Here is a 288,358-nt window from a genome sequence, read left to right as displayed (position 1 = left end):
CCTTTCAAATCTAGAACATCTTCTTTAATGCTAAACAAGTTAATTTCAAGTATGGGCCTATAACTAGTCTTCAACCCCATGGGTCATGAGGAGTGTGCTGCTGCTGGGATCTGTCTCACACAATACCTTACCATAGTCTTGCCTCTTCACTCAATGCAGACATGTTGTAGAGCTCATGGCTCCTCACTGACACTTCTGAATTGCCAGCATCATGACTCTTGCTTGTGAAAAATGGTGTTACCTGACTATAGCGCTTGCTTTCACTGACAGACCTCGCTATGTGAGCAGTGGGAGAACAGCATATACAGTGGGGATACCCTGCACCAAAAGAAGATTTGCATCTCAGGTGTGAGGCACAAGATCTAATAGAACGCAGAATTGTGTAAAGCCGAAAACGTGTGTGTTGTTTCTAGAATTTTCCATTTCATAATTTTGGATGCATGATTTAAGCATAGGTTAACTTTGGGGTCACAGGATGTCATATGAAAGCAAAGCTGGGAATAGCAGAGGACCCCTGTACAATATTGGCACTGTTCTAATAGAACTTGGTATCTGTGTGCACTGAACCCCAGTCTTCCCCATACTCCCGTCACCACTAGCCTCTATAGGACTCCCTTATCTGTCTGTTTCCTACAAATGGGGCCATGATCTGGGATACTCATTTCCTCTAGATGGCTTGAGAGCATCTGCCTTTGGTTTTTGACAATTCAGGTCCCAGCATTTGTGATGTGGGCATGGACTGAATGTCTCTGTAGTCAGTCCTCTTCCTATGGTACATCTGAGTTGAGTGTTAAGAGGCTGGCCTCTTAGGTAGACTTTATTTTGTCTCATGTAGCTACAGACAGCAAGGAGACAACAGGCTGAGACAGCCAGGAGACCCTCAGCATGAGTGGCCAGCAGTCCCCTCAGTCCTCATGCTGAGGGTCTCCTGGCTCTGATGGCCCTCTTGGTTGTGAGCTCTTGCTGTGAATTGCCTCCATGCTGTTTATATTTTGATGCTAATTCCACTTCCCCTAGAGGGACTGCCTCGGGTGAGGAGTGAATCACCTTACTCAGGTGACTTCAGGTGACCCTTGTCCCCATTTTAATTTGTAAAATAAAAGTTAGAGTGATTGGGCAATGGAAGGAATTGGGCAATGGAGAGAGAGAGAGAGGAGAGAGAGAGAGAGAGAGAGAGAGAAGGAGGAGGAGGAGGAGGAGGAGGAGGAGGAGGAGGAGGAGAGGAAGAGGAGGAGGAGGAGGAGGAGGAGAGAGGAAGCACATGGCCTAAAGAAACCACAAGTTTCAAGGGATCTCATAGCTGAGGAATAGAGTAGTGCAGTGGTAGATCTGCCCAATCAAGGCACGCAGCTTGTATTCTTATTAATCGAGGTGCATTTTCCTTGCACAGCATATTTGGATTGTAGATTTACCACAACAAGCTTTGAACATGGGCTTGTTGGATTTTTTCACAATGAGGGTGACAAATGCCCTTTGTGTATTCTCCCTGCCTTGCCATCCTGGCTTGTTGACAGCTACCTCAGATAAAGACTTCTCACCCACCCCAGCCTTGGTGGTCCTTGCTCCCTCCCTGCCAGTGGGCATGTATCACCTAGTGAGGTCTGATGTCACAACTCATCTGTTCTTGAAAGGGGCAATGTGGATACCAGAGTGGAAGTGACAGTGTCTGGAGGTGACACAGAGAGAGGTACAGAGGTACATAAGGGGCATGGAGGATATGCTCAAAAAGAATATTGTATACTTCCTTATGTGACATTGTATAATTCAGAAAGGAAATAATTGTGTGCCTCTGAGCCACAAATGACTCAGGTGGGTGGCCTGTTCTCTGCATTCTGATCCCAACAAACTCAGTAAGATGTCAAGGTGCCCCTGTGCCATGGGTGTCTGAGTTTCAGTTAGATTGTAACTGCACCTCCACTCTCACCCAGAGCAGGATAAAGCTGGGGAGATGGCTCAGTGGGCATACAAGCCTTGCAAACCTGAGGGAGGATCCCCAGAATCCTCATGAAAGTTGGGCACTGTAGCATGTGTCTGTAATCCCAGTTTGTCTATAGGATGTAGATGTGTGCAACATGAGCATCTTCGGACACTAGTGGGTCAGATAGCCTGGCTAACAAAATGTTGAAGAGACACAGACAACATGGAAGGTAAAGACCCACACCTGAATGCTGTCCTCTGACCCCCATATGCACAGTGTTACACATGCATGCCCACACCTCTCTCACACACATACATGTATATTTATACCTCTCACACATACATCTATGAGCACATCTCTCTCACACACATACATGTGTGCCCACAACCTATTTCACACACACACACACACACACACACACACACACACACACAAACATGCATGCCCACACCTCTCTCACACATATACAAAGAATTTTTCTTTTTGTTTTCCTAAACAAAGATTTCTCTGTGTGGCCCTGGGTGTCTTGGAACTCATTCTATAGACCAGGCTGTCCTCACACTCAGAGATCTGACTGCCTCTGCCTCCTGACAGCTGGAATTAAAGGTGTGTGCCACTATACCTGGCTTGGAATATTTTAAAGAAAGATTAAAAAGTATATTTCTTGGGCTTGGAGAGATAGCTCAGGAGTTAAGGACACTTGCTTAAGTGGGGGAATTGGGGGGGTGCGTGGGGGAGGGTGATATCCTCGCCTAGCCTCAGCAGGCAATAGCATGGGTGGCACGCAAATACACACACACAAAGTAATTCTTTAAATATATATAGTTATTGTTGATTTGAAATTCAGAGTCGAACTGGGATAGAACACTTGTCCAGCATTGGCAAGGCCGTGTTCAGTTCATACCACCAATTCATTCAGCAGCATGGAGGCTGTAGCCAGATGTATGCGTTACATTTCCCGTTGCCGAAAAAAAATGCCTGATAATAAAAGCAAATAGAAGAGGAGATATTTATTTTAGCTTGGTTTGAGGGAATAGTCTCCCATGGGGCCAAGAGCATGAGTGCCTGGTCACACTGGGTCCTCAGTGAGTGAGATGGGTGATGATGGGACCCAGCCTGTGGGTTGGCAGTGCTCATATGCAGGGTGGGTCTTCCCACCTCAGTTAACGCAGCCCTCAGAAATTTGTCGACTGGGTGTTTGGAGATCCTGTCACGTTGACAGGATCATCCATCCTACTTAGATGTTTGTTGTCCTTTACTGTCCCAGTGAGTACTGACACTAGGTCATCCTGGAGAAATAACCAGCTCAGGACCACTAGTGACTTAGCAACAAGGTTTGCTTTCAGTCCAGCCTACGACTTCTGGCTTCTTTCTCATCCAAGCAAGATTTTGCCCCCATTCTTTGCTTCGAGCTGATAGGTTTCCAGATCTCTTCACAGGACTTCTGGGACCCACTCAGGATCAGGGTAGAAAGAAAGTACAGTGGCACTCTCCTTTAAAGTTTTTTCTTGTGGAGTGGTGGTGACATGTGCCTTTAATCCCAGCACTTGGGAGGCAGAGGCAGGCAGATCTCTGTGAGTTTGAGGCTAGCCTGGTCTACAGAGAGAGTTCCAGAACAGCCAGGGCTACACAGTGAAACCCTAAATTGATTTTTCTTGTTTGTGTGTGCACATACGCACATGCCATGGTACCTGAGCGGAAGTCAGTTCTTTTCTTCCACCATGTAGAATTTAGAGATTGAACTCGGGTTATCAAGTTCCTTTACCTACTGAGCCATCTTGCTGGGCCCGAACCCACTTTTTAAAAGACAGGATCTCGTAGAGCCCCTGCTGGTCTCAAACTGGCTATGTAGCTGAAAATGACCTTGAACTTGTGATCCTCATGTGGTGTAGACTGAACTCAGCTTTGCGCATGCTGGGAGAGCACTCTACCCATGGAGCTGCATCTTCAGCCTCACGCTTCCCTTTTGAACTTGTATACGGTGTCTTCTGGATCTTAGGGTTCAGACAAAAGACATTGGAATAGAATGGGACAGAGCTGGGACCACCTGAGTCTGTTCACTTGTGACTCGTGAATTGCACAGTCGTTTACATGAGCCATTCTTTTCTTAGGTAATCACTTACCATAAAGCCACGAAGGAAGGAATAGAAGCCCCCAAATGATGATATCATTGGATCTCTCTCTCTCTCTCTCGCTCGCTCGCTCGCTCTCCAGGTAATGATAAGTGTTTTCACTTGAAATAAATGCTGACTGTTCTGTTGATGTAGCTCTGGTGTAAACCTGGGTGGAGACCATGGGAACACACCAAACTGGACCTAGATGCCAGTGATGAAGCCTGGCAAATTTGGCTTCCATGGAAACCACTGGAAGCAGCAGTACACAGTCCCTTCCAACATGGATCTCCTGGCAGAGATGTCAGCCAATCCTGCTGTGGGAGCTGGAAACAATGATTCCTGCCAGTCTGTTTTAGAGGTCAGGATGACCTCCAGCTGGCCAGGCCCAATGCTTAACTTAGGCCATACTGCACCCAGCAGCTCCCATGGTCTCCCGGGTGGGTAGACCTGCCCTGTGAGCTCCTTGGCTTTAGGCCAGCACCCTATGGAGCTAACTCCTTCTGTCTACACAAGACTTTCAGGGAAGTTTGTTTGTTTGTTTGTTTGTTTTTAACCAACTCTCTTTTGAGCTCTGTCCCCAAGCCCTACTTGAATGGCCTCATCTTGGCTCAGGTGGCCAGGAATGGGGGGTCCCAGCTCTGTCATTTCCTCTGTGTGAGCCACACAGAAGTGTTCCCTGCCTGTCACCACAGTTATGTTGTTTAGCCTCTGAATTGAGCTTCCACTCTTCCTTGTTTTCCAGGGACAGCTTTTTGGGGCATTATGCTTCAGATGGGTGAAAAGAGGTAGATGCTGTCCACAAAGGACACAAATATGTGACAGGCATATGTGAGGAGGCATCCTTGTACCCTCTGAGGGCTCCTTCCTCACTCTGGTTTATCTCAAGAGTGAGGTGTCTACGGTTTAAGAAATAGGGACATGGTTCTTTGGGTCAAATGTGTCTTAAATTATACTTTTGCCTCTCTGGAGGGGCAAAGGTGTCACTTGTAGGGGACGTGTACAAACAGGAAAGGATAGGGCACAAGAGAAAGACTTCATGGAGCCTGTCTCATGAGGTCGATGTTCATGAAAGGCGGCTTGCTGGCTGGCAGGTCACTTGATACAACTGTCACCCTTCTGTCATTTCTTGGTAACAGACACCCTTGACACCTTTGACATGGCAGAAGCATGACCAAAGGGTGCAGAGATGTGCACCGCTAAACAGAGGCTGGCACTGACAAAGTCACCTCTGGGCTCATATGGCCAAGGAGAAGGGAGGGGGTGCTATGGAGTGTTCCAGAACTGGAATGTTTGAAAAAAGAAACATCCACAGAGAATTGATTCAGCAGCAAAGCAGGAGATGTGTTACAGGAGGAGGGAAAGGCTCTGTAAGGGCCCTGGGGGTAGGGATGAATCTGGACTGTAGCCAGTTGGGTGGCTGGATGCCATCAGCAGCCTTGCTTCAGTCTGGGGTCTGCTAGCGCCTAGTATGCTGCCCACCCCGTGTCACTGTGGGCCTCCCCAGAAGTCTCATGCCTTCTCCTTTATTTTCTTGTGTGTGTGTGTGCCTGCGCGCGCACACGCGTGCGTGCACGTGAACATGTGTGTGCACACATGCACATGTGTGAGTTCCCTTGTGGAGCTGGAGGAGGATGTCAGATCAGCCCCAGTGATCCTCCTGTCTCTGATCTCCACAGCACTGGGGTTACAGATATTCTTGCCCCATCTCATAGGCCAGAAGAGGGTGTTGGATCCTCTAGAGTCAGACTTATAAGCAGTTGTGAACCATCTGATATGGGTGCTGAGAACTCTAGTCTTCTGCAAGATATGTAAACCTCTCTCTCTCTCTCTCTCTCTCTCTCTCTCTCTCTCTCTCTCTCTCTCTCTCTCTCTGAGCAATACTGCCCTCCCATGCTTTTCTTTATCTCTGAGTAATTTGGGATCTAAAGAGGGCAGGACCAAGTTTCTTTGTGCTTTACCATGTTTGGAGCCCAACAGGACAGTAGCTCCTTTCCTGAGTCCAGGATGTAAGGTCCCATCCCCGGGTGTTGGCTTTGGTGTATAGCTATACAGATGCTAGGCCAAGCATCTATCAATACACTATCCATGTGCCCTTTATGACCAGAGCATTCCACAGGTTACCCAGCAGGACCAAGGGGGAAGTGTTCTAATCCCCCCCCCCCTGCTTTCTCCTCCCTCCCCCTCCCTCCCCTCCCCCTCCCTCCCCCCCTCCCTCTCTCCCCTCTCTCCCTCCTCCTCCCTCCCCTCCCTCTCCTCTCTCTGACCCCTCCCTCTCTCCTCTTCTCTCCTCTCTTGACCCATCGTACCTGAAGGGCAGAGCTTTGATTCAGAGCCAAGGCAGCAGGAGTGCATGAGCCTCCCTACCCCCTCCTCTGAAAAGTGCAGAGACTCTGCTGCAGATGTCTTCAAAGCGATGCGTGTAGGGGCAGCTCAGGGCTCTGGGCCTGAGCTCTGCAGAGAGGCCTGGCCCAGGGCTGCTGGGAATGACACAGAAGACTCCTCTGCAACTGAGAACTACATTCAGCCGAGTCTGGCAGCAGATATAGGACACTCGAAGTTAACCAGGTCTGCCATCGAGGATACATGGGCAGGGCAGCAATGGAGGCAGTTTTCCTTAGAAAATGCTTTCTTCTTGTGTGCATTTCCAGAAAAATCTTAAGGTCCTCCAAAAAAAATTGATCCTCCTAACAGCAGTGACATGGGGCATGGGTGATGAAGCCCTGCTTCTGGAAGCTCATACATCGTGGGTGAAGGTAGAGAGTTAGGAATAGACGAAGATGAATTCAAGTAGTCAGTGCGGTGGTGCATCCCTGTAATCCCAGCAGGAGGAAGGGCTAGCCTGGGCTATCTAACAACCCCTTTACCCCCATGTGTATACATATGGTATACATATGGCACACTGGGCTGGTGAAGTGGCTCGTATCATATGCTGCCAAGCCTGAGTTCAGTACAGAGAACTCATAGAGTGGGAGGAGGGAACAGAGTCCTGCAAGTTGTCCTCTGACATCTACATACTCATCATGGTCTGCACACCTCACTCTGCCCTCACCATCATAAGGAAGAAAGGGTAACTGTGGGAACCAGACATGAGTTCTAGAAGGAAACAGAATAAGGCATAAACGGCAAGGGGAGAGCCTTGGGATATTTGTGGGGAGTCCTCTCTGTGCAGCTGACTTCTGAGGTGAACTCTCGAGGGATAGATTCCTGTAGGACAGAGACAAACTGTTTGTTGGGTTCCTGTACTAGAGAGAGAGAACATACCAGAAAGAGTGAGTGGTCTTGAGACAAAGTGGAAACAGCTATGAGGGAAATAGCAAATGGCCCAGCCTGAAAGGGTTGGCTAGATGGTGATGAATCTGCTTTTAAAGGCCCAGGCTCGGGGTTGGAGACATGGAGCAATGGTAGAGTATTTCCCTGGCAGGCATTAACATGCGCAGTCTGCATTTCCAGCTGGGAGCGCACACCCTATGGGGACATAGGTTTGCAGCATTAGGGATGACACCCGAGGCTGAGGTGGGGACTTAGAAGATGTAGCAGAGTTTGCAGTGTTGACATCTTGAGCCCTCACAGTGACTACAGATTAAGGAGGGACATACTAGCTTGTGTGCTCATTGACCAGCTGGCTTTCTCTCAGTGAGTTCGTATAGGTCAGCCTCCTTTCCCTAAGCATCTTCAGCCTTTGCCGTCTGTGCTGAGGTTTTGCCTGGCGCAAAACCTCTTCCTGTCTGGGTCAGAATTTGCATAAACGGTACCATCAAAAGTAGCCTAGGTTGTCATCTGTGGTGATTATAGGCCTCCTACCTCACCCTGGGGGCACCCCTGCTCTGCACCTTCCACCTTGGATGTGCAGGGGTGGGGAGGGCTTTCTGGAGCACTTTTTGACTGCGCGTGCCTGGGTGGACCTGCTTCCTTCCATCGCGACCCATCCACCAAGGTTCTCAGTGATTTGGTACTCCATGTGAACAGTGGAAGGCCAAGATGCAATGTGCCCAGCCCTGGGTGGGGCAGGCACACGAAGGAGCTGAATAAGTGGGGGCCCACAACAGCATATCTGGGACGACTCCAGGCACAGACCTTCCTGACCCTGCAGGCTGGCCCGAGATACTCCCTACAGTTGCTCCTCTCCTCAGTCACGCTGCCTTCATCCTCGCAGGTGTAATTTTTTCCTCTTTGTGAGGAAAGTGCTAAAGGGAAGAGGGGACTTGAGGGACGGCTGAGGACCCCTTCGGTTCAGGACAATCCTCACAGACCTGTGGGTGGTGACGTGGCCAACTGCTTCGTACAGAGGCGGAACTAAGGTTTGGCATATGTTGCTGAGTGACTGGGCTCTGCTGCGGAGTCTGGCTACAGAAGTCTGCCTCTCTGCCTGAAGAGCCCAAAGTTCTCTTACACTGGGGCTCCTGGAGTTTGAGTGTTGCTGGTCAGATTCTTTGGCCACTTGTCTGGGAGTTTCAGGCTTGGCTCAAATGTGACTCCATCCCTGTTCCCTAGCCCCAGCCTGACCCAAGGGTCTGATTGTCTCTTTCTAGTGAGGGTGGATGTCTCTGGTGTGGGCTGAGAATCAATCAGGAACTGGTATGGCCAAACTGGGAACAACTATGAACAGTGGGACATTTCAACCCTGTATTTCAAACCCAGCAAGTGCTCAGATTATGAACTGGCTTTAGATTTTAAATTAAGTTAAATTAATTAAATTGTATTTACTTATTTAATAAATTGATTAATTTAAGTTAAATTTTATAATAAATCAAGCATGATGAAGTAGGTACCCCTGCAATCCCAGCACTGGAAGGCAGAGGCAGGTGGTTTGAAGCGAGCCTTAGGACTCTTATACAGACTGGCTTTACTTCATTGGAGCTGGCTCAGTTTCAGAGCTTCAGTCCATTACTGTCATGGCGGGAAGCATGGCAGCCTGCAGGCTGACTTGGTTCTGGAGGGGCCAAGAGTTCTACATCTTGATCCAAAGGCAACTTATGATTTCAGCTTCAGGGGATCCGACCATATACATAATTTTAAAAATAATAAATTAAAATTAAATCATGACATAGTTGGGCATGGCAACATAGGTCTGTAATCCTAGCTCTAGTCCTGGCTAGTGGTGTAGCTCAGTGGGTAAAGTAGTTGACAAATGGCCATGGACTTGATCTCTAGCAGTACGTACGCCATGCCTAATGGCACATGCCTGGATTCTCAGTACCTGGGAAGTAGAGGCAGGAGGACCAGAAGTTCAGGGGCATCCTCAGTGACAGGAGACTCTGTCTAAACCAGTACAACCCCTCCCCTTCAAACACAGCAGAGCTGTCCTCTTCCTTTGCCCAAAGACCCTCCCTGTTAGGAGTCATCCGAGTCCCATCCTTGCATACCCCTCTTTCTGCTAGTTCTCTTTCCACCAAGTGTCCATGGAGCACCACTGCTAGGCCTGGCTAGCCTAACATACATTAGTATCAGGGCTGGAGAGATGGCTCACTGGTAAGAGTGCACATTGCTCTTAGGAAGGACCAGGCACCCATCTTGGGCTGCTTATATCCCTGTACATCTCCAGCCCCAGGGGATCCAATGCCCTCTTCTGGCTTCTGTGGGCACCTGTGCTCATGTGGCTGACAGAAATAGAAACAGGGGTGTGAAATGCACCTGTTCCCTCACACCCGTCAAGCTGTGGCCTTGAAGTGCACTTACTGTGTCCAGATTCTCACTCAATGGACACATTAGAAAGCAGAGACTCCTGGGCTTGGAATAGTCTGGCAGCTGATATACTCATCACAGAGTCATCCAGGTTCTGGGTTCATGGATTAATTTCTTCCCCATATGCTTTGGCTTGTCTGCAGTCAGAAGCATTAACTTAACTGGATAACAAACTTGCACATATGATAAATGAGAAAAAGGCTTCCTTTCCAGTCCTTCTCTGTCTCCTAGAGGGAACATATCCCCAGCACTCTGCAATGTCAAAATCAAAAGACTGAGGATAGCATAGCCCTCCTCAGGAGAGTGTCCCTTCAATAAGTGGCATGTTGTCTAATTTTTTAAAAATTTATTTTTGGGGCTAGAGAGATGGTTCAGTAGTTAAGAGCACTTCCAGAGGTCATGAGTTCAAATCCCAGCAACCACATGGTGGCTCACAACTATCTATAATGAGATCTGATGTCCTCTTCTGGTATGTCTGAAGACAGTTACAGTATACTCATATAAATAAAAATAAATAAAACTTTAAAAAAATTATTTTATTTAAAGAAATTGATTTTGACATTGCAGAGTGCTGGGGATATGGCTCAGGGGGGAATGCTCACCTTGACCCTGTAAGGTCCTCAGCTTCACTCCTAGTTCCTCCACAGTGTCACACAGAATAACAGAAAAGGACTCACAGTTTTCTTTATTTATTTTTATTGGATATTTTATGTATTTACATTTCAAATGTTATCCCCTTCCTCCCTCTCCTATCCTGGCTTCCCCCTCCCCCTGCCTCTATGAAGATGTTTCCACTCCCACCCACCCACTCCCACCTCAACACCCTGGCATTCCCCTACACTGGGGAAACAATCCTTCCCAGGACCAAGGGCTTCTCCTCTTATTGATGTCGGACAATGCCATTCTTTACTACATATGCAGTTGGAGCCATTGGTCCCTCCATGTGCACTCTTTGGTTGGTGGCTTAGTCCCTGGGCAGGCTGGGGGGTCTGGTTGGTTGATATTGTTGGTTTTCCTATGGTGTTGAACACCCCTTCAAATCCTTTGGTCTTTTCTCTAACTCCTCCATTGGGGTCCCTCTGCACAGTCTGGTTAGCTGGTTAGCAACCTCAACTGTATCAGTAAGGCTCTGGAAGAGCCTCTCAGGAGACATTCATATCAAGCTGTCAGCAAGCACTTCTTAGCATCAGCAATAGTGACTGAGTTTGGTGGCTGCATATGGGATGGATTCCCAGGTGGGACAGTCTCTGGATGGCCTTTTCTTCAGTCCCTGCTCTACTCTTTTTCCTTGTATTTACTCCCATTAGTATTTTGTTCTCCCTTCTGAGAAGGTCTGAAACATCCACATTTTGGTCTTCCTTCCTTCTTCATATGGTCTGTGAATTGTTTCTTGGGTATTCTGAGCTTTGGGGCTAATATCCACTTATCAGTGAGTGCATACCATGTATGTTCTTTTGTGACTGGGCTACCTCACTCAGGATGATATTTTCTAGTTCCATCCATTTGCCTGAATTTAATGTAATCATTGTTTTTAATAGCTGAGTAGTACTCCATTGTGTAAATGTACTACATTTTCTGTATCCATTCTTCTGTTGAAGGACATCTGGAGCGATTATAAATAAGGCTGATATGAACATAGTGGAGCATGTGTCCTTGTTATATGTTGGAGCATCTTTTGGGTATAATCCCAGGAGTGGTGTATCTGGGTCCTCAGGTAGTACCATGTCCAATTTTCTGAGAAACCACCAGACTGATTTCCAGGATGGTTGTACCAGTTTGCAATCCCACCAACAATGGAGGAGTGTTCCTTTTTCTCCACATCCTCACCAGCATCTGCTGTCACCTGAGTTTTTGATCTTAGTCATTCTGACTGGTATGAGGAGGAATCTCAAGGTTGTTTTGATTTGCATTTCCCTGATGACTAAGGATGTTGAGCATTTCTTTAGGTACTTCTGAGCCATTTGATATTCTTCAGCTGAAAATTCTTTGTTTAGCTCTGTACCCCATTTTTAATAGGATTATTTGGTTCTCTGGAATCCAACTTCTTGAGTTCTTTGTATATATTGGATATTAACCCTCTATCAGATATAGGATTGGTAAAGATCTTTTCCCAATCCGTTGGCTGCCATTTTGTCCTAATGGCAGTGTCCTTTGTCTTACAGAAGCTTTGCAATTTTATGAGGTCCCATTTGTCTATTCTTTTTTTATATAAATTTATTTTTTTAAGATTTTATTTTATTGTATATGAGTACACTGTAGCTGCCTTCAGACACACCAGAAGAGGGCATCAGATCTCTTTACAGATGGTTGTGAGCCACCATGTGGGTGCTGGGATTTGAACTCAGGACCTCAGGAAGAGCAGTCGGTGTTCTTAACCACTGAGCCATCTCTCCAGCCCCCCCATTTGTCTATTCTTGATCTTAGAGCATAAGCTATTGGTGTTCTGTTCAGGAAAATTTCCCCTGTGCCTATATGTTCGACGCTCTTCCCCACTTTTTCTTCTATTAGTTTCAGTGTATCTGATTTTATGTGGAGGTCCTTGATCCACTTGGACTTGAACTTGGTACAAGGAGGTAAGAATGGATCGATTTGCATTCTTTTACAGACAGGACCCTTCCGGTCTCCATCTGTGCCCAGAGCTGGGCACAGCCTTTCGAACCCAAAACCTGCCCAGAGAGAGCTGGTCTCCCAGGACTGCTCTCACGCCTAAACCCACAGTTGCGATCCCACTTTTGCTCCACTAACTGTCCAAAGAGGGACCTGCCAGGAGCACACAGCACATGAACCGTGGTGCAGTCTGGGTCAGAACCCTTCCGGTCTCCATTTGCGCCCGGAGTTAAGGCATGTTGTTTATATAATGGAATTCCATACAGCAGTGCAAAGGCAGCAAGACCTCATCTCTAAGCTAGGAAAGCTAAGTGAGGAAGTAAAGGCTCAGAGCACCACACTGTATGGAGCCCTTCCTGAAAGAACAGGAAGAATAGATCTTCTCACTGCATGTATTCCTTTAAAGAGGCATGCAAAGTTTTTACTTTCCAAACTTTTCAAAATTTAAAAGCATGCCCTTTTAAAGGAAAATAAAGTAGATAATGGTGGGTGGGCTGCAGAGTGGCTGGAATGGGAGGATCAAGTGGGGGGTTTGTGGAGAGGGGGTTGAGGGAGACAATAGAGCTAAAATTAATGGTCACTTGAGGGGTAGTGTGGAAACCTACTGCAATGGGAGCTTCCTAAAATCTATGTACATGTATGAAGGTGATCTAAATGAAATTGTCAAAGAATGGGGAAGGTGGAGTCCCAACTGGCCATCTCTTGTCACTAAATGAAGCTTTCAGTACTGAGATTGGGTTACATCTAATTGAGTTGTTAGCCAGAGGGATATCATGGGAACCTCAAAACAACTCAGGCTGCTGTCAAGAAAGTAGGATGCTCTCCACAAACTAAGAGCAAGGTCCCATTGCTGAAGACAGTGCCCACACAACCCAATGAACATGGAGAACTCAAGCTGGTGTCTGCATAGAGCCTTCATCCCTACATCCTAGTGTTTTGGTACACAAAGGTATTCTGTATGCTACCAAAGGAGAAATGTAAACAGCAGGCCAGCCACAAACCCTTTGATCTACAATGGTGTCCTGCCTGCAGGATATGACAGGGCAGGGTGGCACCAAAGCTCATAGGAGTGACCAATCAATGTCTGATTTGACTTAAGGCCACTCCACAAGATGGAGCTCATACCTACTTGGGTGACCAAGAACCAGATACTTTAGGGACCTAGGGTAAAATCAGTTACTACTGGTCTTAAAACAAACAAAATAATGACCACAACAAGTAGTGATGGCATGACTACTAATGACATTCTGCTGTACTCAGAGATCAGAGTCTCACACAGCCATCATCAGAGAAGCTTCCTGCTGCAGCAGATGAGAACAAATTCAGAGACCCACAGCCAGACACTAAACACCCAGAGAGACCTTGGAACATTCAGCTGTCAATCAAATCTCTCCCCCTTGGAGTTCAGGGAACCCTACAGAGGAGGAGGAAAAAGGATTGGGGGAGACAGATGGGGCAGAGGAGAGAGACCAGAACAAGACCCTCTAAATTAGCAAGAGCAAAGCTCATATGAAGTCACACACTGAGGGAACATGCACAGCGCTGACAGGGGCTGCACCAGATCCTCTGTGTGTACATCATGGCTTCCAGGTCAGTGTTTTTATGGGACTCCTGCGTGCAAGCAAGTGGGTCTCCGATTCTTGTATTTTCTTGGGCTCTTTTCCTTCTCTCAGTTTGTCCTGTACAACTTCAATGTGATAGTCTTTGTTTTATCTTATTATATTTTATTCTGTTATATTTTACTATTCTCTCTTAGCATCCTGTTCTTTTCTAATGAGAGACAGAAAGGGGTGGTCCTGGATGGACAGGAAAATGGGGAGGAACTTCAAGGAGTAGAAGGACAGAAAACTGTAACCAGGATGCATTACATGGGAAAAAAAATCTACTTTCAAAGAAATACAGTACTTTTTTTTTTGAGAGCCTGTTTTAAAAAGCTGTCATACAGGGACTTGCTCAAGCCAGTAAGTGGGTCATTTGACTTCTCTACTTCAGTTCCTTCACAGAGGGAATATAGGTAAGAACATCTATTTCACATATACTTGGCCTGCACATATTCTTCAGTGTATGAGGAGGTGGGTACTGAGGGGGAATTTTCCTGACTTCATGCAAGAAATGGGACTCTGGTTTTTTTCTTTCCTTTAAGATGTATTTATGTATTTTATGAATATGGGTATTTTGTCAGCATGTATGCCTGCACACCAGGACAGCATCAGATCCTAAGGGACCACAATAATAGATAAATTTGAGCTGCTATGTGGGTGCTAAGCTTGAACCCAGGGGCTTGAGAAATGGTTCAGCGGTTAAGAGCACTGACTGCTCTTCCAGAGGTCCTGAGTTCAGTTCCCAGCAACCACATGGTGGCTCACAACCATCTGTGATGGGATCCGATGACCTCTCCTGGTGTATCTGAAGACAGCTACATTGTACTCATTGAATAAATTGTACTCATATGAATAAAATAAATAAATATTTACAAAAAGGATTAAATTTGAGACTTCTGGAAGAGCATCAAGTACTCTTAACCACTAAGCCATCTCTCCAGCCTGAAACTCAGTGGTCTTGAACACTCTCTGGGACAGCGGGTGTTAAGCATGTAGATATCACTCATATGGAAGCAGAGAGGCCTGAGACACTCTTTTTTTTTTTTTTTTTTTGGTTCTTTTTTTCGGAGCTGGGGACCTAACCCAGGGCCTTGAGCTTCCTAGGCAAGCGCTCTACCACTGAGCTAAATCCCCAACCTCCTGAGCCACTCTTATCTCCTGTCCATACCCAACTTTTAGGACTGCAGTTAAGAGAGCACTTAGACAAGGGTTGGCAGCAAATAAAGAGGAGGCTGGACCATGACTTTAGGCTCATTCGCTGCTCTGCTTCTTGACTAGGGAGGCCTCTTCTAGAAGCTTCCATGCATCGTGGCCTCAGGAGTTCCTTCATACCTTCTCATGGGTGCAGCAACCCTGTTGCCTCCTCTTCCTGTGGACAAGATGTAGCTTGCAGTCACTGTGAAAGGAGCAGGACTTGTAGTATTAGTTGTATGTCTGTTTCTGCCCTGCTGCTGTGGAGTGCATGCTTTATAGGAAGCTGATGACTAGAAGTGAATGCAGCCCCAGGTTCAGATGTGCAGAAACCCCAGCACTGACACTGGTTCTCCTGTCCTGACCCAGTCGGCTGTGTGCCATGTCAAGGGCCTGGTGCCATGGAGGTCCTCTTAATACTTGGACAGATCCCCCTCCCTTTCTCTCCCTCTTCTTCTCCCTCCTCTACCCATTGTAATTTTCATTTTGTGTTATTGAGGGTAAACCCAGGGCCTCACATGTTTGGGAAGTGCTCTACCACTGAGTTGTACCCAAGCTCATGGTGAAATAGAGTACTCACTCCACAGCCCGTGCTGACCTGAAATTCTTGATCCTGAACCTCCTGAGCATCAGAACCATGAACCATGACACTAGCTTAGCATCACCTTTATCCCATTGCTTTGGCCAGCTGTGCTGCCTGACTTCAGTTCCCTGCTGCCCCTAAAATAGACTGATGGCAAGAGCTGGCAAACTTTCTGTGTAGCACAGAGACAGACTGTTTGTGCCATGTGTGTGGCAGTAAAGTGACTGATTTAGGTCAGAAGCAACTTCGGGCATGCAGAGGTAAACAGGTGTGTCCCAATAAACCTTTATTTACAAAGAAAAAGCACAATAAAGGAAATGATGAACACTGAAAAACAATACCACCTCCAGCGTGGGAGGAAACGATCCTGAACAACACGCCTAACAAGAGGCTGTTTCTCTTTCCTTTCTGTGGCTCGAACCAAAAGTGACTTGGGGAGGAAAAGGTTTACTGGGTTTATACGTCAGGTCACAATGTGTCATTGAAGGCAGTCACAGCAGCAACTTGAGGCAGAAACCATGGAAGAATACTGCTTGCTGCCTTGCCGGGTAGATCATGGTTAGCTAGCTTTCTTATACAGCCTAGGACCACCCAGCATGGGAGTCCTGCTAGCCATAGTGGGATGGACTCTCCTATACCCATAGACAGCCAAGACAATCCCCAGGCCATGCTGTAGGTCAATCTAACCTGAGCAGTCCCTCCTGAGACTCCCTCATCATAAGACTCTAGAGGTTAACAGTAACTACCTCAAAGGGTAATATTACAAGCATGTGAGGAACTCCTACAGTGCAATCGCTAATAACAGTTCACAATGGCAGCAGAGGACCTGAGTAGAAGTTTCTCCAAAAAGACACAAGTGACCAGGTTCGTGAAAACGCTTCACGGCGTTTATCCGGAAAATCCAAATTCAAACCACAGCACAATTTCACTGATATCTGTCCAAATGGCTGTTATAAAAAAACAAATCAAGGACTGGCAAGAACATGCTCTGTGCAAATATAAATATTTATAATATAAAGATAGTTGGCACAGCAGCACTAATAGAAGTGACACAGACAGTTCATCCAAATCAGAATCCTCTATGGTCCAGCAAACCCTCCCTCTTTCCTTAATTTTTATTTTTGAGACCAGGTCTCGTGGATCTCAGGCTGGCCCCTAACTCACTGAGTTATGCATTAAGGATGACCTGGAACTCCTCATCCTCCTGCCTCCACCTCCTCAGTTCTGGGAATCACATGTGTGGACCATACCATGCCTGGCTTTATGTTTCTGAGACAGGGACTCGCCATGTAGCCCAGGCTGGCCTGGAACTCATGATAGTCCTCACTTTCCCAAGTGCTGGGAGCGTAGTGCTGCTGCCGTGTGCGACTGCATGCCTGACCACACTGTTTGCTTAAGAGGAGGAGGCAGAGCATCCAGGAGAAACGCAGGCAGGCACTCTCTACCCAGCCTGGCCGTGAACACTTTTGAAAGTCAAATGTCATTTCTAATTATTTCCCTAGGCTCCTACAGCTTTGCCTGGGGTCACAGGCTACAGCTACTTACTAGGGAGCCTGGGGTCACGGGCTCGTCAGTGGCCTGCGTTTCTGTTTTCCACAGTGCTAATCCCTCTGGTTGGGGACTTGGCTGCCATAATGACCTCCCTTAGCCTGTGTAACCATGGATCAGACTCTAGCGCCCTCTGTGCTGCCCAGTTAGGAAGCAGCTGATGGTTGTTAGGTGTTCCACCTGGGTCTGGTGAGCTCGACAAGTCAAACACCCCACTCATTCTCCTTTCTCTCTTGTGTTATGTTCCACTCTGTTCCATTTTTTTAGTTTTTGTTTTACAACATAGTCAAATATAACTTAGGCTGGCCTCAAACTCATTACACAGTGAAGGCTGGCTCTTTACTTCTCAAATGCTGGGATTATGTGTGTATACCACGACATCCAGTTTTTGGTGGGGAGGTTATTATTTTTTTTTTATTAACTAGAGTATTTCTTATATACATTTCGAGTGTTATTCCCTTTCCCGGTTTCGGGCAAACATCCCCTCCCCCTCCCCCTTCCTTATGGGGTGTTCCCCTCCCAACCCTCCCCCATTGCCCCCCCCCACAGTCTAGTTCACTGGGGGTGCAGTCTTAGCAGGACCCAGGGCTTCCCCTTCCACTGGTGCCCTTACTGGGATATTCATTGCTACCTATGAGGTCAGAGTCCAGGGTCAGTCCATGTATAGTCTTTAGGTAGTGGCTTAGTCCCTGGAAGCTCTGGTTGCTTGGCATTGTTGTACATATGGGGTCTCAGGCCCTTCAAGCTCTTCCAGTTTTTCTCTGATTCCTTCAACGGGGGTCCTATTCTCAGTTCAGTGGTTTGCTGCTGGCATTCGCCTCTGTATTTGCTGTATTCTGACTGTGTCTCTCAGGAGCGATCTACATCTGGCTCCTGTCGGTCTGCACTTCTTTGCTTCATCCATCTTGTCTAATTGGGTGGCTGTATTTGTATGGGCCACATGTGGGGCAGGCTCTGAATGGGTGTTCCTTCAGTCTCTGTTTTAATCTTTGCCTCTCTCTTCCCTGCCAAGGGTATTCTTTTTCCTCATTTAAAGAAGGAGTGAAGCATTCACATTTTGATCATCCGTCTTGAGTTTCATTTGTTCTAGGGATCTAGGGTAATTCAAGCATTTGGGCTAATAGCCACTTATCAATGAGTGCATACCATGTATGTCTTTCTGTGATTGGGTTAGCTCACTCAGGATGATATTTTCCAGTTCCATCCATTTGCCTATAAATTTCATAAAGTCATCGCTTTTGATAGCTGAGTAGTATTCCATTGTGTAGATGTACCACATTTTCTGTATCCATTCCTCTGTTGAAGGGCATCTGGGTTCTTTCCAGCTTCTGGCTATTATAAATAAGGCTGCTTGATGAACATAGTGGAGCACGTGTCTTTTTTTATATGTTGGGGCATCTGCTGGATCCTCAGGCAGTTCAATGTCCAATTTTCTGAGGAACCTCCAGACTGATTTCCAGAATGGTTGTCAGTCTGCAATCCCACCAACAATGGAGGAGTGTTCCTCTTTCTCCACATCTCGCCAGCATCTGCTGTCACCTGAGTTTTTGATCTTAGCCATTCTCACTGGTGTGAGGTGAAATCTCAGGGTTGTTTTGATTTGCATTTCCTTTATGACTAAAGATGTTGAACATTTCTTTAGGTGTTTCTCAGCCATTTGGCATTCCTCAGCTGTGAATTCTTTGTTTAGCTCTGAACCCCATTTTTTAATAGGGTTATTTGTTTCCCTGCGGTCTAACTTCTTGAGTTCTTTGTATATTTTGGATATAAGGCCTCTATCTGTTGTAGGATTGGTAAAGATCTTTTCCCAATCTGTTGGTTGCCGTTTTGTCCTAACCACAGTGTCCTTTGCCTTACAGAAGCTTTGCAGTTTTATGAGATCCCATTTGTCGATTCTTGATCTTAGAGCGTAAGTCATTGGTGTTTTGTTCAGGAAATTTTTTCCAGTGCCCATGTGTTCCAGATGCTTCCCTAGTTTTTCTCCTATTAGTTTGAGTGTGTCTGGTTTGATGTGGAGGTCCTTGATCCACTTGGACTTAAGCTTTTGTACAGGGTGATAAGCATGGATCGATCTGCATTCTTCTACATGTTGACCTCCAGTTGAACCAGCACCATTTGCTGAAAATGCTATCTTTTTCCATTGGATGGTTTTGGCTCCTTTGTCAAAAATCAAGTGCCCATAGGTGTGTGGGTTCATTTCTGGGTCTTCAATTCTATTCCATTGGTCTATCTGTCTGTCTCTGTACCAATACCATGCAGTTTTTATCACTATTGCTCTGTAATACTGCTTGAGTTTAGGGATAGTGATGGGAGGTTATTTTTGAAACAGAGTTTTGCTGTATAACACAGGCTAGCCTGGAACCCACTGTGTGACTCAGGCTGTACTTGAACTTATAATCCTTCTGCCTCAGTTTGTTAAGTGCTAGATTGATAGCAGGCACCACTGTGGGAATGGTCACAACATTTCATCTTTGTAGTCCCTGCAGTAACTTTCTTCTATGGCTACAGAGCAGGCTTCTACAGCAGTCTGTTCAGGTTTGCTGGTCTAGACATAGTGTCTTGTGCTTGTCATCCCTGGACTGAGAAGGCCAAGACAGGAGGACTGAGACTTCAAGACCAGCCTATACACAACAAGACTTCATCCAGAACAGCACAAGCAACAATAATGATGATGGCTTTGGTTTAAGTCAGCTGGGAAAACTGGAAGCAGAGAAAACACAGGAGGAAAAGTCACACTGGCTCAAGTAGGGGACTCTGGAATGTGGTAGGGATTGAACGTCTGGAGAGACAGTAGGCACAGTGGAGCTTTGGGGTCAGCAACATAGGAAGCCAACATTTGTAGAGCAGTGTTTCATGATTGTAGTTACATAATAATCTCTGAGCCTCAGTCGCCAAACCTGCAAGATGGGATCATGAGCTAAAGGTCAAATGCTGGGCCAGAGCCCAGGGCACTGCAGAACCCAGGTGTTCAGGAAGGGGTGGAACGGTGACTTGAGGCTTGGAACAGAGCAAGGGCTTGATGGGAAAATGGGAAAGATTGAGAAACATCCAGAAGGTGCCACCACCCGTCAGAAAAGGGAGGTGGAAAGGCAGATTATGAAATGTTAACTTGTGTACCTGTACACCTAGAGGGCACCAGCACCAAGAGGGACCCACACATCTGCCATCCACGCCTACTGTGGATGTTTTGAAATTACTTTTTAAAAATTTTAGCTTTAGGGACTAGGGAGATTGCTTAGTGGCTAAGAGTCCTGACTGCTCTTCCAGAAATCCCGGGTTCAAGTCCCAGCACCCACATAGCAGCTCACAACTATCTGTAAGTCCAGTTCCAGGAGATTGACACCCTCACCAATGCACATAAAATAAAAATAAATTATAAAGTTTTTAGATTTATTTATTTTATATATATATATAAGGTGTTTTGCCTTTGTGATTATGTGTTTGTTACCGACATGCATGCCTAGTGCCTCAGGAGGTCAGAAGAGGGTAGTGAATCTTCTGAACCCTTGTGGATACATTAGTCCACTTAGATGATTAAGCACAATCTCAAAATTCTTAACTTAACGACCTCTGCAAAACCCTTTTCCATAGATCTGACATAGAGTTTCTGGAATATCATATGGGCATGACTGGGTGCTGTGGGTGCAGAGAGTCAGGGCCTTCTCTGGTCCCCACTGCATCCTCCTGACCTCCATCTTGCCTGGTATACACTCAGTAAGTAATTGCTGAATGAATGTATGGATAACGTACATTATCCAGTATGGAGGCAGGGGGATCAAGACACTGGCTCAGGCAGGACCAGGGGGGCGGTCACTTTAGGGGCTGGTGCTATGTGTATGGGGGGCTGGTGATGATCGCTGAGAAGCCAATCTGATTTGACGGCCTGGAGAAGGTGGCCAGTCCCCTTGTGGGCTCAGCCTGTCCAGGCCCACCCCATTGGTTTGGTCTGCCCTTGGTTGCTTAGTGGACAGGCAAGTGTACTTACCTCTCCTAAAGCCATGTTGCCTTCTCTTCCCCAGGGTCACTTGCTTTGAAGTGACAGGCTAGATTAGTGAAGCAGCCCAGATATCACAAGGGGAGCTGTGACCCAGAGGCACAGAAGCTGTGCTGTGGAGACACAGAAGCTGGAGGTCACACCCTCACCCTGGGGCTGTTCTTAAGGCAGCATGGGATGTTTTCCCTTTGATTGATAAATGCCGAGTGTCAACTGTTTTCCAGGCACCTGCCAAGTGTAGGAACAGGGCAGGGGGTGGGGTAAGGCTCAGTAGACAGCAGTGTGTTTGCCCAGCATGGAAGCCCTGGGCTCAGTCCCCCAGCTCTGATAACCCAGGTGGAGATGCACACCTGACATTCCAGCGTTCAGGCCACTCTTGACTTCATATCAAGTATGAGACCAGCCTAGTCTACATGAGGTCCTGAAGCTATGGGGGAGCTGGCCAGGAGATGGGGACAATCTGGGAGGAGTAGGAGGAAGGAAAATGTGATTAAAATATATTGTGTCTAAAAATGTCTTTAATGACAAGAGACGAGGCCTCCTAAAGTCCTGTATCATGTCACCTGGGGAATACCCAGAGCCTGGGAATTAGAGGGGTCAGCAAGTCCAAGGTCACTTCAGAAATAATGAAGTGCTTCAAGAAAAACCTGCATGATGTTTGTTTGGATTTGTTTGGTTTTAAATTTTGAAACAGCATCTCTCTAGGTAGTGCAGGGGCCACCTTCTGAGTCTAGAAATCCCCGCCTCCACCTCCTGAGTTCTGGGACTCCAGGTGCACACCACCATACTTAACTTTAGATGCTTCTTGGGTGAGGGGTCTCCAGTGGACAGGCCCACTCAAGCCTCTCTGTATGCAAGCTAAACCTGAGTAACCAGAGTCCTAGCTCATTATCTGGGAGACAGAAAACAGGCCACAGAAGCCAGGTCAAGTGGGCCGGGAGCACAAGTCAAGGTTACACCCTGGTGGAGCCAGGTTCCAAGAGGACCTATGTATGTATGCATGTATGTATGCATGCACGCATGTATGTATGTATGTATGCATGCATGCATGCATGCATGCATGCATGTATGTATGCATGTATGTATGCATGCATGTATGTATGCATGTATACATTTATTATTTATGTTTATTGTGTGAGAAAGATAGTGTGACAGAACATAAGCCCATTCACAATCCACATGTGTAGGTCAGAGGCCTAGGCTTTAGGCTGCTAGGGGGTGGTGAGGATGTGGGACTAAGAAACCTTCTAGTGGCTCCATGTATCAGAGCTGCTGAAATGTCAGCCTCTCCCTCACTCTGCCCCACTAACTCAATAATAAGCTCCTGTCCTCCTGGGCTGTGAGGAGCCACAACCCCTCCTCTCCATCCTAAGGGAAAGTTGACACTAAGGAATGTCACTGGCCCTAAGGGAGCTACACCAGGCAGGACTGAGCAGGAATGAGCTTCCCCACTCCTTCCCTCCCTCCTGCCAACATCATCTGTCCTTCTGGTTTTTCTCATGTGGCTCAGCCTGGCCTTGAACTCTCTATGTAGGGAAATATGACCTTGAGCTTTTCTGATCCTCCTGCCTTCACCCTGGAAATTCTAGCTAGGAAAAGAGATGACCACACTTTTACTGAGGATGAACCACATTCTTATGATTAACAGAACAAGACTAATGGTGCCTGCCATTCATCAGCTCAGGAAGCTGAACCAGGAGGATCATGAGTTCAAGGCCTGCCTGGACTTGTATAGTGAGTTAAAGGCCAGTCTGGAAAACTTGGTAAGACCCTACCTCAAAATCAAAATAAGAAGAGGGCGGAGGATGTAGCTCAGTGCCAGAGTGCTTACTAGCTCTGGGTTTAATCCCCAGTGTGATAAAGAGATGAAGGCAACATGGGCTTTAATCTCAGTGCATGGGAAGCAGAGGCAGGCTGATCAAACTGGATAATGAGACCCTATCTCAAACAGAAAGAGATAAAGAAGGAAAGACAGGAGAGAAGATAGAGAAAGAAAAAAGACCAATAAACAGGAATGGGCCTCCTCTCTGCCACCCAGGTCACCTGGATCTTCCTGGAGACAGCTCCATAAATTCAGATCTGTTCAGAATCCGCCAGTCATTCAAGCCACTTACCTAGCCACCCACTTTTATTAAAAACCCAAATTGAAACTGCATCCTTGGCCCCATGAGTACATTCTAAGGACTGTCATAGGGAAAGGAGATGGGTCCAGGCTGTTTTGCTGGGGAGGGAAAGACTGAAGACAAACCATGTGTCTGGCAGCAGAGGGTACATTGAGCTTCACAGCCACTAGGGAATAGTCTGCTGCATTAGCCTGGGAAAACGCATGTACATGGGAGATGAAGCATATACTGAGAGAAGTGGATGAAAGGATAAGAACCTGGCTTTTCACTAAGACATTATTGCAGAGGAGCTCTGGGACGCTGCGAGGCTGGAGGTAGAAGACGCCATGTTGCTTTTGTTTCTTCTCTGCTGATTGGCTTGTTTTAGAGGTACATTGCTTCTGAAACCTTAAAGGAAAATGCAATAAAATATTTTTAAACATTTACTGAACTAGGCTCTATGCACACTGCTGAAGCAGCTGTGACTATTGAGGGCTGGTCTCTCTCTCTCTCTCTCTCTCCTTTCTCTCTCTCTCCTTCTCTCTCTCTCTCCTTTCTCTCTCTCTCTCCATATTCTCTCCTAGAACTCTCTCTCTCTCTCTCTCTCTCTCTCTCTCTCTTTCTCTGATCTTTTTTTGCTGAGACTAGGTTTCTTCACATATTCTCACTGTCCTAGAACTCACTCTCTCACTCTGTAGATAGATGAGGCTGGCCTTGAACTCAGAGATATCCTCCTGCCTCTCTGCCTTCCAGTGGTGGGGTTAAAGACATGAGATTAAAGGACAGCCCTCTCTGATCTATTTTATGCAATAGTGTCTGGGTTTGGTGCCTGTATATGAGATGGATCCCCCAGGTGGGGCAGTCTCTGGATGGCCTTTCCTTCAGTCTCTGCTCCACACTTTGTCTCCATATTTCCTCCTGTGACTATTTTTGTTCCCCCTTCTAAGAAGAACTAAAGCATCCACACTGGTTTTCCTTCTTCTTGAGTGTCATATGGCCTGTGAATTGTATCTTGGATATTCCAAGCTTTTGGGCTAATATCTACTTATCAGTGAGTACACACCATGTGTGTTCTTTTGTGTCTGGGTTACCTCACTCAGGATGGTATTTTCTAGTTCCATCCATTTTCCTGGGAATTTCATGAAGTCATTGTTTTTGATAGCTGAGTAGTACTCCATTGTGTAAATGTACTACATTTTCTGTATCCACTCCTCTGTTGAAGGGCATCTGGGTTCTTTCCAGCTTTTGATTATTATAAATAAGACTGCTATGAACATAGTGGAGCATATGCCATGTTATATGTTGGAACACCATTTGGGTATATGCCCAGGAGTGGTATAGCTGGGTCCTCAGGCAGTACTATGTCCAATTTTCTGAGGAACCTCCAGACTGACTTCCAGAGAGGTTGTACCAATTTGCAATCCCACCAACAATGGAAAAGTTTTCCTCTTTATCCACATCCTTGTCAGTATCTGTTGTCACCTAAGTTTTTGATCTTAGCCATTTTGACTGGTGTGAGGTGGAATCTCAGGGTTGTTTTGATTTGCATTTCCCTGATGGCTAAGGATGTTGAACATTTCTTTAAGTATTTCTCAGTCATTCAATATTCCTCAGCTGAGAATTCTTCTTTTAGCTCTGTACCCCATTTTTTAATAGGGTTAATTGACTCTCTGGAGTCTACTTCTTGAGTTCTTTGTATATATTGGATATTAGCCCTCAGATCTTTTTCCAATTTGTTGATTGCCATTTTGTCCTAACCACAGTGTCCTTTGCCTTACAGAAGCTTTGCAATTTTATGAGGTCCCATTTGTGAATTCTTGATCTTGGAGCATAAACCATTGGTGTTCTGTTCAGGAAATTTTCTCCTGTGCCCATGTGTTCAAGGTTCTTCCCCCACTTTTTCTTCTATTAGTTTTAGTGTATATGGTTTTATGTGGAGGTCATTGATCCACTTGGACATGAGCTTTGTATAAGGAGATAAGAATGGATCAATTTGGGGTTGGGGATTTAGCTCAGTGGTAGAGCGCTTGCCTAGCAAGCGCAAGGCCCTGGGTTCGGTCCCCAGCTCCGAAAAACAGAAAAAAAAAAAAAAAAAAAAAGAATGGATCAATTTGCATTCTTCTACATGCTGACCACCAGTTGAACCAGCACCATTTGTTGAAAATACCATCTTTTTTCACTGGATGGTTTTGGCTCCTTTGTCAAAGATCAAGTGACCATAGATGTGTGGGTTCATTTCTGGGTCTTCAGTTCCATTCTATTGATCTACCTGCCTGTCTCTGTACCAATACTATACAATTTTTATCACTATTGCTCTATAATACAGCTTGAGGTTAGGGATTGTGATTCCCCCAAAAGTTCTTTTTATTGCTGAGAATAGTTTTCGCTATCCTGGGTTTTTTGTTATTCCAAATGAACTTGCAAATTGCTCTTTCTCACTTTGTGAAGAATTGATTTGGAATTTTGATGGGGATTGCATGAAATCTGTATATTGCTTTTGTCAAGATGGCCATTTTTACTATATTAATCCTGACAATCCACGAACATGGGAGATCTTTCCATCTTCTGAGATCTTCTTCAAAGTCTTTCTTCAGAGACTTGAAGTTCTTGTCATACAGATCTTTCACTTGGTTAGAGTCACACTAAGGTATTTTATACTATTTGTGACTATTGGAAAGGCTGTCATTCCTGGATACCTCAACACACTGGAAAAGCAAGATTCTGATTTAAAATCATGATGATGATACAGGACTTTAAGAAGGAAATGAACGACAATACAGGACAACACAGGTAAACAGGTAGAAGCCCTTAAAGAGGAAACACAAAAAATCCCTTAAAGAATTGTAGGAAAACACAACCAAACAGGTGAAGGAATTGAACAAAACCATCCAGGATCTAAAAATGGAAGAAGAAATGATAAAGAAATCACAAAGGGAGACAACCCTAGAGATAGAAAACCTAGGAAAGAGATTAGGAGTCATAGATGTAAGCATCACCAACAGAATACAAGAGATAGAAGAGAGACTCTCAGGGGCAGAAGATTCCATAGAAAACATTGACACAACAGTCAAAGAGAATGCAAAACACAAAAAGATTCACTGAAGACATTCAAAAACACCGAAAACATTCAGGAAATCAAGGACACAATGAGAAGATCAAACCTAAGATAATAGAGAAGAGAGTGATGATTCCTACCTTAAAGGGCCAGTAAACATCTTTGACAAAATTATAGAAGAAAACTTCCCTAACCTAAAGAAAGAGATGCCCATAAACCTACAAGAAGCCAAATAGAAAAAGAAAAGAATTTCCTCCTGTCACATAATAGTCAAAACACCAAATGCACAAAACAAATAAAGAATATTAAAAGAAGTAAGGAAAAAAGGTCAAGTAACATATAAAGGTAGACCTATCACAATTACATCAGACTTCTCACCAGAGACTATGAAAGCCAGAAGATCCTGGGCAGATGTCATGCAGACCCTAAGAGAACACATATGCCAGCCCAGGTTACTATATCGAGCAAAACTCTCAATTACCATAGAGGGAGAAACCAAGGTATTCCATCACAAAACCAAATTTACACAATATCTTCTTACAAATCCAGCCCTACAAAGGATAATAGATGGAAAGCTCCAACACAAGGAGGGAAACTACACTCTAGAAAAAGTAAGAAAGTAATCTTCTTTCAACAAACCAAAAAGAAGATAGCCACACAAACATAATTCACCTCGAACAACAAAATTAATAGGAAACAACAGTCATTAGTCCCTAATATCTCTCAACATCAATGGAGTCAATTCACCAATAAAAAGTCATAGACTGACAGACTGGATACATAAACAGGACCCAGCATTTTGCAGCACACAGGAAATGCACCTCATTCTGGTTTCTGGATGGAGGCTCTCTTATTCTTCTTTCTACTGCTATCACCTGAGACTAAACATGAAAGAGAAAGGAGTTTAAATTGACACATGATTTGAAAGGCAAGCATATGGTCCGGAAGAGAGCTTCCTGCTTCTTCAACCCATGGCAGGTGGCTGTGTACATGCTTGTTAAGTTTTGGTCTTGCTCTCTGTTGTAATGCTAAGTGTGAGTATCCAAGACCTGGAGCGTGGGCTCCCCAAGACCAAGGTCTGCGTGTAAACCCAATGACTCTTCCCCCCAAGTTATTTCTGATTGTTAATAAAGAAGCCAAAAGCCAATAGGTGAGCAGAATAGACCTCCTGGGCCTGGGGGTCAGAGGAGAACAAGGAGGAGGAGGAGGAGGAGGAGGAGGAGGAGGAGGGGAGGGGAGGAGGAGGAGGAGGAGGAGGAGGAGGAGGAGGAGGAGGAGGAGGAATATGAAGATGCCATGGGTTAGGAGTCAAGAAAGGATAGCCATGAAGGCTGGCCAATTGGAATTAAGAGCAGTCCAGACAAGACACAGAAAATAATAACTCAGGGTTATGATAGAAAGGTAGGTTCTAATAGCATAGAGGGTAGATATCTGCCTGGCTCTTGTGCTGTTTAAGGCTTATTATAAATATAATAATGTGTGTGCCTTTTATCCAGGAACTAAATGGTCAAAGGTGGGGTAGAAACCCTGGACTGGGATTAACATTTTCTCCTACACATGTTCACCTCTCAAGGCAATTCTCCATTCTAGAGAGGACATGTTCTGACAATTACAGGACAGGCATGTACCCCTCTTACCTGCGTACAGCTCATGCATTGCAACATCCTTGGCAGTTGTTCAGTGTGAAGTCTGGCAAGATGAGCCACCTAAGGCAGAGCCAAAGGAGGAGTGTGGATGAAGAATGAAGAGGCGGTTGGATAATCTGGAAGAGAAGGTGGTAGCTTAGATGATGGTTGGAATACTGGAGCAGAGGAACAGGATGAGCAGTAGGTGAAGGCTTGGTTAGTGGTTTACTTTTCTCTACTTTCTCCCCCAAATTTTAAGCCTCATGAGGCCAGAGAGGATTGCTACATCCCTCGCCTTGGTATGCAGCAGTTGTTGTTTCTAAAATATATCTAAAATAAATGTAGGTCAGTGCCCTAGAGACTTAGGCTACGATGGCCCCTTTCTTGACACAGATGGCCCACCCATCTGTGGCATTCGTGGCATTTGTTGGTATATGTTTCCTGGAAGTTCCCCACTTGAGCCCTGAGGACACAGACTCTGTTCTTGAGGGGTTCAGATTCTAATTGTGAGAGACCTGGGTTGGAAATCTGGCTTGGCCTTTAATATATTTGTTGGGTTTTGCTTCATAAATGACAGTTTCCAGACTACAATTTAAAACAGCCTAGTGTGGATGATTTTGTGCACCAAGTGGATGGTTCCTCAACTGAGTTAATTGTTGTTAATTATTGTTAATGACTATGGTTACTGGGAGTGTCCACAGTGACCTTCTTTAGCAGTGTTGAGTGACCGTTGACCTCAGTTGTTGACAAAATTGTCTTAGTCCTTCACAAGGCCTTGCATTTTTTAATAGGTAAGACTAGCATCCTTACCCAGCATTTAAGTCATTAGAGCAAAAGCTTCTAGAACATTTTATTAATAGAAACATTAAGAGAACAGCCTAGATTCAGAGGAGTAGGGAACTAGACTTCACCTTATTGTAAGCAAAGGAAGATGCCTGGGCTTGTTGAACCTGCCACACTGGTGTGAGGTCCAGGGCCCACGCCTTGACCCCTCCACATCTTCACTTACAGCAAACATTTGTTTTGTAGAATTAGTGGTTAGAGAATGAAGGTGCTGTTAATATGCAAAATCTGAAGTACCCTACTGGTCCCTTAGAAAGCAGCTGCTGTCCGGGTGGTGGTGACACATACCTTTAATATTAGCACCCAGGAGGTAGAGGCAGGTGAATCTCTGTTGTTGTTGTAAAAATATAAAAATAAAACGGTAAAGTTTGGTCTTTTACCCTGCTAGGTCCTACACCTCAGTGCCCCAGATATCTGCTAGATATCTTGGCGGAAACACAGCCCAGCCACACACTTTCTTACACTCAAACCCTCACATAAAAGAACATACCACACAATAATCTTAGATCCAATTGGTGAGATATAATTGCCCACTTAAACATACAAAGCCCGGTACCATCCATCCCTTGCACCTTTTATTTGCCAAGTCTCCAGCTTCTCCTTCTCCCACGACGACTCCTCGCTTCTCCCCTCTCTCCATCTCCTGTCTCCTCTAACTTTTCTCCCAACTCATCCTCTCTCAGTTCCCCATCGTGTCTTTAAACAGTCCCTTTCCCACTTTTTTCATTACTCCTCTCCCAACTATATCAACTCTTCCATGCTTTAGTTTCTCCTTCTCCCACAACGACTCCTAGCTTCTCCCCTCTCTCCATCTCCTGTCTCCTCTAACTTTTCTCAGTTCCCCATCGTGTGCTTAACCAGTCCCTTTCCCACCTATCTTCATTTCTCCTCTCCCAACTCTCTCAACTGTTCAATCCTTTTTCCCCCTGCTCAGGTTCTACTGGCTCAACTGTCACCAACTGTCTTCTCTAACCCTATTCTCTGAATCTAATCCCCCTCTCGCTCCTGACTCCTCCCTCTGCCCAAATCTAGCGCTCTTGCCTTTATTTTACAAATTCAGAGAGAACTCCAAGGCAAACCACAACACTCTGTAAGTTCAAGGGCAGCCTGAAACCCTGTCTTGAAACAACAACCAAAACAAACAAACAAACAAACAAATAAACAAACAGAACAAAAGCAGCCACTGGGAAGGAAACACCATTTTTACTAAAGCAACTGCACTGGGGAGTTGGGGTCTGCCTAGAGAATGAGCTTGTAAGATTAATAGTAAATCACATTATTCCTTGGGGTTTACAGCAAACAGCAGCACTTGTTGTTGAGTTCAAATACCTTGATTTGTAAAGAACCCTGATCTAGTCCTTATGCTCAACCATCTGTATCTGTCTGGGAAGAGAGTAGGCCAGACAGTTCCTGGCCTTCCTCAGCCTGTAGCTGTACCCTCCGGTCTTGGCCTGGGAGTCTCCATACCCTTGCCTCCTCCCTCCTTCCCTTCTTCTTCCCTTGCTCCCTTCCTCCTTATTGGTTTTAAACAGGATCTCACTAACCCTGGCTGGCCTGGAGCTTGCTATGTAGACCAAGCTGGCCTTGAATTCACAGAGAGCATCCTGTTTCTGTCCCTGAAGTGCTTGGTTTAAAAGGGTAAGGCACTGTTCCCAACCCCTCTCTTCTTATAAGGCCTGTACTCATTGGAGTTAGACGCCACCATAGTCAAGGGTGACCTTGTCAGATTACATGATTACATCTACAAAGATGCTATTTCTGGGGACTGGAGAGATGGCTCAGTGGTTAAGCACTGGCTGCTCTTCCAGATGATTCAGATTCAATTCCTAGTACCCACATGGTGGTTCACAGCAATCTGTAACTATAGTGTAGTGGATCTGATGTCCTCTGCTGGTCTGAGAGTACCAGGTATGATACACATGCATCTATCCAAACAAAAGACCCACACATAGTAAATACAATATTTTTCTTTTTTTTTTTTAAAGATGCTATTTCTAATGAGGTCAGATGCTGACATTTAGTCGCATGTTAAGCTTTCGAACACAGTTTAACCCAGCATGGAAGGAAAAGCAAAAGCAGATACCGATGGGAGAAAACCACAGGCAAAAAGGCAACACTATGGGGATTTATCCCAGGTGTGAACAATGCTCTCTCAGGGTCTGGGAAGGCGGCCATCAGATTTGAAGGTGGGCAGACCTACATGATCCCTACAGTGCATGGAACTGTGGATCCCAAGGGATGCACCTGTTTGGTACCCACAGGCTCTCTGCTTTTAAAGCACACCTGGTTACCTAGACCCTAGCCAAGTGCTCCATGTGCCCCATCCATCTGCAGGGGAGTACCCTTCTTGCCAACACTCACACACTGTTACCCTAACATGGAGCTAGCTACCTCCATCTGGTTCCTGTTATAACAAAATACTCAAGGTTAGGTGACTCGAAAGGAAATTTCCATTTTGCTCCTAACTCTGGATGGTGAAAGGCTCATGAGTGTGATGCCCGTTCAGCCTTCATCAGGACTCACTGCATCTAACATGGCAGCAAGCTTCCTGTGTAGATGGCAATGAAGTAGCTTTCATAACAGACTCAGTTCATAATCAGGGCATAAATGACGGGATGACGGAGGCAGAAAACTAATTTCTTCTGTCCTTCTGTCCTTCTGGTGATAGGCCAACTCAGTGAGGCTCAGAGGTGGGGTACAGAGGGATAGGAAGGGATCTGATGGGACCTGGCTTCTAGTGAGTCTGTCAGATGGAAAAATGACAGGCTTGAGGGTTATCAGTTTGGCGAAGACTGTTTCAAACAAGTTGAATTGGTTAAGCACACATTGAGCATACAGTGGCAATGTCCCCTGGGCAAGGCTCCTGTACCCCTTGGAGTCTCAGTTCCCCAGCTCACAAAATATAGTAACATACTAGGTAATCTTAAAGACTTGTATGGGACTGTATGCAAATCAACTGGGTACCATGCAATGAATCTGTATATTCCTGCTTCTTAGCAACACACACACACACACACACACACACACACACACACACACACACACCAAGCTTGGTGTTTTCCAAGCAGAAAAATAAATCAATATTAGATGTGGGGCATGGATCTGGTTTACCCCAAGCAGGAGCTCTCGGGGCTCTGTTATCTTTTGAGAATTTCTATTTTTTCCAACAGTGTAGTGTCTGAGGTCTTTCCTTACAGTTCTGGCAGGAAAGTATCAGAGTCTGATCCGTCCATCTGAGCCATGTGACTATCTCAGAACTGGGTCTGGGTCACATGACTTCCTTCTTTCTGAAAGAAGGAAGCTAAAGTCTACAGCCATTCCTCCTGGTCTCCACATGTCTAGGGAAGCTTCTATTTTTTTTTTAAAAAAGATTTATTTATTTTATTAATATGGGTATATTTTATTAATATGGGTATACTGTCACTCTCTTCAGACACACCAGAAGAGGACATCAGGTCCCATTACAGATGGTTGTGAGCCACAATGTGGTTGCTGGGATTTGAACTCAGGACCTCTGGAAGAGCAGTGAGTGCTCTTAACCGTTAAGCCATCTCTCCAGCCCAGGGAAGCTTCTAAATGGAAGAGATTTAGTTCCTAGTAAAGCTGGACTGAGGTAAATGCTCTTCCATTCACGTAGTTTATAGTCCTTTATAGCTACCCATGGCAGCCCAAGGACTGGGGGATACTTAGGAGCTCAGCAGTCCTTTGCAAATAAGGCCCTCATTGCAAGCACCCCAAGCTTAGTGTCATTCAGTTTTCTAAGCTTCCTGATGCCATCACTGATCAAGCTGTGAGGTAGACATGGCAGTTTAATTCTGAGGGTCTCTCGAGGTATCTCTGCTGCCCCAGGGTGGGAAGTCACATTATCTGTCCATGGTCCTTCATCTTCCTGAGGGAACGTTCTAGAACCTGTGACCCTCCTCAGTCAATTCAAGAGTACAACAAATCCTGCAGTGCTAATCAAAAGATTCTGGATGACATCAACTGTTAGAAAATTTCCCAACTCCTAGAGTGAATGCCTTTCTCTGCAGCCAGCCTCCTTCTGATTGGAACAGCCCAGGAACTCTCCACCAATGAGCAGCAAGGCTTCCGAACCTGGAACTTTATAGCTTAGCAACCAGCAATCTGGAAGAATTCAGGAATCCATTTGGGGAAAGGCGCAGAAAAACAAGAAGGGAATTAGCTAGCAGGCAAGTAATGAGGTTGCAAGTTTATTATTAGCTTGGTGGGTGCATTAATCACTGCAAAGTCCAGAGCCAGAGAACTATCTTGGCTTCAACTCTGGGGTTCATGGGTTCCCCACAACATCAAGTGAATGCTCAGGTAGGGATATGAACAGAGCTAGGAGGAGCAGATAGAAAATGCCCAACCACTTAAGAAAAGCTGGACCCCAGCATCACATACTCTCCCTTGTGTTAGACTGTGCCTTTTCATCTTCCACCTTGTGACATCAGGGCGTCCCAACTGTGTCCCAGGATGACATCAGACAAAAAGGAAGACAGGCAACCCTGGTGGGTATGGAGGGTTTGGTTCGGATGGAGCAGCGATGGTGATTGGTGGGACCCTTTGATAGTTAGAGAGTCATCCATATGTCACCAGCCAGGAGCTGTAAAGTAGAAGTGGGTATCAAAGATGTGTGTTTGGATGACAAGCTAGCTATTGACAATGGCCCCTCAGACTGACAGGCTAGCCATCGACAATTCAGTTTTGCATTTATATATGTATAGGTCCAAGGTCAGGTCAACTCCCAGAGGCATCCACTTTATTGCTGTTGTTATTTTGTTTTTCAAGACAGGGTTTCTCTGTGTAACATCCCCGGCTGTCCTGAAATTCACTCTGTAGATCAGGCTGGCCTTGAACTCACAGAAATCCACCTGGCTCTGCCTCCTGTGTGCTGGAATTAAAGGCATGCCCCACCATTCTTGGCTCTCCATCCTACTTTTCAGACAGACTTTTCATCTGGGACTTGGGCTTACTGATCAGCTTTTGCTGGCTGGCCAGGAAACCCCATTCACCTGTCTCTGTATCCCTAGCACTGGGGCATGGTGATGCCCAACTCTTTATGCATTACTAAGGGTTGAATTTAGGTCTTCATGTTTGAGCAGAAAGCACTTTACCAGTTGGGCCATCTCCTTAGCTCCAAGATGTTAATAACTAGGTTAGATCAACAGGTCGAAGGAATGGATGGGGTGCTAGGAGTCAAGGATATGAGGAAGGAAGGAAAGAAATGGCAATAAGGATAAGATCCTAGCCAAACAGAGTCTCAAGGGAGCCTGGTCCAAGCCCCAGTCCTGCAAAGTCTCCGGTTTATCCTAAAGTAATGGGGAAATGAGAACTTTTGTGGTTTGTACACTGAGTCAAGGTGCTGCTATTTTTAGACTAGAGAAATTACTTCAGCTATTGGACAGCAAGAGATGGGATGGCTATGAGTAAGGGCATTGGAGAGCAGAGGGGACACATGGGTTGTCCATGGTTGTCACAAACAATTGATTTCAATTGGCTTCATCCAGTGTTTGCCTCTTAGAAACTTCCCTTTAGCCATATCCTCATTTATGGAATTGAATGTAAACTGAGCAGCTGATAGTTAAATTGGGCTTTCCCAGTTTAGCATCTGAATTTCCCAGGACCAAAATACCTTGCAGTTCAAGATGAGCAGGCATATGCATACTCTTGCTCCAGGACAAGGGAGCTACTCCTGCAAGGGAGCTACCTTCTAGCCAGGTGTGGGTTCATGCTTATAATCTAGCATTTGGGAGGTAAACACAGGATCTGGAGTTCAAGGTCAGCCTTGGCTACAAAGGAATGTCAAGGCCAGATTGGGTTACATGAACCCTAGCGACACACCCACTCAATAAAAACAAAAACCTGCCCTAAAACAAAACTAACAGAAACTAGACCGAGATCATTTCAGGGCTGGGGATGTAGAAGTTAGGACACGCTTGGCTAACATGTGAAACCTGGGTTATATCTGCAACACTGTATAACCCAGAGGTGCTGGCATGTATCTTTAATTCCAACAGCACTCTGAAAATGTAATTGGGAGGGTCAGAAATTCAGGGTTATCCCCATCTATGAAGCAAGTCTGAGGCTAACCTAGGGTACATGATACCATGTCTTTAAAGAAGAAAGTCAGCATCCCTTGTTGCAAGGAACAATTTCTCCCCAAGGAAATGAGACTGGATGCCGCTCTGAGCATCAGGCAGGCAGTTGGACTCTAGAGATGATTGTTTTCCTTTTAAAACTGAAATTGGATGTAGGGAGACCTTTGGTCTCTTGGTAGCACTCATTTCCTGCTTGATGGGTACACCGGTGACCAGGCATAGAGGGTAGGAACCATGGGCTAACAGGGTGACCCTGAGCAGGAGCGTCTTCCCAGGCCTGCGTCTTTCCAGATGAGAACATCGAGTAAAGGTGTTCTGTGTGCTGGTGTGGGTGGCAGGGAGGGCAGAGCTAATGAAAGGCTAGGTTTGTAATGCTGTTGACTCCAAAGGAGCCAGGTTTGTCTGATTAAATGGGTGGGAGAGGACAAACAGGCCTCGTAGTTTTCATGGGTGTTTCCAAGACCTTCAAGATCACCTTCACTCCTGAATCTAGTGCCACTAGGTGGACAGGAGGTCCTTATGGGCACTCCTCTCCTGGGATAGATCTATTGTGTTATCAAGGTTTAGTGTGTGTGTGTGTGTGTGTGCGTGTGTGTGTGTGTGTGTGTGTTTATAAGTACACAAATGCCATGTGTTATAAGTGAAGATAAAAAGACAACCTTATGTGTCAGTCTTGTATTTCACCTTGTTTGAGAAAGAGGCTCTTTTGTTTTCTTTGGGTGCACCAGGCTAGATAGCCCTCTGTCCCCATTTCCCACAGAAGAAGACTGGGATTGCAGCTGCGTGCTCTGTTTTCAGCTTTATATAAGCTCTGGGGATTCAAACTCAGGTCTTCATGCTTGTGGAAGAAGTGCTTTACCCAGTGAACCATCTCCCCATCCCATAAGATGGTCTCTTTATACTCACTTTACAGAAGGCGCTCAGAGAGTGGAAAGGCCCTGCCATTAAGTAGTGGGATCAGAACTGGAACACATGATACGAGGGCTGCCTCACTCCCCACTGGCCATGTGCACTCCTTCCTTAGTGACTCTGCAGGAAGGTCTAGAGAGAGAAGGGTGTGGCAAGCAGGTCGTGCTGAGGATGTCCAGCTAGGGAAGGCTCTAAAGAGAACAATGTCACAACCCGACCTGATGCTGGCAGCCTGGCCTGACCCTTGTGTAGGGAGTAGGCTTTTGAATGCTAGTCCTTACTAGTTGCCATGGAGATGGGATGGGATAAGTGAAGATGTACCCTAAGCCTCGCCCTGCAGATGTAGTAGTGGTGTGGGGGAACTGTGATGGCTATCCTTAGTCTTGTCTGCATCAGGAATTCACTAAAACCCAAAAGGCAGGGCACACCTGTAAGGGACTTTTTTTCTTAAATAAATCATTTGAAATGGGAGGACCCACTTCCAATCTGGATCTTTGAGGGGGAAAGATACACCTTTAATCTGGGCCACACCTTCTGCTGGCAGCCTATACAAAGGACATGGAAGAAGGAAGCTTTTTTGACTCTTTGCCTGTTTGCTCTCATGGGCAAGTCCATCCCTTCACTGGCATACTTCTTCAGGATTCCAGAGTATACTGAAGACCAGCTGAGATGCCCAGCCTTGGGGACTGAATTTGCTGACTCAGCTAGACCGGATGGCCAGTGAGCCCCAGAGATCCTCCTGCTTCCTCAGCCCAAGCTCTGATGCCATAGGCACATGCTTTTTCCATGACTGCTGAGGATCCAAACTCAGATCCTGATGCTTGTGCAACAAGCCAGCACTTTACCAGCTCAGCCCTCTCTCTCCCCGTTGTTGAAGCTTCAGGCAGACACACAGGCGTGGGGTAACAGGTTGACTTTGATAGTTTTGTTCTGTGTAGATATACACCCTCCAGACTATCCTGAGGCAAATCACAGATGCAAGTGTAAATAAAGGCCAGGCTCCAAGAGGAAAATAAAAAAGCTCTGCAGCCTTACCCTGTGAAATGAACAGTAATGCTTTAATGATAGTGAATCCATGGCTCCCTTTCAATGTTCCCGGGCCTCACGGTGCTTTCCTTACAGTTGGATGAAGTCAGGATCAAGAGAAGGATTCAGTGTTACAACAGGTCATGCTGCTTGCTTCTCCCATAAACTACATACAAGTTCACTCCCCATTTGTATTTTTGAAGAACTTGTGCCATCTTATGGTTAACAGGAGTCTGGATTTTGCTTATTTTGACCCCCATGGCACTCAGATTTGGAAGCTCCTTTAGATTTGTGTCATTTTTATTTTAGTAGTATTTTCAAGGGTGTTTTCACATGTCATTCAAAGGTGACATCTGGCTTTCCTTCTCCAGAATCCTAGCGGCCTCTGGTCATTGTCTCAACACACACGTTCATTACAGATCACCAAGCAGAGGACACGGAGCTTATGTCTGCCAGGGAGAACATTTCCATAAACACTGTCAGGATAGGGCTGGGGTGTGAGTCAGGTAGTGGAGAGCATAGCATGTATGAAGCCTGGATCTGATTCCCAATGATATCTAGTAGAACTATGGGGATGCATAACCTAAGATCCTACTTAGGGTGTGGAGGCTTGAAAGTTCAAGGTTGGAACTGGTAAGACAGCTCAGTGTGTAACATGTTTGCTCCAAAGCACAAAGGTCTAAGTTTTGGTTCCCAGAACCCATGAAAAAGCCAAGCAGATCCCCTGTAATCCCAGCACTTGGAAGGCACAGTCAAGGGAACCCCAGGGCAAGTCAGGAAGCCAGACCAGAGAGAGAGAGAGAGAGAGAGAGAGAGAGAGAGAGAGAGAGAGAGAGAGACTCCTCAACTCCTCCGTGTATTTAAGATGGACAGCAGACATCAACCTCAGGTCTCTGCATGTGCATTCCAGTATACATGCACACACACATGTATAACCACACAAACAGAAAGAAGTTCAACGTCAGTCTTGGCTACAGAGTGAGTTTGTGGCCAGTCTGGTCTACAGAGACCCTCTGCTGTGGGAGAGACTGGGCCAGCTTGGCCTTCTGACATATTTGCTGGCCCTGTTCATTACCAACCATGAAATCTCTGGGCCTGCACTAACCTCCAGAACGTTCTTTGCCTATCACATTGGTCAAGATTTGTGAGGCCCACTGTAGAAACCCCAAGTCCACTCAGGGGCACTGAGCATTTGGATTGATGCCAGGAGACCCTCACTCTGCAGCCCAGGTTGTCTTTAAATTCTCAATCCTCTTGCTTCAGCTTCCCAAATGCTTAGACAGGCATGCAGCACCACACTTGGCTAAATGTATCTAATTGTACCTGATTTAGACATAAGTCACCACAAGTGGCTAGCAGCTACCATTTTGGACAGCCCCTTTCTAGAAAACTTACTATGTTTGCTTCACATCTGTAAAGCAGAGATCAGTGAGGAATTATTTTAGGAGGAAATTGGGTGGATTAGATCATGTATATAAAAGGCCAGCATCGAACAAGTCCTCCATTAAAGGCTTAAGTCTATTATCATCAACAGTTTGACACACTTTAGAAAAAGGTTAAAATTCCAAGTCATTCCAGAGAAACTTGTAGAAAATATCCTTCATTTCAGAGTAGTGAAAGCGCGGGCTACAAGGCCTTTACTTCATTACTTAATTCAATCAATTAAGCAATCACTCCGGATAACGTGTTGCTTTAATTTTCCATTTGGAACCATTTGAGGCTGTCTGATTGTCACACAAACATGACCCTGAAAGGCAGAAAAGCCGCTGGAGCCCCTGTTCCCTTCAGCATCTCTGCCATCTCTTGACTAGCAACGGGGGAGGGCATCAAACTGAGGACTCCTTTGAGCAAAACCAAACCTTTCCCATCCTTGGCTTTGATAGAGCCCACTGTCTAATGTGCTGAGATTCCTGGCAACTTTACCTGCTGTCAAAATAGGGAGACATTGCTGGGTAGCACGGTCTGGGCACGGCCCTCCTGCTCTCTGTGGTGTTCGCAGGCTCACTGGCTTCTGCTGCTTTACTGGTTTACTACTGTAAATTTCGTTTCCCCTAGAAACTTGGCATCTGAGGTGTCAGCCTGGGAACATATTTGTTTGTGTAAAATTTAAAAAAAATATGTTTTGACCATATTTAAGTCCTAACTACACCAAAGAAATAAATAGTGGCTGGCACAATGCCACTCACTGGGATACATTTCTGGCTTTCTTCCTTAAACTCTGCTTTTGTTTACATAACCTAAACTCTCAAGATGGCTGAATGGCTGGTCTCAGGAAGCTACAAGGGTCACCTTTGCAGTCATGGCCACCCAGCCACCCAGGCCCACTCTTAAAGTCTACTTACCTCATGAGAATATTGCATCTGTGCAGGAGGGATAGGCTGCCAGGAACAGGGACCCTTACATGTTCATCATGAAGGGGCACGTGAATCACACACCCTTTCAGAAGAGCACCATGGGACAGATGCAGAACTTAAAAACGCACAGATCCTCTGATGGAAAAATTCCACTTCTTGGGTCTACACTTACAAGTACTGTGCCAAGGAATGCGAGTGTTATCACAGCCAAGTCCTGGAATTAACACAAATGTTGGCCAGTAGGGGACATTACGTATGGTAGGATGCTGGATGTTACTGGAAGAAATGGGCTGGCTCTGAGAGCTGGCTCTTCAGGGTACATAGCCACACCCAAGCCTTCATTACATGAGAAAACCAAGGACCTTGCCCATAAATCTTACATGGATTGGAAAGCCACAAATGGTGGCGCTTCCTTCATATGCGCAAGTGTGGAGGACAGAAGACATCTTTGGGTGTTCCTCAGGTACTGTTCCTCTTGTTCTTTTCAGACAGTCACTGACTCAGAACTCTCCAATTAGACTAGACTGGCTAGCCAGCAAGACTGCCTATCCAGTACTGGGACTGCAGGCATGTGCACACACCCAGCTTTTACATGGGTTCTTGGAATTGAACATGGGTCCTTGAACTTGGAAAGGGAGCACAATATCAACTGAGCCATCTCCCCAGCTTGGTGGCTACATCTTAGAAGATGGGGTTCGAGTTAGAGAATTTCATCGTGTGTGTGTGTGTGTGTGTGTGTGTGTGTGTGTGTGTGTGTGTGTGAATGTGCACATGCATGTGCTCTGTGCACATATCACAGCACACATGTGGAGATCAGAAGACAACCTGTGGGGGTCAGCCCTCTCCTTCCACCATCTGAATCCCAGGGATCAAACTCAGATCATCAGACTTGGTGGCAAGCACCTTTACCCACTAAGCCCTCTCGCCAGTCCCTCTTCTGTAGTATTCTCTTCAGTAGTAGTTCTCTTCTGTAGTATCTTTTTTTCTTTTCTAGCCATAAAGGCTACATTATTTTTAACACCTGGTATAATTTAGCATTAAATGGTGTATTAAAAGTCATTTCTTGGCCAGGCACAGTACCAAATGCCCATAATCCCAACACTTAGGCGGCTGAGGCCAGCCTGAGTTACAACAGGAAGACTTTGCATCGGTGAGGGGTGGTGAGAATGGAGAGAGGCTCTGGAGGAGGGGAAAGGTTAAGCAATGGGCAAACGCTCATGTCTCCACTCTAGCTGAAAGAGTGTACTATACTAACTCTCCTTTACCACATGCCTATTGGGCTCAGACGGCATCTGGGAAGGGCTACAGCTGTCTGGCAGGTACCATGCAGTGTGTGCCCCATCTGTGGGGCCTTATGTATCTCACTTAACAGCCACCCTTCTGCTCTCCCCAGTCCCTCCCTGACCCTTTCTCCACCACCTTCGAGACAAAGGAGCTGACATAGCACCCTAACACTTAGATTCCAACGCACTGAGTGGAGGAGAGAGGAGTGTGGGCCAGGAGTCTGGCCCTTGAGAAAGATAATGGTCTTCTGTTCTGGCTAGACCACATTTACACCTCTGTTCCTAAGACTGCAGTCCTGTTCCTCTGGGAATATCTGAACCCACCAGAAGCTAGAGCTAAATGTTGTAAAACAACTGTGGTTCTTCGGAGGAGAGGCCTCAGACAAATGATTATTTCTTTTAAGTGCTTATAGCCTCCAGGTTGGATGGGGTCATCTTATTTTGGGGGATTCAAATGATATGGGTTTGCATTTTCACCTACATGCCAGGAGACACCCAACTGTCCTTGGAACAACTCCAGGGATGAGGCGAGGCTTGCTTATGTGTCTCCTAGGTAGCCAAGGTTTTACATTCTTGAATCTGCCGCGTCTTTTTGTTCTGCTGACACACTGTGCAGACACATGGGGATCTTGCTGGCTCTGTTATAGGCATGAATAGAAATAACCCACGCTGGCTGAGAGATGGCTCAGCGTGTTTTGACTACTCTTCCAGAGGTCCTGAGTTCAATTCCCAGCAACCACATGGTGACTCACAACCATCTGTAAAGAGATCCGATGCCCTCTTCTGGTGTGTCTGAAGATAGCTACAGTGTACTTATATATAATAAATGAATAAATCTTTAAAAAAAAAAATAACCCACGCCTATCTACTGACAAACGGACAAGCAGCACACAGCCGCATCCCTGTAACAGAATAGGACTCAGGCACAGAGGGAACGAGTCTTGAGCTGGGGGTGGTGGTGCAAGTTGATAGCACTGGCAACTCAGAAAGTGGAGGCAGGAGGATGAGGTGTTGAAAGGTAGCCTTGGCTATACGAGAGCCTTTGAAAAAGGAACTCTTGTTGTTGTTGTTGCTGCTGCTGCTGCTGCTGCTGTTGTTTTGTTTTTCAAGACAGGGTTTCTCTGTGTAGCCCTGGCTATCCTGGAATTCACTCTGTAGACCAAGCTGGCCTCAAACTCTGAGATCCATTTATGTCTGCATCCCTAGTGCTGGGATTAAAGGCATGCACCACCACTGCTTGATTGAAAAAGGAACTCGTAAGTACTGGTTTCATCCTGAATCCTGTGAGTTACACAGCTGGTTTGACCTCAGCCAGAGCTTTCTCCTTGTCAATGCTACACTGGAGTAGGCTCTAGATTCTGTTCAGCTTTTCTGATCCTCTCCAAATTCCACATACTGAAAGTTTGAGACAAAAGAAAATGTTAGAGTGTTAGAAATGGCTATCAGTAAAGATTATGCCTTACAAACATGATGTCCTGAGATCAGATACTACGGCCTCTGTAAAAAGCTGAGCATGGTGGTGCACCTGTGATCCCACAATGATGAGATGGGAGGCAGCGACAGGTAGTGGATCTCTGGAAGCTCTCAGACCAGTTGGCCTGGCCTGGCATGGTCAAGTTCCAGGCCAATGAGAGTCTCCCAAAGGAGAAGTGAAAGGCACAGGAAGACCCACATGTAATGCTGTCCTCTGTACACATACACTGTGATGAAGGAGAGGCTGGAGATATCACTCAGTGATTGAGTGTTCACTGCTCTCTCAGGAATGGAGTTCAGATCCCAGTACACACATTGGACAGCTTACAAATGCCTGTACTCTAGTTCTCAGGCGATTCTGTATCCTTCCTGGCATCCATAGGCACATCACACACACACACACACACACACACACACACAGAGAGAGAGAGAGAGAGAGAGAGAGAGAGAGAGAGAGAGAGAGAGAGAGAGAATTTTTGTAAGGAATAAGAAAACACTGGCCAAAGAGGCATCATACTCAGAGGAAGGAGGAGGGGGAGAGGCAGCAGAGGAAAGAAGCTAAGGGCTGCCTGCTACTGGTGCGCCTGGACCATGGGTACCTGTTGCTCAAAACAGCATTTCCTCTAACAGAAAACAGAGCCAGAAAAGACAATACAGGACCTACCCCTGGAAGTTCTTCAAAATGCAAAGTGCAGCAATCTTAGGACCCAGCAGCTCCACTCCTACCAATCTACCCAAAAGACAGAAAGATGTACCACACGGAAACACACATGGACATTCGCAGCCGCATCGTTCATGATAGGCACGAATAGAAATAACCCACGCGGGCTGGAGAGATGGCTCAGCGGTTAAGAGCACCCGACTACTCTTCCAGAGGTCCTGAGTTCAATTCCCAGCAACCACATGGTGACTCACAACCATCTGTAAAGAGATCCGATGCCCTCTTCTGGTGTGTCTGAAGATAGCTACAGTGTACTTATATATAATAAATGAATAAATCTTTAAAAAAAAAAATAACCCACGCCTATCTACTGACAAACGGACAAGTAGCACACAGCCGCATCCCTGTAACAGAATAGGACTCAGGCACAGAGGGAACGAGTCTTGAGCTGGGGATGGTGGTGCAAGTTGATAGCACTGGCAACTCAGAAAGTGGAGGTGGAGAAAAAGCAGGAGGATGAGGTGTTGAAAGGTAGCCTTGGCTATACGAGAGCCTATCTTAAAACAAACAAACAAACAAACAAAACAAGGAAAAGATGAAGATGGGGAGGAAGGGGAGAGAAGGCAGGTAGAAAGTCAGTCCATCCTGATACTACAACATGGCTATACTTTGAGACCACTGTGCCACATGAAAGGACCACAGGCTGCATGGAAGTAGAGCAGTGCTTATCAGGACGGGGCAGAATGACAGGTGATGGGAGGCCCATTCATTCATTTTGATTAATGTTGCATGGCGTGACATGAATGAATATACCCAAGGCTGACTGCCACACTTTCAATGTGAATGTTACCATTTTAAGTTGATCACTCAGTAAAACTATTAAAGTCCCTCTCTGTCCTTCTCCTGGGTGCTGGGGTTACAGGCATACAGCGCCACATGCTGTGTCTTTACATAGCCAAGGCTAGGCTGGATCTCAGAATCTTCCTGTCTCAGCCTCTAGAGAGCTGTTATTCTCTACTTCTCTACTGACTTATTCTCTACACTGTCATGTTTAACAGTCCAGAAACCCTGACCTGTGACCTCCTGTTGGGTCTCAGACCCACTCAGAATGGAAGGCTAAGTGTTTTGAAGTCATACTTAGTTCCTTCCCTTGGAAAAGGCTTCACAGACTCAGTCCTATATAGACCTTTAAATCTGTGTTGTGTTTGAACCTCACAGAGCCTGTTAAACACCAATCCCTGAACAGAGCTGGTGTTGCAGCAGGTTTAGGGCACAGCAGGGAAGATCTCAGGAGACCTGAGTCTCCACCCTCACAGAGCTTTCCAGAAGCCTAGCAGGGTTGCCAGAACTGACCCTGGAAAAGGGCAGCTGCTTGGATAGGTTCAGGTCAGGGAAAGAATGGCCTATGATTCACTGAGCTGCTAATCCATGCTAGGGTCTCAAGCTTCACTGGAGAAGGAATCCTTAGCAGCCACGGCCTGTGGCAGACAGGCCCGTGTGAGCAATCAATCTTAAATAGAGTAGCTTTCTCCTGGGGGATTCAACTCCATTACAGAACACTGGACTGGAAGCTAGGGATATAGGTTAGTTGGTAGAATGCTTGCCTAGCTTGAATGGAGATGCCCTGGTTCAAGGCCTACCACAGCATAAAATTGAGTATTGTCTATAATCCCAGTACCCTAATAGGGGATCCAGGCAGGAGGACCAGAAGTTCAAGTCCAGCCTTGATGAGCTCTAAGACAAGCCTGATCTAAAGACAGTTTCAAAAAGTAAACCCTCAAAACCCACAAAATGCTGGATTGATGAATTGAAAAATTCCCCTGGGCCCAAAGTACAAACTTCCAATAGCAGAGTGCTTGTCGTTAAGTCTGTCAGAAAAAGGTGGGACAAAAGAACTTGCAAAATGAAAATGTGGTTCCAAAATCATTAAGTTCAAGACAGCAACACTACAGGACCAACCTGAGTACGTACCCCAGGCCCTTGGGAACCAGCCCAAATCTAGGCTTAAATGGCTTGTCTGCTAGGAAAGTAGCTACCAGCTCATCTCTGCAGGGGCGTGACACCCACGTCTCATCCTCCCATTGCTGAGGCCCGGTAGGGATGTTCTCATCACAGAGAGAGATGCAGTAATATCCCAATGCCATCAGCCTGATGGGTAGCAAGAGTCTGACTTCCAGCGTTAATCCGTGTATATTACTACGCTGTACTACAAGGCTCCCATGGGACACCTTACTGTCCATTCTTACCTCATTCCCACTGCCACCCCATGTCTGTCTTTCTAGTACTTACAGATAGGAAAACTGAGGAGCAAAAAGCACTATCCATGCTAGAGATTGTAATACCCGTCCTTGGAAGAGTCCAAACCCAAACATAGAACAAGCAGACATGTGTTTGTTCCCATTTTTTTGTTGTTATTGGGTGTGCTTTGTTTGAGACGATCTCATTATGTCCCAGCTGGCCCACAATTTGCTACCTAGACGAGACTGGCCTTGAACTTCCTCCTGTTTCTGCCTTCTGAGTGCTGGGATTACAGGAGTGTCGACCACACCTGTCGATGCCCATGTCTCCATGTTGTGAGAGGCTGTTTCTGAGACACTGGAACACTGGGCGTTCAGCGCGGAGTGTTTGCCCTCACACGGGCTACCCATTCTTCTGCTTCCTTGTCCATCTTGTCCCCTTAAAGTGAGAAACCTTTAGTAGGGTGTCACACAGTATTGGACCTCCACACATGGCACTGTGCCTGGCATACTGGGCCCTCAGCAGACATCTGTCCAAGGAAAGACAGAGGAAGAGAGGGATGGAGAAGATATCCAGCTTGATCCAGAACCAGTCACAACCTCTAAAATTCAAGTCCACGTGGCTTAAAAGTGTCTTAGAGCTGGAGAGGTAGCTCAGTTGGTAAAGAGTTTGCCTCCAGAACCCATAAAAAGCAGGCTGGTATGAGGGTACGTCTTTGTGAGCCCTGTACTGGGGAGATGAAGACTGGAGAATCCTTGAAGCTTGCTGTACAGTAGTCCAGGTGATCAGTGATGTCCAGGTTCAGTTAGAGACCCTACCTTATAAAAAGGGTAGAGGGTGTCCAAGGGGTTGGGGCAAAGATGGAGACAAACACACAGAGACAGCAGAGACAGGCACACGCAGAGAGAGACAGAGATACACAGAGGGGTAAAGACAGAATGGCACAGAAACTAGTTTTAGTAGCACAGCATGGTGCTGTAGGCCACTAACTCAGAGTCTAAAATGAGGCTTTCTACAAGTTCAAGGCCAATTTAGGCTACAGTATAAAAGCCTGTCTCAAAAACAACAACAAAAAAAAAAAAGTCCTAAAAGTTCTCCCCAATGTGTGATTGGAAAGAGATGTAAAGGGTGCCACTAGGGCCCAGCCCTATCCTGGCAGGCTTGTAGAGTGGGGGTAGGGTATGCTCTGGCATCAGGGCTTGCAGCTCTCTGCTGGCCCCTGTACCTGCCCTAGCTGGCCGGCCAGCCCCCTCTGGCACCCTCACCCCATGACACAGCATAAAGTGTAACCAGAGCTGGCCCCTTGCTAGGACCTGCTGTTTCCCTCCCCATTGCCCTGGGAGGACTGGCCAGGAGCTGCTGCTTGAACCCAACTGTGGCCCTTTGAACTGGCGCCTGCCCTTCAAGGCCCTGCCTACGCTGGTGCCCTGTCCATGAAACCTTGTGTGGTGGCTCCTTAAGTGGTGGGACTTATGGTGGCCTGTCCTAGAGGTTTGAAACTCTCCATTTCCCAGAGAAAACGGAGGTGCATAAAGGAGCCTAACAGGAAAGAGGCACTGGCTTATGTCAACCTAGGACGGGAAGAGCAGCCTCTGGGGATGCTAAGCCTGTGGTTCTACCCCACTGTGGGGCTTACAGTTGGAGTTTTGGTGAGTAGCAATGTTAGCTGATTTCTGTGCCCTCGGCTTCCCCACACCAACTTTCCCAGGTAGGAAACGAGAGTTTTAAAAGTTGACCTAGGACACTTTACAAACCATCCTGTTTTCTGTCTGTCTGCCAGGGCACAGTGCTTCACAGTTTTCTTTCAAGAAACCCACTCTTTAGCCAGGTGTGGTGGCAGAGGGAAGCATGATCTCTGTGGGTCTGGTCTGTATAGCGAAGTCCAGGCCAACCAAAGCTACAAAGTGAGACCCTGTCAAAAAAGAGAAAAAAAGAAGAAAGGAAGGAAGGAAGGGAAAGAGAAAAGAAGGTTGAGGTGAAAAAAAAGAAAAAGAAAGCCTCTCATTTTTAAGAGATTTAAATTCATGTGAAATATCCCCACCTTAAATGGAAACAAACCAGCTGCTGTAACTAAAAATTTACCATGCGAAGAAATGCCTCTTAGCATAATTAATAACTTTATCCACAATTTACTTAAAATCACCTGGTGGATATGTGTGAGAGACTTGGAGTCATGGGTTCCAGTTGTGAGGCAGTGAAGCTCAGAGAGATGGAGTTGCAGCTGTGACACAGTTCAAGCCCAGTGCTTAGGCAGGATACGGCTAAGCAGACGTGCTGCTTCCAGAGACACACGCTTGCAGCTGAGCTGTGGCTTCTAAGCCTGTTCTGAGTCGTTTGCATGTATTAGTAAATGTCAGTGCTAATGCTAATATTGTAGGCACTGATTTCAGAAAAGCACTGTCAAGGTTTGTGATCTTAATTCAATTATACCCTTCTACATCCGAGAAACTCTGAGGCTAGCTCAGAGAGCACAGGCCTTCCCTTTGCAAGATGAGAAACTGAGGCAAAGAGTTGGAAAAGTGTCTTTTTTTTTTTTTCTGGGAGTTGGCAGGGGAGGACTACCCAGGGCTCACTGCCAGAGTGAAGATCCCAAAGGCCCCTGGAGGGACTAGGCCTGTCAAACTGGTAACTCTTGTTTCTCCCTTGCTCTCTCTGCCTCCCTACAAACCCAGAAGCAAAAGTGGATGTCGGCCATAGCCAACCTTTTTCCCAGGCCTGAGTGCCTTCCTTTTATCCCTGGAGGGCAAAATGCGCATCTTCCGGGTGAACAGAAGAGGCCTCACGAGTCATCTTTTTATTTTCCACCGGTTTTGAGCGTGGTGAGGGAGAGGTGGACTCCCCCCCGGCCTGAACAGCTAGGGAGCAGAGGTGAGCAGAGGGGACTCTCTTCTGGAGTGGCAGGCAGCTCCTGGCCCTGGGACCCCCGAGGAATACTGCAAGAGCAATAAGGATTTTTAGGGGCATTATGATAGTGGAATGGAAACACATCTGCCCCCAAAAGTCCCTCATTTTCCCTGCGGTAACCAATCAGCTGTCAGGAACTGAAGCTCTCAGAGGCCCCGAGAGCCAAAACTAAAAAGGAAAAAAAAAAAATGCAGAAAGTTAAAGCAAACTTGAGACAAGTGAACCTCTGGGGTGGGGTGGGGTGGGTGGGGGTGGCACTAGGCACAGTCTCCCAGGAACTTCAGCAACTGGCTGCATGCATCTCTAGGCTGAAGCTTCCATACAGACATGTGAGTCCGAGCATAGGGAACCTGGCATCTGAAACCCCACAGCAGGTTCCAGACTTGATGGTGCCAACCATGTCCTAAAATCAGGCACACACAGGGGCCGGCCCCCTTCCCCCAAACACCAAATATTCATTCCTGGTCCTCATTGATGAGCAGAGAAAACAAGTGGCCCATCAGGGCCTTCCTTCCTGTACTGGGGGAGAATGAGAAGCTGCCTTCAAGACACTGATGCTGAGTGACTGGTTCCGTGACTGACGGAGGGAAGGGTGAAGCCTCAGGGAAGGTCACTGGGTGTTTAAAGCTGATGGGCAAAGTCACTCAGTAGGTCCATGTACCTACTGGGGGTCTGGCCACTAAGGACTGGGTAAGAAAGAATCAGGCCAGCTAGCACCTCAGCACTCCAGTAATGTGATACATCACACTGGGCCATCTCAGAGAAGAGACAACTGAAAGCAGCCCCTGAGCTGAATGGAAGTCCCTAATCACCACAGAGTGGGGTACAAGCCTTCCCAACACATCCCCAGCACACAGTGATTGGGTGGCCCGAAAGCTCTGGTACAGCAGCAGCCAGGCATACGGGCCAGGCCAGTGAGGGCTGGCATGGGTGCCATTCCATCACTGCCATGTGACAGTTAGCAACTCAGCCTGCAGCTGTCCTTCCAGGCATCACCTAAAATATTCTCTGGGTGAACCTGAGGCTAAATATGGCCTGGCCCACGAGTCCCTAGCTGGATCCTTTGATGCCATGCTGAGATGCAATGAGGAGTCCACAAGGCCATCTGGAGGCCTGGAGTTCACTTACTAGGGCCAATGAGAGTCAGGGGGTTTGGCTGACTCAGGACTGGGCCCAGCTTCTCAGAGAGCAGGTGCCTCTGCCAAGGCTCAGCAGGCCACAGGCACCCCTTCACAGCAGGATTTAGGCTGGCGTACCCACCCAGGCCTCACACTCAACCTATATCCAGGTATCTTAGATGTTACTCCTTTTCTTGGTCCACTTGGCCCTCCCTGCAGGTCCTCAAATACCCTGCAACCTTCTCCCTAATTCTAGGCCCACCCATAGCTCTGCCTCTTCAGGCCTAGGCAGAGGAGGCTGAGCTTGTGGGAGTGCAGCCTGGCTTTGGAGAGACTGGCAAAGAATTCCACTGTCGCTGAGATGGGTTATAGGCCACCCCACCCTCTTCAGCCACCCCAAAATGAAGGATCCTAGCCCTGTGAGGGCTGCAGAGGCTGATTTGCTTGCTACAAAAGCACACTCTGCCCTGGGATTTTCTAGAACCCTGTGTGTGTTCACACAGGGTCTTGCTCCAAGCTCAGTGCAACAGCTTTACGTGTTTCCTTCTGAGAGTCTGGAAGGAACTTAGCCTTTCCCAGAGCCCACAGGGTCACCAAGCTACTGAACCTAGCAGGATCTCTAGGAAGGCCACCCTGGGGAGCCAAGCACCCACTCTCTCACTAAACTGCTTCTATGCGGACCCCAGGCGGAAAGAGCCCCAGACCACTATCTGGAACTTGTTTGGGCTCTAATCATAGCAATAAGGCCACGTCTGGGCCTCAGTTGGCAGCAGTCCAGGCTGTCTTGGGCACTGATGCCAACTGGCCCCAGGCACAGCTCTCATGGATGGTTCTAGCAAAAAAGCCCTATTTGCTGATGTCTCAAAACTCTGACAGCACATTGAAACTCAGCAGCTCAGCTCAGCCCTGCACCAGCGTGGCTTTCTCTCTCTGCCTGCGCGCTCAGTCCTCAGAAGGAGCTTGCATGTACCTGTGCCCTTACAGTGACTCATCCTGGATATTTTTGCATTCTCCAGGGTGTCCCTTTCCTGCCACAGTGCACTTTGTGGGCCCTTTTTGAGGAAAATGATGGAAGACCAGAAACTATCAATACCTGCCTCTGTCCCTACAACTATGGACTGTGTGAAGGCCACGGGCAGAACACTGGCAGCTTTGGAAAGGGATCACAAGGTGTCTGGGGTTTAGACTGGCATGGAGCAAATGAACTGAGGAACCCCAGAGGTTACTGCTCCTGTCCTCCCAAAGCCCCTCTCTTCAGCATCTACCCTGAAAATTCTATAGTTGTTTAAAACATGCTTGTGTAGGGCAGGGTTGACTGGGGTTTATTTTCTTGTACCGAATCTAAGAAGCAAGGATTTTAGGTTAGAATAGTGGGTGAGGAACGTTTCGACAGCAGTCAGTGTGGTGAACAGTCTTTCCCGTGTGTACTTTCTAACAAGTAGCTCTGAAGCAGGGACTCCTGAAACTGGTTTTCTTCTTCAGGTTTAAAATAGCCATTTACTGCCTCAAGAGCTCTAAGTTTATCTAGCCCAAATCTTCTTGTTTGTTTATTTCCATTGCTAGGGTTGAACCCAGGGCCTTTGCTAGGTAAGACTCCACCACTGAATTCTTTCAGTTAGCTGAGGGGGCAGAGAAGCAAGCGCTTTTCTAGCTTCTGTTGGCTTGAGTTGTGCATGTACACTTTGTTTTGAAGGGCCTGTGCCTTTTGCCTCACCCCAGGTCATAGGTTATTAATATATTTTCTATTGAAAATGTGCCCTGGACCATATGTTGCAAAGGACTAAATCATCCCCCATCCTGTTTCTAAATCCACACTCCTTGCATGAGCAAGGGGATGGGGTGATGGGAAGTTGCAACTGCTAAATGAAATTCCACACACACAGGCCAGGGAGAAAAGCCTAAATGTATTCAGAGTGCTCAACAGTTCTGTGTCAAAAGGTTTTTCTTATTGGCAGGGGAGGGCAGCAGGGTGGCAGCTGAGAATGTGGAGAGAATCTGGGCTGCTTTGCTGATTTCATGACTGGGACCTCTCACTGCAAATCACTGATTTATAACCTTGCCACTTTACCTGCTTGCAAACTCTGGCTGGGGGTAGGGGGCAGTTTGCTAAATATATTCATAATTACATGTGTGGACCCGGAGGGCTAAATGCAAACACTACCCTGTGTTTTGGGCATGCTCACCTTAAAAGCAGGGTTTGGCTCACATCTAACACTGAATTCTGCTTGACTTCCTGCACTTTTAACAATTCATAATTTTCCCCTTTGGCTTCCTCACCTCCATGACAGCTTATGATCTGGGCACGTCATCTGATGCCCCGGCCTCATTAATTCACAGAGAGCACTCTATTTGTACAAGTATCATTAAAGGCTGATTTGGTGAGGTTATCTAGCAGAGGAAGGATCTGGCAGCCAGTTCAAGGTGGCGAGTCAGCAAAGCACAAACACAGCTAACCGTGTGCCCATCGCCCACAGGTGAGCCGCAGGCCGCTGTGGACTCTTGGAATTAGTGTGGGCTCATTGTGCTGTGTAAGGAAACAGGGAACTGTCAAAGTAAAGAACTTTTCTTGTCTGCCAAAGCAGGACAAATGTCATCTGTATATCCATGTGCACAGAGCAAATCACTCAATCTGGTACCAAGGACTCATTTCAAAAGCAATTGAGGCATTCTATTCCCTGCTATGAACGCTTAATTTAAATTTAAGTTTGCAAATAGTTCAGGGTGTGTGGGTGCATATATGGAATGTGTATGTCTGTTTTCACTCAGGTGATGAATGTCCTGAGAGGGGCATTTGCTCTGCCTTATAGACCCCTCTTGAACTCATTGTCCAGACTTTCTTACACCATGCTTTGTTCAAGATGGCAGAATTACAAATCTGTAAGTACAGGTGGAAACAAGCAGCCGGCTGCCTGCTCCCTTGACAGATGAAAGCTGAAGTCCCATAGCATCATGGCCTATGAGCTCAGCGATGTTTAAGGGTCCACATAGTCGACCAGTTCCTTCTGGTCTTGTCCACTGAAAGGCTTCACGAAGCCTTTTGGGATGTATGTGTGTAGAGCCTGAACTTCCCCCTTCTGCTATCTTTTTGCCTCTCAAGAAGAGGGGCCACAGCAGTTTTGTTCTGAGAATTTGGCACCAAGCTAGATAAGAATACCCTCCCAACTCCTCCCACTCCAAAACACCCTTTCCCTTTGACCCAAGGAGACAGCCTTCCTTTGCCTCTAAAGGTTTTAGTTTCAGACCGGTAGCCTGGGAGTGTGTTGGGTCACTGTTTTCTCCTCCCAGCCGCTGCCAAGGCCTGAATCCTTTGCTGTTAGAATGACCCCAAAAGCGGGACTTTGTGGGCCAGTTGGATAAAACACAAACTCATCTCGCCCTCAAAACCCCGCTTCTGGGCCCACAGCCTCTGGGGGCCTCTTCTCTGAAATGAGCTCCTTTGGGGTTTGTAGTTCCCAGCTCCGGACAGCCTTGCCTTAGAAACAGGCTTTGGAAGAAGGCAGAGTAACTAAAACTGCCTGCCTCTTCCTGCTGTAAGAGGAGGTTCATCTCCCCCAAAGCTAGGGGGTCGCTGTGGAGGGAGATACTGCGTCTAACTCTGCTACCCATCCCGCACGATCAAGCCTGAAAACATTTCAGCAAATACCAAGTCCTTTTACCAAGCATAAATCTCGAGTACCCCACCCCATCCACCTCCAGCTAAATAAAGTTCCGTTTATACCCTTAATTGTTTCATTAAAGTCAAATTTACTGTTCAGTCCAGATTGGGAGAAATTATTTCCATCTTTAATAGCTCAATTAGCCTTTGGGTTCCCAAGAGGACACAATTGGAAGCACACCTTTTCTCCCCATTTTAACCTTCCTCCCCTTTTCACAACTTCTCCTAAAAATAAATTATAAATATGGATGTGTCCTCAGAAGACGTGAACAGCACATTCCTCCGCTCCCCTTGGTGGGACTGGAAGCAAGAGAAACCAGAACCGTCACCCTCCTGACCTGAATCAAATATCTTTTTCCTAACCACCCCCCAATTTGGTGTCTTCTCAGTCCCAGACATCCGGATCCTTACCCTGAAATCTAGTTTTAATCTATTTATTTTACACCAGTCTGGCTAGGCTACAGCCAAAGAGCCAAGACCAACTGCTCCTAAAGGGAGGGGTACCCTAACTTTATCTAGGGGAGGTGGTAAGCTGCTTCAGACTCTCGGGACCGGCCACTAGCGCGCTTGGCCAGCCCGGCCCCGGGACGCACGTGGAGTGTCGGGCGCGGCAGTGAGCCAGCAGCTCTCTGTTCTGTGCGGCATTGATATCGGGGTCACGTAGAGAGTCAGTTTCTCGAATAGGTTTTCCGGGGTGGGGGCGGGGTGGTTGATTTTTCTACCTTCTGGTTCATCTCCAAACCCCAGCACTAGAGAAGTCGGAGACGCCTTGTCCCTGTCCCACCTCTTGGCCTCACACACGCCCCACCGGGGAAGGGGTTTGGGTGGGGATCTTGTTTCCAGCCGCCAGGGTGGCAGCAGCCCAGACAAGCTGGGTCCCGGGAAAAGTCGAGCCCGGGTCCCCACAGCCACCTCCCGGCTTCGGCCCCCACCCACCCAGCCGGTCAGACAGCCGCCCCGCACCCTACGCCCCAGGGCCTGCCTGGACACCCACCTGCCCGGCTTCCCGCCCCAGCCCGAGGCAGGAGCTGTGCAGGAAGAGCCCGGACACTCACCGCGCCTTCTCCTGGGTACAGGGAACCCCCCCCCGGGGGGGGGGCTGAGCTTTCTGGCGCCCCAGCGGGCGTGCGCAGGGTGGGGTGTGCCCTGAGGCCCTGCAGCCATTCCACGCGATCCTCTCGGCCGTACGCCGGGGCTAAAGAGGGTGAAGGGGGACTTCTAGAAACAAAATGAAACCCAGCCCCCTCCCCAGTCACGCTCGGAGAGATAGGCTTTCCAGCCAGCGCGAGCAGCACACCATGCCCACGGGGCTGCACCCCGCCTCCACAAAGCCGCGCCCCCGCCTGAGCAGCCCTTACCCCCTCCCCCCAGCCCAGTGGCCGGCCCGGGGCGGGGGCAGGGCCGGCCGGGGGTTGGCCGTCCTAGGGAGGCGTCTCCTTCTCAGTCCGGCCCGGAGAGGGCTAGAGCTTTCCAGCCGAGCTCGCTCGCCACAGTGGCTGAGTGGGTGCGGGTGGCTGGTTGGGTGGGGAATACCTTCCTAGAAACCCTCTACAGATACAGTTGCGGTCACTCGCATTCCTAGAAATGCAGCCGGGCCATGTCACTTGCGACCGTTGCGGGGGTTGCAGAGAGAGAGAGGGACACAACAGATCGTAAGGTTCTTCATACTAGGGGAGGGAGAAGACTCCTTACTTTTAATGTGCCAAGAGAGGAAACTGCCAGTGTGCCTCCCTCTGGGAGGTTGGGGGTGGTGAAGTGGGGAGCAGGCAGGATTCCAGGGATCGGTGAGCTGGAAGTGGAAGCAGCCTGGGTGCCCGAAAAGGGGAAGTATCCACTTAAGATTCAGACTGGCCTTCAGGTCTGCCCCCTTCTTTTGGGAGCTCCCAGTGCCTTGGGCCCTTCCCCCAACTTTCAGCACACGCACACACACACACACACACACACACACACACACACACACACACACACACACACACACACACACACGGAAGCAGGCGAGGCACCTAGCCGCGCAGCCCACTCCTCGTCTGTCTCAGATCTCTTCATGTGGTGACTGCAATCCCATGGAAGATCCCCAGTCTAAATTTCAGGGATACGCAGCCCACTCCTCGTCTGTCTCAGATCTCTTCATGTGGTGACTGCAATCCCATGGAAGATCCCCAGTCTAAATCTCAGGGATACTCTCCACTCAGTTCTGAAGATTTACTCCCAAACCAACCCACCTTCACACCTAAACATAAGTTGCGCTTTCTCCTTCCGAATCCACTCGAATTCTTGGCAGCCCCAGGCTCTGGAAATAGGGGTGGGGCACGAAGGGGTTACTTTCCGCCTGTCGAGGAAGGTACTGACCTCTGGTTCTGTCACCCTAACTCCCTGAAGGAACTTTTGGTTTCAACGTTAGGGAGCTACCCCTAGCTAAACCGGTTCCTGAAATCACCATTCCACACCCCTCTCCAAGGATCCCCAGAATCACCGCAGAAACCATCGCCTCTCTTGGCCAAAGAGGATCCGAATAACTAAGACACCCCTTGTCCCTCTCCAGAGCCCAGCCTCTCTGCGTGAAAACGTGACCTGACCGGACTGAGCTTCCCGGGATCATAAAAATGTATTTGCTGTCCTCTGTTGGCCAACTGTTGTCACACTCAGAAAAGCGCATCACCAACCCAGAGTCTTGATTCCACCAGGAGTGGGAGAGTGCAGTGTGTGTGTGTGTGTGTGTGTGTGTGTGTGTGTGTGTGTGTGTGTGTGTGTGTGTTTTGTGTGTGTTGTTGTTGTTGTTGTTGTTGTTCCAGAGACCTCAGGGAGAGTGAGCCAGGCATAATGGCCTCTTCTCCCTTTGCTTTATTGGTATCACCTGGCATCTGGACTGTAAGCCGGATTGGGAAAAGCCAGGCCTTCCTGCCTGCTTGTTCCACCAGAATCTATTTTGCCTCCTGCAACCAGCTAACCCCTTGGTTTGGGCAGAGCCTGAATTGGAGTTGACTACCTCGTGCTAACCACAGATAGGGAGCACAGTCATCCTTGCAGGACCCTGGGCTGGCACTGCATGGCAGGAGAGTCATCTAAGCTACAGAGCAGGCTAGGGCCTCCCCATGCCACACACAGCCCCATTTCCTTTTCCCACTGGCCTAATATCTTCTCCCATATTTCATCACAGTCCTCTCCAAGCAGTGCAACCAAGGACAAGTAATGAGTAACGGTTTTGCTAAGTACTCCTAACAGAGAGCCTCTCTTAAATCCCCGCAAAGGGCTACAAAGTAGCTTCCTCCTTCTATGCATGCATCACCACTATTGGCTTAACTCCCATTTTACAGATGGGAAAACTGAGGCCCAGAGAAGCCCTGAGGAATTCAATTTGTAGTTCACAGACTGTATGTAACCAAGGATACCTATGAACGCAAGTAAAAGATCTGTGTGTGTGATTGGGGTGGGGGGGGCAGAGGTCACAAGCTTAAGCATGAACTTTGCTCAGACTCCTCCAGGCTGTGGGTGCTTGGTCCACTGGATGTTTGGTCCACCTTTCCTGGTCCACCTTTCCTGGTCCACCTATCCTGGCTTCTGACCTGGCACCTACTCCTTGCTTTCTCCTTCTCTTTGCTTCAGCCTTGAGGTCCTGTTCCTCTCTCATTACATTGTATCCTTGTATCAGCACCCCCATCCCATTCTTCTGTGAGCCTTTGGGGACAGCTCTGGAGCCCTGGCACCTCGCCCCACCTGGCACACAATGGAGTTCCAACTATTTTTGCTTAAGAAAATGAGCAGAAGGGAGGAAGGCACTGGAAGAGAGAGACTGACTGGGTGAGGTCAAGATGATCCCTCATTGTGGCAATGTCAGTTTCCAGAAGGTTAGAACTCTAGGCTCCGTGTAGACAGACCTTCTACCACTTGATGAGATTCTGGCCTGTGGCTTCTGGTAGCTGAGGCAATGACTGCCACCTGCTAGGGGGCGATGAACAAGCTGGGAGGCCAGCAGAGAGCATGGCTTTACAATAAAAAGAAACTAGAGATCCAGTCACAAGTGAATGCAGAGCTCTGGTCCTCTTGAGTTTCAGTTCCCATGATGGCACTGTTAGGGATGTAAAAGGATCAAATGTGTGATCCCCAGGGATCCGTGCAGAGATCAAGCACAAAGTACGTGTTCAATAAATTATAGCAATGGTCGTGAGCACCCACATGTGATATGAAGTAGGTTTGCCAGTGTATGCTGCAAAGTGTGAAGGAGGCTCCCTTCTGGAAAGGATGGGGCTGTCCCTGGCATCCACAACAGCCCACTTCTGCAGTGGTTTGAATGCGCATGGCCCAGGCAGTGGCATGGTTAGGAGGTGTGGTTCTGTTGGAGTAGGTGTGTCACTGTGGGTGTGGGCTTTAAGGCCCTTTTCCTAGCTGCCTGGAAGCCAGTCTTCTAGCTACTTTTGGAACAAGAGGTGGAACTCTAAGCTCCTCCAGCCCCATGTCTACCGTGCTCCTGCCCTGATAAAAAAGTACTGAGCCTGTAAGTCAGCCCCAATTAAATGTTGTCCTTCTATGAACTGCTCTGGTCATGCTGTCTGTTCACAGCAGTAAAACCCTAAGACAACTTCCATACTCACTGGAGCCAAAGCAGAAGAAGACTTTGTATGTGGATGGGTAAGCGAGCTTGACCTGACTAGCCTGCACCTGGACACTGGGAGAAAGAGCACTGAACGCTTAAAGTTTCAGACATGTTGCCAGAGTATGTCAGCACACTAGAGGAAGCCAGGCTTGTTGGTATATACTTCCATTGCTTGAGAAGCAGAAGCAGAAGGATGAGGGTTCAAGACTAGCCTTGGCTACAATGAGGACCCCCTGTTCAAAGGATGCCATGTCTATCAAAGACATACCAGGGCTGAAGAGGTTGTTCAGTTGGTAAAGTGTTTGCTCTGCAACATGGAACCCTCCATTTGGCTCAACACCCACAGGGAAAGCAAGGTGTGGCAGGTCACGCCTCCGGAGGCAGAGATGGGAGAATCCTTGGGCCTTGCTGTTTGTCTAACTGAATGGGCACGCTCCAGTTTTAGTGAGAGATGTGGCTCAATACAAAGTGAAAAGCCACTGAGGAAGATGCTGGCGGCTATCTGCAGCCTCTACCTGCACGCACGCACCCACAGGAACACACAGAGAGAGCATCACACCCACCGAGAACACATATATTCATACAAGAACAGCACATACAAGAACAAAAAATAAACATGGAAGGAAGATCAGCAACTGAGCTGGACGTGGTGGTGGCAGCTCCAGGTGTTTATCCCAGCATGGTGGACCTCTAGGAGCCTGCGGCAAACCTGTTCTATGTGCCAGCTCCAGGCTAGTCAGGGTACATAGTGAGAAACTGTCTGAAAAGATAAGAAGGGAGGAGAAGGAGAAGGAGAGGAGGGGGAGCTGCTGGGGGGGGTGGAGGAAGAACAGGAGGAGGAGCAGTAGGAGGAAGAGATAAAACAGAGGAGAAAGAGGGGAGAGGAGAAAGAGGTCTCTTGTAGATCTTGCATGTAGTGATTGATGGGTTCAGTTTTGCCCTCACTGCTACTCATGCCTACTGACACAGTTCTTCACACACACACACACACACACACACACACACACACACACATCAACTAAAGTTCTAGCAAAGTTACAATTATTAAAGAGCAACCAATGTAAGGCTCTGCTCCCAACATAATGCCAGTGGGTACTGGAAGATTCCAGGGAGAGGAGCTCATGTGCTAAGTACTTGCCACACTCAAATAAATAACTGGATGTCAAAGAGACACAAGGGAGGGAGCTTTAGGGGGAAATGTATATGCATACTCCTTGATATCAATGGTGCATTGATCCCCACGCTATCAAATTGTTTAAATTAAATGTGTGTAGTTGTTTTGTGTATGTGTGTGCATGGTGCTGGGAATGAAACCCAGACTTTATGCTAAGCAGTACTCTAGCATGTGGCTACACACCAGTGCACGAATGTGTGTGTGTATGAGAGGGGGGCATTTGTATTTGTTTGTGAGAGTGTCCTCCAAGACAACAGTCATCTTGGAGTATTCACTTATAACCACTAACCTCTGGCATTGGTTGCTCTTGAATAATTGTGACTTTAATAGACCTTTACTTGATCTGTTTTTGTGTAAACAAGTGTGCCAGTAGGTACAAGTACTGGGGCACACGTGTCGGCTGGGCTTGTTGACTGGTACAGTCCCTTGCAGAGGAATGGAAGGCTCAGAGGACTTCACCTGAGTATCCAGCATTTTCTATCACTTGTTGTATACAAGACTGTCCTAAGTGGGAGGGGCTGCAGTATATAAACTGGGTTCTCCATCGGTGTGGCCATGGAAAGCTATTCCTCTGCTGAGTAAAGACTTTCCAGTGCAGCTCTTTGAAGCAGGAGCACCACACTCCTCACCTGTGCTCCGTGAGGGAGGAGCACCACAACCCTCACCTGTGCTCTGTGAGGGAGGAGCACCACACTCCTCACCTGTGCTCCGTGAGGGAGGAGCACCACACTCCTCAGCTGTGCTCTGTGAGGGAGGAGCACCACACTCCTCACCTGTGCTCTGTGAGGGAGGAGCACCACACTCCTCACCTGTGCTCCGTGAGGGAGGAGCACCACACTCCTCACCTGTGCTCCGTGAGGGAGGAGCACCACACTCCTCAGCTGTGCTCTGTGAGGGAGGAGCACCACACCCCTTCACCTGTGCTCTGTGAGGGGAGAAGCACCACACCCCTTCACCTGTGCTCTGTGGGAGGAGAGGGAGGAGCACCACACCCTTCACCTGTGCTCTTGGGAGGGAGGAGCACCACCCCTCAGCTGTGCTCTGTGAGGAGGAGCACCACTTCCCCCTGTGCTCTGTGGGAGGGAGGAGCACCACAGCTGTGCTCTGTGAGGGAGGAGCACCACACCCCTTCACCTGTGCTCTGTGAGGGAGGAGCACCACACCCCTCACCTGTGCTCTGTGAGGGAGGAGCACCACTCCTCACCTGTGCTCCTGTGAGGAGGAGCACCACTCCCCACCTGTGGAGGGAGGAGCACCACACCCCTCACCTGTGCTCTGTGAGGGAGGAGCACCACACCCCTCACCTGTGCTCTGTGAGGGAGGAGCACCACACCCTTCACCTGTGCTCTGTGAGGAGGGAGGAGCATCACATACCCCCTCAGCTGTGCTCCGTGAGGAGGAGGAGCACCACACTCCCTCAGCTGTGCTCTGTGAGGGAGGAGCACCCACTCCTCAGCTGTGCTCTGTGAGGGAGGGCACCACACTCCTCAGCTGTGCTCTGTGAGGGAGGAGCACCACCTCCTCAGCTGTGCTCCGTGAGGGAGGAGCACCACTCCCCCAGCTGTGCCCGTGAGGGAGGGAGGACACCACCCCCCACCTGTGCTCTGTGAGGGAGGAGCACCACACTCCTCACCTGTGCTCGGTGAGGGAGGAGCACCACACCCCTCACCTGTGCTCCGTGAGGGAGGAGCACCACACTCCTCAGCTGTGCTCTGTGAGGGAGGAGCACCACACTCCTCAGCTGTGCTCTGTGAGGGAGGAGCACCACACTCCTCAGCTGTGCTCTGTGAGGGAGGAGCACCACACTCCTCAGGGAGGAGCACTGTGCTCTGTGAGGGAGGAGCACCACACTCCTCACCTGTGCTCTGTGAGGGAGGAGCACCACACCCTTCACCTGTGCTCTGTGAGGGAGGAGCACCACACCCTTCACCTGTGCTCTGTGAGGGAGGAGCACCACACCCTCCATCTGTTGAAGGAAACTTGTTGGTTCCCCAGAGTGAACTTTGGTGGAATTCTGTTTCAATTGGACCTTAGGGGGACCTAGGAAGGAATTTTAGCACAAAGTGTGCATGCACATCGCCAGAGCCTGATAACAAAAACATTAAACTATATCTTAAAACAATCCAGAACAAAACTTTCCGAGTCAACCATGGTTGTTGTCAGCCCTCTGGGTACTAAGTAGTTTCTTCAGTGACCAGTTGTGATGTCATGAAGTATCTTTTATAGAACTGTCCCGGCTGGTTGTCAGGAGGCCATGACAGAGACAAATGTGATGGTGTAAACCTGCAGTCTCTGAGTCAGGAGAATCAAGAACTTGAGGCCTGGATAACTTACTGAGACCCTGTTTCTAAGTTAAATAAAAAGGTGGCTGTGATTCCATGGTAGAGTGCTAGCACCCAAGGCCCCGCAATCCTCTCTGCCCCCAGGAATGGAGGGAAATAAGTTCTGTGTGTCACTCCGATTTTCCAGTGGAGGAGACCACGAATGGTGAGTAAAATAGACAGGTCCAGGCTCTTCCCTACGGGGCAGGGTCGAGTGCATGATTGCGGTTTGCTTCACGCTGCCCTGAGGTGACAGTTGCAGCTTGCACCTGCACGGTCTCTGGAACTGTTGACAAACAGTTCTTCCTTTGATCTTAGGAGACTGCTGGTCTCTGTCCCAGAGCCTAGGCACTTTCTTTTGCTTGAGGAAGCCTGTTAAAGCCTTTGCTGCCACTGTTTATTCCAAAATAGGGAGGTTTGTGAGAAGTACTTAATTTCTTCTTACCAGAGAGTCACAGACTTGCCACGGAAATGATCTTCTCCCTGGTGGCCATTTTCCATGTTAGGGTCCAGTTCAAACCCTACCTCCCCTCCCCCCAGCATCACTCACCTTCTTCCCTTCCCTTCCCACATCTGAAGAAGACCTGTGTGTGATTCTTCGCAAAGGTATCAGCTTTCAGGGCAACCGCTGACATGAAATCCTTGTAAAAGCTCTAGAAATCCAAACGTGGCTTTCTATGTTCATGAACACAAATGGATTAAACCAACAGATTGTCTGTGTCATTCGCACACATGACCAGCTTTACTTATGAAAGTGTAAACTGAATCCAGGCTTTGGGTCACTAGCTTCCAATCTGATAGCACACAGCACACCTGTTTCACACCTCCACGATACCCTTCTCTCACACACTAGTCACACTTGGAGACTGCTCAGTTGGTAATGTGCTTGCTCTGACAGGGGCCTGAGTTTGGATCCCAGCACAGGGAAGAGGCTGCATGGGGAGATGCGCTTCATGGCAGTTACCCCTGCATTGGTGTGTGTTGGGGCTAGGGGGACAGATAAGTCCCTGGAGACTGCTGGCAAGAGAGTGGAGCACAACCAGGGAGCTCCCATAAAGTGGAGAGTAGAGGAGGCCGCCCAAAATTGACCCTTAGCCTCTACTACATGCAATGTGTGCACACACATAGATATGTACAGACACAGACACGAGAGGGGTTTTAAAACAGAAAACACCGCATAAGGGAATCTGTGCTCTTATATTCTCTCCCCTCTTCTTGTTCTGTGCGCGTGTGTGCGTGCGTGAGTGCGTGTGTGTGTGTTGGTGATGAAGCCTCAGGGTTTTGTGAATGCAACTGCCAAAACTAGATTTGTTTTTGTTGTTGCAGTATTGTTTTTGAAATAGGGTCTTATATGTAGCCAGGTTGACTCTGAACTCCCATCCTCCTGCCTCAGCCTCCTCAAATGCTGGTTTTACAGGCAAGTACTACTAAGCCTGGCTTGGAAACACTTTTTTAATGGGAGACTTGGCCTTTGGTAGCTCTTGGAAAGGAAATGAATAGCAGAAACAGCATAAAATACAACCAAAGGGGTGGACGTCCTGCCTGCTGGATGGCCACCATGCTCTGACCGTCTGCACTCTGCTGCTGGCATCTGCCTGTGTTCTAAGAATCCATCTTTGCAGCCTTCCTCTCTCCCCTCCCTTTCCCTGCTTCTTTCTTTTGTGGGTGTGATTCCATTAAAAATAAGACTTTGCATATTAACACCATCATCTTACAGAAAATGCAAACAGTGTGCAGCATATGAGTGGAAACAGTCCTTCCGACAGCTTCCCCACTATTCTGTTCCGAAAAGCCATCGCTGAACTCCTCATCGCCTTCTGTTGCCTGGTGATGCGGAATACTAGAAATGCCTTGGGAGTCAGATCCGCATTTTAATGTCACAAACATGGATATCCGTGTGCGTGTGTGTGTGTGTGTGTGTGTGTGTGTGTGTGTGTGTGTGTGACACGCATAGGAAAGCCAGAATTGACATGGGTGTCTCCTTAATAGCTATTTTAAAATTCTATCTATCTATCTATCTATCTATCTATCTATCTATCTATCTATCTATCTATCTATATATTTTGAGACAGGTTTTCTCTGTGCAGCCTTGACTGTCCTGGAATTCAGTTTGTAGACCAGGCTGGCCTTAACTCAGGGATCCGCTTGCCTCTGCCTCCTGAATGCTGGGGCCACCACTACCAGTCTTACATCCTATTGTTTGAGACAAGCTCCTTAATTCAACTAGACGGATAGGTGAAGGAGCTTCTTGTCCCTTCCCCATCTTTAGGATTACAGACCTGCATTACCATGCCCCTCCGGGCTCCCACCCCCGAAATGTCGGTGCTGGGAGTCTGAACTCAGGTCTTCACGTTTGACCAGCAAGAACTTTTCTGGCTGAGCCACATTCCCAGCTCCTCTAGTCACTTCTTTGCCAAGGAGGGCTATCTTCCATGTTGTATAGCACATTCTCTTCCTGGGTCGGCAATACGGCTTTGTGATATGACTCTGAGCAGGGCTGCCATTCTTAGAATGTGGCCTGGGAACTTGAAACACGTCTTCCTAAATCTTGTCAGAAACACAAATGACAAGGCCCTATCCCAGAGGATATGGGGTGTAGTAGCTGTGTTTTAACCACTGCATAGTCACACTTGTGAGACTCACTACTGTCCAGTCAGGAATCTGAACCATCCCCAGCCTGCAACTCTCTTCTTCCCTTCTCCCTTACAGTTAGGAGAGTCTGCTCTGGTTTGATTGGTCCCTTACTCCATCTGGGGCTTTCGTCAGTCTCAGGTTTCCACAAAGGAGTTAAAGGTGTATGCCCAATTCCACAAGACGCTGGTCCTGGAGTTGGAGTCAGACAGTGACCTCTTCAAAGGCACTTTGAGCACCATCTGGTACATCCTTTTGAGAATGCAAACCAAACTTCTATGATGTAATGTGGCTGGCATGCCATCTGGCTGCATTCTCACCAACGCTGCCTCTGGGCCACGTGACCCGTTTTAGCTAGGGGCGAAAGGAAGCTCCGTGCCAGAGGCTTACGTTTTCAAATCAGAATCGTTCCAAGTCAGGGTAGGGCTTCCCCTCTCTCGAAGGCGATGCCCACTTCTGCGGATTTCCTTTTAAAAACTGCAAACGAGGACTCTAGCTGACTCTGGGTGTGGAGTCGGTGTGGAACAACAGCGGTTCTTTCTTTAGGGTGGATAACGTTGGATTTTAGTGATCAGAAAAACGTGAAGTGCCTGAAACCAGCCAGGTGCCATTCAGCTAAGAAGCTCCAACCGCAAGATGTGCAGGTGACCCTTCCAGACTGCGACCTCTGCTCACCAGGCGAACTTCGAAAACTTCTTCCAGAGGTGAACATGACCCGACAGGGGGCGCTAAAGGATCGAGGTTGGACCACCCATGGTCACCTTGCGGGAGGGAGGAGTGGAAAAGGCGTTAGTTTGAAACCAAGCAGAAAGAAAACAGTTTGCCCAGCCAGTTGTACTGGGAAAGAGTTGTAATTTAAAGCTTAACTCAAAGTGTGGGATCTTTCATGGTCACTCTTGAAAAAGAGTCTCACATAAAAAGTCTCTTAAAATCACAGAAAGAAAGCAGCTGTAGGCACGGACGGGGTTCGAACCCGTGATCTTCGGTTTACGAGACCGACGCCTTACCACTTGGCCACCGCGCCTGCGTTAAGGAGTTGGCCGCATAAACTTCTATGCTGGCGCTACTCCCGTGACGGGCGCGAGTACACGTACAAGTCTAGCGCAGCCGCCCCGCCCCTCGCAGCCGGAACGCTTGGCTCGGGCGCGCGCCCGCTCCTGCGGACTCCCGGGCTCTGGGCCGCTCGGAGTTTCCGCAGACAGGCGCGGAGGCCGGTCGGCACAACCGTAGCTGGGCTTGCCTGCCGTCTCTGTGTCCGTGGTTCGAATTCCAGTATCGTCTTTGGATTAGTTCACTTGTGCCTTAGTTCTCTTAGCCTCCGTTTCCCCTTCGGAGGAGTGTTATTTCTCCCTCCCCTCAGGAAACAGAAGTATGGTTGGTGGCCAGTTGTCATCATTAGTGCGGCCTCAGATGCCAGGCTTGGTGTTGTGAATCAGTGCGTTGATTTTGGAAAATAAAAAGTCCCAACTAACTCTTAGACTGCTTCTATCTGGCATAGGGACTATCTTGGATATCAGTATCAATATCAGAAACATTTGCTAGAAATGAGATTTGTGCTGGGGCTGCTCGGTTTGGGTTTACATCACTGTCAAAGGACTCAGATGCCCGGATCTGAGCTGCAGAGGTTTGGAACGCTAATCTATACGTTCCTGTTCATGGATTTAAAAGGTCTTTATTTTTCTGTAAGTGCACTGCACTTTGCCTTATTCGGTGTCTTGTAATAGATGAGACAGTATAATCACCGCAATTATTGCTAGCCTATGGTTTGGAAAATACTAATGTCTACTGCTCATTTGCATAATGCACATTACTACTGAATGAGTTGTGCGTGATAAACAAGTACCATAATCACATCGTTGTGAATGGATGGGTTTTCTACTCTGCTTTATTAAAAGCGCCTTTTCCCACCGCGTGGATTGATTGAATCTGTGACTTGGAGTTAGCCATTGGGAGGCCTGCCTGCCCTCTCTCTCTCTCTCTCTCTCTCTCTCTCTCTCTCTCTCTCTCTCTCTCTCTCTCTCTCTCAGTCTCTATCTCTCTTAGATCTCTCCACAGGGATCTATATGTGTCTCAGCCCAGTATTATGCAGTTAGATAGTAGGGCCATGTATCCACAGCCCAGCCTGTGTAGCAGAGGCAAGTTCCTCTCAGTCCTTTGAGAAGTTGAGGCAGGAGGAATGCCTGAGTTGAAATTCAGTCTAAGATACATAGTGAGCTCCAGGCCTGGGCTACAAAATTGAGACCTTGTCACAAGAAACAAACATTGAGATCAAGTTTATCACATAGCTCGGAGGAAAGCATTTGGGCAAGGGCATAGCTTCCTATGGCATGGGAAAATACCCGGCATTTAAAATGTAAATTAAATCTTTAAAATATCCATCGGCCTGTAAAGCCAGCACCAGAGAAGCGGACCCCTGTATAAGTGGCAAGTCCGTATGACCTTATGGTTTAGAGAACAGCCACAGCTAACAGTACAAGGGCCTCTCAACCTGCAGGCTTTCCTCTCTTTTTGTCTTGTTTTGTCTATGTGGTTGAGTTGCTGAAGTCTGAGCAATTTCTAAGCTTCTACATTTCCTTTGTGTTAAAGAGGCATCTCCCCCCTTCCCCATCGATTTTAGAGAAACTATACATGATTTTCTGTTTTCTCCCTGTACTTCTGTCCTAGTGCCTATATCTAAAGTAGGTTTTTGTTTGTTTTGTTTTTTCTTTTTTGTTTTGTTTGTTTGTTTTTACTTATGGGGCTGGAGAGTTGGCTCAGTGGTCACAGTTGCTTGGTGGGTCTTAATCCCGTCACTCATGTTGGACCCCTCTAATCACCTAAATCCAGCTCCAAGGAGTCCAAAGTCTCTTTTGACCTCTGTGCTCTCTAGGTATAGACATGTGTGTGTGTGTGTGCGCACGGCGTATGCTGTGGCACACACACACACACACACACACACACACACAAATTCTGGAAACATGTTACTTTATTTTACAGTGTTGGAAGTGGAAGCGTGGTTAAGGCTATTCTAGACAAAAGCTCTTGGAGGAGCTGCACCCCAGTTCGATGAGGCACAAAATACTCTCCAGCAGGTGCCAGGAGTTTCCCTTCTCCTGTGGTATATTTGGTGAACATGGGTGCTACGTGTAGGTGGTAGAGGCACCAAGGGAGCTGTCTACCATGGGAGACCTACCATGGCTAGGTTTATGGCTACTATGGTAATAATGTCTCTGAGGAGGACACATTCTTCAGTTGGCTCCTTCAGTTGGGCTCCCTGAACCTCCATCTTTAGCCCCCATGAACTAGGATGGGCACCAAGGGTCTGGCAAAGGCCGTGGGGATGCGCTCACCTGTGATTTTTCCACAGTGACTGGGCTAAACCTTTGCTTGATACAGTGCAGGCCTCCCTTAAACCTTGCTAAAGGCCCACAGCGAGTGTGGCAGATTCTGGGTTCTGCATTGATACCCTCCTAAGAGATACTCTTGCTGCCGGCTCTGCACCTTGCTTGGAGAGCCCCTCCAAGTGCCTTGCAGGATTCCTGAAGAAATCTGTTTACTTGCATGTGGAGTGGGAAAACCCGCAGGCCTCCGAGTTTAGGCCACTTGATGGCAACGGGCTTTTCCCCAATACCCTAAGTACTTTACGTCATTTCGTGCTGCTCATGGACTCTCTGCCCCACTCTTGGGGGAGGAAGTGGGTCAGCATTGAGAATGATGGACAGCTTCGATTCCAGACCCAGATGGGTGTTTTACTTAGGCTAGGCATCTCAAAGACCTGGCATGAAACGTACTTGTGAGTTGTCTGGTTTAGGGAGTCAGGAGGATAGGGATCACATGATGTTTGCTGCTTTATAGTTAGTTCCACCGGGTAAGGCCTCCCAAGCACTTGACAGCTTCCACATTCTGCCTTCACTATTAGCCAGCCCAGTGGTCAGGTGGTAGCATATTGTATTGTTTTGATTTTTATTATCCTGATGATCAGTGAAATTAAGTTAAATGCTCTTTCCTGTATTTGTTAGCCATGTGTCCTATCTTCTTTCATGAAATTTTGACTCAAAACTTTTGCCCGTATTCATGACTTATTATCATATTGAATCATACATGTTCTTTGTATATTGTGGGTGCAGGTTTTGTAAGGTTATGTTTTGGGAAAATTTTCCAGATCTTGCATTGTGTGTGTGTGTGTGTGTGTGTGTGAGAGAGAGAGAGAGAGAGAGAGAGAGAGAGAGAGAGAGAGAGATGTGTGTGTGTGCGTGATGTGTGTGTGTGCATATGTGTGCATGCATGTGTATGTGCATGTATGTGTGTGCATGTGTGTGCATGTGCATGCATGCACGTGTGCTAGGATCCACACTTGGCCTTAGGCTTGCCCAGCAAGCAATTTACATCCCGAGGACTCTCTGTCTGCTGCTGTCTCATTGCTTAGCAGTGCCTTTTGAAGAATGGAAGGTTAAAATCTTGAGGAAGTCTACTTGATAGTCGCTCTTCATCAGTGCTTCATTCTTTTTGTGTCCTTATGCAGAAACCCCTGGACTGGGCTGTGCAGCTCAGTGGAAGGGTGCAGCAGAAGCTGCATGAGATCTTGAATCCAACTACAACTCTAAACCTACCAGATAGGAAAAAAGAAAAACATTGTACACTAAGTTTGTAAACTTAGTGTAAAATTCTTCCTGTATTTTCCTATTATCCTGTATTTTGTTATCATGTTAGCTTTATCTTTAGGTTTATGATATGTGTGTGTTTGTGTGCAGAGCATGTATGAAAGTGAGAGGTAAATATCAGACATCTCTCCAACTGCTTCTCCACTTTGTACATGAAGATGTGGTTTTACTTATTGTGTGTATGTGCCATGTGTGTGCATCTGTACCACAGCATGTGTGGAGAAGTCAGAGGACACATTTGTGGAGCTGGTTCTCTCCTTCTGCCTTTATGTGGGTTGGGGGAACTGTACTCTTGTCATTGGGCTCATGCAGCAAGCCCTGTTACATGCTGTGACATCTTAATGGCCTGTCTAACCTCTTTTCTTCCTTTCTTTTTTTCAAGTAAGGTTTCCTTGAACCTGGAATGAGGATTTTTGCTGTCTGGTGCTGTCTGCCTTTCTCTACCCTCAGTGCTGGAGCCACAGATGTGCATAGCCATGGCTGACTTTTGGAGATTTATTTTTACGTACGTGTATGTGTCCATGAGTGTGTGCCACACATTCAGGCCAGAAGGATGTTAGGACACCTGGAGTGACAGCTTTGGCCACCTGATGTTGGAGCTGGATACCAAACTCTGGTTTTCTGCAAGAGCAACATGCACTCTTAACTGCAGAGACATTTCTGCAGCCTCCATGTCTGACTTTTGCCTGGAACACTGCACTCAAGACTTCCAGCTTGGCCAGCCCCTCAGCTCTTCTGACCTAGAGTGGGTTAACTTTGAGTTGTGCTCTTTAACCTTTGGCTGAGGTCACGTGTTGCTCATTATTGTGTGTGCTGAGGTCCAGCTTGGTCTTCTTTGTCCTTACATGCAAGTTTAGTTGCATTCCCATTTTATAGAATGACCATGCCCCTCCATGCCAAAAGCCTTGTTACGGTTGTATCATGGGGTGCAGAGCCTTCTCCAAAGGCTTCTGTGTTATGATCCCCAACTACCAGCAGGGCTTTGGGGGAACTGGCGGGATAGGGCTTTGACCTGATCACTAGGTTAACCTCCTGACAGAACCATAGCTGGGCAGCATTTCCAGGAGGTGACAGAAGCTTCAGCTGACCAAGGTGGAGAAGTGGCCAGAGGCCTTTGAAGGGCAAACCCTGTGCTTAGAACACTGCTTCCCAGGGAACAGCGGTGTGGCCTCAGCCTTCCCCTGGGCCTCACACCCACTCAGAGCAAGGGGCTGTGGACAGAAGCCTCTGAAGCTAGGAGCCAAAAAGAATCTGCCGTCGGTTAGCTTCCTCAGGTCAGGAATTACTCCCAGGAAAAGGAACCACTTCGATGTATCTGGGTGTCTATTTTGCAGTTTTGTGTGGCCTTCTCAGGCTGTTCCCACCCAGCTTGTTCTGTCTTCAAATGAGGACAGAACTTGTTAGGGCCCTCCGACTTTGCTCTTTTTAATGGCTGTTGCCTCTTGCCTTCCCATATAACTTTTAGATTCAGCTCATGAAGGTCTACAAAAATGCTAGCTGGGGTTTTGTCTGGAGTTTTGTTGGATCCATGGTTGAACTGGGAAAGGTCAATGGGTTAACATGATGTCCCTCCAGCACACCCCCATTCTGCACAAAAAGCTCAGCATGTTTATTGTATAGAATTGAACAGAGGTGGGTTATTGCAAACAGCAGGGTTATTACATATAGATAAACAAGGAGGCAGGGTTTATGATACACAGATGATCTGAGAGGCATGTTTACCTAATGACAGTAGGAGCTGATCTGTAGGGGAGCAGTCTTCAGGCTGTAAGTATCTGGTGGTCCGACTCTGTGGTGGACACTGCACACACTCTCAGCAGCAGCTCATGGTCTAGAAGGCTTTAACGTCTTTCCGAGCCTCAGCCCCATGCAGGGGAGGGCCTTGCTGTTCTCCCATGGGTCTGAGGGTAAGTCCTTCACATTCACTGAGAGCTCACCACTCTGGGCACACTCCTCACAGACTTCCTTCCTATTTCTTCCTCACTTTTGGAGCCACTCTTGCATAGCACAGGATGGTCTCAGGCCTGCTAAGGACTCTTGATTCTCCTGCCTCCAGTTCCTCAGTGCAGGGGTTTATAACCATCACGCCTAGTTTTTCTCCCCTCCCCCTCCTCTTTTCTCCTCCTCTTCTTCCCTTCCCTTCTTTCAAGTCTTTGCTTCTAAATGTACTTCATTGCCATCTCATAATGTGAGTTTCCTGTGACTCTCAGGAGGAAAATGTTTTCCTTTTAACATTCCATTTCAGTAAATCACCTCCCCCCACACACCTCATTTTGAATTGTGTGCCATCTGCAGATTACTGCACACATGTGTTCTCTGAGTAAATGAAGATCCAAAGCTTGGGTGACAATGACAGCCTCAGACCCTTAACAAATACTGGCGACCACCCTCAAATGTAAAGATGTGTAAGCACTGCTTTTACCTGCACAGGATGGGCACCTATGTGAGATCACCTCATCTAGTCACTCTGAAGCCCCACCAGGAAGAATCCACTGAAGTTAGTTCGTTCCAGAACCTGAGCAAGGTCACCCTGGTAGCGATGAGCTCTTAAAAGGACAAGCAGTTCCTTGAGGTGCATCGTCAGTGTGGGGTGTTGACATCAGGTTGCTGACAGGAACCTGTGTAGGAAGAGGTAGTGGGAGAACAACAGAGTGCAGCTGCTGCACCACCACAACTGATGTGGCGGAGAGTGTCTCCTTCAGCTATCCAAGGACACAGTTGCTACGAGCCAACTTTTATTGACTTTATTTTAGTTTTATTTATGTGAATATGTATGTGGAAGGTGTGGGCCTCTGATCTCTGGAGCTGTAATTGCAGGCAGTGTGAGTTTCCCAGCATGGGCTCAGGGAACTGAACGTGGTTGCTCTGAGAGAACATCAGGCGTACATTTTCATCGAGCCAGCTCTTCAGCCTCAGGCACTGATTTTATTTCAGTGCCTGCCTTTGCTTTTGTGCTGACCTTTATTTCTCCCCAAGAATAAAATTTTCCTCACAAACACCATCATGGTGTTTCTGCCATCTTTTAATTGCATGGAACACCGGAGGAACAGCCAGATTGGCTCTGTGGATTATGTACCTTCCGACCACTTACAAAATGGCTGACAAAATAATCATGGTTTCAGGGGACACAACCTGTCATAGCCAGAAAGACCTGGTGGGTGTTGAAGCTCAGTTTATAGGTACAAGTGCCTGAAGTAGCAGCTGTTTACATCTTGGGGGGTCTTACGAAGCACAGTTCAGACAGGAAACAGAAGCTGGATGGGGAAGCAGCTCGTTTGGCAGGGTGCTTGCCTGGCACATAAGCCCTGGGTTGGTTCTCAGCACTGCACACACTCAGTACAGTGGTCGTGTTTGTAATCTTAGCATTGCAGAGGTGCAGGCAGGAGGGTTATCAGTCCAAGGTCATCCTTATTTCTATAGCAGCTTCAGCAGCAGCCTGGGAGGCCTTGTCTCAGAAAGTAAACAAATGTCCCAGCAATGACATAAAAACAGAGGTGGGCCAGCTGTGCTGGCTCACGCTTTTAATGCCAGGAGGCAGAGGCAAGTGAATCACTGAGTTTGAGGCAAACCTGGACTACACAGAGGGTTCCAGGCTGGCCAGTGCTACACAGTGAGACCCTGTCAAAAGAACAAAGACAGCCAAAAGCAGGTATCACCTTCCACATGCACCCTGAGCAATCCACCTTTGCTAAATAGGTTATTGGCACAGAAGGCCACACCTCAGTGTAGCAGCTGAGGACAATGTGGGGACCAGATCACACTGCAGCTGTGACAGCAGTCCAGCCTTTGGTCCTAGTTTATTCGTCATCTGGTGTTGCAAATCTACCAGCCCCACTGTAAGCTTTTAGCAATCCCCTTATTGCTGGCCACCTAGGCTGCTCCCATTTTTTTCTTCATTGCAGAACTGGCACATGCCCTGGAGCATGTATGGTGGGTTCTCAAGCCAGGCACAGGCACAGGCACAGGCACATTGGTTTCCTGAGGTAAATTTTCATTACTTCTTCACTAGTCGTAGCAGCAGTTCTGGTAAGTTACATGGCCAGCTGCTCCTCACCACAGCTGCCCCTCCACACCACAGCTGCCCCTCCACACCACAGCTGCCCCTCCACACCACAGCTGCCCCTCCACACCACAGCTGCCCCCCACAGCTGCCCCTCCACACCACACCATAACCACACAGCAAGACTGACATTTGCTCTGGATTGTGTGGGGCTACAGAACAGAGAGAAACAACCAGCTCCACACTTTATATGACAATGTAGCCAAAGTGGACATGTATGTTAAGGGTTTCGTGTACTAGATTAAACCAAACAAATGTCTTGGGATCTTCTTGGAATACTGAACATAAGAAACAGTTCGTGAGTGTTCAGAATTCATTCACTGCCCGTAGGTTGTCATTATTTTACAAGGTACCTTGAATGATGGATGGTGCACTTCTGCATAAAGGAAAGTACTTTTTAATTTTCATTTAGATCCATCAATACATAAGATTCACATCCTCAGAATTATACCCATACTGTTCAGGAAGGTTAGAAAAAACCTTTCCTATGTGTTTGCGTGCTCTGTATATGCAAGGATGGGTGTGGAGAAGCAGGGTTGATGCGCTTACCATTGAGCCAGGGCCTCTAATCAAACCCACAGCTTACCAGTCTGGCTTCTGTGTCTTCCGAGACTGAAGCTCTGTGCGGCAGACATTACCCATTCTGTATTTAGACGGCTTCTGGGGCTCTGAACTCGGGTCTTCATGATTATGCAAAAAGCATCTAACCACTGAGCATCTCCCCAGTCTGGGGATGTTACACACACACACACACACACACACACACACACACACACACACACACACACACACGCACACACGCATGCGCGCGTGTACACGCGCGTGAGCGCGCCACCGATTTTTTTTGTGAATTTGCACTTTCCATTGGGCCATCTTCCATGTTCATATTTACTACTCTGGACTAAAATCTAGAGTTTGCAAGCTAAGCACGCAGCACTGTTGGTAAAGGCCAGGGGATTCACAACTGGATTCCCCAGCACCTCTGGGACCACGTATGGTAACACAGGCCTATAATCCCAGCTCTCAATGGCAGGGGAGGTACAGACAGGAGGGTCAGAAGTTCAAGGTCATGCTTGAGTACAGGGTGAATTTGAGGCCAACCTAGGCTATACAAGACCATTTCAAAAAAAAATGTCTAGAGTGGAAGAAATAGGATTAAAGATGAAATGGGTGACTAATTACCACATCCTCCCTGGTACTTGGTGTGGGAGGTGATTATTCCCAGGTTGTTCTTAGCAACTTGAAAAGACAAAAGGACGGAAGGAAATGAAACAGAATGTTCCAGTGGGTTTATTCAGAACCAAATCCTACTGTTTGCTTTCCCCACTGCAGCTTTGACCTCAATGCAGGGAGGCCATGAGCCTTAGGTACAACTGAGATGTGAGAAAGTCAAACACTGGCTTAGGCGGATGGCTCAGCAGGCAGAGACACTTGCTGCCAACTCCGATGACCTGAGTTTCGTTCACAGGATCCACGGAGGAAGGAGAGAATCAGTTCCTAATGCTGTGCTCTGAACTCTGTACCTGTGCCTCAGCACACACAGCGCTGGTGTGACTGCACACACTAAATTTAAGAAGAAAATGTCAGATACTAAATGTGTCCCGCTTCCTTTCTCTTCCTCGTGTTATAGATACATTAGAATTTTCCTGTGGAAGTCAAAATAAGGTTTTATGAGAAGCCATGTAGTTTTGTGGCTCGTAAAAGGCTGCCCTCATGTCTTCATAGGGCCCTGGCTACTGTCCTTACTGTCCTTACTGTCCTGAATCTTGAAGGTTTTTATCTCTGGTGCTCACCTGGGTGCTTTAGCAGTCACCAAGGTGTGTTGACAAGTGCTCCCAGTCCTCAGCTAGCTTCAAAAATAACACAAATAAGGCCAGCAATGGGGTTCAATGAATAGAGGAGCTTTGCCACATGTCTTGTGACCAGGGTTTGATTTTTGGTACCAACAGAGATGGAAGGCAAAAAGCAGCACCATGATGTTGCCCTCTGAGGTCCCTATGCAGAATACATTCACTCTGATAAAAATGTTGAAAGCCACAAGAGCAGGGGCTGAGATGATAGCTTGCAACCATGGAAACCTGAGTTTAATCACCAGACCCATGTGAAGATGCTATGTGCTTATAGTTCCCGTGATAGCCAGGTAGAGAGGGAAGAGGAACCCTGGGGCCTGTCAGTGAGAGACCCTGTCTCAAAGGAATGGATGACACCCAAAGCTGTTCCCTGTTTTCTATACATCTGCACACACATGAACACACACATGTGTACCTTACCATAGGGATATGTACATGAGTGTTCACAAAAAAAAATAAGAAAAAAATTTACAAATGAAATCTACATTTCACACAAGCCCATGAATAAAACCAGGGTAAATCAGTTGTTGCAACCCATGATGAGTTTTGTTTTTTCTTTTAAAAAATTGTAAATTTTAGCATGCAAAAGGGCAGGTTTAAGACATTTTCACCATCTGCCCTATCGTTCTCCCTGGTTCTTACTGTTCCACCCCTTCCTCTGCCCAAACAGTCCCCTTTGTGATTTCATGCCATTTGAGTATGTGTATGTTCTATATACACATTTATGCATATATTTATCTACTTATACACATGTATACACACATGTAAAATCAAGAGTTAACTGTAGACTCTTCATATGAGAGAGCCCCGTGTGTCTGAACTGAGCTCTGTTCACTTAATGTGATGTGTTCATCCCTTTGTTGCTGTGTTAACAACCCAAGACCAAGGGAACGTAGGGGGGAGTTTATTTGGTCTTACGATCCCAGAGGATTAGAGTGGTGGTGGTTGGGAGCAGGTGGGTGGGACAGGACGCTGACAACTCACACTTTGAACCATAAGCACAAAGAAAATGAGAACTGGAAATGGCTGAGTCTTTAAACTTTCCAAGCCTGCCCAGAACGATGTGTCTTAGTAAGGACATATCCCCTAAATGTCCCTGTTGGTGTCCAGAAATCTCCTCACAAACCACACAAACACTGATCTCAGTCAGACAGGATAGTTTACTGAGCACATGCCCAGGGGCCTATCAGCCAGGACCATGGTCCAGATTCGGGAACTGAACTGTGACCCCAAGTTAAGGTCGTACAGGGCTTTATAAGCCTGAGAGCTACAAACATCAGTTCCAAGTTATTTCATCAATCAGGATTTAGGGATAAGGGATTTCCTTAGGAACATGTCTTTGTTGTACATTTATCCTGCTCCCATGGGTTGGGGTATTCAACTGTGGCAGGGGACTTGCCTTGTCTAACATTCATGTCCCCCAGAATCTAGTACAGATCATCTGAAAGAGGCATTTTCTCACTTGAGGCTTTGTTTCCCAGATGACTCTTGTGCCAAGTTGACAAAACAGACCTCAATGTAGTCTTTATTGTTGAGACAAGATCTTATACTGTAGCCCAGGCTGACTTCCTCACTCATGATAATGCTCCTGCATCATCTTCACTGAATCACCTTTACCACTTTGCTTTGCTGGGAGTCAGTCGTAGGCACATGTGGTGTCTTGTGGCTGTTTTGGATCTGTTTGGGATCTGTTTTTTAGCTTGTGTAGCACTGTCCAATCATATTTGATTTAAGGGGTTGAGGGAGTTTCTATCAATCAGAATAGGAGTGGTTTCCTGAGCCTGGGAATAGGAACTTAGTTTGATCCCACCAGCAAGATGGGAAAGTTGTCCTTGAGATGTCTGGACTTAGAGGGCTGTTTCCTGACAACAGAAGTTGTTTAGTTATTTTAGTTATTGGGAAGTCCACAGATCCTCTAGGGCCTGGGACCTTGAATTTAGTTTCTCCCCATGATTAAATGGAGTCGGAAAATGAAATGGTAGGACTTAGAATGCACTTCTTTTGTGTGTTCCCAAGCAGTACGATGTCATTTTATTGACTGAAGTATGCATTTATTTATTCCTAGCCCACTTATTTGTTGGTGGACACTGAGGATAATTCCATAACTCAGCTGTTGTGACACATGCAGCAGCTAACACAGATGTGGTAGGTGTCTCTGTGGGCTGCTGATTTGAATGCCTTTAGGTTATAGTAGGAGGGATATAGCTAGACCCTCTGGTAGTCCTATTTTGCATTTTTGAGGACCCTCCATGTTGCTATAATTTACATTCCTGCAAACAGCAGATAAGGATTCCGGCTTCCTCACAGAATCCTTGCCATCATTTGCCGTCATGTGTGTGTATGTTTGTGTCTGAGAGTGCAGGTGCACATATACCGTGGCATGTGTGTAGAGGTCAGAGGCTCATCTTGGGTGTTGGTCATTTCCTTCCACCTTGTCTGAGATTGTAACTCTTGGTCCCTGCTGTCTATGCCAGGATAGCTAATACAAGAGCTTCCAGGAGTGTCCTGACAGAGTCCTATCACATGTAGGAGTGCTGGGATTACAGATAAGTGTTATCATGTTCTGCTTTGCATGGGCTCTGGGGATATGAACTCAGGTCCTCAGGTTTCTACAGCAGGTGCTTTACCCACAGAATTGCATCACTGGCCCTGTTTTTTAATTAATTAATTAATTAACTAATTAATTAATTAAAATAACCGTGCTGGTTTCAATGATTGCCCCTTTAGGCTCATATATTTGAATGCTTAGGGAGTGGCTCTATCTGAAGGGATTAGGAGGTGTGGCCTTGTTAGAGGAAGTGTATCCTTGGGAGTGGACTTCAAGGTTTCAAAGGCCCAGAGTCACTCTCTTCCTGCTACCTGCAGATCTGGATGTAGAACTCTTAGCCTTTCTCCAGCACCACGTTTGCCTTTGTGCTGCCATGCTCCCAATCATGATGATAATGGACTGAACCTCTGAAACTAAGTGATCCCCAAATGCTTTCTTTTATAAGAGTTGCTGTGGTCATGGTGTCTCCTCAAAGTAAGAGAGCACTGACTAAGACATATTGGAGTAACTTACAGGCTGCAGTCCCTCCAGTGCAACAATGACTGGCTGTGAACAGAAAATCCAAGAATCTAGTAACTGCTCAGTCCACAAGGCTGAACGTCTCAGCTGGTCTTCAGTGGACACTGGAGTCCTGAAGACGTTGCTCTACAGCAGTGAGGGATGGACTTGCTTCCTTCTTTCATGTCATTATACTGAAAGACCCCTGGAGTGGGGAGACCCTCACTCAAGTCTCGGGATGACGCAACCCCTCAAGAACTCACACAAGACCGTCCTTGTTGTAATCACATGAGGTTTGTCGATAGCAACCAGTGCACTGGGGTCGAGACTCGTATCCCACGCAGGGGCAGTGGAGTTCGACCCCAGAGGCTGGGGAAGAGGTATTTAAAGGAGAAACCACAACCCAAGGGGAGGGATGGCGTCATAGAATAACAGTGAAAAATCACAAGGAAGAACTCTGTCCCCCAAGATTGTTTCCTAGGAGAAGCTGTCTCCTACTTCTCAGATGTTTAACTTCATGGTCCGCTAGTTCCTAGGAGAAGTTGTTTCCTGCTTCTCAAGATTGTTCTCTAAGATTTATGGTCAGCTAGTTTCTGGGAGAAAGCTGTTGAGCTGGCCAATGTAATTATCCATTCTATAGCCCTAGGAGAGGCTTTTTGGAACATACAATTCTGGGGCCTAACCTGGTTTTTTTTTGTTTGTTTGTTTGTTTGTTTGTTTTTTGTTTTTTGCTCTAAACTTTGTGTCTAGGGGGGCAACTTTAAAACTTTTATCTTTCAATACAGGAGCAGTTCTCAACTTGTGAGTCACAAGCCCTTTGGTGGTGGAATGGCCCTTTCACAGGAGCTGCATATCAGATATGCTGTATATCAGATATTTAAAATAATGATTCATAACTAGCAAATCACAGTTATGAAGCAGCAACAAAAATAATCTTATGGTTGGGAATCATCACAACATGAAGAACTGCATTAAAGGCTCCCAGTAAGAGGATAGTTGAGAGTTATATAGGCTTCCAGCAGAAGGTGTGGCCCAGATTAAAGGTGTGTCTTCTTGCTTCAAACATCTGGATTAGAAGTGGATCTACCTATTTCAAATTAAGCAAAAAACAAAAAACAAAAACAAAACAAAACAAAAAACCAAAACCAAACCAACCAAACAAACAAACAAACTGGTGTGCCCTCCAGACATAGTCAAGTTAACAACCAAGAGTAGAAATCACACTATCTTAATAAGGTTAAGATAGACAATGCAGTTAAAGTTTGTATTTCTTAGGCCTAGGGGAATGGCTTAGTTAAACAAGTTTAACTGTTAAACAAGTTAAAAATACTTGTGGCTCTTACAGAGGACCTGGATTTGGTTCCAAGAATCTACTTGGTTCACAGCTATATGTAACTTCAATTCTAGGAGATATTATGCCCTTTTCTGACTTCCAAAAACACCAAACATATGTGGTACACAGATACACATTCAGACAAAACACCCAAACACAGAACATGAATCCAAAATTAAGACAAACAAATTAACTTAAAAGGAGTTTATAAAGAAATGGGACTAAGACTCTGGTTATTTTATTTGGCTCTCACAGTTACTGGGGCAACCTCTAGTCTACTCTTCTAACTGCTGGCCTGCCTACCTCCCCAGTGGTGTACCCTAGATACTTGCTGTTTCTCCTGGCCATGTGCTCATAGTCCACCTCCCCTCGTGGCAGCTTCCTCCTCTCTCCTCCTCATGGTCTCTCTTCTCACTTCTCTACTCTTAATCAGGTTAACGCAAAACCCACTACCCCTAATCCCTCCAGTAATCAGCTATAATCTATTTTATTTAACCAATAGTTTTAAATTAACGAACAAGGTTTGCACAACAAAAACTTGTAAATGTGAGAATTCACTGGTAGGTTAGACCTTCTGGTACAGAATTTAGCTTTATAATCCATAGCAACAGACCAAACCTCAACAGTGTTTCCCTAACTGCTGTGGATGTTGAAAATTGTTGCCTGTGTTTATTACACATTTATACTTCTTTTGACAGCTGGCTATCCAATGTATTTGACCACTTATTAACTGTGTTTGTTGTTGTTGTTCCTTCTGCATTCTGCACATTTTCCTATCAGATAAGCAGCTGTGGGTTATGTGTTCACACTGCTGGTCACTTCCCATGCTGTGGAGATTTTCGATTGGCAAGCAGTCTCACTTGACAGCACTTGCTATTCTTTCCTGTGCTGTTAGAACCCTTGTGAGAAAGTCCTTGCCTGGGTCTGTACTTGACACGTTTTCCCTATGAATTCTGTGGTATAGTCAAAGTTTCAGATTTTATTCCGATCAGATTTGATGCTTGGAGAGATGGGGGAGGTAGGGAGGGGAGAGGGAAGGACAGGGAGAGGACCAAGGAGAGGGAGAGGAAGAGTGTGTGCTCCCTTCTTGGTATCTTACGAAGAATCTTTGTGGCTTCAGGTTGCTCTGTGGCTCCTCTGTCCTGTTCCATGGTCTGCGTCTCTGTTTTGCCACATGCTCAGTGGTATTATTTGAAGTCAGACACTGCGATGCCTCCAGCAGTGCTCTTCTGCTCAGGGCTGGTAGGCTATTAGCTCTTTTGGCTCTGACTCCATATGAACTTCAAGATTGTTTTCTGGAATCTCGAAGGTTGCATGACTTTACAGCTCATTTTGTTAGTGCTTTTTAAAAACAATATTAATTTTACATTTTTACAATATTAATTCTCCAACTTATGAACTTGAGGTGTTTTTTCTATTTTAGTCTCTAAAGACATTTCTTTAGTCAGTATTTTTTTTTTTTAAATTGTAGGATTCTTGTATTTCCTTGTTTAGGTTTATTCCTAGGTATTTTATCTTGGTGAACAGAGAGAGTGGAATTGCTTTTCTGATTTCCCGTATATTAGTTGTTTGGGTTTTAGGGTCTTTTAAACATAGTATAACATTGGATCATATCTGAGAATAGGGCAACCTGATGTCTTCCTATCTTATGTGTGTTCCTTCTTTTCTCTACTCTGTGGCTCTGGCTTGGACTTTGAGCTCTCTGCTGAGTAGGAGTGGAGAGAACAGACACCTCTCTCTCATTCCCAGTGTCAGGGGAACTGCTTTTCAGCTCTTCCCGTCTGGTATCATATAAGCTCTGAGTTTGTTACATAAACCTTTATTAGGTTGGAGTATGTTCCTAACTTCTTTAGGGCCCTTATTATGAAATGATGCTTAGAGTAGTTTCCCACACCTGTTGAGATGCTTGTGTGTTTCTATCCTTGATGCTGTATGTGTGTTATGTTCCACAGTCTGGCTTGGGCGTCCTGAGCCTTCCCTGTGTCTTTGCAATGAAAGCAGCTTGATTTGTAGGACTCTTCTTGGGTCTTTGGATCTAGTGTGGCAAATGTTTTATACATACTGTGTTCCTCAGGGAAAGGATCCATGTGTGCACTCGTGCTCCCCCACACCTACCCTCCCTCCCTCTTCTTCTTCCCTCTCTCCTTCCCTCCCTCTCTTCTTCCTTCCCTACTTCTCTCCTCCCTCTCTCTCTTCCTCCCTCCCTCTTTTCCTCTTCCAGTTCCTTGCTTATATCATACTTTCGCAGTGGCTCTCCTTCCATACTGCCATGAGTTCCTTTCTAAAGGTCTAGTGGAATTCAACAAGTGACCCAGTCCACTCTTGGGCGTTGTTAAGAGACATGTGCACATATGCAAAGTAAGTGTGTGTGTGTGTGTGTGTGTGTGTGTGTAGGCCAGAGGTCAGCCTCGGGTACCATTCCTCCTCAGGAGTTGTTCTCTTTGATTTTTGAGACAGGCACTCTCACTGTTCTGGAACCATTGATTAAGTTAAACTGGCTGGCCAGGGAGCCCCAGGACTCTCTTGTTGCTGCCCCTGGGGTTACAAGTGTGTATACTAAACTCTTACATCGGTTCTGGGGATACATTTAGGTCCTCATGCTTGAGCTGCAACCATTTCAAGGACCAAGCAGAGCCTTGAGAGCCTTTTATTACTGATTCACTCATGTTGCTAGTTAGTAGATCTGTTCTTACAGACTTACATTTTCTTGAATTGGTTTTGACAGGTTTCGCATGTCTAGAAAATTCTAGATTTTTTCAAGTTCTTAGATGTTGTCAAAGGGCTCTCTGAGGAGTTTCACCTCTATTTGTAGTGAGACCTTGCGGGGCTGATTTTGTCATCTTGTCTTTTTCTTGTTTGCTGTGGCTAAGGGTGTGTTAATCCTCATCTCTTCAAAGATCCCGTTCAGTGTTCTGCTGACGCTTTATGTCGGCTTTTCATGGCTTCTTCAGTAACTCTTGCATTCCAATAGTTTAGTGTTTAGCTTGCCCCTGTTTTCCTGAGACGTGGGGTGCACTGTTAGGCTACTTATTTGCTATATAGCTTTCTCTTTTTCAGACAGGGTAGTCCTGTCTGTGTAATCCTGGCTTGTCCTGGAACTCCCTATTTAGACCAGGCTATCCTTGAACTCACGGAGATCAGCCTGCCTCTGCCTCCTGAGTGCTGGGATTAGAGGTGCATGCCAACATGATATTTCTGACTTTCTGAGGCAGTCTCTCAGACCCACAATCTTTCCTGTTAGAACTAGTCCAGAGATTCAGGTACGCTACGTTTTTTATTTTTATTTGATTCTATGACATTTTAAAACTCCCTCCCTCATTTCTTCAATGACAGTCTCATCACTCAAGCATATAGTGTTCAACAGCTGGAGATGTAGCTCAGTGGTAGGGCAGAGTGCTTCCGTCTCATGGACAAGGGCCTGGCTTTATCTTCAGCTCTGCAAACAAAATGTGTATGGTTCAATGCTCTCATTTTTGTAGGGTTTTTTTCTGAATTTCAGATTCTAGGGTGTTTGCACTATGATCTGATAAGATACGAGAAGTCCTTCCTTCCTTCCTTCCTTCCTTCCTTCCTTCCTTCCTTTCCTTCCTTCCTTTTCCATGTTTAGGACTTGCTTTGTAGACAGGCTGCTGAGATTATTCATTCTAAAGTTCTTGTGTATGTTTGGGGGGGAGGTAATGGTGAATTGATTTGATCTACTGAGAGTTGGGTCTTGCACACCCACCTCTGTGCACACCTGATCTCCTTTTTACTTCATTTCCATTTATTTTCAGTAGTTTTGTTTTCTTTTTTTAGTGAAATTGGGTGTATCAGTGCTTGTCATATAATAATTACTATCCTCACATTTTCTTAGTGTCTTGTTCCCTGTGACTAAATTAAATTGTTTAATTTAGTGAATTAAAACAATTCTAGTACATTATTTTTAGATGTGTGTGGTGGATGTATGTGGGGATGCACATGCTGCTATGGCTCACTGGTAGAGAGCAGAGGACAATTTTCAAGAGTCGGTTCTCTCCTTCATTGTACGAGTCGCCTCAGGTGCTTTCAAGGCAAAGCCTTCCCACTGATCTCTTCTGATGGACGACTTGGTTGTAGCTTGCTTCTGCAAGCACAGCGTGGCACTTCTGATGTTTCCTCCACTCTGTGCTTGGTGTGGCTTCCCACCTTTTGCTTTTGGTCCATTTTTGCCAATGAGATGTGGTCTGGCAGGGAAGAAAGTTATATCTTATGGGATTTTCTAATATTTAAAATTGTGTTTATATGGGTGTGTGTGCCGTCATTCACATGTGGATGTCGGAAGACAACCTGTGGGAGCTGGTCCTCTACTTCCACCATGCAGGTCCTGGAGACTGAACTCAGGTTTTCAGGCTTGGGAGCAAGTGAACCATCTTGGTCATCAAATTTTTTATATTTATATTTATCTATCTATCTATCTATCTATCTATCTATCTATCTATCTATCCATCCATCCATCCATCTGGGTTGGGGATTTGGCTCAGCGGTAGAGCGCTTGCCTAGCAACCGCAAGGCCCTGGGTTCGGTCCCCAGCTCCGAAAACAAAACAAAACAAAACAAAACAAAACAAAACAAAACTTCTATCCATCCATCCATCCATCCATCCATCCATCCATTTAAATGTATGTATGTAAGACTGAGGCAGCAGCAAAAAGGCTGCAGGCATCAGGGCTGCGATGGGCCACATTATGGAGGCTAATCAGGGCTGCGATTGGGCCACATTACTGGAATAGTTTATTGAGCTATAGTCAGTTCTATGTGCAAAGTATCAACTTTTTAAGTTTATATTTACTTTGTGAATGGGTTCCCTTTCTCCATATGAGTCCTGGGGAATTGAACTTAAATTGTCAACCCTGGCAGCACTGTGCAGTCTTGTGTGCTGAAACCCATATGTCTAAGTGGTTAACCTAGATTAAAGGCCCCTTCTTTCTGGGCATGACATTTGATTCCAGCACTCAGACGGCCGAGGCTTGTGGGTCTCCATGAGTTTGAGGCCAGTTTGGTAATACTAAGAGGTACCATTCACTGATTCCCACAGAAGGAGAAAGGGTCTGTGTCCTCACTGATTACTACTGAAGGCTCTGAGGCATGCATGCCCATCAGTCGGGGCCTTCAGCAGTTGATGAACTCAGCAGATGCTTCTTTTCTCATTTGCATATTTTCTTGTCACATAAATGAAAAGCTATGCTGTGGTGACTCGTCTTCTGAGTCATATGAATATCAACTGGCATCCAGCAGAGCCCTCAGGGCCTGACTGGCATCCCAGATGGCCTGGAACTCCTGCTACTCAGGAGGTTCAAGGCCAGCCTTGTATACAGAATGAATGTAGGACCAGTCAGGTCAACTTAGTGAGACCCTGTCTGAAAACAGCAAGAAGGGGTGGATGTAGCTCAGCTAGTAAGGTGCTTGCCTAGTATCTCCAGTATTACATATTTTGGGTGCAGTGATATATGGCTGTAATCCTGGCACTCAGGTGAACCTAGTAGAATTAAATCACATGTAACAGAAAGGATGACATAAACCACATCTGTCTCCACTGAAGGACCAGGCCTGATTTAGAAAAGAAAACCATAGGCACCAGCTCCAGGAACAGACCATAAAATCCAGAAACAAGGTCATAAAACCCCCCTCCCAAAGAACAGCCTGGGGATAACCACAAAAACAGGGAAATATCTTATCTCAGAATGGCCCATCTGTGCTGGGCAGCCCTATCCCATCCCATGATTAAACATTCATGACATAGGAATGCAGACCACTGGCCACCTATGACACCCTAGTACCCACCAGTGAAGTTTTAGGTTACCTAATCCTTCTAGAGAGCTCCCCCAGCTCCTATAAGAAGGCCTGTACACCTTTGTCTGGGGTCACTGTTTTGATGAATGGTTGGCCCCCATATGCTGGTTGTTTCTGCAGAACAAATGCTCTTTGTCTTTGCATACTATCTGAGTTTGGGGTCTTCCTTCGGCCATTTTCAGACCCTTACATGACTACTTGAGGGAAGAAGAGAGGGAGGAGAAGAAGGGTGAGAGGGTAGCAGAGATAGGCAGAGAGACACTCAGAGACAGAGAGAAATAGGCAGAGAGAGACAGACACTCAGAGAAAGAGAGATAGAGGAAAGAGACCCTCAGAGATAGACAGCTAGGCATCAGACACACACACACACACACACACACACACACACACACACACACACACACACACACACACATGCACAGGGGGGGGGGAGCAAAGGGGAAAAGGCAGACACAGAACTCTGGAGTTCAGGGGGGTGGAGAGGAGGAGGCAGCACAGCTGCTACTCTAGGAGGAGTGAGAGAATGGGAAACCCCAAAATTATGGGACCAGGCGAAACTGTTAATAACCTCTGGTGTTCAAGCATCTTGATGAACCTCCTGTCTATTCCGTGCTGCTGGGATATCACGTGGACTAGCTGTCTTAGTTAGGGCTTTACTGCTGTGAATCAACAGCACGAGCAAGAACACTTATAAAGAACAACATTTAGTTGGGGCTGGCTTACAGGTTCTGAGGCTCAGTCTACTATCATCAAGCCAGGAAACATGGCAGTATCCTACAGGCATGGTGCTGAAGTCCTACATCTTCACCCAAAGGAAGCCAGCAGCAGACTTACTCTCACATGGCTAGGAGGAGGATCTCAAAGCCCACTCCCACAGTGACACACTTCCTCCAACAAGCTTACACCTACTCACTCAAACAAGGCCACGCCTCCTAATAATGCAACTACCTGGGCCAAGCATATACAAACCACACTAGTCATCACCCATCTGCAACAATGTAGCCATCACCCATTAGCAGCCATCACCAAGTGTAAAGCTTTGGCATGGAAGACTCCTAACACATTCAAAAGACTTTGCCCAATACCTTAAAGACTTTCTAAAGCTCAGTACTACCAGAAAACAAGCAAGCAAAACCCCAGAGATTTGTGGGGGATTCTAATGCCCCAGGCCAGTAGCCTTGGAGCCTGTGGTCTCCTACTGGCCCAACCCCAATTTCTGGGTACTTCCTTTGTGGATCCCTTCCCACAGACCAAACCCAGTGTTGAACTTGCTGCTTTGCAAGGGCAAAAGAGAAGGGCAGGGCACAGTTGGTCTCCAGGGATTCTGCCCTCATCCAAGAGTTTCCTCCTGACACCCATCCTAGTGTCCCAGTTTTGTTTCATGTGAAGTATCATCCTATAGGCAGGCAGATCTGTCTGTAATAAGTGGGACACTGCAGACAGTCCACTTATTAGTCTGTTGTGTGCTCTCTTGCACCCAAAATACACAGATATCTGTCTTCTGCAACTGTTGACTAGCCTTCTCTGATTGTCATAGTCACATTGATTGTCACTGTCAATTAAGCTAACCACTGTTTGGTTTCTTCTAATCCAAGAGGGGAATAAAACATTGTAAGGGTATTCTTGATGCTAAGGTCCTGTTCTCCAGTTGGTTCTTGATCTGTCAGTAAAGCAAGCCATTGCTGGGTGGAAGGTACAGCTACAACTTCCAGGTCCCTGGAGGAAAAGGAGATGCAAGGAAGGAGAGGAAGAGTTTTGCCAGGCTTTGGCATGAGAAGCCAGCAGCCATGTGAGGTCTCTGGAGGAGCTGGGGCCCATGGCCACTATGTTTGGCAGGGGCTGGATGGGACTAACCATTGAAGTTTAGGGCAGGTGGGAGGTGTGGAGTTAAGAGTATTGATAAGGGCACACTTCTCCAGGCAGGAGATAGTAATGTCCAGCAATTGTGCCAAGAAGGCACGTTGAAAAGGAACAAACTCTCTCTCTCTCTCTCTCTCTCTCTCTCTCTCTCTCTCTGTCTGTGTGTGTGTGTGTGTGTGTGTGTGTGTGTGTCTTTTATCTGTGGATTCAAGGGAAACTGGGTGAGGGATGGTAGCGTGGCCCAGTCCCAGAGCAAAGTTACACAACAAAACATTACATCAAATTTAACCATGGGCTTTTGGCTGAAATGTCTCCCTCTACTTACTAACTTCTAAATATCATTCTATATGGGTCACAAAGTACTTGTATTTAAGTAGTTGCTTTTGAGACTTCGCTGAACTGAAGCTGGGCACAGCTCTGGGTGGTTGGACGTTTTGTTGGTGCGGTTGTTGCCATCAGAGAGGAGCCAGTTCTTACTGTGGACATTGTGTGCCCATGCTGTGGCAAGGACCACATACTTTAATGCCTTTTGCTCAGTGGTTCCTGATTCTGAGGGCAGAACACATCTTGATGGTCAGGCCGAGGTTAGTGAGTACCTATGAACTTCTGGTGTATGTGGACAGGGGGTGGGCAACCTACTTTCTGTTAGCCTGCTTGCGCTTGGCTAGGAGCTATTCTGAAGATGCTGTCCTGCCAGAGACTGTCCCATCTCACAAGTCTACAGCACCCCACAGTGTATTTCTGTGTACACACGACATCATGGTACATCAAAATGTTTTTTATTTGAGACACAAAAATGCAAAATTGCTGATATCAAACATTTCCCGATCAGCTACAATACTGCCACTATGTACAAAAGATCCAATGATAAATGCACACACATATAAAAATACAGTCTGCATCGCCTATGTATGGTACAAGTGCAAACGTATGGCATTCAGACACAGTACAGAATTGAGTCAGGGGTACAAACAGCAAGTACAAAGGCATCATGGTTTGTCTTTTAAAAACAACATAAAGGCAACAAACGAATGGACCCCCGATTGCCATGATTTTCTGTTCATTAAACAAGTGCTTCAACAAGCATGGTGCTGCCCACTGGTGTTTCCTCCTTTCTTTTCAGGAAGTGAGATGCTAAGACATTATGTGAAGATGAAAAGAAGAGAAACACCTGCATGTCCATTGCAAGCAACAGAAAACTAAACTTGACATACAAGAAAATAATTCTGCATTACTACCAAGTATATTATTCTTAAACCAACAAAACAGCTCTATGCTATTTTACAGGAAAACAAGAAATATCTACATCTCTGAAAATTATAACCTTAAATGGAACAGTTTGGGGACTGACTTGAGATCACATTGGTCTCAAACTTTCAAAGTGGCTGCTTTTGGCAAATACCTGGCGATGCCTTTGGTTCCTTTAAGCATTTTGGGTTACTATTGGTTTCTTGAGGTCAAGTACTTTTGATAGATATCAAACCCTTTTTTAAACCTTCCTCTCCCATTGGTGGGTGGGTTCCTCACAGCAGAAAGCAGAGTAAGACAGATGGGCTGCTTCCCAGTCAGTCTGTCCACTCACTAAAGCTTTGTCTTGGGTGTTGGCAAAAAGCTCTCCTTTCACTGCTGGTGTCTCTGAGGATTCCAGACAGCACCTAGTAGATCTGAGATTGTCAAGCTGCTGTCACAAGCCTGGGACACCTCCACTCCACAGGGACACCTCAGGTACTGTCAGAGTGAGTGATGGAAAAAACAATCTGCTCACTCCCAGTCACTGGACAAATAAAAATATAGCCCAGAGACTGTTAAATGAAAAAGAGATTGAAGGTTTGAACTAGGAAACAAAAATGACATATCAGAACTGCTACTTTCCAGTTTTGACGAAAATCTTTTACAATTAGCTGAACGTTCAGGATGATGCTCTCCAAACACACCTTCTGTGAGCATGAGCAGTGTTCCCTGATAAAGCTAGCCTTCCAGTTAGTGTGCTGGGATAACCTGGGGCTAATGGTCCTCCGGGGTGGAGGGGCCCTTTGTATTTGATATCCTCAGTGTTCTGTGTGTTGTGATGGACAGAGGCAAGCGACGATGTTAGACTTTGCTGGCCCTGACTTGGTTGCTCTGCTGGCAGAACTGAATAGCCACTCAGCTTTCTCTGTCAATCCTGGTGGTAATGGAGCCCCCAGCCTTCTACCAGAAAGAGCTTCTGAGACTGGCCACTAAGCAACAACTAAGAGTGGAAATAAGATGGGGTCTCCTCTTGGCGACTTCCCTGAGTCAGGTCTGCTGTGGACAGTAAAGTGGCTGCCCTGACTGGAGGGACGGCTGCCTCCTCAGCTGTTACTGCACAGAATACTACAGTAACTACGAGAACAGCCTTGCTGCATGGAGAAACACTTCAGGAAGCTCAGGTCCACTCTGGTGACAAAGTGGACACTCCTCTCACACCCCCTCAGCGTTGGCTGACTGAGAGTGCAGGCTGACAACAGTGCCATATTTCCCAGACTCTGCAGCGCGGAGCTGGCTTTCTGAAGTAAGGCATAGCATGTGGTCAAAGAACCATGGAGCTTTTGAATGGAAAGTGTTAAGTCGTATTTAAATATCTGTGTGAAATGAACAGAGATAATATTTGAGAGAAAAGTTTCATGAATTCAGGGCATTCATGTGGTGACTGGATGCCTGAGTGAGTAGTGCAACAACCTTAGAGGCTTCCTAGAGACACCTTGCTGAAATGTACAAGGCCACAGACACATCAGCGTTCTAGAAGCCACAGTGTAATTCTTCCCACTCATCCCACCACAGTAAGGCTGGAGATCTGTGCCTCAGAAAGTTGACACCACTCAACTGTGGGACTAGGCAGAGCAGTGAGGCTGGGGCGGCCACTACTGCGGCACTCCAGGCTTCTAGGAAGTTTCTTGGCAACAGGATACAAATAGAAGCCTACACTACATGTCTACCATGCACACGCACAGTGGGGTTTAATGTGCTTTAATGGCTGTGAAATAACTTCACACTTCTGTCAGAGGACAACTTGTGGGGGTCAGCTCTGTCTTTCTGCCACATGGGTTCTGGGGCTCAAGCTCGGTCCCTCACTCAGGATTGTTGGCAGACACCCTTACCTGCTGAGTTATCTTGCTGGCCTGAAACTAGCTTTAAACAACAAATTCATCTTCAGACACACACCTTTTCCAATGCATTCACTGAGGGCTGGGGCTGGTCAAGAGGCCTTTCTATAGAGTGGCCTTTGGTCATGACACTTTTATGTAAGCTGATGGGAAGGATGTCCACTCTTGTCCAGAACATGTGGGAAAGGCCTAGCAAGTGGCTCTCATGTTACTAGTGTCACATGTACCTACAGGATGCTTGAACCAGGAGAGTAGGGTAAGGGGTGCTGTGAGGGAGCAGGCTGCTAGTGAAGCCAGTGGCTGGAGGCCTCCTGCCGTTTAAGAAATGGGACCCTGATGGACTGAAGGCTGTATGGGCTAGGTACACCAACAACTGAGATGACCTCCTCTGTTTCCACTGTGTTTGGAGATTGTCTGTCCTGAGGCAAGCTTCAAAATAACTTAAAAAGGGACTTGAGGGCCAGAATGTTGTTTCTACTCACAACTCAGGATTATAGAAGTTGAAGTTTTTCTACAGGAAGAAACACACTAGTAGTAATTATGGGCTTCCAGAAACCCACTGATACTTGATACTACTTTAAATTGGACACTCAAAGCTGGAGAGAAAGGACTAAAGCTCTCCACCAAAACCTAGAGCTGAAATTCCCCTGGGAAACATGCCTTCCCAGGTCCTCAGCTGGGGCTGTCTGGGGCACAAGCAGCTGTGCAGCAGGGCCAACTGTCACACACTGTCCTGTGAGAGTGCCCTCAGGAGGCTTGGTCAGACGACAGTATCCAGCTACCAGGGTGATGGCTCCCAATACTGACTACCAGATTCTGAACAAGAGGATTACTAGAGCTCAGTGGCTCCTGCCCACCAGAATGCCAAGCTTCAGGTGAGAGTGCTGTTCACCAGAGGTTAAAGCCAGGAAAAGGGGCCATTCTGATCAGTTTGGGGCAAGACCTCCTCAGAAATGAATAAGGTTCTCTCTAGATGATGGGTCAGGATATTTCCCTGTGCTGTGGAAGAGGCATTGATTTAGGAAGCCCACCTGGCTCAGGTTAAAGGGGATGGGAAGGGGATAGGACAAGAGCCGTCGTTCAATACTCTGGTCAGTTATTTACAATCTGTCAATAACTAGCTCACTAGATTAAGAGCTGTGGAAATCCTGTGGCAGTAGGCATTTTAGAAAATTCTTAAATCACTTGACAAATATAACCTTTTTGTTAAGAACAAGGAAAAAAAAAAAGGAATAAGACCTTCAGTTTTTAGGCTTGAGAACAACTGAGAGCAGGCAGGGCATCCAGTTATAAGCCTATGCAATGAGAACCAGGGAGCTGGTGACAGGAGGTTGGTCTAATCTATGCTCAAGGTGGGACTGTCCTAGAGTCTGACAGACAGCCTACACCTTCCATTCTTCTAACTCATTACGTTGAAAAGAATTCCATGCTGAAGCCTTTTTTGGTTCTTTGAGATGGGTATGGTCACCTGAGAGAGTCTGTCAGCAAGTCTTCAAAGATGGAGACACTGTGGCTCAGTACTCTATAGAGATATCTGACTTATTCCAAGTAGGACCCTAAATGGCCATCTTTTTACTCTACCAAAGATTGTAGAGGTCACAAGGTCAAAACACATGTCAATGTCTAACGTCACAGGAGAACCAACCTCATTTGCCAAGGTCAATGGGGAAGCTGCAGCACTATCAATGTATCTGAACTCTGTAGACCAGGCTCTTGTGTTTCAGCATTTTGTAGACATATGTTTATAGTGAAAGGTTGTTCATTTTGATTCCCAAACTAACAAAATGACCTATGACAATCACGCAGGCACACAGATTTCAAAGTGGGACTCAGCCTCTGGCTGGAAGCTGCCACCAGCTGCCCAGAGTGCTCAGGTGCCTGACTCTGCTATTGACCTGGCTTAGGCCACTCTAAGGAGCACATGTACACTTGCTCTTCCCCTCCCTCCCTCCCTCCCTCCCTCATGGTAGCCTGGTGTTTCAAGTGGAACTGCTTGCCTCTTCTTAGGCCCATGAGGAGAGCAGCGCTGATGAAATGTGGCTGGTGACCAGAGCCACTTCCTGTGGATGGTGCCTGGCCTTTGGCTTTATCTAAGGCATTTCACAAGGACTGTCTCTGTGGAGTCTCTCACACTTGGCTTCCAGGCTGTGGCCTTCCTTTTTTTCTGTGACGATTTATTTTAACTTTCACAGTGCAGCTATGGCTCCAGCTCTAAGCACTGGCCTCAGGATTGTTTTCATGTTTCCAAATCTTATGAGCTCTGAGACAAGTGACCTGTGACCTTAGTCCCATGGCAGTGGCAGGTCCTGTGGGTCCAGAAAATCAGCAGAGAACATGCTTGGTGAAGTGGTGCTCAGTGGAGTGAGCCCAGAGGATGTGGTGGGCATGGTGATGTCGAGCCACTCCATGTTGTCCAGGTTGGGGTCTGACAGGTCAAGAGACAGACAGGGCGTCCCTGACACAAACTGGGCCTCAGAGGTCTCCATGGGTGAGTGAGACTGGTACAGCATGCTGGAGTGACTCAGCAAGTCGTTCTGGAGATCCTCGATCAGAGACAAAGGCTCTCTGTCCTCACTGCTGCCCTGTAGTGGGGCAACGTCATTGGCTGAGGGCAGAGCTCCATCCAAGAAGGCTTCCAGCTGGTTCTCTAGGCTGGCAGATAAACTGTTCACAGGTTCTAAGGATACAGGCGGTGCTATTTGGACCTGCGGCGGAGGCCGAGACACCACTGTATTGACTGGCATTGTAGTGATGCTGGCTGTCACTGGTTTCATCTTGGAAATTGGAGAAGGCTTCTCTTTTATCGGGAAGGAAATCTCTGCAGAAGAATTGATGGTGTTAGCATTTGCTGCCATTGACTGTATTAGTGACTATTCTGTCACCCTTTCTTACATATTAGGAGAAACGTGCTCCTTCTAATTCTTTTTAAATTTACAAAAAGTCATTATAGTTGGACAGTACTCCAGTTTGTCAATATAGTCTAGAAAGTTATAAAACAGATGCAATCCACCTTATCATAACTCAAGGATGACATCATGGCCTTTGCCCTCCCCTCCTTAAGGTGAGGCAGGTCAGTCACTGCTCTAGAGTTCTTATTCTGAGTTAACTAAACTTTGGACAATTAAATAGGTAAATAGCTTAGTAAGGATTCATTATTTATTTAATTTATTCTTAAAAAATTAATTTTTACTTAGGTATGCATACATGTGAATGTGCTCCTGTAGGAGTCCATGGAGGCCAGAAGAGGTGTCTGATCCCCTGAGCTGAAGTTACAGGCACTTGTGAATCCAACATGGGTGGTGAGAACCAAATTCTAGCCCTTTGCAAGAGCAGAAAGTGCTTTTAAAGGAGCAGAAAGCGTTCTTATGTGTTGAGCCATCTTTCCAGTCCCAGTCAGTCAGTCAGTCAGTCAGTCAGTCAGTCTGTCAGTCAGTCTGTCTGTCTGTCTATCTATCTATCTGTCTGTCTGTCTGTCTATCTATCTATCTATCTATCTATCTATCTATCTATCTATCTATCTATCTATTTATTTTTGGTTCTCTGTGTGTAAGCCAGAAATAGATGCAAATGTCTTCCTCAAATCTAACTAGCCCTATGTTTGGGATGGGGTCATCTCTGCACTGGGCTCGTCTGCTCAGCCCGAGTGGCTGGCTGGCCAGCAAGCCCCAAGGATCCACTCATTCTTCCCTTCCCAACACCAGGATTAGAGGCATAGGCCACTGTGTCTACTTTTGTGTTTTTGATGGGTTCTGGGGGAACCAAACTCAGGTCCTCAGGCTTGCATGACACACAATGATGGAGTCATCTCCCTACGTGATCATATTGACTCCTTAACAGGGCAACTGGAAAACTAACAGACCTTCTGTTATAGACACACTAGTGCTCACTTAGATGAATTTTAATAATTTCCTCCCCTGTTGTTTTGAGAAAGGTTCTGGTTATGTGTAGCACTGGCTGATTTGGAACTTAATATGTGGACCAGGCTGTTTGGAACTTGGGAGAGATCTGCCTATCTCTGCCTCTTGAGTCCTAGGATTAAATGTCCAGTTCTCATTTCTCTGAGAATATAGTGTAGGGGAAAGACTTAATGAACCATAGACTTAAAAGCTCAGTGTGTCTGGGTATTTTGTCTGCCTGTGTGTCTGTAGACCATGTGTGTGCAGTGCCCATGGAGGCCACAAGAGGGCATTGGATTTCCCCCTAGGACTGGAGTTACAAATGGTTGAGTCTCCATGTGACACTGGGAATTGAACCTGAATCCTCTGGGAAAGCAGCCAATGAACCACTGAACCATCCCTTCAGCCCCACAAGTATTATTATTAACCACTGAGGAAAAAAAAAACTTATCTTTATCAGATTGAGCAAAAATTGTATGCTCTGATTTTTAAATACACATTTATTTTTTAACTCCCAAGTTTTCAGTTTATGTTAACCATGACTTTAACATATTTTAAAAGACCAATATAGTTCTTTGCAGAATTCCACTTATTTATGTGACCCACATGCAGATGGCAATGTCCTTCACTATGCCACAGATTCTGCCCAGGGTATCAGCATCTGCTCATATGTGTTCAAAACAGATAGAAAAACATTAATTACTACTTCAAACTCTAGGATTTATTTCACCAGAGGACTTTAGTATGGCATCATGCAACCTTTGTGTGTGCACACATGCACGTATGTGTGTGTGTGTGTGTGCTCTGCCACTGAACTGCAACCATTCCAAGAAGTTTCTGAAAAACTGATTCTATGCTTACTTTTAAAGACACAGGAGCTGAGGCAGTGTGATGGTTTGCATATGCTTGGCTGGGGAGTGGCTCTATTAGAAGGTGTGGCCTTGTTGGAGGAAGTGTGTCACTGTCGGGGTGGGCTTGGAGACCCTCCTCCTAGCTGCCTGGGGATGCTCAGTCTGCTCCTGGCTCCCTTCGGGTGAAGATGTAGAACTCAGCTCCTCCTGCACCATGCCTGCCTGGATGCTGTGATGCTAATATACTCCCGCCTTGATGATAATGGACTGAACCTCTGAACCTGTAAGCCAGCCCCGATTAAATGCTGTCCTTTATAAAACTCATGCTGGTCATGGTGTCTGTTCATAGCAATAAAATCCTAAGACAGGCAGCTTTTTTTTTTTTTTTTTTTTTTTGCAGGGGGGGTGGTGGGGGGAGCTAATGTCTGACTTAAAGACAACACACTGTAAACTTTATTTTTAACTACAGTCTATTACATATATATACATATATATATGTATATATATATATATATTCATGCTACCACAGAACGTGTGTAGAGGTCAGAGAACAACTTGGGGTTAGTTTTCCTCCATGATGTGGATTGTGGGTATCAAAGTCAGGTCATTAAGCTTGGCAGCGAGCACCTTATCCATTGAGTAATCTTACTACCCCGATAACGTATATGTAGACGTACTCTGAATTTTAATAGAATAACAGAGGGAGTCCAAGCTAAGGTACTGGAAAGTTCTCACCCATGATGAGACTGGTGCACAGAACATGGTTTGTGGTTATCAGCAGAGGTCAGAGCTGGCTCAGCTCTGCTGTGCGAGAAGTCTTTACTTTGTTCCAGGCGACAGCTATGGGGATCTAACATCAGGCCATCCTTCAATGTGGAACTGAAGGGCTTTATGTCCTTTGTTATGTGGTTTAATGGCCTAGCTTGCACAGGTTTAGAACTGCCCATTGTTAGAACTGGATGTTTTCCAGTTTCCAGGACAACATGCAGCTTTAGAGAAAGGCTGTCCTGGGCCTGTGGTATGAGGCTTGTGTCCAGCCTTTGACCTACCTCCACTCTTTATGAGGATGTCGAAGAGGTCATCCATCTGCTGACTGTGCACACTGGAAACCTGCAGCCAAGGACAGCAGAGTTAGCCACCTGCACCAGGGGCAGCCTCTGTATTGCACTGAGGGGTTCACTGAGCCTTGGCTTTACTCTAACTCTTGAGAGTCTAGACAACAGCTGAGTTGCCTGGGAAATGGAGATACTTAAGTAACACGGCCTGATAGGTCAACTAAGCCAAGGAAGAAGTCAACTCTGTGACTTCCATATGTGCCTTATTTTCACTGAATGGCACTTTGGGAGATTTCTAATTGTTTATTCTAAGAGTGTCTGAATTAATCTGCATTTAACAAGAATTGATTTACTTAAAGATAAGCATACTCTGCACACTGTCTTCTTTGTGGTCTACTTGACACTTAAGTGACACTTACCGTGCGGGGTGGTGTGAATGAAAACCATCTCCACTGGCCCACAGGGAGAGGCACCTGAAAAGACTAGGACCCGAGGAGTAGGTGTTACTGGGAGGAGGGGGGTTGGAATTTTAGAAGCTCAAGCTAGGAACAGGGCTCATTCTCTTTTGCTACTGCCTGGAAATCCAGATGTAGAACTCTTGGCTACTTCTCCAGCACCATGTCTGCCTTTGCTGCCATGCTTCTGGCTTTTCTTTATAAGAGTTGCTGTGGTCATGGTATTTGTTCACAGTAACAGAACCCTAACTAAGACAGCTCAGGTCATGGAGTTTAATGTTCTGATGTGTACGTGTCTAGGAACTCATCAACAAGATCAACATTTGTTAACTGGGAAGCCCCTCACCTCCAGGACCCACTGTCCTTCAGAATGCATCCATTTCCATCAAGTGCCTCAGACATGTTCTTAAGGTATGGGAGGTGCACTCTTACGCAGTGTCATTACTCTGAGCCGTGGCCATGATGCAGTATGCAGCTTACAGATAGTTAACTGATTTTTCTGCTCATCAGTATTCCATGTATGGGAATGTCTGCTTGCTCACTCACTCACTTGCTGGTAGACTTCCCACTTTTGGGCTGTTAAAGCTGCTACAGAAATCTGTGCACAACTCTGCACAACCATGTGCCCTGCCTTCTCTTGGTAAGTACTGAGAAGTAGAATGAATGGCTTTCAGAGTGGTGTGCACTTAACATCTTGGACAATTGCCAAACTGGTTCCCAGCATTACCTGTGTTCCCAACAGCAGGTGCTCTGCATCCCCACTGCACCTCCTGAGATGGCCGTGGGATGAAGATGCGGGTCTACTGCATTTACCTGGCGACTGGTGACTGCTGAGGGTCTGTGCACTAGCTACTTACCATCCTTAGTAATATATATGTTTAAATCTTTTGCTACAAGCAGATCTAGTAAGTTTCTTGTTTGAATAGTGTGTTTTGCCCAATTTTTGACTTAAAATCCATGTCTTCGTGTTTGACAGATTATGTGTTGTTTACCTGAAGTTCTTTGGAGTCTACTTTAAAGGATAGGCTTACCTGACATCGGACCTGGTTAGTAGTCTCTGAGAACCCTCCTCACTAAGGACTTAAAACAATGCTGCTCCACTTTCTCTGGTTTCCATTACTTTAAAAAAAATACATTTATTTTGTGAGTGTGCTTGTCCACATACATATTGTTACATGTGTACCGTAATGCATGGTAGCGGTCAGAAGACAGTTTGCAGGAGAGGGTTCTCTCTTTTCACTACGTGAGTCCTGTGGATGAAACTTGGTTCATCTGGCTCAGATAGCAAGGTCACTTAGCTACCTTGGCAGCCTTTTTCCATCATTGATGAAATACCTGACATTAGTCACTTAGTGGTTTTTCCCTTATGTGATGGACTGCTTTTCTCCCCACTTCTGATAACGTGAAACGTGGAATGCTACGATGGAATGTGAATGCTATGATGTAACAGGAATCCTAAACACCTCAAAGCTGAACACACGAGCTATTGTCTTGTCAAGTACTTAGCTTTCCCACTGTCTTGCTTCTCTTTCTATGGCTTTTGAGTTACACTGTGGGAAACCATTACACAAGCTCTTCAGGTTCTAGTCACTGGGGTGTGTGTGTGTGTGTGTGTGTGTGTGTGTAGGCTTTTATTCTAATTAAAGGTTAAGTGACATCAAATAATTGTACATATTTATGGGCCACATATGTACACAATGGAATGGGCTAGCTCAGGATGACTTTCCCTCTTTCCCCTTCCCTCTGCTAAGTCTATCTACAGTTTTGTCCTCCCCCCCTCCCTCCCTCCTTTCCTTCCTTCCATTTTTTAGAGACAGGATTTCTCTGTTTTTCCCGGGCTGTCCTGGAGCTCGCTCTGTAGACCAGGCTGTCTTTAAAGTCAGGTCCACCTGTCTCTGCCTCCCAAGTGCTGGGATTAAAGGTGTGCACCAGTATTACAAAGCAAAAGCAACCTTTACCTGTCCCCCAACAGGAAGTCTGCAAGAGATGGAAGAATTTTGAGAACCAGGGCTTTGTGCTCTGTAACCCCAAAGCAGGAAGCAACAGATGAGAAACCTGTACATAAGAAACAAAGGGCTGCTTCTACCAAGAGGCATGTATCACCTGAGCTGGTGAAGGTGAAACACCTGAGAAGTGTGTCAAATAAACATGAATCTGTGGAGGAGCACATTAGCACCATTATGCAAACAGAAGAAATGTAAGCCAAAAGAGAGAACCCAGCCATTCCAGATCAGAAAATACCCCAGAGCTCTAGGTACAGAAAGAAAACTGAAAAACAGCCAAGCACCAAGTTTGATACGTCTGCAGAGAAGGTTGGGATAGAGAAAAATGAGAAAACAATGAAGATCTCCCAGGAGACAGAGCCGCAGAATCCAGATACTGGAACCAAGAAGTCTTCATCTCCGGGCAAAGTCAGTGGGAAAAGAACATGTTTGAGGTCTAGAGCACAGATGGAGATTCCCCAGCCTCATGAAGCAGAAGAGAAAACAAGCAGATCAGGTGCAGAAATCTCAATAAAGACCCAGCAAGAGAAAGGAGTCTCTGGAGATTCAGATGTTAGGTGTTTGAGATCCAGACAAACTAGAGTCACTTTGGACAATGAACCTAAGCCAAGAGTAACTCAAGGGGCCAAGAGAGATGCAAAAACTCTGAAGAAGGATGAAGACATTGTATACACCAAGAAATTAAGAACAAGAAGTCACCAGAAAAGTGAAACTGTGTAGCAAAGACATTTAAGAAGGAAAAGTAAATTTGGTTTAATGATAAATTCCAGTATGATTTTCACCTCCAGTGTGGAGGCGAACTGTAAATAATATTGCCTATGCTTAAGGAAAGAAGCTTTGAGCTTTCCTGGTCAGACTCTCTTCAAGCTCCAATGGAGATCATGAAGATCACCAGGGATCTCAGAGCAATAGCAGTTTAAATGATTGGTGGCTAAACAGGTAGAAATGTGGCCCTCTGTCCTACCCAATAAAGCTCTGTGAAATTAAAAAAAAAAAAAAAAGTGTGCACCACTGCTTGGCATGATTTTTTCCCAAGTATTGTATTTTTCTTAGTTTTAGAATTTCCATTTGGTATTTTTTAAAAAAAATCCCATATCTGTTTACATTTATAAAGGATGGAAACACAGGGTGAGCCTTGTTTTCTCAGCTTGGGGTTCACCTCACTGGTGGCTTCTCCATCCTCCTGACTATCAGAAGATGCTAGTTTGGTTGCCTGCTCAGAGGAATGGTCTCAAATGCTTCTGGGGCAGACAGCTCTCAGTCTGTCTGTCTTCTGCTTTCGGCTGGGCTGCTAGGCATCTACGCCAAGGCTCTGTGGCTGGGGCTCAGCTGGGGCTGTGGATTCAGAATTTAGAACTTCTCTTGATTTTCTCCTCAGTAGCTCATAGCTTGTTCCTGTGGTTTGCAGGCCATAGTGACTATCACTTTCTACCAGAAACCCCGACTCCCTGCAAATGTGGCCGAAAGAGAGACCTTGGGCTGGGTTGTTCTCTGCTGAGTGTGGGCTTACACCGCAGTGCCGAGCACACTGTCTCTGCTTCCATATGGTGACCAGTTTATAGCTGTTACCCTGGGAAGGCAGAATCAGCAGGGCCCGACTCCCTCATTGGTGGAGCTGAAGTCTTTCCCCGTGAGACTGAGAGGTGCTGATGCAGTCTTAGCCTAGGAGCTAAGCCGGTGCCATGCCCCCGGGACGACCCCTGGCTTCTGTTGCTACGTACATGAGCTAGGAAGTGCAGTGAGTCTGCACTCGACAGGCGTGCTCCACGGTGAGGGCTGCCGTCCTTCCGGCTGTTACTAAGACCACCTGGTAGTTTACTTTATTCCCTGGGGAAGAGATCCCACTTGCTAGTATCTATTTGTTTGACTCTTATTGTAGGGTTTAAGCTTTTTTTTTTTTTAAATCTATCATTTTCCTCATAGGTGAAGTCTCTATTGATTTGGGATGCTCACAATTAGGAAGGCTGTCTTTCCTCTGCGTCCTGTAAACTACAGCAGATGCTCACTGTGCATTTCTTCACCCTTCATGTCTTAGACAGCAAATACAGCAAGACACCACGTGTCCCTGAGAAGTACTCCACAGAACATGGGGCATGGGGCTGCACACAGTTCTGGCCAGTTGCTGTGAGTTCTTGCTTGGATCCACTGTGTTCTACTGTCAGGTCCAGCACTCAGGTCCTCTGGGAGGCTGCAATCCTTTCTCACAAGAAAGCCCTCAGTTGTGAAGGGAGCTTTGGAGAGGCAGGGCTTGGATGAGTTTAGGTGAACAGAGTCTGGATGCTTTTTGTAACTGAGCTCTCACTCTGCTCACTGGACCCAGGGGGGCTCCAAGGAGACACAACCCGCACCTGAGGCCCCACTATCACGGCTGCTCCCAACACTTGCTGTAGGCAAGTGGCTTAGAGTCTTCACAGGTCAATTAAAACCAGCCAGATAAAATATAAAGTTCCTCGCTGTTATTCTGTGCTTTAACAGAGGATCGGCATAATCTGAGGAAGCCCTGAAACATGACTGGGGTATGACTGTGACCACCACACTCACCTCTGGAAGGGCTGACTGGGTGCTGCGTGTCTGCTTGATGGCTTCCTCATACCGAGGTGGATCTTTTGTCTTTGTGACTGGGGTCGCGAACAAAGAGTGCTGGACAACAAATTGCTGAGGTGGGGGTGGTGAGCTAGGCTGCATCAAACAAGAGAGAAATACTTGTTAGTTCTGGGCCAGCCAGGGGATCCTGCAGTGATCCCAAGCACTGTACAGTTGACAACTGGTGGGCAAGCAGGAACGTAAGTCACTGTTCACCCTGCAGAGCCAGTGCTGGTCACCACACACTCCAGATGCCAGCATGACTGCAGTACTTTAGTGCTATTGTCACTATGGCTTACCTTGCTGGCTGGGCCAGGTCCATTTTGCAGGGGTACAAGCGGGGTGCTTCTAGATTGAAGAGCAGGGTTAGAGGTCTTACTGACAAAGGGCTGCGGGGTCGCTGGGCCAGGCTGTCTCTGGTATTGAAGAACTGTGTTTGGTGCCGAGTTTGTGAAGACCTGTGACAGTGAATTTAAGAAAACCCATGTTTTAGAGCAGAGGCTAACAAATCCACCTTCTAGGTTTGTGGTCCACAGGCCCTCTGCTGGAAGCTTTGTCAGGAGCATGAAGGCACTTTGGACAGTGGGAGACAAGAAGGCAGCTGCCAACAGGACTGCAGACACTGGTGGGGTGTGGGTACCGTGTAGGCAGTACCTTATGTGAGGAAAACTGCTCAAGCAGTTTTTCTTGCTCACTGAAGTGATCTGGTTCACTCCCTTCCTAGACATAGGGTTCTGCCTCCCACCCATGCACAGCATCCTTTGGACATCTCTGGATGTTCAAACCTGCTCTTCGCCTCATCACTGCTCCAGCTCAGAGGGTGGCCTCTGTGGCTCTGTACTCAGTGTGGCCTTCTTTATACTTGGACCCACGGAACCACCTGCAGACTTCTTCCCTCAGCATTTCCCAGTTCATTAATCCTGGACCTCCTTTGCTGCCACCCCGGGGAGGGGTGCTACTCAAGCCTTCCCAGCGACAAGCTGTCATAGGGGTAGCAGTCCTGTCTCACCTCTTCTAAAGAACCACTTTCTGTGTCAGCAGGCCAACGGGAAACCAGTTTCCATGGAACTCTGAAGTGTTTCTTATGGCTCCATGAAGAGGCTCAAGTGTGGATGACTTTTATAAACTAAGGGCCACATTACTTACACAGTACTGTGTCTTACAGGGCTTGGCTTCATCACCAAAATGACTTTATACCACCAATGTCCTCAAACAAAGTGGCTTCTCTCTTATGTCACCATGGACAGATAGATTGGTTTCTTTGTTATGTGTGTGAGTATTTTGCCTTGCATGTGTATCTGTGTACCATGTGCCTGCCTGGTGAGTGTGAATGGAAGCTGAAGAGGACCTGGTGTTCTGAATCACTCAGGCATCTCTCCAGCCCCAGTGCAAACACTTTTTACTATGAGAGGACATGAGTGAGTACACAAGTCTCTCTCCAATGCACTTAGTATTTGTGAGTCTCCTTCTATGTGGCAAACGCCACTTTATGGAAATAACGACTCCTAATTCTAGGATTCCGAGATGAAGTGAGAACCCTAATTTATACTGCCTATCATTGCGGCTTCTCTTCCCTAGACCAAAGAAAGCTGGGCCTCCTTTAAACTTACAGACTACATTAAGTGGTACTGCGGCTTCTCGCTTGGTCATGAATGACTTTTCCCTTTTCACTCATGTCAATGGTGCTGTTGATAAGTGGGGCCTCTGTTTACCTTCAAGTGTCTCACTACCCATGGTTCAGGATTACCTGAGTTTATCAGACTGCAGTGCCTAATTACCTGTTCAGATCAAAGCTCAAAGCCTAGCTAAGAACGACTGTTTTTGTGGCCTTTTCTTCCACTTTCAGAGAAAGGGTCCGGCTATGTAGCCCAGGCTGCCCTCAGACTACCTGTGATGGAATCACAGGTGAGTGACACCTGACCTTCCAGCTCTGCCTCATGATATGGCACAGACTCTTACAGAGAAACGCATACAAATTCTAACTTGAGAGAGAAATCCCAGAAGTATCTTTTTATCTTCAACTACCTTTCCCTAGGGAACAGCACACTTAATTAGAAAAGAAATATACCTCAAAATTCAATAAATCTACCATACTGGAATTATAAAAACATGCTCTGGGAACTTACTTGGAAAAGGCTTGGACTATTCAACCATCTTTCACACTAGAGACTTCCCCTCATCCTAGACAAAGTATCTGTGGATCCAAGGTCTGTTCTATGACTGAGGACTACAGCCTTCCTTCCAAAAGAATAGGCTTTGAGGATGATGCCACTGGCAGGGGAGATGTGACAGAAAGCATAGTTTCAGTCTGTCTTTGTAAGCATCCTACCTTTCTGACTGGTTGAGGCTGGACCAACACATGCTGTGGGAAGGCCTCCTGCTTCTGAGGCAGGGCTGAGGCCAAGGCTGAGGGCAGGGCTGCAGCTGGGACCTGTGTGGCTGCAGCTACCTGAGGCTGAGCCTGGACGCCTCCTTGTGCTGGTGTCTAGGAAGTAAACAAGAATTAATCTTAGTGTCAAGAAGCACATCTGGAATTGAGTTTATAATGCAGTATAACTTTGCTTTGGGATTCATAGCTAAGATGACGTAACACACAATGACTATAGTCACTTACTTTGGTTCACCTGTATATATCTGATCTTTAGCAATTTCTTCCTTTTTGTCACCCCTCCCTACTTCCCTGGAGATGGGGACTGAGAGTTCAAAATTGTCTAGCTTCCTGAGAAACACTTCATTATGTACATTATGTAATTCATTATGTACAGTCACCCAGTGAACAACATGCTGGACTTCTGTCAACTTCCCCTGAGTGAGCTCGATGACAATCCTAAAGCAGTGACAAAATGCCAGACAGCTGTCTTCATGACCTTACTGTTCCTCAATGTGGCTAAGATTTTAGAAGAAAAGTTTGAAGGCAGAAAATGGAAACAAGACAGCTCTGCACATTAGAGGTCTGTAACCCATGTAGAAGTACCTCCGATAGGTACCCAACAGCCTACAGTACTGCTTTGAAGCTTGTAGCATACACAGCCTGGGAACAGCCAGAGATGCTGGACATACAGCTGTACACAGGCCCACTAGAAAAAGGCTCTGTTTTTGCATCAACTATAACAAAAGATTTGTATCCATTGTCCTCCTAATATATGTTACCGAATGGATTTCTAACTCACAGGTGCCCTGCACACCTCTGCACGCCAAGCAGGGGTGTTCGATTGCTTTATACTTGCTGAGGTGTTTGAGTACTGTCTCCTGATCTAAGATGTGAGCTTATTTCTGCCCACAGGTACTGGGTAGATTAAAGCTGAAGCACTGGCTCACATGGCTTCTTGTTTTCTTTATGGCCACATCTGGATAAGGTCCACCAGAAAAGCACTATTCAGCAAGATACCCAACCTGCAGGTCTCTGCATCAGAACCAGCCCACTCCATGCTTTCCTCAGCTCAAGCATTCTTATATAAATGTCCCAAGAACAGATATGGCCCCTGCCACCATCCCTAGCCAGAAGAAATGGATTTACCTGTCAGATCTGTCCTCAGGCTCCTAGAAATGGACTGTTACTTAGAACCAGGGCAGAGTGTGAAGTGTTCAAGGCACACAGCCTATGCTAATGCCATTAATCTTTAAATATGTATTTTTATGTCTGTGTGCCTTTGCAAGTTTATGTGCACATATGTGTAGGTCCCCAAGGAAATCAGAGGGCACAGGATATCCTGGAACTGAAGTCACAGCAGCTGTGGCTGTCCGATGCTGATGCTAGGAATGAACCTGAGTCTGCTCTGAGAGCAACGTGCGCTCTCTCAGGACAGATCAGGAGACCACTCTGCTGGTTTGTATGATATAAACGCAGTAAGTGTAGCCAGACCAACCCTGCCCCACACCCACACCACACCTTCTGAAACGCTAGCTCACAACACAGCAGCTCAAGGTTGGCTGCAGTATTCTCTATACGGCAACACTGTGAGACACACTTCGTACCTGGAGTTGGAGGCTGCCTACTGGGAGTTGCACTGAAGTAACATTTGAACCCTGGATGGACACCGGTAACAGTAGCTGGGTTGTCTGTGTGGTCAGTAAGGCCTGAGGCTGAGCAACAAGGGCAGGTGGCTGTCCCTGGGAGCTCAGGTAGAATTGCGAGACAACATTCTGCTGCTCTGTTTGGGCCATGGGGACCTCCTGCTTGACGACCACAGCCTTTTTGGCAACAAGGGTCTGGCTACCTGTGGAGATGGGCTGGCCTACAGAATGGCCAGGCACTGGGATGGACTGCTGGGGGCTGGAGCAGTCAGGGAGTGAGGTCTCATCTTTGACGGAGGACCGGACATTGCCAAGTTTCAGATCTGATGTACTAAAGGGATGTGTGGAGCCACTGGGCTGAGAATCTGGGGGTCGCTGCTGCCCACGTTTTTCCACCTCCAGCTGCATCTTGAGGACTTCCACCAGCTTCTGTTCTTGTTCCAGTTTCCTCTTCAGCTCTTCAATCTGCTTCTCCTTCTCCTGAAGCTTGCGGTCCTTCTCAGCGGCATCCAGTTCTAGGGTTGACAGGGTGCTACTGGTGGGGCTCAGGCTGTCCTCATGGCTTGCCACCCTCAGGGGAGATGAACACAAGAACTGGGAAGGTGACATCATGGTCATGATCTCCGTGAAGGTGTCTGTCATGTTTGTGTCATCGGTACTGAGACTGGACTGCTCGGAGGGTGATGGCGAGATGGGCAAAGGGGAATGGGCATTTTCGACATGGGGCACACTGCTGGATCCAGAAGGTGGCAAGTCTGCCTTGAAAGTGGACACAGAGTTGGTTACAGCATTATGCAGTGTTGTGACTGGCAGTGTCACTGTGACCTCTGGGTTACTGGTGACAATAGCTGCTGATGACACTGCCACAATACTGCCAGTGGCAAGGTTATTACTGGTCACTTCCTGGTAGGGTTTCAGGCGTTCAATGAGGTCTGGTTTAGTTCCTGACACTGGCAGACCCCTCAGTTTGAGTTCTGTCTTCAGCTCTGACACCTGGAGGCAAAAGCAGATCAGAGGCTTGGTTTTATGAGTCTCCCACACATAAACACCAGAGCATCCCTCTGTTGCCCACAGAGCGATGCTGATACTGCCTGTAGATGTCTGAAACTGGCATATAAACAGACTTTTTCCATCTGTGCACACTGTGACAAACTTAAGTCTACAGAGGAGACACAGAACCTGTGAGAAGTAATTAGAAAATGGGTGATATTGTAGTAATTGCTACAGAGAAGTGGTCTCTTCTCATGGTGCTCAAATAAGGCATGTGGTCAGTAAACGAGAATTAGATCAGCTATTTGACATCTAACACCTAGTGGAATAAAAAGAAAGCAGTTCCATAAAGGGTGCTAGTGTTTTGCTAAAGTCGTCCAGACAACTGGGCACTTGACAGGCAAACCTGGCCATCTGCTCATGTGTAAGGACGGTACTCAGAGGTGAAGAGCTGGGGGTGGAGTCGTCACCTTTAAGTCATCCAAGCTAGAAGGCAGTGGTCCTGGCCTCCTCGCCGGCACACCTGTGCTGCTGCTGTTGCTGCTACTGCTGCTGCTGTTCTTGTCAGTTCTTCAAGAAAAAAAGAAATCAGAGCTTACAACAAGCTCGCTCTAGGTTTGGGTCTATTAACAATCTGTCATCTTGTAAGGAGAATCGATTGTGGACACAGACAGGAAGACTCAGTATTGTGGAAATGTCAAACGCATCATCTTCCTCCATTCAAAACCCTAGAGGCTCTGTCTGTTTGTATGGAGGACACACAGAAGGCCACTCTATGCTTGATGCAGAAGGGGCAAAGGACGAGGATTGGCTCAGTGTCCTTGCAAGGAAAGCTACAAGACTGCACTAGCTCTGGTGCCCGTGTGCACCCGTGAGCACTACCACAGTTACATGGGCACCTTTCAGCACTTGCCTGATATGATGCAGTTAAAACCCCAGTCTTAAAAATAAAGTTCTTTGAGGTCTGGGTGAAATGATGAGAGTCTAATGTCTCATCTTAGAGTTGTAAGAACTCAATCCATGCATTTGGTTTTACTGCCATTCAACATTGTTGCCACAAGAACATTGATGGGTATGTTTTGAGTCAATCTTGCCATGAAGTTTGAATAACAGCCATACTGTGCTTTATTATTTGATGTCCCATTCCCAGGCCACCTTTTGTTTCCTGTTTAGTTATATTGGTCTCTGGAGAATATACAGCTAAGTATTAGTCATGGGGCTAGGTAGATAGTACAGTTGGTAAAGTGCCCTGCAAACTTGAGAACCTGTGTCTAGATCCCCACCTACATAAAGCTGGGCACAGAGGTCTGAGTTTGTAATCTCAGCATGGGAAGGTGGAGACAGAAGGGTCCTGGGGCTTGCTGGCCAAGCTCACAGGCTACTAATGAGTGGGCTCTAGGTTCATCGAGAGATACTATCTTGCCTAATAAGGTGAAGAATGACAGAGAATCCACCTGATACTGACTCTGACAGCCACACGTGCACACATAAAATGCTTTATGCTACTTTTTGGTTGAAATTCTATACTTGTGCTTATGGTTCACTGTAACTTATTTCTGTTATTTTATTAATTAATTAATTATTGCATTTATATAAGTACACTGTATAGCTGTTATCAGACACACCAGAATTAGGGCATCGGATCCCATTACAGGTGGTTGTGAACCACCATGTGGTTGCTGGGAATTGAACTCAGGACCTCTGGAAGAGCAGTCAGTGCTGTTAACCACTGAGCCTCTCTCCAGCCCTTTTGTTATTTTAAAAGTTGAATTCTCTTTTCACCTAAATCATGAGAATACTGAGGTTCTGAGTCCTGAGGTGGGCTTCTGCAGGCTTGCTCCTGTGGTAATAAGGAGGCACAGATATCTGCAGAGACCCTTCCCTCAGAGTGTCAGGCTTTTGTCTTGTTTTCTAGATAGAGTCTTGTGATATGGCCTAGGCTAGACTTGAATGTACAGCCTACAGCCTTCCCTTCTCTCATGTTGGGACTATGCAGTGCTGGCTAGAACTGGCTGTAGCTTTGTTTGTTTGTTTGTGATGGATCTCTGGTAAAGATTATCAGTGTGTTGGAAAACAAAACTCTCATTTTTCAGATCTGGGAACTGACCAGAACTTGAGTTCAGCCTTCCTGTGGTTAAATGACACATGGCACTAGATGGCTCTTTGGTTGTGGTAGCAAGTGACGCTTATGGAAGAGTGAGGAACTGAAGCCTCAGGGAATGCCAGGGCATGTGGAGTCTGGTGTCCTCCCTATGCCTTAGATGTCCTCTTCTCAGGTAAAGAGGTAAGCTGCATAGTTTTTATTTTGGGGCCGAAGAGTGGGTTCAGCACTTAAGCGCACTTGTTCTTGTAGAGGACCTGAGTTTCATTCTCAGCCCCACATGGCAGTTTACAACTATCTGTCACTCTAGTCCTGGGGATCTGATGCCCTTTCTGACCTCCTCAGGCACTAGTCATACACATGGTTCACACAGACACATGCAGGTAGAACCCGCATACAAACAAAACAGTAAGCTTTAAAACTTGTTTAAAGCTTTATTTTATGTGAGTGAGTGCTGTGCCTGCATGTATGTCACTTACACCTTTAAAAGGATGATTCCCAGGCACATGTCATGGGAAAGTCTTTTTGTGGAATTTCCAGTCCCAGTCTCCTCACTGGGAATGGAATAAAAAGGAGCAATCTCACCGGCCCTGCAGGGTGATGGTGGCATGAACAGTGAGCACACTGTGGGTCACACGTGGAGCCACAGTCACCCAAAGGGGCAGCGCTGCAGGATGCCACCCAGGGCTTAGACAGCAGTAAAATGCAGTGACGGCTGCACGGGACCCATATCAACTCTCTGTGGCCATCCTGGATCCCTTGTAACAGCTCATTTGGGTGTGTTAGCTCTTAAATAATAACATGTTACAGAAATGCTTTCCCCTCTCCATACTCTGATGTTTAAAGCATGTGCTTCATAGTAGGTTGGAATTACCAACAGATTTAGTCTTCATCATGATATCTTAGAAGAAGCAAATTGACAATCATTCCCCTATGGGGAGCTATTATTTTCTAACAGTATCTTTTAGTAGGCTTCCTAGAAAAGTGGCCCAGACCTACAGGGACGGTGGGGGTCCAGTTTTACAGAATGGAATACTCAAAGTTTTTTTTCTAATGACAAACTTTCTGTCTTTTCCTAGTCTTCTCTCCAGAGCTGGGTATGTGGGAAGTTAAAGATAGGGGTTTCTATTCAGAAAAAGCATATTGGGATAAATATTTAAAGCATTTTCAGTCAATGAGTTGAGGGTATAAACTTGCCTATTCTAGGCCTAAGGACAGGTTCCAAGGTGTGCAGATGCCATCCTTCTCTGGCCCTGGGCATTCAGACCATTTCCTGTGTGTCACCTTTGACCCATCCTGTCACTACCTCGTCATGGCTCCTCTGCCCTTGAACATCCCACTGTTGTCTTTAATGACTCAGTCTTACCTGGTTCCCACTGTCTAAGATACCACACTGTCTGCCACGTGGAATGGTCTACTGCAGACAGCTGTCCTTACTTCTTGCCTTTCGCCTGTCTTAGGAACTGACCAACTGACCAGGCAGCTGTCTCAGCACCACTGTATGCCCTTCCTCTTTCCCTGCTTGGAAGAGCCTTCCATGTGGGAACTTTCAGCAAACCTTTCCCTCACTTCTGCCTTTCTGCCCTTGCTTCTTCCCTGCAGGTGAGTGTGCACCCAGAGGGTTTTCTCACAGCAGTTGATACTGATGGATCCTGAATAACTGTAAAAGGCTCAGAGACTACTGGAGGGCAAATGGTGGACTAGATAGCAAGTCACATTCACTGTGGGATTTTAGACACTGTGTGTGGTAAGCTTGGACCACAGCCAAGTGAGGGTGGTCCCTGAGCAAAGAACTTGGCCATCCCCAACCTACCATAACTTGGGGTTCCTCCCAAAGCCAGAGCACGAGTCATGCCAGGATGAACCCCCAAGCACAGGCTTACTTGACAGGTGCGGGCAGGATGGTCTGGTAGTTGTAGTGCTGCTGCTGTTGCTGCTGCTGCTGCTGGCTCAGGATCTGCAGCTGTAGGAAGAGCTGCTGCTGCTGGAGCAGGCGGGCATAGTTGGAGTCCATGTGTGGCTCGCTCTTCTCCCCTTTTTGGTTGGGCGGAATGTACTGGTGGTACTTGAGCTTCTTCACTCGGGGTTTCGGGTCTTTGCATTTTTTGTTACGGTGTTTGTCGTTTGGATTCTTGGGATGGCTTTGCTAATTTTTGAGGAAATAATAAAAAGGAGAACATTTTAAGAGATGTCAGAGTAACATGGACTCAATCAGCTTGTTGATCAGTGTTGAAAGTGCAAAGGAACTTTTATATATGACAGTGTAGAAAATGTCTGTTCCTGATATAATTACTGTAGTACCCTTGCTTAAAGCAAGAGTTTCAAATCCTCTGCTAAATTTTGGAAGGATCCCAAATCCGTCCATTCATGGAGAGAGAGAGAGAGAGAGAGAGAGAGAGCGAGCTGTCAGTCTATGAGGATGAAACATACACGATCGAATGTGCCTTAGTGATTCACAAGTAAAACAGCAGTGTGCCTTACAGTCCTCAGTGGTCTTGGTGAAGAATACATGAAATGCATTTCAGGAACCACTGACCTAGGCCTGTAATTCCAGCATTCAAGAAGTAGGAATAGGAGGATCAGGAGTTCAAGGTCAGCCTTGGCTACAGAGTCTGAGGCCAGCTGAGGTTACATAAGACCCTGTGTCAAAAACAAAGAATCACAAAGACAACTGCAGACTTAGTTTGATTTATAGATTTTCATTCTACATTGCTCCCTTGGCCTGGCACTGCCAAGACAAATAACAGACATCCACTCTGGGCTTCCTGAGGAGACAAAATGCTGGCCTAGTATTTCCTACCGAAAAGCAGGCTGTGTACTATGTGTGTAATAAGTTAAGGATTATGTCACCAGTACAGTGTAACATTAAGAAAATATAGCTATGAGCACATGCTTTTAATCCCAGCACTTGGGAGGCAGACGCAGGCAGATCTGTGTGAGTTCAAGGCCAGTCTAGTCTTGGAGTGAGTTCCAGGACAGTGAAACCCTGTCTGGAAAAAACAAATACCAAAATCAACCAACCAACCAACCAATTAACCAACCATAACAACAAACGCAAACGAACAAAAATATGGCTATGGAAAAATAAGTAAGTGCTTCTTTCTAGTGAGAATAAGAGACTACATAAGTAGTTTTAAGGAAAAGAAAGAATTCAAAATACTAAGTACTGAGGTTTGGTCTGTTGCTATGTATTGTAATGCTAAATTGTATATAAGAAGGCCTTTGCCTATGAGTGACTTCTCAAGTTTACATAAGCTTTTATTGTGCAAACCTTGTTCCTTGGTTTAAAACTGTTGGTTAAATAAACTTGGCTACAGCCAGTTACTGGAGGGATTTGGGGTTGAAGTGACCTGGTTGTGGCAGAGAGAATTGAGGAGAAGAAGGAAGAGTGAGGGGAGGAGAAGGGTGCCATGAGGGGAGATGGACTATGAGCACATGGCCAGGAGAAAGCAAGATTCTGGGGTATAATGCTGGGGAGGAGCCAGGCCAGCAGTTAGAAGAGTAGATTAGGGGTTACCTCTAGTAATTGTCAAAGCCAAATAACATAACCATAGTCTGAGTCTCACTCATTTGTAAGTTGGTGGAGAATGGTGGGGGCACACAAGCCCTAGAGGCGGGGACGGATGGTGAGAGTGTGCATTTGCCCTCTCTTAGGACTGACAAGGCAACTTTGTCCTGAGTTGCTCTTTTCAGTTTCAAAGTCATCAGACCATTCTCTGTCTTTTGGTATTCACACTACAACTTCATCTGAAAAGAAAAACAGTGAAAAACAGAGCAAGTTTGTTTGGCTTTTTCTGGTTCTTTTTTTTTTTTTTTTCGGAGCTGGGGACCGAACCCAGGGCCTTGCACTTCCTAGGCAAGTGCTCTACCACTGAGCTAAATCCCCAACCCCTTGTTTGGCTTTTTCTATTCTGGTCTACTTTTGTTTTATCTTATCTTATTATTCTTCAGATACCTGTTTGTTTTCTAGAGGCAGAAAGAGTGTAAGGAGGAAAGATGGGGAGAATCTTTGAGAAGTTGGGAGAGGAAAAACTGATCAGAATATATTGTTTGAAAAACATCTATTTTCAATAAAAGAAAGAATAAAATACAACAAGACAAAGAATAAAATGAAACAAAACAGTAGGCTGGAGAGGTGGCTCAGCTATAAGAGTACTGGCTGCTCTTGCAGAACATCTGGGTTTGGGGCACCCACATGGTACACATATATACATGAAGACAAATACTTATACGAATAAGTAATGAAAAACCCCAGACAAAGGAGGATTTCATTCCTAAGCTGCTTTAGTCACAGATGTGAATAGAGCTTCTGAATAAACAACATATATGTCATAACCAAAGAAGATTTAGACAGACACTGAAGCTATTACCACACTCGGGACATCGTTCCTGTTGAATGCCAGTGTAAAGTGGCACAGGGATGCCCTTGTCTGGGGAAGGTGCCTTCCTCTCCCTGCACAGACGACATGTCATGAGAGAGTGGAGCATGACTTTTATAGCAGGGTTATCAACAGTCAATGCAAACAGGCTCATGACTGATTCACAAGAGCTCAGTGTACATCTTTCCCATAAATCTGCGCTCAGGACATCACACAGAGCACTTGAAGCTCATGGCTCTAGTGGGAGTCGGTACACTGTAGAAACTGGCAAAGTTTTAACTTGACTTTCAGTGTGCTGAGTTACTACACACCTTCCAGCATAGCACTCAAGTGACAGTCCAATTAGCTACTTTCAGCATTTGCACGGAAGACCTGTGAAATGGGACTGTTGCTGGAGCTTGTGCTTCCTGCAAAAGTCCTTGATGTACCCTCCCTCGGATTCCCTGAGACTGTACCCTCATCCTTGGTGCTTCCTCCTCAGAGTCAAAGCACTTTCTAAAAGGAGATACTAGGGAAGGAGACGAGGAGAGAGTTGACAAGGACAGGCTGGCCCTTTTTGAGGGTACAAGATGGTGGAGGCAATACTGCAACGTTTGTTAGGATGTGACTTTGTTGATATTCCTGGTTCCAGTACTAAGCTAGGGAAAGGTGTACTGGAGTTGGAGTCCTGCTGCCTCAGACAACCTTGGTGGTAAGATTATAATCACCTGAGAGGCATGCTCTCCCTATAACTGAGTGCTGCCTGACCATCAGACAACCTTGGTGGTAAGATTGTCATCACCTGAGAGGCATGCTCTCCCTATAACTGAGTGCTGCCTGACCATCAGGGCAGAAAAGGCTGGAGTCTGGGAGATTGCACCTTTCTGGCCACCCCACTTCTTAACTTATTTGAGGGTCAGTCTCTGCATGATGGCAAGATTAGCTAACACTAATGTCCTATGTAGTTCAAGAGCTCTGAGACACTCTGAGACATGTACACTGCCCAGTTTAGGAAGAGCCACCTATGAAATGATTAAATTATTCTTTGCTCTCATACCATTTTATTATAAGACATTAAGAACTTTTAAAATGTACTATATATTTAAGGGTTTTTTTTCCCTCCTTTGAGATTTATTTTAACTGAATTATTTCAACCATGTCCACTTTGGGGAACAGTGCCATGAACTGGGCTTATCTGAGATCACACCAAGCTGCTTCTGGCCAAAATGGCTAAACTAAAAACCTCTCCAGATCTTCTGAGCAGCATACACTCTCAACTGGATACCACAGAGCTTCTTCATTTTGAGCATAAATTATTCCCAAAGCTGGCTGTCACAAAAGACACCTGAGTGTGGCTGCACCTCTAGTGCTGTGCTGCAGCAAGTCATCTGAGTGTGCTTAGTTGGGCAGGGCTGCCGACGGAGGACTCCTGAAGCATGCCTCATAGCACAGCACTTCGTACGAGCCAAGTTCTATATAATTTTTCTGTTACCATGAGGACAGGTCATGTGTTGACATGTCTGAGCCTAACAAGCACTACGGTTTAGTTTTCAAGGTTTGGGTTAAAAAGCAGGGGGTAGGTCCAGACACATGCCTCTGTTTAGTGTCCATGGGTTTGAGACAGAGTCAGTGAGTGGAGTCCTGGGTACCCACCTTCACCAGTGTTGGGCCAGACTTTGCTGAGGACACAGTGTTCGTGGGGAGGACAGAAGCTGTAGACCTCGTGGGAGGCTGGTCCACAGGGCTTTTCAAGAATTCAGGAACTGCTGGGGACACTGAGGTAAACTGTTGGGAAAGGCAGAAAAAGACAAGGCCATGAGATCAGTGACTGTAAGAGGACTGGAATTACAAAATGCCCCTTACTGATTATCCAGTACAAATTGGTCAGCCTCAAACTATATTCATATAAACAACAGAAATGGACTCAGCAGGTTGGTTTTATGTTTGTACATATCTACATACACATATAAATATAAGTAATACTGATAAAGTATAAGAGGCTATCAATTTGTGAATTGGGGGACATGGGAGGGATTGGAAGGAGAGCTCTGGGAGGGGCTCAAAGGAGGAAAGGGAGGGGTAAGTGATATAATTCTATTTTAATTAAAAATGTATAAAAACTTACAAATATAGAAAATAAAAATGTCTACAAAATGAAACAAAGAAAAATAAACTATTGTGCCTAGGACCCAAAGGAATCACAGACTTTAATCTTGATGAAGCGGATGTCTCAGTCAGGATTTCTATTCCTGCACAAACATCATGACCAAGAAGCAAGTTGGGGAGGAAAGGATTTATTCAGCTTACACTTCCACGTTGCTGTTCATCACCAAAGGAAGTCAGGACAGGAACTCAAGCAGGTCAGAAAGCAGGAGCTGATGCAGAGGCCATGGAAGGGTGTTTCTTACTGGCTTGCTCAGCTTTCTCTCTTATAGAACCCAGGACCACCAGCCCAGGGACGGCATCACCCACAATGGGCTGGGTCCTTCCCCCTTGATCACTAGTTGAGGAAATGCCTTACAGCTGGGTCCCATGGAGGCATTTCCTCAACTGAGGCTCCTTTCTCTGTGATAACTCCAGCTTGTGTCAAGTTGACACACAAAGCCAGCCAGTACAGCTGGTTATTTACCAGCTACCTCTGTAGTAATGGATAGCTGAAACTAAGATTAGGCTGATATATGGTAATGTTTTTAGTTTTTTCCCCTCAAAAATATAGTCAGAATCTGTAGGATGTCATACAGGTAAGACAGGTACAAGACAGAATGGGGCCTGTCATTGGGCGAGAAGGAAGGATGGGCGGGAGGAAAGTGTTAGGGAGAGGAGGAGACCTGAGTGAGGCTGGAGAAGCAGCAGAGAGAACATGGAGGCGGATGTTAAGATTCCTCTCTGCACCTTTACAGCTTGTTATGAATATTCTTAGGGGATGGATGTGCACAGGGCTTTGTGTGTCTAGGTGTGCAATTATAGATTATCAATTGGTTGTAAGTTAATTGTGTGGATGTATTGTACATTAAGCATTTAACACATAAATCTTGGTTGTTGGGTTCCAGTTTGCTGAGTAATAATTTCACTGGGTTGTTGGGAGTGTGAGCAGAGTCCATGACAGGAAGCTGTGTTAGTCTATAGAATGCTTGGGGCTAGCATTGTGTAGGGCCCTCGAACACTATGTGGGTCTCAGGTGTGGTAACAACCGCCAAGGGGACGATGTGTGAAAGCGGTAACAGAGAAACAGCTAGAGTGCACGGATCCTCAGGAGTGGGAACTCGCAGGAACCAGGTCGTCCTTTATTTATGTCATCATTTATAACTTTACAGCAACGAGAATCATCCTCATTTTTGGAAAAATAACCTCAAGACACATAAAAACACCCAAAACAATACATGGGTATTTCTAAAGTTTTCTTGATAGACAGGTCATGCTAATCCTGGCTCATTTACATGTAGGGTTGGGCCCCTCGTAGAATGAACGTGCCCCACCCTCCCTGTAGCTGGCAGCATCTCAGTGAAGGTTTGTGTCACTCCCAGGGCCTGCAATGTGCTGCACCCCTCAGACTTCTGCCTCAGAGCTGATGCTAACTGACCTGACCCTGTGTCGTTCAAAAGAGAAGCTGAATAACGTATTCCCAGGAGACTGTCTCACTGCATCCTGGAGCTTGTCTCACAGATGCTGGGCTTTGCCCTCCCTAGTGAGCACCAGCTGGGGTGGGGTGGAAGTCAGAAGGAGCTACAGAAGGTCTGACTCCTTCTCGCTAGTGCTTTACTCCACATATGTGACACATCGTCACCCAGCGATGTCAGTGCCTCATGTGCAGTGGCCTTGTCTTCAGGAACAACATCCCCTGCCCTGCCCTTTCAGTTCCTTGAACAACCTTCAAATGCATTATAGCAACAATCAAAATCAGTTCTCTTATGGAAGTATTTAAAACAGCAAGTGGTTTCCTTCTTAAAAGAAACAACTTGAAAACCTGCAGTGCTATTAGCAATAAACATCTGTTTAATTGATGAATGTCACTGTGTGGCTTTTCCTCAGTAGTTGCCCTTCAAGCCCAGCTGTGCCTGTGTGAGCAAGTGCATGACTGCATAAGTCCATGGCTCTCTCCTTAAGGCCAGCTACTGCTATTCATTTCAGCTTGTGATTATTAACATTAGACACCGTAAGGGACTCTGTAAAGATAGCTGTGGTCAGTTCCATTTCATCCAGAAATGGCAGCTAGGGACCCATTCTGTGTTCTTCAACACTAAGGATATGTCTGGCTCCTTGACAAACCTGTGGCCAGCTAAGTAAAAGGTGGCACTTCCTTACAGGACATGGCCTTATGTTATTAGTTATTATCTAGAAAGAAGTATCTCTGGGTGGTCTCACAGTGAGCACAGTTTTTGGCTCTTGTATAATTGGTCTATGAAGTAGAATCAAATGCTTAAATTTTGAATTGGACAGTTATGTTCTTACAAACATTCGGCCTGGTGCGCTGACCAACGCAAGCAGGCATGTTATATTTGAGTGAAGTGTTTACAACTTGAATGGTCATCAGAGCATGGGGATGCTCGTTAGGATGTCTTCTGGTCTACATCCCTACGCTGTGCCTCCTCTAGCCTCTAAAGCAGATACTGTTTTCTGATTTTCTCTACTTCAATGTGACTGCTATCCAGAAAAACTATAAGACTAATTCCACTGACACACAGTGGTTGTTCACTGCACCTAATGAGAAGATAAACAAGTTGGAAGGAGAGATCCAGAGTTCCCAGGCATTCTGTCAGGCTTTGTAGCATGTCTTAGAAGGATCCACAATATCCTCCCCAACTGGCACCTAGATCATGTCTAGGTGTTAGGCTTCAATTTGGTAAACTCTACAAAGAACCCAGGTGCCAGAGTACTGAAATAACCATGTTTTAAAAGGGTAGAAAATATCTAGGTCACAAAGGACACTTTCTCTGTTCTATAGTTGACTGAGAAATATACCATCACCTTAGAAAAAATGCTAAGTGTGCATTTAAACTGACACCAAAACCTGCACTCATTCTGTACATCTCTAACTTCAGTGATTCAAAATTATTTCCCTAAAGAGGAAACAGAAGTTGCCTGTTCAGTGATTCAAAATTATTTCCCTAAAGAGGAAACAGAAGGAAGACCTGACTTCCCATCCCCCAGGTGAATATTCCGACCACAGGTATAGGATCATAATTGCTAGTGCCTTCACTTTCATCCTAACACCATTGAAGAAGTCACCAGGGCTAGGTACTGCTTGCCATGTAAGCATGAAGACCTGACTCTGGAACCCTAGTATTCATGCCAAAGTGATCTGACAGTGAGCATCCCAGCACTGGGAAGACAGGGGGGAGCTGCAGGCTTAGTGAGTGACCTTATCTCAAAAATTAGGAAGGAAGTGATTTGAGGAAGACCCTAAAGTTAATCTCTAGCATACACACACACATACACACACAGACATACACACATACATGCACACACTCTCATGAACATATACAACATGTGCAATACTTGACATTAATTTCTGGCTTCCACATATGTGTGCACAAACCCAAAATGTACATACAACACATTATTCAAAGAAAAATGTCAGAAAAATATTAAATATGGCATACTTTGAAAATAAGTTCAAAAAAGAGACTTTTAACCTTAGAACTTTTCTTTTTCTTCTTTTTATTGGATATTTTTATTTACATGTAAAATGTTATCCCCTTTCCTGTTTTCCCCTCCAGAAACACACTATCCCATCTCTCCTCCCCCTGCTTCTATAAGGATGCTCCCCTACCCACCCACCCTTGACAGGACTAAGGGCCTCTCCTCCCATGGAGGCCTGACAAGGCCATCTTCTGCTACATATGCTGCTGAGGCCATGGGTCCATGCCTGTGTACTCTTGGGATGGTAGGTTAGTCCCCGGGGGGTCAGGGGGGTCTGGTTGGTTGATATTGTTGTTCTTCTTATGGGGTTGCAAACCCCTTCAGCTACTTTAGTCCTTTCTCTAACTCCTCCATTGGGGTCCCCATTCTCAGTTCAATGGTTGGCTGAGAGCATCCACCTCTGTATTTGTCAGGCTCTAGCAGAGCCTCTCAGGAGACAGCTATATCAGGCTGTCAGCATGCACTTTTTGGCAACAGCAATATGTCTGGGTTTGGTGTTTGTGTATAGGATAGATCCCTTAGATGGGGCAGTCTCTGGATGACCTTTCCTTTAGTCTCTGCTCCATACTTTGTCTTCAAATTTCCTCCTGTGAGTACTCGCCTACTAAGAAAGACTGAACCATCCATACTTTGGTCTTCTTTCTTCTTGAGCTTCATGTGGTTTGTGAATTGTATCTTGGGTATTCTGAGCTTTTAGGCTAATATCCACTTATGAATGAGTGCAAATCATATGTGTTCTTTTGTGATTGCCTATGAATTTCATAAATTCATTGTTTTTAGTAGCTGAGTAGTACTCCATTGGGTAAATGTACCACATTTTCTGTACCCATTTCCCTGTAGAAGGATCCTTTCCAGCTTCTGGCTATTATAAGTAAGCCTGCTATGAACATAGTGGAGCATGTGTCCTTGTTAAATGCTGGAGCATCTTTTGGGTATATGAGCAGGAGTGGTATAGCTGGGTCCTCAGGTGGTGGAATGTCCAATTTTCTGAGGAGCTGCCAGACTGATTTCCAAAGTGGTGGTACCAGCTTGCAATCCCACCAACAATGGAGGAGTGTTCCCCTTTCTCCACATCCTCGCCAGCATCTGCTGTCACTTGAGTTTTTGATCTTAGCCATTCTGACTGGTGTGAGGTGAAATCTCAGGATTGTTTTGATTTGCATTTCCCTGATGACTAAGGATGTTGAAAATTTCTTTAGGTGCTTCACAGCCATTTGATATTCCTCAACTGTGAATTCTTTGTTTAGCTCTGTAGTCCATTGTTAATAGGGTTATTTGATTCTCTGGAGTCTAACATCTTGAATTCTTTGTATATATTGAATATTAGCCTATGATCAGTTGAAGGATTGGTAGAGATCTGTTCCCAACTGTTTGTCATTTTGTCCTAATGACAGTGTCCTTTGTCTTATAGAAGCTTTGGAGTTTTATGAGGTCCCATTTGTCAATTCTTGATCTTAGAGCATAAGCTATTGGTGTTCTGTTTAGGAAATTTTCCCTAGTGCCCACGTGTTCAAGGCTCTTCCCCACTTCCTCTTCTATTAGTTTGAGTGTATCTGGTTTGATGTGGAGGTCCTTGATCCACTTGGACTTGAGCTTTGTACAGGAGAAAAAAAAATGGATCAATTTGCATCTTCTACATGCTGATCACCAGTTGAACCAGCACCATTTGTTGAAAATGCTGTCTTTTTTCCACTGGATGGTTTTAGCTCTTCTGTCAAATATCAAGTGACCATAGGTGTGTGGGTTCATTTCTGGGTCTTCAATTCCATTCCATTGATCTATCTGCCTGTTTGTACCAATACCAAACAGTTTTTATCACTATTGTTCTATAATACAGCAAGAGGTTAGGGATGGTGATTACACCAAAAGTTCTTTTATTGTTGAGAATAGTTTTTGCTATCCTGGGTTTTTTGTTATTCCAGATGAATTTGCAAATTGCAATTTCTAACTCTACGAAGAATTGACTTGGAATTTTGATGGGGATTGCATTGAATCTGTAGACTGCTTTTGGCAAAATGGCCATTTTTTTTGGATATTAATCCTGCCAATCCATGAGCATGGGAGATCTTTTCCATCTTCTGAGATCTTCTTCAATTTCTTTCTCAGAGACTTGAAGTTCTCGTCATACAGATCTTTCACTTGCTTGGTTAAAGTCACACCGAGGTATTTTATATTATTTGTGACTATTGTGAAGGGTATTGTTTCCCTAATTTCTTTCTCAGCCTGTTTATCCTTTGAGTAGAGGAATGCTACTGATTTGTTTGAGTTTATTTTATATACAGCCACTTTGCTGAAGTTGTTTATTAGTTGAAGGAGTTCTCTAGTGGAATTTTTGGGGTCACTTAAGTATACTAACATATCATCTGAAAATAATGACATTTTGACCTCTTTTTGTTGTCTAATTGCTCTGGCTAGGACTTAGAGTACTTTATTGAATAGGTAGGGAGAGAGTAGGCAGCCTTGTTTAGTTCCTGATTTTAGTGGGATTGCTTCAAGTTTCTCTCCATTTAGTTTGATGTTGGCTACTGGTTTGCTGTATATTGCTTTTACTATGTTTAGGTATGGGCCTTGAATTCCTGATCTTTTACCATGAAGGGGTATTGAATTTTGTCAAATGCTTTCTCAGCACCTAATGAGATGATAATGTGGTTCTCTTCTTTGAGTTTGTTTATATAGTGGAATACGTTGATCCACTGGGATGAAGCCTACTTGATCATGATGGATGATCATTTTGATGTGTTCTTGGATTCATTGAGATCATTGAGTATTTTGGCACTGATATTCATAAGGGAAATTAGTCTGAAGCTTTCTTTCTTTGTTGTGGTTTATGTGTAAGCATAATTGTGGCTTCATAGAATGAACTGGGTAGTATTCCTTCTGTTTCTACTTTGTGGAACAGTTTGGAGAGCATTGGTATTAGGTCTTCTATGAAGAACTGATAGAATCTGCAGTAAACCCATGTGGTCATGGGTTTTTTTGGTTGGGAAACTTTTAATGACTGTTTCTAATTTTTTAGGGGTTATGGGACTGTTTAGATGGTTTATCTGATCCTGATTTAACTTTAGTACCTGGTATCTGTCTAGAAAATTGTCCATTTCATCCAGATTTTCCAGTTTTGTTGAATAGTGGTTTTTGTAGTAGGATCTGATGTTTTTTTTGGATTTTCTCAGTTTCTGTTGTTAGTTTCCCTTTTTATTTCTGATTTTGTTAATTTGGATACTGTTTTTGCACCCTCTGGTTAATCTGGCTAAGGGTTTATCTATCTGTTGATTTTCTCCAAGAACTTGCTCCTGTCTTATTTATTATTATTATTATTATTATTTTTTTGGTTCTTTTTTTTCGGAGCTGGGGATCGAACCCAGGGCCTTGTGCTTCCTAGGCAAGCGCTCTACCACTGAGCTAAATCCCCAACCCCTTATTTATTATTTTTATTTTATTTTATTTAGTTAGTTTTATTCTTTGTATAATTTTTTTTGTTTCTATTTGGTTGATTTCAGCCCTGAGCTTGATTATTTCCTTTGTCTACTCATCTTGGGTGTATTTGATTCTTTTTGTTCTAGAGCTTTTCAGTGTGCTGTACAAACTGCTAGTGTATGCTCTCTCCACTTTCTTTTTGGAGGAACTCAGAGCTGTGAGTTTTCCTCTTAGCATTGCTTTTATTATGTCCCATAAGTTTGGGTATGTTGTGCCTTCTTTTTCATTAACTCTAAAATGTTTTTAATTTCTTTATTTCTTCTTTGACCAAATTATCATGGAGTAGAGCAATGCTCAGCTTCCATGTGTATGTGGGCTTTCTGTCATTTCTGTTCTTAGTAAGAGCCAGCTTTAGTCCATGGTGATCTGATAGGATGCATGGGATTATTTCTATCTTCTTGTATCGGTTGAGGCCTGTTTTGTGACCAATTATATGGTCAATTTTGGGAGAAGGTACCATGAGGTGCTGAGAAGGTATATTCTTTTGTTTTAGGATGAAACGTTCTATAGATATCTGTTAAGTCCAGTTGGTTCATAACTTCTATTAGTTTCACTGTGTCTTTGTTTAGTTTCTGTTTTCATGATCTGTCCATTCGTGAGAGTGGGGTATTGAAATCTCCTACTATTATTGTGTGAGGTGAAATGTGTGATTTGAGCTTTAGTAAGGTTTCTTTTATGAACACGGGTGCCCTTGCATTTGGAGCATAGATATTCAAAAGTGAGAGTTCATCTTGGTGGATTTTTCATTTGATGAATATGAAGTCTTCTTCCTTATCTTTTTTGTTAACTTTTGGATGAAAGTAAATTTTATTCGTTATTAGAATGGCTACTCTAGCTTGTTTCTTGGGATCATTTACTTGGAATTTTTTTTTCCAGCCTTTATCTCTGAGGAAGTGTCTATCTTTGGCACTGAGGTGTGTTTCCTGTATACGGCAAAATGCTAGGTCTATTTTATGTATCTAGGCTGGCAGTCTGCCTTTTTATTGAGGAATTGAGTCCACTGATGTTGAGAGATATTAGCGATTACTAGGGTTATTTCCTATTCTTTTTGTTGTTAGAGGTGGAATTATGTTTGTGTGGCTATCTTCCTTTGGGTTACTTGGAAGATTATTTTCTTGCTTTTTCTTGGGTGTAGTTTTCTCCTTTTGTTGGAGTTTTCCATCTATTATCCTTTGTAGGGCTGGATTTGTGGAAATATATTGTGTAAATTTGGATTTGTCATAGAATATCTTGGTTTCTCCATCTAGGGTAATTGAGAGCTTTGCTGGCTATGGTAGCTTGGGTTGGCCATTTGTGCTTTCTTAGGGTCTGTATGACATCTGCCCAGGATCTTCTAGCTTTCATAGTCTCTGCTGAGAAGTCTGGTGTAATTCTGATAGGTCTGCCTTTATATGTTACTTGACTTTTTTTTCTGTACTGCTTTTAATATTCTTTCTTTGCTTTGTGCATTTGCTGTTTTGACTATTATGTGACAGGAGGGATTTCTTTTCTGGTCCAGTCTATTTGGAGTTCTGTAGGCTTGTTTGTTTATAGGCATCTCTTTCTTTAGGTCAGGGAAATTTTCTTCTATAATTTTACTGACGATATTTACTGGCCCTTTAAGGTGGGAATCCTCATTCTCTTCTATACAAATTATACTAAGGTTTAATCTTCTCATTGTATCCTTGATTTCTCGAATGTTTTCAGTTAGCATTCTTTTGTGTTTTGGATTTTCTTTGACTGCTGGGTCAATGTTTTCTGTTATCTTCTGCCCCTGAGATTCTCTCTTCTATCTCTTGTATTCTGTTGGTGATGCTTGCATCTATGACTTCTGATCTCTTCCCTAGGTTTTCTATCTCTAGGGTTGTCTCCCTTTGTGATTTCTTTATTGTTTCTATTCCCATTTTTAGATTCTGGATGGTTTTGTTCAATTCCTTCACCTGTTTGGTTGTGTTTTCCTTTAATTCTTTATGGGATTTTTTGTATTTCCTCTTTAAGCCTTCTATCTGTTTAAGCCTTACCTGTATTGTCCTACATTTCTTTAAGGGAGTTATTTATGTCCTTCTTAAAGTCCTGTATCATCATCATGATGAGATGTGATTTTAAATCAGAATCTTGCTTTTCTGCTGTGTTGGGTTATCCAGGACTTGCTGTGGTGGAAGAACTGGATTCTGAAGATGCCAAGTGGCCTTGGTTTCTATTGCTTAGGTTCTTGCACTTGCCTCTTGACATCTGGTTATCTCTGGTGGTAGCTGATCTTGCTGTCTCTGACAGTGGCTTGACCTTCCTGTAAATCTGTGTGTCAGTACTCCTGGGAGACCTGCTCTCTCCTGGCAGGATCTGGGTACAGCGAGCTGTGGCACAGATGGAAACTGGAAGTATCCTGTCCCAGACTGCTCTTCCTGTTTGTGTCCTGAGTGTTCCAGGCGGGTCCCTGGGAGCAGAAGTGGTAATCTTTCCTGTGTTTTCAGGTGTGTTAGCACTTCTGTGAGACTGTTCTTTTTCCCACGGGATATGGGTACAGACAGTTGTGGCACAGGGTCAGCTCTTGGTGCAGATGGAAACCAGTAGGATCCTATCCCAGTCTGTACCTAGGTTTCTATGTCCTCAGGGTTCCGGGCAGATTCCTCTTGGGCCAGGTATTAAGGCAGAAGTCGTGGTCTCACCTGTGCTGTCAGATGTGACAGCACTCCTGGGAGGCCAGCTCTCTCCTGGTGAGAATTGGGTACAGAGAGCTGTGGTCCATGGTCAGCTCCCGGTATATACCAAAACTTATTTTTCTCTTACTAGAAATTGCTACAGGAAATTTCTGTCTCTGTGGAAAAGAAAAGAGCTGGAGTGAATCAGCTCCTCAGTCCCCTGATGATGCAAGCTCTGGTTGCCTCCCCTGAATACTGTTGTCTGTACATGAAGTTCCAAGTGTTGCTATTTGGGAAGCTCTTCCTTTCTTATGTTGTAGCTTTTCAATCTCAGTAAGTGTGCTTTTAATTCAGGATGCAGAAGAGAACTTGCTGAAGATGGCAACATGCAAATGAACTCAAAGTGTGACTGTTCTTTGACTACTGTTTATATATTTCAATTCCCACACAGATACAATAAACAATGAGTGAACTGAATGCAAGCCCAGACCTGTTTTTTTTATGTTGAATACAGCATGTAGAATTCTCATTTGGTGAAGTGTGTCTAGAGTATATACTTACAAGCTTAAGCCCTTGAGTTTGTTTTGAGAGAGGGAAATAACATCTACTATCCTCTATCTGGAATCTTTACATTATTTTGTTTTACCCCCAACAACCTTGCATGACATACACTTCAGTTTTAGACCAAGTAGGAGAACATTAGATGTGCACAAAGACACCAGCCCCAGCTTTGGTGGGTTCTGGGCCAGTGCTTCCTTTATACATGTACCCATGGCAAGTGTGGGTACATGTATACAGTGCTACTTTAAAAAGTGTGTGTGTGTGTGTGTGTGTGTGTGTGTGTGTGTGTATGTGTGTGTGTATTAAAATACAAATAGAAAGTGAGGCTGGAGAGACAATTGAGTGGTTAAGAGCCTAAACAGTTCTTGCAGAGGATCTGAGTTTGGTTCTCAGCATGATTGAGTGGCTTATAACTGACTGTAACTAGTTCTAGAGAGGCAGCTCCCCACAGATACATGCACATAATCAGTAAGACTAATCACATTTAACACCACCCCTGATGTCTCCTGGATCCTTCTATGAGCTCCATTCTCTTCCCATAGCATACTATTCTACTTGCTGTCTATGAATCCAATGACTTGACATAGTTCATGTCTGTCCCTTTGTGATTGGCTTGTTCCTTCAGTCTGATATTCAGGTTCATTCATGCAGAGGTTGGTGCAGAACCCCTTCCTCTCCTAGGGCAGCTTTTGTTTCTGCTTCAGACACGGTGACACTAGGGCTCCTTTTCTGTTTGCCATGAGATGCTTGCTGTTCTTAGGAACAGGCACGAATGCTTGTTATGTATGTTAAAGAGAAAATATATGTTCTGACTCTGTTTCAACTTCTTGGTTGTTTGTTTTTAAGGGTCTTATTTTATTATAAGGCCCTGGGTTTGAATTTAGAGCAATCCTCCTGTGTCAGTTTGCAAAGTACTAGATTATAGGTGCGTACATCCCACACAACATCCCACCTCCTGCTTTCAACTCAGAAAAAGAGCTGCTGGGTAACTGGTTAAGTTCTATGTTAAACATTTGTTACCTAGTTTCTCTGTGTAAGGGTGTGGGCGCACGGTCAGTGGAGGATGGAGGCAACATTTGTGTGTCAGTTTATTTATTCTACTATGCAGGTTACAGGGTCTGAACTTACATCACAGACTTGGCAGCAAATACCTTTACTTACTTGAGCCATTTTTCTGGTCCAGTAAAATTGTTATATTTTTTTAAAAATGAATTTATTTTATGTATGTGAGTACACTGTCACTGTCTTGGGATAGCCCAGGAGAGGGCATCAAATCCCATTAGAGATGGTTGTGAGACACTGTGGTTGCTGGGAATTGAACTTTGGAAGAGCAGCACTGAACCATTTCTGTAGCCCATAAAATTGTATTTTTAAGACAGCATTTTCTATAGTTACTATGTAATTATACATTATTATTGTAATAATGCACAAGAATTCTAATTTCTCTACACACTTGCCAGAACTTGATGTTTTCTGGGTAAGTGATAAGCATTTTGTGGCTTTACGTTTCCTTAATGATTGTTTTATGCTATGTGTGCTGTTTATGTAACAGCTACGCTACACCAAAGGCTATCAGATCTTGCTGGCCCCTTGTATTCTACCTTATTTAGCATTTCTATGGCTGTGACAGAACCCCAAGACTAAAGTAACTTATAGAGGCTCACATACTGTTGTTCATCACTGAAAGTCATAACAGGAATGATAGGAGCAAATGCAGAGGCCAGGGAAGAGGCTGTTTCTGGGCTTGCTCAGCCTGATTTCTTATAGAACCTGCCCAGGGATGGCCCCACCCACAGTGGGCTGGGCCTTCCCTATCAGTCATTAACTAAGAAAACAATCTATAGGCTAGCTTCTATAGTTTGGTCTTATGGAGTTGTTTTCTTAATTAAGGGTCCCTCTTCTCAGATGTCTTTAGCTTGTGTCAAGTTGACATATCTCCTTTGGAGAAATGTCACTCAAGTCGTGCACCTGTTTTTGAGTAGTGTTTTCTTATAAGTGTCCTTCAGATATATCAGAGATAATTCTTCAAATACTTTCATTCTGTGGGTTGGCTTTATTTATTTATTATTATTTGACTTTTTGTGGGTTGGCTTTTTATTCTGCTGATAAGATTCTTTGTTCAACCCTTTTTAATTTTGATGGGACCTAATTATCTATCTTTACTCTTGTTGCCTGGGTCTTGTGTTCAAGAAAACAGGGCAAACATAAGGTGAAGATGACTCCCCTATGCTCTCTCCTAAGTCTGTCCCAGTCGCTAGGCTCTTATTTCAGTGGGCTCTGATAGATTACACTCAGCTATGTGCTTGTTTTTATGTTAGCGCCATATTAGTTTGTTTTCTATGGCTTCATAATAAGTTTTAAAACCAATGCATTATAAATACCTGTGAAATTGTCAAAGAATAATTTAATTAATTAATAACAAGTTTAAAAATATAGAAAGGGTGGGGCTGACAATATTGTATTCTTTTAAGTTCATGATGGTTTTGGTTTTCAGGGCCCCTTACCAGGTTATTTCAGTAGAAATCATTGCTGAAATTTGCTAGGGTTTGCACTGAATCTGTGAATTAATTTAGGTCACGATGTCTTAACAAAAGCCTTCCATGAACACAAGTTGTCTTTCTATGCTCAGCTGACATTTCCATAGTGATAACCTGACTACCTTCTCTCTCTTTGCATACTTTCTCAATGCACTGTCTTTGGTTACTATGGCAATTATGTACAACATTGAGAGCCATTCTTAACATCAGCTCCAGTCACATACCGAGATCTGCTTTACGGCATTCCTGTGTCTGCCAGGCAGACCTGAAGGCACCAACCTCCTGTCTTGGCTTCTGGAGTGTTGGGAATACAGAGGGAATACAGCTCTCTTCTATGCTAGTAAGAGTACACACTGTTGTAAACCATAGTCATTACCACAGGTTTATGATTTTAAAGTCTGTGTAAAAATGAAACTATAAATCAAGGTTGCAATAGTTTTTCATTTGTCCATATATTATTGAATTAATTAGCTTGCTTTTACTATGACAAATTGAAATAATCAATTTAGTTCAGGGACAAGTTTATTTAGCTAGTTGTTTCACAGGTCTCATAGGTTCTGTTACGTTGGCACAAGTCCATCCTGGAAGCAGGGGAGAAAGTGGAGAGGGCAAAAAGACTCAGAAAAGCTGCTCACTAGAGCAGCTGGCCCACAAAGTTCTTTCTTGAAGTTCCAGGCTTTGGGAATTTACAGAATCAGACCAGGTTTATGGTTGACCATCATGGTGTTTAAAAATAATAAATTAATTAAAGGGCTTAAGAAATTCCTAAGAGTCTGCAGATGGAAGAGACCAGGAAACCCTTTGCACCCACATGGAGAAACTGATTTTCTACAGTTTCCCAGTGTTCATGAGCTGCCTAAGCATAAAACGAGTTGTGCTTCCTTTGCAATATCTTGGGGATAAAATGAGTTCTAAAGCTGAGAAAAATACCTAGTTTATTTGTAATCTGTGTTATAATCTGTGGTTTCAATGACTATGCTGCTTTAGGCTGATGGTAAGGCAGAAGTGTGGTGCTGAAAGGAGGAGAGAAGCTGGGAGAGTCCGGCTCTGCGTCCTCCCACAGTCCAGTAGGTTATGAACTTCTGAAGGCACATTCCACTGATGAGCTCAGGGCCTCAGGACCACTCACCTCTCAAGGCTTCCGGCTGGCAGCCTGTGGATGCCACAGCGTTCTCCTAAGGTGTTTTATTCACTAAGTCAGTGTGCTGTGTGTTTGGCTTGTATATTCTGTAGTTCTATGATCAAATGAGTGAATATTTCATTGCTTCAGAACTCGGTATCTGATGAGGGCAGTATGTTAAGACCCTTTCCCTCGAGGGCAATGTAGGAGTAATTATAGTAAGGTAGGTACCGTAACACATTTTATACATGAATCAAGCATTGCCATTTGAATGTGAGATGCCCTCCACAGGCTCCTCGTGCTTAGTCCCACGGTGGGGGTGGGGGAACCTTTAAGAGGAAATGACTTTGGAAGTGGGTTACTGGGAGTGGGGTTCTGGTTTTATAGCTTGGCTCACTTCCTAGTCATTGTTTTCCAGGCTGCAGATCAATATGAAGAGCCACTTTTCCTGCTGCCGTGCCTGTCCTGCCATGATAGACTTTATCCTCACAGCAGCTTTATCTTTAAGCTGCTTCTTGCCAGGTACTTGCTCACAGCAAGTTACGAGAAATTTAACTAATAAAAGAAATTAAGAAACCGGGATAGATATGATAAAGTTAAAAAATTGCTAAAAGTTATCAATTCTAGGTGATATAAAAATCCTTGCCTCTGAACGCCCTTGAAAATGAAAGCAGAACAGAACCCGGGCAGTGTTACTTACAGTCCTATTTACGGTCTCCTGTTCTCAGGTATCAGGGACCTGGGCTGCCAGGGTCATGTAGCACATGGGTAGAAGTGTAAGCATCATCAGGTCCCTTACTGAACATAGACACAACATTTAACACATTTAACCCATGACAGATACACACAGGCTAGAAAGTGCCTGAGAGGTGACGTTGCAGTGGGGCCATCGTTCCCTGTCCATGGGACTGTTTCCATTCCCCAGAGTAGGTCTTTTGCCACTGGTCTAGTTGCTGGGGACAGGGAGTGGGGACCATCTTGGTGGAGTAGGTATACGCAGTGCTGCAGCCACACTGAAGATCAGTGCCTCAGTTCAGGAGTAAGCTGAGGCTTGGTATGCACTCGTTTGGCAATATGCAATCTGTATGCATTTTTTGAGAAACATTACCATTCATATTTTTTCTCAAAGGGCTCTGTAATGTCAGCCTCTGACCAAGTTTCATGAGCAAAGTCAAAGCCTGGCAACGAGAGGGAGAACAGAGTCTCTGTGGTCTGCAGGGCCTCTGTGGCACAGACACTGCCACCTGTTGCTGTGACTGGACACCTATCTAGAGCTCCGAGGAGGAAGGGTACTGTGCCTCACAGGCTGACACACAGTTCATCATGGGTGGAAAGGGCCTGGCAGCAGGTGGCCACGTGCACATATCTGGCAGCAGAAGAGACAAAGGCTGAGCTTGCCTGGCTTCCTCCTTTTTCTTGATTTATTCAGTGGGATCTGTCTCAAGGAGCAGTAGCACCCTGGGTTCCTCTCTTCAATTAAGCCTCTCTGAGAAGCACCTTCACAGACATACTCTTGCTTGCTTCTCCTACCTGATTCCAAATCTCATGAAGTTGGTAAAAAGGATCAACCAACATCGCCTTAAGAAACAAATTTCAGAGACCTGAGGTGATAATTCTGTTACTAAAGCTATAGCTATAGCCTAGTGTCTCACAACTTGACCTGCTCAGACAAAAGCAGAAAAGGAACCCAAATGACTAAGTAAAATGTTTTTCTAAAGTTTATTTACTTAACATTCTTGACATTCTTTTTAGACCTATTTTTAAAGCCTAAGCCAGGGAAAGCAAGTATGTGAGAACACAGTAGGGTGAGTCTGTCTCTCGTCTCCATCTGCTCAGACCTCAGTGTGTGCTGCTCCTTAACCCTGCTTCCCTCAGGCCACATTCCAGCAATACTGGGGGCCACAGCCACTGCTGTTTTGTGAGCCCGGACAGAAGATCTGGGCTGTCACCACCCATACCATCTCTGATGGGACCACTTTTAAATATAAGAATACAAAGGTCTATAGATTTTCCAGTCAGTCATTTAGAGTTTAGTGATGTCAGCCCTTATTGAAAACCTTTGGGTGCATGCATATATATAGCACACAAAGTTCCTCCACAGATACATGCACTAAGTTGTCTGCCATCCCTCAAAGTTGCCAGCCTCCAACCGTATGTGGTCTATCCTTCATACTCAAGAGTTCTTTATTCTCACTGAAGACAACATACAAGCAGAACATACATTTGTACTACAGCAACGAGTGTAATGAAGAAATAATGCTTCAAGACAAATCCCTAACAAGAATATGATCACAAGACAAGGACGGAAGAAAAGCGCACTTTCAGTCTCTGAGGTCTTCACAGCCTGTCAACTCAGGCTGGCTTTACACCAAGACCCACTTTAATATCTGTCAAGTTAGCCAAAGAAACAATCAGGTAAGTGCCAAAAATGTAACCAGCAAGCACAAGTAAAGACAACGGCATCTTACTGTAAAAACTGGATGATGAAGCTGCTCAACACAGTCTTTGTTTTCTATGTCTATGACAACACAGTCTTTGTTTTCAAGACATGGTTTCTCTGTATGGCCCAGACACAGCATGGCCGAAACCGTGCGTATTATACTAAGTGAAAGAAACCAGTCAGCCAAAGACACACATCATCTGATCCCACTTTTAAGAGCTACCTAAAGAGTCAACCACATAGAGACAGGGAGTAGGACAGGTACCTGGCAGCTGGATAGACAGGAGGGGAGGAGGTATCAAAGGCTATGGTATTTCAGTGTTGCTAGGTGAAGAGGTTGTGGAAATCTGTTGCAAGACTGTGTGAATATATTTGACCCCTTAAAAATGGTTCAGATGATAGAAAACAGGTTAATTACATTATATTATGTCTGTCAATGTTCTAAGAAGATGTGGTCGTTTGAATAAAGATGGCCCCCATAGACTCATAGATCTGAACGCTTGGGTCCCAGGGAGTGGCACTGTTAGGAGGTGTGGCCTTGTTGGAGGAGGTGTGGCTTTGTTGGAGGAGGTGTGTCACTGGGGCTGGGCTTTGAGGTCTTAGATGCTCCCAGCTATGGCAAGTGCAGCAGTCTTTTCCGGCTGCCTGCAAATCAAGGTGTAGAATTCTCAGTTCCTCCTCTAGCACCATGCCTGCCTAGATGCCATCATATGTCCTGTCATAAATGTTTTCCTTTATGATAGTTGCTGCAATCACGCTGTCTCTTCACACCACTATGAGCCTAAGGCAGAAGATTAAAACAATGTGTGTGTGTATATCAGAACGACTAAGTGAGAACCAGCCGTGAAGTTTTACAGTGTTTGGCTCTCGAATAGGAAGTGTCAGTACTTTTGGATTTTTCTTCTTGGGAAAGTACTGTCTTGACACAGTTTGTAAGAATGTTAGGAAGGTCTTACCTGGACTGGAGTGCTCGCAGTGACAGGAGGTGGTGAGGCACTGACTTTTGGCTCACTGGGGGATGCAGCTGAGCCCTGGGACTCTTGGCTCGCTGGCTGATCTGGAGACAAAGCATCACTGCTATCTTCATCAAATGAGAACTCACCATGCGTGTGAGGATAGTCCTCCTTCACCACACCTGCAGAGAGAACCACAGGTAACTCAGGGGCTCGAAACCCCGAGGCTGACCAGGACGGCAGTGTTTAAGGAGGTAGTTTAAAGCTGGGCCTTTCTAAACTACTGTAGAAATGGAGGCTCTTCCCAATGGGAGTCACACTGGCTGTCATGTACTCTTTGGGGTTTGATGTTCTTCCCGTCAGATCAAACCTTTGGATACAGCTACCTGCTGCAAGAAGCAGAGGAGACTGGAGTGCTTGGTTGTTGCTTTTGTTCTGTGTGGTGCATGAGCCCAGAGCTCTGTACATGCTAGCCAAGAGGCCAGAGCACCAGCACCACCCTAGCCCTGCTTGAGGGGGAGGCTTCTTGATGACACTGGAGAATATCACAGTAGGGGGCAATACAGCCTCCTCTTCAAAATATAAGCAGCAGGGCAAATGTGGAAAGAGAAGAACCTCTTCTCAACAGAGTAATACTTAAGAGATGCAAACTTTATTTTTTTAAACCCTGACCTGGAACCCAAATGTTAAAATGCAGGAAGCAGAGGAGAAAGTGGGAGTGTTACAGGGCCTCTGCAAATCAGTTTCCATTTCAAAGAACAGCATACTTAACTACACTCATGCCTCACTACTGGTGGCTCTCTTCCCAGATATTTGGGATCAGAGTGGACTCTATTAAGAATTTTCTGATTACAAACTGCTTATGGTTTAAACTCACACTATCTTAGTAGAAGTCCTCAGGGCTACGAGAGCCATACTAACTAGTTTCTCAGTATAAAAACTTCAAACCTGCTGACCGAGGTCCCACTATTCATTTTTCCTGCTATAACTATGATAGAAACGAACAGTGCAATGGTGACATGGGCAAGGCTCAGTGCTGGAGAGTGCTGCATATGCAGGCTTGTTCAACTTCCCAGAACAGGATGGGCAGCAGCAGGTACATGTTCAGAGTGGGTCAAACAGACAGATGCCACTTCCCTTTAAGAGTACAGTGAAGCCATGGTCCACTCTCCTTGCTAATTATCTTTCTAATAGACATAATGCAGTCTACCAATCTAAAAGAGTAGAAATGAAACAGTACAGTACAGTAATTTACCTTAGAAATGTAATAATGGCATGAGATGTCCTTTGGCTTACAATGGGAGGCCATACTCACTGCAGTGGAGGCCATTTCCTAGTCTATAACAAAGAACCACTAGATGACCATCAGCTTCTAGCTGACTCAGAAAACAACACCCTTGACTGATGTTAGCATCTTTAGTCAGATCTGTTTTATCTCCATCTCCTGTGCTTTCCCAGAAGACCCAAAGTGGTACTCTTGCCTATAATCGCTTCCTTGACACTCGAATCTACAGGAAGGATGTTCTTCTCCACCAGCTCCATGGGACCAGGCCTTTGAGCAATCTTCTCATTCAGGTCATCTGCCAACCGAGCTCTCTTCAACTTCATCTGTGTGGCTTGAAGAGATGGCTCTGCAAATGTTTCTGGAAGAGGAAGCATGGCCAGGTAATTGAATTAAATTGCTTGAACAGGGTTAGACTCAAGGAGGCTAGAGTGATGGTCGAGAGTGCTTGGTACATGTGGTGTCTCAGAGTGGGCCAGCTACCTGTCTGTGGAACACACAAGAGCCACAAACTGAGGCTGGTAATGGGAACTGGCACCATGCCCCTACAGTAGGAGGTCACATTTGTTACAATCCTTGTTATCAGGGAGACACAGCCAATGTGGCCCAGAGATCTCATTTGGCTCCACTGGAAAGGCAGTTCCTAGAAAGGGAGGAAGCGTGAAATCTTAGTATAGAAGTTTATTTTGGGGAGAGCTATGATTCATATTCCTGGATTGATCCGTCTATGTGTGCGTCTCAGGGTCAGTTATCATACTTAACTGACATATACTCATATACTCATCTCATATACTTAAAAATGATGGAGTTGCTACAACAGACACAAAGCCACCCTAACTCTTCCAAATTTTCTGCTTCATTCTGTCAGTTCTGGAGCAGGTGTTAATTCACTAACATATCCTCCCCTTGTCTTGAGCTATGTTTATGCTGTTTTAAAAGGAAGTGGGAAATTAACACCCCAAATTCTGAGTTGATTCTGAGCTCTATGAGGTGAAGCACATAGATTGAGCTGTATAGGAAGGTACACTATATACAGGAGACAGGAGAAGCCAGTCACATTGATGTTTTCAATGCTTCTGTGAAGCTCGCAGTAGGAGAACCTTCTGTTTGTCTCCCTTCTAACTGTCACACCATCTAAGTGAAGGCAGCAAAGAAAACCTTTCACAGTAGGAGCAGAGCAGAGCAGGTCACTGTGTTTCTGTTTGTCTCACGTCCCCTATACCTCCATGAAGCCAAGGCTCAATTTTTGCTGTTGAACTTCAGAAAATAATTTAGACTCTAATCTACCAAACACCCAATTCAATCGAATTAGGTTAATGCCAAAATATGGCTGTGGTTTTAAGGTAATTCAAGAGTTAATGATGATATAGTCTTTTTCATTTTTCAAATCTCAACTCAAGAATTCATGTTTCAATATATACTCATAATAAAAAAAAAATAGGTGTATGAGTGTTTCCCGCACGGTGTACGTGCCCCATTTGAGTGCCTGGTATCCAGGGAAGTTAGAAAAGAGCAGTGGATCCCTTGGAGCTGGAATTACAGGAGGTTGTCAGCTGTTTGACCTCAGTATTCAACCAAATAGTGTCCTCTGTAAGAACAATACAACATGCTTTTAAATGCTGAGCCACCTCTCCAGCCCTTTGGCCTTTCTTTTATTTTCATAAATGAGAATTTGGAGTAGATATTTTTAATTTAATTCTATTAATGACATCTTTTAGTGTCAGAATTGCCTTCTGACTCTCGACAGCATTTTCTGAGTGCGTACGCGCTTTATTGTTCCTTGCTGTGTTAGTGGAGGGCTTGCTGCAGTCACTGATCCCTGATGGCTGCAGTGCTCTACTCCAACACTGCTCTGATAAGCTTTTCAGCTCAGACGACTTCTGAAAACACAAACCAGAGTGGAGAAAGGCACCCATCGCACCTCCTGTTCAGGTCAAGGACACATAGAAGCACACATAGAAGACACATAGAAGAACAGAAGTTCTTCGGCTTATGGAGGCCAGTGCGGTACTTCACACTCCTTTAGAGCATATTCTACTGCAGTTAGCAGCCTGTGTCTTTCTCAGCCACAGCTACCTGTTTGTCCCCGTTTGCCTCTGCTCCTAAAGCACAGCTTTAGGGATACAGGAAGGCAGGTAGTTTTGTCTTGCTCATTATTAGGCCCTTGGTTCCAAGCATCCAGCAAGTGGATGCACAGCTTTCTAACAGTTACCTATTGCTCTTCAAGAACTGCATCTTTGGCTGTGTCTGAACCACTATCCTGCATGTGAAGATCATTTGACTTTTGTCACTAGACTCAGAGAAAAGAGACTCTGCCTCACAACTGTCTCCAAGTGTCTGAGAGGTTTCTAGATTCTTCTTAAAGCTTGACACGCATGAGACTGTCCAAGGATCAAGCTTTTTTTCTTTCTTTTTCTTTGTTTTGTTTTGACTTTTACTTAGAAAATTAGTTATAAAAGCAGAATGATAAGGGAAGTAGAAGCCAGAGAAGCTGGCTATCAAGATGGCTGACTCAGAGAGAACAGACATGTGAGTCACGTATTCTGCAGAAATAGAATGAAGTTGTCTTGCCTCCAGGGGCTAAGACTAGATCACCCAGAGGTGATCGGAGACAGTCCAGATCATGTCATGACTGATGTATTTAAGAGGAATAGAAACAAGTGTGGACACTACCTTCCCTAGATATCAATGAGATCCAAGCTAGACAGAGAAGATGACAGACAAGTCTTATGTACCAGAAATGTCCTAAGGACAGTACTGGTGGACTTGGGAGGCAGCTGGCAGAACCTCTGGTTAATCAAGTGACTCCCTGGAGGTCAAATGCTCCCCAGGTATCCTACACAGAGCTTCAGTTTTGAGTCTTCTTGGTGATATCCAATTTGAGGATGTAAGCCTGTGGGGTAAAGCATTATTAAAATGGGAATAAAGAAAAATAATAGGTACCTCACTGTTCTTCAACAGACACAACCCCCTTACCTTCTAAAATGTGCATCCTGACCAGCTCAGAACGATCTGGGCGGCTCCGGATCTTGTGCTTCAGAAAGTTTTCAGTCTTAAAAAGAAAAGTATTGTTCACAATTCATTGTAGTTTTAGATTTTCTTTAAAAGTAAATTACATACCCTGTTGTATCTTTAAGAGAATGACTAGAAATTAGTACTGAGAAGAACTGTCATCTAGCACATGGTTTATAGTGTAGCCTTCCAAAATCACCCAGGGGTTTGCAGTACATTATTATAAAGTAAGTATTTTATAGAGTTTTATAGTTAAACTGAGAAAAGCTCAAAATTTTAAGAAAAACTTTAAATAAATATAAGGTTTAATCCCTTTACATAAAGGTAATACTTTAGAAAAGTAGAAACTTATTTAAATATTAAAATTCTTAAAAATAATATTTTATTTGTGTTCATATTTTCAGGTACTTTATCCTGTATTCAATTCTCAAGCAACAGGTCTTATTTGTTACTGCATTCTGGGGATAGTCTTAAGGAATTTAAATAGTATTTGTATTTCCATACTGCATAACAGGACTTGTTGTCCCGCCCCCCCCCCCCCCCGGGAAAACAGAAAGAATGGTTGTGCATAATGGGACTAGGCATGCACATGATGTGTGAGCACAGAGGAGCCACTTCAAGAACACATTTGAGTACACCATGCTTACTTAGCTGTGCTCTCAGTCTTTGGGCAAATGTACAGTGGCACAGACCCACGGGGAAATCAGCCAAGGACCTTCAGAAGCATGTGGTTTCCTTGTCCCTCTACAAGATTAATACACAGCAGAGGCTGTTGCCTGTTTTATATGTTCATGCCCTATACTGCTTTCTTATACAACTCAGGACCACCAGCCAGGGATTGCCCCATCCACAATGGGGTGGGCTCTGCTAAGTCAGCCATCAGACAAGAGAATGCTCTATAGCCTTGCAATGTGGTGGGGCATTTTCTCAATTGATCCCTCTTCTCAGATTCTAGCTTTTGTCAAGCTGATGAAAAGCTAGTCAGTGCAGCCCTGAAAACACATGAACAAAACTTGTTACCGTTTTCTTTTTTATTTATGTGCGTGTATGTGGGGTAATGCATGTGTACGTGTACTTGTGAGTGTGTGCATAGAGAGGACAGAGGCTGATGACAGGTGTCGGTTTTTCAACTTCTCTCCACTTTTTGGGGGTTGCTAGGGTTTCTTTCTGAAACTAGAGCTTACCAAGTTGGTTACACTGGCTAGCTAGCAAGTGATGCCTCAGGCCCCTCAGTGTACTGGCGGGTCCAGACTTATTTTATATGGGTGCTGGGAATTAAACTTAGCCCCCATGTTATGTCAAACACTTTACTGACTGAGTCATCACTTCTGGCAGAGCTCCCGATTTTAATGGAACAAAACTTAACTGTCTTACACTTTCTGAAAGTCTCTAAGGAACTACCCCAGAACACATGCTACCTGTATCAGGCATCTTGGCGACACCGTGTATGTTCTGCAGTGATCTATTTAGCATACGAGTGCCTGGGATACGGCAGGGAAATGAGGGCTTTAAAGTAAGATCACTCACTCTGGCTCGCTCCAGGCTTTTGATCTGCTCATGGAATGCTGCTGGACTCTTCAGAGCTGTTGGGGAAAAAGCACATTGGTCCCAGCACAGACAGGGCTTCCATGTTAGCTCATCACTCTGCTAATCCTCAGTGCACACCCGTGCTGACGCTTGCTTACCAGCTCCTTTATAAGACACCAACACACCTGCACTCTCCAACACTACCCCACTCCACTTACATCCTTTACAAATAAAACAAGTGGCCATTTCAAACAGAACTGCCATACAATGACTGTAAGTGCCAGGGCATACAATTTGTGGCCCAGGAACTGTCACAGGTCTTTGTTCTTTGTGCCCATATGTGCTACTAAACAAAGTCCATGTGATCTTGAAACTTGAACAAGGGGACACACAGCACTCATGTCTCATAGATCTGAGGTGCCATTTATTCAGAACTCATAACTGGCTGTGGTGAAGCACAGTTAAGAGTCTTGCTGGTTTCCTGAATAACCTGAAAGGTAGGTAGGAACCCCAGTTCAGAGTGTGTGAGTCCCTGAGGTCATATAGCTAAATGTTGGTCAACAAGAGGGATTTACATCTTATACTCTAAATTTAAAGTGTCATGTTCTTTGTAGCACACTACAGAGCGACACACAGAATATGACCCTTTAGTTAGTCAGCAGTATTCTCCTTTAGAATCTCAGCATAAGGGGTTGGGGATTTAGCTCAGTGGTAGAGCGCTTGCCTAGCAAGCACAAGGCCCTGGGTTGGTCCCCAGCAAAAAAAAAAAAAAAAAAAAAAAAAAAGAAAAGAATCTCAGCATGGGGAAGTGGGGTTTACACTTCGTGATGTCATCTTTGAAAACTCTTGATCCAGCATTGCCTTGTAATAGCAGGTACATTAGAACCATGGACTTAGGTCAGTAGATGGGAGACAGACCAGCTCTCCACAGCCAGTCAGGGCTGATCTAGCAGTAATACCTTAAGCACCATTATCTGATGCTGCCTGGGAGAGGAGTGTGGCAGTGTAAACACCTGGCAAATTACCAAAGTGTCTTTGGGGTACCACAGCTGGATTCAAGATATTTAGAAGACAGATAATAAGTAGTCTATAAAAGCTTTACTAAGGGTTGGGGATTTAGCTCAGCAGTAGAGCGCTTGCCTAGCAAGCACAAGGCCCTGGGTTTGGTCCCCAGCTCTGAAAAAAGAAAAAAAAAAGTTTCACTAAGAGGAAAAAAATTATCCTCATTAACTGATAAATGCTTTCTGGGCTAGCAATGAGTTACAGGACTGGAAACATGCTTGCTTTGTAATTTTTAGTGTTTTAAAGTTAATTTTTAAACACTAAATAATAGATAAATAATAACAGATAATCCAGATGTATAATTCTACGGTATATAAAAACAACCATTCTCCCCTCTAAAACTTCCAGAGTTGGTGGTTAAAGGTAAGGAAAAAAGGCTATTGAAGGAAACAACTGTATTTAGGTCAGAAATATTGCACTAACTGTAGTAGACAGCATTCTGCTACTTTCAACAGACAGACATGTACTTAGGTAGAGCATGGCCTACTATCAAGGAGAATGCTCACAGATTAAGTTTAAGTAGAACAAAGTCACGAATTAATTGTACCCCATTACTCTTACAGGTCTGATCTCAGATGTATCAATGGTATTATCAATTCAACAATTTTAAGACTTAAACAGACATTAAAATTCACAATAAGAACTTCACAATGCCTTAGAGACATTCTTTACTAGTATAAAATTCAAGCTCATTTTATAAGCTGCATGTTTTTAAAATGTATTCTGTGGGTTCTCCAGTGCGGGCCATGCTGACCCCTGGCTGCACCTGCAAAAAGACCTCAAGGGCTGGACGAGGCAGGATAAGCTCTCCTCAGGAAGGCCCATCCTGTCCCAGCACACCAGAGACAACAGCAACTGGTTCTTACGTGGCATGATGCCCTGGTCCACTAGCTGCTCTCTTGTCCTCCTCTGTTGCAGCCTCAGCTGGAGCACTGTAGAAGGAAAGAGCTGGAGTTTATTAACAATCACAGAACCCAATGCCCACAGCTCTAAAGGACACTCTGAGTCATTATTAAACACCCACTTCACTATCCAATGAGAAGGAAATCAGCTATGCAACTGAGTGTGGTGGCCACATCTGTAACCTCAGCTCTCAAAGGGCTGAGGCAGGGGGATTAAGACAGGTTGCATTGAGTTTCAGGACATTCTGAACTACAGGTGAGACCTTATCTTAAGGAGGGAAAAGACATTACTTGGCACTAAGTTGTAAAAAACTTAGTGATTTTGCTTGTTGGTCAATTCTGAATTTACTCAGGCATTCTCTTGTTTAGTTAAATGACATATGCTAGGTATTTTCCTATTTAACACAGTGCTCAAGCAAATAAGGCTTACACACTATGACTTATTCAAAGGAGACCTCATTCAGAGCAAGGACAACATTCCCCGACAGTTTCCTATGTTAATAATAACAATTTACTTTAAGAAAAGACTGGCTTGTTAGAAGGAAATAATTCTTCTCGACAAGGAAATAATTTAAAAGGAGGAGCTTTAGTGGTGTTTGAGTGCATACAAACTAGGTCAGAGAGAAACTTCTAAGTTTTGAATTTAAGGCAGTGTTTGTATAATCATACACCAAATTTCACCCTACAAGTCTAAGAAACCGGCAACTAACTGGCATCGCTGTTTAATACATAGTAAACTGTGAGAATTGGTAGAAACAAGGCCTACATTAGGAAATGTAGATATCTAGCTTGTCAAATAAAAATTAACTTGCTACCCCTCCCCCGATTTTTCAAGGAGATTCCTTTTCTCTAGATTTTCTAGATATTCAATAAAAAAAAAAACAAACCAAGTCTATCTAAAAAAAAAATATCAAATGAAACTGAAAACTTTTCCCTAGTTATTTTAAGCTATTTTGCTATTATTTTCAAATTATGATTAGGATGATTCAGAGTCTGTATAGAAGTCAGCAACATGCTAAAATCACCTGTTTGTATTTCTCAAAGGCAGGGAGAGAAGACAGCAACATGCTAAAGTCACCCACGTGTGCTTCTCAACAGCAGGGAGAGAAGGCAGCTGGGCAACATGGAGATGGAGGTGGAATGGAAGGCTTGGGGTGCAACACACTGATCCCCCCCATTTCCAGGAGACCCTCATGTACCTCAGCCGCCACAGTCCTGACTGCTGGAGGCGCTGTGAATACCACAGAGCAGGGTCCTTTCTTATGCTACAGAGCCCGGAACTGTGCTGTGGCTCATAAAAACAACTTCTCAAGATATGAGGACTGAACACAGAAATGTGACTTGGGGTTTTGTTTTTGGACCACAGAGTTTCACTGATACTGAATTTAGAATTGAAACAGTTGATATAAAACTGTTACAGAGAGCGATAGCGGAGTAAAAGCAGCTTAAACAGCAAGTACACCGACTTCTAACACTGGTCATTGTCTTTCTTCTCCTCCTCCTCTCCCACTCCTCCTCCTCCTCTTCCTTCCTCTTCTTCTTAAAGAAATACAGAAGCTAATGTTGGGTAGTACTTAAGGTTGTCACAGCAAGGAGAATCCCTAGGAAAGCAATGAGGGGACAAAGGGACAGGGTGTTTGTTACTCCAGTTCAAAGAATCAATGTTAGGGAGAAGCTCCAGCAACATTGTCTTTCTCTGCTCCCCAGGGATCCTCAAAGAAAGGTCTTAGAAACACCAATGCCCCCTAGAAACACACACACACACACACACACACACACACACACACACACACACACACACACACACACACAAAGAGGCAGAGGCAGGCAGATGTGAGTTCAAGGCCATCCTGGTCTACAGAGTGAGTTCTAAGACAGACACAGAGAAAACCTGTCTCAAACAAACAAACACACACACACACACACACAAACCCAACCCAACCAGCTAACCAACAAAAAACCCCAACCACCACCACAACAACAACAACAGAAAACCCAAACTGCACGGTGTGATAGGCAGGTGTGAGGCATGTTTTGAACAGAGAACACTTTCTGCACAATGGCTTTTGTGGATGGTGATTACCAGTTACTCCTTCTGCAAGCCAATACCATGACAACAGCTTGTGCACCTCAGAGGCCCTTCTGAGTGGACACTGGTTGCTTCAAGAGCCCACAAGTGCAGGAATGCAGCCCTGGGTCCTTCAAGATTGAAACTCACTCGTGTTGACATGTGTGATGCACCTGCTGTGAGGTTACCACATTGAATGAATGAATGAATGAATGAATGAATATTGTTCCTGGGTTCCTTACACCAACACTCCTGACTGTAAATTTACAGTCTTTCCCCATATCTCCCCATCTTCTCATCTGAGGATAACAACTGGGTGTCTAACAATTCCAATCAAATTTGATTCTATATACTCAGAGTGAAGGTCAGACTTTTAGAGTCCTTAACTTTCAAATACTACCCACTAGCCTAGGCTACTATAGGATCTCCTCCTATTTGACACTTTATGACTGCTGCTTTATTATGAAGGCCACAACTCAGGAAGAGACCAATGAAAGAGGTGCACTGGGTTGGGGCTGGGGTCCCTCATTGGGCTTCTGTCCTTTCTCTGACTTTATCTGTGCCTTCCTGAAACTAAAGGCACCCAGAAGCATCTAGGGCACTTAGCTATCTGTCATGTAGCATACTCCAAATGTTTTCATCACTGGCAACACTGAGCAGTCTGTGCATGAGGGCTAAGATCAAGGCTCGCATAAAATGCTTGCTCAGCCCCCAACCCCATCACCTAGGAGAGCATATTTGGAGCTGTGTGCCAGGAACCAGAGGCAGAGAGCAGATAGACATGTCTCATACCACACAGCAGAAGCACCAACCACCAATTGCTAAAACAAAAACTACACATAAGTCCCATGTGTTTTTCATCCAGTTTCCTATAAATAAGCAACCTCCTCCACAACCTAGGTCATTTTGACTGAAGGGAACAGAATGATTTTAACTCTTAAAATTCCTTGTATAACTTTACTCCAAAGATGACCATGTAGAGCTCCTCTAAGGCATCTGCATGAGGCTGCTAGAAAAATCTGCATGGGATTGCTAGAAAAGCATCAGAACAGTTGATAATACGACAACTATTTTGAAGCAAAGACATTAGAAAGGACATGACTGGAGAAGAGGCAGACTTGAGAGTAATGTGTTACATTCTGTCTGTTGGTTGCTAGCTCTTTTATCCTCTGTCTGTACCAGAATGTGAACAGTATGGGATACACAGTATCTAACACATAAACTCAGGTAGACATGAGGTGCCTCAGTACATTGCAAAGCTTGGTGAATTTTAAAATACAACTATGGTATTTGCTCATATTAAACACAACCAAGAAGGAACAACTTGATAGAACTAGTTATAAAGTACACTTAGTACAGACTAATAATTTTAGAAAATAGCAAATTTCCTTTTAGTACTCCACTCGCCAACAAAGAATAAATGACTGTGGGCAGCTGCAGCACACTGGGAGGCAGAGGTAGGGCAGGACTTGTTTATTGTGTTTCTCAGGGATTGTGGAAGGGAACAAGGATTGTTAAGACGGTGGTGTGACTGACCTTCTGACTGTGGAAGTTTCTGTGGCTATGGATGAGGTATCTTGTCAGGAAAGGTTGCCTTCCTCTCTCTAGAGTCTCCAAGGCTGTTCCATCCACATGGAGGAAAAAGTCCCAGAGCACTGGATTTTACTTGTCCCCTTGAAGTCTTGTACCCTTCGCTGTGATCCTAGACTGCATACCAGCCTGGCATATTGTCCTATGATGGATGGCACAGGTGTGTGAGAGGCCTGTTTTCCTGTCCAGGGTTTCATGTCTAGATAGTGTGCCTCAGAGTCATATCCTGTTCCTCTCTGAGACATCGAACTGCACTAATGGCTGCACTAACATCACAGCCTGCATGCTGGTGGTAAGCTGACTGACACTGAGTGCAAATGCCTGAAGGCAGAAGAATACATGTGACATGGAGTTCTGGTGAGAAAGCACACTACGCACACTAACTGTATGCTTACATCTTTCACAAGGTGTAAGAAAGTAAAATCAAATTCACATTTGAATAGTTGCAGAGGTTGCCTTTATTTTTGGAAACAAGGAACTAAAGCAATTTATTACACTGTCCCTTGAGAAATCCTTAAACGCAGAACAGGGCTTAAACCTGTTTTCTCCTAAAAGTAACGGGAAGTGCTGACACGCTAAAGTATATACAAGCAGCACTGTATCCTCTTTGAAAGCCTCAATCTCAGTGCGTGAATCCCAAATACTGTGCATGTCCAAATGTACAACACTAAAGGGCTGTGCACAGACTCTGTCGATGGTAGCAGATGAAGGTGCAGTCCATCTGCTCATGCACGGTTCACATCTTTCTCTAATTAGTCTGAGCCCTGAGTCACATTAAACAAGAAAATGAGAAAGAGGGCTGGAGAGATGGCTCAGCGGTTAAGAGCACCGACTGCTCTTCCAAAGGTCCTGAGTTCAATTCCCAGCAACCACATGGTGGCTCACAACCATCTGTAAAGAGATCCGATGCCCTCTTCTGGTGTATCTGAAGATAGCTACAGTGTACTTATATATAATAAAAGAATAAATCTTAAGAAAAAAACTGATGAAATAAAAATGAAATGGAATATATTTAAAAAAAAAAAAAGAAAATGAGAAAGAAAGAGAACCAAAGGGGCGGAACAATGGCTGCCTCTGGCACAGCCTCTGCTTCTGTCTTTGCGCTCTGCTGTCTCATATTCTACACTGTGAGGAGACTATGATGTAGTCTCAGCTGCAGGTTGTATCTGCTAATGGTGTCAAATAGCTCTCAGTACCCATCATTTATCACCTGCTTGTTTCCAATGTTTGCATAACAATATTCTGGTGGGGTTTTGTGCATAAAGTTAATTCCTCATTCACTAAATTTAAATTTCTAGACAGGAGGGTACCTTGATGGTCTCTGCACCCAGCATGACTGCAAGGTAAAAGGATTATTCTGTGTGTATGCACGGCATCATGGTTTGATGTTGCAACAGGTATGTGAGACCATGAATAACTTTCTGTTCCCTCCATCACGGTGAAAGATTTATTATTGACTCTTTCTGAGGTACTGTGTCTCATGCTCTCTCAGGGCTAACATTCATGATCTTTCCTATTAATTTCTACAAGGAGAATGATTTTGAAATTCTAATTTAAAACTTCTTGTTAAAAAACCCCAAACCCAAATTATGTCAATATAAGTGTTTTGAACTTGCTCTATTTTCATCAAATAAAAAGTGTCTATCTTAATTGCTACTATGAAAGAGGGTAGGTCATCTAATGATTCACCTTGTGTCTGGTGAACATAGCAAATGTTTTGGTATTAAAAGTGTCTTAGTTACTTTCCCTTGCTTCCTGAATAGTTGAAGGTAAAAAAATTAAGATTAATATCCAACGCAGAAGATCTTACATATAATAACTTACATAATACTTATATAAAATTTCAGTTTTTCAAATTAAAATGACCAGAATTAAAAATTCACTTTAAAAGTGTATTAATCACAACCAGTAGTTAGCATGAGCTGAGCAAGCCAACACGAAGCACAGCTTTGGCTTACCATGAGGAACACTGAGCAATGTGTGTTACAGAACAAGGAGAAAGGACACTGTCTGGGGAATAGGACGGCATGTAGCCAGGGGCCTGATGATGCTGACCAATCAAGCTACAGTGCTGGGTGTAAGAGGACAGGGGGAGCGGAGAACCTAAAAACCAAAACCCAAAGCCAAGCAGTCTCATACAGGCTGGGTGAGCTGGGGTAAGGGCAGATGGAAATGAGATCACACCTCAGAACTGATGATATACTGATGGGAGAGACTGCAGGGCAGTAAGCAGATCTTGGCTTCAGCTTTTCCCAAAGGGCATTGGATTAGTTGAGAGTGAGGTGGTCGGACTCCGGCAGGAATGTGTCATGCATTATTTGAGCAGGTGGAAGTGAGGCCAATTCTACAAAGCAAGACACCCACAGAGACACCATCTCCTGCAGCTGGGTATGGAGGGCCAAGTTGACACATGTCTAATATTTGTCTATCAAGCAGCTCAGTGGCCAAATGTGATTTGTTACAGGCAAATCATAGCATGAAACATTTATATTGAAGAGGTAAAGTGATGAATTATTCTACTTTCCTTCAAAACAAATGTTTAAAATCGTGATAACTATTAATATTTTTATTTACACTATTCCTTCAATCATGAAACTGTATAAAATTAGAAAAAAGCCTTCCTCAGAGGTTTCCACATTTATTTTATGTTTTTAATTTCAAATTATGTATCTGTCTGTGAGCAGGTATACATGTGTACTGTTTCTGTGGAGGTCATGGGTGTTGGATCTCTGGTCCTAGAATACAGGCACCCATGTTGAGCCGAACAACATGGGTGCTAGGAGCACTGGCTTCAGGTCCTCCGGTGTGCAGTGTGTGGGATAGCCCTGAGCACTGCCTTCAGGTCCCCTGGTGTGCAGTGTGTGGGATAGCCCTGAGCACTGCCTTCAGGTCCTCTGGTGTGCAGTGTGTGGGATAGCCCTGAGCACTGCCTTCAGGTCCCCTGGTGTGCAGTGTGTGGGATAGCCCTGAGCACTGGCTTCAGGTCCCCTGGTGTGCAGTGTGTGGGATAGCCCTGAGCACTGCCTTCAGGTCCCCTGGTGTGCAGTGTGTGGGATAGCCCTGAGCACTGGCTTCAGGTCCCCTGGTGTGCAGTGTGTGGGATAGCCCTGAGCACTGCCTTCAGGTCCCCTGGTGTGCAGTGTGTGGGATAGCCCTGAGCACTAGCTTCAGGTCCTCTGGTGTGCAGTGTGTGGGATAGCCCTGAGCACTGCCTTCAGGTCCCCTGGTGTGCAGTGTGTGGCAAGAAATTACTTCGGGGCTTTCCTCTGAGCCCAGGCCTCAGGAAAAGACTGTGATGCCAGTACCTTGATGTAAGTGTCACATTTTTATATAAGAGTTTCCTACTTATTTGTTGAAATTAAAGTGAAGATGCGCATAGTGGGTAGTAGGAAGAATGTGAAATTCATTCCATTTTACCCAGACTTCCTGTCCCGTCACCACTGTGAGAGCCTCAAGCCGTTCGAAAATGTCCTCTGAATATTGTTAATAGCACATACAAAGTATGCAAAGAAACACACAGGACAGGGCTGCATTAGTCATGTAGTTTCTGAGCTGGCTTTGAAAAGTGAAATCTAGCTCTTTTTCTTCTTAAAACCTTAGGACTTGTACTTGTACAAGGCTTCTGGTTACTAAAAACAGGTATAGGTAAGATTCAGCATCCACACAGAATCACATTGCCATCTAAAGATGGTACCAATATACACTGTCAGAAGTATAAGATCCTGTCCCCACCATGCTCCATGATATGCACCACCATGTTTTAATAAATTAAAAAACAAAAACTGTCTTCATCTACCTAACCACACTGGTGACCTCATGTTAAATAATATAAACATTCATTGAGCGATAGGAAGACAGCAAGAGTCCTGGGACGGCAGGGCTGGGCTGTGATGTAGAAGTTCAGGGAATCTTGGGGTGTCATCTCAATGTTCCAGGGCAGAAACTCTGACAGTACTAACTTTCCCTAATGCCTTAAGAGGCATTTTGAAATGATGTTAGGTGTGAGTTTTAAGTCTGAGTATTTGGTAGACCAGTTACACAGATGTGAGTTGCTCAGGCTGGACCTTAGAAAGCTCATATTTGATATGGAAGCAGAAATGTCAGATGACAATTGGCCTTGTGTGTCCAGGTCTCAGAGACTGGGGACAATGTATTGTTTGAGGCCACAGGCATTTGCTGAGGCAGAGACATAAGCAGAAAGCAAAGGAGTTCAGAGCTCAGCTGTCAAGAAAACCAACAATTAAATGTGCACTTGGGGGTCAGATTCAGAAAGGAGAGAGCACGGCTGTCAGAGGAAGGACAAAGTGGGAGCCAGAGTGCTACTGTCTCCACACACACAGGAGACCAGAGTGCTACTGTCTCCACACACACAGGAGACCAGAGTGCTACTGTCTCCACACACACAGGAGCCAGAGTGCTACTGTCTCCACACACACAGGAGACCAGAGTGCTACTGTCTCCACACACACAGGAGACCAGAGTGCTACTGTCTCCACACACACAGGAGACCAGAGTGCTACTGTCTCCACACACACAGGAGACCAGAGTGCTACTGTCTCCACACACACAGGAGATGCTCTGCGGATGTTAGGCCACAGGAAGGAGAAGTAGCAAGAAACAGGCAGGGAGTGTGCCCTGGAGGCTGTGGTTGAGCTGACCAAGGAAAGCTTTGTGAGGGGAACTCTCTTACAGGGTGCTCAGGGTTCTTGTCTGATAGAGTTAGGAAGTTCTGAGGTGATGGCTTATATTTTCTCCGAGAAGTAGCAAGAAAGGTACAGTGTTGAAAGTGAGGATGATGGCTAGCTGGGAGGTCACTGGAGAAGGCATAGAATACTCACAGCACAACTGGGAAACTTGAAACACTACCATGTGTTACTCCAGAGAATAAGGCAGCAGCCAAGGTTACAAGTCAGCCATTGGCCCTGAACTATGCCATTTTTATCAGCCCCCCCCCCCAAAGACTGCAGGACACAAAATCAGAACACGTAGGGTCTTTCAAAAGTTCTGTATATGGCACCTTTGTTAAAAAACACAGGTGCATCCTTACAATTCTATTCTTAAGTGAAATGCAAAGAGCTCAGGTATGCAGACACAAATGTATGCACACACATTCACAGCAACTATACCCACAACAGCTTAAGTGTTACAAGCATCTGGAAAGTCTAAACTAAATATGGAGTACTATTCAGCTATAGAAAGGAATTATGTATTGATACAGACCATGGAGAGAGAGAGAGAGAGAGAGAGAGAGAGAGAGAGAGAGAGAGAGAGAGACAGACAGACAGACAGACAGACAGACAGAGACAGACAGACAGACAGACACAGAGAGAGAAGGCGTGCTGGAGAGAGAACTCAGTAGTCAGGAGCACTTGCTGCTCTTGCAGAAGACCCCAGTTTAGTTCCTAGCATCTATGTCCACAGTAACCTGTATCTCTGCAGGTACCTGTGCTCACTCTCTTCCTCTTCCTGCTTTCCTTCCCCATCTCTAAATGTGGATGAACCTGGAAAACATGTTATATGAAAGGAGCCAGACACACGTGCGACATTATTTCACATATAAGAAATATCCAGAACAGTGATCTAGAGATGGTACTTCTGGCTCCAGGGTCCATGGGGGAGGACATGGCAGCTGCTGATGGTGTGATGCTGCATTTGGAAGTGATGACTATCCTATTGTGCTTATACTGTGTAACATGCTAACTGTACAAAACAGTACAGACTGCCATCCTTTAAAATGGTTGAATGTTAATGTTAAGTGAATTTTACCTTAACACATTTTTAAAAATAGAGAAACATAAAATACACTAAAAAACTAATTTCTCAGGATTCAAATTCCAGTTTCCTACCCCCTCCTGGTTTGTCCCCTTCCCACCAACACAATTCCATTAACTATTAATGGGGTGATCTGTAACCAAAATAGGTAATTTTCTACTTCCTACCACATAGACGACTGTGCATTTCCCCAGAAGCGCACCTTTTCTTTGTGTTACTAGCATCTTCTACAATTCTTACTTAAAACCAGCATTTTTTTTTCAGTTCCCATGGGTAGTTAGAATATATAATTAGCTAAGTCTTCTAAGAAAAGAGTATGATGCCATATTTAAGACCAATAATATTAGAAAGATTTTCTATGGGTCAGTAATGATCCTAGGGCGAATTGTTTCATCTTACTGTGTGAATCTTGGAGTCTGTGTTTTTTGTTTTTTCAAAAAATTAATGATTTTATTTGCATTTTATTAGTTTACTGTGTGGGGCACAGTCCAAGCAGCAGTGGAAATGTACTGCCCCCACCTTGTGGGTTCAATACTCAGGGAGCCATCTATCTCATCAGGCTTGGTGCTGCCTTTTGAGTTGACATTGCTAGGCACAGACACAAATGTAATTGTGTTGCTGTGGACGATAAAGGAGACTAAGAAGGACAGGCTCTGAGCGAGGGTGTGAGGCTGACATGCATGGTGGATCCTGCTCCTACTGCACTGCACTGAATGTCAAATCCATGTGAACCCACAGATCCTCAGATGCTCAAGAAGCCATCAAAGGTTACCTTTTCAGGATCTGGTTTGCTCACAGTAAAATAAGGTTCTTCAGTAATTGTTTTAAAAGTAAGGCAAAGAGATGAAAACAAAACAAACAACAAAAAGGAAAGAAAAAACAATCCCCCAAACCAAAGGAAACCATACCAACCAACCAACCAACCAACCAACCAACCAACCAACCAACCAACCAACCAACCAACCAATAAGCAACCAACCAATAAGCAACCAACCAATAAGCAACCAAACCAAACCAAACCAAACCAAACCAAACCAAACCAAACCAAACCAAGCCAAACAGCAGCAGCGTGCCCTGAAAGCTGTGCTGTTTGTACTGACTGAGCACACTTTTACCTCCATTTCCTGTCTGGAACAAAGGCTTCTGTACAGGGGGACAAGAGACTCAAGGCTCAGCCATGAGCAAGAACAAACAGCATCTAGACCAGAATTTTTATGACTCTTTTCTGACTAAAACAGGAGCAACACCACCAGATTAACAAAATGCGGTGCAGATTAGTTTCCACAGAAAGCTGCCTATGGGTGGAGCGGAAAGGAATGCCTTCCTCTTCAGTGTGGCAGTGGCCTGTGCTGCATCGGTACAGGCACACTTGGCTGAGGGAGTCAGTCCACGGCAACCAAGCTGAAATGGGGCTCCTAGGTGCCACTGGTTCCCTGCACTTATCTGCAGTACTGGGGCAGGAAGACAATGTTTTCACTACTCAGCCCTGGAAATTTACAGGAGCTTTCAGAACTCTGTTTGGCTGCTGCTTCTGTTGCCATGGAAACAGACTGCTAAAAATGGGGCATGTTTCTTTAAACTAAGCATACCATCACACAGATTCTTCACCCCTTTTTGCAGAAGTTGCAAGGAATGTCTGCAAGGAATTGCAAGACAATATGATCAAAGGGGTGGAAGGGCAGAGACCACACTAGCCAAAGCAAAATTCCAGAAAGACATACCCATTGTCTCAATTGGTAAAAAGGCAATCAGAAAAAAAGTCTAACAAGCTCTGAAGAAGCAGACATGTTCACACACTTGCCTGACGCAAGAGAGACCAGGAAGTTAGAACAGGGTTTGATTTTTTTTTTTCCTCTATTTTTTGACTAGCAGAATCATGAGACTCTTTACGTGAAGATTCCTTATCCATATGGCTCCAAGGATACAGAATACTTATTTTTCTTGCTTTGGGTGTAATGAAAACCCAGCATTCCAGTGCTATAGTAGAACAGCAGTGGAGGTCTCTTATGGTAGGTTCTTGGTAAACTTTCATTCACTTCTTAATCTTTCTGCAATGACACAGTGTGCAGTTGTCTAGAAGATTCTATAATTTTTTTTTAGCATTAACATTTAAGGTAGGTGCTCTGAACAAGAACCAACTAGAAACTACACAGGAAAACAGTTTTATTCACTGCTCCAGAACAGCCAGTGCCAGCTGCTCCGGGGAAGTAGCTTGGTTCAGGCTCCCTACCTGCCCAGGCTTTTCTCCTTTATTGGGGTCAGGAATGTGGTGAGGTGAGGCCTTCATCTAGTAGTTTCCTTGTAAGAAAGATAGCACAGAACTGGCAGAGAGCCCTCTGACTCATATAAACGTATACATGCATATACTTAAATATGTAGACTCATTGATCTATCCACGTTCATATATGTATAATGTACACGAAGCATAAAAGACATCTAATACTGTTACGATTTACACTATGCTAACAGCACTGCAACTACTCGCAATGATCGAGCAGCTCTATGTGGCGGGCCACAAGGGTCACCCAGCTGTCCTTTACACAACTGTTCATCGCATTTCTGGGATTATAATGGCATGGCATGCACAAAGAGAAAGACTGGTGACTGAGGTTTAGATTAAATGATGGACTATTGACTGGTTGTGCTCTTTCCAGTAAATAAGTAAGAAAACATGCAATCTGAGCCATTGAACAAGGATGCTGGAACTTACCACATCCATAGATATCTAGATATGAAATGAATTTATATCAGCTAACCAGAAGCTTTATCACACAGACATGGTAGACAGATAGAGACTGCCTGCCTCTGTGTTCTCTTGCTTCAGTAGCTTAGACACCAGTGTGGCTCTGCTCCAAGCTCCCGGTGCTATACTGCCAGGGAGGACTTTCACTCAGCAGGCTCCACCAGGAGCTTCCCTGTCAACACCCGTGTCTCATCCCAGCAGCACCATGAGATGGGTAACAATATTCATTTTTTTTCAGAGAAATTAAATACTTACAGTACAATTACATACAATAAATATACATTATTGTATGTAACTAGCAAGAAACTGAAGTAGAATTAAGCCAGAAATTGCTGTGGTAATTTTCCTTAATGAAATTTTAACTCATAAATGTTTACTAAATATTAGTGTTCTGCTTTTGCTATAGTGCTGACCTCCATTGAAAGTGCTGCTAATCATTCTGTGTATAGGAAGTCTTGTCTAATCAGAACTACACATGCTAGTAAGAATTCACTGTGTTGCAGGCAGTGACTCTAGAGAAAGGACCTTTAGTAGGTAATGTTAAGTGGGCTTGCTTGCTACTCCTCTCCCTGCGATTTTGGGGAAAGGCTGTGTAACCTAAGGCAAAGCTTCAGGACAAGAAGAGAGCCCTCAGCAGATGCTCAGCCTCAGGCTTCTGGCCTGCAGAGGGGTAGGCAAAGAAGGCGGTCATTGAAGACGTCCAGTGTGAACTCTACGATGAGCCTTCTTAGTCACTCAGAGCTCCTGCTAAAAAGCTATCGTTAGAAAACGGCTGGAGCCCAAAGCTTTGACCACATCTACATTTTCTTGAAGTTTTTCAAGGAGACTGGTGTTACACTAACCTGGCATGTTACCATGCACTTTTCTTCTTCCAGGTGAGGAGTCAGGGCAACCTCAGAAGTCTGTGCATACCTCTCAGCTGACTCATCTCAGAGACGGTACCTGCTCTTGAACAGCTTTAAGTTGAGGAAGAGGCTCAGGCCCTGGGGTTTGAAATACAGAGAACTCACACAGCCCCTTCCCTCTGAGACCCTGGAATCTACAAGGGGTGGTTTAGTTTACTTTAGTTTAGTTTTGTAAATAGGAACATTGCTGACACACAGGTCCTTGCAGCACTTTCCTGCATCTGGAATAAAACTAGGGGCTAGGGAAGGGAAGCTGTGCTGTGGTGGCTTAGACCAGGGGCCAACACAGGGTTTCTCAGAGAAGTCCTGCAGGCAGGGCAGGCCCTCAACGCTAGAGGATTAGTTTTATTCCAGTGTGCATGGCTGAGCAAGCCTGCAAGTCACCATGGTGGCTTTTAATACCGTCACAGACTCAGGACTGTTGGGAGTGTAGAGAGGTCAGCTCTGCATCTGCCTCTACCTTAATGGATTCCTCAGAAGGCTGGGCCACAGTGCTGCAATGCTGTGGGGGAAAGAGTGCATTTCTGAGGAAGGACTGACAGACTTGGTGACAGATGAGATCAGAAAAGGAATCCAGGATCACTGGTTCCCTGGTATGTAGAGCAAATACTCATGAAGGACATTTTCCTTGGGTTGGCGTGTGAGTCACTGGTAGATCACCTACTATGCATACTTAAGACCCTGGGTAAGACAGAGGGACAGCTGTACCTGTGACATATTACTAAATTTCCTTGATGTACTACAAAAATTATGTATAGTTATATTTGTATGTGTGCATGCATAGTGTGTGTGGTTTGTGTACATGTGTGTGTTATAGCATGAGTATAGAGGCCAGAAAACAGCTTTTGGGGTCAGTTCTCTCCTGCTATCATTTGCGTCCCAGAGATTGAACTCATATGGTCAAGCTCAGTGGCATGCAATTTTACCCACTGGCCATCTTGCTTTCTCCATATAAACAAACAAGCAAACAAACAAAACCCTTAATTCCTATGATTATTTGCTTGTAAAATCTGAACCCTACCTGATTACTGTTATATTACTTTAATATTTATTAACATTTATTAATATTAATTTTAGCCAACAGCCCTGTCAACAATTATTGGGATTGGAGAAGACTTCAGTATAAGTAAACAAGAGAGTTGTCACTTGAGGCAGAGAAATTCCAGGCCTTAAAGCAGACACAAGTTAGCAAGTAACACTAGAGGGACCAGGCTGGTATCTATGTGACTAGAATCAGATGAACAATTCATTGCCTAGAAACTTATGATTTTATGATTCAGGTGTTTTAAAAAAATTCTATAGGGTGGTCTTCAAAGAAACAAATACAACTTTCTTTTTTTTTTTTTTTTTTTTGGTTCTTTTTTTTGGAGCTGGGGACCGAACCCAGGGCCTTGCGCTTCCTCGGCAAGCGCTCTACCACTGAGCTAAATCCCCAACCCCCCAAATCCAACTTTCTTTTTTTTTTTTTTTTGGTTTTTTTTGGAGCTGGGAAATGCGCTTCCTAAGCTCTACCACTTTAACCCCCAAATGCCTTTCTTAAAGTAAAAACAACAGTGAAATATAATAAGTACCTTTAACAAGTGCCTCTTAATACACAAGAATTGGCATTACTAATAGTCATTTATATATCTATCTTTTACCAAATGTCATGGGATCTACTTAGACTCGAAGGCACTTTCAATAACAAGTCAATCTAAGACATTTGAGTAACCCTGTTTCTCCTGAAGCAACATAGCGGCTGGACAAGAGGCGGTGCTGGCCCAGGTCACAGTCAGCCACATGCTTCACTCACCTTATGCATCTGCAGTTGGTACCAGGGCACACTGAATTTCAGGGTTCAGTTTTTCATAGGAACACCTTTTTTTTTTTTTTTTTCTTTTTTTTTTTCGGAGCTGGGGACCAAACCCAGGGCCTTGCGCATGCTAGGCAAGCGCTCTACCCCTGAGCTAAATCCCCAACCCCAACTTATTTTCATACAACTCGAACAAGGGAGTCTTCCTAAACAGTTATTTTTCTGGTCTGATTAAATCTAGATATGAGGCAGGAGATCACCCTTGACTTGATACTTGGCTATATCATTTTACTCTCATTCCCTATTATTGAAAATGAGTAAAAATACACAATGTGTTAACTATGTGAACTAAACATGTCAAACTCAGTTCCAGACAGTTCTGGTGAGAGGCAGATCTCATTATCAGTCATATCTCTGAAGTATCTTGTACCCAGCCTCCCATGTAAATAGAAGGACGTGGGTACTACTCCTCTTCATTGTCCAGACAAGGAAACCAAAGTGCAGAGCAGTGAACACGTCCATCCGGGGTCACAGAAGTAATGCAGCACCTGGGCTTGAGCCTAAAGCCCTGTCACTCACAGCCCATCTTTGCTCTTTCAATGATGCACTGTGTACTGCACTGCATAAGGCTCAGGATTCTAATTATGTAATCAATCAGCTCACGACCCTTCAACCATGAACACATGTGTGCAGGATGTATATATGTATGTATGCATGCATGCATAGTGTTAGGAATTGAACCTGGTACTCTTATGTGTATGCCCCACATCACATTCCGCTCTTTGCCTGATTTCACAAGCACACTAAGCTGTTTTAAATACATGGCATTAAGAGGAACTGACATTTAAATGTCTTAACTTAAACACTGCAAGAGGAATTCTTAAACTGTTTATCAATGAACGATTTAAAAACTTTAAGCCCCTCTGACCCCGACCACAAGTCTCTATGTGTCCTAAAAACGCACTCGGCACTGACTATCCTCACAATCTACAGTAACAAATGCTGTGCACAGGCAAAGCACACCCATTGTTCAGTTCTCAGCAGCAGTAACTTACATTTCACTCCGCGCTATCTGCTGTGACCTAAGTGTTTTTCCTATCCATTCCCAAAGGCAGCTCAGCTCTGGCAATCTACGGCAATCTCTGACACTCCCTCATCGCATTCCTACAGCCCTGGCATCTGAGAGAAAAGGATGGAAGCACTTGATACTCGGGCAACAGGGCTCCTCACAGGCTGGCTGTCTGTAGGAGGAACAGGAGCTGGGCAGGACAAGAGGGGTCTGCAGACAGAGCTGAGGCTGGGGAAGGAAAAGCCTCCCGGAGAGGACTGAGTGGGCACTGGAATCAGTGACACTCAGGTTTCAAATGTCACTCTGCTCAGACTCCGTGCTTCTTCACCCACAGTCCGTGCTCTCAGCTGTAACAGAGAGGCGTGCTGCGCAAACAGGAACAGCGATTCCAAGGTCTCTGGCCATTTTCCTAATTAGTGCAGTGTTTACTGACAATTATAACCACCGGTAGGCATTCTCAAGGTATTTCTTGCTTTTTAAAAAAAAATAATCAAACTATGCAGCACACTCTAAAAACAACATGCAGATAAAGCACTCAGCCGGCTCGTCATTTCAGGAATCTAGCAAGGAGACAACAACAAACACCCAACATGTTAATCGGAAAAATTTCTTTCCTGAAATTATGTAATTGTAAACACAAATAAAGCAGTGCTCTGATTAATAATAAGAATGGAACAGTCTCCCAAAACCCACGAGGTTTAGAGGAGAATCCCAAACTGGGAAAAACACACAAACAAATCTGGACGAATTCAACTAAAACCAGGACCGGCTTCCTAACTGTCCTTATCAGTAGCAATTATTGCAAACTACTCATGTCCTGTCAGCTCTGCCTCTCTGCAAGCATCAGACATTCTCCATATAGAACTCATAGGAAGGGCAACAGCAAACAGAGGGATACACAGACAGTGGCAGACAGATATGCTGGCCAGCAAGGTGACAGGCATGTGGCCATCCTTCTCTGTCCAGAGACAGACTGACCTTCCTTGAGACTTTTCTGGTTGCTCCCCTCAAAGCATTCCTTTTCTTTGTGAGGTTCGAAATCCTCAGCAGTTAAAATCTCTGGGAAGCCTTGTGGCTGCTTCTTGGAGCTATCGATCATGGTGAAGACTTCTAGAAACAGGCAGCATCCAGCGGGAGAGAAGCTCAATGCACAGGACAGTGGAGAGCACAGAATACTCAGGTCCTGCTCCCTCCTCACAGCACACTAATCACAGGGCAATAATCTTTAAGTGACATAAGGCAGCCATTCTCTCGGAGTTCCCAGCTTGACCTGCAGACAGACACACTCCAGCGGGTGGGAGTGCTGAACTCTTCCACACTGGGAGGGAGGCAGAGGCTGAGAGGCACGACTCTTAAGATCCCACCCCCTTTCCCAGCCATCCCCTTTCCCATTGCCATTCCAGCCCCCTCCCCCAACCCACCCCCGCACTGGCTGCTTCAATCTGCAGCTAGATGGTCCCAATCATCTGACGAGCACTGAGTCAAGCAGTTAAAAATAAAATCTCTAGCTGTTAAAGAGAAACCTTTGCTGATAACAGGAAGATGAACGGCTGTCTGCAGTTGCTCCCGTGCTCTCTATAAGCAAAGCCTTGGGCTGTGAAATACTTTACACTGGCCAGATGAGTCCATGCATTACTCATGAAGTTCTCCAGCTAAACAAACGACAGAAGAGGACACCCAAAGGAAGCAGTTTTATCTCTGCAAAGGCACCACACTAAATAAACACGCTACCAGCACATCTGGGTGGAAAGCATCCCTTCGCTCCCACGTTCCTTTGTGGGAGCCTTTTGCTATACAGGGCTTATCCCTGGCAGAGCTTTGTAGCCAGGAATGTGCTGCAAGTCCAGCTGCTTCCTTGGCCATTCAGAACTCATGGACCAGCAGTTTGCCTTTGTGCCACTAGTCGGCCAAGAGAGCTAACATCACTAGGATTTTTTTTTTTTTTTTTTTTTTTTTTAAAGGAGAATTGTTCTCCCAAGTACAAAGCAATGCCTCTATGAGATTTTGTTCCTAAAAGATTTAATCAGCGATGGGCTAGAGTTTCATTTCACAACAGGAATGCCTTTCCTGCAAGGTATAGGTTGCTGCTTACACATGTAAGGGGCACTCTGGCAGGAAATGTCTACGAATGGAAATTCCAGGCAATGTGGAAACAAGTTTGTTTCCATATATACCAAACACATATAAGCAGACACAATACTCTCTCTCTCTTTTTTTTTTTTTCTTTTTCTTTTTTTTTCGGAGCTGGGGACCGAACCCAGGGCCTTGCGCTTCCTGGGCAAGCGTTCTACCACTGAGCTAAATCCCCAACCCCAATACTCTCATTTTTAAGGTGCAAACTCTGTGCCTTTACATAGAGCTCTCATCCACCCATCACACGAAGGGTGGAAACACAAGAGCTGTGCTCCATGAGGAGTCTTGTCACACGAGTAATTTTACTTGTACACAACCAAGGGACGAGACTAAGCTGGAAAATTACATGAGAAAATAGTTGACAGCATTGTCCCTGACCAGTGAGCAGGCACCAGCGACAGAAGATAAAGAAAGAAGTCTCTAAAGGATGCATATGTCTGAAGAGAAATGCAGATTTATTAGTCACACACAGCATGGCACTTGGTGGACTGAAGAAAGGGTTATATCCTGCACCCAGGAAAAGCAGTATTTCTCCCCCTGACACAGACAGGTCTGGATGAAGCATCCTGTCCTTTGCCTCTGGTTCCAAGGCTAGTGTGCAGTCAACCCACACTATCCTACTAAGATTGCTATCTAGCCTTCTTCCGCATCTCTGGAGAATGGAATTACACAACACAGGACATGTTTTTTTGTCAACTGAGACTCCTTTTGAAGCAACAGAAGTCTTCCAGGGCAGTCTAAGTCTCAGAACACACGGACATCTATTGCACTGCCCTGGAGCAAACTTCTGCTGCTGTCCCCTGTCCCTGAACCTAGTTTCCAGATACAACATTCCTGTCTTTTCAAAGGAGTCACAGGGACCGACTGCTGTTTACTGAGTATTTCATCAAGTATTCCGCACATATGATCACACGTATCCTAGCAGTCCTGCTGAGCTTCAGGGTGATTCGAACATCACAGACATTGAAGAATAAGACCATGGTCACAAAGGCTTGGAACTGAACCAGAGTTGCCATTCTCCAAACCTGAAGGTCTTTTTATTGCACTGTACTTCCTGGTTTCTTCTACAATAGGCCCTAGTTCCAGGCTTTGGCTAGAGAGACATAACAGTGCAAGTCATGAGTTTATGATATCCCTGCTCTTTGGGGAGTGATCACAAGGCACTAATTTATAAAAGTATTTTAACTTTTTATGAAGTAGTGACACTTTATCAGTCTATTTATCTATCTATCAGATATTCTGTTGATAGACTTGCAAAATCAACATTATCAACTCAATTTACAGATGGGAAAACTGAGGCCTAGGAAAATTAAATACTTTGTTAGAGATAGCATATATCATAAGTGAAGGCCATGGATTCTCATAAAATAAACTTGGCTCTAGGACTTACATTATAGTACTTTGCAAAATAAAGTAAAAACAGGGGGCATGTACTTTTCTATGGTGCTGCTCAATTGTTTTCAGTCTACAGGTTCAAAAATATGAATATATTTCAAGTTATACTCATCACTTTAAAATCAAAACACTGTCAGAGTCTCTCTGAAGAAAACTCTGCAGGCATATTGTCTCTCTGGCAACCATCAGCATCCCAACAGTGAAGCACCACTGCTGCAGGGTTACAGTGAAGTCGCTTTGTAGTTTTGGAAGGAAATAATTCTCTAGTAATGGATATATCTAAAAAACGTTTTTGCTGTATTTCAAAAGATTTTAAATAGTTTCAAATTCACAGAGCATTTTCCTCAAACTTTCTGTGAGATTTTCTGATACCATCTCTTCAAGAACACTGTTGAACATGTTCTTACCTGTAAGGCTACCTTTTTACCAAAGAACCACAGCATAAGAGTCAGTATTACCAGGTTTTTGTTTTGTTTTTTTTTTTTCCCCCTAGGAGCTGAGGACCGAACCCAGGGCGCTCTACCACTGAGCTAAATCCCCAACCAAGAGTCAGTATTGAGAGATCGAGGCTGATAAGCTACTGCCATAAACCCACAAATTCCATCCAAGTTCCAAATTGTCCAATAGCAAGAGAGATCCAATGTTAGGTCTCGTGTGACTCTTATAAAGTGATCTGTGGTTTGGGTCTGGGACTGCGTCCTTGGTAAGACTGTTGGTAGGAGGACAATCATCCTGTCTACAGTTACAGATGCCTCTCAGTTTATGTCCTGATAATTTAATTTTAAATAATAAAAAGTACTGTTAAGTTCAAAGTTCATTAAGCAATACCTCAGCATACAAAGCACCGCAGTGGCACAGCACTACAGCACATCCACTGGCTCCTGGTAATCCTGGGGCCGACTGGAAGTGGTGATACTTAGCTACTGCCTAACTCTGCACAGGAGAACTGGACTGCATATCGTCAGCTCAGGAAAAGATCAAAACCCAAAGCATAACGTCTGTGCTACATGCACTGCTTTTACAGCCCTGTACGTTAGAAACTCATAAGCAGAATCATAGATTGTGGACCATCTGTATTAGAGGTACAGCCAACAGTAAAGAAATGAACAGCTGGTATATATCACCAGTTTGCAGCATGGTCTCAAGGCCTCCTGCTCTGTTCAAGGGGTTGTATCTATGACTGTCATTTCTTTGATGGTAGGACTGTCCCTATCAGAGTCAGGACTCCTAGTTTGACATTATCATCTGACAAGAACTTTCAAGTCTACCTTGAACTCCTGCCCCATTCAGGAACTAGGGTTTGAATGCGAGGTGTGGCCACTCTTCCAGGCCTTCTGAACACAGACGTGTTGCATGAGTTTACATGTTTACATTTAACACACATGTTTTCATCTCTATATATGAAGAGATAGCAAATATATTCTATTTGTGTGAGTGTGTAGCTCTGTGTGTGTATATGTATATATATGTATTTATTAATACATAGCAAAGAGCACAGATTCACCCCAACACTTCTAGTTTCCAGACCACCACCTAAGTTAATGCTTATTTTCTCACTGCTGCTCTCATGACTGATCTCGGTGTCACACTGTGTGCCCACAGTGTCACAGGAACTGCTCTGCAGGGGTCTGCTCTCCTTTCTTCCACATGCACTACACACCTTTATTGTCATTTGGTTCTTTGTCATGAGCAGCATTTAACTTCAAATGATATGTGATTAAAGTCACTTCTATTTAAGATAAACTTGCATTGTCAGTTTTTGTGTGTATGCATACTCAAAAGAACTCTTTAACCCTGACAAAGGCTGCCAGAAATCTAGCCAGTTTCTCCAGCACTAAATGAAGATATTTAGTACTCGTGAGAAAAACTGTGTGGCTTAGAGTAGCAGTGTTTCAAGAAAGGCTTCAGGGATCAAATATAAACAAACATGGCTAAAGGGTTCCACACAGAAGCTTGGCAGAGCCAAGGGAGGCCCACGAAAGTCCTGAGAAGATTCCTGCTGGGATGATGTCATATCTAGAAAGAACAGGGAATGTTCTTAACAAGGTTGTTCCATTGACACTAATTCTTCAAAAGTTATAACGCAAAGAGGCTGCTGGGATTGATGATACTTTCTTAGCATTCTGACTTGGAAATGGAGAGAATGTGGCCTTTCTTGTCACCTCCACAGTGTGTTGGTTTGTCACAGATCCTCAGCTGCTGCTCTTTGGGGAGAGGTGAATTTGGTGGCTTCTTGCACACCATTTGGGTATATTCATAGAAGAAACATTCAAGTTTTCTTCTAAGGGAATCATGTTTCTATAAGTCTTATTTTAAGTCCTTATTTCTTTCCTTTTTAACACTATAAATACTAGTCTAAAATTGGAAACCATGACTAAATAAATAGGGTAACTTCCAATGGTGAGTTTGAAATATTTTTAGGAAAGGAAATTAAAATAAATAGCACTATCACTGAGATAAGATCTTTAAAAGTCTTCATCCTTATCATTTAAACAATACATTTTTGTCAAGGATGATGAAATTTCTGTAATCTCAGCATGTGGAAACTGAAACAACTGGATAGCAGTTAGTTTCAAGGCCAGCCTGGACTATAGTGTGAGATTAAAAACAAAAATAAAACAGTAACAACAAAACCCCTCTGGTGGTTCAGACTGGTGGAGCAGGGTGAAGACTAGCACATGACCTAGGGTTCCCCATGATTCACTCTCAGGCCTCAATGCTCTCATTACAGAGGCTTTTACTGCTCCCTGGCAAAACTGACTCCACATGAATGTTTCATGCCATGTTATATCTTCCTTTAAATGATGGTATACGTAATCAAGAGATAACAGAGCACTCGCATAAGTTTAAAGAAGCCGTTTGAATCCTTTCCCTGTTTCTAAGCTTTACAGTTACATAAACAGATACCTGGTTACAAAAGATTCATAACTAAGAGCTCCCCTTCAATTCTCTTCTAGCCAGTACTAGGAGGTCTCAGAAGACAATCACAGCCATAGAGAAGAGAATGAAATGACACGCCTCTGAAACCCTCGCAAAGATGTAGATGTCAGAAAAGTGAAGTGGACCAAATCCCTGCACATAGGATGGCTGGCTATTACATCAGTGATGTTGGCATGGCGGCTGGAATAATAAGGAATTGACAGTTTGAGTGACCCTCTTCATCCCAATGCCCCATCTCAATTCTTTCCTAGTCATGTTTCATGAAGATGTAGCATCGTAAGGCATGAGAACAAACATGCGTGTGGATGTACATGTGAAGTGGGTCATTTTACACTCAGACCTCATGCACTGATTCTCACCCCTGCAGCACAGTCTTTTTTTTTTAAATCTATTTTAATTGTGTGTGTGTGTGTGTGTGTGTGTGTGTGTGTGTGTGTGTGTGTGTGTGTGTGTGTGCAGATATCCAGAGAGATCAGAAAAGGCACTAGGTCCCCTGGATCCTGAATTACAAATAATTGTGAGCTGTCTGACCGTGAGTCCTGGGAGCCAGATTTGGGTCCTCTGCAAGAGCAGTGATACCTTAACCACTGAATTATCTTTCTAGCCCTCCTCCTCCCATAAAAACTTCTTTCTATAAAAGGAAAGCCAACGCCTCTTAGGTTGAGAAACCCCAGCAGCATTAGAGTAAATTGTATAAATGAAGCCCTCAATAAGAAAACATCAAAATGTTCATCATCCATAACCATGGCTTTGAGATCACTAGAAATCTTTTAGCATCCTTAGCACCCAAGATGTTGAGTCAAATGTAATAATATGTGGCAACATTATTAATGAACAAAGAATCAGTATTCATTAATAGTGATAATAGTGATAGTCATAGAGCATTAATCTATAATCAAAAATTATATTCAGCAACATAGATGAAATTCAAGATAAACTAAACATATGCAATGAAGGAAAACAGAGAAACCCAGCACATGATGCATGTGTGATTCAGTTACTTAAAAAGAAAGTTTTGATATAAAATGATGTAATTATAAGTCAGTTCTTAGTAAGTGCAGATCTTCAATCCCAGTATTCTGACTCTGACATGCCTTTCACTAAATGCAAGCACTAGTTCACTTTTTCCTTTCACTAATTCAGTGACTTGCAAAGACGAGTGTTTTTAAATGGTACTCTGTTTTAAGGGGCAATGGCATCACTAGTAGACTGATAAAGGTTAGGGGCCACACGGTTCTGGGGCAGGGGTAGGACTTTAGAGTTGAAGAGAACTTAGATGTGAGACCCGGACAGCTGGATATCCGTGTGTCACTAGAGGATTCGGCATTAGTAGCAGCTCTCAGCTCTGAGTCACTGTGCACCTAACTCCTAACATGCTGAGAGTTTCTTTCTGTCATCCTACATGGCTGTGCTTGTAGCTTCTCTGGCAGGTCTCCACATGCATGCAGATGTGCATCCCAGCTAGGGTACACACACACACCTTCTGTTTTCCCATCCTATCCCCTAAGGCTACAGTAGCCCAGTTAAGGACTTTTAATGGGGGTTTTTGATGTTGTTGTTCAGTACTTGATACTTATTTTTAAGGTTTATTTTTTATTCATGTGTCGGCTCATAAGCAAAGAGGTATTCACAAGGACAGAAGCTAGTGCTCAATTCCCAGGATCTGGAGTTAATTCTGAGCCCCCCAGCATGGGGGTAGAAACTGAACTTAAATCTTCTGGAAGAGCAGTAGAGGCTCTTAATTGCTTAATCATCTCTCTAGCTAAATCAATGAATTAAATAAATTAATTAAAATTATTTTATTATTTTGAATATATGAGCTCTTTCTTTTTTCTCTTCTTCCTTCCTTCCTCCTCCTCCCTCCTCCTTCTTCCCCTTCCTCCTCTTCCTCCTTTTGCCTGTATATATGACTGTATACCACATGCATGAAGAGGCAGTACCCTCAGAGTCCAGAAGACGGCATTAGATTCCCTGGAACTGGAGTTAGATATGGTGCTGGGTATTGAACCTGGGTGGGTCCTCTGCAAGAATGGTCAGTGCTCCTAGCCACTAAGCCTTTGATCCAGCTCCATTATGAAAAAATATTTTTTAAACTGTGTTTTCATTTTTTAAGCTTAGGGGGTAAAATCTCTGTAGTGACCTGGACAGCTATTTTATAACCAGGTAGTAGTACCAGGTAGGAAAAAAAAGTAACAACAGTAACATCTACAGAAAATGACACTTTCATCTGAGCTGGCCCAGCAGGAAGCTGTAAGGAAGGTAAATCAGGAGGACCCTGCCCTCATTCTTGCTGTGGGGTTTGGAGTCAGTATGCAAGGAGCTCTGGTTTGTATCCACATAAGTGCCACTCTCGGTTATGTGTAACTCAGCAACTTTATACCAGTAAGAATGAAATCATCTACAAAGTGTTCTTAAAGATCTCTGTCTTACTTAACCTGGGGACCGCTCCACCATGGGATTCTGGGAAAGAGTAGCTCACAAGCCAAGGCACAGCTTCTGCAGTACCATCCTAGTGAGTCACACATCGCCTTTGAGGAGCATCTTAGGAGTCATGACAAAGGTAGGGATGAAAAGTGTGGCTGAGGAAGGTTTTCTTAGGGAGCAGGGCTAACAGCCCTGTCAATACAGATTAGTATGCTGCAAGAGTGGGGGTTGGTAGTGATGCTAAGAGCAGGACACCCAGATTAAAGTAGAAACTGTTGCATGGAGAAGAGTAGTGATGCTAAGAGCAGGACACCCAGATTAAAGTAGAAACTGTTGCATGTGGGTAAAGGTGCTTGCTGCACAAGTCTAATAACACAAGTTCCACACCTCTCCCGCAGGGTAGAAGGAGGGAGCTGACTCTTAAGAGCTGTCCCCAAGGACTTACACATCTATACATACAAGCAAACAAGTGTAAAGGGTTATTTTGTATGCAACTGGAGCCATAAAACTGGAGCAGACAGACAATGGATCAGAAAAACATTTGCAAAACTAATCCCTGAAACCTTAACTAGACGGAAACCATAAACTTAGGAAACTTCCACATGTTCAGTGGGGTAGACTCATGTGTACAGATGGAAGGGTTTCCAGAAGCGCAAAGAGGAAGCAGCCAGAGAGCACTGCAGCCTGGTGTTCTCAGGAGCTCCAGGCTAGCTTAGACTACACAGTGTGACTGTGTCTCAGAAAGCCAATGAAAATAAACAGCAATGACAAAAACATATTAGGTATCAACAACAGAAGTGTGTGTGGGGGGGAAAGGTTCCTACTAATAATCTAAGAAATGTATGAAGCTCTTGACTATACAGAAGTTGGGTCTGAACAGACAGGCCTCCTACACAGGTAAGACAACAGAGAATCATAAAGATTTCTAAGTTAATCTACAAATTTAGTGTGATCTCAAAAATACCCAGCAGCTTTTCAATAAAGACAACTTGACAGTTACGTTTATATGAGAAAACAAAAACAAAAAACACCCTGAGAGGCAAGAAAACATTCAAAATGAATGTCCTGTGTGGAAAGGGGACGACACCAGCTCTGGATCTGCACAGCACTTGACAGTCGGATCACTGACTGCTCGTGAGAAGATCCGGCTCCATTCCCAGCACCCACACTGGGGGGCTCACACAGCTCAAGCTCCAGGGGATCTAATGCCTCTAGCTCTTATGGACAACTACAGTCATGGTCTCAAGTATGCATGCATATGCGCGCGCACACACACCCCAAAATAATGAACAGAAACCTGAGACGCCCACAGATGTAAATAAAAAAAAATTCTAATCATATGAGCGCCATGAGTGAGGGTCAGGGTTTTCTAGGCCCTGGACATTAGAAACGGTTTACAAAGCCTGACCCAAGATGCAAATTCAATTGATGACTGACAAATTTTGCCCCCCCCACACTTACTTCTATGTATATATGCAACAGTAAAAGTAAAGAAAACAGATAATCATGAAAGTATTAGCAAGGCTTGGAGACAGAGAAAGAAAGAAGGGACGGGGAAGGAAAGATTGAAGATAATCAAAATATATACATGTATGAAATGCAATGAAATCCATTATTTTGTACAATTAATAAATTTAAAAAATGAAAAAATAAGTAAACTATTGCGTAGTTACTTGGTGATGGGAGATACCTGTGCCTGTCAGAGCAGTAAGTACAGACACAGATGGGAAAGGCTGAGGGAAGTCTGTAAGCCCAGGATGCCAGCGGTTGGCATTAAAGTGGCAGAGAAATCAAGAAGTATGGCTATAGAAAGGCTCCGTCTTAAAGGAGAAGCAGAGATCAGACACTAGACTGTGGCCATGGAGCAGGGCACAAGACAGGTATCGTTATCTCTTCTTCTACAAAGGCTGTGGCTCATCAACTTGGGGACCCAATGGTGTCTTAGGACTCACTGTTAACAGCAGTGAATCAATGACACATTCTCATTTTAACATTGTGGGTACATAAGAGGGTATTTGTCTTTTTAGTAAGCATATACCTGAGTATCTAGCACTAAAAACATAACACCAAGAACCGACTTTCACAGTTAAGAGCAAGAGCCAGATTTAGACATGGGAAGAACCAGATAACGTAACAGTGGGGATTCTGTGTACAAGCTTTATACCTGTCTTATAATCATGTGAAAATCATGTGTCATCATGGCTTCAAAACCGGAAAATAATTACTGAACGCTTCATTATAAGCAAAGAACTAGAACAATGAACTGACGTCAGGGGAATATTTAATAACAAGGAAAAATCAGCATGAAGATGAGGAGAGGAGAGGAGAAGAGAGCATATTCAGAATGAGACCTGAGTGAGACTGAGCACAGAGCCAGAAAAGGCCCCAGAGCAATGTCAATGTGCCCAGCAGGATGTTTAAATGGAAGCGTGTAAGCATGTGGGGTTCTGTACAGGTGTCTACAAGCTAACCTGAAACGTGGTTTTTAACAAGGGTAGGTGAGCACAGGAGATTGAAGAAGCATGATACAATATTACTGGTGGAACCTATGCTGAGACATGAATGCTCACTGCAAAATATTCTTCAACCTGTGCTATATGCCTAAGAATTACTATAATAAAAAGTTCAGAATATGAAAAACTCTTATGCAACTATGTATTAGTACATGAAATCTCCAGACATCATAAAAGATGCACATTCAAACTATAAGACAGCAACACACATTGAAAGGAGACTTTGCTAAAGAGAGCATAACATTTCCCCATTCATTTTCAGGAGTACAAAATGATTTAGTTGCTTCTGAAAGGATGTGCAAATTTAAACAACTAAATATACAATTAGCAAGTCCGTTCTAACCCATATACCAAAAGATGTGTAAGACCATCAAGACTGTGTTATGCCCTTAGATTTCAAGTAGAAACAAGGTATTTACTAACAGGGCATGGGTAAATTGTGATGTGTTCATACACTGGGATGCTGGTGAGCAATGCCTGAATGGACATCACGAGCACTGTGATAAACACGGAGTTCCACCAAGACCACATGCTGCGTGGTTCTATTCACAAATACTCTAGAGTAGCAGTTCTCAACCTGTGGGTTGCGACCCCTCTGGCGTATCAGATACTTACATTATAATTCTTAACAGGAGCAAAGTTATAGTATGAAGCAGCAATGAAAATCATTTTATGACTGGGGGATCAACCTGTGGAACTATATTATTGGGCCACAGGTAGGAAGGTTGAGGACCACTGTTTTAGAGAGAAGGATCAATTCCACATAGGACAGGTCTTTCTGGGTGACACCAGTGCCTTGCATCTTGACTGATAAGGATTTAGGACCTGTACATGTATGCATGTGTCAAAATTTACTCAACGACATGCATTAGATGTGTGTACTACAATGCACATATCACATGTGCAATGGTGCACATACAGTATACCCTACTGTGAAAACACAAACTGTTACTGAATTTTACAAACTACTGAGAGGTACACTGCAGATGGCAGCCTTTTTGAAGTTCACTAAACAGGTGATGGAATGATAAGCAAAGCAAAGACGCCTACGCAGTAAACAAGGCTGACAGTTGGTCATTACAGAACCTCAGTGTTTATTATGTGGAAGTTAACTGTATGTGGTTGGGTTAAAATACCTATCTCAACAGTACTTACTACTGTGCCATCCTACTCTTCCTAGTTTAGTTTTTTGGTTTTCCAAGACAGGGTTTCTTTGGAGAGTCCTCACTAACCTTGAACTCACTCTGTACACCAGAATGGCCTCAAAATTAAGAGATTCTTTGGCCTCTGTCTCTCCAGTGCTAGGATTAAAGCTGTGTGCCACCACGCCTTGCTCTATTCTTGTGGACAAGATTGACACGTACACTTGGAAGTGGATCCTGTACTTTGTAAAGAAAGACAATAATAGAGTAAATTTCTTCCTAAAAGTCACTATGTCCTACTTTTATCTGTGGGGAAGGAGACACAGAAAAACATAGTTCTAATTGCAGAAAAATGACTTATTCTTCAAATAAATATTCAGTGGACATTAAATCAGAAAATCATTCTGAGAAACAGAGAATGATAAGTATTTCTGTAGCAAATTATAAAGAAACAGAGAAGCGATCACAAATTCAGATATAAAGGAGAGGCACAGCTCAGCATGATGGAGGGCTGGAGAGCTGTGTGCAGCTCATGATGGCACTTGCAGCTCGGGAGGGTAAGGTGTTTGGTCTTTTGCTGAAGGCAAACTGAAACCATGGAAGCATGTGGACAGGAATGGCACCTACTTGGGGGGATGGCCAGGAAGGACAGTGAGGAGGCACCAGACACAGGGCAAGGACAGGACTCTTCTTGCTTCTCCTGATACCTATCTTTTTTTTTTTCAGAGAAAATATGCACACGGATGCAGCAGGAAGCACACTTGATGCTCCAGGCTGCAGAGGAATAAAACAAATCAGTGGCAAGTATGGAGGAGCAGCCTGGATGTACATGCTCGGCCAGAAGACTCACCTTCAGAGCAGCCAGGACTTTGAAACCATACACCAGGATAATTAAACCTTATTGTGAGACGCACTCCTGGCTTAGAGGAAGTTCCAGTGACAAAGGTCATACTGAAGACTGTTTCTGGGAACCAGGAGCACCACTGCATCTGCCCCCTTCACATAGAAGGATGTGCTAATATCTCAAGCCAAACACCACCTGATAACTTTATTTTGTTTTGCCTTCAGTTTCGTCCCCTTAACTTTTTACTCAGAATCAGCCCTAATCTCAGTAAGAGAAAGGAGACATGCTTATCACTGAACATGGAATCATGAACACGTGCCCTAGACTTTGCTCACTTTTGGACCTACAGGTAGCCTGTGATGTTGCGGATCTCTCAAACTTCGGAACCCAAGGACAGTGGTACTCCACTGCCACAGAGTGCCTGGGAGGAGGCCTGGGACAGTGATGGAAAGTAACCAGGCTTAGAGGGCTGTCAGTCAGTAAGGACAGGGCTCTTCTGGGTCCTCCTGGTACTTGATTTTCTAGTGAAAAGGAGAAAAGAAATGAAGAGATAAGGTTTGTTTTTAAAAGTATAATGTTGGGTCTGGAAATATGGTTCAGTGGTTATGAGTGCAGACTGCTCTTGAAAAAATCTGGAGCTCCATATGTACAGCAATGCCAACCAAACAGAGCTTCCAGGGACTAAGCCACTACCCAAAGACTATACATGGACTGACCCTGGACTCTGACCTCATAGGTAGCAATGAATATCCTAGTAAGAGCACCAGTAGAAGGGGAAGCCCTGGGTCCTGCTAAGACTGAACCCCCAGTGAACTAGACTGTTGGGGAGAGGGAAGCAGGGGGGGAGGGTTGGGAGGAACACCCATAAGGAAGGGAGGGGGGGGATGTTTGCCCGAAACCGGAAAGGGAATCCAGGAAATTTAAGAAATACTCAAGTTAATAAAAAAAAAAAAAAAAATCTGGAGCTCCAGCTACAGGAGATCTGAAGATCTCTCTGACCTCCATTTGTAAATCTGACATTTGTAAATCCACACATTCATTTATAAAATAAAAAAAGAGCCTCTTTATAAGCTCTGTGTTCTTGGTGCGGTAGGCCATATCTATAATCCTAGCACTTGAGAGGTGAAGGAGGATCAGAAACTCAGGATAAACCTTGACTACATAGTTCATGGACTTGCTCAGTGGGTTCCTTGCTCAGCGATAATTTTTCTTTACATGTATTTATTTGATGTATTAATAACAATGTCATGGGAGTCAATTCTATCTTTCTACCATGTAGGTTCTGGGGATTGAAGTCAGTTCCTCAGAGTTGGTGACAAGCATCTGACTTACTCAGCCACTTCACTAGCCTTGACTGATCACTGCTAATGCTGTTTTCACCATTTTAGTTATAGACTGGCATCTGGGAACTCCTGTCTTTAGGAGACTGAAGATTAGACACTGTTGACAGTGAGTACAAGGCAGCAATTGGTAGCATTCCAATTAAAATCTCACCTTGGGGTAAGCACAATGTGTGTATGAATTTCCACTGAGTATTTGGTTAGTAGTGGAATTCTTTCCCTTTTTTAAAAATTTATTTATTAATTTTTTTTATGTATGTGAGTACACTATCGCTGTCTTCAGACACACCAGAAGAGAGCATCAGACCCCATTACAGATGGTTGTGAGCCACCATGTGGTTGCTGGGAATTGAGCTCAGGACCTCTGGAAGAGCAGTCAGTTCTCTTAACCGCTGAGCCATCTCTCCAGCCCTAGTAGTGGAACTCAAATGCTGGGTGTGAATGACAGTTTTTTTTGTTTTTTTTTTTTTTTTTGTTATACAAGCTCACCCACCCACCAGTCGTTCCACATCCTTGAATCCTCTGATGGTCTGCCATGTTTCACTGCTCTGATGACTGAGGACAAAGTAACCTTATCCGCAGGCACTGGCATCCAGGACATCCATTATCAACTGTCTAAGCTGTCAATTCTTCTACTGCTACGATGTGACACCATGACCAAGGAGACTTACAACTCCACAGGATTAGAGTCAATAACCATCAGGTGTGGAACACAGCAGCAAGGAGATAGAGTGCTGGAGCAATGTGGAGCACTTACACCTGAGCCTCCAGCAGGAAGGAAGGCAGGCAGGCGGGCGGGCAGGCGGGCAGGGAGAGAGAGGGAGAGAGAGAGAGAGAGAGAGAGAGAGAGAGAGAGAGAGAGAGAGAGAGAGGGGAGAGAGGAGAGAGGAGAGAGGAGAGAGGAGAGAGAGAGAGAGGAGAGAGAGAGAGGGGAGAGGAGAGAGAGAGAGAGAGAGAGAGAGAGAGAGAGAGAGAGAGAGAGCGAAAGCAACTTAACTAAGAATGCCATGAGCTTTTGAAACCTCAAAGCCCACCTTCAGTAACATACCTCATTCAACCAGGTCACAAGCTTCCTAATGCTGCAACCTCTTAAAACAGTTCCTCCTGTTGTGCTGACCCCCAACCATAACATTATTTTGTTGCCGCTTGATAACTGTAATTTTGCTACTGTTATGAATCATAATGTAAGCATGTGTGTTTTCTGATGCTCTCAGGTGACCTCTGTGAAAAGGTCATTTAACAACTCCAACCCCACCCCCACCCCCAGGTTGTCTTAAACCTTTCCCAAATCTTCAAATGACTGGAGACAAAGTATTTAAGCATAAGCCTATGGGATCATTCTTCTTTGAACCAGCCGCATGACTGACTGGCCATGCTCTTGGGCATAGATTAGACTAGCTTGTGAGGATTCTTTTTTAACAGACTCAGTCTTTTAGTAAATGAATCTAGTGAGACTCATTTCTTTGTATTCTGTGGAGCTTCTATATCTCTCAGTGATATGCTGATGTATAAGTGCTCATAATCTAAATACAGCATAAACTATCAGTCCAGTTTAACATTTTCTGCCATTCCAAGGTCATGGAAATATCACCCCGCAATGGTTTGATCCACCACGGTTGGATGTTTGTGTATGGAATGAGTAAAAGGTAAATGTCTTTCCACTGGATAGTTAACAAATCTAGAACTTTCTTTTTAGAAGACCACTGTTTCCCTATGGCACATTCCAAAATGGAGCAGATGACTGCATGCTGCTGTTCCCCTGGTTGACTGCTCCTCGGTCCTCTGGCTCTAATCTTGGCCCAGAGACAGCTCTAAAAGAAATGTCCTAGCTAACCTACTAAAAAGAGTGGACTCAGTGAGCCCCACCCGATCCTGACCACGTCTAATACTATTCCCCACTGAAGGAAATAGAGATTCTCAGAGGCACAGTCATTCTAAGATCAGGTCAAAGAATGTTTAAAGGTAGTGAACAGGAGAAAAATCAAAAGCACACAAAGGAAGAGTATGTGTCACAAAGGGATTTAATTATTCAAGTTAAAAAAGGAAGAGAGGCTCAGCAAGTAAAGGCCAGCAAGTCTGACAGCCTGAGATGGATCCTTGGAACTGACAGAGTGAAATGAGAGAACTAATTCCAAAAAGTTGTCTTTGAACCTCAACACACATGCTGTGGCCCAAACATGCCCACACATATTCACATACACAATAAATACATGTAAAAACAACAGTGACAGTTATGCACAAAGAACCTTTGAATCTACAGTGCTTGTTCCCTTAGAGAAGAGTGAACCTCTCAGAATTCCAGAAAGAATGTCAGACTCTGCAAGTAACTTTATAATGATTAGATGAAAATGATTAGATAAAAACGACGTCATCCAAACAATGGGTGAAGACGGCTGAGATATAGACGTCTTAAGGTCATATGCCACATACTACTTACTGGATAATTACAGAGAGTAAGGATACTTTTACATATAGATAGACAGAGAAAACCCACAGGAGTGCCCTTAATCTCATCCAGTAATGGGTCAATCAATCATTGTCCTCTTGATGCAGCTTACTGAGGACAGAGCTCCCATGTCATACTCTGAACCAAACTTCCCACAACAACCCAAACAGGCAAATAAAAATGGTGCTATTCTGCAAATAACTGATTAGATACTCCAAACTGCCACGTTGCAAAAGGCAGGGAAGAACTGCACTGCATTAGGAGAAATTAAAAGTCCTTCAGCTAAAGCACGAGATCATTCTCGTGCATGGGTTACAACTCAAACACTGCCACCACTCACACGTTAACTTTCAATAACAAGTATGAAATGTGTGCTAGTAAACATGGGCATGCCTGCAGCTTACACATGTGTGGTCCTGGGGGCTAATAACCTACCCTAACTCCAACAGTTAAGAGAACATGTAAAAAGGCTACTCTATCATGGAAGTCTCTTTAATCTGTAGAAAAGACAGTTGAGTTATAAGCTAGTACAAGCAGGCCTTAATTTCAGTTGTTAAATGTCAATAGTTTATTATAAAATAAATTGCCAGAAGAGAGATCTATTTCGGCTCTTCTCTTTCTTGTTTAATCGATGAGTGAGAGGGCCCGTGACTGATAAAGGTACTTGCCACCAAGTGTGATGATCCCAGTTCAATCCCCAGGATTTACAGTGGAAAAGAAGGGCAAGCTCCTGCAAGCTGTCCTCTGACCACCACATGAGTGTAATGGTACAGGAGAAAGCAAACACGCACTCGCGTGCACACGCGCGCACATACACATATACGTTAGACAAACAAATTAATTCTTTAAAGATTAAAAAGAATCAAACGACTATTGGAACATTTTTTACTAGAGGAATTCTTAAAATTTCTTTATTCATTTCACAGAGAACCTTCAGAAGTACTAGGTTAGGGTGAAAAGACAAACCTGCCATGGTGCTTGGCTGTGAAGTCACTCTTCCTCAGGCAGTAAGTAATGTTTCAAGGTGGTGAGCATATGGATGGGAATGCACAAAGGCACAAGAGGAGAGGACTGCAAGTGGCAGTGAGCTTCTGTTTCCATGGATGTTCTTACGAACAGCATGGTGTTTGTAGCTTGAATCAGGAACGTCCTCCACAGTCTAAGTGCTTGGTCCAGCGTTGGCCTAGTTTGGTGCTGTGGTCTTGCTGGAGGAAGTCTGTCTTGGTGGTGGGCAGTTTGCTCCCTTCCCTCATGCCTGGCTCAGAGTGTGAGCTTCCAGCTTCCAATCAATGCCTCTGCTCAACCATTATGGATCCGTATACCCCTGAACATAGAAGCTCTTTCTTCTCTAAGTTCTATTGGTCATGGTGCTTTAGCACAGCAACTAAGAAGTAAGTAAGATAGCATGTGCAATACTTGTTGGCTAAACTGAAACAGAAGGTAAAATCAACAAGGCCAGCAGTTGGCACGACAGTGTTTCCATCCTCAGGAGAAGTTCTGCTTTGTAAAATCTTCAGCCTTGTCTGGCTTTATATATGGCCACCTTTACACTTTTCCAAGCAACTTTATGTAAAAAGAAGAGGACACCCACCTTAAAGATGGCTTTAGCTTTTGTCTAAAAGCAATCTTTTCTGCTTTGTAGCCTTCTTTATAACCTCTGGGGGCAGCTATTTCTGAGCAGCCACTCTGCCTTATTTAGCCTCCTTGCAGGGAAAGTCACAGCCTATCTCACAAGTGCAATGCTTTGCCTCTTTGAGGAAGAAAACCTCTTCCTCTGCAGAACTCAGGGCTGTATGTGGTGGTGTCCTCATGGGATTTAGGCCTATGGTGTAGCAAAGAGGAAGAATGTGCAAAATGCAGCACCACAGAGAAAACTGACACAACAGCTTGTTTGTAGGTGTCATTGGCTGTATTATTAGTAAAGGGAGTGGAGGAAAAAAGAGATGGCTCGGTTTTATGAGTGGCACAGTGACTAAGAAGCTCAAAGCTAAGTGCTAGGTATTATCTGACTGCGCACCTTAGAAAGGAGCAAGAGAACAGTGGCTTCTTAAGGGACACAGTATGGAGATGAAAATACCCTACATTAGCATATTACAGCAACCAGCCCTTAATTTAAATGATCAGCTGTGAGTGGCAGTGGCCTGACTGCAGTGCCAGCATAGGGAGGGGGAGGGAGGGGGAAGGAGGGGGAAGGAGGGAGATGTCTAGTTCTAGGCAAGCTTAGACTCCATAGCAAGACCTTGTCTCAAAACAAGTTACAAATAAAACTAAAACCAAACCCATATACATAGAATGTGGGTTAATAAATTAGAATTATGAAACTCCATTGATAAAATCTCAGTCTGACAATTCAACAGTACCAAGTATCAATCAAGAGTTGATTCTAATTTCAGTCTGCTCATACTTGGTGTTCTGCATGCGCAGCAGGCTCCTGGACCTACCGAGCACCACTCGGACTCACTAGCTCCCTGATGGAGCTGTTCAACTGTCCGGGTGGCTCCTCTTCATTGCTCGTGCATTTTGACACAGTGCCTAGTTAACTCAGTCTACTAGACACACTCTATGGTCTCTCAACTTCTCTGGTTCCCTGTGAGATGGGCTTACAATAGCGCATGTAGGCAGTGATGATAGTTCTAGAGCTTAGGTGTGGCCCTTAAACCAACAACCCAATAACAAAACTGGGCACAGCCTTTGCAGAGAAAGTCTGTCGGTGTTTCCAGGGTTATGGTGAGAGAGGGGGTTGAGCAGTGTTTCCAGGTGATCACGGTAATACCCTACTTCACTATCATCTTGTTCAAAGATGATCATACCTCCTAATAGTGCCACTCCCTGGGTCAAGCATATACAAACCATCACAAATAGCACTATGTGTACATGAGGAGGAATATATACTATAACAAAGGAAGGAGCTGTGCATGATGGAGCATCTCTGTCATCTCAGAACTTGGGAAATTGAGGCACAAGGATCAAACAGACTGATAAAGAATGAAACACGTCCAAGGAAAATGGATGTGACTGGAGATGACGTGTTAAACAAAAGCCTGTTTCAGACTGACAAATACTGTTACCCTTCTCTCAATGATCGGTCCCAGACTACATAGATGCACACAACCCTGGATGAGGAAATGCCTAGGGAACAAAGAGGGCTAAAGGGAGCAAGGATGGAGAAGGCACCAGGGGAGAGCGGAGGGTGGAGGAGACCAGTGTGCCTGTTGCCAACTGAGAGTACAACTTGCTACTACACCCCTGGCTTTCTCCCAGAAGCAGGCTTTGGTGGAGGTTTTCCTGTGGGTCAGGATGGGGGATGGTGGGAAAGTGTACATTCATAATAAATTTATAATTGTATTCCTTGTTTTTCTCTTAGTGGAATCTAGATGTTTCTGACAACAAAGTTCCCTTCTGATACACCTGTGAGACGAGAAGTGTACCCCACTGGTTATCTTTATGGGATGACTCTTTTGCCAAGTTGAATCTAATTCAAATATTGAGGCAAAGTGTTTTCTTTTTTTTTTTTAAATTTCAGTATTTTTTTTAACAGAGAAAACAGTAAATAATTAGTTCTTTATTCATGAGGAACAGAGAGACTCTACCAGTCTGAGAAACCTTTCCTCTCAGATGTTTATGGATGGAGGGAAAATGAACTTCTAGAAGTTCGTAATTCTGCCACTGGCTCCAGGAGGCGAGGAGGAGGAGGAGGCTGAGAAGTGTCCTGTGATCCTTCAGGCTGCTCCTGTCAGCTGAGATGTGGAAAGCCGCTCTCCCTACTGTTCCTTCACTTATTGCTCCAAGGCACCAAAGGCACAGAGATGACAGTACTGCTATAGTCTGATCAGAAAGTCCAGTCCCACGCACCACAGAAGACACACAAGTCTCACACAAAATGCCAATTCCAGACCCCGCAGATTTGGCCACAATGAAGTCACAAGCACCGGGCCTCGCTTCCTGTCATGAGAAACTAGGAAACCCGACATGCATGAGGCATTTGCTCACACACACTAGGAGATGGACTGTGTGTCAGGATTCAGAGCTGAGGAGAGTGAGTCAGCTCAGACACTGCAGGTTAAGCTTCTGAAAAGGAGGACTGGCCTGCTTGACCAGTGTCTCACAACTGCCTCTCATTCCAGCCTCAGAAGACTGAACACATTCTTTTGGCCTACACACAAAAGCAAAGTACCTGATGTCTCTGCTGAGGAACGTGCTCTATGTGATGGACTCAACCTAACAAGACTGGGTAAGAAATGACCAGCTGAAGTATCCTCAGAGCACACATGCTCCAAACAACCTGAGTGGAAAGGTCTCTCTAGGGCACATGGCAGGGTATACCAGCGGAGATGCCAAAGGAGAGGAAAGCCCTATCCCCAGCGCAGTCCAAGCGCTGCCACAGGTGGAGCCAGCAGAACAGGAGAGCTGGCCCTCCCCGAGGGGCTGGGGTTTGTGTGAGCTGCTCAGAGGGTCAAAGTGAGGGAGAGCTGACCCTGCCTCCCTCCCTCTGAAGGCAGCACCGGGTAGCCTAGCCAGAGCAGTGCTGAAGAGCCCTGGTGGTACACAGAAGGGAGAGCCAGTGGGCTGACTAGCTTAGCTACCACCCACACCCAGATCCAGAGCTTTGATTTGGCCCACCTCAAAATCTGCATTATCTATGAACCATTGAGGGTCAGTCCTGCTGACTCAAAACTGCTGCATCTCCATGACACAGGGCAACAAAAGGATAGCCAGGCCCTGTGAGGAGCCAGTATTGATGGCGTCACAGAACCCAGAGACCTTAAAGCAGACCAGTGACTCACTGCAATGAACATTCACAAGTGAAGATATGTGGATAGAGAGGTATGCTATGGGACACACTGTGACACACTACAGCTTCCATGACAAGATGTTTGCTATGTTTTATTTTGTTTTGTTTGTGTGGTTTTTATTATTTTGGTGGAGGGAGGAAGTTTGCAAGGGTGGGACTGGGGTACATGATGTGAAAGTCACAAAGAATCAATAAAAAGTTAAAAAAAGTACCCCTAGATCTTGACAGTCAAAATTTACAAAAGGCTTGATGTGACCTAAAAGTTACTCAATGCCTACCAAAGCCAAAACCTAGTGATTTTTAAATGAAGACAGCAAAGTCAAACCCAGACACTCAGCTTGGGAACAGTTACAAGGTTACAACCATCAGCCTTTGTTTGTCCTTTACATACATGTATGTTCACACATGCATACAGAGACTCTTACGACTCTACAGGTCTTACATGCACACACATGGGTGCACACACACACAATTATACATATGAAACAAATCCACAAAGATAACTGGTAGTTTTAAATTTCTGAATATATGGTGAGTGAGTGAACAATCATTAGTGACTGCAGGCAGTGTTTCATAAGTGGACTCTGACAGAGACACAACGTTCTACCCTCAAGGATGCATGAGAGAATTAGTTGCTTATACAATGCATACATTTCCACAAGAAAGCATATTTTAGAGAATGTTAGTGCCATTATTGAAGAAAAGAAAAACCAAAACACTTTCTAAAACCTTACTGGCCTTGAGTTACAATTCCCAAATTATTTAATTGTCGATATTTGAATCTGAACTTGATTTCATTAGTATAAGGTCAAATTTGAAAATATATCTTAAAAATCCTCAAAATTATGACATTTGTACATCCAAGAAAAATTTCTATACTCTCAAGGTGTTAGTGTGATGGTTTGAATGAGAAATGCCCCCTTAGGCTCCTATTTGAACACTTGGTCCCTGGTTAGTGGTGCTACTAGGGTGGGTTATGGGGGTGTGGCCTAGCTAGAGAAGGTCTGTCACTGGACTTGGGTCTCACTCCACTTACAGTGTGTTCCTTACCCTATATGTTTGTGGTTGAATGTGCTTTCTTAGTCTGCTAGAGCAACCTGCTGCAAGGCTTTCATTGACTTTATGGACTTCCCCCTCTGGAGCCATAAGCCCAAAGAATTGCTTCTGGTCATGGTATTTTATCAAGGCAACAGACAAACAACTCACACCACATGTACTGTGTTTGTGTGGGAAGTGTCTGCTACAAAGATGCAGACACAGGTAAACAAGCAGAGCTCATTAGCTCATCATCACATTCCAGCTCTTCCAAAGACAATGGAGGTTAATGCATACATACACACAGGGCTAGGGGGTCAGACACCCAAGGGTGGAGGTGGCATCAGGATTATATCTAGTTACACACAAGTGTAATCCTGGCTTGAGAAAAGCACTCATCTATATATCCTTTTCAGAATTTATATCTTACACACTGATCAGGAGCCACACACAGTGACTACTTGTGACTGATTTGTTACCTCACTTTAGTTTCCTCACTTCTTTTTTCCTTTAAAACTAGGACATCTAAACTATACTGGGTTTCCAACAGAATATGATAAAATATATTTTATTCCTACTGCCAACCTGAAGGGGCTTGGTTGAGAACACACATCTACTTGCTCATGCCCCTTAAAAATTACTCAAAACATATTACATATTACAGTCCTATAACAGAAATGGATATGGAAATTTCCAGTTGTGTAGGACTCTTAACAGCTGAATTCTGTGGACTCATCTAAGGGTTAACTCATTGAAAAGAAACAGGAAGACACATAAAGAAACCTCTAAGAACATCTCCTGCCCCTCCTTTGGAATTTTAGACATGCCACTTAGGCTTCCAGTGGGAAAACCCCAGAACTTTTAGCATTTAAAGCTAACTATAAACCCAATCAATCCTAATTACCTATTTCTTTACATAATCTAGCCTCCAAATCACTTGGGTTCTGTCCTTCACATTTATTTTTAGTTTTATGTGTGTGTAAAGTTATTTTATATAGAAACATATACAAATAAAATACTAAAAAGGAAACGAATATTAGTACACAATAAACTATTGAAAGGGACCCAAATAAAACCAATTTACAGCTCCATCCCCTGAACTTAAAGCATCAGGCAAAACAGGCACCATCCCTGAAAGATGTCTCAGAAGAACATTCCAAGTCACTGCAAGTATTTCTACTTTTGTGCATTTCAAAATTAATGGGAAACAAGTCATACAACATAAACGTGTTTTTAATATCCACGTTTATTTTTAAGTGAGTCATTTCTGAACCTAACCTAATTTCTTTGTTAAATAGAAAAAAAGAAATCGTCATAATAAAAACAATAGAGATGTGATTATGCCAGAGATTTCCTGTAATTGAAGGAAAAATAAGTGATGACCTAGAAGAAACCTCCTCAAACATTACCAACAGCTATTTTAATACTTTAAAATACTGAATGTCTTCTGCCCAGCAGTTATCATTCACATCACAAGCCTTTAGTATCTCATTAGCCACATCTATTAATTTAATCTCCTCAGAAAAGAACATGGGAGGAAGATTATTCCAGCCCTAGGTAATGGAGGGGTCTGTTCAGGAGCCTGACAACTGAACCCACCTTACTGGAACTCCTACAAGTAGCATGTGAAAATGTCAGCTTGGAGTCTGTTCTGGAGGGCAGGGTCCCTAGAGAGCCTGAATGTTGACCTGTTTGTATTTTCACATGCTTTACAATCTGAAAGTCCTTTGTGTAGGCACTGACTGATGCCTAGAGAATGCTAAGACTGTGTGGGAATTGGTAGGAACTGCTAGAGATAGCTTCCTGGGAAACCTGTGCCCACTGTTTCTGCCCATTCAGGGACCAGAAGATAAGCTACCTGTCAGTGTTGTGAAGGTGGATGAGTGGCAGGAAGAAGGTGGGTGCCATTTTAGTTTCTATAAAGAGAAGTCATTATGGAAAAAGGAAGCAAAATTACTGGGGCTACTAAAAAACAAAACAAACCCATCATGTTATACAACATGGAAACCTATAAAAACAATATGCCTTTGTCATGGACAAAGATAGCAGATTCTCTAAGTATCCACTCATTCTGCACTGTTCTAAACACTACAGAGTTACCTACTCTCCTGTCAAACTGATCTACAGGGTAGGAAGTAGGTATGGCCCCCAGTCTGTAGGAGGGAAGCAAGCAGAGGGAGGAAAATGCACAGGCAGTTAAGTAAAGGTCCACCTAGGTAGGAGCTAGCCCTGGCTGGTGTCAGAGCCGCTGTTCTTAACCACCTGTGTGCTGCTCTGCAGAGGTTCCTGCTAATTCATCAATCATGAAATACTGAGTGCTTACAATGTACCCTGTGTGTCCGGCAAGAATCATTTCTACACTGTTTGTTTGTATATGGTCAGAGGGACTGCTTTCAGAGAACTATATGTCTAACAATTTCACAGAAATACGCTGCATTCTGAATTGCTGGCCTTGTGTTAGAGGCTGGAAATCTAAGAATTATTTTAGGGCAAGGCACACAACAGTCATCTCAATACTGTTAGCTAATAATACTTTATAAAAATTTCTTTCGGTGGCCAGTGAGATGGCTCAGCTAGTCAAGGCACTTGCTGCCAAGTCTGATGGCCTGAGTTCAATCCGCAGAACCCATATGGTAGAGATGGTGGAGGGAAAGAAGCACGCTGCTTTTACATGGCATAAGCATATGTGTGTACACACTGATACACAAAAAAAATAAATAAATGTAAAAATAAAAAAGTATTTTTATTCTCGAAGTGCCAATTTTCAACACCATGAGAGATGTTGGCTAACTTTTTTTAAATACAGGAATTCTATGAGAGGTTGGTCAAGCAGCACTGTCAGCATCACAATTGCTCTGTCAGGAGGAGGCTTCTATTCCAGGTAGTGTTCTAATTTTGTTGCTATCAACTTCCCAGTCTGCAGCTTGTCAACCATCCAAACACCTGGCAGATTCTAAATGCGCCGGTTGTGGTGGCACACGCCGGTAGGATTTGCTGAAGGAGGCAGAGGCAGGAGGATCACGAGTTCGAGGCCAGCCTGGGCTACACATTTTGGGGGTTGGGGATTTAGCTCAGTGGTAGAGCAAGGCCCTGGGTTCAGTCCCCAGCTACGAAAAGAAAAGAAAAGAAAAGAAAAGAAAAGAAAAAAAAAAAAAAAAAAGAACATCCTAGGGCTAAATGCAGCCTGCAGGAACCAAAGACTAGTGAGTGGCAAATGAGACTTCTTGCTTTTCTTATTATATCCTATTAAACACGAGGATCGCACAGCAACATCTTAAGATGGTAAATACAGATATTAGCATTCTCAATGAAAACAACAATATACATAACAATAAAAACATTGATCATTTGAGTTTTTAAAGAGGTGAAATAGTACCTTTTAAACTTGATATGATGCCACCACCAGCACAATAACACATACCTGCTGACCTCTGAGAACCTCAGGAAAAGAATACTATGTGTTCTCAGGTAGACCCAGTATATCAAGAATAATATCCATCAAGTCAATTTCTCTTTCCTTTTGACCAAGAGGAGCATTTGACAACAGAGAGCGATATGTATGTTTAATAACACGACACGTGACTACTCTGGATCTATGGAAAATCCATCAGCTGGCTATCGTGGGAGCATACTGACAGCTGTGCTGCCTAATGAAGAACACAAGACAGCAGTGAGAATGAGGTAGAGAGTATATGATGTGATGAGAAAGGCAGCCAGAGGGAACAAAGGTTGAAGCTGCAGACAGACACGGGATGGGTGTGCTGTGACAGACTGCTTCTCAGACTTACCTGTGCTCACAGACTGAGCCGGCAGAGGAAGCTGCAGTCCTGACTCCCCAAAGACTATACTTCCTGTTAATAACAGTGAGGGCAGCAGTGAGGCAGGAGAGCCAAGAGTAAGGTTAAAGGAGTTAGAAAACACTGGGAACAACTGCTTCTTAGTCTATGTGATAAACAACTACAAACCAAAAAAATGAAAGAAACATCCGATCCATTGCTGTCCTTGCTCATCTTGCTGCTTTCTGTTACACAGTACTACTTTATTGACTTAAAGTATAAGCTAAATGACACTGAACAAAACACTAGTGTTTCCCAACAACCTCCCTCTATTCAACAGACTCTTTACAGGTAGGGCAGAGTACACATTTCTAATGTCTCTTTTCTCTTTCTTGATGCTCTCTGAGGGACTGCAACTCCTCCTTTGCAAATTAGTTCATTATTCACCAGTCCAATGTCTAATAAAACATATAGTAGATTCTAATTTTAAGAAAACCTTCTCATTTTTGTAAAAAAATATTTTTTAATCTAGTACCTAGAAAACAAGTCATTTAAAGTATTCAGGTTAGGCATTTGTATATGTTATCATGATATAATTTCAATGCCAGCTTAAACTAAACTGCTAATTACACTATTCTCCAAGTCACCTTTTCAGTACATATAGTAATTGCTTGTGTTCTAAGGGCATTTCTTTAAGAGACACCGTTTAAAATTCCAAACAAATGACTCTATATGAGATGCTGGGGTGGGAGGTGGCTCTGAGGATGCACCGTTGTAACTGTGGGTCTCAGCAAGCCATAACGCACATATGTATGAGTATTATGAGCATTATGGCCATCTACCTGCTGCACCAGATCAGATTCACACCCAAATGAGAGGTGTGGAAGAGGGCGCCCTCCTGCTCCCCACTGAAACAATCTAACTAACAACTGTCTAAGAATAAGAAACCCAGAGCAGAAAAGAAGAGGGCAGACAGATAATAGAAGAGGGCAGACAGATAATAGGTAATTATAGGCATTGTGATACAAAGCAAGTTATTCAATAGGAGACTACAAAGCCATAAAGAATGGGAGTGCCTTAGCCCTAGGGGCTTAAAAGGCTTCATTTTCATTCTGAAGGAGTCAGGAGATAAACTGTTCAATCTTCTGCCACAGCCAGTGAAGAATTTCATTTGTAGGTGTTAATCCAGAATTTGTTTTTGAACTTTATATTTGTGTTTAGTCTTAGTCTTAAAAGGTAATTGCAAAAATTAAAAACTTGAATATGGAATATGGTATATACACAATTTCTTTTCTTAGTCCAACTTCCAAAGAAAAATGATCGAACCTTGTTACAGTGTTTAGCGATGCCCTGAAGAGTCATAACAAGCATTTGTACCCAAATGCCAACAAGAGAGCGAGTGAAGGAGTCCACTGCTGTTACTCTAGTGTAGAAAGGGAGAGGGGAGGAGCTGTCTCTACCTTTGCACTTACCACCTGTTCACTGTCTCTGGGATACTTTCAGAGTGTTGTAGCTTCTGGCTCCAGAAACAAAACTGGCCTCTCCATTCCACTGTGCCAGCTCATGTGCAGTCCAAGTAGTAGTTTTGCCCAAGAACAATGTTTATTATGTTTGCACATTTCAAACACGTGAACTAACAGGCTAATGAGGGGTGTGGAAATGCCCTCAGAAAATGCAAAGAGCAGAGCAGCTGTGAACAGAAGCTGTTATTCACTAAAGTGTCTGTCCTTGGCGCTGGGCAACAGTTTGGAAAGTTCCCTGACAGTATGTGGCTAGATAAAGCCCTGTGCTGAGTCCAAAGCCAAGGACTCTCATTTCCTTGTGGGCAACCAATTCTTGAGTACACCATTTCCTCTCTTGGAAAGCTCATTAATGACAAGGCAAGAAAGAGTCTAAGTTGTTCACTGCATAAATGCAATGCAAGGGGAAAAAAAATCTCAGAAAAAAATTCAGATGAGGCTGTGAGGCTGAAGGCTCAAGTTCCTAACCATGGTAACCAGTAATATGAATATTTGAAAAGAAATGTGTCCTTACTGGGACCCCACACATGCCATTTCACAGTAAATGTTTCTGATGAGATCAGGTGAGTCAAACAGAGGTGGGAGGCCACAGTCAAAAGCCTTTCAGGATAGGCAGGTGGCAGGTACTGACTTCACTACCACTGGATAGATATTACCGATGGTGAGGTTGAGGCTGTGTGAAGTCAGATGAGTCTCACTCACCCTGCAATACCCAAGATGCTCTGGAGAATGTGAGACACCAAGCACTCTTTATCATAGCAGCTACACTGGCTTCTTTGTAGGAATGCTGGCAATGCCTGACAGTTCTGCATCTGTCCTGCTTTCCCTTCCTGCAAACTACCTCATAGTAGTGTCTGCCAGAGTAGAGCTCTCCCTGAATGTGGATGCAGGAAGGGCTGGCTGCAGCTCTTTTGGAAATGTGACATCTACCTATACTGTCCTCCACCTGAGCTTTTCCCTTTGAATACTAAAGGCCAACATAAATATGGAAATAAGATGCAGCTAAGGACTGTGTACTATGCCAGAATGAAGCACAATGTCCCTGTGGATAGACTGTTTTCATAAAGAAACTGCATATTATATTCTTTATAAGGCCCATCTGAAAAGCTGACTGCCTAAGTGACTGCCTTATTGAGATGTTACTGGGTATAATTTTAGCAACATAGGCTACAATGATGCAATCCTTCTACTCCTGATCACAGACTTAAACACCTACAATGTATCTAGCAGAAAAGAATGCAGCAACAGTAAGAAAAGTTCAACTGCCTAGGGGTTACAACAAAACACACAAGCAGGGACAAGTGAGACTTAAACACCTACAATGTATCCAACAGAAAAGAATGCAGAACCAGTAAGAAAAGTTCAACTGCCTAGGGGTTACAACAAAACACACAAGCAGGGCATGTGAAGCACACAATTTTTTGTTACACAATACTTTTTAAGTGGTTTTGAGACTAATATCTACATTTTGATAAAACTTAAACAAGAGATTAAGAAGAGCTAAAAATATGGGTAACGTACATTAAAGAAAGCAAGTCAGGTCTATCACCTATATCTTTCTTATTTTGATACATATATATGTTCTGCTCAAAATCCAGATTTCTTTTTATTTAACATTTTAATTTGTCTTATTTGGACAAAATGGTAGTTATAGTATCTATGTGTAAACGAAACATGCACACTCGATGGGGTGGCTAAGTAAAGCCTTGAATCACACTGTGTTTGAGAAGAAGACACAGATTCGACTCTCACAACTGTCCAGGAATGCCAATATGTCATTATCCACAGTTAGTACACCTCTCTAACTCACTTTTCCTGACTAAGGCTCTTATCACCTGACCAGTATTTCCCTAAAAACCTAGATTTCTGGTGCTTGTAAACAAGGATCACTTTCACACCTTAGAATGTGTATGTAAAACAGGCAGATGTTTCAAATTTCCTGCAGTCATCTTAAAAAAGAAAAGGGAGTTACCTCCTGTTTGAATCCTTAGATGGTACTTCACTGTGAGATGATCTTCCAATGGCTTAACACTGAACAGAAATTACTCTTGGGGAAAACACATTGGCTAAAAGGCCAATTTCATTCAAAATAAATTTGTATTTATAAAATCACTATAATGATAATCGAAAAAAGTCAATAAATTACTTATTTCCAAGCTATAAAGTACAATATTGTTGCTACTAAAAAGTGTTTCAAAACTATTCTTTAAAATAGTCAAACATTTTTCTCTAACAAAGGACGCTAGTAAAAGTAGCTGATCTGGGAAACAAGCAGGCAGGCATAAGATAGACTGGAAGCCAGCATATGCTCCTGTGTACTCAGAACAGCTAAACAATATGCATTTGACTTGGAAAGAGAACATAAAGTGGCTTTATTCTAAAACAGAAGTCCACAGCTATGAAGACTACAAATAGTGACAAATCAAACATAAATCCTTATGTCACAAAGATCATGGTTAGAGACAACGGTTAGAGAAAACAATCCTACTACTGCAAGAGTGGTGCTTAAGACCTAGCATGAAAACTTCAGTGTCAGATGGCACATGTAAGTTAAAAGCTGATGAAATTCAGAGTGACAGAAACAAAGACGAACTCTAGAAATCACAGCACGAGAGATGAATGCTGGCTGATGAACGCTGTGGTTTTAGTAATGATGAGAATAGAAACAGCAATATTTCTACAAATGATTGCATTATTTCATAAAATATAGCTATCTAAGCAAGTTAAACCTTTTACCTTTCATCTACCTCCATGAAAGCATGTGTAGGAAGGAGATGACTTCAGCGGCAGTGTTTGCCCACCCTAGATAAGGTCCTGGGTTCAGTCCCTAGCACCAAAATAACAAAATGATTGTCTAAGGGGAGACTGTTCTATCCATGTATCCATCATACACCCAGACATGTACACAAGCATCTGTAAGAGAACAAGGTATCTACATGGACTACATGTCCATGGTATATCCACTTTGTGTGCATTCCCTTCTCTGCTACACATTGCCAGTTTGTGAAAAGTTTGAACTTCTGATTTTATACCAAATACAGCTCAAGTCCCTGGGACATGAAACTGGTCCAGGGGTTAATTGCAACTCATTTCTTGTAGAGGGCCGCAATAACATTCGCCACCACTAGATGGCGCTGGCTTCCACTGCGCCCCACGTGGAAGGCCAGGTCAGTCAAGATGGCGCTAGCCTTTACCGCGCAAGCCGGCTCCCTATGGGGAGATTTACTGTGTGCGCATGTGCAAGAGTGCCTTCATGCCAGGTCTTTGCCCATTTCGGGGCACCTGATGAGGTCATGAGTAAGCAACCAATCAGGTGTGGAGTGCGACACGGGGATAAATAGGGTGCGCCTGGCGGCGCAAGCGGGGCTTCCACCATGAGAGAGGAATAGACAGGAATAAAAGTCACTCATAGTAAGAATTTCTATGTCTCGCGTGCTTCTTGCCGGCGGGAAGTCGTGCGTGGGACAATTTCTGAGTTAATATATTTGTCTCAGCCACTGTCCACAGTAAAGCCAGGCTCTTGGAGACAGACTGCCTAAAAGCCACCTTACAGAACTGAGTCTATGTGTGTTGCTTAAGCTAAGAGGGTCAAGGGTGGAACTTAACAGTAAGATTTAGGATACAAAGCTACATAACTCTTAAAAGAAGGCACAGGAAGTTCATGCAAAACCCTGTCCTGAAGGACTACACAGTACTCTGCTCTTAGTGAGGAGAGCCCAGGCTCTGGGGCACATTCAAGTCTTAGAGACCTAACAGCTAATGGCAAGCATTCTAAAGGAAAGTCATTTTATTTGTAAAGGTAAAGGCAGGAGGCCTCTGACAACAAGGCAACCCCATGTAAAGTTCTGGGTTCTCCTTGAGTATGGTCAATGTGCTCTTTGAATACCATGCTGTGTTTATATTTGAAGTATACTACACTGTATCAGAACTAAGTGTACCTATCTGTCTTTGCTCATTAGTTTGTGTTTTAGGGACTCTGGGATGTCATCAATGAGAATCTACCATACTGAAAAGGACGAGTTAGAAAATATTCACTTTGTATATAAGAATGTACTAACTCCAAAAAGAATCGAGTTCATTTTGTGCCCATTAGTATAAAATCACTCAAGAAGATCTTGCTTTTACTGAGTGGGTTAGCTCATACCACTCTTAAATTAAGGTCCAACACAATGGAGATGGTAAAAGGAAGAAGGCAGTGGGTCAACACCCACTTCTCTGGTATCAGCAACTTCACAATGCCTTTTCACCAAAAGATCTTCCCAGTCCAAGATGGACTAATCTAAGGCTGACTTCTAAAGGTATTGGGAAGAAAGACAGTTGCTGGTAACATAGTCAAAGAAATGCAGGAGAAGTGAAATCATGCCCCTTCTCAAGGGGAACATCGCTTACTGGGCTTGCCAAGTATAACTGATCAGAGTCCCAAACTGGAATTATCTACACCTCCTGAAAAGGGTGACCATCTAAGTCAAAGTACCACATGTAGCTAGACTCACCATTCTTCCTTTCGTTCAGCGTGGGTAAGTGCTGGCTGGACTGGAGAGACAGTTCCTGGAATTCGTGAGCCACAGCCTCACTTTGAGGGCTTGGCGCAAGGTGGGCTAGAGGCCCCAGCTCTTCCTCTGTGTCTAAGGCTCCCCTGTGATCCATTGTGTTGTTCCAGCCACTAGCAATAGAAAGTATGAAACACCTCTTTCACGCAGCCTGTGGAAGAGAGTGACAAAATATTTACAAAGGTAAATGGAATAGTACCTTAAGTTTTCTCAGTTAACACAAAAGTATTAAGACAGGTGCTTGGGTCCACAGCTCAGCTCTGTCCGTGCACCCATTGCTGACTCCTTCTGTCTGTATCTCAGGCTCCTTTACACACTCCAGGGAGATGGCTCCTATCCAAAAGGCATTTAGACAGTAAATAGAACCTAAGACACTTTACATATATTTTGTATTAAGGATTATAAAAATTATAGCTATCACTGTCATTTAAAGACTTCAACATATGCTAGATGAGAAGAAAGTCAACAAACACGAATGAAAACGAAGGCAAAGGCTGGCTTGAAGATCCACCCCAGTGCCTATATTTTGGGGAATTCTAAATTAATCAGCACTCACAGCAACCAGCAGTACTTCACAGACTCCTTCAGCAGCCCAGGTCTCAGAATGAACAAAGGCGGAACAAAGAAAATGCAGTTCATAAGGAAAAAAAGGTGTATTTCATGTCACTGAGACTTGGAGTTGCTTGTTACCACAGTGTAATTTGGATGATACTACTGAGAAGCTATTAACAGCAAAATCAAAGACTCAACAAGAGTCCTAAACATGTGACACAATTGAGGTGCTGAACTGGAAGCCAGGGGATAGCAGTGCACCCACGCTGTGCAGTAGAACAAGTCTGTTCAAACTGTGTCTTCCTTCCACAGTAGCATTCTCTACATACAGACTTCAACTACCTAGTGGCTGGGTGATTTGCCGTTTTGACTCTTACATCACAGGAATTCTCTATATAGGAGTCTAGATACATGCTTCCATTTCTCTGTCTGCATACCAGGAGTGGAATGACCAGGTAACAGGGCAGCAGGATATATAGATTTTTAAGAAACTGGCTATGAATTCCCCACCCCTAGTGGTGGGCACCAGATCCCAGTTGGTCCATATCCTTGCCAATCCTTTTGTCAATTCTTTTCATTTTGGACATTTTAGTGGACACAGGATATTTCATGGTAGTTTTCCTAGTGACTAACGATGCTAGACATCTTTTTCTGTATTATTGTCCATCTCTTTATCTTTTTGGATTAAGTACTGATAAAATCTGCTAATTTTTCATAGTATGCAGTTGGTGTTTTACAATTGAGTCTTCGGTCTTTGACACATTCTGGACACAGCACTTTGTCATTATGCTTCTGGCAACCATTTTCTTCCATTTTTGTGTTTGTTAGTATTTTGTAAAAATGAGATTTTTTGATTTGGTAAGGTCTAATTAAAAATACTTTCTTTTATGCATCATACTTTTGTTGTAGCTAAAAAGTCATACACTAGCCCATGGTCACAAAGGTAACTCCTATGTTTCCTTCTTCACACAGAAATATCTAAGTCTAAGATGCAAAGTTTTATATATGCAATGAGATCTGAATTAACACTGGTGACTTAAGAATGGCTGACAGCTACAGCATCACTTGTGAAAAGATCACCTTCTCTACTGAATTGTCTTTGCATCTTTGTTGACGGTCAGATGACCTGCAGAATGCGGATGTGTCCTCTGACTTTCTACTTAGTTCCTCAAAAAGGGAGAAATATCTATCCATCCATCCATCCATCCATCCATCCATCCATCCATCCATCCATCCATCCATCCATCTACCTACCTACCTATCTATCTATCTTTGGGAAATGCCCAAGTAATCCATGTGCAGGAAGGACTGTGTAGAGTGCGCTATGGTGATAACAGCTACACTGACATGTGCTAGGCTGCCCAAAATGTGGAAGGCAGAGTGGCATAAACAAGTGAGGCCAGGCTGAACTTTCCTGGAAAACAAAACAGAAGAAATACTTAAAACCTAGAGCCTCTGCAGCTGCCAACCCCAACTCCATTGTCATTGAAAACACCTCACAATAAAGACAGCAATAAGTCAGCGGCAGACTGCACTACTAGAGGACTCATGTGGGACAAAGAAAAGGTGCAGCAGACTGAAGTCTCAGGAATGAGGTGCACCACAGTGCTAATACGCAAGGGAAGAACTAAAACCTGTTTTCCTTCTTAATTCTTCAATATTAAATTCAATGCAAAAGCTGAAGGCCTTGGCATGGTCTTTGCAAGGGAAATTCACATGGCAGACAATTTAACATAATGGCTGAAGGCAGCTAACGCAAGCAGCACTTTTACATTTCTACAGATTGTAAGTAAAAGCTTTAAAAAGCCTGGGAAGTTAAGGTAGAATATAGAAATTCCTAAATAACTTCACAACAACACAATCTTAGCTGAGATACTGATGGGGGATTTTAAATAATATTAAAAAATTACTCAATTATCTCCCAAATGAAAAGGAGGGTGATGAGGAGATAAGACAGAACTAGACAAGTGATAGGATAGTAAGCAATAAGACAGTAATCAATCTTCCAATGATTATGCTGCATTGTAAGGGCTAAAAGCTCCAGTTGAAAGAGAGGTTGACAATGTTTGCTTCTTTTTAAAAGCATATAAAAGTATATATGCTCACAACTAACACACTTTTTAAAAAAAAAAACATGATTCTGGTAGAGGTAATGAATACTAGCAGGAAGCCAAGGAGAGGGTAAAGACTTCATACTGCTATCAAATAATGTTGACTTCAAAAATGTTGACATCTATTAGGTAGATGAATTTGTAGACAAAATTATTTATTTTACTAAGGAACATTAAACTATAACTCAGATTTTTCAAAACTGAATTTTCATTTTGAATTAATTATTCCTACAAAATAAAATCTGTCCATGCCAAATTTTTTGAAGTTACAAGTACTATAATGCCCTTATAATGGCAATATGTACAAACTCTGAACATCAATGGTAATGATCTAGAGGGTCCTTTAAACAAAGATTTAAAAATATTTTCAAGGCAGTATTACCTGTTTTAATCCTAAAATATCTTTTTTCAATGTATGCCTTTATATTGTACTCACTTTAAACTCCCACACACTTCCAAATGGAGAAAATTATAAGCTAAGTAAATCTTTACAAAACATAGCAAAGGGAAAAGAGTAAGTTAAAAAAATTAACTTAGTATCTGTGAACATCTTTGACAGAGCATAGAATATATTCTGAAATTTTCAGAACATCATCTTAAAGTCTACTTAAGGGCTTGACAATTTCTTTACAATATTAAATCCAACATCTATTATAGGCAGCACTATATGTAGAAGTCCCTAGTTGAGATGTTACAAACAGCCATTGTGAAAATATTAAAAGAAACTGTATTAGAATGGATTACCTCACTGGGGTCAAAACTAAGTTGTCAGGTAAAATATTACTCAGTCTGAAGTAGGGTGAGTGACAAAACTGTGACTGTCTGGAACTGGCAAAAGAAATGACTAGGGAGTTTACTCAGTACAGAACTTAGTAACAGAAACATTCCAAAATGAAACATCCAGCACTCATCTGGTAGGAAGTGAATACAAAGAATACTGTAGCATCAACCTAGGATGCACCTTGTTTTTAAAACAAATCCGACACCATTCTCCAGGGACTAGCTGGTTAAGAGTAGTTTTCACCCCTCATCCAGGAAATGTCTCTTTGCAACAGCCAGAGACCACTACAGAACCTGCAATAACTCAACATGCACAGCTGTGGAGCCCAGTTCCAACTGACACATCTACAGCAAGGCCACTGCTCCGAAGGCTCAGCGAATGCTGCAAAGAGGAGACTGAAAGAGCCTAGGAGCCAGAGAACCAGAGTTTGCTGCCTAAGCATGAGGTAAATACAACACCCAGAGGCAATGCTAATGTGGACAGGGTCTTAACCATAGACCTTGAGGACACTAAAGAATGCTGAGAATGGGAGACATAGCCTTTCTTAGGGAATACACACCAATTAGTTATTCAACCAAATTATCAGGCCACATATAGACAAGTAACATTATACAGAGGAACAAGTCTCATTTATGTATTAAGAATATACAAATATATGTAACAAGAATTAAAGAAAAAGAGGTCATGAATTTGAAAGTGAGCAAGGGGTCACATGGAAGAGTTTGGAGGGAGGAAAAGGAAAAGAGAAATTATGTAATTGTATTATAATTTTTTTAAAAAAAAATCCGGCAGGTAGTGGTAACACATGCCTTTTCTCCCAGCACTTGCGAGACAGAAGCAGGCAGATCACTTGAGTTCAAGGCCTGCCTGGTCTACAGAGCAAGTTCTAGGACAGCCAGAGCTACACAGAGGAACCTTGTCTTGAAAAAACAAAACAAAACAAAAAATAAGTAAAAAAAAATTTTTAAAAGGTCACTAAAAACAAAATAACAAAAAATTTAAAATTTGATTATTTAATACTGGGGAGTGCTACAAAAATATGGAAAAAGAAGAGTGGACATTCTTTTTTTACTTCTTCATTCACCCAACCTTTTTTTAAAAAATGGAATCAAGATAATACCACAAATAATGATATTTCTAAACACTAGATTGTTGAGTTAAGTTAGTCCTTAATTCAATGTTAACATTTGTTTCCATCTGAGTGTACAAAGCCGTCTTTCTTTCCATTACACCTCCCTGCTTATAATAGCTATGTTCTGTGACACATTATAGCTAACAGTCACAGCTACATACAGAAAAAGCTGAATAAGAAGGTACTCAAACCATGTCTAAGAGGAGCTTCTAAAGTTCAGAAATTTGATACACAACTAGTCAAATGCAGACTGGTGGGTTACCCACTACACACAGCCAAAAACACCCTAGCCATAGCAAAGTTATGTCTCTACACTTCAAGTTCTTGTGACTCTCAAACATTAAGGCAAAACTAAAGTTAAGGCAGTAGACTTGAACAAAGATGTTTAAAGACAAAGTTAACCATATACAATCAAGAATCCATGATCAAATCTGTTTATATTTTAAAAGTTACTTCACAGTTGTTTAAATGGATCAAAATAAAGACAGAAAAAGGTATTTCAATTCAGCTATCTTAGAATCAATGTCTGGTAAAAGTCAGCCAGCCTCTCCTCCCCCATCCCTCCTTTCTCCTCCAATCCCCCCAACCCTCTCTCTTCCAGATTACTACCTGCAGCTTCAACAATGAGGTGGAAGAGAAAACGGAGATCACTGTGGGTATTGTAACATAGAATGTATTTCTCCCTCTTTCTCTCCCTCTCCCTCTCCCTCTCTCTCCAGTGTAACAATCAGCCTATCTTAGTTAAGGTTTCACTGCTGTGAAGAGACACTATGACCATGGCCACTCTAATGAAGGACAACATGTAACTGGGGCTAGCTTACAGTTTCAGAGGTTCAGTCCATTATCATCATGGCGGGAAGCATGGCAGTGTCCAGGCAGACATAGTGTTCTAGAAGAAGCTGAGTATTCTACATCTTGATCCTAAGGCAGCCAGGAGGGGTCTCTTCTGTACTGGGCAGAGCTTGAGCATAGGACCTCAAAGCCTACCCCCACGCTGACACACTTCCTCCAACAAAGCTACACCTATCCCAACAAGGCCACATCTCCAAATAGTGTTCACATCCCAGATTTTGATTTTGACATGGTAACTGTGGCAGAGAGTGAAATGTAAGGAACTAGTCAGTGGCTATGCCAATGAAACTAAATTCAAATTGCATTTTTGAGACATAATTCCAAAGCTTGGTCAAGGCTGGACCATGCAGAAGCCCAAAGAACTGAGGTGGGTAGATGCTTCCAGATGGGCAGTTAGAAGGCAGGTGCCACACCTCACACTGAGGACAAGGCAGTGAGAAACAGAGGAACACCACTGGGAGAAAAACTGTAGACTCCCAGGCAAGAATATGAAAGACAGGTATGTCTGGGAACAGAGATAGCTGATTTTAGGCAAATCCACTGAATTGAACACCAGATGCCAAGAAATGAAAGCTGCAGACTTAATATATAAGCAGGGCACCAGTTTACAATTTGTTCAAATAAACTCCTCTAAATAGTGCTGCTATTTGTAACAGCTGGACTTTGGATGTAGCCATTAAATGCAGAACAAACATGCCAAATACTGACAATACTGAGTAGAAAAACTTACATACCAACCCTTCTCTGTAGACAAGGTTACAGATCTGGAAATGCCAACCTTTTGTTTGCAACCTGACCTGGAGCAATCTGCAGGCTGTTCTATCAACAATGCAGTTCTGATGAACACAACAATGTCATCTAAGCACATAGCCCACGTGATCTATAAGCAGACCAGTGAAAGCACAGAATACATGTGGCTCTTCAACTTATATTATATATTTAAAAGACAGAATTAATGCCAATCACTAAGTAAAATAGGCAAAATGCTCCCTTTTATCTTAAGTATCTATTTTAAAAGTTTTATTCATAGTGAATGAATCTTAAAGAGTAAGAGTTGATTAGAGGGCTGATTTTAATTTAGAATGATTTTCACATTTAGTAAACACTGCATTTAAAGCAACTGGTGAGTTTTGAACCAAAACTGGCTAAGAAGTAAATATTTTTAAACAGATTAAATATTCATTTGCTTATTTTTGTGCAGTGCTGAACCCAGGGCTTTGGGACAGGTCTGTCATTGCTGTACCACTGAGCCACATGTTCTAAGTGTTTATCAGCTTTAAAACAAAAACACACATTACATTCTCATTTGCAAACACTATTTACCAGGAAAAAATGAGTAAGAAAGAGATCTATAGAAAGGGGTAACTAAACAGATGCAAGTCTCCCGTCCCACCTCCCAGCTGCCTGATGTTTGCTCTTTTTGACATTAGCAAACAACAAAATTTAAATTTGCAATACACAAGGTAGAGGCCAGGGTGAGCTTCCCCAAGAGTGTGAGCAAGAAAGAGCTGTCCACCCCACCTCCTGCTTCTGCAGTGTGGTGGTGTGGGGAGAGATGTGCGCACGCGCGCGCACACACACGCACACACACACACACACACACACACACACACACACACACACACCTCCACTTCCCACCCTACTCTGCCACCTGTAGCAGGCAGGTGAGCTAACCCCAAGAATGGGAGAGCAGGAGACTTGATCTTCTTGCCCCTCACTGGCTGCAGTATTCAGAAGAGTGGTCCTTATACCTCCCCTGAGCTAGTAGAGCTAGCCCTGGTATGTGTGTATATAGGGAAAGGGGTGCTTGGGTGAGCCGCCCCAAGACTGTGAATATGAACCAGCCTTGCTTCTTGTCTGCTATGCAGTGATATAGCCTCAAGATGTCTCCCCATTTCACCCCTCACCTGTGGCAGGTGTACCCAGTTGGCCCCACCCCTTGCCTGGGCAAAGTGGGGCAAGTGGCCCTGGTGGTTCTGGTTACAGGAAAGCTGGTAGGCTGACCTACTCAGCTTCTACCCAGCCCAGACCCAAGGCTCTGAGTTGGCCTACCCCAACATTCACCCCATCTATGGCCTGCTAGGGCACAGTGAAGGCGCTGGTCCTGCAGATCCAAGACATGGAGAAACAACAGGATGTCTGAGAGGAGTATAAGGGCCAGTATTGATAGTATAGTAGAAATCAGAGGCCTTAACCAGACCCATGACTTGCTGCAATGACAACTGCAAGTAAAGCTGTTTGGGCAACAGGGTGTGATGTGTGACACACTGTAGCTTCCACGGCTGCAAAATGGTTTTTGTTGTTGTTTAGTTTTTTGTTTTCTTTTGGGAAGAGATTGCAGGAGCCAACAGTGGATATGAAGGGATGAGGAGATGAGTGGGATTTGGGGTGCATGATGTGAAATTCACAAAGAATCAATAAAAAATATTTTAAAAATTTACAATACATGAAAAAAAAAAAGCTCACTCTGATTTACTTAAGCAGGACACAGCGGGATGAGAAACACAGGGCTTCTGATTTGTAATTCAGTTCTCCAATATTTAACCAGAGAAAAACACTCTTGTTTGACTGATTAGTAAACTGAAATGCTAGCTAAAAGAGAACACGACAGAATGGACAAACCTTAAAACACTCTCTTAATAAAAGTGTGCAATGACCATTTATTGCCAGCATTCTGACAGAGAGCCATCTCATACATAATTCTTGTGATCTGCAGTTTCTACTTGCAGAAAGTAGAAAAAACATTCAATTGAGTATAAATTTTCAAATTTTTAATCCTCTTTTTTCTCAGATTTTCATCTAGTTCAGAAGAATTTATGCAGCATGCTTTTGTGGGTCAAAAGATCAAGTATTTTGTACTATGGCTGTATCTGTTTATGGCATTTTAGTTACTACAGCAATCTAAGCAGATTAGAAGTGAATGTAGCTGACTTCTAGTTAGTAGACTCCACTGGTAAGACTAGAAATGCATTACCAAACTCCTGTAGCATCTTTTGGTCACCACCAAGCACACAGAAAGCCACGGCTGGTGCTAAAGTCATCTCTAATCAGAAACCTGGACTCTATTAACATAAATTAATGCAAATATTCTTTCAATACTCCCTGCAAATATATTTGTTTGTACTGGTAGACAATACCTCAAAGCTCATCTTTAGGGTTGTAAAAGAATACTCTCAATAAGCATCTGACATAATTTACCCTGGTCTGATCAGTTATTCACACACTCCGGAGATGTTGGCATCAGCCTCACTCTCATGTGTGAAATAACAGTTTTAATCACCTGTGAACATCTTATCACTTGTTCTACAATTGTGGATAAGAAATACTCATTCTTAAATACTTATCTCTTTAACGCTGTTGTAGATAAGATATTTTCTTGACTACTAAGAACTCATGCCTATTTGTTTCCTCATCTTGTCTCTCAGTGTCTGGCAATCACTAATCTCCTGTTGTGTCCTAGACTTGCCTGCTACACACATTTCATTAGCAATAGCCACACACTGCATGGCTTTTGTGGGTAGCTTTTTTTACTTAACATACTTTCCAGACTCATATTGTCACGAGGACCAGCATTCTATGCATTTCATAGTTGAACAATTCACTGTGTGGATTTACTATATTTTGTGTCCCCGTTCTAGGCATGATTCAATTTGGTATTATGAATTATGTTGTGGTAAACATTATACAAGTCTCATGTGAACGTACATATGCCTTAAGTAACTATTCTTAGCTGTTTGAAGAAATGCCTAACTGCTGTATACAAGGAAGCAAAATGTTACTTCTCCAATTTCCACACACACTTCTTTATTTTAGACAGAGTCTCATATAGCCCAGGTTCACCTTAAATGCTCTATGTAGTAGACAATCACCTTGAACTTCTGATCTTTTTGCTTTAACACCTGAGTTCTGGACTATCTGCTTGTACCATCATGCCAAGTGTGTGTGGTACTAGGGACTGAAGGGGCTTCCTGCACGCTCAGCAAGCACCACACCAACCGAGCCACACACACCTAGCACCCACAAACCATTAAAAAATGACAGCTACCCTAGCAGAGGTAAACTGATATCTAGTTGTAGTTTTAATTTGCATGCCACTAACACCTAATGATAGTGAAAAACCTTTTTTTTGTATTAGATTTTGTATGTACTCTAGAGAAATGTATTTTTATTATTGAATTGTAATAGTTATTTCTATTTAAACCTGTACTAGACATTAAACGTAACTAATACTACATCTTAATATCAGAGGCAACACGTGCCACAAAAACCAAAGCCACTGTCAGCCAGTACAGTGTAAAAGCTAATACTGTAATCCCAGAGTTCTTCTGACATGAAATATGTACTATTCACAGGGTTCACAAAAATTCAAGAAGTATGATCATTTTCAGGCTAGTAGATTGATGCCAGTATGAAATATTTGATGTTGTTATTTATTTCCATAATATAAGAAACACAATTACATGATTGCTGCTAATAAAGTTCACTGAGTAATATATGTTAAGATATCCAAGCATCTGTATCTATATTGACCTCTGTGATGGCCAATTAAAACCTCTTCATTTTTGTGTGTTCTAATGATACTGAATTGTGCAATTGTTTTCTTTTCTTCTTATAAAAATAAATTTAACAATCTGTCTAAAAATTAGACTTGCTAATATTGTATCCCATTCTACTAACTTTCCTCCTTTTTAAAAAAAAATTGGATTTTAAATTTACATTTTAAATATTATCCCGTTTCCCATGCATAAACCCCCTATCCCATCCCCGCTCCTCCTACTTCTAAGAGGATATTCCCCCTACTTATCCAACCAACCCTTCTCACCTCCCCATTCTGACATCCCCTATACTTTGGGGTCGAGTCTTGGCAGGGCTTCTCCTCCCACTGGTGCTCAAGAAGGCCATCCTCTGCTACATATGGAGCTGGAGCCATGGGTCCCTCCACGTGTACTCTTTGGATGGTGGTTTAGTGCCTAGGTCTCTGGTTGGTTAGCACTGTTGTTCTCATGGGGTTGCAAACCCCTACAGCTCCTTCAATCCTTTCTCTAACTCTTCCAATGAGGACCCCATTCTCAGCTCCACTGTTGGCTGCAAGCATCCACCTTTGTATTTGTCATGCTCTGGCCAAGCCTCTCAGCAGACAGCTACATCAGGCTCCTGTCAGCATACACTTCTTGGCATCCTCAATAATGTCTGGTTTGGTGGCTGTATATGGGCTGGATCACCAGGTGGGGCAGTCTATGGATGGTCATTTCTTCAGTCTCTGCTCCAAACGTTGTTTCCATACCCCTTCTATGAATATTTTTGCTCCCCCTTTTAAGAAGGACTAAGCATTTGCACTTTAGTTGTTCTTCTTGAACTTCATGTGGTCTGTGAATTGTTTCTTGAATATTCTGAGCTTTTGGGATAATACGCACTTATCAGTGAGTGCATGCCATGTGTAGATTTTTGTGATTGGATTGCCTCACTCAGGATGCTATTTTCTAGTTCCATCCAATTGCCAATGAATTTCATGAAGTCATTGTTTTTAATAGCTGAGTAGTAGTCTGCTCTGTAAATGTACCACGTTTTCTGTATCCATTCTTCTGTTGAGGGATATCTAGATTCTTTCTAGTTTCTGGCTATTATAAATAAGGTTGCCATGAACAGAATTGAGCATGTGTGCTTGTTATATGTTGTAGCACCATTTGGGTATATGTCCAAGAGTGGTATAGCTGGGTCTTCAGGTAATATTATGTCCAATTATTTGAAGAACCTCCAGACTGGTTTCCAGAGTGGTTGCACGAGCTTGCAACCCACCAACAATGGAGGAGTGTTCCTCCTTCTCTACATCCTCGCCAGCATCTGCTGTCGTCCTGAGTTTCTGATCTTAGCCATTCTGACTGGTGGGAGGTGGAATCTCAGGGTTGTTTTGATTTGCATTCCCTGATGACTAAGGATGTTAAACATTTCTTTAGGTACTTCTTGGCCATTCAATATTCCTCAGTTGAGAATTCTTTGTTTAGCTCTATATCCCATTTTTAAATAGGGTTACTGATTCTCTGGAGTCTAAGTTCTTGAGTTCTTTGTATATTTTGGATATTAGCCCTCTACCAGATATAGGATTGGTAAAGATCTTTTCCCAATCTGTTGGCTGCCATCTTGTCCTTATGACAGTGTCCATTGCCTTACAGAGCCTTTGCAATTTTATAAGGTCCGATTTGTCTTCTCTTGATCTTAGAGGATAAGCCCTGGCCCATGTGTTCCAGGCTCTTCCCGACTTTCTCTTCTATTATGTACTTTGGTCATATTTATCCCCAACTCCTCCAGCTTCTATAGGACTATATATTTGTTTGTTTGTTTGTTTAATTAATTAATTAATTTTATTTCTCCACAACTGACTAGGTCTCACTCTGGCCTGGAACTGGTAGAAGAGAACTTGGCCCAATGTGGTGGTACCTCTGAGTTGATTGTGCTGGGATCTATATGAAAACAGGCTGAACAAACTATTAGAGCAAGCTAATAAGCAGGTCTCCTCCATGACCTCTGCATCAGCCCCTGTCTCTAGGCTCGTACCCACTTTTGAGTTCCTGCCTTAGCTCCTAGCACTGGACTAATGTTCAGAATATGTAAGCCAAACCCCTTACTCCCTAAGTTGCTTTTGGCTGTAATGTTACATCACAACAATAGAAATCCTAACTAAGACAATAGGTCTGCCAAAGTCTCTTGGGATACTCATCTTTGGGAGTGGATGAGATACCCTGTAAGCCAGCTGAATGCCCTGAGGGTGCCACCACATGAGGAAGCCTCCAATATAGAGCAGTTGTGAGATAACATGTAGTAACCAAGACACCCAATCAGCTCCCAGTTACTTCAGCTATCTTTCCCTTACTATTGTAGCTCCAGCTTCTATAGGACTACAACCATAGCAGCGGCCAAGCCTTCAGCTGTAGGTGGAGCCAGAAGAGTGGTCCATAAGAGCTGGCGGAGAGTGAGCTGTGGACACTGAGCCATAACCAGTGAGGATCCACACTCAGAGGCCTCCACTGCACCAGTGACGGTGAGATTTGGCTACCAGGTGGGCCAGGATGCATCTCATCCAGCCCTGAAGCCTTCCAGGACAGCCACGGGTGTCTTCCGAGCCACAGGAGCTTTCTAAAAGTGAGGTCACCAGGCTGCTGCCTGGGCCAGGATAGAGAAACAGTAACAGATTTGTGGCATACAGCAGAGAGTTGAATACATCAATTCACATCAATAATGTGAGCAATTAGTGTTATTATTTTGTCTGCCACATTCCTCGTTTTCAGCATCTATTCTGTGAAATAACACAAAAAGTGCAGTAATTATATTTAAAAAATTTCAAACTACATGTCAAACTTCATTTTAGCTTGTCTTAAATTGTATTTCAAACTTCCAAACTGTGGGTGGAGTTGTTCTTCTGATGAATAATGACAATAAGGTTTTTAAATTTTCATAGTTCTAAAACCTAGCACACTAGACTAGTCAATTTTCATACAATATTTTTATTAGTTCTTTAAGAATGTCATACAATGTACTTTGGTCATATTTATCCCCAACTCCTCCCATATCTACCACATCTCCATCCCCTTCCAACTCTGTGTCCTTTTTTACTATTTTTTTTTAAATAACACACCAAGTCCAATGTGCTGCCCAGATACTCCTGTGTATGTGGCCATCCACCGAAGTATAGCCTATCTACCAAGAGACTACTGACACTCCCTTCCCCAGAAGACAGGACCATAGGTGTCCAGTGGAGTCTCCTGATCTCTTACCCACTTCATGCTGGGATGTTGACTGGCTTAATCTTGTATGGGTCTTGTTCAAGTACAGCTGCTGAGTTCCTCAGTACAGTGTCATACAGAAGAGGCTTTCAATCTAGTTCTTCCTGACCTCTGCCTCACTCTCGAAGTCTTTTCTGTCTTCTAAGACAGTCCCTGAGCCTGGGTAAGACAGATGTCTCATCTGGAGCCACATACACTACAGACACTGATTTTCTGCACTCTGATTGGCTGTGAATCTCTGTGTTAACCACCTTCTTTGATAAGGTGTAGAGTTGTGGTAATCTATGGTCATAGAGATATTTAGAGGGAAGCTTGAATGTTTAGCAAAATAGTAATATTATGTTCATCACCGGGGAAAGGCTAGTTCTAAAAATAATAGAAGAGGGAATTACAGTTACTTTTTGCATAATTTTTCAATCTTTAGGGTATAATAAACATTTAGGTTTCAAGATATTTGGTAATATAACATGGCTATATGGCTAAACTACGATTTTTTTTCTTTAAAAAAAAAGTAAATAGTTTTTAACTATGTATTATCCCTGAAGCTACATAACACTAGTCATTCAGTCTTGCAGACTCAAAGTTCTTATGAAATTTTTATTTTTATTTCAACCAGTAAAAGCCTCTTTCCATGTAGTGATTAATCCTTTATTACACTGTTAGCTCTGTACTTTTATAAGGTGCCAGGCAAGCTTGGGATTTTGAATTTAGTTCCTGAAATCAGTTATTCAGTTACCATTGTTGGTATCAGGAACCCGCTTTCACCTCCAAAAAGAGTGATGACATCACCCATAAGTGACAGGGACTAACACATCTGTTGCCATGGCAATGGCCACACATTCCCAGGGTCTATTTGGCAGTTATGTCACAGTTTAAACCTTCGCCTCCTCTTCTCTCTCTTCCCCCTTTTGTCACCATTGCCCCTTCCCCCACAATAAACCTCTCCTACATGGAACTGCATTGACCTGGTGTGGTCTGTCCGGAATCAAGTTGTGATTCTATCAACCATTTCTGTACCAGAGAAGGAAAGACAGCCTGGGTCTCTGTGTTAGCAAATCCTTTGTTTTCAAGCACCATTATTTTAACTATTTCCTATAAATATATCAGAGTCCTTAAGAAAAATACTTTTACGTGACAATTTAAAACCTTTAATCACGACTTGGAATGACCTCAGAATATTATGGCCCTTCTACATGGGCCTAATGTATGGAATTCACTTGCTGAGTGTGAGGGGATGCTACAGCAGCCAAGTGCACTGAACAATCTGTTATTTTATGATTTTAAAAGGAAAAGAGTCTTCATCAAAAGACTGGCAACAGGATATTTTTGGAAAAATTACAAAGGATCACGTAAACATGACTAACTGGATAAAACTGGAGTATTGGCTAGGGAAGAATTCTTCTGGCTTGCCCTCATCACTCCCTAAGCTGTGCCTACACTTAAGGCACCTCCTATCTGCCTCCTTGTCTGCATGAATGTGCTCTTAGCCAGGCTGGATGACCATTAAACCATGAGCTATAATTCCATTTCCTTTTAAACCCAAAAGGAATCTGAAGTGTGATAGAGTCAGTCTCAGTGGAACTGAGGATGAAGCAGGCTCCTCCCAGAGAAGAGGCAGCAAAGTCCCTGGCTCTGCCCTTACATCCACCTCACCACTGGGGCCTCAAGCAAAGCTAAGGCAGCTGCTTGGGGCCGTCAGCAAGCATTCACTGCAGTGTAATGTTTGGGGCTCCTCCCTTGCACACTGAGTGGCAGAGCACTGTGGAAGTCAGTCAGTAGCAACACAGTCCTCAAATACAGGCAAACATTCTGACGGATTTTATTTGCAACTACATGGAAAGCCTAACAGCTATCAAAATACAAATGCAAAGACAGAGTAACCAGTTGTGGACAACCTGCAATGCAGTCAGCATAGAAGCAAAACATGAAGCAGGAGAACACACTTCTTAAAAGCATTAACACAGAAAAGCAGAAAAAAAAACAAAAAATTAAAAACAAACATTGGTACACTCACCCCACTAAAATTACACCATAATAGATGGATCCTTATGTACTTTAAAGATAGCCTTTATTTGTCACTAAGGAAAACAAACGGACTATGAGCCTGTATGCCAAAGAAACAGAGAAAGTGCAGCAAGGGAAGTAGGGGCAGAAGGTGGCAGAGGCAGACTTGGGAGTGAGAAAGCTAAATGGTCATGGGGTATCTTAGTCAATGCTTACCCCTTGAGTCAACTTATTATGTTATTATTATTATTATTTATTGTTATTTTTTATTATTATTATTATTATTATTATTATTATTATTATTATTATTATTATTATTAGAGACTATTTAGTCTGGGCTAGCCTTGAACTCACATAGATCTTTCGCCTCAGCCCATACCACCACAACCTGCTTTAGTGCTAAATTTAACTACAGTGAAATGGAAGACAAAGAAGCGCCATAGCTATACTGTCACATTCCAAGTGTTGATGGCCTCCACATCAAGAGGTTGAGGCCCTGCCCAGGCAAGGCTGTTTTGTATCTCCAGACATTGCAGGGTTTGCACTGACTGAGCAGTACATCTATAGTCTATAAAGTGTATGAAGACATTCTCAGTTTGAAAAGAAACAGACTGAGTTTTTTCTCCTCATTTGGTATTTCTTTAATTATTCTTTTCCAACCACTACAAAAGCAACAAAGGCTTCTTAAGCCCTTAATAACCTCTACAGCAGCCAGTTTTCTCCACGCTGCTTCTCACTAACTTGAGAGTCCAGACTAGACAGCTCTATCTGGAACAGGATGATGTGCTGCTGCTCCCGAAATCTAAAGAGGCTGTATTACCCAAGTTTAGGAGAAGCAGGGCAGCTGACAGAAACCCCTGCAGTTAAACAGACATTTTAAACTGAAGCTTTTCTTTAGAAGAACAATGACATTTAAATACAGCATTCTTTTTTATTCAATTCAATTCAATTCAATTCAATACAAAGTAAAGAGGAAAAAATATACTTAAGCTAAACTAAAAAGCTTAAAAACAGAAGAAGAAAGACCAGGAGGCCACTTTCAGATGGAGATGGTGGGTTCTGGTAATCCTCACGGTGGTCGGCTTCAGCTTTCTAATCTGAGAACAAGCTTGGTTACTGTGAAAAGCTTTTTAGGAGGGCCAGAGTTTAAAAAGGAGTCAGTTGAGAGAGCTCCACATAGACAGTAGGCACATGCTGGGAATGGGGACAGGGAGGGACAAAGTGCAGGGGCTCTCTGCCCCAGGACTATAGCTAAAGGTCGAGGTTCCAGTCCTGACTGCTGTATCCACCACTGGATGACTGCCAGTGACCCACTGGGTACCAGAGAATGATCTGAGCTAATGCATGCCTCAAAGCCCTCAGAAATATCAACCCTACCAGCTTCCATAGCACAGTCACTGACTAATCCCATCACAGCAGGACCTCCTGGAATGTATCCATGAAGCCATGTACACACATGTACACATGACGACAAGGGCAAGGTGAAAGGTAGCAGGACTGTACCCAATGAAGCCCAATGAAGCAGAGACCATGCATGCTGAGTGACCCAAACAAATGACAAAGTAGCATTGTATTCAGGGAGAATGGATTACACAATGTGAGGCTAGCTCATGTCACTAGGGTGTTTACATGGACACTTGCTCCCTATCTCATTCCCCATCTTATGTTCCAACACAGACATGAACTACCAGTGGTCAGACTAATACTGAAAAGCAGAATAACCTTTAAAAAAAAAGACAAAAACCAAAAATATAGTATGACACTTTATTAACTTTCTTAGTGTTTTTAGAGTCACAGAACTTATAGGACAAATATATCTCCCTAGCTATCTTATCTTGTCTTATCTATCTAAAGAATTTATTGGAATGACTTATGGGCTACAGTCCAACTAACCCCACAATGGCCAGCTGTGAATAAGAAGTCCAAATCTAGTGGTTGCTCAGTCCCACAAGGCTGGTCTTTTGGATATGCTGGAATCCTGAAGAAGCAGGCTTCAATACCAGTGAAGGAATGAACGTACTAATCCCAGAAGGCAAAACCTACACTTCTTGTGATTCATCTGTAGCCCAAACTTATCAGAACTATGTGAGAACAGAATCAGAAGCTGCCTGTCTTAGGGCTGTATGAACCTTGGTTAATTTGTAGTGCTGCTATAGGTTCTGTTCCAGACTTACTAGGAATTATACTATCTCCTTAGAACTTAAGACAGCTGTAAGCTCTCATTTGTAACCCAGGTCTCAGTAGTGAGTAGATAGTTCACATTTGTAATCTCAGCATTTAGGAGGGTAAAAAGTTCAAGACCAACCTGGATCACATTGTAATAATAATGATGATGGTGATAGTGATGATGTTTAAAACTGAAAAGATCATATTAAGCAAAATAAGACTAACTCATATAAGTACTGCATGTTTTCTCTCATGTAGAGTCTAGAGTCGTAAGAAGAGACATGAAGGTAAAAGGGAAACTATCTGAAACAGAAGGAACAGCAGCAGTGGCAGGAGGGTCAAGAGGGCAGTAATGGTAAGCTCAATTCTTTATGTGCATGTAGGGAAAATCGTAACAAGACCCAAGACCCGTTGCTTCATATAGTTAACATGTGCCAATGAAAGACATATATTCTGACATGCACTGAGTGCAAGGTTCAATAACAATAAAGCTACACAAGAAGAGTGAATGTTTGCTAAATTAATTAAGTTGAATAAACAGGAGAATGGATAATTCGTGTGCTCATCGTTGTTGACATGAACAGTGTAAAACTCCCCACCCCACCATAGCACATATGGACTTGTTCCTTAAAATCATGGCAATATGGCAATGTTCCCAGTGATTAGTGGGATTCAGATGATTTGTGCAGAGGTTTCCTCATTTCCTTCCTAATTTCTTCTCGGATAGCTGCCCAGAAGACAGAGAGCCCTTGCCATTGGGCTAAATCTGGATGCAGCTGCTGCCTGGAACATGAAGAAGATGTAAATTTCATTCTCCAAACCACTGTTTGTACATCATTCACCTGACTCGGTTGTCAGCAGGGAGACCAGATCCTTTCTGCACTTGTGTCAAGTGATAGTGGTTATAACCATGGCTTCAGAGGACGGACATAGGCCTCTCTCATTGCTCTTTTATTCAAAAGTATCTGGGAAGAGCTTTCCAGGGGGCAGGGTGGGGGGACTATTTTTCTTTATCCTCAGTACTTTTTCTTTATCTTCAGTACTGAAAACATGGTAACTAGTAAGACCATCAAGATGGTCCCTTGGGGGCTGCCAATGCTAACAATAGATAGATGTGGGGATGTGGGGTCTATGATGATAGAAGCCTATAGTCAGCTGTGGTGAGGAAGTCTGGGATGACAGTACATGGGAGAGGGAACCAGCATCCAAACGACTTTACAAAAGCCTCCCTAAGTAGGTAAAGCCGGGAGCTAACAGCGTAACAGCACTTCTCAGCTCAAGGGAACATGAATGAGAGGAAGAAACTGGACACAAGCAAAGCAGAAGAATGAAAAGTAACTGCAGAAAGCAGGATGGGATAAGGCACAGAAGCCAAGGCCACCGGTGCTGGCAGGAGATGGCAGTCACCCCGAGGAAATCCTGTTTAAAACTAGTTTCTATTTCTGAGGTTCTGGAAGATGCTTCACCCTAAAAACACGATACAGATAGGAACTTGAACATGAAAGGCTGAAATCTTACTCTGCTGTGAAGAAAGTCCTCCTGTGCCCCAAAGTATACCTAATTTGTACTTCGAGTGGATAGGAGGAACACCACTGCAGCATCTGGGAGCTCAGGAGTCTGAGTAGCAATTGAGGTTGGTGCAATGTGCTGCTGCTGTAAAGCAAGACAGTCTGGCAAGACACTTTGCAACAACAAATTTACCAGAAGCATAATTTGAGCTATTCAGATGTCAATGGGAAAATCTGGCAGTGTTCAAGTTTCCAACCACAGCTCTAGCAGCATAAATTGTACTCTGTATTTTGAACTGTGACAGTTTGAAAGCAAATGCTGGTACTCCATCACAAAGACCCAAAGTAATAACCCACTCCCATGCCTGCTGCATCCTGAACTCGGAGGGATCATGGGTGAGCACATCTTTTCTTCCCAACTGTTTGCTAGCCCACCCATTCCTCTCTTCCTCTCTCTGGTTGTGTGTACTCGGCACGCCACTAACATTTATGAGCATCTGCAATCTGCCTTGTTCTATAATAGGTGCAGGGAAAGTATACCATTAAAAATAACAACAGAAATCTCTGCCCTCCTTTGCTAGATCAATTGGCAATTCAATAAAGGGTATGCAGTCAAACAGTGATCAAGTAAGATCTTAAGAAAACACAAACACACACAGCAGAGCTCTCAATGGGTCTAAGAGTGCTTAGTAAATGATGGGCTCCCCTACACCCCTTGAAGAGATATATGAATGTGGAGAGGAGCTAACTACAAACATGAAGAAAGAGTGGACCACACAAGTCCTGAAGGCAGCGCTCTGGTGCAGACCAAGCAATGCAGCAGCCTTGCCCAGGAGCAGTGAGGGAGCCCATCCCACCATTCCAAGGGAGACAAGAATGGAAGCACAGGACCCCTGCAGAGCAAGCCTGGTGCTGCTGAGTTAAGATTGGGCTGTTGTGGAGTAAGTGCAAGCCAGGAGTCCTGTGCTCACCTTGAAGACACTGCTATGTTTGCAGCCCTTTCAAGTGGGAAGCATTTTCTTTTCACAAACCTCCGCATAGTTTACTAACCCAGTGACCATCTATCAGTTGAGCCTCCCACCCTCATACCATGGCCTTCACTGCCCTGCATACCCCTTCCTTCCCATGGAGCCTTCTCCACAAGTTTGTCCCCATCCTTCAGTTACTCACTACAGGATAAGTCCCTCAACAAAAGCACTTTTACCATTCCAAATTCACAAACCTATCCTGTCCTGACCCTGCCACACCCTGGTCTACCTGTTCTCCTTTTCTCCAGGTCTCAGCGACTGCAACCTTCTGGGACCTCCATATGTCACATCCTATTCCCTCTCTCTTTCCCCTGTCCCTCATATGGTCTCTCCTTCTGGTTCATGGTCACTCAAATGATACAGATTCTTTGGGCCTGCCCAGCAGAACCTCCGCACAGATTAAACCACACTGTACCCTGCTCCGCACCCACCCCTGAGCAGGAAGAAAACAGGGCAGAAGGACACAAGTCAGTAAAACTGTACCATTAGGTAAGAGGAAGGCAGCCATGTATAAGGAGTGCCTCAGATGGCAGCTGAGTCTACCCAACGGGCCGTTCCCCTCTAAAGGGAATACACTGACCAGTCCTTCCTTCTTTCCGAGATAACCCCATTTCTCCTTGCTGTTGCTCCCACTAGGCAGATCTGGTGAAGAACAGGACCCAGGGGCAGGCACTGACACACATGATGTATGGTAACTGGAGTGTGGGCAGAGTCCTGAAGTGAATGTGAGTCAAGGACTGAGACACAGGAGGAAGTGAGTGGGGAATGAAGGAAAAAGGACCGACTCTGAAGTCTTAACAACTCCTTCCCCTTAGGTAACCAGCCCTCTCCACGTTCACACACAACTTTACCCAGTCTAGAACCTGGTGTGCTTGTGGAAAGGATACAGCCACTCTCTGGCAGTTCTCCAACCAGATCCATGAAGACAAACACTGAACTGAAAAAATGACTCTACCACAAACCCACGCCAATGAGCTGCAACTTGATTCTCTATGCCTGCTCAGAAGATCTTGTATGCACATGCAAGTGAGGCCTACTACAAGAATGGGGGATTGCCACTTCTCTCATGCTCTAGTACCATATCTCACCCTTCAGAACTAATGGATTTGGCTTTTACTCTACTTTAAAAAAATGTATTTGGGGATGATCATGAGTCTTAAAACTTCTTCTCTCTGACTCAAAATCCTGCGTGGTTAATATCTATCTACCTAGTGGCTCCCAATGCTTTTTGCGACTTTCTATGGTACCTCTACCGTCTCTGCCTTCTCATCGGGGCTCTATTCAGTTATCCTATCCACTTTTCATTTCTTGATTAATTTGAGGGTTTCATGGAGAGAACAAGAAGAAGAGAAGGAAGAGGAGGAGGAGGAGGAAGAGGAGGAAGAGGAGGAGGGAAGCAGCTGGGTGTAGGAGATGTTTGAGTAACTGAAGTACTTCTTATACAAGCATGAGGGCCTGAATTCAGACCCCTAGCACCCATACCAAAGCTGGGCATGTAGATCCACATCTGTACTCTATGGTGGTAAGGGGTTCACTGGTTGGAGAGTCCAGTAGAACTGGAAGACCCACTTTCAGTTTCAAAAAACATACTGGGGAATGATAGAGTAAGACCCCTTTAGTCAACTTCTGGCCTACACTCACACTCCCTCTCCATCTCCATCTCCCACACACACAAAGGCAAGTACCACATGTGTATACTCATACATGCATATACCACACATAGAAAATGAAAGCATTAAAGAAGTAAGAAAATGGTATCTGTGATGATAAGGCAAAGCCCATGTGGGCAGTGTGACTCCAGCAGGATGGGTGGGACAGGCTCGCTCACAGAAGGTCTTGAAAGCCAGAGTATAGAGATGGTTTCTGAGTGAGAACATGCTCATGACCGGATCAGTGTAAGACACAAAGTTTGGAGCTGGACAGGATAGGAAAGCAAAAGACAGAGAGGGCTGGAAGGAGGCAGGAGAGGATGGGGATGTACAATGGTGATGTGACAAGTTAGGGAAAGGCAGGTACATAATGTAAGTATCCTGAAAACACAACAGCTGGGAAGATGTAGGACAGTGAGAAGGCAAGGACAGAGAGACAAGTCATTCACAAGGGGCAATCACAGCAAGCCTAGATGGAGGCTAGCAGAGACTAGCAGCCCTGATGGAGGAGTTAACCCTACATGCCAATTCCACACAGAGAGGGCACAATGCTACACGGACACTGAGGCACAGCCCTTCTAAGGCTGAGGGTGCAGGTTTCAGCTCTCCTGAGTCTAACAGAGAAGCAAAGGCCCAGAAGTGATTTGTCACCTGTGTCACTGGCTGTGACACAGCAGGAACAAGAACCATCTCCTGATGCCTCCTACTCTTTTATAGTCTCTTCTAGAACATGGCCATCTCAAACAAGGGCATATGTGAGGTTCCACAGACCCCAGCAAATAGGCTACACTAGAACAGGTGCTGAGAGCAGACAGGCCTAGGTCAGGTTGAAATCGTTTGAACTTAGCAGCTGGCTGGGTCAAGTCCACAGTGCTGAATCCTTTTATAGCAAAATTATCAAGTACTATTTGTTGTTTGTCTTCTTGCTAATCTCCCAAACCATAACAAAACACATAAAGAAAAAGAAGTAAAAAACATGAACTCCTCTGAGCAACTTGCCAATTCTGTGTTTCCATACAAAATTTTTTTAAAGTACCAGCCCATAATGATGGCAGCCAGTGCAGTTGAACAGACCCAATTCAGATAACAGACTCAACTGTGGGTTTGATGAGAATCTTACTTTACTTCCTCATACAATTCATGCTGGCATTTGATGTTCTCACCACACATTCGTGAAGCACCTCAAAACCCTAACCTGAGTGTATGTTTGCTTAGCAGTGTTTGTTTTCACTCACATAAACTGTACCCTGGAACTTAAAGGCAAGGAAAAGCATACAGTTTAGAGTTTGAACAGGAAGGAATCATACACCAGTTTCCTCTAGAACAAGCTGCTTTTTCAGCTTCCTGGATAAAAAGAATTTCTGTGTTTTTTAAACAGAATACTAAGAAACAATAAAGTTAGACATGTAATCCATTAGCCGCTTCAAGTCCTTTTAAAGAACATTTCTTCTAATTGTCAGGAACAGAAAGAGAAACTAGTAAAACAGAAATGTAGTACAAAACTTTAAATGGATTATACAATTTTTAGATTGCTATCTAGAAGAGCTCACATTTTCTTCCTGGAAATAAGACATTCATACTTTGGGTTTTAAATGTCCCAAATACTGACGTGCCCCGGAGCTGGGGACCAAACCCAGGGCCTTGCGCTTGCTAGGCAAGTGCTCTACCACTGAGCTAAATCCCCAACCCCCTGACGTGCCATTCTTGATAGGGCAATAATAACAAGGTTTTCTTTGTTAGCATAGCTGTTCTTATTGTCATGAAACTGTTTTGATCAAAACATAAACATACATAGACCGAAATCTCTGTTAAACACAGCTTTTTAGACTTTAACTCTAGCAATATTTAATTGTTTCTTTAAAAAAAAAACAAAAACAAATGCATCTTTAAAAATAAAGGTTAAAAAAAAAAATCAGGATTCTGAATCTGAATGGAAAGAGAGGTAACACCCTTGAAGTCCTGAATTAAACGTCTTCTTCCAGCTTCCTACAGAGTGAGCAGGTTCTGGACCAGCTCTCACAGCCTCACTCCAGCTAATAGGTGCAGGGCCAGAAAGACAAGTAGTCTGTCTACTAGCACGAATAGCTTTGCGTGCTTCAGAACATTACAGCCACACACTTAGAAATCCTCTATCAGGATTGTTAACTGAACTCAATCTTACTATTAAAATCCAACCTTGAGTTCTCACAGTAGTCTTTCCTGAACACTACAAGGTCACCTCTAAATATGAAGGACTTATGTGTGGAAGAGAATTCTAGAACTGAATGTTTAGGAAAAAGCAATATGCATGCAAAACTACCAACTATTCTATCTCCTGGATGCTGTTCAACCGACATCAACCCTACTCCTCCATTGCCTCTAGCACCTGGCACAGCAGTTCAACTACTGAGTGCTCCAGATCTGGAAGAAACAGTCCATCCCTGTCATCTAAGCAAAAGACACCCCAGCAGAGGCAATGGTAGGAAAGAAGGCAATGGTAGCTAATATCTGGAATGGGGTCATTGTTTCCTATTCTCTGGATTGGACAGTTGGAGAAGACAGAAAGCTACTCTAGAAGAAGTTAAGCATGTCTCCTACACTCCCTTAGCTCTCAAGTACCTTCTCCTCAGGACCTTGCACCTGTGACCTGCTCTCTCTGCCCCCTCTGTAACATTCGCCTGGTGTGTCTTACACACGTGCTTCCATCTTTCCTTCTGCCTGTAAAGGAAGCCACTGACCTTCTCACCTGTGCTTCTATTCCTAACTCAGCACAGCAGCTGGCACAGGACGGCCTTTTGACATGTTTTTGACATGCTTGTTAGAGAATAATATGAAGTCTGTCACTGACTACCATTACCAGTCCCAACTGGATTCACCTCCTATTCAGTATCTCAACTCTGGTGAAAAACCAGTCAGAAAAGGCGGGGCTGAGCTTTCTTTTTTTTCTTTCCAGGTATATAGCTGCCCTTTGAAGTGGTGCTCTTTGGATGACCAGCCCCTCATCATGCCATGGGTATAACTGCCCCCCACCAGGCTGGCAGGCCCACCATACAGGAAAAGTTCACCTGTCCCCTCAGACTGCCATTTCAGTGCACAGTCCTCTTTGGCGACCATGCCAAGGCTTCCTTGCAAACAATGCACAAACTGTATGAGAGTGCTCCTCACTCAGCACGCTCAATATTTGCGTGCATGGCCATACCACACTCTGATATCCAACACTATCTCATATCTGCTCACATTCACTCTCAACTTGGCTGAAAGCTGAACAAGTACAGACACTAAGTATACCTCCCCTCACTGAATCCCAGCCCAATACTTAGCACAAGGCAGGCATCCAACAGCTAACTATAAACAATCTCTAGTTCTGTTTGTTAGAAAAACACCTCCGAGGAGCTAGTGTGCAGGGACAGGCCCACTGCTGCTATAAGAGCACATGGCGCTTACGAACTGCCCCTCTTAAGCACACAGCAACACTAGGAGTCTTAGAAGTCAAACAACAGAGATGCATGCGCTAGTGGCCCACTGGCAGCTGATCCAAGCTAATGAACTCAGATACTTAAGATCCCACCAAACCTTTCAGTTGTGTGGCTATAGATGTGATTTCAAAGACCTGATTTAGATGACCCTTCCTTCTCCTTTCTGCCCATACTAGAAGCACCTGTGAATGTGGCATTCCTGACTTTCTGACAGCAATCCTCCAGCTGCCTCTGCACTTGCTGTCCTGCCTACCTACCTGCTTCCCACTCCCACAAGAAGCTGAACAGTTGAGGCCAAGACCCTTCTTTACTGTGATGGCATAGCAAGTGCAGTCAACGCCTGGCCCCAAAGTAGCTGTTGGGGTAGCATTTAGATCCTTGGTATTCGGTATCTATCGTTCATAAGCCAGTATCAAAATCTACATCCTAACTTTCAGTACTTTAAATATGTTTCCATAGCAACTGGGTCAAGTGCTCCTTATAATAGTGGGGAAGGCAAGCCCTACCTTGAGTGGGTTCCACCCACTAAAATACTTCACAATCATTAGCTTTTGTTCCTATGTGTGAAGCAAGAGACTGCAGCAGTTGTCTTTCTCTAACAACCTCTTTAAGAACTAACTAGTAATAACAATAAAATGTCCACCTTCAAACAAACACTAACTAGGGCATCCATTAAACAAAGGATAGAGTCTCATGGTATTAAAGTATATATGAGGACAGTGTAACTGCCTTACTACTGTATTTCAGATCCTGCCCCAAAAAAACCCAAACAAATACCGTTCATCATGGCATTTTACTTTTAAATGAGCACCGCTTACTTCTGAAAACTGACCTTTTATTAAAGAAGACAGCCCCAGAAGTTCTCTCAGGGAGAGATGGGAAAAGAGAGCTCTCAGGGCTCATTTTAAGCATGACACGAACAGGCAAAAGAGACTGCTGTACTAACTCAACAAGCATAACACAGAGAAAATATGGATTTTCAGCCTTTTGATATTTGATTTCTTGAGATGGAATCTCACTCTGTGACCCAGGCTGGCTTGGAATCCTCCTGCCTCAGCCACAAATGCTGTGGCGGCAGCTACTTGTGACTAATTTTTCATTTTTAAGTTGGTTGGGAGTACTTACTGACTCCTATGATATACATTTTTAATTTCTACACATCGGTACATATTTTAAAAGAGGTGGGTTCGTTCTTTCCATCTACTCTTTTTACCCCTAACTATCGAATCAATATTGACAGCATCCTGAAGCTCCAGGCGGAGGTGCGAATGCCTGAGTCACTACCACATTCCCTTACGGTTCTGCAATGTGAACAACGATCATAGCCAAGGAGAACCAGTAGGTAAGGAGCAGGCCACAGACTACAGGATCACAAAGTGGAGGGCCCATGGAGAGCTAAATCTTACAGAAAGAGGTCTCAACTAAAACTTACATCAAGTTCTCAAAGCTATTAACCATCTTTCTCTAATCTTACCATTGCAGGAAACACTGTTAAGCCTTTTCTATTAAACACTTTAAAACTTATGTTTATGACTGCAACACAGTGTGCAAGGAAACTGACACAGTGTGGGAGGAAAGTGTAACACAGTGTACAGGCAAACTGACACAGTGTGCAAGGAATGCAAGAGAGCACCTGCTAGGAGAGCAGGTAGGCGCAGGATGGGTTAGTCCTGAGGAAAAGGGTGGTTAAAGGACAAAGAAGAGTAGGAGGAGAGGACACTGGGAGAGGAAGAGCATTCACCATCTCACAATCCTCAAAGCTCAAGTAACAGGAAGCTCCAACAAAGAAGAAATGTTACACTCTAAAATACCTGTCAAGTGATGGAAGAGTGAGCAGCACACATGGTTTCAGTCACTTGCTATGAAAGACAGCAATATTTCTTTTAGCACACAATGTTTAATTAGAAACATTACAAAGTTCATGACCAAATGAAATGAAATCCAATTGCTAATATGTAAGACCTACCAATTTGAAAAGTGATTATAAATTCATGAAATGTGGCTGCATTTGTTTAATTAAAAATACACTTGTAATTCTAAAAGTAGACAGAATGAGTGAACTGGTCTCACTTTTGAGACACAAAAATTCTAAGCAATGTCTTATCTGCATATGACCCTTGATTATTTCCTCAAGTCCTTGATAGAGAAAATGGCTCTGCCCCCAAACAGAATTAGCATCTACTGAGTGGTACCTACAAAGAACAGGAGCAGAATGCTGCCATCCTCTAATAGAAGAATGGCCAAACCAGGGTTTACTAACTCCAGAGACTGGGGACCTGGTCCTGCCACCGTTGCCGGCCAGCTTCCTACCACTGTTCCCACTGCTGCCCAGTTCTTCAAAAAAAAAAAAAAAAAAAAATTACAAGCTTGAGAGATGAGGATATGGGCTCAGTTGGAAGAGGATTTGCCCAGCACACGAGTCCCTTGTCAGGACTAAGAACACAAACTAGGAATGGCTCACACCTGTAATCACCTGGGATGAGGTGTAAGGACTCAGGTTCTGCAAGCACCCTGGGTAACAGGAGAACCAGTCTCTACGGAAACAAACATCAGGTTTGAATTTTTTTCATTCTGAGACTCAAACTGTCAAGAGAGCAGCTTTTTCTTGAATAAGACTCAAATCGTTTTTCCTCTTTAAAAGACAAGCTAAAATAACAATACATTCCTTGCCTTTATGACCATCGAAAATAAATCCTCTAGGTTTTCCTCCTGTTCTTCCTTTGTATTGACCAGGGGTTATTTTAGTGCCTCTCTGAAAATGGCTTTTACATATATTTTAGAAGCCCTAAATACAGTACCTTGAGAATGGAGAGGGATCTGGCCTTCTGAAAGGGACATGAGAAGATGGTGTTAAAGTAATTCTGGTATTACTTTGCCTATAATCTGAAACGAGTCCTTTTAATGATGAAGATATTTTTTAGTTTTTTAACTAAGAATTTCTACTGGTCAAGAAATAACTTGTTAGAGTCAATACTAACTGAGATGTCCTTGGTGCTATGCTGAAAGAAGTCCTTATAAAAAAACAAAAACAAAAACAAAACAATTTTCCTCCTATTCAATATCTTGCCAGCCACACAGCTAAGTAAGTATTGTTTCCAACACAGCTACCATGTGTCTTGGTCATTGTTCTATTACTGCAAAGAGACACCATAACCAAGGCAAGTTTATAAAGGAAAGTCATGGGGCTGGCTTACAGTTTCAGAGGTTTAGTCCATTATCATCATGACAGGAAGCATGGCAACATGCAGGCAGATACTGGGGCAGTAAATGAGAGCTTTACATCCTGATCAGCATGCAAAGAGGCAGAGAGGCAGAGAGGCAGACGCAGACTCAGACTCAGAATCAGACTCCAGACTCACACTCAGACTGGTTGCATGAGCTCTTGAAACTTCAATGCCCACCCCCTAATGACACACTTCCTCCAAAAAGGTCTCCTAATTCTTCTAATCCTATCCTTCTTCCATTCCCTGGTGACTACAAATTCATAGGCGCCTATGGGGCCATTCTTATTTAAACCACTACACCATGATCACTACTAACAGTCTCAACAGAAATAAAAAGTAGTTTTGCCCCTCAGAACAGAGGAAACATTGGCTGTATGCAGAAGTACTCTTGGCATATTCTAATTAATTTTCATTATACAACATATTAAGAGAAAGGCCTGTAGCCAAGGTAAAATAAACTCAAACAACTAATATTGGATTTGGCAATAGATTAACTCTCAAATCAACAAGACCTTGGATATTGCTTCTCCAAAGGTCTTGACATCTGCTCCTCACTAGGTAAAGATTCAATGGGCTTGCTCACCATAACAATCAAAGCACAGTGGCCATGGGACAGTGGGACACACCTCAGCTGTCTGCCATGACTTCTCTGAACCTCAAAACCATTATATTAAGGAGGTTAACAGTTTAACTTAAAAAAAAAATTAAAGGGGGTTGGAGATTTAGCTCAGTGGTAGAGCGCTTGCCTAGCAAGCGCAAGGCCCTGGGTTCGGTCCCCACTCCGAAAAAAAAGAAAAAAAAATTAAAGAACCATACTTTACTCTTAAAATTAAAAAAAATTTAGTAAAAGAGAAATTATTAAAATGACATAGACATTCAATAAACAGGGGAAAGAGAACAGAAGCAGAAAGATTAATGAAATGGAAAACATAAAAAATTAAAAGCTGGTTCTTTGGCTGAGGTATGTGCATACGGTGCTGGCTTTAACTCTAAGATCCAAGTGGGGGTTGGAGGGAGGCAGAAGAGGGGAAGAAAATGGAAAGGAATGAGGATGGACAGGGAAACGGGAAGATAAAAACGTACAGAAAAGAGAAAAGGAGGGAGGTAGAAAGGGGATGGAAAAAGAAAGTTCCTGAAAAGGTTAATGGTATTGATAAATTTCCAATCAGAGTAATCAGGAAAGGTGGGTGGCTACTGTAAGACAATGACAAAGGTGAAATCATCACAGACACAATAAACAAGAAAGGGATTAAGATAATATTGGTAAAACTTGATGCCAATAAATACAACAACCAGACAGAAAAGGACAAATCCTAAAAAGATGCCACCAAGAAGAGAAAACCCAAAGAGCAGATAAAAATCCAAATGACCCTACAGCCCTAAGAAAACAGAAGCAGTCATCAAAGTGTCCCAAGCAAAAAAGCTCATGGCTAGATGGTTTCAGCCCAGAAGTCTATCAGACTTTCAATGGGCTAATACCAATACTCCTCAAATTATTCCACAAAAATACAAACATAAGGCACTTTGCCAAATTAATTTTATGAGGCCACAATCACCCTGATACCTTTACCACACAAAGACCCAACAAAGAATTTCAGACTAATTTCCTTTAGAACATGTATACATAAATGCTCAATAAAATACTCACAAACAGAATACGAGAGCACATCAAAAAGATCATCCACTATAATGAAGTAAGCATCATCCCAGAGATACAGTGATGGTTCAACATATAAAAATCTGTCAATGTAATCTACCATATAAATAAACAAAGAAAAAAAATTGCATTATCATCTCATTTGATTCTGAATTAGCCTTTGACAAACCTAACACCCCTTCAGGAAAAGTCTTACAGAAATCAGGATACAAGGTACATACCTAAACATAATAAAAGCAGTCTCCAGCAAGCTGATAGACAACATCAAATTAAATGGAGAGAAACTTAAACTAATCCCACTAAAATCAAGGACAAGACAAGGCTGCCCACTCTTTCTGTATGTAGGATGATGTCACAGGTGAGGCAGGCACAAGATAGAAGGAGGCCTGTCATTGGGCGAGAAGGAAGGATGGGCGGGAGAAGTTTGAAGGAAGAGGAGGAGACTAGAAGAGAAAGGAAGAGACAGGAGGGAGATGAGAGAGGAGAGAGAGAGAGAAGCCGTGGCAGGACGATGGAGGCTAATGTAAAGATTCCACTCTGTGTATTTACAGGTTGTTATTAATGTTCCTAAGGGATGGATAGTACTGGGCCTTATATGTTTAGGTAGGCAATTATATCTTATCAATTGAATCTAAAGTTATTGTGTTGTGTGTCTTTTATGTGACAGTTTGAGTGTAAGAAAGTGTGTGGCGGCAGGAGACACTGGGCCACCGAGGATTTGGGATGTGTTTCTGCCAAGATATCTTGGGGCACTGAGGTGCTGGACCTAGCGGGATAAAAGACATCTTACTTTTTTTATTTTTTTTATTTTTACAACAACATCTGTATCTATTCAATTTAGTACAAGGGGATGAAGGGGATACCAATTGAAAAGGATAAAGTCAAAGCATCACCATTTGCAAATGATATGATAGTATACATAATTGACTCCAAAAATTCTACCAGGGAACTCATACGGCTTGGTAGGATTAACATCCTAAGAAGGGCCATCCTACCAAAAGCAATCTACAGATTCAATGTAATCCCCATTAAAATTCCAAAACAGTTCTTTACAAACCTTGAAAGAACCATACTCCATATGGAAAAACCAAAAAGCTCAGGATAGTTAATAAAATGATAGTAATAAGAGACCATCTGGAGACATCTCCATCCCTGATTTCCAGCTGTACTACAGAGAAATAGTAACAAACAAACAAAACAAACTGCATGGTATTGGCATAAAAGCAGGCTGATCAATGGAATGGAATAAAACCAACAAACAAAGAAAACAGAAGGAAATCCACACACCTGTGGACACCCATTTTGGGTTTGTTTGTTTGTTTGTTTGTTTGTTTGTTTTTTTAATAAAGAAGCCAGAACTACGCACTGGAAAAAAAGAAAGCATCTTTAACAATGGTGCTGGTCTCCCTATATGTCTGCATGTAGAATAATGCAAAAAGATCCATATCTATCACCCTGAACAAAACTCAAGCCTAAGTTGATCAAGGAACTCAAAATCAGATATATCAATAGATATATCAATAGAAGAGAACGTGTGGAATGGTCTTGAACACATAGCACAGGAGACACCTTCCTGAACAGAACACCAATAGCACAGGCACTAAGATCAACAATTGATAAATGGGACCTCATGAAACTGAAAAGCTTTTCTAAGGCAAAGGTCAAAACGGCAGCTTACAGAATAGGAAAAGATCTTTACCAACCTCACATTTGAGAGAGGATTGTTATCCAAAATATATAAAGAACTCAATAAACTAGACACCAACAAACCAAATAATCCAATTAAAAAGGGGATTACAGATCAAAATGGAGAGTTCTCAATAGAGGGAACTCTAATGGCCGAAAGCACTTAAAAGAAATGTTCAACACCCTTAGCCATCAGGGAAATGCAAATCAAAATGAGTCTGAAATTCCTTCTCATACCTGCAGGATGGCTAGGATCCAATCTCCAGTGGCAGCTCACCCTGGTGAGGATGAGGAGAAAAGGGAACACTTCTCTACTGCTGGTGGGAGTGCACACTTGTGCAGCTACTGAGGGAATCGATATGGCAGTTTCTCAGAAAATTAGGAATCCATCGACCTCAAGACCCAGCTATACTACTCCTGGGCATATACCCAAAGGATACTCCATCCTACCACAAAGACACTTGCTCGACTATGTTCATAGCAACTTTATTTGTAATAGCTAGAAACTGGAAACAACCTAGATGCCCCTCAACTGATCAATGTATAAAGAAAATGTGGTACACTCACACAATAGAGTATTACTCAGCAATAAAAACAATGGCATTATGAAATTCGCAGGCAAGTAGATAGAGATGGAAAAGATCATCCTGAGTGAAGTAACCCAGACCCAGAAAGACAAACGTGGTATGTACTTGGGGTAATTTTTGCAGCAGACATCTAAGAGGCATCTGGGTCAATTTTAGATCCAGCAGCACCCATCTTCCCAGACTTTTCCAGAGATCCTGAAACTATGAGAATGCTGTCACCACCCAAAAGTCTGGGATCAACAGTTTTTGCGGGGCAGTAACCTCAGATAAGATGTCTAGGAATCAGGGGTTGGGAATTTAGCTCAGTGGTAGAGCGTTTGCCTAGTAAGCACAAGGCCCTGGGTTCGGTTCTCAGCTCCGGAAAAAAAAAAAAGAAAAAAGAAAAGAAAAAAAAAAAAAAAAAAAGATGTCTAGGTATCAAAGTCTCCACCAGAACAAAGGCCTGGTCTTTGCTCCCGCATGTCCATGACTCAGCAGAGAAGGGTCCTGCTGAGAAAGCCCTAAGAGTCCTGACCTAGAAGATTAGGCTACAGCTAGAGTGTGGTGTTGGTTGTATCCAGTGGAGAGAAGGATAGGGAAAAGGAGTGGTCACCAATTCCCATATGGCTGGGTAGGGGATCCAACTCCCTCAGGTCAGGGCACCAGCTGTTAAGAGGCAGGGTAGGCCAGAGACCCCTGATAGAACCAAAAATGAGTGGCTCCCCCCAAAAAAGTCAGTGAAATTGATTTCTAATGCTATTCTGCTGTACTCATAGACTTGCATCTAGCCCTATTGTCAACAGGGAGGCTTTATCCAGCAACTGATGGAAACAGATACAGACACCCAAAGCCAAACACTAGTAGGAGCTTGGGGAATCCTGCACAATAGGGGAAGAAAAACTGTAGGAGTCACAGAAGTCAAGGACACCAGAAGAAAACCCACAGAATCAACTAATCTGAGCCCATAAGGGCTCACAGAGACTGAACTGCCAACAGGAAGCCTGATGGGACTGAGCTAGACTCTCTGAACACATGGTACAGTTGTATAGCATGGTCTTCCTATGGGCCTCCTATACCGCTGGAATAGGAGCTGACTAGCCTTTGGGACTCTTTCCTCCTACTAGGTTGCCTTGTCTAGCCTTAATAAAAAGGAATGTAGGCATACATTTTTCTCAACCTACTTTAATAAGGGTTCAACCTCTCCTCTAGCCCACCACCTATGAGAAGTAGTAGAAGAGAAAAGTTATTAGGCTGTGGGGGAAGTGGACCTATTTAGCAATAGTTCTTTGGGGGAGAGCTCAATCTTCTTTGTCAGCAGTTCAGACCTGTAGTAAACATCAAATACAATCAGCAGCAGCTTCAGTCCAGTCTTCTTGGCAGACAGACACCACACACAAACCAGCAGCTCTAGTTCAATCATGAAGAAACCACAAGGCTCACCAACTGGTCCAAGATAAGGCTGGGAAGCCTCAGGAACCTCACAAGAAGTTCTTTGGTGAGTTTCTCTCTGGCATCACCACAAGCGGAGCTTAACAACTCAATGTAAGGCAAACCTATACATGCATGTTGTTAGCAAAGACAGCAAAGTGGAGCAAAGGAAATGAATGTTCCATCCCCACTGTCTGTGGGGTCATATTCATATTCCTTCATCAAGAGTCCTTCCACGTGTCTGCTTTAGGAAAACATCCTTTCCCCTGTGTCTGCTTCAGGAAAACAGTCTTCCATGTGTCTACTTTAGCAAGACATCCTTTTACCTGTGTGCCCTAGCAAAACATCATTGGACATAACTGACTACCCAAAGAAACAAGAAGTTTCCACTTGAGAGGAAGTGCCTAGTCTTACTGGAACATGATATGTCATGGCTGGTGGATATTCATAGAGGCCTGCACTTTCTGAAGAGAAACAGAGGAGTGGATGGGGGTTGGGGTTGTGGGGAGTTGGAAGGGAAGGCCTAGGAGGAGAGGAGTGAGGAGAAACTTCAGATAGGATATAAAATAAAAACAAAACAAAACAACCCCTCCTAAACAGAATTTTAACAAAGTAAACCCAATAGCATGTTAAAAAGATAATACATCATGGCCAAATAGGGCTGATGCTAAGAATGGTTACAGTTGGAAGCTGATATAATTCACAACACTAACAAGCTCAGAAAAGCAAACAAAGAAAAAAACAAATAAAACCCAACCATATGATGATCTCAGCAGATGCAGAGATGATTGATCTACCATGTAATGTAACATTAGCTAAAAGCAATGCACAGCAAGAAGGAGAGAGGACTCAACTTGATAAACAGATGCATAGAACCCCACTGTTCACACCACACCTATGCAGGATGCTTCCTTAAGATTGAGGAAAAGGCAAAGATGTCCACACTCAGTTCTATCCAACATTACACCAGTAGTTCTGCTCAATTCAGTACCACAGTCAAGTTAAGAGTTATGCTCACTTAGTTTTTAACAGGGAGGTGGGGGAGTGGTTGGGAGGGTAGAGGTGGTGTCTTCCCTTGGAGAGATGTAAACAACATCTACCTCCTTTTCTTAATGGTCCAATGACAAACCAAAATACAATTCCACCAAAGGTCAGTCATGGTAATTAGTTTACCATGCTTGCTTACAGAGAGGCACAGACAAGTGACTCCAAGGCAGATTGAATGATGGTTTCCCCATAGCCACATAAAGGAAGCCCCCTTCTCCTTGTTTTCCACAGCCTACATACTCTAGACCCCACCCCACCCCCATCCCCATCCAGAGGTCACACGAAAGCATAGCAGAGTTACATCCAGTTGGCTGGGAGAAGTGGCCAATGAGGAGAGTCTACTGACCCTCTCAATTCCTTGTCCTCAGAGGGAATGTCTGAAGTGCACAGGCCCTGTAGTGACTCAATTTATCAAACAGGCAAAGCTGACTTCATAAAGATGGTGGCAGTGTAAGACTGAACCCCCAGTGAACGGGATGGTTGGGGGGAGGGTGGTAATGGGGGGAGGATAGGGAGGGGAAGCCCATGTAGAAGGGGAGGTGGAGGGGTTAGGGGGATGTTGGCCGGGAAACCGGGAAGGGGAACAACATTTGAAATGTAAATAAGAAATACTTAAGTTAATAAAAAAAAGTAATAAAAAAAAAAAAAAAGATGGTGGCAGTGTGTCTAGGAGGGTGGTGCCTTACAACAATGTCTAGATACAAAAGCTAGTGAAGGGCAGATGTGTAGCAAGGTCCTAGGCTGGAGTCCCCGTAGCAGCAAAAAAAAACCACAGTGAAGCAGACAAGTGTGCAACTCTGAAGTGAGTTCAGTAAGGCTGCCAGATATTAGAACTGGGTACAGCATGGAGCCCAATCTTCATGTTAGCAATGTGTAAACACAGTTGAAATTATTTAAAAAAAATACCATTTAAAAATGAAAATTTATTACAGTATCTGAAAATAAAAAGCTGTCCAATATTTACACTTTATGAGACTGCTCAAAGAAACTAAAGATACTCTATACAAAAGGAAGAGAAATATGTTCAGAGTCCTCAGCAGTACATAAGCTTTCTTCAAATTGCTTCAGATTCATTATTTCAAATTAAGATCCCAGGAGTCTGAGCAAATCCTGAAGCTGAACTAAAGCTTAGTGCACAGGACCTAGAACCTAGAAGAACATGAAGAACTATGCAGAAAGACAAGACTGCAAGGTCAAGATTATGAAGCCACAGCGAGAAAGAATGCTGTACTGAGACTGTTCTAAGAACATCAAGTTGGATGTAGTGGCTCAGACCTGTAATCAGAACACTCTGAAGGCTGAGGCAGGAGGATTACCAATTATGGGGCCTGTCTGGGCCACAGAGTAAAATCCAGTGAAAAACAAAGGAAATGGAAAACAAATACAAAGCACATACATACACATACACACATACATACACACACACACATACACAAACATACACACACACAAACACAAACACACAAACACACACATACACGAACACACAGGAACCCCCCCCCACACACACACAGGAACACACACACAAGCAATGTACACACAGAGGCAGTGCACACACAGAGGCAGTACATACACAGAAGAAGTGCATACAGGGGCAGTGCACACACAGGGACGGTGCACAGAGGTAATTCAGTATGGGAAATTGGCCATTTTAATAAATGATGCTGGGACAGCTAAATATCCATATTCCCTAAAACACATGAACTTTGACTCACATCTTGTCCTGCATACAATACTAACTATGGGCTGGAGCTATAGTCAGAGTCAGAACACCTGCTTAATACATATGAAACATAGCACCACAGACATCAACCACCAAACTACCTATAGCCACACTAGGTGAAACACTTCAAGCTATAAAGCTTCTCCAGGGAACTGTAGGAGGTAACCTCTGTGACCTTGGGCTTGGTAAACAGGTCTTAGATATGATACCCAAAGCACAAGACTTAAAAAAACAAATTGATAAAGTTTACTTCACTGATATCAGAACATCTATTCTTGCTAAGACAATATAAAGACAAGTCAGATTGGGATAAAATATTTCAAATCATGATTCTGATTAAAAACCTGTTTCTACAATTCTCAAAACTAAGAGAACTATCCAAATAAGTAAACACATAAAATTATATGACACTTTATCAAAGAATGACAAACACAAGAAAATACGTTCAACCTTTAGTCACTGGAAAAATACAAACTAAAGCCACAATGGAGGATCATTGTGTAAGAATGGCTAAAAGGAAAAAGAACTGCTCCTAGCAAGGTGCTGACTGACAGAGACTTACAACAGCTTAGTTCTTATGCACTTGGTGGTCAGAATTTAAAAGCAAGCAGCTGCAAGAAACAGGGCCCACCACTTCCCTCCCGGATATGTTAAGAAAAGAGCATGTGCTCATAGTATACAAGTGTTCAGATGCTCACATGTTAAGCAGAGCCAAACTCAGATACATCTGAACAGTAGTGTGCAGTCAGCAGGCACACAGAGCTGGGATACCCACATAACACGATGACACACCCATAATCTCAGAGCATCCCGTGAAGGCAGCAAACAGGATTCTGTTATGTAAACCTGTACGCACATACTGGGGCAATGTACATACATGCAAACACATCTAAAGTTATAGAAATGACATCAGCCGTTGCCTAGAGATAGGCAAAGCACAATGAGGGTGGACTGTAGAGTGGGACCAAAAGCCTTAGGGGAGGACAGATACATTCATTCTCCTTATCTATTGATGGTGCCATCGGCATATAAGTGTATTGGAACTGATTAAACTGCACGTTTGACATGGTCAATTACACTTCAAGAAGAGGCTCAGAGGTGGAGACCAGCACAATGTGAAGCCCTGGGTTCAACCCCCATCACTATTTCTAAAAATATAAAAAATAAATTTAAAAGCATTATGAGTTAGTTGGTGTGCTCAGTAGTTTTGTCAACTTGACACAACTGGCTAGACTGTGGGCGATCTGTGGGACACTTTCCTGACTGCGACTGATTAGTTGGGCCCGCTCACTGTGGCCAGCCCACTCCTGGGCAGGTGCCCTGAGTTGTGTAAGAAAGTAGGGTGTGCAAACCTTGGAAAGCAAGCCTGTAAGCAGTGTCCCTCCTCTGTTCCTCCCTTAGTCCCTACCCTAGCTTCCCTCAAGGAGGGGGTATACAGTACAAACTTAAAAACAAACAAAAACAAAAACAAAAACAAAACCCTTCCTCTCCCAAGTTGGTTTTGGTCAGTGTTTTATCACAACTGGTAAAACAGAAGGTAAGGGTACACTGGAGTTCAGTGGGAAGGGCCTGCCTAGCAACAGGAGGCCCTGTCACATACTAACTACTATTAAAAATAAAGAGGTGCACACCCTTAATCCTAGCATGAGGCCAGCCCGGTCTGCAAAGCAAGTTCCAAGCCAGCCAAAGCTGCACATTAACCCCATCACAGGAAAGGAAGGAAGGAAGGAAGGAAGGAAGGAAGGAAGGAAGGAAGGAAGGAAGGAAGGAAGGAAGGAAGGAAGGAAGGAGAGGGGAGGGGGAGGAGGGAGGGGAGGGGAGGGAGGGAGGAAGGAGGGGAGGGAGGGGGGGAGGGAGGGAGGGGGAGGGGAGGGGGAGGGAGGGAGGGAGGGAGGAGGAAGGAAGGGCAGCTGCCTGAGTTCTGCAGTTCTTTTACCAGCACACTGAGACTTTTGCTGTGGCAAAGTACTAATGTTACTACCTTCAACACACCTTTCCTTTTGACCTTTACATAATGCACAACTGTAAAAGTAAATGACTATTGGGTAAAAAAGTGAACTAATTGGTCTCCCTGGAGTGGTCTGCTGACTGGCTTTGAAGAAAGCCTGAATGTTTAGCTCAGCCATGAACACTGCTCTGTTTACTACGACCCACCCTCTAACAGTTCATTAATTCAGGTAAGCATTCACTACACATGCTCTCTGTGTCTGACATTGTTGAAGTGCTGGACTTCACGCCGCAGGCCCAGGATCACATTACAGAGCTGTTTTGCATCTTCTATTGGATGGACTGAGCTACTGTACTAAGCACACAGTGAAGGAAGGCAGTGGGAAAATGCACAGTAGCCAGCCCAGGCCAGCTACTCTTGTAATGGAGCTAGAAGGCTCTAAAGAGGTCCTTCCTACTTTGACTACAGTAGGCTAACAGTGACTAGACCCAAGGCTTGGAAACTAGTAATAACTGACATTTTCGATTAAGTTCTTAGAGATTACATCAAAGATAATATTCTATACCATACATTTTCATTTCTGTTTTCAGGGGGTATATTTGTGAATTTTCTGGTTTCAGAGAGGCTTTTGCCCTGGCTGGGCTGGTACTCACAATGTAGCCTAGGCTGACACGGAAGAGCAGTTGACAGGCTGCTCACTGGCGGCCTCTTAGCCTTCTGAGTGCTAGGATTACAGATATGTGCCACCTTGGACTTAAAAAAAAAAAATCTCTATTCCTGGTTTTAGAGAATTCTATGCTCTGGATCTAGTACAATAATTGTATTACACAGAAAGTACATGTGCTTTATTTAATATTCAGTAAAGTCCAGAAGACATACATCTTTCAACTGACCAAGAGCATCCATTTGAAAACTACTCTTTTCTGTTCCTTATAGTGATAATGTTTTAAGCTTTTTCTCTAAAAGCACACTGAAGACAGAACCAGTAAGAATGTATTCCTGGAGATAGGAATGTGCTACTAGCAAGCTTCAGGTTCCCTTGGGCAAGGTTCTCCTATTATAAGTAAATGTTTTCAGTTACCTCGGAAATACCATGCTCTAACTTCTCAAAGGAACAACTTTACAAACAGCAAGCTTTCAGTGGCTTTTGCCCAACAGAAGGATTCTCTGCAGCATGTCACATGCACCATGCCCTAAGCTAGCCCCCACATTATCTTCCTGCTCACCTGTCAGTGTTCAGGAAAAATGACAGTCTGGAGTACAGACTCTGTTCTGGGGAGCAGTGGCAGCCGTCAAACAAACAACTAACATGGAAACAACAGGACCTAGAAACTCATTTGACTTTTTTTGGTTTTGTTTTGATTTTAAAATGAAACTATTCTGTATTACATAAAACAGTAACAACAACAAAACATTTTCCGAAAAGGAGAAGCATACAACATATGAAAGATCTAGACTTTCACTTCTTATGTTGTCCTGACTTCTGTCACAGTGGTACAAAGACACCTGCTATGTGAGTGCCATTTAAGTTCCAGAGTGATCTGTGCTTCCACATGACATCTCCACTGTCAAATACAATCCTAATGACATTTTACTTCCAAAGGAAACACTGCTCCATGGCATGGCCCAACCTCTGCTGCCAGCTACTAATCATGTGGCCCTTCACGCACAACAGTCCCATCATCCTCACTATGCTAGGGAGCGCTCTGATGATGGTAACCATGTCATAAGCACTGAGCTACTTCTCATTACTAACAGCTCAGAGGACACCTGTACTGTGTGTGTACTGTGTGCTGAAAATGTAGACTCACCTCACCATGTACACCTACAGTTTAGTTGTCTCAGTGGAGTCAATATTCTGTAATTTGCCTTACTCTTAGCATAGAAGACATGTAATATGACAGCAGGGCTGAATGTATACCTCACTGCATGTTCTAAGGATCTGGAAGCACACAGCCTGTACAACTATATGTAATGAAGCCAGGTCTTTCTGGTAAGATGGCTCAATGGATACAGTGTTTGCTATAAAAGCATGAAGCCTTAACTTTGATTCAAGTACCTCCCCTACCTCCCTGTATACCCCCTTCCTACAAAAAATCAGCTGAGCACGGAGCTGGAAAGGTAGCTCTAGGGTAAAGAGCATTCACTGCTTTTTGCAGAGATCTGGGTCACAAGCAACTGCATCCAGAAAAGGAGCTAGCAGTTCCCAACCTTTTAAGACTTCTGCTGTCTTTGAGATGAAGACAAAAATAGAAATTCAGACCTTACTGCCCAGGAGTAAGAAGGACCTGAACAGCACTATAGCCCCTATGTTCATGGGAAAAGTTCAGACAGCATGAACATGACCTGTTATGGATAAAGCTATAGCAGCTACAAGTGATGTGCTTGAGAAATGTGTATTTACATACTGCGAGTACCCTCCTTCCCTTCCTCTTGTCACCTCCCGCTTATGGGTACTATAGTCTGTTTTAGTTAGGATTTCTATTGCTACAATGAAACACCATAACCAAAAACCAACTTGGGGAGTAAAGAGTTTATCTGGCTTACACTTCCACATTGCTATTCATGCAGGGCAGGAACCTGGAGGCAGGAGCTGATGCAGAGGCCATGGAGGGGTGCTGCTTAAGGGCACCTCGTGGCTTACTCAATCTGCTTTCTTCTAGAACCCAGGACCACCAGCCCAGGGATGGCACCACCCCATTCTGGGCTGGGTCCTCCTCCATCAGTCACTAATTAAGAAAATGCTGTACAGCCTTGCCTACAGTCCAATTTTATGGGAGCATTTTCTCAGTTACGGTTCCCTCAGATAACGCTAGTTTGTATGTCAAATTGACATAAGATTAGCTACCCAACAGCCTAACTTTTCTTCTGTGTCTTTTCTTTTTTGTATTTTTGAAGTGCAATCTTATGTGAACTCAGGTACTGAATCCCTAACTCCCCTTCCTTATCTCCCAAGTGCAGGGACTATATTATTCCATATCCCTGTATTCCTGCAGCCCCCCAACTTAACTCCTACATGCTTGTTAACAAGGTGCCTTGCCTGAAGAACCATCCTGATTACCTTAATGGACATGGGGTGGGGTCCACCCCAATTATGGTTGGCACATTCTAGTAGCAACCCCAATGAAAGATTACAGCACAGGGTAAGTCATTAGCCTTTTTCCTCTTGATCTGCTTTGTGGTTGCTGCTGCTTCCTTCAATGATATCAGAACCAGAGTTCCCAGACTCCCACTGTGGGCTGAGGACCAGGGGCCATCAAGAATCTTCCATTTGGGCAGCAAACTGGGTTTGGTGAAGCACCTAGCCTTATGAACTGGTCAGCTGGCTACTGGGTAGTCAGCCTCTGCAGTGACAGACAGCTACTACGGGATGCCTCCAACTGCTGAGGTGCCCACCTAAAGGATCAAAAAATTACCAGGTTCTTAGTCTCTTAGCTATGGGACAAATGCTACTATTTTAACAGAAGCTGACTTAATAAATATAACATAAAAAATAAGTATTCACGCCACTGCTTCTGTTCCTCTGCTGAACCCTGACTAATACCCATGGCCTACGTTGAGTCTCCAGAACTCATGTAAAGGTGGAGAGAAAGGACTCCGCAAAGCTGTCCTCCACTCATATGCCAGAGCATAGGAATGCACATACATGTACACACACACACACCCTCTTAGTATCATCTACATAAATGTAATGGATACAAGTAAAATAAAACAAAATAAAAAAAATCAACAACTCTCAAGCACGTGTGAAGAGTGGTCTTCCTGTACCAGGTGCACCCAGCAGAGAGCAGCCCTGAGGAGCCAAGGCTCTTTTCAGCAAAGCCTGTGCTTGACATGTCTGGATAAGAGATGTTAACTCATTTACAACACTGGGGCTGTGAAAGTTCTATTTTAAATGACACTACCTTTAAAGAGTTAATTAGTAAAAACCAACACTAACTACTTCTTAAAGGATAACTATCACTTTGGAAAAAGAATAAACTGCACTGTATCAGGTACATTTTGGTTACTTTTTGCAGAAGCTGGTAAGTGTATCTCAAGTCAATAATCTTCCACTGCAGTTCCATAGCTGATTTACAGTGTGAGGTTACAAGGTCTGAAGCACAGGAATTTCCTGTGTGACTACTTAACCTACATGGCAAACTCCATACCTTTATTTATTTATTTGTTTGTTTGTTTATTTGTTTTAAAAAATTTGCCAGTGTATGTAGTACATGCATGTATGTATGCATGTTGGTATGTGTGTGCATGTATGTGAGTTTATCAGACAGGCACATGTGTGTGTAGGCCCAAAGTTAATATCTGGTGTTCTACTCAGTCACTATTTATTGAAGCAATTTATTTATTCTCTCAATTAAAAGCCAGAGCTCCATGATCAGCTACCTCACTTGCCAGTTTGCCCGATTGTCCCTCCCTCCACAGTGCAGATTACAAAAGACGCCACAGCTCTATATGGGTGCTGGGGATCTAAACTCCTCTGCTCCCACTTATGCAGCAAGTGTTTGATCCAATGAGTAATCTCAACTCATAGTTTTGCTTTTTTGAGGTGGGGGTCCCACTCTGTAACTGGGCTGGCCTGGAACTCTTAGTAACCTAGGGTATCCTAGGACACAAAGCAGTCCTGCCTCTGAGTGCTGGGATGACAGGTGAGTCCTGAGCCACCACTCCTGGCCCAGATTACTCTAGAATATACTCTAGAGTACATCCTAGAATGTACTGTTTTCTCAAAGTCTTCGAGTAGCTTTGTAAAAATTCAGCCTATTCAAGGCCTTAATCCACCTGATACAAACTCTAACACAACAAGCATTTACCTATAGTTCAAATAAAATTGATCAGCTATTTTAAAAACAAGTGTAGAATATATCTTATAGTAATTTAAAAGGCTATAACCTGACTTCTTGCCAAGAAATGTCTATTAAAATTACAACTTGATAAGAGCCTGCATTTGCAGCCAAAATTTAAACAATGTTCTATGGTAAAACTAACAAAGAAACAAAGCCAAAACCAAAACCATCCCTGTGAGGCCTGGCTCTTTCTGAAGGGAAATGGAGGACAGGACCTAGGGCCATTGATGGAATGGTGGGATGGTGGAAACTTCTGTGGTATGCACTGACAACAAAAAATAACTTTAAAAACAGTGAAGAGTCAAACAAACAAAACACTAAATAAAAATAGATCTTGTTTCTACTGTAAGGTAAAAAGAAAAGATTTTCGGCAATAAGCAACAACATTAAAAATACAATTGTACCTAGGAAGCGCAAGGCCCTGGGTTCGGTCCCCAGCTCCGAAAAAAAAAACCAAAAAAAAAAAAAAAAAAAACAATTGGCCTTCTTTATCCATCAGCTATGCAGCTATGGATTCAGCCAAGTGCATATACAAGACATCTTTACAAACCCTGTATTTATCCTGTACATTGGCCTCTTTCCCCTAAACTATCCAGTACCACAATTTACACAACATTTACACTATACTGGGTATAGTAAGTAATCTAGAGATCTTTTTAAAGTCGACAGAAGGGGCTGGAGAGAAGGGTTAGCAGTCACCAGACCCCTTATAGCCACCAACTCTAGTTCCTGGAGAGTACCTAGGCCTCATGCATAGATCCTGGCTCACACACAACTAAAAATAAACCTTTAAAGTAAACAGAAGAATGTATATAGGTTAGATGTAAACATTACGGGAGGGCCTTGAACATCTTTCAATTCTGGTACCTACAGGGTGTTTAGAAACAACAGCCATGGAACTTACGGAAGGCTGAATATGTAGATACCAGTAATACCAAGCCATTGGCAGGGTGGTAGGGCCAACACGGTTTCCTCAAAAGCAACACAACTGTATTTTTGCCTCAAAAACACTTTGCCCAAGTAAAAACATAGTATTGCTTATATATGCATTATACATACAAGTATGCTTTTATAAATTTTAAATACTAAAAATAATAGCACACCCGAGCTACCAATGTTTGGTTTTCCTTGATATGGAGAGAAGATGGAGCTGGAAGCAAAGACACTTCCACATTAAATGGCAAACACCAAGGTCAACCCCACCTCCGGACTGCTGTGCAATGGCTATTAAGAGACACAGTCTGCCTTCAGGATGCCAAGGTTTGAAACCTGCAAGTCACTTTATTTTTACATAGATGAAATGAAGCTAACATCTGCTATTTAGAATACAAAATTGAAATCTAAAATATCACCATTAACTACATCCTTAGAGTGAACTTCCAGATTCGGAGGTCCTAAGTTACTAAGAACCCTATTTCATATGTCCATGGTTGATCACGGCACGTTTTCTAAGTGCAATCTGTATCATTCCAAGTGTTTCATAAACATCTTGAGTTTACAGAAGAGATCTGGAAGCAACCAGGGTTCCACTCTTAGACTCAATTATTCTGAAAGGGAAAGTCTCTGTCTCTATTATCTTTATTTCCTAAGTCTAATTTTAGGGAAAAAAATATTTTTAGTTTGACAGGACTGTCAACAGGTAACTAATGACATTAAACATCGGGTAAAACAAAAAGGAAAGAAAAAGAGATGAAGAAAGAACAAACTAGGCACGATGATATTACTTGGACACGGAAATCACAGACTACAAAGTATCTGAACCAGAAATGTCCTTTTGCCATTTAGCTTTTCAACCATCTGGCCTGATGCAGTAACTCCCAAATCTCTGTGTGCTTTCCCCATCCAAGAGAGGCTCAACCTAAAGAACTGCTCCAAACAACTAGCATGTGGCAAGCACAGGATACAGGCTCTAGAGAGGCACTGCGAAGAAAGCATTCTCTAGCTTCTAGCAGTGAAAGAAGTTAAGTCAATTAAACTATTAAGATGTTATACCCAGAAGTGTCTCACCTAGACTACACTGGTCTAAAAGTGTTCAGCTGACATCCTGCATTCTGCTTTGCCCATACTGGAACCTCCTTACTCTTGGGCAAGAAATGGTTTCCAAAGCCACAAACTTGTGAGGTCTCCTTGAGCTGCCCTTTCATGTCAGATCCTGGGCCAGATCCCATTTCCAGAGTGATGTGCACCAGATGAACCTACTGGACACCTCCCTTCTGCTGAGAACTCTGTGGCTAGTGAGGCTCCAGCACATAGGGCACAAACTCAAGGCCATAGTGCTGCTGTGATTCCGGAAATGGCAGCTGGGAGGAAAGGTTCATCCCTCTCTGGCTTTAGTGTTGGCAGCCCTGCCCACTGAGCTGGCCCACTGCTCTTTCCCCAGGGTACCTGCAATCCTCCTGTTCCTACAGCACTGTATTGTTTGTATGACCTTTTCTAGGGATCTTCTAAATAATGACTGAGCTTCCTGTTAACTGCAGCCAGACACCATGACTAGCTCCTCCTTTTCCAGCACTGTACCACTAGCACCCAGCTCAGATCTCACCAGCTCTCAGATACAACCATGCAAGAGCCCAATGGTTATCTTCACACCAGGTCCTAAAGAACAGTAACTACAATGACTGTCTCATCCCTTTTTCTCTGCTAGATACCTCAATGCCCACACCTACTGCTAAGGACAAAATGTGAACTGCACACCAGGACACAGCCATCCCCCACCCCCACCCCCCACAATCAATATTCTCTAGTCAAACAGCTGCAGAGTGTGTTACTGGATTATGCTGGAGCTGAGCTTGAGCTCAGACCTCCCACAAAACATATGGAACCCATTACTAGGAGGAAGATTTCTTTCCTGCAAACGGGAGGAAGCTCAGGCCAAGAGGCTTCCCTTGAGCTTATTCCTAGGCATCAAAGTCATTACATCTAAATCTACGTTTTACTATGACTACACTGAGAAGCTACCTTAGTATAATATTTTTATTTACTCATTGGTAATTGTATGCACCCTGTATTGATCATATTCATTCGATTCTTCTGCTTAACTCTAGCCAGATCCAGCCTCACCTCCCCATTCCCTCCAACTTCATGTCCTCTTTTTCCTATTTTATCAGACAGAGTCCAGTTTGTGCTGCCCATAGATTCCTGGTATTGGGTCATAAGTGGTTCAACCACCATTCCTCTTAAAACAGCACTCTCTCTTCCCCAGAAACCCCTCAGCTGGGGTGGGGAGATCATGGATCCCTCCCCACTCCATACTAAAATGTTGACTGGCTTGATCCTGTGTAGGTAGCCCCAGGTTCTGTGAGCTCCTGAGTACAGGGGTCCCTGTCATGCCCAGAAGACAATATTGCTCGCTAACCTCTAGCTCTTTCAATTTTTCTTCCTACTTGTCTGTGATGTTTGTTGGGGAACAATACAGAGGTTCCATTTGTGGCTAAACACTTCATTGAACCTACTACTGTTAGTCTGCTAAATGGACACAGCATCAAACTTCTCTCTAAATTCAGGTTTTTTTTCCCCATACATTAGTGCATCTGTCAGGATTCATCAACATTTCTTTGGGCAGTGGATGGTGGTTACAGAAACTTACAACTGGTCAAAGAACAAAGTGTCAGTGGAGTACCCTATGCACACAGCTTAACCAAGGCTATCATGGACAGCAGATGCCCTGTGTACAGCACACTCAGCAACAAGGACAAAAACGTCAGTCACTGGAAATAATGACAAGTTCTTGTCCCCACCTAGCCTTAGCATCTGAGCATCTGTGCGCCTCCAGACCCCACCCAAACACACAAATAAAAAGCCACCACCAAAACAAAATAAAACAGAAATTCACAAAAGCATTATTTTTAACAGCTAAGAAGTAGAAATCACCTAAATGTTCACCCAATGATAAAATAATGTATATCCACACAACAGAATGTTACACTGGAGTAAAAATGAGGCTACAATGTAATGAACCTCAATAACATGTTGTACTAGATAGTTTTATGACAACTTGACATAAGCCAGAGTCACGTGAAAAGGGGAAACTTCATTGAGAAAATGCCCCCACCAGATTGGCCTGTAGAAGCCTATGGTGTGTTTTCTTGATTAATGATTGCTGTAGGAGGGCTCAGCTTGCTGTAGGCAGTGCTGCCTGCTGGGCAGGTTGTCCTGGGTTCTGTAAAGCAGCAGGCTAAGTAAGCCTCGAGTAACAAGCCAGTAAGCAGCACCCCTTCATGGCCTCTCCATCAGCTCCTGCCTCCTCCAGGTTCCTGCCCTGCCTGAGTTCCTGTCCTGACCTCACTGAGTAACGGTGTGTGACATAAGAGTTGTAAGCTGAGATAAATGCTTTCCTTCAAGTTGTTCACAGTATTTTATACAGCAACAGAAACCCTAACAAAAAGGGCCATATCCTGAATAACTACATTTATATGATATATCCAGACTAGCTAAATTCCTGAAGACAAAGATTAGTGCTGCCAGGAACAGGACGATGGGGGCCGGAGTTTTGGGGAGAGGGCATTTCTTCATGGAGTGATCACAGTATTCTGGACTTAAGACAGTAGTGACTGGTATAGAACTTTATGAATATGTTAAAGACCACTTTTATGAACATTGTACTATTGAGTTAAATATTAGAAAAACTATTATTTTAAGAATTAATGGCATAGAGGAGTATCATCGTCCCTCTGCTGAGGGATCTGCTTGAAACAGCCTACAACAAAATATCTATCTTCAGAACACACAGCCTGTTCAAATGAGGAAAGGATTTATTTTCCTACCAATAAATCCCTATAGTAACCAGCCATAAAATCAAATCCAAGGTAAACAGAAGCAAAAACAAAGGAGTATACAATCCGTAGTTAACCAGCAGGTACAGGATGGAACCGACTCAAAGCTGCACAAGGAGAAGTGTTCCGAGTGTGCAGCTCGCTTCCTGCTGATCGCAGCGACTTCAACAAGTCTAAGACCTTCTGCCTCATGAGGAGAACATCTGCAGCCTCGGACTGGTAGAATGAGGCAAACAGCATTCTCTCCTCTGACTACAGCAACACCTTGCAGAAGGCCTATTGGTATTTGGCCACTGGGGGCCTTCCACTTCAGAGCATTGCTAAATTAAACAAGTCTATGTTGTACCGAACATAGCCAGACCTCCTGGCAGGCTGAGAGACTTCCACAGGCAATGGTTGAGGATGCAGGAGATCAAGAGAAAACAGCACTGGGAGGATAGAAACGCTTAACCATCATTCTGTTCAAGACTGCAGGCTCTCTACCACAAACACTCTAACCATTCCTAACCTTCTGTGCACATACACATGCAGACAGAAGAGAGGAGCTCAACCATGCTTTTGAAAACCTACTGGCTACATGCCCAAGGATAAGTATCACAACTCACTGTGTCCTTCTATCCGTGCTGAATGAACAGAACAAGGTATGAGAAACAGGGCACAGTGCTAAAGAATGGCCCACCACAGAACATCTTCCTACTCATAACTCAGTGCTATACCCCATGCAAAGCTTGTCCTCAGTTCCCATCGCTGACACCAACCATGCTTCTTCCTGGACCTATCTTCATGGGACAACCACTGACAGACACCCCATGAGGATCATTTATACTGAATGATCTCCCTCCTCTATCCAGCCCCCCGCCATGGTACTGAAGACAAAAAGCCATCAATAAAGCCTCTCAATTGTATTAAATCAGGGCATGACACAAAGCCTTCATTCACCTAACAGGCAGTTAAAAGCACTGCACCGAGACATTTGAAGTGCATATTGTGCAGAACAGTAATTGGTAACCTTTCCCTAAGACTGATGCAATCTGATTATAATTCCCAAGTGTCAGCAGTCAGTTTTTAAGGTAAAAGAAAAAGGAAGTGGGATGGCTTCAAGCACTCAGGGAGGGAGGTGTGGGAGGGTGTCCTTTCCCTCTGACAGCAATTCTCATTTGACTGAAGGCTGCTAGAACAAGTTCAGACTGAAAAGAAATTGTCACATTAGAATTGATTGAACTTACTGGGTTTAACATACACACTTAGCCTTCCCCACCACCTCTCTGAGGACAAGGGAAGATTGTGTGTGAAGCTGTGTCTATCTATGCTATAGATGAAAGGCCAGTTTGCACCATATTCTCAGGTGAACTGTCCAGTCAGCAGCTAGGCTCTGCTGCTGTAGCCTTCTTCTGTCTAGCTCCAGATGAATTTCCATCATGCCACATAAGGCACAGCTTCCAGGGCTGGCAAGGAAGTATAGTTTTCAAGGAGGGAGGATGGAACACAGAGCTGAGGGATATAGGACTTAGAAAATAACTTGTGGCCCAGGCTACTGCTCTCCCCTCCTCCTATTAAAAGCTCTACCTTAAGCTAAGAAGAACGGAAGAAAATGAATCGGACTGACTCTGGGGACCAGCTATTGTCACCACACAACAGTTGGTGTGGTGATTTCCCCCAACACAATTCAGTCTTCTCTCCCTCACTGCAAAGCAGCTTCATCTGGAAAGTTAGCAACCCTGAATACTCAGGCTCAACTTCCCCCCTCTGCCCAACTTTCCATCCAGCAACCCCTGAGCAGGCCAATTTAACTACCTAAACTACCTGCAATGGGGAGAGACGGGTGTCTCCACACCCACTGTGTAAGTGAGCCCTGCAGTCAGCTTGCAGTGCCTCACCAATGCTACTGATTTTGTATTGACATGCATTTACTCCTCACTCCCATAGGTAACTCAGAACTGTTTTCAAGACCGGTAAAACAGGAGATCCAATTGAAAAGGAAAATAGGGGGGTTATTCTATTATTCTCAGTAGGACACCAGGGGTATCAGAGGAGCCTCCTTCATTCAGAACCTACTGCTGCTGTCAAGTCCACCTGGGCTGAACTGTGAGCTATGTATTTTAAAGACCTGTTAGGGTAGACAAGATGGCTCAGCTGGGGAAGAACTTAACCCAGAAGCCTAAAGACCCAACTTCAATCTAGATCTCATGATGAACGGAAAGAATCAACTCCCAAAAGTTGTGATCTGATATTAATATGTGCACTCTCTCCCTCTCTGTGTTTGTCTTTGTTTCTCTCTCGCCTTGAGATGGCACAAATTTAAAATGCAGGTCCCTTGCACACCAAACAACCCCTAGTTTCCACAGCCATGAACACTCTTAAGACAACCACTCATTATGAGAAAGGAAGGTTATGAAGAATTTAAAATGTTTTCAAAGAAAATTTTTAAAATTATAAAAAGACTTACCTCAGTAAAAATATGTATTTTCCTTTCTTACATTCTCTTTCTTAGCACCTTTATTATGAACCTGAAAAAAAAAAGTACAAACACTTTTTTCTTTTTTTTTTTTTTCTTTTTTTTTTTTTTTTTCCAGAGCTGGGGACCGAACCCAGGGCCTTGCGCTTGCTAGGCAAGTGCTCTACCGCTGAGTTAAATCCCCAACCGCCCAAACTACTTTTTCTTGACCATCTACCACATGCCAGCAGGTGATTGATTACAAACAGAGCACTGAAGTCATCAAAAAGGGACCACCACAAAAACAAAACCCTGACAGAAGGGAAAGCTTCTAAATCAGGAATCCACAGATGATGGGAACTTTGCAGCAGGCTAGGGGCTGGGTAAAGAGCTCCTGCTCCAATCAGGACATCCTCAGTGAGTCATCACACTTCTGGAACCATTTTCTTTTGTCTACCAACAGCACACAACTAAGGACACAAGGGTCAAAGGTCACATTATATGACCCAGCCAGGAACTCCTTGGCGTCTTTTGAACATACATGTGAACAAACATTCATGCTTTGTTCTTATGGCTTCTTACAAAGAAGAATTTGCCTCTCACCATACTTCCTAATGTTTGTTATAACTGTCTTCAAGGTGCTAAGAATGTAACAGGTAAGAGAGAAGATGAGCCTTCTACCTTGCAAGACAAAAAGGAAGACTGGAGTTAAGTCTTCCCTCACTTGTTTAACATCTGGTTTGCCTCTATCAGGTGTTTGCTTGGGTGCTAGGCATTCTTCATAGGATGGTCATATCTCTCTGGTTTCCAACATAATTGAGGTATGAATCACCAGCTGAACAAACTACTGGATATGATACTGTTTTTACTGAATGCCATACTTGACTGGCAACAGAACATTCAAGATAGCACCCTAGAAACCCCAGGTCTTTGGGAAATGTCTAGCAGCATCATGGACACAGTGTATTCAAGAGAGGACTAAGTAATGCAAGGCTAGAAAGCAAGAAGGAAGCCTTGAATGCCAGACCACACTTTGTGATCGATTCTCAAATGTACTGATTAGTGAGTATACCAGGGCAAGCCTGTATAATCCCAGCTGGTTGGGAGGCTAAGGCAGGAGGATTACAAACTCAAGGCTTAACTGAACTACACAATGAATTCAAGGTCATTCTGAAAAACTTAGTGAGAGTAGATTCCAGAATTGAACAATAAAAGGAGGGAGAAGCTGAAACTGTAAGCACAGTGGTATGTGCTTCCCTAGCATACAAGGGACCCTGGACTATATCACCACTGCAGCAAAGTCATTTTTTAAAAACGTTGATGACAACAATGCCAACCAACCAGAGCTTCCAGGGACTAAACCACTACCCAAAGCTATACATGGACTGACCCTGGATTCCAACTACATATGTAGCAGAGAATAGCCTTGTTGGGGCACCAGGGGAAGGGGAAGCCCTTGGTCCTACCAAGGTTGGACTCCCCAGTGCGGGGGGGCAAGGGGGGGGAGGTATGGGGGGAATACCGGTATGGGGGGGGGGGAGGGGGAGAATAAGGAGATGTATAGAGGGAACACCTGTATGGGGGAGGGGGAGGGGAGGAAATGGGGGCTTATGGACAGGAAACTAGGAAGGGGAATAATCTTTGAAATGTAAGAAGAAATATATCTAATAAAAAAATTTTTTTTAAAGTTGACCCTTCTCAGTCTAAGATCTAATATTCCTGTGGGTTTTCTCTTATTCACTTTCAAACATGTCAAGGATAGCTGGGTGTGGTGGTGCAAGCCTCTGATCAGAGTACTCGAGAGGCAGAGGCAGGTGGATCTCTGTGAGTTTGAGGCCAGCCTAGTCTACAAAGCAAGTCCAGGGCAACCAGGGATGTTACACAGAGAAACCCTGTCTCGAAAAACAAAACAAAACAAAACAAAAAAAAAAAAAAAACAGAACAAAACCACAAAACAAAACAAAGGTCAGGGTAGGAAAACGAAGTGGTAAGAAGGTGGAGGACGTAAGTTAAGCCTCCCTCAACCTCAAGATGTCTGTCAGTGTCCTCCATGTTGCTCCTTTTATAGATAAACCAATCCCAGCTTGGAAAAGGCTAAACAGACTTTGGAGTCATTTCTTTAATGTGATTTTACTTTTCTTGTAGGAAACAAAGTACAAAGATGGCTCAATATGCACAGCACTGAGTTCCCTGCAGGCTCTGGAGCAAATGCAGTTATTTGCAGAGATGCAGCTGAGTGTGTGACCCCAAATACAAGGCGAAATCCGAAATGGACCAAAGACTGAAGAGTAGATGTAATCCCACAGACACCTTAACAGACATAGGAATGAGAAAGCCTTTCAGGTAGTTCCTCCAAATTCAGGCTCCATAGCAGGCGGACAGAAAGCATGGAAACCTTAAGGGAACGGTGAGGAGCAGCCAGAGCAATGGCTCAGTGCTTAAGAGCACTGGAGCTCTTCCAGAAGATCTGACTTCAAGTCCCAGGACCCACATGGTGGCTCACAACTATTTATAACTCATCCTAGGGGATGTAACACCATCTTCTTCCCTCTGCAGATATTGTATGCTGTGGTACACATTTAGGCACAATATCTATAGACATAAATAAATTGTTTTCTTACAGATTATCTTTCTTTTTTTAATAATGAGGCTGGAGAGTTTGTTCAATGATTAAGAGCATTTGTTGCTCTTGGAGAGGAACCAGGTTCAGTTCCCAACACCCATTTGGTGGTTCACAACCATCTATTACTCCAGTTCCAAGGGATCCAATATGCTCTTCTGACCTCTGCAGGCATGCATATGGAATACATACACACACACACACACACACATACATACATACAGGCAAAACCACTTACATATATAAAATAAAAATCTTTTTAAGAAGGAAAGAAAAAATGTGAGCCTTCTATTTGCCACAGCGCACCAAGGTGAATGAATACCCAGGGACAAGGTGAGGACTGAGACTACAGGAACACAGGGCTAACCTTGGTAACCTATGAAGTGCTAGAAACTAGAAAAGAAAAATGCAAAGGGCATGGACACATGGTTCATAGAAAAATGCAGAGCTGGCAAGATGGTACAGAAGGTAAAGGCTTGCTGTGTGAGCATGAGAACCCAGGTTTGCATCTAGCATGCATGTTTCTACAGTGAGATGGGAAGCTAAGACTGGAGGATACCTGGGAAGTTTGCTGGAGGTAGCCTGGGGTACACAGCAGCAAAACAGAGATTGTCTCAAGTGGAAGGTGAAGACTGATGCCCAAGGTTGTCCTTTGACCTCTACATGCACAGTCCCCAAACAAAAGTGACACAATGCACACATAAATTTGGGCAGTGCATGTGTCTTAGTTAGGATTACCACTGCTGTGATGAAACACTATGATGGAAAGCAAATTAGAGTGAAAAGAACTGATTTGGCTACACTTCCACATCACTGTTCAATTTAGAGAGTCAGACAGGAACTCAAACAGGACAGGAACATGGAGGTAGAAGCTGATGCAGAGGCCATGGAGGAATACTGCTTACCTGCTTGCTCCTCATGGCTTGCTCAGTCTTTCACATAGCACCCAGGACCACCAGCCCAGGGATGGTACTACCTACAGGGGCTGGGCTCTCCCAAATCAGTCACTAATTAAGACAATGCCCTATAGGCTTGCCTGCAACCGGATCTACTGGAGATATTTCCTCATTTGAGGGTCCCTCCTGTTATATGACTTTAGCTTGTGACATAGACCTAGCCAGCACAGCATGTAATCTACAGATGATTTCACAGCCTGTGGAGTATGTTTATGGGTTAAATGGAAACACTATCTCACTGTATAAGACTCAAGCAAAACTGGATTTCATCATCTACACAGAATCCTCTATAGAAACTGGGGAACAACTATACTCGTCTAAGTTCAAAGTGATATAACTCATGGAGAAAGGAAATATTTATGACAATAAAAACACAGCTCACTGGCTCAGCAGCTCCTCTGTGGAAATACATAAACACCCAAGTTTTCACTATGTCATGGTCTGTAAGACTGAAGACAACATGGTTGTCTCCTAGTGGGGCTGGCTAGGCAGACCCAGGACAGAGGATGCCTCGCTATTTAAAAATGTTTTCTGGGGTTGGAGACACCATTGTCTCAGAGGTTAAGAGCACTGGCTGCTCCTGCAAAGGACTAGTTTTGATTCTTTACACTCAGGGTGGCTCACAACCAACTGTGACTCCAGTCTCAAAGACTCTTTAATACCCACCTCTGCCCTCTGAGGTCACTGCATGCATGTGGCACACAGACAAACAAGCAACCAAACACTCATACATATATAAAAATATTAATAGAACTTTTAAAGGGTGTTTTATATACATGAGCATGTAAATTGCTCATGTAACTAATGGAAAGCCAGGGAAGGTAGGCTACGGTACACTGCACTTTCCACAAAGAGAAAGATTACAACCTACTGACATTTGCTTGTATCCATAGAGAGAAATGATGAATGTACTTATAGGAAACAGACAAAGGCTATGGGGGGAACCCAAGAGAATTAGAAACTTGGCTTTCTGGACATGCCCACATTATTTAAGTGTTTGAGTTAGAAGAATACTTTGTTCATATAAAAAGGATTCTTAAATGTTGAAACAATACTCCCACAAAGAGTACTGCCTATAAGTCAGAGTCCAAATTAAATGATTAGTAAATATTTTTCTTAAATTCTATATTGAATGGAAATTTTAGTACAACCATCACAAAGAACTAGCATCTCCCTCCCAGTCCAGCAAAGCATGTGATGATGTTAAAAGTCTCTGGAGCAGCAGCCGCAGCTATGGCTTGGTAAAATGCAAAATGTCCCCTTACCTACCCAGACTCCAGTGGTGGCCAGTTGTCCTGGGGATACATGCTTTACTCTGCTGCTGCTTCTGTTTTCATGTGTATGTGATGCGCATTGTGTATACATGCATGTGTGTGTGTGTGTGTGTGTGTGTGTGCGTGCGCGTGCGCACAGATGCATACAGAAGCCTCAGGTAGATGCCAGGAATCATCCACAATTTCTCTTTCACCTTATTCATCAAGGCAGGTTCTCTCAATCAAACCCAGTGCTCACTGACATGGCCTGTCTCACTAGTCAGCTTGCTCTGCATGTGCCAGCTCTGAGTTCCAAGGCTGAAATTATAGGTGGACCATCACACCCACCCAACATTTACCTGGCCCTTCAGTCCTCAGGCTTGTGTCCTAAGCACTAACTATGGAGCCATCTCCACAGTCCCTCATCTGGCACTTCCCCAGGCTAAGCTCACATTTGTCTGCATGACAAATGAGCCCCGGGGCCTTATGAAGAGCTGCTAGCTGGGGATCACCAAATACAAAAAGCAAAGAAATGAAGTCCACCTGGGGACAAGGTGCTCAAGCAGTTGTGCAGTTGGATTTCCTGTGAGCCCACCCTGGTGTCACATGGCTCAGACACCAAGAGACAGCTTTCCATACACAGGGCCTGCTTCCTACAGTCAGTGTTTTCAAACACATTTCTTACAAAGCAGTAATAACTGAGAATCACTGAGATTAATCTAAGCACGACCCATGTGAGAAAGGTATAAAGAAAAGGATAAATTTTGCAGAATGGAAAAGCAAATGAAGCAGCAGATCAAAATAACTCATATTCACCTAATGCTGCAGAGGCCACTGCCCAACATGAGGCTTTCTGAACAACATTTTAAAGAAAATCACAGTTCTGAGAGTGACTCTGATTTCTAAATCTTCGGTATAAAGAAATCACGATGGAAGGACCTAGAAAAGTGAGAGGCTTCATTTTGCAAGTTATTCTTTGGATTCAGTTTTTGTTGTTAGAAATCAACCAATGTGTGAATATGTTTGTATAGTCCCTATTTCCCTGAGATGGCATGATCAAGACACACTCTTAATTCATAATTGATACTTAATTCATTTAAGAACAGGTAGGTTATGCTGGCTGGTCCTATGTCAACTTGACACAAGCTGAAGTAATATGAGAAGAGAGAGCCTCAACTGAGTTTAGCTGTGTACAAGCCTGGGCTGCATGTTCTTGACTGGTGACTGCTGTGGGAGGCCCAGCAGTACCACCCCTAGGAAGGTGGTCCTGGTCTTTGTAAGCAAGCAGGATGAACAAGCTAGTAAGCAGTGTTCCTTCAAGGCCTCTACAACAGCTCTTCTTCCAGATTCCTGCACTGAGTACCTACTCTGGCTTTCTAAAATGATGGACTGATTTGGAAGTGTAAGCAAAATAAGCCCTCTTCTTCCCTTCTTCTTTTGGTCATGATGTTTACCATGACAGAGAAATCCTAACTAGAACAGGAGTGTTTTTTAAAATAATGATTAATAAAAACAACCAAAACAATTGGCTTTTTTTTTATCCTGGGTCTGGATAGTGTTTGCTTAACAAAGTAAGATTGAATTACTTTAATTTAGATGAATTTTCAACTCACAGGGATTCATTGTATCTATGGCTAGACAACTTTAAATGTAGCATCCTATTTTCACAAGTCTTTATTTAGATGTTAATTTCCACAGTGCCTTTTTAAAGTAACAAGCAATACAGAATAAACGTTCTATAGCAAGAAGCAACTTATATTTAAAGGAAAAAAAGGCAAAAATAAACTTTTTCAGATTTAAAATTTGAAATTTACTGCTGTAGCTACAAATGGACTGAGCTGAACTTTTCTTGATTTGTTTTTTTCTTCTAGCATCGAGAAGTTTCCAATGAAGGCAAGTTTGTTTGTGAGCCAACCTCTAGAACTGCTTAGATAGGTAATTTTAGTTTTCACTTTTGAGCACATCTGTATTTTCCAAATGCACTACTATCACTAAGTAGAAAAGGCCTCAGGCCACACTGACTGGTACTCAATGACACTCCCAGCTACCTATCACCATTCATGAGGCTACAGACACTTCCAGCTCCATTCTCACCTCATACTGCTTAGCAGTTCCAGTGTGACCAACATTTCCAACAAGGATTCCCACCAAAGAGAAACAGCTGCAGATGAACAGGAACCAACCCTGGCTCTTGAGAGCCAGAGATAATCCATTTAAGAGTCGCTAGCCAAAGAGGCAGCCTTTTTATGCATCAGACTCACAGAGAGAATTTTATTTTTACTTGCCAGTGAAAAGTGTATTAGATTCTGCTGTTATAATTAGCTAGATAGTGGAGCATGTGCTTTACATAGTGGTTCTCAAGAGGGCAGAACTGTCCCCAGGGCACATTGTTAGTTACTGAAGAGACTCCTAGATGGCAGCGGAAAGCACCTGCAGTGTTTTGGGCCCAGGATCTAGAGCCATCTAACACATGGGCGGTAGAAGTGATGATCAAGGCTACTCTGACCCATAAGCTGTTTACTACAGATTAACATTGCTTTAGGATTCAATATTGAACCATTTGGCAAGTTACTCTGGGAAACACCCACCACCCTGCCCCAATTATGTAGGCCAATGTGGTGAGGGAAAAGGGAACTATGTGAACTTTCACACAGCACATTACACCTGAATCCACCAGGTGCACATGGAGCCCTTACTGCCAAGTGCAACAATTTCAGTCTTCTATTTCCTTATTGCCAACGATAAGCATTAGGGATTCAGTGTACTCCCTTAAATGTTGAGAACTCAGACTTTGTATTGGTTACAATGTAGCCTGGAATACAGCATCTCTGGAGGGCTGTATTATCTGAGCCTAGCCTGAGACAGGCTGTGATTTATCTTGAATGCTGTCAGTCAGCCTATGTTGTTTTTCTCATTAGCAACAATTACCCCAAGTAACACGGTTTTATCTCAAGTCCCAATCTTTGTTCCTGACTTTGAGACACACAGTCCCACAAGTACATGTGCCCATACGTGTGTGTGTGTGTGTGTGTGTGTGTGTGTGTGTGTGTGTGTGTGTGTGATTTATCTTGAATGCTGTCAGTCAATGTTGTTTTTCCAAACAATTACCCCAAGTAACACGGTTTTATCTCAAGTCCCAATCTTTGTTCCTGACTTTGAGACACACAGTCCCACAAGTACATGTGCCCATACGTGTGTGTGTGTGTGTGTGTGTGTGTGTGTGTTGTGTGTGTGTGTGTGTGTGTGTGCGCGCGCGCGCGCTCAACCAAACATACTCACTAGCCCCAGGGTCCGTGGCATTACGTCCTACCTAGCAGGGCGGCGTCTGGGCTGTACTAACGTCACAGCACGTATCTTGCCCTTTATTTCTTCTTCACATCTAAAGGAGAGCACTCCACTGGCCTTGGATCATGTATATGAAGATATATTATTTATGAACTTCGTGTCAGGGTGACAAACGTTTGCCACAGAAGCAAGAGGCCTTGATTTTGAACTTCACAACTATTTTCATCTGAAGAGTGCGATCTCGTGCGTCAGACAAGAATCAAACTTTTCGGTTTCTTTGCCTAAGGCAAGCCTTGGGCTACCCTCCCGACCTGAGACCCCCAAGCCCAGCGCACCCCCTCCTCATTCTCATACCGCCTCTGCTCACACACAGGGCCAAAGGATGGCTTCTGAACATTGAGAACTAGGGAACTTTCAGGGACAAAACAAAAGCGGTGGAAAACTTTCTCCCTGGAAACATGGGACGCTGCGGCTGCGTGCAATTTCAGGAGGGCTTGCAGACACACCCTCTGCAGCCCCGCAGGGACCACAGGAAAAGCCGCGAGCAGGGCTGGCTGGGGAGGAGGATGGTAGTTGAATCCCGGACTTGGGCCGTCCCCATCCCACCATGTCCCGGTCGAGTGGCTTCGGCCAGGGCGCTGCACCTCACTGCAGTTCCAGCGTGGGAGCGCGCAAGCAAAGCGCCTGGTACCAAGCCAAGGCTGCCCGGGAAGATCGGGCCGCTGCCGCACACAGGGAACCCCGACCAGGGAAACCCGGAGTCCGTGGCCCGGAGATCGCGGCCGCCCCGCCCCGCCCCGCGCGAGTCCCGGGACAGCGCGCACCCGGCGGCGCAGCAGCAGCCTCGAGGGGCCACCGAGGACGCGGACCTTCCGTCCGCCCCTCTCCCAGAGCCCGGCCTTGCCCTCCACAGCCCTCCCCTGCCTCAGCCCCAACAGCCGCCTCTCGCCCGTTCGCCGCTCACCTCCCCGGCCGCCGCCGCCGCCGCTGCCGCTGCCGCCGCCGCCGCTGCAGCTACTACCAGATCTCGCGATACTTCGCTCCGCCCCGTGCTTACCCTCCTCCCGCCTGAACGCGGCGGGCGCGGATCCCGTCCTGGAAGATCCAGGTACCGTCGTGCGGACACCAGGTGGTTTACACGCTGCTTCTCTTCTCACCCCGCATACGCCCGCGCTCCTAACCCGGAAAAGCGAAAGCCCAGGTGCGAGGCCTCTATCACCGCGCTCTCACCTGGCTGGCCCGGAGCGCATGCGCAGCCGGGCTGCGGACCTAGGAGCTCCTTGCTTGCTGGTTAAGCTCTGGCTGCGCCCACAGTAAGATGCGTCTGCAACCCGTAGCAAGCTCACAGTTCATGCTGCCCCACTAAGTGCATTCTTGCCGCCTTCCATTCCAGAAGGAGATCACAGTGGACGAGCAGACCGGCCTGTGGAGTAGGTGCATCTCTGATGCCCCACCCGCGCCTGTAGGATGCCCTCCTCTTGAGCCCTGCCTCACTCCCCACCCCTCAAGAGTTCTCCAGAAAGGAGGAGGTGACCCTGGCACGTGGTCTGTTGCAACCCAGCTTTATGCAACTAGACAATAGAATTCTTTTCACACTTTCACCAACTCCATAGAGCCCTAAAAGTAAAATATGTGCTAAAACAGTGAGAGAACCCAGGATAGAATGGATCATGGACATAGAACCAAAGCATACGTGGACTTAGGTTAGCGATTCTCCACCACAGGGGTCACATATCAGATCATTCACGTTAAGATTCATAGCAGTAGCAAACTAATTTTGGTTGGGGGTCACCACATGAAGAACTATATTAAAGGATCCTGGCATTAGAAAGGTTGAGAAGTACTGCATTACTGTGTGACTTATTCCCAAAAGAAAACTTAGAGTAATTGCTTCTAAGGAAGAGAGGCTGGCATAGTGGGATAAATCAAAATGGGTATCATAACCTCCTGTCTTAGTTAGGGTTTTACTGCTGTGAACAGACACCATGACCAAGGCAACTCTTTTTTTTTTTTTTTTTTTTGGTTCTTTTTTTCAGAGCTGGGGACCGAACCCAGGGCCTTGCGCTTCCTAGGCAAGCGCTCTACCACTGAGCTAAATCCCCAACCCCGACCAAGGCAACTCTTATAAGGACAACATTTAATTGGGGCTGGCTTACAGGTTCAGAGGTTCAGTCCATTATCATCAAGGCAGGAACATGGCAGCATCTGGGCAGATGTGATGCAGAAAGAGCTGAGAGTGCTACATCTTCATCTGAAGGCTGCTAGGAGAAGACTGGCTTCCAGGCAGCTAGGATGAGGCTCTTAAAGCCCACGCCCACAATGACACACCTACTTCAACAGAGCCACACCTTCTAATAGTGCCACTCCCTGGGCTGAACATTTACAAACCATCACACCTCCCAAGCCTGCAATGAAGAAAATACCCATATGGTCATAGTGTCTAGGACCTGGCATTGCCTTGTGAGAAAGTCTTTATCTTAGTTTGGGTTTCTATTGTGGTGACAATTATGGCAGCTCTTTTGTTTTGTTTTGTTTTGTTTTGTTTTTTCCGGAGCTGAGGACCGAACCCAGGGCCTTGCCCATGGCAACTCTTATAAAGGAAATCATTTAGTTGGAACTGGCTTACAGTTCAGAGGTTTAGTCCAGTACAGTCACAATGGGAAGCAAGGCAGAGTGTGGGCAGGCACGGTGTTATCAAGACAGCTAAGAGTTCTACATCTCAAGCAGCAGGAAGAGAGAATAAGCCACTGAACCTGGCTTGAGCCTTTGAAACCTCAAAGCCCACCTCAATGACACACTTCCTCCAAGGCCACACCTCCTAAGAGTACCACACCCTGTGGGCCTATGGGGCCCATTTTTATTCAGTCTTGTTTTGTATATTCCTGTGAGCTGGCCCCTCTGTGACAACTTCTGCAGAATCAAGAGCCTGGAAGGTTCTAGCTCATCCCTGCAAACTGCACTGAGGCCTGCTAAGCTAGCTCATCCTGACAATCTTGGGTCAGCAAATGTGGGCCCACATCAACCTTTCTAACTTATGCTGCCTGGAAACCACTCCTCTTACAGAGACTGAGCATATGGATGCTGAATGTGACAACACAGCTCAACAAAATAGGGTATGGATGAAGAAAGGAGATCCCATCCAACTGGCAGCCACTGGTTCAAGCACTGTTCGTTAGCTTGGTCAGTTTTCCCAGAGTCCCCTAGAGGCAGGTTCTCCAGGGAAAGAACCAATAGATACCCAATAGATGCATGAGAGGATTTTTCATGGAGGCTAAGACCCACTATATGCTGCCAGCAAGACTAGCAACCATGGAAATCTGTGACATAAGTCAGTCTAAGTCCAAAGACCTGAGAGCCAGAATTACTGAGGATATAGCTCTCAGTTTTAGGCTGAAGGCCCAAGAAAATGCAAGGGGTTGGAAGGGAATTGGCCTAAGTCTCAGAGTCTGAGAATCAGAGTGTTTGAAGTTCTCCTGGTGAAGACCAGAAGACTGGTGCCTCTGACCCTAGAGGATTGTACAAGTTTGTCTTCAGCTCTCAAGGCCTACTCGGCCCACTGACTCAAATCCGTTCCCGGCTTGCCTCACATTGTCACACACCTCAGTGGAAGTGGGTGTTGTTTCTTTTTCACAGATGAATACAGAAAGAGTCTAGAAGATGAGTGGACTTGCCTAAGGACACACAATTGGTAAGTGGCCATTAGGAATCCCATTCTAGGTCACTGACTCCAAACCTACAAAACCACTTTGGTTTCCTACATAGTACATGCCTATTGTATGTAAAGGCATGTACTATGTACTGCCAATACTAGCCAACCAGTTCTATCGCTGGGATCCACATGGTGGAAGGAGAGAATTGACCCTCACAAGTTGTCCTCTGACCTCCCACCCTACAAATTCCCTGAGATCAAGATTTCAACCTAAAGTTCCATGCTTCTGAGTGGACCATACTGTCAGTGGTCTCATAGAAAATAAGGGGATAAATAGATTTTGAAGGATGAACTAAGGTAATATATGTGGTGCATATGTAAAAGTACATTACACAGAGTGGGGCACTCTTACATGAGGAAAGAACTCTGTAATATCTGTGTCATTCCTCTTTTTCCAGTGTAAACTCCAAATCATATCGGAGGATGTGCCTGGGTGTGCAACCACAAGCACTTTCTAACACAATGGGGAAAAACACGAAACTATAGTGGTCTCACATAATCCAGACCGTCCTTGAATCCACCACAGAGTAGAAAATGAACTTGACGGTCCTCTGCCTCTACCTCCTGAGTGCTGGGATTATGAGTTAAGTGCCCACAGTTGATTTGTGGGATGTTGGGGAGTGAATCTAGAGTTGCATACAGAGTGGGGAAGAGCTCTGCCATTGACCTGCACTCCCAGAACAGTACATGTCCTGGTCATGGAAGAAACTGTCCTCCAGAGCTTTCCCAGCTTCCTATAAGAGGAGCCATGTTTTGTTTCTTTGTTTTGTCTTTTGTTTTTACTTGTTTTTAAGGCTCTCCCCCGCTTATATAGGAAAATCTACTCAGACAGTTTAAAATATCTTACTCTAGAAGTCACTAGAGGGAAAGCAGACACACACTTGTGTGTGCACACACACAGAACCCACACACACACTCCTGTGCAGGAAGCAAACAAGGGCAAAGGAAAGACTAATAAAGCTGAAACTTGTAACAAAGTTGTGGCGGGACTGGGATTAACATTGGTGACAATGTGAACAGAGAGATGGTTTATAGGGACTGTCTATCACATTGTCACTACCAAATTCAGGTTTCTATCCTGATACAAGCTGTGTCTCTTGTTTCCATCAACAGCCTGTTACCGAACTGACCCTCAGAAGAAGTAGCAACAAGGGCATCTTTGTTTGACTACTAACATGGGAAGTGACAACTACATGTGTGGTCTTAAAGGGCCATGGTACACAGTATATGGTATCATTAAAGATGTAAGGTATCAAAATGTCTTTTGATGCACACAGGACATTATAAATACCAGTAATAGGGTTTGCTTAATGCCCCCCAAAAAACACTTTAAGCAGTAATTGAAAAGTATTGTGTAAATAGCTGTGAATGAGACCATCATTTCGTGTTCTAGAAGGATGGAAGGAGGGGTCGATAAGAACAAATGAACCCCCTAAAAAGGGGTTGGGGCGATAGATGACTCAATGGTTAGAGCTCTTGCCTGTACCAGTGTGAGGACCAGAATTCAAATCCTCAGGATCCACATAAAGTCTGGCACAGTAGCCAACATTTGTAATCCCAGCGTTCTTATAGCCAGATGGGAGGAAGAGACCAGTAAATGGCTGGAAACTCAGGACCAGCTATCCTGTCATACCTGGTTTTCTCTCCCCTCCCTCCTCTTCTCCTCCTCCTCCTCCTCCTCCTCCTCCTCCTCCTTCTCCTCCTCCTCCTCCTCCTCCTCCTCCTCCTCCTCCTCCTCCTCCTCTCTCTCTCTCTCTCTCTCTCTCTCTCTCACACACACACACTGTTTTTTTTTTTTAATAGCTGGAAGGGTAGGGGAAAAACATGATTGAAATGAGTTCTTAAGGATACACTAGAGATAGTAGGTGTCTTAGTTAGCGTTCTCTTGCTGTGAAGAGACACCATGACCAGGGCAAATCTTATAAAATAAAGAATTTAATGGGGGGGCTTACAGTTTAGAGGGTTGGTCCATGATCATCATGGTGGGGGTATGGCAGAAGGGAGGTAAGTATGTGCTGGAGCAGTAGCCGAGAGTTTTACATCCTGATAGCAAGTGGAAGACAGAGAGAGCAACCAGGCATGGGCCTCTGAAACCTCAAAGCCACTCTTGGTGACACACCTCCTTCAACAAGGACATATTTTCTAAGGTTCCAAATAGTCTATCAACTGGGGACTAAACTTGCAATTATATATATATATATATATATATATATATATATATATATATATCCATCCATCCATCCCTTGGGAGCCAATATTATTCAAACTTCTGTAGTAGACAAGGTGGAAAGAGAATAGCATTCTAGACAGGGACAACAAGGATCAGCAAGAAATACTGTGGATGGCTGGGAAGACGGCACCTGGGCCTTGGGAAGTATCAGAAGCCATATTTGCAGGCAAGTGTGGTGACACACACCTGGTCCCAGCACTGGGAGCCTGAAACAGGAAGATTTTGTTTTGTTTTTTGTTGTTGTTGTTGTTTTTGTTTTTGTTTTTAGTACTAAGCTAGCTTGAGCTACACAGCCAGATCAGACCCTACTTCAACCACAGAAAGATCTGCACATGCCATGAGCATGTAGAGACACCAGAAAGGAGGTGACTGGACTGAATCAGGAACATCCTCAGAGGTATGTCGGGTCAGCCCAATCTTATTGTTGTGGAGCCCTAGATCTCTGCCTAAGGGTTTGATCAAAGATGGTTTGATCATTTCTGTGCGCTGATAAAAATACTCTGACAAAATGCATCACAGAGAGGAATGTTTATTTGGTTTAGAGTCCATTGTTGTGGAGGAAGTTAGGGACAGGCATCTTAACATCACACCATCTCCACAGTCAGTACCAGAGAGAAGCAAGCACACCCATGCTGCCTCCCTGCTCACTGTCAGCTAGATTTCTCTACTCCACCTCTCAGAGTCTGTCCCAGGAAATGGTACTTACTGCCTTCCTTCAGGGTGGGTCTTCCCACCTCAATTTACAGACAAGACACCCACAACACACCAGACCAACCCACAGGCCATCCCTCAGTAAGACTTTTCTTAGATGATTTTAGGCTGACAGTTAAAAAGCAATCGGCAAAGACAGGTCACCTGTAATAAACAGACATTGCATCTGTGGGCAAGGAAATGTCCCAGGACCAATTCTGGCATCTCATAGTCAACCTTTAGATGCAAAGTGTCCACCTCCTTGCTACCAGGACAAAGGACATGATGTCTCCTGTCAGCTACTAGTCCCACAGAGGCTGTACCTTTATATGAAACTCATCCGTTGACGTTGGTGCCAGCAGAGCAGCAGCCCTGATTGGATGCTGACGACAGCAGTGGTAGCAGCCAGGGTGAGCCCCTGACACCCAGGACTTGGACATGGTAGAGGGCTGCCAGCCCATCTTTCAGTGGTGGTTGGTGAGTTCACCAAGTCAGACCTACAGTGTGCTCTGGGGCACTATTCTTAGAAGCTTAATGGAGAGGTCCCCTCCTCCAGTGCCTCTATGGGCCCCTAACATCTTTCACCCTTTCACCTTTCAGCTTAAAGCAGCTAGGATTTCTACTCAAAAACTCTGACCCTACAGAGACCAAAGCAAGCTGGAGCCTGGAAGACTTGAAGGACATGTTTGTTGACTGCAGGGCAAAAGCAACTTTCTCCACTATAACTGAGCATCTCTTGGAAGTCAGCAGCCTCTGTGCTCACTAGTGCTTTGCCTATGTGGGATGGGAGGCATCAAGGCAGAGAACAGAAAAGCCACAATACCTTGGCTTCTTGGTGACATCAGCACACTGCTGGGAGGGCTCTAGCTCTGGACAGTCCCATCACTGAACTAATAACCAGCTCATGTGGTTTCTATCCCCAGCAACCCAAGCATTCACACTGTACAAGAAAAAGGCAATGATTTCTGGGGTGTAGACACGCACATACCCAGCCATGCCTAAGCTGCTCTGACTGCCGTGCATGCTCTGTATGCATCTGTTCTCTCCATCAGCCTTATCCACATCAACCCTGTTGGGATACACACATTTCATTCTGTAAAGTATACCCTCTCCCTGCTCCTCCCTGCCCTTTGATGGGCAAAGTGATCTTCTGCCTCGATTCACACAACTGCTAAGTTGGGAAGCTGAAGGATGCCCAGATTCCAGGCTTTTATCCACTGTGTTTAATGGCATTGCTACCCAACCTCATTACATTACAAAGTAGAATCTGTAGCTTTGAACCAGCTCCCTCGCTTTGCTGTAGAGGACAAATCCAGCTTGGTCTCTTACTCTCTGTTCATGATCATACTTTCTGTTGTGTTTTGTTTATTTGAAACAGGGTCTCATGTAGCCAAGGCCAACCTCAGAGAGCTCCTGATCTTTTTGCCTCTACTGCCCAAGTACTAGGATTGTGGGTATATTACAGGTGCTCACCACACAAGTCTTCAGGCCCACTCTGAAATGAAGTTGACAGGACCACCTTCTTGGAAGCTGCTTATCATCGGTGCTGCTTAACAAAGGTGCTTAGCTCCCCACTATGTCAGTGCATACATGATGGAACTTCTGGTTCTCTTGGTCAGGTCACAGTCTGGTCAAAGATTGTAAATAGAGGGAGAATGCAACAGTTTCTGATACAAAATATTAAAAGCTAGAATGAGACAGGGTTCTATCTGTCCAGCAGAGCAGTGCTCTGGACAGTGGTGGCTCTGCCAAGCAGAGTCCCCAGCCCACACAATATGAGTTAAGCATGAGCGCTCTGGTTCTAAGCCATCTAGAACTGGGCCTTGATGGATATCCTAGTGTGCATTGGTCTGTCTCACTGACTGTTTTCTCCTCCACAGGTATTAGTCTTGTATTTATGAATTCATTTCAACTGAGGAAATGATGTTTTAAATGGCATCTGTACTGAGGGGAGAACCTAAGTGAGCAGCATGGCAATTCTTTATATCACGTTTACTCTGTAGTGTATTAAAGCAATCCAAAAATGCCTAGTCTACTGAAAGTTACAAATACTGTGTGCAAATATTATGTCGTCTTGCTTTTTAATATCCCATTGTGTATATGTTATATGCACGTGTGTATGTTATATGCACATGTGTGTATGTTATATGCACATGTGTGTGTGAATGTGTTTGCATATGTGTGAGTACATGTGTGGGCATGTGCACGTGGAAGCCTGAGGCAATGTCTCAGTCAGACCCAGAGCTGGTTGATATGTATAGTCTTGATGCCCAGCTTGATCTCGGGAGCCCCTGTGTCCACTTTTATGTAGGTTTTGGGGATCTAAACCCTGGTCCTTACTTCTGGCTGATACACTAACCACTTAGCAATTTCCCCTGCTCTTTTATGCCTTTTATATAAACAATTTGAGCATCCATGATTTGGAAATCCCTGGGGACCCTGGATCTTTAGGAATGACTGTCACGTGCAATGTGATTCTTTCCACTGACTCAAAGTGTTCTGCCTAGCTGGACTGTATGAAAGCTTAGACCGAAGCCCTGAAACTTCTAGGGCCAGCCTCCTACCACTGTCAAGCTGAGATTCCTACTCAGCTGTGGTCCATCCCTGCAAGTCTAGAACCTGATTTCTACTCTTGAGTGCCACATGGACTGAGTAAACAGAGATGCAGAATTAAATTATCATAGGAACAGGGCAAGCATCTGAAAGACACAACATGAAGTAGGAACATACAGGCACTTTATAAGTAACAAAGACTTGCAGGTGGGACAAAGTCACTGGCAAAATCAGTTACCAAAGGGATGACAAGGTACACAGGTTACCAACCTAAGATGGAGTATTACTTGTGTCTGCTTTCCAGATGCATAGCTACTTTGCACTAGGCCCTTATCTCTTTAGCTGTAGTTACTTAATGCTTTCCCCTTGAACCCTACATTACACCGAACAACATCCACACTTTGGCTCCCCCTCCGGGATCAGTCTGGTGTGTCTCACTACCCAGCCTGCAGAATCCCTGGCCAGATCCTTGAAGGCTGGGTAGTACTGTGACCATGCCCCCCTGGGTGGTCCTGACCCTGCCACTTAGGTGCTTCAGTCATCAGGTGCATTAGGTGCAAATGTAGGGGGTGAGCAGAGCCTTGTCACATGTCTCAGTTATGTGACAAACATTAAGAACATTAGCCTGGGCTACCTCAGCACTTGGTTCAGTGAAACCAAAGCTTTGGGTCTCCATGAAATGGTTATTGAGCAAGCATGAGGACCTGAGTTCGGATCCCCAGTGACCATGTGAAAAGATGGACATCGAGGAACACATCTATAATCCCAGTACTCAGGAGGCAGCAGGCAGAAACACCTCCAGTACCTGCTCACTGACCACTGAGCTTGTTTCATGACAGAGTCTGTCTCAGAAAACAAGGTGGGAAGCAAATGAGGAAGACGTGATGCCCACATCTGGCCCCTCACGCTTGTGCACAGACATTAGTATGCACATGGGACACTAATGCACTTTTAAGCCTGACTACCTACATGACAGACATTTCTAATGAGACAGGTCACAGTGAATATTAACCCAAGGCCATTCGGAGTTTTCTTCCAGCGCTTCCCACCCGTGGCTTTGTGGCCACTGTGTAGTCTCTGAACCTCCGTTCCTCTGATGTAAACTGGTATTAGAAGACAGCACTTGCCTCATACAGTGTGAATCCAGGAAGACACCAACTCAAGAACATTGCCAAGCTATGAAGAAGGCAGTGAGATCCCAGCCACCTTCACGTCATGACTGCTTCCTTGTCTCAGCTGTAACCACTGCTCACATGTCCCTGAGGACATCACCCTGGATGTGACTCACCACATCCTCTGTCCCTTCCTGCCAACTGAAAGTAGCTTTGCTAAACATTCCTTTCAAAGATGGAGAGTGTTCTTGGAACTCTCCACATGAGTTCTACATTGTCTCAGGAAAGTTCAGGGTACAAGCAATGATTCAGACACCCCGTCCCCCACAGGAAGTCCCAGTGGGTCCTTGGGAAGTTTATGCCTGGTGACATTCTCTCCAGACTTCCTAGAGTCAGCTAAGAAAATATTCACTCACCCTAGTCTCTTTCTTTTGTGCCTTGCCATCTGGCTGTGGCATGGCAGGGGTTTGAAGTCTATTCCTGGTAGAAGCGGAGGGTCAGGGTCCAGGCATCATTGATAACATGACAATGCATGTACATGGTGTTCCTTTCTTATTTCTAGTAAAGGCTTAAAGAAGTGGGCCTCTTGGTCTGCAATACCAAAACCTTCAGGCAAGCAGTTCTCAACCCGTGGATCTCAACCCCTTTGGAAAACACAGATTATACCAGGATTCATAACAGTAGCAAAATTAGTCATGAAGCAGCAACGAAACACTTTTATGATTGGGGTCACCACAGCGTGAGAAACTGTATTAAAGAGGTGCAACGTTAGGAAGGCTGGGAGCCATTGCTGTAGGCCATCAGAGAGAAAGCACCTTCTGGCTGCTTTCCCTAACTTTCCCACATCTGGGAATATGGTGAGCACCATTTGGATTTTTTGGTGGAAGCATTTTTTGAGGTTTCATGTTGAATACAGCTATGTTGTTATGAAAGGATGGAAGCCAGGCTATCTGCCCAGCACCACCACCTCTCCCCTACCCCACACATGCCCAATGTGTTAGAAACCAAGGGACCTCAGAGAAGGGACAACAAAGTCCTACACAACAACAATAACAACAACAACAATGATGATGACGACAATTGTAAGCTTGGTTTTCTTGATGGAAATTTTTTGGAGGACCCAGCTATGAAAGGTTGCCACTGGGACTCTGAGGTGAAAAATCACAGGTATAAGGATGGAAATAAAATAGCTGTTCTCCTAGGAGGAGATGAGAGCAGACATAATATAAGGGGTGGTGACAAGTGCCTTTAGGAGAGAAGCCAGGGGCCAAAATGAAAAGCTACTGTTGGGAGCTAGAAAGATGGCTCAGTAGTTAAGAGCACCGACTGCTCTTCCAGAGGTCCTGAGTTCAAATCCCAGCAACCACATGGTGGCTCATAACCATCTGTAATGAGATCCAATGCCCTCTTCTGGTGTGTATGAAGACAGCCACAGTGTACTTACATATAATAAATAAGTATATCTTGAAAGAAAGAAAGAGAAAGAGAAAAGAAGGAAGGAAGGAAGAAGGGAAGGAAGGAAGGAAGGAAGGAAGGAAGGAAGGAAGAAAGAAAGAAAGAAAGAAAGAAAGAAAGAAAGAAAGAAAGAAAGAAAGAAAGAAAGAGAAGCTATGTTGCAGGGATCTCAAAGGACCCTGGAGGAAACAGGCCCCTCCTTCCTTCTCAGTACTGCGTTGACGTGGAGCTGCTCAGATGCACTCCATTTCCATCTGAGTCATTTGCCTGGCTGACCCTCCTGCACCCACGCTCAGTGCTTCCTGCAGAAGGAAGACCAAGCAAGCATCAGCTTCCAACAAGGTCTGGCACTCCAAGTTGTACTCTGGGGTCAAGCCATGTGGTGAGTAGAGAGAAAGGGGGAAGCGGGAGAGGGAATGCTTTTCACAACTCTGTCAAGATTTAAGTAGTATTCCTTCAATTGGAAGGAAATTTTACCTCACAATTACAAAGAAAGAAAACATTAAGTCCTAGTGGCAAAGGGTCCCAAACTGTAATGCTGAACGATACATTTCACCAAATCTCAGTTTCTAAATGCTATCCAGGGAAAGGAACAAGGATTCCAGAGGACGGGAGGCACTTGAAAGGATCCAGGAAGGAGGACAATGACCAAATCTAGGATGGTTTCAGCCACAAAACAATGGTAGTGTTGGATTCTAAGTCATACAATGCCACAGATGCCACCAATCCATATGGATAGGAATCAGGAAGGGGGAGGAAGTGATTCTTTTTTTTTTTTTTTTAAGGAGGACTTATAATTAGCAAATGAGGAAGAAACGAAAGAATCAGAACAGTCCCTGTTGACCACAGCATTAATTTCTAAGAATGAAGCCTTTGAACCAAACAGGCACCACGTTAATCAAGTGATTCAGGTTACAATCACCACTAATAAGCCATACCAGGGCTGCATGCTTAGCACAGTTTACAGCCCTTGCTGACCATCCATATGGTTGATAAGCACATTTCTTCAGTTTCCTAAAAACATTATGAACCTGAAAATTGAATATTCAAAAGCTGGTAATAGAAGGAGGGCACTAGCGGGATGTGGTAGAGAGGCCCAGAGTCCCAGGACTCCTGAGCTAAGGCAGGAAGGTTGCAAGTCTGAAGCGAGTATGTGCTGCATACATGGTATGACTGTCTAAAGAAAGAAAAGAAGGAAGGAAGGAAGGAAGGAAGGAAGGAAGGAAGGAAGGAAGGAAGGAAGAGAGAGAAGAAAAGAAATCCCCAAATCACAGCAGAGCAGCACAAAGTAAAGCACTTTGGAACTATCTACACCTTGTGCTGAAGCTTTCAAAGGGGACCTTCATTCAGCACCATGTATGTAGTGGTGTGCTAAACTCCGAAGATACGAAGTTGAACACATAGGCATCCTCCCTAAGGACTCACCTAGGAAAATGGACTAAATGGAAGAACAAGGATTCAAGAGCTGGCTCTGTCTTTATGAGCACGATTGTTGCTCTCTCAGAGGATCAGAGTTTGGTTCCCAGCACCTATGTTGGGTGGCTTACAACTGCTGTGACTCCAGATCAAGGGGGGATATGATGTTCCTTTTGACTTTCGCAGGCACCAGCATTAACATGTGCACATATACAAAGACATGCATAGACACAAAAATAAAAATGGAATCTTTCAGAAAATAAAGGAAGGGACCAGAGAGATGCTCAGAAGCTAAGAGCTCTGACTGTTTTTCCAGACAACCTGGACTCAGTTCCTAGCACCCACATGGAAGCTCACGACTGTCTGCAACCCCAATTCCAGGGGTTCTGACGCCATCTTCTGGCCTCTGCATGCGTGTGGCACACATATATACATTCAGACAAAACACCCATACACATAAAATAAATCAGTTTTTTAAAAAAATACCTAAGTAGAGAAAATCCAGAACTGTGAACTACGGCAGATGCAGGAAGTCAGCAGGAAGGCCTGGGAAATTTCTGAACTGGTGACACTAAGACTTGAGCGTTTGAACAGGAATGAGCTGAATCAACCCAGAGATAAATGTGAGAATGCCAGGCAGGTGGGCAGTTCTCAGGAAAGACTTAGGTGTGTATCTTAATTCATTTTCTGTTGCTACAAGCGAATGCTAGAATCTGGGAGATTTATAAAGTAAAACATTTTGCTTAGCTTCACAGTTTTGAAGACTAAAAGTTCAGAATCAGGCAGCCCCATTTGTTCTGCCTCTTGTAAGAGCCTGTCTCGGTGTGTCGCATGTGATGGAGGACACCTTGATGGGGCTATATTCAGTAGGAAGAGGGAGGTCACATGTTGTGACAGAAAGCTATATGAAACCATGGAGGCCAGTTACGGTCTCTCTCTCTCTCTCTCTCTCTCTCTCTCTCTCTCTCTCTCTCTCTCTCTCTCTCTCTCTCTCTCTCTCTCTCTCTCTCTCTCTCTCTCTCTCTCTGTGTGTGTGTGTGTGTGTGTAAGCCAGAAGTTGACATCTGCTCTTCCTCAGCTTTGAGATATAGTCTCTCAGTATTCGTGAAGCTGGACTGTCTGGCCAGCAAGCTCCAGAGCTCCTGATTCCTCAGTGCTACAAATACAGGTACCGGGTGTTGGGAATCCAGACTCAGGTCTCCATGCTTATACAACAAGAACGTTACTGACTGAGCCATCTCCCCAGCCCCACCCTCGACCTCAAGCCTTGCTCTCTTTTATATATAGCAATTTACACTCTCAGGGACAACCTGGGCTCCTGTCAGAACTACACATTTCTCCTCAGAGTATCCCGAGAGAGCCATTGTCTTAGGTTCCTCTCACTAGCTCCCACCTCTTACAGGTCCCTCCATCTCAACAGTGCCCTTCTGGGGACCGAACTTCTGGGGTGTGAGCTTTTAGGGGACAAACTCAGACTCTACCAAAAACAGCAATGCATTTGAAGAGATGTAGTGCCCATCACTATGAACAATGGGCTTTAAGTTGACTTATGTATTTGCCGGTACTGCCACATTTCCAACATCTTTCCAACGAGCCCTTCAGGTATAGGAGAAGGAAACAGGCCTTCAACATGTGGAACAAGGAACATCGTGATTATGGCTTTATCTTCAGTCTAAGAGCTGGCATGCCTCATCGACGGGAAACAAGCCTCCCTGTTGTTTGCCTGCTCTCACAGAATCTTGTGGGAGCAGAATAGGAGCAGGCAGAACTTGGGCATGAGGCATACGGAGGGAAATCCAGAGCAGGATCAAAGTAAGAAGGGTAAAAAAAATGACCAGTTTTAATGTTAACAAAAATGGAGGAGGATATTTTGAGAAACATTGTAGAAGTCAAGAGAGTAAGAATGTTCAGGGGGCTTAAAAGGAAGATTCTTAATATTTCACTTTACCTTGACAATTCTTTTACTTATTTTCTTTTGAGGCAGACAATGAAAATGTAACACAGACTGGTCTTGAACTTGTAACCATGTCCCTTCTGTCTCCTGAGTGCTGGGATTACAGTAGCATATGGACCTGATTTATCACAAGACTCCAGATTTCCAGATCTCATCAAGTTGTCCACACATTCAGGTGTGAGTGTGTGTATGTGTGTGTGTGCATGTGTGTGTGTGTGTGTGTGTGTGTGTATCCATGTGTTTTTGTCTCTTTGAGAGTATGTCTGTATTTATACATAGTTTCACATTTGGGGTTTGTCTACACATCTGCATGTATGTATTTATGCATATACACATGTGTATATTGTGTATAAATATACTCTCTCTATCTCCCCCATCCAAGTACAAACCAAGTCTGACTGCTTAGTTCTGATGATCAGACAATATCAGGGTTGTTCAGTGTCATGTGACAGACATAAAATTGCTTATTTGACTTGAGACAAGACCTCATTTGATAATGCAAGATGTCCCGGAACTCTCTATGTACCCCGGACTGGCCCCAAACTGATAGTGGTCCACTTGCCTCAGCCTCTCAAGATCCTAGGATTGCAGACATAAGCCACCATTTATTTATTAGTACTGGGGGTTGAACCTAGAGCCTTACAAGTTGTGAGCAAGTGTTCAACTGCTGAGCAATATCCCAGCTCTGTGTGCATGTCTGCCTCTGTGCGCGTCTTTCCCCTCTGAGTGTGTAGGTGTGTTGCTATGTCTATGGGGGTGTGTGTGTGTGTGTGTGTGTGTGTGTGTATGTGTGTGTCCAGAATGTCTGTATGCCTCTGCCTTTGTGTGTGTGCTGCAAGTCTTTGAAGATTCGGAATCTCAGTGAGAGAGAAGGTAACTGAGTTTCTGCGCATGCCAGAGGGAGGGCAAGGAGTCAACCTAGATAGGAGGGAACAGAGCACTGTTTGGGAATGGAAGGCTCTCAGGATCCAATGACCTCTTTGCGTTGTTGTTGGAATTTCTCCAAGACTGAGAACAGGGTGTGGGTGGAAAGTAAGTCAGTGCTTTCTAGAGACCTCAGAGGGCATGTTGGCACCGGCTTGCATGATTCCTCGCCGTTTCACAGCTGTGGAGACTGAGTCTCACAGGTAATATCTTCATAAGCTGAAGAGGAGCTGCCGAGTGCTGAGCCAGCAGAGGCATCTGGCAGACTGGAGCACACAGAAGGGCAGTGACAGAGTCCCCTCTCTTTCCCGGTTGCTCTCTGTCCGGAGAGTGTCTCTCACACTTTCACACCAGCACTATAGTGTCTCCAGGAAACTGCACAAGCTGGGACATGCTTTCCCACAGAGATGCACCATTCTTGATCCACATACATAGGACATCCACATAGGACTCATGACATAACATTAGCTCCACACCCTGCCCCCAGCAGCTGATCTGCCTGTCCCATCTACATATGTGCGATGCTATGACAGCATGGAGGCCTCACTTCTCTGTTCATTAACATTCAGATTTTGTTATCAACTTTTGAGAAAAAATAGAAGTATCAAATTCATCAGAAACCATTTAATTCTCCTGACCTCCTAAAACTTGGGCATTTGTTATTTGAGAGGCAGAGTCAGGAGGTTTTTACTTGCTTGATTATGAGTGTGTGCATACACATGTGTGTGTGCATACACATATGTGCTTCCAGGTGGTGGGCAGATGGATATGTGTACAAGCATATGGAGGCCAAGGCACAACCCTGAGTGTTACTCCTTAGTAATATCCATCTTTTCTCTTCCTTTGTTCCTTCCTTCCTTCCTTCCTTCCTTCCTTCCTTCCTTCCTTCATTCCTTCATTCCTTCCTTCCTTCTTTTGTCTCACTGGTTTGGAGTTTGTCAGGTAGGCTAGGCAGCTAGCAAGCTGCAAGGAACTGTCTCTGTTTTCCCAGCATTAAGGATTTAAATGCTTGTGTATTGTTGTTGTTGTTGTTTTTAATGTACGGCCTGGGGATCTACCTTGGGTCTTTGTACTTGCAAGGCAAACACTTTTCCCCCTGAGCTATTTCTCGAACTTGTGCCAACCCTGCCTTTAGCTTTTTATTTTGGATAAATGTGAGGCCCGGAGTGGGGGTTAGGTGGAGTTCCCATTTCACATTCCTGAAACCTGCCTTCCACCCTTGCACAGTGTAAACCAGGGATGGTAGTACATGACTGTCATCTGAGTACTGGAGAGGCCAGGGGCAGAAGGTTTACAAGTCTGGGTCATCTTCATCCTCAGTTCTAATGTGTTCTAGGCCAGCCTATTCTACCTGAGGCTGAGGTTCAGCCTCAACAAAAGACAATAAAAAATAAAAAAGGAGCAAAGTTATGAAAGCAGTGCAACGGTTCCTCTTCTGTGCTATAGCTAAGTTTTATACTTTACTGTATTTCTCTTCTCTGGGTGCCTCTCTTCCCATGTTTACTTATTATTTATTTATTTATTTATTTATTATGCAACTATATCTCCATTTAAAAAAAAAAGCATCTGTGGGCAACAAGATGGTGGAGCAGGTAAAAGTGCATGCCTGGAAGCCTAGTGAGCTAGGGTGGATTCCTGGGTCTCAGTGAAAGGAGAGAGCAACTCCCCAGGAGGGTAATCTGGCCTCCACATTTGCACACCCTGGTCATAAGCAGTAATAATACACTATAATTAAACCACTTTTTAAATGAGTTGACAATGACTTGTCAGCAGTGTGGTTTATTCCATTCTTCTGTGTTTGCTAAGAACAGGGACACATCTGACTAGACCCACAGGGTCCTGTAATGCAGATGCCTCCCAGTGACTTAACTCACAGTCCACATGTGGAGCTTGTCAGTGTCCCAGTAAGGGTACCTAAGTAATTTTCGTAACTTTTTCTGATTCAGAATCATACTACATTTACCTGTCTTTTCTTTTAACCTAACTCCTCAGGTCTTCATGATGCTGGTCAAACTGACATTCAGCAACTGTGTAACTGGTTTTTCTTTTATGAGAATTTATCTTCATGCAGTGTTCCTTCTATTTATCAGAAGTCACATTGGTTTGTTATGGTTCACTAGGGGAGCCATAAGTGGTCGTAGTTTTAATTTTACTTTATGTTTTGTTGGTTTTTTGCAGGGGTAGGAATGGAGCCCAGGGGTTCACTTTGTCTTGGTAAGCACCATACCCACAGTCTGTCTTTCCTTCTTCCTTTCTTTTGGTCGTCATTTAAAGAGTGAACTCATTTTTGGAGATGCATTTCGGAGAGGAATGAGGGAGGGGAAGCTAATCCAAGTACATTACACGGTGTATGAAAATATCAAAATGAAACCCATTATTTGACACAATTAATATGTGCTAATGAAAAGAGGAATTAATTAAGAGGAAAATATTAGGGAAAGAGTGTCCCGACAGACATTTAGATCCAGTGCAGGTCTTCTGAGCCTCAGAACCACTGGCATTTGGGACCAGGTCATTCTGTGCTGTGGGTCACCCTGTGCACTGCAAGGAAACAGAAACAGCATGGTTGCTTCTCTCTAATTACAGCAGCAGCAGAATGTGTCTCCAAACATTGCCAAATGTCCCCTGGGAAGCAGAACCACCCACCAAGAGTCAGTGCTCCAGCCAGAAACATGAGCAGAGCCAGTGGCAGCAGGTGGGAGCAGGCACTATGCTCAAGCTTAGCAAGTGTCTCCATCAAGCCTGGCCCCGCACAAGGTCTTGGGGTGAGCAGGACACAGACATTCTAGGAGCTGCCCTGGCATAAAAAGGAGAGGGAAGTAAATAAGGGTTTCCAAGAGGGAAAACCCAAAAGGAAGGTAGTGGGGAGAATTACACCTTCAGCTGCAATCACTTCTCAGAGCACTTGGCCTCCCAGCACTCTGCAGCCCCAATAACATTTTTTATTTTTTAATTTTTTAACATGGTGATTTTTAGAATATATATTTCTGTTTTTTCTTTTTCTTTTACTTTTTTTTATTAACTTGAGTAATTCTTATTTACATTTAGAATGTTATTCCCTTTCCCGGTTTCTGGGCCAACATCCCCTTAGCCCGTCCCCCTCCCCTTCTTTATGGGTGTTCCCTTCTCCATCCTTCCCCCATTACCGTCCTCCCCCCAACAATCACGTTCACTGGGGGTTCAGTCTTGGCAGGACCAAGGGCTTCCCCTTCCACCGGTGCTCTTACTAGGCCATTCATTGCTAACTATGAGGTTGGAGCCCAGGGTCAGTCCATGTATAGTCTTTGGGTAGTGGCTTAGTCCCTGGAAGCTCTGGTTGCTTGGCATTGTTGTACATATGGGGTCTCAAGCCCCTTCAAGCTTTCCAGTTCTTTCTCTGATTACTTCAACGGGAGTCCCGTTCTCAGTTCAGTGGTTTGCTGCTGGCATTCGCCTATGTATTTGCTGTATTCTGGCCTTGTCTCTCAGGAGAGATCTACATCCGGTTCCTGTCAGCCTGTACTTCTTTGCTTCATCCACCTTATCTAGTTTGGTGGCTGTATATGTATGGGCCACATGTGGGGCAGGCTCTGAATGGGCGTTCCTTCTGCCTCTGTTCTAAACTTTGCTTCCCTATTCCCTCTCAAGGGTATACTTGTTCCCCTTTTAAAGAAGGAGTGAAGCATTCGCATTTTGGTCATCCTTCTTGAGTTTCATGTGTTCTGTGCATCCAGGGTAATTTGAGCATTTGGGCTAATATTCACTTATCAATGAGTGCATACCATGTGTGTTTTTCTGCGATTGGTTTACCTCACTCACAATGATATTTTCCAGTTCCATCCATTTGCCTATAAATTTCATAAAGTCATCGTTTTTGATAGCTGAGTAGTATTCCATTGTGTAGATGTACCACATTTTCTGTATCCATTTCTCTGTTGAAGGACATCTGGGTTCTTTCCAGCTTCTGGCTATTATAAATAAGGCTATGAACATAGTGGAGCACGTGTCTTTGTTATATATTGGGGCATCTTTTGGGTATAGGCCCAAGACAGGTATAGCTGGGTCCTCAGGTAGCTCAATGTCCAATTTTCTGAGGAACCTCCAAACTGATTTCCAGAATGGTTGTACCAGTCTGCAATCCCACCAACAATGGAGAAGTGTTCCTCTTTCTCCACATCCTCGCCAGCGTCTGCTGTCACCTGAGTTTTTGATCTTAGCCATTCTCACTGGTGTGAGGTGAAATCTCAGGGTTGTTTTGATTTGCATTTCCCTTATGACTAAAGATGTTGAACATTTCTTTAGGTGTTTCTCAGCCATTCGGCATTCCTCAGCTGTGAATTCTTTGTTTAGCTCTGAACTCCATTTTTTTTTTTTTTGGTTCTTTTTTTCGGAGCTGGGGACCGAACCCAGGGCCTTGTGCTTCCTAGGCAAGCGCTCTACCACTGAGCTAAATCCCCAACCCCTCTGAACTCCATTTTTAATAGGGTTATTTGTCTCCCTGCGGTCTAACTTCTTGAGTTCTTTGTATATTTTGGATATAAGCCCTCTATCAGTTGTAGGATTGGTAAAGATATTTTCCCAATCTGTTGGTTGCCATTTTGTCCTAACCACAGTGTCCTTTGCCTTACAGAAGCTTTGCAGTTTTATGAGATCCCATCTGTCGATTATTGATCTTAGAGCATAAGCCATTGGTGTTTTGTTCAGGAAATTTTCTCCAATGCCCATGTGTTCGAGATGCTTCCCCACTTTTTCTTCTACTAGTTTGAGTGTATTTGGTTTGATGTGGAGGTCCCTGATCCACTTGGACTTAAGCTTTGTACAGGGTGGTAAGCATGGATCGATCTGCATTCTTCTACATGCTGTCCTCCAATTGAACCAGCACCATTTGCTGAAAATACTATCTTTTTTCCATTGGATGGTTTTGGCTCCTTTGTCAAAAATGAAGTGACCGTGGGTGTGTGGGTTCATTTCTGGGCCTTCAATTCTATTCCACTGGTCTATCTGTCTGTCTCTGTACCAATACCATGCAGTTTTTAATCACTATTGCTCTGTAATACTGTTTGAGTTCAGGGATAGTGATTCCCCTGGAAGTCCTTTTATTGTTGAGGATAGTTTTAGCTATCCTGGGTTTTTTGTTATTCCAGATGAATTTGCAAATTGTTCTGTCTAACTCTCTGAAGAATTGGATTGGTATTTTGATGGGGATTGCATTGAATCTGTAGATCGCTTTTGGTAAAATGGCCATTTTTACTATATTAATCCTGCCAATCCATGAGCATGGGAGATCTTTCCATCTTCTGAGATCTTCAATTTCTTTCTTCAGCGGCTTGAAGTTCTTATCATACAGATCTTTCACTTGCTTGGTTAAAGTTACACCGAGGTTTTTAATATTATTTGGGACTATTGTGAAGGGTGTTGTTTCCCTAATGTCTTTCTCAGCTTGTTTCTCTTTTGTGTAGAGGAAGGCTACTGATTTATTTGAGTTAATTTTATACCCAGCCATTTTGCTGAAGTTGTTTATCAGCTTTAGTAGTTCTCTGGTGGAACTTTTGGGATCACTTAAATATACTATCATATCATCTGCAAATAGTGATATTTTGACTTCTTCTTTTTCAATCCGTATCCTCTTGATCTCCTTTTGTTGTCTGATTGCTCTGGCTAGAATTTCAAGAACTATATTGAATAAGTAGGGAGAGAGTAGGCAACCTTGTCTAGTCCCTGATTTTAGTGGGATTGCTTCAAGTTTCTCTTCATTTAGTTTAATGTTAGCAACTGGTTTGCTGTATATTGCTTTTACTATGTTTGGGTATGGGCCTTGAATTCCTATTCTTTCCAGGACTTTTATCATGAAGGGGTGTTGAATTTTGTCAAATGCTATCTCAGCATCTAATGAAATGGTCATGTGGTTTTGTTCTTTCAGTTTGTTTATATAATGGATCACGTTGATGGTTTTCCACATATTAAACCATCCCTGCATGCCTGGGATGAAGCCTACTTGATCATGGTGGGTGATTGTTTTGATGTGCTCCTGGATTTGGTTTGCCAGAATTTTATTGAGTATTTTTGCGTTGATATTCATAAGGGAAATTGGTCTGAAGTTCTCTTTCTTTGTTGGGTCTTTGTGTGGTTTAGGTATAAGAGTAATTGTGGCTTCATAGAAGGAACTCGGTAGTGCTCCATCTGTTTCAATTTTGTGGAATAGTTTGGATAGTATTGGTACGAGGTCTTCTATGAAGGTCTGATAGAATTCTGCACTAAACCAATCTGGACCTTGGCTCTTTTTGGTTGGGAGACCTTTAATGACTGCTTCTATTTTGTTAGGAGTTATGGGGTTGTTTAAATGGTTTATCTGTTCCTGATTTAACTTCGGTACCTGGTATCTGTCTAGGAAATTGTCCATTTCCTGCAGATTTTCAAGTTTTGTTGAATATAGGCTTTTGTAGTAAGATCTGATGATTTTTTGAATTTCCTCTGATTCTGTGGTTATGGCTCGCTTTTCATTTCTGATTTTGTCAATTTGGACAGACTCTCTGTATCCTCTCATTAGTCTGGCTAAGGGTTTATCTATCTTGTTGATTTTCTCAGAGAACCAACTTTTGGTTTTGTTGATTCTTTCTATGGTCCTTTTTGTTTCTACTTGGTTGATTTCAGCTCTGAATTTGATTATTTCCTGCCTTCTATTCCTCCTGGGTGTATTTGCTTCTTTTTGTTCTAGAGCTTTTAGGTATGCTGTCAAGCTGCTGACATATGCTCTCTCCTGTTTCTTTCTGCAGGCACTCAAAGCTATGAGTTTTCCTCTTAGCACAGCTTTCATTGTGTCCCATAAGTTTGGGTATGTTGTATCTTCATTTTCATTAAATTCTAAGAAGTCTTTAATTTCTTTCTTTATTTCTTTCTTGACCTGGTTATCGTTGAGTAGAGCATTGTTCAACTTCCATGTATATGTGGGCGTTCTTCCCTTATTGTTATTGAAGACCAGCTTTAGGCCGTGGTGGTCTGATAGGACGCATGGGATTATTTCTATCTTTCTGTATCTGTTGAGGCCTGTTTTATGACCAATTATATGGTCAATTTTGGAGAAAGTACCATGAAGTGCTGAGAAGAATGTATAACCTTTTGCTTTAGGATAGAATGTTCTATAAATATGTTAAGTCCATTTGGTCCATGACTTCTCTTAGTCTGTATACATCTCTGTTTAATTTCTATTTCCATGACCTGTCCATTGATGAGAGTGGGGTGTTGAAATCTCCTACTATTATTGTGTGAGGTGCAATGTGTGTTTTGAGCTTTACTAAGGTTTCTTTTATGTATGTAGGTGCCCTTGTATTTGGAGCATAGATATTTAGGATTGAGAGTTCATCTTGGTGGATTTTTCCTTTGATGAATATGAAGTGTCCTTCCTTATCTTTTTTGATGACTTTTAGTTGAAACTTGACTTTATTCGATATTAGAATGGCTACTCCAGCTTGCTTCTTCGGATCATTTGCTTGGAAAGCTGTTTTCCAGCCTTTCACTCTGAGGTAGTGTCTGTCTTTGTGTCTGAGGTGTGTTTCCTGTAGGCAGCAGAATGCAGGGTCCTCGTTGCGTATCCAGTTTGTTAATCTATGTCTTTTTATTGGGGAGTTGAGTCCATTGATGTTGAGAGATATTAAGGGATAGTGATTATTGCTTCCTATTATATTCATATTTCGATGTGAGGTTATGTTTGTGTGCTTTTCTTCTCTTTGTTTTGTTGCCAAGATGATTAGTTTCTTGCTTCTTCTAGGGTGTAGCTTGCCCTCCTTATGTTGGGCTTTACCATTTATTAACCTTTGTAGTGCTGGATTTGTAGAAAAAATATTGTGTAAATTTTGTTTTGTCATGGAATATCTTGGTTTCTACATCTATGTTAATTGAGAGTTTTGCTGGATACAGTAACCTGGGCTGGCATTTGTATTCTCTTAGGGTTGGTATGACATCTGTCAAGGAACTTCTGGCTTTCATAGTCTCTGGCGAGAAGTCTGGTGTGATTCTGATAGGTCTGCCTTTATATGTAACTTGACCTTTTTCCCTTACTGCTTTTAACATTCTTTCTTTATTTTGTGCATTTGGTGTTTTGGCTATTATGTGACAGGAGGAGTTTCTTTTCTGGTCCAATCTATTTGGTGTTCTGTAGACTTCTTGTATGTTTATGGGCATCTCTTTCTTTAGGTTAGGGAAGTTTTCTTCTATGATTTTGTTGAAGATATTTACTGGTCCTTTGAACTGGGAGTCTTCACTCTCTTCTATATCTATTATCCTTAGGTTTGATCTTCTCATTGTGTCCTAGATTTCCTGTATGTTTTGGGCCAGTAGCTTTTTCTGCTTTACATTATCTTTGACAGTTGTGTCAATGATTTCTATGGAATCTTCTGCTCCTGAGATTCTCTCTTCTATCTCTTGTATTCTGTTGGTGATGCTTGTATCTATGGCTCCTTTTCTCTTCCTTTGGTTTTCTATATCCAGGGTTGTCTCCTTTTGTGCTGTCTTTATTGCTTCTATTTCCATTTTTAATTCCTTCACCTGTTTGATTGTGTTTTCCTGGAATTCTTTCAGGGATTTTTGTGATTCCTCTCTATAGGCTTCTACTTGTTTATTTATGTTTTCCTGCATTTCTCTAAGGGAGTTCTTTATGTCTTTCTTGAAGTCCTCCAGCATCATGATCAAATATGATTTTAAATCTAGATCTTGCTTTTCTGGTGTGTTTGGATATTCAGTGTTTGCTTTGGTGGGAGAATTGGGCTCTGATGATGCCATGTAGTCTTGGTTTCTGTTGCTTGGGTTCCTGCTCTTGCCTCTCGCCATCAGATTATCTCTGGTGTTTCTTTGTTCTGCAATTTCTGACAGTGGCTAGACTGTCCTATAGGCCTGTGTGTCAGGAGTGCTGTAGACCTGTTTTACCGTTTCTTTCAGCCAGTTATGGGAACAGAGCGTTCTGCTTTTGGGCGTGTAGTTTTTCCTGTCTACAGGTCTTTAGCTGTTCCTGTGGGCCTGTGTCCTGAGTTCACCAGGCAGGTCACTTGGAACAGAAAAGTTGGTCTTGCCTGTGGTCCCGAGGCTCAAGTTTGCTCGTAGGGTGTTGCTTATGAGCTCTCTGCGAGGGCAGCAACCAAGAAGACCTGCGCCGCCCTTTCCAGGAGCCCCCGTGCTCCAGGGTCCCAGATGGCATTTGGTGTTTTCCCCTGGAGTCAGAAATGTGGGCAGAGTGTAGTCTCTTCTGGCTTCCCAGGCATGTCTGCCTCTCTGAAGGTTTAGCTCTCCCTCCCACGGGATTTGGGTGCAGAGAACTGTTGATCCGGTCCCTTCAGGTTCCTGCGGTGTCTTGGGCGCAGGGGACCTGCAGCTCCAGTGCCCCTATCTACTGGATCCCAGAGACTGTATACAGTTTCCTCTTGGGCCAGGGATGTGGGCAGGGGTGGCAGTATTGGTGGTCTCTTCCACTCTGCAGTCTCAGGAGTGCCCACCTGTCCGGGCGGTGAGCTCTCTCTCCCACAGGCTTTGGGAGCAGTGAGCTGCAGGTCTTTTTTTTTATTTTTACACTCCAGATTTTACTCCTCTCCTGGTCTACCCCCTGACAGTTCCACATCGCATACCTCCTCCCTGCCCACTCCCCTTTTCTCCACAAGGATATCCCCACTCCACCCACCCCACCAGACTTCTAAACTTCCTGGGGCCTCCAGTCTCTTGAGGGTTAGGTGCATCTTCTCTGACTGAACCCAGATCCTGGAGTTCTCTGCTGTATAGGTGTGGGGGGCCTCATCTCATGTGGTGTATGCTGCCTGGTTGGTGATCCAGTGTCTGAGAGATCTTGGGGGTTCAGGTTAATTGAGACTGCTGGTCCTCCTACAGGGTCACCCTCCTCCTCAGCTTCCTCCAGCTTTTCCCTAATTCAACCAGAGGGGTCAGCAGCTTCTGTCCATTGGTTGAGTGCACATATCTGCATTTGACTCTTTCAGCTGCTCATTGGTCTTTTTGAGGGTGGTCATGATAGGTCCCTTTTTGTGAGCACCCCATAGCCTCAGTAATGGTGTCAGGTCTTGGGGCCTCCCTTGAGCTGGGTTCCACTTTGGGCCTGCCGCTGGACCTTCTTTTCCTCAGACTCTTCTCCATTTCTGTCACTGCATTTCTTTCAGACAGGAAGAATTATGGGTCAGAACTTTGGCTGTGAGATAGCAATGCCATCCCTCACTTGATGCCCTGTCTTTCTGCTGGAGGTGATTCAATAAGTTCCCTCTCCCCAATGTAAGGCCTTTCATCTAAGGTCCTCCCCCACCCTTGAGTCCTGAGCACTTCCCAGGTCTCTGGTACATTTCACAGGGTCCTTCCAACCTCCTTCCTCCCGAGGTCACCTGTTTCCATTCTTTCTGCTGGACCTTAGAGCTTCAGTCCTTTTCCCCCACCCAATACCAGATCATGTTCCCCTCTCCACCCACCACCATCCCCTTTCCCTGCCAGGTCCCTCCTTCCCTCTCCCCTTGTGGTTGCTTTCTTCTCCCTCCCAAGTGGAACTGAGGCAACCTCACTTGGGCCCTTCAGCTTGCTGACCTTCTTGAGTTCCGTGGACTGTATCTTGGGTATTCTGTACTTCTTAAATTGTGAGTGTGTCCTGCCGTCCATAACAGAAAGCATCTATCACCTGGATCCCTGTTTGAATGCCCCTGTGCAATCTGCTGCTGCAGTCCCTTATGGTCTTATTCTACTGCAGTGTGAATTTTGCTTCGTGCGTGTGTCTATATTTGCTGATACATAACACAAACACGTTTGCGTGGCCCAGTGTGATTTAAACAGGTGCACATAACATGCATGTAGACAGGATCAGCCTACACGTCTGCCCATCACTGCCAACCTTTATCATGTCTTAGAACATTCAAAATCCTTCTCACTAGTTATTTTGTAATATACAACTAAATAGCGCCAGCCAGTTACTTAACATGTTACAAAAAAGGAGTTATTCCTCCACCCAAGTTCACCCCTGGATTCACCAATCATCCTCTCTCCATGACTCTGTGTCCAGTCCTCTAGGTTTGGGGCTGACTCATGATCAAGTCCAATAACCACTGGGCTGTCTGCTCTCTATTTCCCTCTTGTATAAACTAGGGATCATCACTGGACCTTGAAATAGTGCAAGGATCAAAGGAGTCAATGGATGTGTGGCACTTAGAGCCATGTCTGGGGTGTAGTCACTGCTCAGATATTGTTATTGCCCTTGGTGTTGTGATCAGATTCATTCATGGACGGAAGAATCTGTTGTTCATAAGCTTTTGCAGCAGTTTGCTTTGGCTTCTTATCTTCTGCTCTAAGCTCTCTTTACTTGCTGCTAACAAGTCAGGATAGAGATTAGGAAAAATGACTATGGTAGATAGGAGAGATTCACTCTGGGCTTTGAGAACTGCCAGGTTAGCACTTTGGGGTATGGGGTGAGAGATAGACATTGCACAAATTCTGGTATACTTCATGTACAGGCCAAGAAATGCTGGAAAGGAAATTCACCTTTGCTGCTGTGCACTATGGGAAGGATGGAGCTCCATGTTCGTTGTAACTGCTGCTCCCGAAAGCCACTCAGAGGTCCCACCACAGTGGTGGGGGAAGGTGAAGTTCACCAGAACCCAAGAGACTTACCCTTTTTGTCTCAAAAAAATATTTATCAACTGCCTACTACCTACTCTGGAGAGATGAATCTTGCAGGACAGAAAGTATTATAATCTGCTAGGCTGGAGTGTAGATCACACATGAAGTTTTGAGTTAGATACCCTGTGACACATAAACCAAGTGTGGTGATAGATGCTTGTCATCTCAGCACCTGAAGTGAAGGCAGTTTGGCACATTGAATGAAAATGACCCCTGATAGGCTTTAGGGAGTGACACTATTAGGAGGAAATGTGTCATGGGGGTGGGGTTGTTGAGGTTTTAGAAGCTCAGGCCAGGCCCTCTGTTTCTATCTCTTCCTGCTGCATGTGGATCATGATGTAGAACTCTTGGCTCCTTCTGCAGCACCATGTCTGCCTGCATGCTACCAAGCTTCCTGCCATGATGATAATGAACTAAATCTCTGAAACTGTAAGCCAGCCCCAGTGAAGTGTTCTCCATTATAAGAGTCTCTTATAATGATTTAGAGAGGTCATGGTGTCTCTTCAAGGTAATAAAACCCTAACTAAAACAGCACAAAGCAAGCTTGAGGTGAGCCTGAGATACACGAGAACTTGTCTTAAAACAATCAAGACAAGAACCCACTATGCTTTGGTGATTCTGAGGACTTTAAGTCTCCCCTCCATAATCTTCAATCAAGTCATTAGTAGGGCAAGGTTTCAGGCCCCATTGTGTTAATAACTGCAGTTCTCCAGGACATACTCAGTAGTTGACACAATGCTGATGTCATCCAGCCCTGGTTAAGATCAAGTGCTGGGCACCTACTCGGTAACACTCCTTCACATTTAGACCACATTTAGTGAGATGGTTCAGTGATAAAGGTATCTGCTGCCAAGCCTGCTGACCCCAATTTGATCCCCAGATCCACAGTGAAAGGAGAGAGTCACATCTAAACATTGTCTTCTGACCACCAAACATGCATCATGTCACATAAGCACACACATGTACTAAATAATAAATAAATAAATAAATAAATAAATAAATAAATCTCACTTTTATTGTCAAGTGCCAAGAAGCATAACTGCCCTCATAATGCTGGCACTCAGCTGTTATTAGCATCCAGATGCAGGTATTAGTGATCTAGTGACACGTTTTCATCTACTTCCCACAGGCCCATGAGATAGAGATTAATGTCATCCCCAACTTAAAGCTCAGTACACAGGGGTTTAGATAGATTGAGTTGCCAAAGGTCACACAGCTTCTGGCTGTAGGTGTTGAGTGATTTCGAACCCATCCTCTTCTGAACCCTCTGGTCTTTCCTACTTGCAAATTCTCCTCCCATTACCCCCACCCTGCTGCACGCTAGGGTAGCAGGCTAGGTTTTCAGATGCTGGCCACCACAGCCACATGTCATTTCCAGGAGTAACTTGCTCTATGATGTAGAACTCACTGATTGGAAAGCCTAGCTGTGGCGAGCTTCAGAGATCCACCTGTCTCTGCCTCCCCCTCATTGAGATTGCAAGCATGCAGCACTGCCTTTGGTTCTGGGATCAAACTCAGGTCTTCATGAATGCAAGGCAAATATTTTACTGACGGAGCCATCTCCCTAGTCCACCTATCTCTCCACTCTTAAAGTTAGGCCTTTACTGCATGGTGGAACTCAGCATGGAGAAGAGAGAAGAGGCTGGAAACAATCAGCCTTCAGATGTCCACTTGGACTGAACTTGTTGGGGCGGGGTTGTTAGTATGGAAGATCTAACTGCTGAGATGATTTTACATAATTTCCTGTGTGAGATTCTGGAAGGACATAATACTCAAATAAACCGGCAAACAACACATTTAGGTAGGGGAAGGCTGTCTTAGATCATTCATCTAGAAGTTTCTGGAAGGTTCTATGTACCCTGTGGAGGGATAGAGACAAAAGCTGGTGGTAGGAAGTAAGACTAAATAGGAGTCATTGTAGGAGGCATAGGAGTGTATTCTTGAGACAGAAATCAGAGATGACCTGGGGCAAAAAGGATTGTTCTCAGAGAACAAAGCATCGACCACAGGGATGGTCAGTGGGGAGTTGCTTCTAGTGGTTGGAACTGACTGGTCACTGTTCAAGACTCCCAAAATTACAGGCTCAACAACTATAGTCTTCTGGGAAAGTGACCATGGACAAAAAAGGCCCAGCCATGGGGCCCAAAAGAGCAGTACCATGACATACAAGGCTCCTTTCCATACGTATCCATCCTCCCATTGTGTTGTGAGACATGGGAAGTAGGTGGGATTCTGAGATGATGGAGTCTTTGGGTGAAGTTCCAATACCTCTTGGCTAAGGGTCAGTGATGGGTAGAGCCTGAGAAGGGGGGGTCAAAGCAGGTTTGGGGCACCATTTTGCTTCACACAAGCTGCAAAGAGGGAGAAAGTACTCATCCTTTGACCTGTGGAAGCTTCCTACTTCTGAGTTTGCAGACAAGCACAAAGGAAAGTGTACACACCACCCCCATTATGGCTTGATTAAGACATGCACCCCATTGGCTGGCTTGTTTAGTTCCTAGATGCTGGTCCTAGTTTGTGAAGTTCTGGAAAAATTAGAAGGTGGGTGTCTAGCTGAATAAAAAGCAGGCAGTCACTAGGGGTGTGTCTTTGGGGGACTCTATCTTGCCCAAGGCTATATTATAACCTGTTTCATTTCCTGCCACTAGGTTAGTTTGTTTCCACCCCCTTCTTCCTTCCATGACTTTCGGTAGAACCAAACACCATTGACTGAAACTTTGAGTGAAAATAAATCTCTCAGGGGTTCATTACAATGTTCCGAATTCTGACAGCACAGTCCATGCACACTAGTGCCCTCCCTTTAATATGGTAACAAAATCCATCTTGTAGCTTTATAAAGGCAGAGATGAGCATCAGAATCAATTAGGATTCTGTCATGAGGAAGGCCAGCTGCTAGGCATAGGACCTTTGAACATGTCTCCATCTTAACTGTCTTCCCATGGACACCGTCGTGGGAAATAGCTGAAGCCACCTGGGACCTAGGTTTATCTTGTTACTAGGTGATCCCAACACTTTGAAGATTGATTGAATGAGTGAATGAATAGAGGAATAGATAAGGACCTAGACACTTGTCATTGATAACAAATGGCAACTCTCAAGACTCCAAATGTTCTTGGTGAGATTGCCTAAATAGCAGAAGGAAACACTTTTTCAGTCTTAATTTAGACATCCCCTCCTCTAGGAAGCATTTTCTGATGCTCGCAATTGGGTCTAGGTATCTGCCTTGTAATCAATAAATTATAGTCAGTTTATTGTGGTTCACACTGGTATGATTGTCTGAAACAGAAGGTCTGGGTGAAGGTGGCATTCAGGCAGTTAGAAAGACTTACATTGGCCCATACATATACAGTCACCCAATTAGACAAGATGGATGAAGCAAACAAGTGCAGGCAGACAGGAGCCGGATGTAGATCTCTCCTGAGAGACACAGCCAGAATACAGCAAATACAGAGGCGAATGCCAGCAGCAATCCACTGAACTGAAACAGGACCCCCGTTGAAGGAATCAGAAAGAACTGAAGAGCTTGAAGGGGCTCGAGACCCCATATGAACAACAATGCCAAGCAACCAGAGCTTCCAGGGACTAAGCCACTACCTAAAGACTATACATGGACTGACCCTGGCTCCAACCTCATAGGTAGCAATGAATATCCTAGTAAGAGCACCAGTGGAAGGGGAAGCCCTGGGTCCTGCTAAGACTGAACCCCCAGTGAACGTGATTGTTGGGGAGAGGGCGGCAATGGGAGGAGGATGGGGAGGGGAACACCCATAAAGAAGGGGAGGGGGAGGGGTTAGGGGGATGTTGGCCCGTAAACTGGGAAAGGGAATAACACTCGAAATGTAAATAAGAAATACTCAAGTTAATAAAAAAAAGAAAAATACATAAGCTATCAGACTGGATATGCAAACAAGATCCAGAAAAAAAAAAAAAAAAAAAAAGATCCAATACTGGTCTGCCAGGCCCTCTGGCACAAGGTAACAATGAAATTGATCAGCTATTGACAGGAAGTACACTAGAGGCTTCAGAATTCCATTTTTAAAAACACCATGTTAACAGTAAATGTTTACAGGAAGGCTACTCTATCAGTCAGCAACAATCCGAGGAAATTGTGCGACAATGTCCTACTTGCTTAGGGGACTCTCCAGGCAGCTGTTTCTACGAATTGTATAGTTTTGGAAGGTATGGCTTCTACCTCCTACATATTCAGGTAATATTTAATTCTTTAGATCTCGGATGGGGTTGAAACAGGTAATAGTCCCATAACCGAACTTGTTGTTTAGCATTAAAGATGTTACGGATTTGAAAGGATGGATCTCAGATGGTAATACAGGTAAAATCAACATAATTCAGGCACAGAATTGTAACTTCTTTAAGTTAGTATAGATGATAGAATACTTTATCTAAATTTACAAATATGATGAACTGAAAAAAAAAAGACTTACATTGTTTTTGTTGTTGTGCTGGAATTGAACTCATGACCTTGTGAATTTGAAGGACATGACAACCTCAGTCCTGGGAACCATTTCTTCTTTGCTCCAAGGATCTCAGCAGGATGCTTAGTGCTTTATTTGTTCCTGTTCCTGGCGGTCTGAGGCTCCAGGTTGGCCCCTGACCACATGCAGCCAAGGTGAGATGCTCAATCCTCCTGCCTTGTTTCCACATCTCTCTTTTCTAGACTGACTGGCCTAGATTCTTGAGGTTTGGGAAGAGTGGGAAATGCTGGGAGATGGGACGGTCTGGGTGTCACCATGGGTGGGACAATAGAACAATGGTGAAGGACTGCATGTTAGCAGCTAGCATTTGCTCTGAAAGCCAGATACAATGTGTTCCCTGTCAGAAGAACACAGTGCCAGGACCACCCGAGGAGAGACACCCCTCCTGGCCTCTGAGTGGGGCGTGTTCACCTTACACTACACAGGCTTCGTCTTCTCCTTGATTTGGAACAAATGGTGTAGGAAAGCTTGGGCTACTGAGTCATGGTACTTCTGGAGGGAAGAATTAGAAAAACCAAAGAAAATGCCTAAAAATTCCTGTAGCACATATGGGAGTGTGTGGAGGTGAGTGGTCCTTGTGTGGAAGATACCACAAAAATATCACAGCTCCCACAGCCAAGAGGGAAAGAAGACCAACACCCATGGCACAACATTTGGAAAATAAAGTAAAAGCAGCTTTTGTTTTGTCCAAGGAGCTTTGGGGGCCTCTCATGGGACCTAACTTCTTTGTAAACCTTTCCTGCCTGTGTCTAGTGCTGCCTGTAAATTTGACCCTCTCCATGGCCAGGGGCCTCAAGAGCTTGGAGACTTACTGGAGCAAACAACTTAGCAAAAACAATCTGTCCTATAAACAAAGCCCGTGGAAGGCATCCAGCCACACACAATGGAGCTATAATCTTCTGGGCACACATTTCCCGTCCAGGGTATTAGCTTGTCCCTTGCTTCCTTTTGGTTGAAGACAGAAGCCACTTGGCCTCCGAGTCCAGGAACAACAGTGTCGTGCACATCCCTCACTTGTCTGCAGTGTGTGTAGTAGCTTTCAGAAGCAGGCCCAGTATCTTCTCTCTCCTTTCTCTTCATGAAGAAACACAGAAAGCCCTAAGGCAAGACAACGTGTTGGGAAGGGCACCATTAATTGGACCACACCACCCTGCATTGGCTCTGCCACTGTCTGTATAGCCCTGGGCTTTGGCATGAAGGTTTTAACTTTCCAGAGCTGCAAGTTTCCTCATTTAAGTGGGGCAGCATAGAGATGCCCAATTTCACTGGAATGTAGGGAGGTATAAAATGCAGGTATTGACTGGCCATTGTCAAAAACAATTACAGAGGAAAAAAATTACCATTAAGCAGGTGAAAAAAACTGCAACTCTCTGAGACATGTATCTCAAGCTGGTCCTGAACTATGTAGCCTAGGATGTCCTTGAATTTCTGATCCTCCTGCTTCCACCTCAGGAGTGCAGGGGTTATAGATGCGAACCACCTCACTCAATTTATGCAATGCTGAGAATCAAACCCATGAATGTTAGGCAGGCTCGCTACTAACTGAGTTATATCTTAGACTGGAAACTAGAACTCTTGTCTCATTGTTGATGAGAATATAAACAAAGGCAGTGCTATAGAAAACAGTATTGGGTGTTGCCAAGAAATTAAAAATAGAATTACTGCATAATCCAGCAACCCCCTTCTGGATATATGTATACAAAAGAATTGAAAGACTTCTGAGCACCTGTGTTCATGGGACTGTTGTGTACAATAGGTGACACATGGAGACAAACCAAATACCCATATGTAGATACACAGATCAAGGAAGTGTGGCAGGTGCCTCCAGAGAAGGAAATCCGGTTCCATCCTACCACCTACATGGAGTCTGAGGACATTGTGCATAAAAAGAACTAACTAGGTACAAAATGTGAATATAGATTGCATGATTTTGCTTATGTGAAGTTTCTAAAGCTGAACTCACACAGCAGAAAGCATTGACTGTGGGGGGCTTAGGGAGATCTGTGTTATTTTTGAAAAATAGTTAAAAATACTTACAGGCCAGCTGTGTGATTTAATTGGTGGCTTGCTTGTTCACAAAGTGGCATGTTCTGTCTCCAACACTGCATAAACTTGGTGTGATGAATCATATCTGTAATCTTAGCATTCAGGTGATGGAGAACCAGAATTTTTTTTTCTTTTCTTTTTTTCGGAGCTGGGGACCAAACCCAGGCCCTTGCTCTACCACTGAGCTAAATCCCCAACCCCGAGAACCAGAATTTTAAGGTCATTTCTGGTACCTATTGAGTAAAAGGACATAGACTCTGACTAAAAAAAATAAAATAAAATATCATTTCTCTACCCATCAAATTGTCAAAACTTGAACCAGTTGTCATTGTGCATACTTATAATTCTATAATTCAAGAGTTTGAGGCAGGGAGACTATGAGTTTGAAATGAGGCCTGACTATACAGCAAAACCCTCAGACCATCTCCAAACAGTAAAAAAAAATGCAAAAGCCAAAAGACTTCAAAACAAACAATGACAAAAACAAAGGATGTGTGAAAATTACAGTATACAGCAACAGCAATTAGTGATGTTGTGGAGAAACAGAGACTCTTACTAGAGTGAGAGTGTAAATTACTGTTTCTAAAGAAAATTGGGACTTCCAGTCTCTGGCTGTGCCTGGAGCTGAACCACTCCCACAGCTCTCTGTATGCAAATCCTGTGGGGGAGAGAGCTGGACTCTCAGAAGTGTGGACAATCCTGAGAACTTAGGAAAGACTGCCACTTATGCTCACATTCCTGGCCCAAGAGGAACCTGCGAAGTGCCCTCTGGACACAGGAACCTAGGAGCAGTCAGTGGCAGGAACCTTCTGGTTTCTGCCTGAGCCCAGAGCTGAAAGACAGTCACCTGGAGCACTGACACAACTGAGAGCCAAGGGAAGACCAACTCTTCTGCTCCAAGTGACCTGTCTGGAGGCTTTAGGACACCAACCCAGGAGCAGCTCTCTGTTCCCAAATCTAGCTGAAAGAAAACAGGTCTATAGGAGTGCTGTTACAGAGCTTATAGGAGAGTCAAGCCACTGTGAGAGAAAGCAAGATAAGCTAAAACCAGAGACAACCTGATGGCGAGAGTCAAGCACAGGAAGCTAAGCAACAGAAACCAAGACTACTTGGCACGATCGAGCACAGTTCTTCCATGAAAACAAATATTGGATATTCCAACACACAGGAAAAGCAAGATTTGGATTGAAAATCACATCTCATGATGATGATAGAGGACTTTAAGAAGGACATAAATAACTCGCTTAAAGAAATACAGGACAACAAAGGTAAACAAGTAGAAGCACTTATAGAGGAAACACAAAAATCCCTTAAAGAATCACAGGAAAACACAACCATACAGGTGAAAGAATTGAACAAAACCATGCAGGATTGAAAAAAGGAAATAGAAACAATAAAGAAATCACAAAGGGAGACAACACTGGAGATAGAAAACCTAGGAAAGAGATCAGGAGTCATAGATGCATGCATCACCAACAGAATACAAGAGACAGAAGAGAGAATCCCAGGGACAGAAGATTCCATAGAAAACATTGACTCAACCATCAAAGATAATGCAAGACTCAGCAGCAGTTCCCCGGCAGTCCAGACACCACCCAGACCTGGTCAACAGCTCCCTGCACCCAAATTCCATGGGAGGGAGAACTAAACCTTCAGAGGGGCAGACACACCTGGCAAGCCAGAAGAGACTACACTCTGCCAACATTTCTGACTCCAGAGGAAAACACCTAACTCCATCTAGGACCCCAGTGCACCGGGGCCCCGGGAAAAGGTGGGGCAGGCCCTTCTGGTTGCCACCCTCACAGAGAGCTCAAAAGCAGCCCCCCAGGAGCAACTTCAGCCGTGGGACCAGAGGTAAGACTAACTTTTCTGCTCCAAGTGACCTGCCTGGTGGACTCAGGACACAGGCCCACAGGAACAGCTGAAGACCAGTAGACAGGAAAGACTACACGCCTGAAAGCAGAACACTCTGTTCCCATAACTGGCTGAAAGAAAACAGGAAAACAGGTCTACAGCACTCCTGACACAGAGGCCTATAGGACGGTCTAGCCACTGTCAGAAATAGCAGAACAAGGTAACACCAGAGACAACCTGATGGTGAAAGGCAAGTACAGGAACCCAAGCAACAGAAACCAAGACTACATGGCATCATCAGAGCCCAATTCTCCCACCAAAGCAAACACTGAATGTCCAAACACACCAGAAAAGCAAGATCTAGATTTAAAATCACATTTGATCATGATGCTGGAGGACTTCAAGAAAGACATGAAGAACTCCCTTAGAGAAATGCAGGAAAACATAAATAAACAAGTAGAAGCCTATAGAGAGGAATCACAAAAATCCCTGAAAGAATTCCAGGAAAACACAATCAAACAGGTGAAGGAATTAAAAATGGAAATAGAAGCAATAAAGAAAGCACAAAGGGAGACAACCCTGGATATAGAAAACCAAAGGAAGAGACAAGGAGCTGTAGATACAAGCATCACCAACAGAATACAAGAGATGGAAGAGAGAATCACAGGAGCAGAAGATTCCATAGAAATCATTGACACAACTGTCAAAGATAATGGAAAATGGAAAAAGCTACTGGCTGAAAACATACAGGAAATCCAGGACACAATGAGAAGATCAAACCTAAGGATAATAGATATAGAAGAGAGTGAAGACTCCCAGATCAAAGGACCAGTAAATATCTTCAACAAAATCATAGAAGAAAACTTCCCTAACCTAAAGAAAGAGATGCCCATAAACATACAAGAAGCCTACAGAACTCCAAATAGATTGGACCAGAAACTCCTCCCATCACATAATAGTCAAAACACCAAATGCACAAAACAAAGAAAGAATATTAAAACCAGTAAGGGAAAAAGGTCAAGTTACATATAAAGGCAGACCTATCAGAATTACACCAGACTTCTCACCAGAGACTATGAAAGCCAGAAGATCCTGGACAGATGTCAACAGACTCTAAGAGAACACAAATGCCAGCCCAGGTTACTGTATCCAGCAAAACTCTCAATTAACATAGATGGAGAAACCAAGATATTCCATGACAAAACCAATTGACACTATGTCTTTCTACAAATCCAGCCCTACAACGGATAGAAATAGAAATAGAAATAGAAAACTCCAACACAAGGAGAGAAACTTCACCCTATGAAAAGTAAGAAAGTAATCTAATTTCAACTAACCCAAAAGAAGATAGCCACAGAAACATAATTCCACCATGAACAACAAAAAACAATAGGAAACAACAATCATTGGTCCCTAATATCTCTCAACATCAATGGACTCAATTCCCCCAATTAAAAGACATAGACTAAGGGGTTGGGGATTTAGCTCAGTGGTAGAGCACTTACCTAGCAAGTGCAAGGCCTTGGTTCGGTCCCCAGCTAAAAAAAAAAAAAAAAAAAAAAAAAAAAGACATAGACTAACAGATTGGATATAAAACAAGGACCCAGCATTTTGCTGCATACAGGAAACACTCCTCAAGGACAAAGAAAGAAACTACCTCAGAGTAGGTGGAAAACAATTTTCCAAGCAAATGGTCCCAAGCAACAAGTTGGATTAGCCATTCAAATATCTAATAAAATCGACTTTCAACCAAAAGTTATCAAAAAAGATACGGAAGGACAGTTCATATTCATCGAAAGAAAAATCCAACATGATAAACTCTCAACCTTGAATATCTGTGTTCCAAATACAAAGGCACCTATGTTCATAAAAGAAACCTTACTAAAGCTCAAAGTACACATTGCATCTCACACCATAATAGTAGGAGATGTCAGCACCCCACTCTCATCAATGGACAGACCATGGAAACAGAAACTAAATACAGACTAACAGAAACTAGAAGTGGATTTAACAGATATTTATAGAACATTTCATCCTAAAACAAAGAATATACCTTCTTCTCAGCATCTGGTGGTACCTTCTCCAAAATTGACCATACAATTTGTCACAAAAACAGGTCTCAACAGATACAGGAAGATAGAAATAATGTCATGTATCCTATCAGATCATCACAGAATAAGACTGGTCTGCAATAACAACAATAACAACAGAAAGCCCATCTGTTCATGGACGTTGAACAATGCTCTACTCATTGTTAACTTGGTCAAGGAAGAAATAAAGAAATTAAAGACATTTTAGAATTTAATGTAAATGAAGGCACAACATACCCAAACTTATGGGACACAATGAAAGCAGTGCTAAGAGGAAAACTCATAGCTCTGAGTGCCTCCAAAAAGAAAGTGGAGAGAGCATACAGTAGAAACTTGACCAAACACCTAAAAGCTCTAGAGCAAAAAGAAGCAAATACATCCAAGACACGAGTGGACAGCAGGAAATAATCAAACTCAGGGCTGAAATCAACCAAGTAGAAACAAAAAGACTATACAAAGAATAAACAAAACCAGGAACTGGTTCTTTGGGAAAATCAACAAGATAGATAAACCCTTAGCCAGACTAACCAGAGGGCACAGAGAGTGCTTCCAAATTAACAGAATCAGAAATGTAAAGGGAGACTTAACAACAGAATACAGATCCTACTACAAAAGCCTATATTCAACAAAACTGGAAAATCTGGATGAAATGGACAATTTTCTAGACAGATACCAGGTACCAAAGTTAAATCAGGATCAGATAAACCATCTCTAAATGGTCTCATAAGCCCTAAAAATTAGAGGCAGATATTCAAAGTCTCTCAACCAAAAACAGGCCAGGACCATATGAGTTTAGTGCAGAATTCTATCAGACCTTCATAGAAGACCTCATACCAATACTGTCCAAACTATTCCACAAAATAGAAACAGAAGGAGCACTACCCAATTCCTTCTATGAAGGCACCATTAAGCTTATACCTAAACCACACAAAAACCCAATGAAGAAAGAGAACTTCAGGCCAATTCCCCTTACGAATATCGATGCAAAAATACTCAATAAAATTCTCCCAAACTGAACCCAAGGACTCATCAAAGTGACTCATCCATCATGGTCAAGTAGGCTTCATCCCAGAGATGCAGGAATGGTTCAATATACAGAAATTAATCAACGTAAATTACTATGTAAACAAACTCAAAGAAAAAAACACAATCATCTCATTAGATGCTGAGAAAGCATTTGGCAAAATGCAGTACTCCTTCATGGTAAAAGTCTTGGCAAGATCAGGAATTCAAGGCACATACCAAAACCTAGTAAAAGCAATATACAGCAAACCAGTAGTCAACATTAAAGTAAATGGAGAGAAACATTAAGCAATCCCACTAAAATCAGGGACTAGACAAGGCTGCCCACTCTCTCCCTACTTATACAATATAGTACTTGAAGTCCTAGCCAGAGCAATTAGACAACAAAAGCAGGTCACAGAGATACAAACTGGAAAGGAAGTAGTCAAAATATCACTATTTGCAAATGATATGACAGTATACTTAAGTGACCCTAAAAATTCCACCAGAGCACTCCTAAACCTGATAAACAACTTCAGCAAAGTGGCTAGATATAAAAAATCATCTCATCCAAATCAGTATCCTTCCTCTATTCAAAGGATAAACAGGCTGAGAAAGAATTTAGGGAAATGACACCCTTCATAATATTCACAAATAATATGGTATACCTTGGTGTGACTCTAACCAAACAAGTGAAAGATCTGTATGACAATAGCTTCAAGTCTCTGAAGAAAGAAATTGAAGATCTCAGAAGATGTAAAGATCTCCCATGCTCATGGATTGGCAGGATTAATATAGTAAAAATGGCCATGTTGCCAAAAGCAATTTACAGATTCAAAGCAATCCCCATCAAATTTCCAACTCAATTCTTCATAGAGTTAGAAAGAACAATTTGCAAATTCATGTGGAGTAACAAAAAACACAGGATAGCAAATCTATCCTCAACAATAAAAGAACTTCTGGGAGAATCACCTCACCATCCCTGACCTCAAGCAGTATTACAGAGCAATTGTGATAAAAAACTGTATGGTATTGGTACAGAGACAGGCAGGTAGATTAGTGGAATAGAATTGAAGACCCAGAAGTGAACTCACACACCTATGGTCACTTGATCTTTGAAAAGGGGCTAAAACGATTCAGTGGAATAAGACAGCATTTTCAACAAATGGTGCTGGTTTCACTGGCAGTCAGCATGTAGAAGATGCAAATTGATCCATTCTTGTCACCCTGGACAAAAATCAAGTCCAAGTGGATCAAGGTCCTCCACATAAAACCAGAAACACTCAAACTAATACAAGAAAAAGTGGGGAAGAGTCTCGAACGCAGGGGCACTGGGGAAATTTTCCTGAACAGAACACCAATGGCTTATGCTCTAAGATCAAGAATCAACAAATGGAACTTCATAAAATTGCAAAGCTTTCTGTAAAGCAAGGGACACTGTCATTAGGACAAAATGGCAACCAACAGATTGGAAAAGGATCTTTACCAATCCCACATCTGATAGAGGGCTAATATCCAAAATATACAAAGAACTCAAGCAATTAGACTCCAGATTATCAAATAACCCTGTTTAAAAAGTTGGGTACAGGGGTTGGGGATTTAGCTCAGTGGTAGAGCGCTTGCCTAGCAAGCGCAAGGCCCTGGGTTCAGTCCCCAGCTCAAAAAAAAAAGTTGGGTACAGAGCTAAACAAAGAATTCTCAGTTGAGGAATATTGAATGGCTGAGAAGCACCTAAAGAAATGTTCAACATCCTTAGTCACCAGGAAAATGCAAATCAAAATAACACTGAATTTCAATCTCACACCAGTCAGAATGGCTAAGATCAAAACCTCAGTTGACAGCAGATGTTGGCAAGGATGTGGAGAAAGAGGAACACTCCTCCATTGTTCGTGGGATTGCACGCTGATACAACCACTTTGGAAATCAGTCTGGAGGTTCCTCAGAAAATTGGACATTCCACTACCTGAGGACCCAGCTTTACTTCTCCTGGGCATATACCCAAAAGATGCTCCAACATGTAACAAAGGCACATGTTCCACTATGTTCATAGCAGCCTTATTTGTAATAGCCAGAAGTTGGACACACCCCAGATGTCTCTCAACAGGAATGGACACAGAAAATGTGGTACATCTACACAATGGAATACTACTCAACTAACAAAAACAATGACTTCATGAAATTCATCGGCAAATGGATGGAGCTAGAAAATGTCATCCTGAGTGAGGTAACCCAATCACAAAAAGCACATATGGTACGCAATCACTGATAAGTGGATATTATCCAAAAAGCTCGGTTTACCCCAGATACAATCCACAGACCACATGATGTTCAAGAAGAACGACCAAAGTGAAGATGCTTCAGTCCTTCTCAGAAGGGGAAACAAAAATATCCATAGGAAGAAATACAAAGACAAAGTTTGGAACAGAGACTGAAGGAAAGGCTGTCCAGAGACTGCCCCACCTGTGGATCCAGCCCTTATACATACAGTCACCAAACCTAGACAACATTGCTGATGTCAAGAAGTGCATGTTCACAGGAACCTGGTATAGCTGTCTCCTGAGAAGCTCTGCCAGAGCATGGCAAATACTGAGGTGGATGCTTGCAGCCAACCATTGAGCTGAGAACAGGGTCCCCACTGGAGGAGTTAGAGAAATGATTGAAAGAGCTGAAGGGGCTTGCAACCCCATAAGAACACCAATACCAAATAACCAGCGCTCCCAGGGACCATCCATGAGTATACATGGACTGACCCATGGCTCCAGCTGCATATGAAGCAGAGGATGGCCTTGTTGGGCACCAATGGTAGGAGAAGTCTTTGGTCCTGCCAAGGCTGGACTTCCCCAGTGGAGGGAAATGTCAGGACGGGGAGGCAAGAAAGAGTGGGTGAATGGGTGGGGGAAACACCCTCAACGAAATAGGGGGAGGGGAAATAAGGAGGTTTATGGATGGGAAATCCAGAAAGGGGATAACATTTGAAATGTAAAGAAAAAAATCCAATAAAAAAAAAAAGCTCAGAGCACAATAGATTCTGACAATGATGTGGAAAAAGAGGAACACTCCTCCATTACTGGTGGGATTGAAAACTAGTACAACTCCTTCAAATCAATCTGGTGATTCCTCAGAAAATTTGAAGTAGTTCTACCTGAGTACCTAGCTATACCTCTCCTGGGCATATACCCAAAAGATGCTCCAACATATAACAAGGACACATGCTCTACTATGTTCATAGCAGCCTTATTTATAATAGCCAGAAGCTGGAAAGAACCCAGATGCCCTTCAACAGAGGAATGGATACGGAAAATGTTGTACATTTTGACATAGTGAAATTCTACTCAGCTATTAAAAGCAAGGACATCATGAATTTTGCAAGTAAATGGATGGAACTAGAAAATATCATCCTAAGTGAGGTAACCCAGACCCAAAACAGCATACATGGAAACACAGGCACAAAAAAATGGAGCCGAGACTGAAGGAAAGGACATCCATAGAGCTCCTCACT

The 288,358-nt window shown here is 44.2% G+C and overlaps 1 protein-coding gene, 1 long non-coding RNA gene and 1 other non-coding gene across 4 annotated transcripts; all 3 read right to left on the bottom strand.

Annotated features, from left to right (window-relative positions):
• Positions 1-15,096: 15,096 nt before the first annotated feature.
• Positions 15,097-28,279, bottom strand: LOC116909831. The gene is made up of 3 exons (XR_004389103.1): positions 28,033-28,279; positions 23,619-23,748; positions 15,097-15,318 (listed from the first exon to the last, which is right to left on the bottom strand). It is a non-coding gene; the product is annotated as an uncharacterized LOC116909831 (long non-coding RNA).
• Positions 28,280-64,254: 35,975 nt separating this feature from the next.
• Trnat-cgu lies at positions 64,255-64,326 on the bottom strand. Its single transcript has one exon. It is a non-coding gene; the product is annotated as a tRNA-Thr (tRNA).
• A 26,653-nt stretch (positions 64,327-90,979) lies between these two features.
• Positions 90,980-246,709, bottom strand: Mrtfb (myocardin related transcription factor B). 2 transcript variants are annotated; one of them, XM_032912319.1, is made up of 18 exons: positions 246,671-246,709; positions 237,605-237,665; positions 187,191-187,398; positions 181,190-181,252; positions 138,423-138,488; positions 136,495-136,550; positions 134,932-135,007; positions 132,155-132,316; positions 130,677-130,855; positions 112,984-113,115; positions 108,856-109,118; positions 105,342-105,441; positions 103,843-104,874; positions 102,197-102,352; positions 100,167-100,325; positions 99,826-99,963; positions 94,821-94,881; positions 90,980-91,842 (listed from the first exon to the last, which is right to left on the bottom strand). In XM_032912319.1, the coding sequence occupies exons 3-18, from the start codon at positions 187,342-187,344 to the stop codon at positions 91,307-91,309; spliced, it is 3,333 nt and encodes a 1,110-aa protein (XP_032768210.1). In that variant the 5' UTR covers positions 187,345-187,398; positions 237,605-237,665; positions 246,671-246,709; the 3' UTR covers positions 90,980-91,306. The 2 variants fall into 2 exon arrangements, with proteins under 2 accessions (XP_032768210.1, XP_032768209.1); XM_032912318.1 differs by lacking the exons at positions 181,190-181,252; positions 187,191-187,398; positions 237,605-237,665; positions 246,671-246,709 and adding an exon at positions 155,376-155,565.
• Positions 246,710-288,358: the final 41,649 nt, after the last annotated feature.

This window comes from Rattus rattus, chromosome 9, assembly GCF_011064425.1.
Source record: "Rattus rattus isolate New Zealand chromosome 9, Rrattus_CSIRO_v1, whole genome shotgun sequence".
NCBI classification, from domain to species: Eukaryota; Metazoa; Chordata; class Mammalia; order Rodentia; family Muridae; genus Rattus; species Rattus rattus.
This window is presented reverse-complemented; position numbering and strand designations above follow the sequence as displayed.

Bases quoted from the DNA above. Each gene is read 5' to 3' on its own strand.
- Mrtfb (XM_032912319.1), bottom strand. From the start codon at position 187,344: ATGGATCACAGGGGAGCCTTAGACACAGAGGAAGAGCTGGGGCCTCTA. The intron at 113,116-130,676 runs GTAAGACCTTCC...CTTTCCCAACAG, and splicing joins CTGCGAGCACTCCAGTCCAG to TTTACCTCAGTGTCCCCAGC. The intron at 104,875-105,341 runs GTGACGACTCCA...TTTTGCCTCCAG, and splicing joins CTAGCTTGGATGACTTAAAG to GTGTCAGAGCTGAAGACAGA.